This window comes from Pogoniulus pusillus, chromosome 15, assembly GCF_015220805.1.
Source record: "Pogoniulus pusillus isolate bPogPus1 chromosome 15, bPogPus1.pri, whole genome shotgun sequence".
NCBI classification, from domain to species: domain Eukaryota; kingdom Metazoa; phylum Chordata; class Aves; order Piciformes; family Lybiidae; genus Pogoniulus; species Pogoniulus pusillus.
Window position 1 is genome coordinate 10,128,260 of NC_087278.1, and position 285,669 is coordinate 10,413,928.

At 45.3% G+C, this 285,669-nt stretch overlaps 3 protein-coding genes and 1 long non-coding RNA gene across 11 annotated transcripts; 2 read left to right on the forward strand and 2 right to left on the reverse strand.

The window, feature by feature from the left end:
* Nucleotides 1–12,327: 12,327 nt before the first annotated feature.
* Nucleotides 12,328–13,918, reverse strand: LOC135181559 (uncharacterized). The gene is made up of 2 exons (XR_010304920.1): nt 13,743–13,918; nt 12,328–13,197 (listed from the first exon to the last, which is right to left on the reverse strand). It is a non-coding gene; the product is annotated as an uncharacterized LOC135181559 (long non-coding RNA).
* Nucleotides 13,919–14,002: 84 nt separating this feature from the next.
* On the forward strand, nt 14,003–185,953 carry RBFOX2 (RNA binding fox-1 homolog 2). 7 transcript variants are annotated; one of them, XM_064155348.1, is made up of 14 exons: nt 14,004–14,458; nt 52,051–52,101; nt 128,065–128,289; nt 139,840–139,986; nt 152,472–152,525; nt 161,807–161,899; nt 164,815–164,875; nt 167,096–167,149; nt 167,284–167,376; nt 168,485–168,617; nt 173,771–173,810; nt 181,416–181,504; nt 182,433–182,505; nt 185,742–185,953. In XM_064155348.1, the coding sequence occupies exons 1-14, from the start codon at nt 14,261–14,263 to the stop codon at nt 185,784–185,786; spliced, it is 1,356 nt and encodes a 451-aa protein (XP_064011418.1). In that variant the 5' UTR covers nt 14,004–14,260; the 3' UTR covers nt 185,787–185,953. The 7 variants fall into 7 exon arrangements, with proteins under 7 accessions (XP_064011419.1, XP_064011420.1, XP_064011418.1 ...); XM_064155349.1 differs by lacking the exon at nt 173,771–173,810 and having other exon boundaries at nt 14,003–14,458; XM_064155350.1 differs by lacking the exon at nt 167,096–167,149 and having other exon boundaries at nt 14,003–14,458.
* A 28,460-nt stretch (nt 185,954–214,413) lies between these two features.
* MB (myoglobin) lies at nt 214,414–224,682 on the forward strand. 2 transcript variants are annotated; one of them, XM_064154805.1, is made up of 3 exons: nt 214,414–214,556; nt 222,928–223,150; nt 223,844–224,682. In XM_064154805.1, the coding sequence occupies exons 2-3, from the start codon at nt 222,998–223,000 to the stop codon at nt 223,988–223,990; spliced, it is 300 nt and encodes a 99-aa protein (XP_064010875.1). In that variant the 5' UTR covers nt 214,414–214,556; nt 222,928–222,997; the 3' UTR covers nt 223,991–224,682. The 2 variants fall into 2 exon arrangements, with proteins under 2 accessions (XP_064010875.1, XP_064010874.1); XM_064154804.1 differs by lacking the exon at nt 214,414–214,556 and adding an exon at nt 219,017–219,111.
* A 29,616-nt stretch (nt 224,683–254,298) lies between these two features.
* On the reverse strand, nt 254,299–263,345 carry RASD2 (RASD family member 2). The gene is made up of 3 exons (XM_064155345.1): nt 262,651–263,345; nt 258,463–258,742; nt 254,299–256,571 (listed from the first exon to the last, which is right to left on the reverse strand). The coding sequence occupies exons 2-3, from the start codon at nt 258,731–258,733 to the stop codon at nt 256,042–256,044; spliced, it is 801 nt and encodes a 266-aa protein (XP_064011415.1). The 5' UTR covers nt 258,734–258,742; nt 262,651–263,345; the 3' UTR covers nt 254,299–256,041.
* Between the last annotated feature and the right edge of the window lie 22,324 nt (nt 263,346–285,669).

A 285,669-nucleotide genomic window follows, 5' to 3' on the forward strand; every position in this document is an offset into this window, starting at 1 on the left:
TGGAACCTTGTAGAAGAGGGTGCTAAGGCAGGATGTATCACTCAGAATAAATGGGTTGCTTCCTCAGGCTACTTTTTAGGAGAGCAGTTATCACTCAAATCCCTGGCCGTGTGTGAGGCTGAGGCTAAAGTGGGGCCAGTGAAAGTATTGTTAGAAAGTGGCAGTGGAGGGAATTGGTGGAGATCTGCTGAGAAGTTGCCTTGGAGCACTGAGATGCTGGACTATATAGCCAAGAGACATGCTGACTAGCTGGCCTTGTAGGGCAGCTTGCACCAGCTTTGTGGGTGAAGTGATGATGGAGGAAAATAAAGGAGGGGGAAAAAAAAAGACCTTGGAGTTGTGATTGAAAATACTTGCTTTCAGCTCTTCATTCCTGCTGTATCCAGGGAAACATCTCCCTGTGCTGCCTTACACAGAAACAGCACTGCACCAGAGTCAAGCCCACCTTTTGCTTTTCCTCCCCCAAACTCCTGGCACTCAGTGTTCCTGGTGCAGTGGCAAGAGAAGCATCTTTCCTCCTAGCCCAAGCTCTTCACTCCCAGAACTCATTTCTTGAACCTGGGCTATTGCTGGGGTTTGAGAACATCCTGGCAAAACTTCCCAGCCCCATAGGCTGCAGGGTGGATGCAGCCTCCCCAGGCTGCCCTGAGGGCTGTGGGCATGTGTTGAAAGCTTGTTTCATTTCCTTTCCAGTACTTCCTCACTGGGGGCTGAGAGGGGAATGGGGGCTGCATGCACTGTGCCCACACTGACAAACTCATCTTGGGTTGGAGCTGACTCTTTCAGACCCTGTTTCTGCCTCCCAAAGCCTCCCCAGCAGCAGAGAGAAGCTCACCTCTGGAAAAGAGACCAGCTCCAGTCTCAGAAAAGGCTCTTGGCTTGCATAAAGAAGTGCTAATGTTGTTGCTAGGAACTGCAGCAGGCTTTGAAGCAGAGGTATTGGCACAGCCAAAAAAAGGTTTTAACGAGGTAAGACGCAGCCCAATTTGCTGTGCAGGCTTTTGATCCTTCCTTGCTGCTGTCGATGCAATTGCATGCGGCGCAGCTCGCAGCGAGCCGGCTCATCAGTTTGGGAAGCAGGAGGCACCCAGCTGGCTCGCCCTGATGTGTCCTTGTGGGTAAGGCATGGATAAAGCTCTTGATCAGCTTTTGCTTGAAGTCCAGCTCACCCTGTCCCTCTCACCTGGGAAGTTTCTGGGGAGGTGACTTCAAGGGCATGCTCCAGCAGTTAGGAGACTACAGTGGGACCCCACAGGAGGAAAGTGCTGAGTCTGTGCTCTCCATGTTTGCTCAGGCGCTTGCCGTGAAGCTGAAGGGAATTTAGCTGCACCAGAACCCTCTCCTCAGCCAAGGGAAGGGCTCAGCATTCTGCTGCAGCCAGGGAGGTTGACTGGGAGGAGAGACGGCTGCCAGCGTGGCTGCTGGCCCTGTTCCACCGGAGGGCACTGTGCAGTAGCTGCACCAAGAGTAGAATCTCACCTACCCCGGAGGCTGTTGGCCTGCACCAGTGCCCTGGGCAGAATGTGAGAAAATCAGAGCTGTTTGAACAAAACCAGCCGGGGGAGCAGCCGGGGACAAGGCTGGGAGCCCGCGGGGCTGAGGGGCGCAGGGCACACGTCCCAGTGCCGCTGAGGGCAGGGCGGGAGGCGGGCGGCGCCGGCGCAGGTGCCCAGCAGGGTGCAGTGCGGGCCCGCAGCGCTGCCCCTCCCCGCACGGCGTGTGGCGCGGCCCCGGGGTGGCTCTGGGCGCACACGCTGCAGGTGAGCAAGGCCTGGCGCCACATCTGCGTCAAGGGATCTGGCTTGTTTTCCTCAGACAGTAGCTTAACGAGGGTTAGGGAGAACATCCCAGAGGGAGCCTGGATCGCAGCTGTTCTGTGGCTCCTCTCATAACCAGGAGCAAAGAGGTGTGCGACGCAGGAGCAGGTGGGTGCCCGCTAGGTGGACGTGGGGCCTGCCACAGGTGGAGTCGCATCCAGGATTATCCTGCAGGATCACCTGGAAGTAGCCTCTCTCCAAAGCAAGATTTCAAAGTCTTGGTTCCCTGAGTGGGCACGGCAGCTGTTCCCTGCCCTCCTGCCCAGGATCTGCCAGAGGAGCTCTCCCAAAATCTTCCCTCAGCATCTCCCCGGCAGGAGCCTGCTCAGGCAGGCAGCCTCCTCTCCATAGGGCTGCGGTAGCTACGGCTCGCCCAGCAGGAGAGGCTGCCTGACAGCACCACCACCAGTTATTAAAAGCAGCAAGATGGCTAAAATAAACTGTCACGGGACACTCGTACCAAACAAAAAGCACAGGCTGCACTCCTTCATTTCCTAGGAACCCTAATCTGTATTTGCAGGCATGGAGAAGCCCAGAAGTCAGGAGGCAGATGGGCAATGCTGGTGGGAATCTCCTCAGACCCACTTCATGGGCAAGTGGTGTGTGGGTAGGAACGCTGCTGCAGGCAGCTGATTCTGGTTTCCCCTGTCAAACAATGCCTTTCCTGACAGCTGTGGAGGAAGAAGGAAACAGCCCACAGCAGGCACCACGACAGGAGTATCAGAGGCTGGAAAGGCTCTCTCCTCCTGGACGTGTCAGAGCCGTGGCTGTGCAGCAAAAAGGTGAGATGTGCCTGGCTGAGAACCCACAGGGCACCTCTCAGCCAAATCCAGCTTGCTGGGGTGTGGGGTTGAACCCTGTGCTGGTGTCTCTGGGGTAGATGTATCTCAGAGGCAGCAAACCCTCTTGCCTGGCTTCTGCAGGGTTAGCTGTATGTGCTGCAGAGGCTGCAGTGTGACTTTGCCCACATTTCCTGGTATTCCTTGCAGCAGACAAAGGTGGGGGTGAGGTCTTCCATGTGGCCGGGTGCCTGGCTAGGTCCCTACCAGCACCAACGGCTGTGCACTTCCTCGGGGCTCAAGCTGAGCTGCAAGCAGCTCTGTCCCACCAAAACAAGAAGTGCTCCCTGTGAACTGCAGCAGTCTGGTAGGACTTTTGCCCACTCTGAGGCCAACTAGAAATGCCCACAGCTCCCTTCCATGCTCATATTTCTCTGAGGGGTTATAGACTTCCTGACAATCCTCCAGCTGGTTCTGGCAGGCCCCTGCCTCTGTGGAGGTGAGTGACACCCCTACCCCCCTCGAAGCAGACACTTAGGCTCTTATGTAGGCTGAAGGTAAAGGCTGAATTGCAACCACCCAAGTCCGTTTGCTGGGGATGTTCACAGCCACCTAGCATCAGCCCTGTGTTGCTCCCCCCTTGGCTGAAATTTGCCCCATCTCTGCTCAGAGCAGGGTGAATCCCTTGTGTTTAAGCTGCCACGTGAGAGTGAAGCAGCAGTGATGAGCTGCACAGATAGAAAAATCTGCTTCAGCACAGTTGGTTACCTGCTTAGATTTCAGATGGTGACTTTTCTTCTCACCAGCTGCAACCAGTGCAGTCCTCCTTGCTATGCCAGGCAGCTACTGCACCAGGCCAATGACTGCTCTCAAATGTTTTTGATGCTACTGTGTTCTGATTTTGCCAAGCAGTAAATAGATAAAATATTTACTGTCTTCTCTCTTTTCTTTTTTTGTCCTTTCCTTTTCTTCTCCTCTTCTCTCTGAACTACCTAGTAAATGCTTTGATGCCAGAGCCAACAACAGCACGACATATCGCGGAAAATACAAAGTGCTCCTGGCAGTTCCTGCTCTGCAATCTGAACTGTTGGCCTCTCACAAAAAAAGAAAAGCCAAGACAGAGACCGGTGGGAGAAAGAGCAGTGGTGAAAAAGTAAAGCCTGCCTTTTGCAAACGCTCACACCCGTGTCTGCAGCTGGGCACAGGCTTGTGCAGAAGCTGTCAGGTAAAATTTGGAGTCACGGATCTGGTGGAGAGTCCTACTGCTAAATGACAGCCTCAGAGGATGATTGATGTGGGAATTGCGGACGGAGAGTACTGGCTGAGACCGATGGACTGGGATGTGTTTGAAAATTAAGTGTCTCAGAAAACTAATGAAGAATGGTTTCAGCTGAAGAAATTCCTCTGGGAAGAGGATGAATTACCAGGTGAAAAGGGGGTGCCTTGTTTCTTTGGGAAGCACAGCCGGAGGCGATGTGTACTTACCTGTGCAGATCATGAGCCCTGCTGAGCTTGATTATAATCTGTTCTCCCGGGCGTGCACGCTGTGCTCGGTGGCACAGAGGAGCTGCAAAAGGAATTCGTCTGCATCAGGATGAAATATCATTATTGGCTGCATGCTGCAGCAGCAGCTGCTTTCTTAGGGTCAAGGAGCCCAAGCCTGTGAGTGCTAAAGGACATGGAGGGAACTTTATTGCAACTGATAATTTTTTTTCCTGGCCTTTTCCTGACTGGTTTGGTGCCATGACACCTAAACTGGTGTTTCATCACAGCACAGAGCTGAGAGCCTAGCTCACAGCATAGATCATCAAAGCCAAGCAACACCTTGATAATAGCTTTCCATTAAACAGGGTGCTTTGCTACAAACTAATTCCAAAGCAGCCACCCTGCAGAAGTTGAGAAGGTGAAAACCACTTTAATAGTGGTTTTAGTTGGAGCCCAAGCAATTTATGAAAGGGATTACCTGGTGTGATGTCTGTGCTAGCAGAGCTCTGGCCTCAGTGACACAGGACAGCCAAGGGCAATGCGAGTAGGGATTTTGAGTATGCTGTGGAGGGGATTTTGGGAATGCTGCAGAGAAATGATGGGTGCTGGGGACGAACAGGACTGGGTGGAGGCAGGGCAGCGAGCTCTCTGCTTGTGGGCTCGCACTCCTGGTAGTGCTGGAGGCTTCAGTGAGGTTTTGGCAGCAGAGGGGTGAGTTCGTGCCTGTTCATGATCTGAACCTCTGGCTCTTGTTTCTCTTTGTGTTCCTTGCCTTACTAGTGGCTCCCAAAGGAAAATTCCTGCTGCATAAAAGGGGAAGGAAAGGAAACCCACAAAAGTGGAGGGCTGAGATGCACGAGGAGGAAGCACCCCCCAAGGGGATGGCCTGGAGTAGTTGCAGGGATGTTGGTGAGGCAGTTGCTGTGGGGGCAGACAACATCCACCTCCCCCCATACATCCAGGCTTGGGTTCCCACCAGTCCAGGCCAGTGGGGAGCCAGTCAAGGACATGACCCCAGATCTTTAGTGACCTCCTAAAAGCAGGCTCTCCCTTGGTACCCACTATCTGGTGCTGAGCATGGTTGGTGGGTGTGGGCAGAGCAACCCCTTCCAGGTGAGACAGGAAGATGGAGGAGATGGAGGCCATGGACAACACTGGTGAGGGGTGGGCAGCCTGTGTGCTCCTCCTACAGGAGGAGGACAGGGCAATGCTGAGGCTTTCTTACACTCTCAGGTGTATGTGTGTGCATGGGGGTGTTTGCATATGTACCTGTACCCACAGCTTATATATGAGTTTAAACAGACGTGTATGTAGGCTGGCATTAAGCAGAATGTGGATGTTATCCAGGGTACAGTCAATCACATGATCACTGTAATGAACCTCTGAACACATACTGCAAACTGAGGAAACTCAGAATTGCAGTCAAATATAAAACATTTGGTAAGTGTTTTACGGGAAGAGATGTACAACTGAGGCACACAGGTGAGCTGGAAGCTGGAGAATGGCAATCAAAGGGAGAAAAAGATACTGTGCCTTTAAAAATCAGTGTCCGTCTGGGAGATAAACCCAAGGGAGTCTGCCAGAAAGGCATGGCTATAGCCTGCTACTGCAGTTACATTTACTGAGGTGCCTTACCTGTGCATTCCACTACTGAAGAATACATTCAGATTGCTTCCAGCTTTACCCTCTGCCCTAAACTGCCTGAATTTATAGCACGTAGTCAGGAGACTGTGGCAAGTTCCCCCTTCCATATTTAACCCACAGTACCCAAACTGCTGTAACCCAATCTGAGTGCAGATTCTGTAAAGAAAAGTGGTGTTAACAAAGACAGAGGCAAGCCTCTGGAGGGTGTGAGGCTAGCATGGTGGTGGTAATCTTGAATCATACAGCCAATTTCTGGGTCAGCTGGTGCAGGGCAGGGCTGGTGTCCCTGGCTACCTCCAGTGCTGCTCAGGCAAGGATTTCCACCAGTTTTATTATTGTTTTTACAGGTCTGTAGATATTCCCTTCTGAACTTTGCATGGGCTGGTAACGACCTATTTGATTTTGATTTGTAGCCTTGCTCGCCTTCCAAATGGCTGTTGAGCAGGCAGGAATAGGAGAAGGGGCTGGAAAACATGACTAAATATGGCTGTGTTTCTGATTGCTACAGACTGCAGGATTAGCGGCCCCTTCTTGCCAGCAGACAAACGAAGTTCCCAAGGTTTGAGGAGCACTGAGGGGAGCTGCAGTCCAGCACTCCCCACTCACCCTTTAAACTATATCTTTCTTTCTTTCTTTCTCTTTCTTTCTTTCTTTCTTTCTTTCTTTCTTTCTTTCTTTCTTTCTTTCTTTCTTTCTTTCTCTCTTTCTTTCTTTCTTTCTTTCTTTCTTTCTTTCTTTCTTTCTTTCTTTCTTTCTTTCTTTCTTTCTTTCTTTCTTTCTTTCTTTCTTTCTTTCTTTCTCTTTCCTTTTCTCTCTCACTCTCTCTCCCTCTCTATCCCTCCCTTTCTCCCTCTCTATCCCTCCCTTTCTCCCTCTCTTTTCCTCTTTCTCCCTCTCTCTCTCTCCCCTTTTCTCCCTCTCTTTCTCTCCTTTTCTCCCTCTCTTTCTCTCCTTTTCTCCCTCTCTTTCTCTCCCTTTCTCTCTTTCTCTCCCTTTCTCTCTTTCTCTCCCTTTCTCTCTTTCTTTCTCTCTTTCTCTCCCTTTCTCTCTTTCTCTCCTTTTCTCTCTTTCTCTTTCTCTCTCTCTCTCCCTCGTTCACTTTCTCACTTTCTCTCCTTCTCTCTTTCTTTCCTTCTCTTTCCTTCTCTCTCTTTCTTTCCTTCTTTCTCTTTCTTTCTATCTATTTCTCTTTCCCTCTCTTTCCTCCTGTTTCCCTCTCTCTCTTTCTCTCTATTTCTCATTCTTTCTTTTTCTTTCTTTCCTTCTGCCAGCAATCTATTGTGTGGGCTCACAAACTTGGCACCCGACAGCCGCCTAGAAAACTGCGCGAGGCGTTCCTGTTTCCTGTAGTGGATTATGCGCTGTCTGGCTTTGGGATGGTTCAGGAGAGAGGGTCAGCCTATTCTTGCAGTGGGAGCTACAAATTGCATTTGAAATAATTTCATTTGCTCCGAGATAAGAGAGCACTGGCAACTGGCAGAGCAGATGGGACATGTTCAGAAACAGATGCAGGCAGCTTCCCCTGCCTGCATCTTGTGCAGCCGCTCTGGCTGTGCAGGCCAAGTGCAGCCCCAGTGCAGCCCGGCCCAGCCTTGTCCAGAAGCATGTCAATAACCTCATTGATTGCAGTGATGTTTCTCATGCTTACAGTTAAGCAAGTGCTTAAATGTCACGCTGAATCACAAGAAAAGGATTTTTCGTGCTCTCTCAGAGTCAGTTCTCCTGACCTAGCTGGCTCTGCTCTCATGCACACATCAGGTTTTTATGTGAGCTCTCAGTATTTATGCAGATGTAGCACGTACAGGGGATTTGCTTCACAAACTGGAGTTGGCCTAACTTTGAGAATATGCCCTTGGCTCGTATGCAGAGTATTTATTGTACTTTGTTGCTCTTTTCTTTTTCGGATCTGAAGCCAAGAGGCAGTAAGTATTTCTAGAGTGAAGAAATCATATTTTAAAGAAGAAGGAGAAGAAAAACAAAGGCATGTTTTCAAATCCTATTTGAAATATCTGCTGCACCAGCAACAAATGGCATAGTGGAATAGTAAAACCAGTGCCTCGATGCTATCACAGACTCACAGCTCAATTTCTGTGCGAAGGAAAGCTGCTAATCTCTTGCAAAGAACATACAATCCAAGGGTATGATTTGGCGATCATAAGTACGTGAGCAGTATGCATGGGCAGAGTCCCCCCAGCGCGAACGCTGGATTAGCGAACAGCCAGCAGGTGGAGTCATCTATAATGTATGTGCTGGGTTCTGGAAAGATGAGTTAAGTGCCCCTGGACACGTGGAAGCTTCAGTATAAAGTTGAGAGCAAGGAAAATATGAGGAATGGAACTGGAAAACTCTGAGAGTGCCGAGGACACAAAGAGCTAAAACTTTAGCAGCAAAAAGAGGAGGGGCCTGCAAAATGTTTGGAATAGCAAAAAGCTGGAGCAATCCTGGAAACACTCCTGTGGCTTGGATCCCGGGGCGTAATTCATGGTGTTGTAATTTGCACAGATGGTGGCTGTCTCCAGGGAAGGCTCAAACAGCTGGGAAACATCAGGGTGTGGAACTGCTTCAGCCATACACCCCTTCTTTATCCCTGCATCAGCCACAGAAGTGAAAGGTGATACAGGGATCACTGTAGAAAATAATCTGCAAGCTATTCTTTGCCCCGGGAGAAGGCTCCTCTTGCTAGCTGAGTCTTGTCAAGGCCCAGCTCAGCCTGGCATTTTGTGCCTAGCAATGCACTTCCAGATGCTTTCCATTAAACCGATTAGGGAGAAAGAACCAGCCCTGACTCCAGAGATCAGCCATGTAGGAAACTGAGTTGTAGCTAAGGGGCCCTAATAAACAGGGTGCCTCACTGAAAGCCAGCAGCAGTGAAATGGTAACACCCACTCTGTTTGCATGGTGTGCCTGGCCACCAGCACAGGCATTTTTCTTTGTCCTTTGCTCTGTCCCTGTGACACCAGGAATGGATACTGCCTCCGGTGCCACATTTGCCCTTCTTGAGCTGCGCAGCCTCCAGCCTATTTGGAAACCAGGAGTTGCAAATAATGATTTGAACCGTCTGTTTGTCTCTGTGCCCATGTAGGCTGAATAATAATGTCGTGGTCACGGCTGCTACAGACTTATGTCTGAGAGAGAAGAGGGTGGTGCAGCCCTGAGGTATGTCAGACACACAGCCAGAGATGTATTTTTACAGGGGCTGTGGCTCCAGTGAGGCTGCTGGAGGACTGCATCCAACAGCCATCACTGCTGGCCCACTGAAGCAGACTCCAGCCTCCAACAACCTCTCGCTCACTCACCACAGGCAGCTGAGGGGAATAAAGGCCAGGTATTTCCACACTTCTTGATCTCTGGCACCCAGAGGAGAGACAATGTTTTTCTGTCTCCTGGTCTGCATCTCTAAGCCTTTGCTGTGGTACCTCCAAGGTTCACACTACTTATCTTAAGTCAGTCATTCCTGCTGGTCTCAATAGGAAAGCAAAAGCCCTTTTGTTTCACAGACATGCTCTTCACACAGTTTCCCATTATTAGATGTTTTGGGGATAAAATAGGAGGCCCTTTTTGATTAGAAGCACTGAAGGACCTGTTTTATTCCTTATCCTTCCAGGCATAAGCAGTGCAGAAAGACCGCGTTTTGATGCTATCTGCATACAGGCAGATAACTGCATCTGCACTGCAGGTGTTGTGCTGCTTCAGCAGCGTTGGTGCACCTGAAATGGCACAGCTCCACTATGTGACGAGACCCCAAAGAACTACAGAGCAGGCAGCAGTTAGCAGTCATGAACGTGCTGCAGTGATGTTTGAAGTCAGCAGGAAAATGAGTCAGGAAAGTTCTGCTCTGAGCTCTCTGACTGACATTGCTTGATTTGCTGGAGCACCAAAGTGCTTGGTGGTGTGTGCTGAAGCTGAGTGTCCTCATTGCAAGAGGTGGAAAAGGCTGAGTGCATTGTAGGTCTTGACCCACTGACAGCTGCCAGCACCCTTGCATCAGAGTGACATATTGATGTTGGCCTCTTGCCATTGCTTGGGGACTGGCATCCTTCCGGCAGACTGTTCAAGCCAGGTGACAAGGTCTTTGGATTTTGTTGACTTAAGTTATGTATTTTTATCTGAGTGCTAAGTGGTGGCAAGAAAAGGCAGTATTCTGTCAGTAAAATACTGTAGCAAAGAGCTGGTCTGAGGTAAGCATGGAGGAACATGTACCCATGCTTGCTGCTGCAGAAAGCTCCATCACTGCTTCCTGCAAAAGCAGGGCCAAAGTGCAGGCTGAAACTTCACCTTGGTGGCAGTTCATTACCTGTGGGAGTACTGCTGTCAGGAGACAGTGTTTGGCTCCAGGAGCTTGGCTGGCAGGACAGAAGTGGCAGGAATGAGCAGGATTGGGCTAGCTGCTAATCACACACCCCCCCCACACCCCCCCCCCGAACCACTTGGCAGAGAGACCGAATCCACCAAAGAGAGGGGCAAAGCTGAGGCAGGCTGCGAGGGCAAGAGGGAGCTGGTCGGCAGGATGACACATCATGTGTGAATGATGGAAGCAGGAAGAAACTCTTTTTGGTTGTGGTTTTGGAGAGATTTGCCTTGAACCGTCTCAATAATTATCATGCCTTCGGGTCAGAGACTAATAGTATGTGCCTCACTTCATGCCTGTGCCTCAGAACCTGCATGAGTCACTGTTTGTGCTCCATCCAAGAGCACTGTGGGACCCAGCTTCTTTAACACAGATGTTTCACACTTGATGTCCTGGTGCCACCTGATTTCCAGCTCAGTGGGAGCACCGGCCCAATGGGAGTGCCATCTGTCAGAGGATGACATTTAACAAGGCCAAGTGCAGGGTTCTGCACTTTGACCACAACAACCCCAAGCAGTGCTGCAGGCTGAGGACAGAGTGGCTGGAAAGCAGCCAGGAGGAAAGGGACCTGGGGGTACTGGTGGATAGTAGGCTGAAGATGAGCCAGCAGTGTGCCCAGGTGGCCAAGAGAGCCAATGGCATCCTGGCCTGCATCAGGAACAGTGTGGCCAGTAGGACAAGGGAGGTTATTCTTCTCCTGTACTCAACACTGGTCAGGCCACACCTTGAGTACTGTGCCACTCAATTCAAGAGAGATGTTGAGGTGTTGGAATGTGTCCAGAGAAGGGTGACAAAGCTGATGAGGGGCCTGGAACACAAACCCTATGAGGAGAGGCTGAGGGAGCTGGGGTTGTTTAGTCTGGAGGAGGCTCAGGGCTGACCTCATTGCTGTCTACAACTTCCTGAAGGGACATTGTAGCCAGGTGGGGGGTGGCCTCTTCTCCCAGGCAACCATCAATAGAACAAGACGACAGAGTCTCAAGTTGTGCCGGGGTAGGTATAGGCTGGATGTTAGGAGGAAGTTGTTGCCAGAGAATGATTGGCATTGGAATGGGCTGCCCAGGGAGGTGGTGGAGGCACCGTCCCTGGAGGTGTTCAAGACAAGCCTGGATGAGACACTTAGTGCCATGGTCTAGTTGACTGGATAGGGCTGGGGGATAGGTTGGACTGGATGATCTTGGAGGTCTCTTCCAACCTGGTTGATTCTATGATTCTATGATGTCTTTCTGGGGGAGAAGAAACGTGCCCCCCTCCCCTTTAAACCAGTATGAATCTATTGAGAAAGATACAGTCTTCACATCAGCTTTGGAGAGCTCTCTGGAAGGATACCATTTCTTACAGTTGCCTGTTGTTAATCTGTCAAGAACAAAGGACTGGTGAGTGCTCTGCAACTTGTCCATAAAATCACGGCACGTAGGAGCCTTTTGCAAGAGTGCTGTGCTGCAGTGGAAGGGTTAACAGAGGAGTCAGCTGTCTGTTTAGTATGTCTCAGATGTCACATACGAATACCTAAAAGGCAGCTGGGTTGTGTGAAAGGAAATCAAGGGATTAAGATTGCAGTCCCAGTTCAAAAGCTTTTTTTTGTGACTCCAGGAATGCCTCATATCCCATCTGTTAAATGGAGATAATACCTATCCCACAAGCATACAGTGAAGATTAATTCATTAATCTTTTTTTCTAGGAGGAAATAGAGCTAGAGAAATAAAGATACGGAATAACAATGCAGTAACAACAAACAATAGCACAGAGCATGGCAGCAGCAACTACAGGTCAGTTTGCTAGGGAGGGTGCAGCACCCTGTCTCAGCCCTTTATAACCACACCACAAGTGAGGGTGCTCTGTGCTCTGCGGTGGTCCCAGCTGCTTCTCTGGCAGCCTCACCAAGGGACCTGCCTATGGCACTGCCAGTTCTCCTGGGCACTGCTCATGCTGCAGCACAGACCATGCGAATACAGGATGCAAGAGGGAACTGACATGGCAAGAGATGGTGGAAATGGCTTAAGACGAAGAGAAACAAGAAGGCTGGGCACTGCAGAGCAGCTGCTTCTTTTGATAACTCTCAAGGGGAGACGCTTAGATCACAGTGAGAGGAGCACTCCCAAATGCACACACAGATTGGGCTCAAAACTGCTTACTCCTAACTTGTGTTCAGGTTGAAACTATCTCCAATGCCTGATGGGCAGTATCCTAACCTGTACCATTTAGCTAGAGCCCCTCATTTAAATTAGGAGGAAGACGAACAGAAAAATGCTGCTTTTCTCCGAATGGGCAGCATCGCAGTCATGAGAGTCTCAGCTTCTTTTTGAGCCATGTTCCTTCAATGTCGTTTGACAGCCTGGCTCATTTTACCAATCCCAGTCAAGATGAATGAGAAGTGTGTTTACCCTTGGTGGGTGATCAGACAAAAGCTGCATGTAATTGTCCACTGGGTGCCTGACGCTCCGTGGGGATTTGTAATCATTAAAAAAAGAGAAGAGACTGTCATTGGAGGAGACAAGCTGGCACCTCAGCACAAAACACATCACTTAAAATAGCTTTTAATGTGGCCTTGACAAGTATTTTTGGATCAGGAAAAATGTGGTGTAAGGGTGTATGGTGACTGGACTCGCATACTGTAACTGTCACTCAAATGCAGAGCTGTTACCATTTCATGAAGCTCAGTAGATGCGTAGAGGTATACCAAGATAACCTAACTAGTCCTTGGGCTTTGTTATACATGGTGGCATTTAAGGGCTTCCTATGTGCACCGACTCACAACTACTACCTCCACTGCAGCTTTTCTCCTTTTCTTCCCAAGTGTTGGGAAATGGAGGAAGAGTACCATTCCCATCCCATTATAAACTGCAGCTGTGTATTATCACTTGCAGATTAGCTCTCCCTCAGGTTACCATGGATTTCAGACCACTTTTAGGGCATTACAGGCTGCCTGCATGTTCCCCGCTCTAGAGCAGATTATTGTCCTTGGTGCTACCAGACAGCAGCCCCATAATAAAAATCAACCTCATGTTTCTATTAAGGATCACAAATTCATGTCTCAAGATCAGCAACGTGGAGATGTACAAAACGGCTGATGAACAGGCTTCAGGTTTTTGAAGACTGGTGTCTCCACCTGGTTGGAAGTCACCTGAGGTAGGAGGAATGAAGAGTTATGTATAAGAACACAGGAGAAACCCATGGAAGCCGTTAGGAATGGGAAAGCAGATCAGACTCTTTCTCAAGAAATCCGGTGCAAAATGGGGCTGTGAGATGAGCTGACAGCAAGTAGCAAGCCTGGAAAAGGCCAGGAACAGACATGTGCCATGAGGTTGGAAGATTGTGCTGAGTGGGAGCAGCACTACTTCGGGCAGAAGCTGGATGCTTCTGAAGCAGGGGATCAAGTCAGTACCAGTCACCCCAGTTTCACCTCAGTTCAGAATTGCTCTTTACAGGGAGAGCCAAGGAATTCCACCTCAAAAGGCAGCCTCACACCAGGCGAAACAGGAACGTGGGCGAGCCTATGGCGGCGATCAGGACACATGGCTCTGCCCGAGGCTAAACGCCCTGCACCCGCATCGTGCTCCATTATTAAAACGCACCGGGCCGAACCACAAAGCCTCTGGCCCAGGCCCCTTGCAAAGAGACGCAGGCAGAGACTAGGCCGGCTTCGTGCCTTAACCCTGAGGCCATCACCTGCCGGCAGAGCTGCGCGCTGGGCTCAACTCAGGCTGCAGAGAACGAGGCATTGCAGTGCAGCCCATCCCAGCTGCGAGTCTGAGCGGACGCTGCCTGAGGCGCGCCGCGGTTCTCTGGCCGGGCAGGCAGACGGCCATTTCCAGCCTGCCCGTGCGGCTCCTTTGCGGCGGCGGCGGCGGGCGCCCTGTGCCCGGGGCCGGCCTGGCCCCGCCCGCGCCCCGCCCTTCATCCCGCCCTTCGTCCCGCCCGCCGCCGCCGAAGGTTGCCGAGCGGGGGTCGTGCGGCTCCGGCGTCCCGGCCGGCGTTTCCGGAGATTGCCGAGGGGCTTCGGCCCGTCCCCAGCCGCCACCGAGCCTGTGATCGAGGCGCTCCGGTGGGTCGGAGCCACCGCGCCCGCTGTTCTGGTCTCAGCGCAGGATTCGCCCTCCTCCTCCTTTTCCTCCGGCAGCGCCGGGTGTCGTGGTGACAGAGCGGGGTGATCGCGGCGGGGGGCGGCCGGGGCTCCGGCGGCGCGGATGGCGGAGGGCGGCCAGCCCCCGCAGCAGCAGCAGCAACCACAGCCGCAGCTCCTAGCCGCCGGTGGCGGTGGGGCCGCCCGCGGCGTGAAGCGGGAGTCGGAGCTGGAGCAGCCCATGCCTGGTGGGGACAGCGCCGAGGGTGGCCACAGCAAGCGGCTGCGGACGGAGGCGGAGGCCGACGGCGGCGGCATGCAGGTAGCGGGCAGGGCCGGGCCGGGCGGGCCCTCGCCGTCTCTCCCGCACCAGGGCTCCGTGGGAAGGGGTGGCCAGTCCGGGCCGCGTTTAATTTCGTGTTGCGGGATTCGATGTGTTGCTGGCGGGCGTGCGGCCCTTTCCTTCGCCAGCAGGAGCGAGGGGCAGCGGGCCTCTTGCCCGGGACTCCCGGCCCGCGGCGGCCGGCTCCCGGGCACAGCCCAGCACGTGGGGTGGCGGCGGCACGGGGCCGCGGCCCGCGGGGAGCTGCTGCTGGGTCCGGCGCTCCTGACACCCGCCGTTCTCTGCCTGCCGGGGACGCTTGGGAGGCCTCTGATGGGTACGAGGCACTGGCGGAGCTTTCGGGTTTGCCCCTGCTGCCTTGGGTGTCATAAACCACGGGGAGAAATCCCAGGTGATGCCTGGGAAGGGGGAGAGGAGGTCATGGGGCAGTGGCGGGCAGCTTCAAGCCGGTCACAGGGACTGCTAGCGGGATCTTAGGTTCCTGTTGTCTTCTGTCAGCACGCTTTGGTGGTCCCCAAAACATTGCTCTTTCCAGGGACATTTGCTTTTGTGTTTGTGGGGTGATGCTGCCAAGGTATTTCTGCTTTCCTTTGTTTGGGTGTTGCACAGGGTTGTTTTATTATAGCGAGTGCGATGGCCTTTTTTTGCTTCTGTTTCCTTTTGGCTAGTATATTTGAGCTCTTTGGAAGCAGTGTGACTTACTAATCTGAACTTGTTTCTTCTCGGGCTGGGAAGTGCTGCTGATAGTAGCCAAGGGGAGCATCCAACGTGCTTCTCGTCTAGATGCCAAAAGCTGGCCAGTGATCTTCCCTTTTTATTACTTAGGCTGTCTCCAGTTTGCATGCTCGAGAGTGGTGGTTTTGTTTTGTTTTTAAACAGCTTGCAGCAGGAGAGCTTTTGTTTGTAGTTCTGTTTGATGTGGAGCCTTCCATGGTGGTCTCTTCACCTCACAACATCACATTTTCCCTGGTATAATGGTGTGGGCTGAACTTAGGCTGGAGCGTCACACCTGAGTGCCGTCTTTTGTGCTCTTGCAAGGGCCGGCAAAAAACGTGCCATGCTCTTTTATTTCTTGAAGTAGTATCTCCTCCCACACGTAGGTGTCGAATGTGACTCAGACAATGTGTATAATTACAAGGAGAAAGATGTTGAGCACTGAAGGAGTGCTTATACGTTGTATCTTGCTAGGAGTTATGAATGAGTATGTGAGCATGGTGACATGAAACTCTTCCAGCTCTTCAGTGTTGAGTTGAGGCGCAGATCCTCTGTAGCTAGAAGAGATAAACCACTTTACCAGCAGTTGGTGGTTAAACTGATTGATGTTGGTGTAAATCAACTGAAAACTGCCCAGGAAGGAATTTGAACAGGTTTAATGAAACAGCTTAAACATTGTACTTATTTGGAATTTAGAAAAAAAGTGAAATCTCAGTGTACATAAAAAAGCTTCCCTCAATATTTTTATTGAGGGAAGCACTTTATTTTCTGTTCATTAAATAGTGCAAGGTAGCGGCATTCAGCCAAGGGGTTGTGACTGCACAGTAACATATGCCAGTGGTATCGGTAGAAGGATTAATAGTGGATCTTAGTGGAAAGTTGGGGTTTGTTTCTGTATCAAAAGCTGGCAAACAGTGGAGAAATCAGGTGGAAAAGTGAAACTGGCAGAGTTCAGTTTTAAAGTTAAGTGTCTGGCAGAATTCTTCAGACTGGGACTCTCATATTGGAGTTACTTGGTTGGTATTCTTGGTATAATTTTAATCTTTCTGTATGTGTATACATGCAGATTGGAAAGGTTTTTCCAATCAACACAAAAGATGAAAATAAACATAAATTCATGCACACACACACATATATATATTTAAACACCTATAACATTATGTCCAGAAGTTTCCTTTGACTTTTTCTTTTTTTACTGCTAAAGACTGTGATTTATTTATTTTAAATTTCTTCTCATGTTTGTAAGCAAGGAAAAAAAAACAAATTTGAAGCTAAACAGACAAATTATATCAAAGCTTGGAAAAATGTGTTCTTTAATGTTTGGGAAATTTGATATCTTTTTACCTAAAAGTCAAAACACAAGATTGTTTTTCAGGAGGACTTTCTGTTCAGATCATGCATTCTTTTGAAGGACCTTGTTTTAGAATATTGTTGTATTTTTTTTGTTTTAATATATTCTCTACATTTAACTGTACATAATGCTTACAAGAGGAATAAAGAGCCTTTTCTTTCATTTTTTTCTTTGCTTCCCCCACCTCCCCTCACATACTAGAAGTCTGCTGGAAGTAACACCAGCAACTCTTGTACCTTGTTTTTCCTGCAGATCCTGTCAATTTTCTACTTCCTATTCCAGAGCCACAGGCTGTTGCTGTGTAAACTTGGTGACCTCGTGTCTCTAGGCTGATAGCGAGGAATCCTGGAGTGCCGAGCTTTCATCTTTGCATAACCCCTACCTACTGATGATCCAGGATATGAACATGGCTTGTGATGGTGAAATAAAGCATTTAGCTATAGAAACGACTAATGCACTTGCAAAACTAATAGCTTTATTGGGGTTCCCTTAACAAGAAATGTTAAAAATAGCCCTATAAGAAGGTAAGGTTGTAGCTAGCAAGAACTTGGGGCAAAGTGTGCCTTAAAGTAGCCCTTCAATTGACTGGGCTTCTTGTTTTCTTCTGTCTCAGGCTAGTATGCTCAGACAGCTTATGCAGTTAGGGTTTCATTATCTAATCCATCTTTGATCAGGCTGGATAAATGGCGTTTGGTCAGTGCTGATCTTGTTAGGAGGGTGGTGTAAAGCTGCTTGAGTTGGGATTGGGACAAATCGGATCATGGCTGCTATCTGCATCTGGGGCATATTTCAGTTAATCGTGGCGTGGGAGGAAAAAGTCCAGCACAGACTGCTGCTTTTTACCTTTCTGTGGTCCATAAGTGGCAAAAATCAAATGCCACTACCCAGGAATGTCTCCTGGCAGTATTTGGTTATGTTTGTAAGCTTTGGAAGTTAAGGGCCCCAAAGGTACGGCTGCTTTTTGACTATATAAATACTACTAGGAACTAGCGTGCTTGGCTTGGATGAGTTGAATCGTTTGGATCAGCTTGCTGACCTGGGTAAATACAGTCCCTAACAGAATGAAGAAAAAAACAAACCCCAAAGTAAGTTACACTGGCTCAAGTCACTTGTAAAACCAAACTGAAGTGCTGTTGTTGATGAAGCTGTATTTGTTGCTTGTCAGAAGAAGTTGACTGTGGCACAGATGGAAGAGAAAGTGCTCTTTGCAGTAATCTCTCTCCTCTGTTCCTTGCAAGATGTATTGTGGCTAGCTGGGAAGTGTGCTTGCTTTCTCTTTGGAGCTGCAGACAGGGATGTTGTGTTTTGTCTTCCCAACTGAAATGCTAGAAGTGTATCAGCCAATTTACACTGCTGAGGGAAGTTATTAAAATATCTTTCAGTTGCTCTGCATGAGATTGAATTAGTTAATCAATTCCTCATTTGATCCCCAAACTGAACTTTAACTTTTTTTGTGGGGTAATATGTAATTGGAATTAAATGTGATATGTGAACAGAGCTGATCCTTGTTCCTCTTTCATGAATGACTTGTGCCCAGTATCTCCAAGTGTTTGAGCATATTACTCCCCTACAACCATGAGCATGGCTGACTGGTCAGGGAAGATAGTTAATGCAGCTGTGGTCTATGCCTTATCCAGTCCGCATGAACTTTTAGTGTTAGTGATGAGCAGTGACTTTGATTTGTCATGCAGGCCTGTCTGTGTAGGGTTCATACAGATGACTGGTGGTGCTGAGATCAGTCTCCTGTGACTAAGTAATGATGTAATAGACGGTAAGTCTTCGTTCTGCAAGGAAGTCTGTGGTTTCTCTTCCTACGGCAGGCCAGAAAATGGTCTACCAACTCAAGTCCTTTCAACGGGAAAGACTGGATACCCTGGACCAGCAGTGTGCCACAGAAAAGGGTGAGCAGGGTGGTGCTTCATGACAATCAGTGTTCTTGTTCATGCTGTAGCCCGTTTGTGGTGCTCCAGAGGAAGACAAGAAATCAATCTCCTGATCGTTTCCAAAGACAGACTTGGGTTTTACATGTAAGAGAGCTGACTGGCACTGTAATGGAGAAAGGACCAGTGAATAACAGGTTTTTGTGTTGTAGGGAACCTGTGGAAATCTGTATTTTTGCATACTACAGAAGAGAACATGTAGTTCCAAAGCTGTGGAAAAGCTTTGTAATGGGTTTAGCTTTTGCCTCTCTCTTTTTTTTCACACCATGACCACCTTTGTAAAGACCTGTACAAGGTAGGTACAAGATATTCTAGAAAAGAAACAAAGTTCCAGTTTTTAGAAGCTGCCTTTACATCCAGGATGGGGTTTCTTGGGATGCTGTTTGGATAGGCTGTTCCTGATGCGATGAGACATAATGAATCCCCTTTAAGTTTGTTTCTGTGTTTTTGTCCTTTGGTTTTTAAAAATATTTGAGTGTTTGGAGTTAGACCTGACACAGTCTGGGAAGACCTAGAAAATCTTCAGTTCAAACAAAATGTTTGGCAAACAGGCTGAAAGCTGGGATTTTAGAGATGTTGAGCGTGCTTTAATGTTGGCTCTTTTCTTGCTGTGTTCAGGAAAATGGAAAGTCCAAGTGAAGCATTATGGATCCAGGGTCTGTTGGAATTTCTCTGTGGATTTTGGAGGCCTGTGTCTTAAGGTGGTGGCTGTAGTTGGGAGGTTGGAAGCTGAACAGAGGTCTGGCTCTACTGGAGATGGTTTCCTTCTGTGTATGTGTACCAGCTGGAGACATATGCTTTGTATTTTTGCTTTTCAGATTTCCCACTTAGAAACACAAGCGTGCTGGCATTTTGCAGGAAGCCTGGGCTCCCCCTTGCATTTTGAAAAGGTTCCCCACCTAGCTGAGTTCAGAGCAGCGTGCCTCTCTCTCGGGCAGGTCCTGTGAAATACTGTCAGCTTTCCCTCACAACAGCCTAGCAAACACCTTGCTTTTTTACACCAGGGATTCGTGCCTGTGTTTCGAGGCTGCCTCAAATACGTGCTGGCTGCTGGAAGTTTAGCTGTGCTAGCTTTGTGCTTTATTGTTGGCTGTGCCGAGGGCTTTCAGCAGCTCTGCTGTGGTGAGGCTGGTGGCAGCAGAAATAGCAGAACAAGGAGATGGAAAGGAGGCAGCAGGAAAATAAAATGAAAAAAAGTAACTGCTTTATTTGCACTAGTGGTAAGGAAGCCAAACTGTAGTAGAGACAGACCTGAAGTGGATTCTGTGTGTGGTCTGCGATCCCCTGCAGACTGCTGCTGAAGGACATACCCCTGTTAGCTAGGAAAAATAAAGCCTGTCACCAGCAGCCTTTGGTTCACTGCACGGAAACCTCTGCCCCTTTTGAAGATATTAGGAGTAGCGTTGGTGGAAAGCGTTTTAAAACCTGTCCCTCTCGGCTGCTGACTTGTCTCATGGAGAGGGACAGAGCTTAGTTTTTATACAAAGCACAAGAGGAGGGCAGGTATTTCAGTTGACTGGAAACCTCTTATTTAGATATTACTTGACCTTCTGTGTATGTGTGCTTTTGAAATGCAGCAGCTGAGGGATCAGAGGAACATCCAGAAGCAAAGTGAGAGAAGCAATTAGAGGTAACGAGTTCCAGTTCATTGAAGCATTCTGCTGATCTACATTTTACAGTCATACTGAGTGGACACTGGAGTGTAGCTGTCATGAGATAATCCCGATGCTTGGGGATTAGAGCTGCTTGACTGCGTTTTGGGCCTTAACTCCCTTTGCTCTCCGGTAAATTTAATTTTGCCAGCAAGCTTTTTCTAAATTCAGGGAAATGCTAATTTGAAAGATGTGTGTATATTTTCCCCAGTGTGCGTTCCCTTCCCTCTGTGTCACTTTCCTGAGTGCACCTCCTTTCCTTCAGGTTGAATTTGAGATGTTTGTAGCAGCCAAGCCCAACAATGGCAGGGGCTGTATGAAATAGTCTTCACCAGCCCTGGACTGTGCCACCATCCTGACTTGAGTGTCAGGGCGTGGCCAAACTGTCCCACTGAGCTGTGCCAGGGCTTTGCTGTCTGCCATTGTATGTTGAAATTTCTAACCTGTGTTCTTGGGTCTGGAGAATTTCTAGGGTGTTTGAGCTGAGGCTTGTGTACTGTTCCAGCCTCCTATTTGTCTTCTCAAGCATACACGCAGCATCTATTGAAAGCACCCCTAGCAGTCGAAGGGAGCAGGGTGTACACACCTTAGCAAGGAGAGGATGCATTTAAGTAGCCACAAAGTAGGAAAGGTTGTATCTAAACCCTCTCTGTTTAATGATGGGCAGCAGCTGAGCTTGAGCTGGATCCAGCATCAGTTTGGGCAGAGCAGGAAACTTCAGCAGTTTCCGCCAGCTCAGTTGGGGTGACATTGGTGTTCAACCAGCTGTACCATTGCCACCTCCTAACCTTTGGAGTGTGAGCAGAGTGTGCTAGTGATTCATACTGATTAGAAAAGAGGTCATGAGATCTTTTACTTGCATCTCTTGGGTAGGACAGTGGGATTTGATCTGGTATGTTTTTGAAGTCTCTGGGTGTTCTTTGGGCTGTTGCCTGCATTTGCCTTTGACTAGGAGAGTTCGTTGGGCAGGAAGATTGCTTCTAGCCCACACTCTTTGAAGCCAGCATCCAATTGTTGCTTTTTCTGTGCAACTATCTTGAGTTTTATCTGCTCATAATTGCCTCAGCAATAATGCAAGTATTAGCATAGAAATGGGAAGAACCTGCACCATTTAAAGCAGGAGGGGAAAAGACACCAACATGTCAGCACCTTCTACCCCCTGGCTGTATGTAGCTAAATTTCCTATAATAGAGTGGCTAAAGAAGCAACCTTGTGTGGCATTTTTGTGTTGTGCAAATATCAAAATATTCTCCCCAGAGGCCTTTGAGGGTCTGGGATTTGAATCCAGCTCAGCTTTCTTCAAGGGACCAGAGTATGCTCTTCTTGCTGAGGCTTTCTGCACAAAATTTCCCCCTGCTATTTCTGTAGGAGATTCTTGCAGACACTTGGGGTGGTTGTCACCACTGGGGGCGATGCCTGGGAAGAAAATCCCACCAAGGCATCACTTAAAAGCCTTGATTTAGTGCTGCGTGGGCTGAGGAGAGGCTGTAGCTGGGATCCAAGGCCTGTAATTTGCTGCTTGTGATTGTTGTTCCCTTACCCAGAGAGGGATGGGAAGGTCACCTTTCCAGCCTGCCTTCCCTCTTGGGCAGGCGAGGCAGGAGAAAGGCTGGGCTCTGCCCTGCAGCAGGGCTGGATGCCTTCTTCCTGGAGCCTTGGTCCTGCAGGCAGTGTATCCGGGCGTGATCCTGTGAGCAGCTGCTGAGAGATAGTGTTTCTGAGCCGCCTCTGCCTGGCCGTTTGCTTTTATTCTGTTCTGTGGCTTTGCTGCCTTTTTGCGGGAAGAAGAAATGAGGGGAAATGTGTGCATTAAAGAGCTTCTCCATTACCCTTTGTATCTCCTGTCCGGGAGAAAAGGTCCATCTGAGGCCTCTTTGCCATCCTTGTTTGATGTTAAAAGCCGTAGGTAGCCTTAGAGCAAAGCTGGACTGTGGTTGGTAGGTGCTTCTTCTTGACTGTAGGCACCAGCTCTCTCAAAGATCATCTTTGGAGTGACCTGGCATGATTCCTGGGATTAGAGACCACTCTTTCTACTCCTAAGAGTGCGGACAGCCACACAGCCCAAAGAGATCTTGAAATGGTTCTTTCAGGGAAGGAAACAGACTTTGGTGGTGTTGCAGCAGATTGAACCGTGGGGCATACTGGAGGAGGTGGAAGCTGTCAATGTGGTATGGGGCTGATGGGATGCAGAGGAAAAGGAAGGTTATGTGATGGTGGCTGCAGGAATTATCCAAATTGTGTAGGGAACAGAGGCAGTAAAATACATGAATCACTTCTGCTGGCTTGCTGAGATATGAATGTCAGGAGAAATCAGTTGTCTTCAGAAACTCCTGCTGTCCAGTTACCTGTTTTGACCAGGAGTGGAATTGAAGTGTGTGAAATGCAGAATGCCCTCAATGCTCTAGTTGTAGGAGGAGGTGTGTTAGGCTATTGTGCTGTGGGAGTTGGTGTTTGTCCTGGGTGATCTAAAGTTTCTGGGCACTGTGCCCTTGATGGAAAGGGGTGAGGATATGGAGAGCATGCCAGAGTGAGAACCAGTGCTGCAGCGAGCTGCAGCTGGGAGAGGTTTAATACATGGCACATCCAGTGTGTTAGGGGCCAGAGCTCATACTCAGCAAGTGCCCATCAGGAAGATGTGACAAGAAGGTACTGTGAGAGTCTTAACTATGCAGTTGTATGTTTTGTGTTTTTAGGGATGACTTCATCTCTGTAAGTGTATCAGATGGACAAAGCTTTTGAAGTCTAGTGGGAGTTTTGTTATCAGTTAAAATGGGTGTGAGGTTAGGACTGAGAGCTATTCAGTATTTAATTTCTGACTTTTCATCTCATGGGTGGTCCCAAGCTGAATTTACTGCAGATAGTGTAAACCTTGCACTGAATACAGAATAACTAATTTTTAATGGTCTCTCCTGTGGTATCCACTACTGTAGTGTGAGTGCTGCACAGATACTAATGATCCTGTAGTTATCCTGATAGGTACAAAAAGCATATTATCTCTTACTGATGAAATGGAGACTTGGGGTAATGGTAATGAGACCAGTTTTACAAAACCCCATTGGCACTTGCAACCTTTTTGTAATTTTTGTTGTAGCTGATGGGGCTTTGATAATGCTTAAATCTTCGCTGTGCAACTCTCTGCAACTTCCGCTGTCTGTGTGACTACCTACAACTTCCACAGGCTCATTCCTAAGTGAGTGGTGTTGGACAAATGTGAAGTGGCTCATAGTCAACTAAATGTGAATCTGCAGTGTGCCCAGGTGGCCAAAAGGCTGATGGCATCCTAGCTTGTACTAGTAACACTGTGGCCAGGATTGTCTCCCTGTTATTGCTACTGGTAAGGCTGCACCTCAAGTGTTGTGTTCAGTTCTGAGCCACTCACTATAAGAAGGACACTGAGGTGCTGGAGTGTGTCCAGAGGACAGTGAGGCTTGTGGTGGGCACATGTCCTATGAAGAGTGGCTGAGGGAGCTGGGATTGTTCAGTCTGAAAAGGAGGAGGCTGAGGGGAGACCTCATCGCTTGCTACAGCTACCTGCAGGGAGATTAGAGCAGCCTCTTTTTCCTGGTGGTAAGCAACAGGAATAGAGGAAATTGATGCAAGCTGTGCCAGGAGAGGTTTAGGCTGGGTGTTAGAAAATATTTCTTTGCTCAAAAAGTTCTCCAACATTGGAACAGGCTGCCCAGGGCAGTGGTGGAGTCACCATCCCTAGAGGTGTTTAAACAACATGTGGACAGTGGTGCAAAGGGACATGGTCTAGTGTTGACCTTGCAGTACTGGGTCAAAGGTTGAACTGGATGATTTCAGAGGTCTCTTCCATCCAAATACATTTTGTGGTTCTGTGATGTTGTCTTCATCTTAAAAAAACTGCAGAAAGGTGTGTGTTAAGTAACTTGGTCATCACTGTATGGAAACTTTACTTTTGGTTTGAAATCTAACTTTTTAAGTAGAAGGGATGTTGCTTGTCTTTAACTACAAACCCACATACCTTTCTGTTTCTGCAGCTGTTTCTACTGCTCAGAATCTTGTGCTGCCAAGGTTTGAATGAAGCAGAGTCAGGGAAAAAATAGCTTCTAAGCCTGATTTGTTGTAACATCCTTGTGCATGAGGAAACAGAGTGGAAGTTGCATGAGCAGCTGTAACTGGTGCTTTTAAGTCCACAGCCCTTGCCTTTTGCAGTTGGAGTACTATTTTAGGAGAGAATGTAGCTATCTTGCTATTTGCCTTAGAAGCATGTTTTGGTCTGTTAGCAAGCAAAAAGCTGCTGTGTGGACAGGAGAGGTGGAAACCAGTTCTCAACTTGCTCCCTGTACTGGCTGTATAGGAGACCAGAAACTCTTCCTCTTCCTGGAGACAGGTCTCCATAAGCTGCGTCATCTCCAGACAGCCCTGGAGAACAAAACCAGGACTGGTGAAGGACTTTTCATAAAGGACAAGGTATAATGGCTTTAAATTGAAAGAGGCTGGATTTATATTAGATGTAAGAAATAAATTCTTCACTGTGAGGGTGGTGAGACACTAGACCAGGTTACCCAGGGGTACATACCCCATTCCTATAAATGTTCAGTGCCAGATTGGATGGGATTTTGAACAGCCTGGTGTAGTGGAAGGTGTCTCTTCCCATGGTAGGAGGAGTTTGAACTAGATGATCTTTAAATTCCTTTCCAAGCCAAACAATTCTGTGATTTTGGACTGGATGCTCTGTCTTGTTGCCAGGATTGTCAGGTGACTAGGATGAAAGTAGTATACAGCTGTAGAGAAGGAAAGCACACTCCATCTCACTCCTTTTCTCCCAGAGGAGGTAAAGACCAACCTGGCAATGCCTTTTCTGTGCCTCTGCATGTCTGCTAGGAACTCTTGTTGCTTTGAAGTGAGGGGAGGAGATGACACTGGAGCTCTACAGCTCTCACACAAATCCAGTGGAGACCTAGCATCTGTGTTAATGTCACCAGCTGGATGTAACAGCTTCTTCTCTATATGACCTTTATACCTGAGCACTTCTTGGAAACTTCTGACTTCCTAGGCTAGTTAGATTTCCCTGAGAGTGGTGGTTTGCATACCAAGTGCCTCATGTTGTGAGAATTGGGCTGAGAGGTCACAGTCACAAACAGCAAAAGCAAGGCCATCATTTGCCAGGGTGGGGTGGATTCAGCAGGAGGTGATAACAGCATTTATGAACAGTGCTTTCTATATGATGGGTAAATGTCAACCATGGGACAGAGAAAGCTTCAAAGAAGAGGCAGAAAAAAGCAAATGGCCCAACTGTGGATTTTGATTTTCAAGTAGAGGTATACAGTGGGGAAAAATTCTTTGTAGTGTTTTTGTGTGTTGTGACTTAACCCTGTCCAGTAACTGAGCACCACACTCCACTTGCTCACTGCTTGCTGGTGGGGTGAAGGAGAGTAAAAGAGAGAAAACTGGTGGGTTGCAATAAAGACAATTTAATAAGTAAAGCAAAAGCCATGCATGCAGACAAAGCAAAGCAGAGAGTTAATTTGTCACTTCCCATCAGGAGGCAGGGGTTCACCCAACTTCAGGAAAACATCCTCTGTCTGATGCGTGATGGTTGCTTGGGTTGAGAAATGCTATGACCTCAAACCTCCCCCCAGTTTTATATGCCAAGTATGATGTTATATGGTATGGAACATCCCTTTTGTCAGCAGTGGTCAGCTGTCCCAGCTGTGTCCCTTCCCTATTTTTTGTTCATCCCCCAGTCTACTTGCTGGTGAGGTGGTGTGAGAGGCAGAAAAGGCCTAATTGCTGTGTAAGCACTGCTCAGCAGTAACTAAAACATCTCTATGTTATCAACACTATTTCCAGCACAAACCCAAAACATAGCCCCATACCAGCTACTATGAAGAAAATTAACTCTGTCCCAGCACAAACCAGCACACCATCTATCCACTCCTCAGTTCTGACCTGTGAGTTAGTCCTGTCCCAGAACTGGACTGCTGTGATGGACTTGGATGTGGTGAAAGAGACTTGAGACTAGCATTTGAGTATGTGTTGTCTGACCAGTTATCTGATACGTGTCTGTGTATATGTGTGTGGATGGCTTTACTAGGAAATGAAAGGGGTGCTTGTAATTAGATCTGTGATCCTCTATGTGCCTCTGTCCACTGATTGCAGCCTTCTAGAAAAGACTTGCTGCTTTCCACCATCTTGCCCAGTCTCTTCTGTTGTCTTCAACAGGAGCATCTTGTAGTCAGTGCCAAATACTGCAGATTCAGAAAAAATCACTTCTTTGTTCATAAATTACAAACTAGCACCACTTAGAATTCTTGATGTTTAATGTCTGTCCTGAAACCTCTCTGTCTAAGGAGTTGAGAACATACCTGAGCATATCTCTCAGCCAAACTCTGAACACTATTTATCTTCTCCTGGGAATGGGTGTTTCCCATGAGGAAGGTGTTGACTGGAAAAGACAGAAGTGCTGTGAGACTTTTTGTGTGTTTTCCTCCTGTTAGTGCTTAAAGGGGTGAGTAAGGATTCCTCCTCTGCTGGTCAATGGGCTGTTTCATCTTGAGTGGTATCAGGTGTTTGTGGCTGCTTTGCATGCCAGGAGGAGCATGGGCTGTAGCTTGGACCATGACTCCTTTAAGGACTAGGAATTTAACTCTGCGCTGTTAGTTGATGGATGTAGATGGAGCATGTCCATGTTGCTTGAGAAGGTTTCCTTAAATAGGCATGACCTTTCCAGTGAATACAGGAAGATAGTTTTTGCATCGGGTTTTTTTTTTTTAGCTTGGCATTTGTTTCATTTTTGGAACTCATGATTACTGCAAGCATTTACCATAGAAGTAGCTCACAATCTTGGGAGCTTTGTGGGGCAGGGTTTGGCAGCTCTGTTGAAGTTTGATGGGGAGATTGGCTTCTTTGCAGTGCAGCATTCAATGTAACGTTTGTTCATCTCTTCTATGCTTGTTCCATCCTTTCTCTACCAGCCATTGTTTTTTACCTTTGGTAATCTGGTTCTCATTCTTTATTGTGCTGGCATCCAAAAATATGAGGCATTTTAACATACAGTGAAAAGACTGGCCAGGCTTTAACACGTAAGTGGGGTTGGACTAGATGATCTCCAGCAGTTCCCTTCCAGCTGCTAGCATTCTCTAATTGTGTGAATGGGAAGTGCTTCACTAGGTCTGACTCATCCTATAATACAAATATTCTTGGTGAGTTTTAGTATTTGTTGGTGTGGGGGTTGCAGGCAAACAGGGGAGAGTGGTCCTATCCCCTCAGAATGAGGAATCATCTGTCTGGGACATGAATGTGGTGACTGAAGTAGTGCTTGTCCCAGATCACCCCTGGGAGGTGAAGCTAGAGATGAGTGTTTATTTGACTCCTGTATGCACTCAGCTTTTCCAAGTTGCCTGGTTTCAGCTGTTTCATCAGTATTGCTGACAAGATGCAAGCATGCTCCTCTCTGAACTCTCTAGTCTGTCTCTAAATAAGCACAAAATCTCTGTGCTTGGGCTCCCATTTCTATTGTAAGATGTTAGGTAGACTTGTTTCTCTTGATTTTGCTACTTGCTGAAGAGATGATACAGATACTCTGTGTGGACAAACTGGCCAGTCTTGACTGTGCAGTAGTATCAACTGTTTTGTTTGGCTTGTTCTACTTGATCCTGAAATACAACTTTCAGGCCCATTCTCCTGAGGAGTTCTTTGTTCTAGGTTACCAATTTCTTGGTGCTTGAGTTCTTGGAGGTTTGCAATTAAGATTCAGAGGTGTGCAGATCTGTCTGGTTGATTCTGGGATTAGCAGTTTTTACTTCTGTTTTCAGACTAGGATTTTTAAGACAATCTCCACATCTTTGGGCCCTTTGAGCTGGAGTAAATATGTGGCATTGTTCCCTTTCCATGGGTAAATTCCTACCATTGTAAGACCTTCTCTGCCTCTGACTTCCTGAGCAGGATTTTGATGATTAATGCAGTCACACTAAGTAGTGGGGAAGTTATTAACTCGAATTCCTAGGTAAATATTTTCTGTCTCATATGAATGTTCCTGGGATGCAGATGCTGTTGGAGGATTAGCTTCACAGTCTGGACAATCTCTTTATCTACAGGTGGTCACTGCATAGTGCTTGTCATGGAGGCAACTATTTCCATGAAGTTGGTAGGAAAAATTACAGACTGCCTTCACACAGAAGTGCAGTGGGAAGAGAGGATGGGATGTGGTGCCACTTGTCACCCAAAGGCTGCTCCATTCTAGTGGAGTCAGGGCAGGTGGTGCTGCATTTCCCAGTGACTTACTTGCACCTCCGGCGACTCTTAAATTAGCCCTGTGCTGGAGTTGCTGGAAGTGTGTGTTGTCAAACACTAATTTAGCATGTTATGTCAAATGCTAATTTAGCATGTTATGCTTGAAGCTAATTGGCAGGGTGGAAAACACAACATGCCTGTAGGAAACCTTTTTCTTACTGGGAAGACCTTAAACAGTAAAAATGTAAAACGTCCAGTAGGAAAATTACTTCTTCCTCATATGGTTAGCAGTGATAATCGAAGGCAAATTGTACAATGCTGTGTTCAGAGTCCTCTGGTAGTATTGTCATGGCTTCTGCTCTTGTTTACAGATTTCCCATGTAGCTGAATTAAATTAACCAGACTGGTCAATTCATTGCTGCTGTATTTACCCCCCTGGGCAGCATTGAATCTGGCAGGGATGGAGCATCATTTTGACATGCTGCTTGGAAAGGGAGGATGTACAACAAAATGAAGTAGTGTTGCTGCTTAGGGGAGAGGTTCACAGTCACAGCTCAGATGTCAAAGGGAATAGGGAAGGTTTCCAAAAGTCGTTTTTCCTCCACCACTTCTAGTGTGGCTCTGTCACTTGAATGAGTTAGGTAATGTGAGTTTTTTGGTTGTGTATGGACTAGCCAGAAACTAATGTTTATCCATAGAGTTTGTTCAAGGCTGATTGCATTACAGGAATCAAAACAGGTCTTCATAGATCTGTTCATAGATTTAATCCTTTGTTTTTAGCAGTTCAATAACTGTATTCTTTAGCCTAGCCTCCCTTAATTGAGCTTTTAAATTCTGATGGATGTAACTGCAAAGTAACACACAGAGGAATCAGTCAGCTCCATCAGGCCACTTGTGGAGGAGCACAGATCTTGGAGCACTGGGCTCAGTGAGCCATCTTTCCTCCCCTAGTTTGGGCTAGGCGGTCTCCTTGCTTAATTGCTGCCCACTCCATCTAAGGATGATTCTTGAGGATGCCTGCACACATCTTGTGCTGCATCAGCCTGTTGTGTAAATAGAAAGTTTGCTTTGTAGTTTCTTAACTACAACATCTTTCCCTAGCATTACAATTCTCTTTAAAATTAGATACTTGTATGGATCTGCATCCTGTTGTTAGAGGTATTTCATATTTTTGTTAGGCTTGTGCAGGATACATGGTATGCTGGGAAAGGTGGTACAGATTTAGCTTCTCTTTTTTCAGTGCCCTCTCCCAGAATCTCTGTAGTTTATGAGACTGGGATGATATTGTGTGTTTAGCCTTGCAGCCAAGTTGGAAATCTGGGTTTCAACGCACCTTACCTGCTTTTCTGGTCCCTTTGCTTCAACTTTTTATGTGGAGTTTACAGATACTGGTGCAGTTTGCATTGCAGAAAGTGCCCCTTGTAGCAGCTGTTGAGTGGATGACAGACAGCTGATTTAGCCAAACCTTCAAAAAGCTTTTGGAAACAAAAATAGTATGAAGTCTATGCTTTGCAAATGTTGTATCAATACTACTGTATTAAGCAATGTTAAGGCACCTGGTGTAGGTTGGTCTAATTGATAACACACTCTTTGCTCTGGGCCACTAAGGGCATGTGTCTTGGGGTATCAACAGTAGGCACAGCACCCTGTGTTGGGGTGCATGGTGTGAAACCTTACCTTGAGGCTAAGCTGGTCTGATGGTAAACAGATGCTGAAATAAATGATCCTTTTCCTCTGCTCTGCATTTAGCTCTTGAGGTTTTTTTTCATGATCTCATAGAAAATGAATGAGTGATACTGAGGAGGAGTTTATCACTAAATCCATCTGACTCAGCTGCAGTGGATGTCGAGCCTGTCTGCCAGCCAGGTCATGTTTTAAAAGACAGGATGGCAGGTGAACCCCCTGTTTGTTTGAGGAATAGTGTAAGACCACGGTATTTGGACCCCGCCTGGTATTGGAGTAGTTTATCTATAACACACAGCCTTGCTCTCAATCTGCAGCAACTGGATCTTCCATGGCAGTTTAAACTCATCTGCAGAGTAGCCTGAGGTACCGCAAGCCTGACCTCTGTGGCACGGTGCTGGGAGTGAGGAGCACAGAGCACCAGAGACTGACTGGCAAGACAGGGTGTCCTGGGGGACTGTGGTATGCTGGAAGGGTGCAGGTGCCAGTAAGGTCCTGCCTTTGGGTACAGCTGTGAAAGGGGTAGAGGCTTATAGCTGAAACCATGGCAGGTAATCCCAGATGCTGAGAGGCTAATGTAAAGCAGTTAATTAGTAGGAGTGTGTGTAGCAACAATGGCAAAACTTTTCTCCTTAACAGTGATTTATTTAGTTTGTTTATTTATTTAAGCTAGTAACTGCATGTCAACTTTCTGGAGCCTGGGAGACTCAGGAAGTGACCTGAGAGAAGATTCTGGTAGTTTTGTAGAAAAAGGAGTTGCTGAAAAGGATGAACTGCATCTGTTGTTCCTTTGAGAGGGAAGATAGTGTGGAGTGCTTGCTCTGCCTGTCTGGTGCCAAGAGCAGCAGTACATACATGGACATGGCATACTGTACCCACAGTGCAACTGCATGTCACTTCTGTCACCTGAGCAACATCTGTAGCTCTTCCAAGGAGAGCCCTTTGCATGTTTAGTGCTGGTGCACTGCTGTTGACCTCTCTTACACCCTCACCACTTTAGGAGTAAGCAGTTGTCCTTTCCTCCTGCAGAGGCCGTGGATAAATGCTTGTTCATCTGCAGTTTCTCCAATTAGCCACCTTGTGAAGTCTGCCTTTGTGGCTGGTGGCAGCCCCCTCCTCCGCCTCGGCGTGCGTCCGCACCGTGCTCCCGTGCCGGCACGCTTGTGCTGCCCTTGAAAGCAGACCCAACTTATTAAAATCATTGCTAGTTGCCATGGCAGCTGTTGTCGCTGTGGGCTAATAGGAAAGGCAATTACTGCTGCATGGTGGGGAGAGCATGGGGAGGGTGTGGGGGACAGGCGACTGCGTGCTGATGAGCTGTGTGGCTGATAGATCGGCTGTCACAGTGAGCAGACAACAGAGGAGAGGAGGACCGGAGATGCCCCGTGATGAAGCTTGGCCAAATAGGCTGTATTTCCACCTCCTGGGCAGGCTCACTGAGAGATTCCCACCCTTCCTTTGATTGTCAAGGGAAGTCTCAGGGTTGAGACTCATGTTTGCAGTTGGATGCTGCTTGGTAACTCTCAGCTGGCTCAACAACTGAAACGGGGAGCTGAAAAACTTCATACACATGGAAGATGCTCGTCTGGCCTCTTTCCAACTGTTTCCTCTCTGTAAATATTCCTCCTCATCTCTTACTTCACTGTTTCCTGTAGGTTGAAGGCCGTGATAGAAAATAGCTCCGATTTTCTTGGAGTGAGGAGGGTTAGCTATGAAAACTGATGTCAGTTGTGTTTCAAAATGGTTCTGTGCTGCTGTGCCAGTAGAACACCAAAATGTTTTGGTTATGGACCTGTGTGTAGACTCCTATGTATTTGCAGGTGTTGTGTGGGCATATGGCATATGCTGCGTTTTCATTCTTTCTGCAGTGAATTTAAACCAAGAGGGAAATGTTATCCTTCATATTTTTTTTCACTGAATTTGGGCAATATGTGCCAAAGCAGTGCCAGTACTGTTTGTGCCCATGAAAACTTGAGAAAAACAGGGAACACTTTGTAGTGAGGAGCTTGTAAAGAAATTTAATAAGTTCCTTGAAAGATTCTACTTGATGAAATAGGCAAAAGCTGTAAGATTGCAGCTCCTGTGAAAAACTCGGGGATATCAAAATCTGCTTTGGTAGTGTTTGACAGAGCTCTACACCCCCAACTGCAGCCCTCTATCGCCTGCAGTTTGTGCTGCTTTGCTTTTCTCTTAGCCTGAGGCCGTACCGCACAGGAGCTGTTCCAGTAGGCTCTTTGGCCGGCAAAGGCATGTGACAGAAGTTCCTTCTAGGCTTCTGGAGTCCATCAGGGTGCCAGTGTAGCTAAAATAATGACTGTGATCCCCTTCAATGGGTAAACAGTTCCAGGAGTTGTGGTAGGGGCTTATGGTCCAGACAAAGTGAGACAGATAAAGTGAGAAGAACAAAGCAACCATCTTGGAGCAGGCAAAATTGAGACCTTGTTTGAATTTCTCTCCCTGTTCCGGCTGATCTCCCAGCAGCTGTTTCCAACTGCCCTTTGGATCATGCCCCATTGGGATAGCGGTGATGACTCACTTGGCTTGGGATGGTTTCCGCAGTGTGCAAGAGCCTGGCTTCCCAGGGAGCTGTGGCACCAGGAAGAGGAAGGTTTCTGGTGCGTTTGATCCCTCAGTAAAGATTGTACTGCGTCTGTTTAATTAGAGGCTGCTGCTTTCTTTACCGGTGTGCTAAATATAAATGGAGGAGCTTGTTTAATATACTCAAAGTTGCAAATGTCAGGAGTCAACAGCTTCATTTTCCTCTCGCCAAATCTGATTTGTTTTTAAGTACTAACACTAAATTTAATGATGCAGTAATTCCTGTTTGTTAAAAGGAATGAGATATTCAAACTGAGAAGGACTTTATACTCTTTGCTGTCTTGTCTCACCTTTGTATACAAAGGCAGAGCTACTGTTTTGCAGGTGTTTGTACAGTATGACCTGAAGTGTCAAAAGACTTGATCAAAATATGCTGTGTATAAAGTATGCATTCAGGTGAAATGTAGTTCTGAAGGTTTTCTCTTTGCCCAGTTTTTGATGCAGATCTGCACATTGCAGACTTTACTTTTGTTACAGTTATCAAAGTGCCAAAAGAAAGTAAAAGCGTCCAAATTGCAGTGAACGTACAGAAGCTGCTGCTGGAGCCTGGGCTTACAAGGATTTGCTTGAGGCTTCTTGTTCAGTTTGGTATTCTTTGTTTGCTGAACTATAGTCTAAGTCCTGCTAAGCCCCAGGGAGAACTGTAATGGGACAGACATCTGCGCTTAAAATGCTTTGCCCTGTCTGTTTGCCTGTGCAGGAAAAAGAGAAGGCAGCAAATGAGATTTAAAACATTTTTTTTTACCCCGTTGGTGCACCCATTGAACATTCTGGACTTATTCTACCTCCATCTGCTTACCCTTGTACAGTGCCATTGTGTGCACTGTTTGCTTGAGTGTGTTTGTGAGCCATAGTGTGATGCCCAGGTGATGCAGCTTCCTAGGACAGTGCTGGCACTGCTGCCCTGTGAAGTGTTTGGCCCCAAATCGGTTGATTGGAAAGTCCTTGAAAGCAGAAATGATGATGACTCCTCATGGTGAAGACTGTCTCAGTGCTGTTAGCCACTCAGTGTGTGGTGAGGCTCCATATCTTGCTGTAACTGCTGTTTGTTCATGCCCTGGCTGTGTTCAGTGTGCTTTTACTCGGAGCAGTGGGATGATGTGGGGTAGCCGGTCTTGGTGCAGAGCTGGTTGCTGGCCTGGAGGAGGGAGCAGTCGTTACATGCTCATTGTTGCCGTGTTGCAGCATGTGCTGAGGGAGACATGCCTTAAGCAGAGCACCCAGAACACCAGGTTGATCTGCCAGATCTCTCTGGCTTCAAGACTTGAGGTCTGGCAGAACAGTTTCAGCGTTAGATGTGTTTTTGTGGAATGGAGAGGAAAGGAATCGAGAGCTACTTCCTGCCCCTTTTGAGATTTTCAGGTTCCTAGTGGTGCCAAGAAGAAATTGTGTTTCTGGAGTGTATTGAGTCATAGTCGGTGTCTGTCCTCAGTCTGGGTGGAGAAGACTGAGAGTGTCCCCAACGTTTCCGTGTGCTCCTGGTCATCACTGGGTATTACTGACCGGCACAGAGGATTCTTTCCAAAAGCTGTTTCCTCTGCTGCATGATGCAGTGTGTAGTCAGTAGCCCTGCCACTTCGAAGGTTACCATTTTTCATAACCCCCAACGCCTTTTTATTGTCTTCCCTTGTCACTTTTTCCCCCCCTCAGCTTTCCTATTTGTGCTAGGCTCACCTAACGCTAGGGCAGAGCACTGGCTGAGGGGGGTTTGTCTGCGTTGCCTGCTCCGAGCCCAGGGAGCCGGGCTGATGGAGAGCACATGACCCTCTCGGTGGCTTTTCCTTCCCGGCGGGACACAGGGAGCTGTGTGTGAGGGGAACAAGAGGTGCTGTGTAGCGAGTCGGTGCTCCGCTCCCGCTGGTGGCAAGGGTGGGCATGGCTCGGCAGCTCCTGCCAGTGTGGCACGGTTCGGCAGGCCGGCAGCTTTCCCAGGCAGCACGGCGCTTGCCCACCCATGTGCTGCTCACACAGCGGCTTCCCGGGCTGACCCCCGATGGCCGAGGGCGCTGCAAGCTGGTTTCGTCTTTCCTCGATGTGCCATAAACGAGCAGAGTGCCTGAATTATTCACTGCTCCTCGGCCTGCTGTTCCTATTGAATTCCCAGTGTCGGGGCATGCTGCCAGCACCCAGTGACGAATTCACTGCGGCGCCTGGCCTGGGGGCATCCTGCACCCTGTGCGTTAGGGGAGGTGAGGCCGAGGGGGTCGGCCGCTAGCTCTGGAGTTTTGTAGCCGCGGGTTGGTGAGACTCGGTTGCCCTGCAGTCTTTCCATGCGCAGCGTAGGTGGGCGCCGGCCCTGTTGCTGCTGGAAGGGTTGTTGGCAGGTTTTCATATGTTTGTATCTGTCTGTGCCTTGCAGCCGTGCCGAAGTCTGCCTGGCCTCCCAGGTCCTAATCTTTTGCTACCATCTGTCCAGATGCGGTGTCTGGTATTGTGTCCTATCTGTGTTTCGTCTTCATGGCACGGATTTCTCTGCAAACCACATCCTTATTTTTTAAACATGGTTTGAGGTTCTCCTCTCCTCTTTCCCCATCCCGCATTTCCAGGGGTTGCTGTGCTAAAAAGCAATTGCACTTTACACTTTCTGAGAGAAAAATGTTCCTTTTATTGTTCTAATGGAAACCACTTCCCATTTGCCTATGATGTTACTCTTACTAATCTGAATAATTTTCTAGTAACCCTTTAAAATATCTCTACTGTTCACATTATCACAACTCAAAACATGCCTGTGGTAGCTTTTATATACTTTTGGAGGAGATTATTACATCATTTTGCAAGAACTTCTGGATGTGTGTATGTTTGGTACCATCTTCATTGTGTTGATCCTCTGCTTTGTTCCTCTGTATTTTCTTTTTTCAAGCAATTTCAGCAGGTGGCTGGTCCCTTGGGAGGCTTCTTTTGACCAGAGCGCTTTCTGGTCTCCGTTGATGGGATCGGATGGAGTTTCAGGTCCTCCTCCTGGCTGCATAGAGGAGTGTTTTTTCACCTCTAATTGGATCATGTAAATCATCTCTTTCTTTGTCTTGTCCTCTTTGTCCAGAGTCTCCTTCTGGTGATTTTAATTAATAAATCAACCTTGACATTGGATTGAGTTTTTGTTTACTAGCTGTGGTGATATTTAAAAACTAGTGTATCTGACAAGCAAAGTAGGGGTAATAATCACAAATGTGACCAATAATTTCTCAAAACCTAGTCTCTGTAGTAGAGGTGCTATGTAAATGAGACAGGGGTGGCTTTTTTTTTTCTCTTTCAAATATCCTGTGCTGTTACAGCCCTCTGGGATTTTAGTATTTTATAAAGTGTGAAGGGGTCCCTAGGGTTTGACAGATGCTGGAGAAAACAGAGCTCCCTTCCAGAGAGAAACCCAGTCCTTTCATGCTAGTGCAAATGCTGGATGCTGGAGGGGTGCACCTTTCTGCTGGCCCATGGAAGGCTTTTCCTGCTAAATGTCACCTCAGACAAAGGCAAAATCTTTCAGAGTTGCTGTTTATTTCCCCAGCCTCAGTCTGCAGAGTGTGGCCACAATGGGCAACCAGAGGGGAAGAATGTGCTGTCCTTCTTTTCCCTATGTTGACTCTTATGCCTGGGGCAGTGGAGGATGCAGTTAACTCTGAATATCACTTTCGGTGGCTTCTCTGCAGCAAGCAACAGAGGGGACCTCAAGTGACTCAATGGAGAGAAGCAAAACAAGCTCTAGGAAAGCCTAGGTCATTGTATGTGTCCACGAGCATTGATCAGTTACTGAATCAAACAGGACAGAAGGAGGGAATCGGGGTAAAGTCACTTGTTTTGTTCTTTGTACAGACAGAAATGGAGAGAGGTGTAGCATTCCTTGTCAACAGAGGAGAGGGAGATGTCTGCAACAACCTTTTTCCTGTTGCTTTTAAAGTTAGGTGAGTGGAAGGGAGACAACAGGTTGTGAAGATGTGAAGCCTGCAGTGGTGTTCAGGCAGCAGCTGGGAGAAAGCCTGAGGTTGCACTTAGACATTATGAGCACACAGGACTTGCAACTGAAAAAAAACTTCTTCAGTGAACAGAAGTATTCAGGCCTTCTAGAAGTAAGTACAGAAGCTGATGGTCTGGGACTCATGAATGGCATGACCGTCAGTTGAGACTCGCTGTAACACATGGTGAATAGGATGCTAGAATGGCCATTGCCAGAGTTTGGGGCTGTACACTTTTATCTCTGTATAGCAGGGATTAAAAGTTTTGGGTCTTCTCATTTATTTATACCCATTTTGGCTTTAGTAATGGCAGCAGGAGAAAGAGGAAACTTACTTTTCCTTCCTCTTTGCTTTTTTTCTTCCCCCAGGAGATTTTTTGACTGTTTCCAGAAGAGAGCAGATTTCCAGTTCTCTCCCTCATCCTTCTGATTCCATTAAAGAGCAGTGGGGGAGAGAAGCTTTCTCATTTAGTCTGTGACTTGCATGTGTTCAACCCTTCTGTCTTAAATCTGTGCAGTACCTTTCTGTGCAACTACTAACAGCTTTCCCATGCAGCAGCAGCATCTGTGTGAAATTCCATCAGCTTGACATCCTTTTTTTTTTCTTCCTTTTTCCCCCCCTTTTTATGCTGCTTTAAAGCTGCAAGTAATCCTCCAGGCACCACTGCTGTTGTTTCAGTAGACTCAGGCTGATGCAATGCTGTCTTCATAAAGGATGGGATTTGGGAAGTTCATTTTTTCACCCAGGAGGATTACAAGCTTCATTTTGACACAAGCATTTCTATACTACAGGTGGTAATGTTGGCACCTCATGGCTTGGCTTTTGGCACCAGGAAGACACACTGTAAATCCAGCAACTTCTCTAGGCCTTTCTTCCTTCCTTTGACACCTTTAGTGCTGCGAAATCCTCACTTGTGTTGGTCATTGCCTAGAAAATTTTGGGGTCTATTATGTTTCAGGTTTGATCAGGTTCATATATAGATGTGTAATGTAAGTGCACAAATGTACACACACAATGTTAACTTCAGTCACAGTTGGAGCGCTTTCTTGTAATGCATGAAGCAATGTGACTAATGAGATACTGTTTTGTTTGTTCTTTCCTATCCTCTTCAGAAAAAGTAACATAAGATTACAAGATGTGTTTTTGAAGATCTCTGTTCATTAGTGCAAAAGAAAGGTTTGGGGTGTTTTTTCCAAGATCTGAACTAAGCATGTGTCTACCGCTCCTGGAAGGTGATGAAGTTTGTGATGCTCCTTGGCTTCATGAGAAGTGTATTTCGCAGTATGACCTACATAAGCATTCTCCCAGAGATCTGCTTAGGTGTTGTATAGAGAACTGCAGTTGTTCTAGGCATGACATTGTCAGCTCCCAGTTTCTGTGTGATGTGGAGCTTCCTAAAAGCTGAAGTCTTGTGCTGTCACTGTCACCATTCTGTAGTTCAGACGAGAGGTAATGAAAGCATTAATCATTGAAGCCAGGTCATGTTGCAGGCTGGGGTAGAGTTGCTCCACCCTTGAATGTGTGTGGCTCTGGGATGTGTGTAGATCTTGTTTTTAAAGGCTGTAGCATTAGGCTGAGGAGCAGGAACGTTTCTAAAATTTGGATAGGTGTGATGACAGAGGATGTGTACTTTTAGAAGACTTCACTATTAAGCATGCTATGTGCCTCATCCTACCATTAGCATCCTCCCCAGAATCAGTGTCAGTTGATACTTTGCAGCTGGTTTTGTCAAATCCTTGGCATCTCTTTGTGACAGTAGTGTATGGGCCTGTAACAAAGAGCAGTACTTTTTGTCTGAAAGTCATGGAGGTCACGAAACCAAAGCACTGAAACAGAAGGGATCTATTTACATTTTACAAGTTCAGTGGGGGAAAAAGATCACAATTTTAATATTTCCCCAATTACTTACCTGAGAACTGGCTGCCAAGCATGGGTAGATTTCATTAATAAAAATGCATTTTTCCTTGTAGGTTCTCATGACCGTTAATGAACAGACCCAGCATGACAGCTTTGTTTTGGATACTCATGGTTACTCTCTGTAGAGTATCCCTTCACTCTTGGAAACTCAGTTAAGCAGCTCCGGTCTTTGGTAGAGCAGCAGCAGGCTTGAGTTGTCCTTTGCTTCTGAGAGACAAAGAAAGGAAAAGAATATGAGCAAACATCTTCTGTATGTGGTTAGGCCATACAGCATTGGAGACATTTTGGCATGAGAAAGGGAAGCTGTGAAATGTGATCAGAAATAGGACTTTTTTTTTCCTGCTGGCTTAGATGAGTACTAGGTATTTGTTTTGATCAGTTCTTCAAGGGAGCAAAACCTCTGAATCCTAAAGCAATGTTAAGAATGCCTGTGTGATAGGCTCTGAAATGTATGCACAGTGTAGTTTCTAAAAAGGAGGACTGTCTTACATTCTTTTCAGTTTCATCATTGGTGTTAGCTGATCTAAGACCATGCTTTGATTGAAAAAGGAGTCCTGCCTTCTCCATGACTCCAACTACATGGTCCTACACCCTCCCATGTACAGGTGTTAGGGATTACGTGGCCTGTAGTGACCACCTTCATTCATGAAGCTAATCCTTCTTTTTGAAGGATTAGTTTCCAGGAGGATCAGCAAGCTGATCTGACTTGCCATGTTCTTCTGTGATCCCTACTGTGCATGCAAGAGACGAAGTAGGGATGCACACTTGGGAGCAGTTCCCGTTGTTGGTAGTGTGATTTTGAGGTTGGCTTAATCTGACTGTAAAAAAACATGCTCTTAGAAGGTTTGTATCACTGTGTAGCTCAGGAGGGTTGAGTTTTAATCTCTTTATACCTAGGCCAAGCAATTGTTAGCAAGTGTGTGGAAAGGAGGGCACAAGTAGAACTGAATTTATAGGGCTGCAACTGTCCAGAGCTTTGTATAAAAATGTTGCCTATACTTACAAAGAAACCCTGAGAAATGAAACAAAAATTACAAGTGGTACTTTGGCATGGTTTGAAGCTTTGACTGTCCCTCTTGCCTGCTGTTTGCCACGATGCCTTTGGTCTGCTCCAGTTCAGGATTTTACTATACTGCCAGTTTCTTTGTACCTAATTTAAAACATTTGTTTATTCAGTAGGTGGTTGGCTCTTTTTTTAACTTCATCGGAATGTGGTGCATAGGAAGATACACGGTGCTGAAATGACAGGAGCTGAGTTTTTTTAGACCTCTTTGGCACTTGGTCTCTAGTCTCAGAGAGGGAAATACAACTTCCTAGTGTAAAGGTGTATCCAGGAACTGCACACAGATACAGATTTTATACCAAATCATGAAGGAAACATGCTGTAGGTGAATATGCTGAGACAATCTCTTCCCACACATGGACATTTACAAAGCAAGCTGCAATTTCAGTAAGACTTAAAAGATAGTAGAGTGGTAATGCTGTTGCCTTTCTGCAAGCTTCGTGAAAAATAAGGGTGGGGTATGGATGGAGAGAGAATCAGACAAGTGTCCTACAGGGCAGTCAGGACTTGTGGATTACAGGCTTCATGTGGAGTGGGTAGATGAATCGGTTGGGCCATGCTGTGGCTTGTGCTCCCTTCTGCCTGGTGGGACCATCTCAGGAAACATGATGAGGGGGACTTTGGTTGTAGCTGCAGGAGGCTGGGATGGGAAGTAATCAAGCTACAGAGGGTACAAACCTGCAAGGATCTAGTTACACGAGTAGTTCCATTATTGGTAGAGCTGCTTATTTATTACAGTGTCTTGCAGTCAGGGCAAGGAGCAGGACTTTGATGCTTTTGTGTGGTGCTGATAGGAATGTGCAGTCTGAGTGTGTGGGATTGGGGTTTGAGACCTCCTGGGGGGAGGGTGTGGGTCTTTCTCCAGTGGCTTCAGACTATCCATAAAGACAACAGGGTGCAACTTAGACTCTGTGAGAAAGTTATCTGCTGTTTCTGAAGACTTCTTGGGATGTAACTAAACTTAAAACTGGTAAAAAGAGAGAAATGCATTGCAGGCTTGCACAGTGCTGGATGCCCCAGGCAAGAACTGTGCCTACCTCCTGCCTATTTGGCAGACCCAGCTCTAGGTATGCCTGGGGTGCACCAACCTGGTGCTTTAATGCTTCAGTCATTGCAGTGATTTCTGCCACCTATCCTGACCTTTCACGGGCCTGATTTGTTCCTGTGATCACTTGCTGTTAAAGTAACATCATATTTTTGTGGTTCATGGTGGTTGTATTTGGTGGCTTGGATGGGTTAAAAACTGGCCAGATGGCTGTGCTCAAAAAGTGGTAGTGAGTGGAGTTAAATTCAGTTGGTGGCCCCTCACAAGTGATGTTCACTGAGGCCAGTTGTCATTAATGTCTTTTTCAGCGATCTGAATGAGGGGATTGAGTGCACCCTCAGTAAGATTGCAGAACACTAAGCTGGGAGGGACAGTTGAGCTGCTTGAGGGTAGATCAGCAGTACCTCTCTGCAGAGGGATCTGTCTGGACAGGATGGATTAGTGGGCCAAAGTCAGCTGTGTGAGATTCAACAAGGTCAAGTGCCAGGTCCTGCGCTTGGGTCAAAACAATCTTACGCAATGCTACAGGCTTGGGGAGGAGTGGCTTGAAAGCTGCCAGAGGTAAAAACAGTCGTGAGAGTGCTGCTTCAGCAGTGTGCCCAGGTAGCCAAGGAAGGCAGATGCATCCTGTCTCGTATCAGGAACAGTGTGGCCTTTGTTTAGTTTTGAGCTCCTTACTACAGGAAAGATGTTGTGTTGCTAGAGTGGGCCCAAAGAAGGGCAGTGAAGATGGTGAAGGGTCTGGAGAACAGGTCTTATGAAGAGCAGCTGAGGAAACTGGGGTTGTTTGGTCTGGAGAAAAGGACACTGAAGGGAGACCTTACTGCTCTCTATAACTACCTGAAGGGAGATTGTAGTGAGGTGGGTGTTGGCCTCATCTCCATAGTAACAAGTGATAAAATGAGAATAAATGGCCTCAAATTGCAACAAGGGAGGTTTAGATTTGATCTTTGAAGAAATTTCTTCACCAAAAGAGCTCTCCAACATTGGAATAGGCTCTCAAGGGAGGTAGCTGAATCACCATCCCTGAAGGTATTTGAAAGACCCAGTGAGGTGGTGCTTAGGGACATGGGTTAACACCAGACTTGACAGAGTTGGATAATGGTTGGACTCAATGATCTTGAAGGCCTTTTCCAACCAAAACTATTCTGTGATTTAGACACAGGATGTATAATAGTATAAGAATATCCAAAGGCTGAGACTGCTGACAGCCTCTCTTTTCCATTAATGTATGAAATTCTTGGTCCTTCTGGGTAAAACACAGGTGGCAGCAGCTGCTTTTCCCTTATGAGCAGGGCTAGCGTGCCCATGTGGGCCAAGCTGAAGAATTCAGACCACTTATCCAGATACCTTGCTGGGTAATTTTGTTCTCCACAGTAACATGGCCTTTCATAGAAACACTTCCAGAGTAGCTTGCTTTGCTTCTGTGTGCAGTGAAATGGAAAGCAGCTTACTGTGAATGCCTGGGCTTGTCTCCACATCTGGGTTGGGTGGTGCTTTCTTTTGAATCTTCATCTCTGAACTTGGAGTGCACTCTCAACTTTAGTGTTGCAGCATTCTGAGCAAAGGCCAGATCTTTCTTGCTCTTAAAATTTCAAAACAAAGCACGTACTGAAACTCCTCTTAAAACTATTCCTTCTTCAAGAGGGAAGGAGGTTCTTCGGTTATTGCTTCCTATCTCCTGTTTTAATGCCTGTCTGGTTGTGACTGCTGTCTGCATGGGGATGGATGCTTCATTCCTCCAGCGCAAGTTACTTGGCTTGGTTGGGGCATTAGCTCCAGCATGCCATACCAGACAGTTTGCCATGGGAAGGTATTTTCTCTTAGCTTAGACAGAATTGCTCTCTTTTCATGGACTCAGTAAGAGAGGCGTGGCCACAATGTACTACGTTGGCATCTTGGGGCAGTTGTGTTTAGCAACAGTTAGCTTTGCAGGAGCAGTGAGGAGGTTTGTGTAACAGAAGTGGTTTCCAAGGAATCCTTCGTTAATGGCTGAGAAAACCTGTTATTTTAAGGCTCTTTTTTATTTTTATGAATTGCACTCTGGTTATAGAGGGCCTTGGCATGTGGCCACATCCCATCTAGACTGTCTGTGGCCCATAAAGAGATGGCACTGTTACAGGGTGGTTGTAAGAAGAAAAGCAAAGGCTTGTTTCCTGTAGTGGGATGGCATTGTGCTATAGCAGGAATCACTCATGTTACTTCTCATCTGTAATTGCTTAATTGGGATGTTGAAAGGTTAGCTTTGATTTTGTTTTGATATGTTTCTGCTTTTTCATAGGCAAGTGTGTAGCACTTGGCTGTCTAATTAGAATAAAACCCCTGAAAAATACTGATGTGTGTGGGAGAGGTGGATAACGGTAAAGGCAAGGAGTGAAGAGTAGAGCCCTGTAGGCTTTGCTTCATGGGGGAGACAGCAACCTTTGCAAGGGGTGTACCTCTGCAAGAAACTGTTACATAGGGATTTGTTCTGGTAAAATTCAACAGTCATGACCTCTCTTTTTCCCTTTTAAGATACTAGTGAATGGCATTTTGGAGACAGACACCCTCTTTGTCTCCAGAACATGTGCTGAGGCACTAACAAGATGTCCCAGTCCTTATCAAAAGAAGTTCTTCAGGGGTTGGAAATGGCTGGATCAGTCTCTGTTGCCCTTCTGATTCTTGGTACCTTTTGAGGCAGCAGGGGAGCATCAGACATGCTTTGCATCTTGGTCTTTCTGTCCTCTTAGGAACAGAACTGTTGTGTGAGTCTGGAATATTTGTCTCTGCTGGAGTGGGTTCTCCTGCCTCTCTGTGCTGATTTATGGCACAGAAAAGAAAGCTATGAAGGGGCCAAAATTGAAGGTGAGTTATCAGTGTGTGTGGCTCCCATTTGGGCATACTTTAGATGCAGAATGACTCGCTGATGATGTTTTCTCCATGTTCATCTCAGGTACAAATTATGTCCTGGATGCTCTTTCATCAGTGCCTTCTCTGAAGTAGTCTGCTGAGGGATTTGGTCTTTTTCTGTCCCCTGTGATGCTACTTTGGGATGCCCATTGCGAGGAAAGGGAGCTGCCATGCTGTGCAAGCTGCCCTCACAGCACTCGAGGGGGTTCGTTCCCTATTATAGATGCCCTTTTGTTCCCTGCCGTTGCAGGGAGAGGAGCTTTCCAGGAGGGGGATGAAGAAGCCAGGCTTAATGGTCTTAAAAGTGGATTGATTTTTTTTTTTTTTTTTTAATTTTGTGAGGGAAGGCCTGGAAGTTGTTTCTCTCTAACTATTTCCAGATGGTGCTGCTGGAACACAAAGATTTCCAGTGTGTTTGGGATGGCGGCAGCCGAGACCCCCCCCAGCCGCCCTCCCCCCGGCACTTCCTGTGCAGCTCCACAATCCTGCAGACTTAATCAGAAACAGCCCTGGCTGCTGAGGCACTCCTGAAGCTTGCCTTTTCTTCACCCTCTGCCCCAAGCCCTGTGATTTCTCTTTCCTCCAGACTTTTTAACCCCTTGACATTGCTGCTCTGGCCCATCGTCGTGACCACCTCACTTCTCTCCTTCCTCAGGATGGCTGTATGCAGTGCCCTGGAGGTGAAACTGTGTGACTGGACTGCTCAGAGAAATGGTGTCTTTGGGGAAAGGGAAGCTAGTTTTTAACGTGAACCTGGGAAATAATTTCAGTACCTATCTGGGGCAGCTTGTGCAATGAGGCCAGCATGTCCAGGACACAGAAGATTTCTCTCGCCCATTTGCCTGAAGCACCTGGTATGCAGCATGATTTAGTCTGAATTGTGCTGTTGTGCTTCTATGCCTTTTTTTTCCCTGCCAATTTTCCTAAAAGCGAGGCAGGTTTAATTTTATTTCACAGTCTCTTCATGCACACCAAATTACTTGTAGCTTTCTCTTCTGCAAGTAATGTAACAAGCCTGATTTAATTTTGGAAAGTAGGAGAATTCTTCTAGCCTTTGAGCAACAGCCTCTGAGTATCTGTAAAATCAGCCATGAAGCTTGTGATCAACTGACTTCCCTTCTGGATCTGTCATCCCTATCTGGTCTATCATTTCCTTGTCCTGTTCTCTCCCATAGTTTCCATTATGTTTTTTTAAGAAAGCAGAAGCATTAAAGCCATCTATTAAGGCAAAACTCTGTAGTATTCCTCATCTATTGAAACCTCATAGCCATCACATTTGAGCAAGATGAATTTTTATGCCATGAGCATGTTGCTTTGCAATGAGTGGCTTTGCATGAATTGTGTGAAATGCTTCTGCAGCCCTGTGTAACAATTACGGCATCCAAAGCTGCCCCCGGTGCTGCTGTTTAAAGCCTCGTTATGTGACCTGGCCTGTTCCTGTTGAGTAAGAGTGGAAGTGAAGATGAGCTGTCATTTTAAAATGCTTCTGCCTAGTAAAAGAGGAGGGAAATCAATATTCTTTGCTATTGACTTCTGTGCATGCACTGTGTCCTTGTATTTACTGGATCATAGACGTCACACTGTGCACAGTATTCCCAGGGGCTTTAGCTTGCACTGGATCTATTGTTGCCAACATAGGTCATGGACCAGCAGAGGCAGGCTGTATTTGCTTTATGCCTAGAGAAGTATGAGGATACTGCCATATGTGGTCTGAAAAAAAGAGAAGTGTGTGCTTTTCACATTTAAATTACAGTAAATTAATGAGATCTCATCTCTTTGAAAAGCTGAAAACGCCCCTTGGCTGATCTGGAAAATGAAAAACCCAATTGGTGCAGAGCAGCTTCTGACCTCCAGAAAGCTTCTTCCATTATTTATATATTCAGGGAAGAATCGACATTGTTATAAAAGACTCTTGGTGAAACACGTCAGTTTTAGCTTTCCCATTTCAGCTGTGGAAGTGCTTTCTGTGTATGAAGGTCCCCCCTTTTCTCTGCAAACCCAGACATCTCTATTGTAACTTCGTACAGATGCTGTCACCTCGAAACTCGAGCGTGCATTTGTAAACTTGTTCCGTATGGAATTTGTTAAGGCACCCAAAGGTTTAAATACTGTCTTCCTGTGTGCTTTGGTCAGATGTGTGTTTGTGTGTATGCCACTCTGCCGCTTCTCCTGGGCCAGCCAGTTCTTGTTTCTGTAGTATGTCATGGAATTTGTGGATCAGAAGCACCAGGAGGTTGGAGCCAAGAAAATATGTATTTCAAATACAGAAAATTCCACTGACGTATTTGGGTGGCTTTGCAGGGACCCTGTTCGACAGGGATGCAGCCTGCACCGGAGTTGCCCTGTTCCATCATGCTGGCCACCTCGTGGGCTTGCCTAGCTAACTGCTCCAAACTATTCGAACTCTGGTCAGGGCAGAAAGCTATTTTTACTGATCTGACATCACCTTCCTTTCTCGTCCTTACTGTATCTCTAGGCTTCCCGCCCGGGGAGCCTCTGGCGGGCCTGGCCTCCCTCCATCCTGCCCGTGAGTGATGGCTGGGGCGGAGGGGGCCCTGCAGATCCCACGCTGGCTGGTGAGCTGGCCGTGGTTGAAGAGCACCATGTCCCCGTTACAGAGACAGGCGTCCAGCTTTGGAGAGCCTTGAAGCCAGGGTGGGTGCCCGGAGGGGGACCCCCTTGTGCTGCGGGGCTGGAGGGACAGAGAGGCTGGCAGCAAGGAGTCCTGTCAGCCACCTGGCGGGGGGCATCGGAGGCCCTGCCTGGCACAGGAGCGCTCCTGTCTCATGCACCCAGTGTGCCAGCTTCTGCTGAGAACAGGAGGGGAAACCTGGTGTGGAGCGGGAGGGCCGGGCCGGAGGCCGCTGTCACTGTGGCAACAGGGACAGAATTCCAGGAAGGAAGAGAGGCCGGATGGGCCTCCATCCCGGCTTTGCCAGGCCCCGGCCTCCAGGCGCTGGAGCAGGGAGCCTGCAGGCGCTTCCCTGTTCCCACGGGGGCAGCCATCAGCGTCGGCCCCGCTGCGGCTGCGGCACTGCCCCGGCCGCAGCGGCTCTGTTTTTCTGTCCCTCCAGAATTGGCCTGGGTAATTTAGGAGGGCGTGGGAAGCCAGGGCTTTGCTAGCCTGCATACATCTTCCTGGCTGTCAGTGGCAGTGGCAGCAGTGTGCTTGGTGTGGCATTCTTTATCAAAATCTCAGGCTTTTAGTCCCTAAATGCACTGAAGGGGAAAAAAAGAAAGGTGTGCACAAGGAGTAAAATGCAAGTTCTGTTACTTGCATTTAGAAAATCATCTGGGCTGTTGATGTCAGGACACTAACAAGGAAAAACATAAAATCCTTTGCCAGATGATGCTTGTGCACCTGGAAAGTGGCCAAAGCCAGGGAGCAAGTTTAATTGAAAGTGAAGAGAGCTGAAGGGAATCATCTGACACTATAGATGCAGTTATTGGAACTGCAATGATTAGCAAGAGCTATGTATCAAATTAGGGTAACTATCAAGGGAGAAGGGTAACATTAAGATCCATTTAAAAACTACTTCAGTTTTTCATTAATAATTGGTAATTCAGCCTTTGCTGCTGCTTTCCCCATTAGTTTTATCCAGACACCATTTGGGGTAGGGATATGGCACACAACTGAGAAGGCTGAACACATCACATACATGGGGCTGAAGAAATGAGTATCTCCGTTTTTGTTTGTGAGCTACAGTTTGTGCAAGTAAAGCCATAATGAATAATTGCCTTTTTTCTTGGTGACTTATAGGGTCAAGGCTTTTAAAATTTGACCAGTGCTCTGCCACAGTTAAAGTACTAAAAAGCTTTTTTCCAGACTCACTCCCATCCTCCAGTGTAAGGCTTCTTTCTTGCTGTACAAGGAGTAAAGTACAACAGATAGTGAAAACACAGGGCTGTGGTGAGCAGTGCTGGGATTTGTCTGGCTCACAAGCTTTACTTCTTTGTAAGTGTCACTTTCAGATTAATAGCTTTGTTGGCAGTGTTTTCAGCTTTTTTTGGGGGGGAGGAGGGGAAACATCTTCTTATCCATATTCTAGAAAAGTGGGTTCTGTTTGTCTTTGATAAATATGCAGCTTGTGCTTTCTCACTTCTTCAAAATCATATCTTTATTTTGGGGGGAACAAATAATTTCTTGTAGCCTTTATTTTATTGCTCTTTGTAGTCCAGGAGTTTCTGGCTTTCCAGAGCGGGGCCTCTCCCATACCATTTTCGTCCAAGCCAACAGGTTGCTGTGCTGCCTGTAATTCTCGGGTAGCAGCCAGAGCAGAGGCAGATAAGCTCCTCTCATATCAGTTTTGGTGCTGTTGATTAGAACCTGCGAGGTGGCTGTAAAACTCAAAAGAATTGCATGGGCTTCACTCTACTTTTCTCAGCATCGTTAGGAAAGCAGATCCAGGGAAGAGATTTCTTGGTCATGTTTCTGAGGCTGTCATTGCTATCAAAAGGACTCAACACTTCAAATTCAGCAGGAATTGATTGATTGGCTGGGGAAATCTGGAAGAACTTAACTCAGCTAACAGTTCCTAACAGTAGTATTTTAACCTGCAGGTTTTAGGTATAGTTTAAGTGTCAAGAAACAACTGCTAATCAGACCTCACTGCTTGTTGCATCTGACAAAATGGCAAGTCCATGATGTAAAACTAATTTCAAAACAAATCAAGTTAGGTCAAGGAGAATTATTGCCTCTTAAAGCTAAAGTTTAGGTCCTACTTTTTTTTTTTTTTTTTTTTTTTTTTTTTCCCCCCCCATTTTTTCCCCTCTTTAAGAGGACTTTCAGACCTCCCATTACATACTACAGCTGTGACCTTTCCTCCAGAGGACTGATTTTGCCCCAGTCCTCTGTGGCTTCTCATAGGCTTTGCAGATGCTGTTAACTCACTTCTCAGTGGTATTCTGGCTTATTGACAGTTCTTCTTGTTTTCAAGATATATCTAATTCAGCAATTAAACAATTATCAAGTTCAGAGATGTCAAAAGCCCCAGTGACCCAAAAGCCTGGTTGATTTTGCAAGTGCAGGAGCATCTCCTTTGCTCTTCAGTCATCTGCAAATGGCTGCACAGTGTTTACCTTGTGACTCAAGATGGTACCCATGGCCGGCAGTTTGTAGCAGCCTTTAGTGTTACAAATGCCAATGAGAAAGAACTTGTGTTAGCAAGGCTGGGAAATTAAATAAGGGGAGGAAATTAAAGTACAGAGCAAAGGTTAAAGGCTTTGTGAGTGAGTTGTGACTTTCATCATGTTAAATCCAGTTGACTGGCACAGAAACTATTACTAGGGTGTAACCACAGTGCTCACACATCCTATGGAAGTGTGGAAGCCCATCTGTGAGACTGTCGATTTTATTCAAACCCTATCACAATATGTGTTGCAGAAACCTGATGTGTTCTGTATTAGCTTCTTTCCTCCCCTCCTTCCCTCTCTAAAGCAAATCGCAAGTACCTGAGAAATGCCTTTCAGTGGTAAACAAAGTAATGAAACATCCTAGTGTCAATTTGATTTGGTTTTGCAAGCTAGTGCTGCCTAACTCAATTTCTGTGGGAACGTCTGGTTCCATGTTGGTATGGAGAGAGAAATGTAATTGGCAGGAGGGAGCCAGGAGAGAGGTGTTGTCTGGGGATTCCCTTTCCCACCAGACTGCTGCCAGAAGGCAGGCTCCCTCTGTTTTTGTGGGCAGGGTATTTGTATGGGTCAAACCTTCCTCCTCTCTTTTCACTTCCATTTTGTGACACTGTTTTTTGTGCATGTGCAGGAAGAGAAGAAGATTGAGCTGTATTCCCAGCCTCTTGCTGTCAGTTGCCTGCTAACTAACAGGGTTTCTGTCTGCATATTGCTGGACTGTCCTGTTCCAGTTGCAGGAGTTTAACACTTTCACTTCTTGCTCTGTTTAGTTTTCAACAAAAGCAAACTCTTTATGGAATAATCATGCAGCAGGCCCTGAATTCACCATTAGTGACCTGTAAAATTGGCAGCACTGGAGATTATTGGCGGGAGACGGTTTCCCTAGGCGCTTCCTGCCTTCTCTTGGAGAGCTAAGTTCAATTAGAGCAATGATACGCACAGCAGGGATGTTGCAAAGCGTTCAGTACTTGGTGGTAGCATTGCTTTATGAAAGGCAGAGATATCTTTGGCCTTTTTGTGACCTTAATGCTGCAACTGCTACCCTCTTTCTAATCTCCGTATTCTCCAAACTCTCACTTTGCTTAATAAAACCTTTCACCTCTTCTTTCACCTTCCAATGAGACCATATCCCTCCAGTGTTTTTAGTTTGTGATTTTTGGAGTTTGCCTTCCTAAAACATGCTGGAGATTGCTGACAGTGGGTTTTGGTTGTGGTTTTGGTGGTGGTGGTTTTTCCTTTTCTCCCCCTTGCCCCGCCCGAATTCCACTCAGTTTTTCTTGGTTTATTTTTGTGACCTGTCACGTACTGTGGGCTGCTCTCAGGTCTTTTCCTTTTCATAGTCTTGTGATTTTCTTCTGCTTATGAAACTGTTCTGTTTCTACAGGTGGTTTCTGGTCATCGAGGTTCTTTGACTCCAGGAAATGCCACACAGTTCAATTTTGTCTCTCTCTGACAGAGCCTTGTGGTGACAGTCCCTTTTATTAGTCACTGATGTGAAGAACCTTGCAGTACAAGTGGTGTTGAAAGCATATCTGGAATGAATTAACGGTCTTTCAGGAGCAGACTATCTCTCCTGATACAAAGTGGATGCTTATGGCATTTAGATCAAACTTGGTAAACTGTAGCATGTGAGAGAAACAATCACAGCGATTTCTTACAATGTGTACACATGGGAGGGGAAAAGTACGAGCTGTGCTTTTTCATTGTGGTGTTGCTTGAGTTTTAATTAAGTTCACATTTGAAACCCAACAGCTTTGGGTGGTGCTGTAGCTGTTGGTCTCCACTTGCTTCTTCTGACTTCTGTGTCTTCCCTCTGTTTCTCTTATTATTTCTGGAGTTTTATGCTTTACCTGCTTGCTGGCAGCTAGTATTTGAGAACGATGTACTCGCTGGGTGGTCAGCCTAAGTAATTACTGCTAATCTCCAAAACCTGGTTGCCAGAAGTCTCCTTGTCCTTGAAGCTCTCATACTGTGAGTGCTACTGTAGCATTAGTATGAGAGTCTGGATGTTTCCTGGCAAGTTTCCATGGAAAGTCCCCTGGGCAGGTTTGAGGTAAAACAGAAGAGAGGGAGGACGAATACAAACTTAAAATAGCATTGCTAATCCTTGTATTGAAATAGCACCTTGCTTTTTAGCAGAAGTTGTTAAGGTGTTCCTGTGTAAACTGTGAAACCGCCAGTGGCCACACACCCCCTATGTAAGGCAGAAGACCTCTTTCTCTTGTAGGAGTTGGCTTGTTTAAGCCAAATATCCCAGCACAATCCCCCAAACATCCCAACAAAAGCTTTCTGACAACGATCCTACGTCTTGGTCAACTTCATGCTCAGAATATTTTTACTTCTGACAATCTGTTTTTCTGTGTGTTGTCAGGGTCTTCCCCTTGGGCTTCTCTCTCCACCCTCCTTCCCCAAGAGCTGCTGCACAAAGTGCAGGGCTGGCTTAGGAGTTTCTCCTCAGGAGTCATAACAGGAGATAACAATAGACTTAAAAACTGGCTGTGGAGGATGACTGCCAGACTCCTTCCCTCCTCTTAGCAATGTCCTAGAAGTTGCTTGTGAATGCACAGGGGTACCAGGTTGGAATAGGTACAGGCGCTATCTAGTTCAGTTTATCCTCCCCCAGAGATAAAGGTGCACACAGGGGGTACGTGTGAGTGCCCTCTCCCCGTTTTGAATTGTAGATGTTGGAGGGAGAGTAACAAAATAAATTAAGAAGCAGAAATAAACATTTAGTAAGCATGGTGAAGTAGATTATCTTGATCTCCATGGTACTGTTATCCAGAAGCATTGGAGGTTCATGCAGTCCTGCAGAGCAGGATGATGGGGCTGCCGGTAGTACAGAATGTGTAGGCTCAGGATCTCTTCTTGGGTGAAGGAAGAAAGTTAAAGATTAATTTCCTGTTGGGAGTGTGTTAGGTATTTCTCAGGCTTATCAGGGTATTTGAAGTTACACCAACTGCTTTTTAAATGAACTCAGTGTGAATGTTAAACTATTAGTGTAGTTTTGTTAAGGAGAAAATTGGTGCTTCTGTTGCTAACATTTAGTAAAGTGTTTCTTCAAGACCGGGCAAGGTAGGCAGCAGCTTCTGTAATTCCAGTTTCATGATGGCAAATGAAAATTGCATATAAAAGTTATTTACGAAACTACAAAAAACATACACAGCTGTAATTAGGGGATGGGTAAGATTAATTTATGCTTATTTTATGGCTTTAATTTTTTTTTAACCTCTTCCTTCTGCATAATTTGGCATATGCAGTTGAAAATTAATTTTAGGGGCATTGGCTAACAGGGGAAGATAGGAGGTTAGCAGAACACTTTAATCTTGGTTTGTACTTCCTGATTTCATGCAATTTTTGGTTTTGGCTGAGTTAAGGCAGATGTGTAATTCCTTGGTTTCTGCTCTGTGTAACCCCCTGCATTCATTTTTTGTTTTCATGTCTTGCAGAACGAGCCTCTGACTTCAGGTTATCATGGATACCCAGCAAGAGACAATCAAGTAAGAGTCTGATTGCAGTAAATATGTGTGCATGTCTCTGGACAAAACATCCATAAGCGTACAACATCTTCCTTTCTGTCTTGTTATGGAGTGGAAATTGTTTTGTTCTTCTGTGGAATGCTTGTGGAGATAGATGTGGTAAACTGAATGTGTGGTGTGGGGTTTTGTGTGGCTTCCAGCAGTATGTGGCAAAGTGCCTGGTAAGGGGTTAAACGTGATCCACATTGCTAATGGCTCAGGAAATTTTTTATCCTTAAAAATGTTGTAACTTAAAATCTCTGTCCTAAGTTTCTACTATTATCTCCTCAGTGTTAATGAATGTAGATGTTCAGTGCCAGTGCATGCTTGGCCCTGTTTTATACTTACTGCTGTAACTCTAGCATCCGGGGAGCAAAACAACACTGAGTTTTTGTGAGAGCTTGCTTTGCTGGTGGAGTAGGGAATGACAAGTCCCGTTGGGTTGTTTCTGTGAGCTTGTCTTGCTTCCCTGTCAAGTACTGCAGGGCCCCTGCCCCTTGCTCTTGCTCAGGATGTTCACCTACAGCAGTAAAAATTATACTGTTCTTCAGTGCATTGCATCTGTAAGCATTCTCTTGCCTCCTAGCAGAAGACAGAGAAATCCCAGTTGATGAATTTGTGCAATGGAAGGAGAAGATGCTCTGGAACAAATGAAATCTAATGGGGTGCAAGATGCAACTGTCATGCATTAAACCTCTTTCCTAGAATGAAGGTTTTTTTCAGTGTTCTGCAGTGATACTGCAAAACAGAGGGTGAGCCAGTGTAACAGGAAATTAATATGCACAGAAAATCAATAATGCAGCACATTTCAGTAATGAGCAAATAAGAAAACCAAAATAAAATTCTTTAATACTCTCAAGTATTGCTATACACAGGAAGTGATTTTCATCATGTCTTGATGAGGCCTCAGTATATGTAGCAAGAGCTTTGCAGGAGATGTTTTTGTGAAGGAAGTGCAGCCTCAGCAGCTGAACAGCTCAAATCTTTGGTGCTTGTAATATGTGTACAAATTTCCATATAGGAGGAAATTATTCAGAATGTCTACTGGGATATATTAAACTGTTATCTAGCTCAAATAAATGTTACATGAGAGTTGTGTTCCTACTCTAGGCAGGATAAGTAAGGTGTGCTAGGTTAAGAGGCAGAACCAGTCCCAGATCCTTACAGCAGTTTACATCTGCTTTTGGCTTTTCCATTCTGATGGCACCCTCTGCACCTTATTTTTGGCTTCATTCTACCTATCCACTTAGGAGTGTTTTGTTTTGGTGACTACCAGCATGTCCTGCTTCACAGGATTTCTCTTTCTTATCCCTTAATAACTCTTCTAGTTTAAAAGTCCAGAACTGCTGTTTCTGGATGCTCCCCAGATCAGTGGAGATTGGCAAGAGAAGCTGTAGAGCAGCCAGGGCATGAAATGAGAATTACAGCTTGGGCATCCCTGCAGGGCTCTGTATAGCAAGTATGTTATCAAGTGTGTGTATGTATTTCAGAATGCAGATAGCTTTATGTAAATTTCTTAGTGGACACACAGCTTCAGTTTAATTCAGGTCTTTTCAATTTAGTGAATTCTTGTGGGGGGAAAAAAAAGCCAAATATTTTAAATTTAATCCCCATCCCCCTACCTCCCTTGCTCTCAGTAATATCTTGATCTGTGGTGTGTATTTGTCCTTCTGTCTTGATTTTGGCCCTTAAGCATGCTAAATTCAGGTCTGTTTTTCGCTAATGAAGTTTCAAGGCTTTTAGCTAATCTGATTGGGAGCCTCTAACATGATAGCATCAGAGAAAGACGTCTCCTGTTCTAACATGATAGCATCAGAGAAAGAAGTCTCCTGTTGCCACAATCTGTGGGATACAGCAATGGCTGATCTGTCATCTGCCTTTCTGCATTAGGGAAGAAGGAAGAAAGTGGTGTGGGAATACAGGTAGTGGTCCTGACCCTGTAACAAGAAGTAAATACGAGATTCAGGAGTAATTGTCATTTGCCTCAGATTAGGAGCTAGCTTTGACCTGGTGAGTGCCAAGTGTTTGTATGTTGCTCTCTCACATTGCAGTTCTTGTAAATACTTGTGCTGCTTTTTGCTACAATGTTTTTCTTAGCAGAAGTAGCAAAGAAGTACTTTGTTTTCAGGATTCTCATCGTTTGATGACAGTAGACCTGCTACAAATTCTGTGGACATAACGTGTTCTTTCTTTCATCTTGTGTAGTATCCTGCTCCTTCATTTGTTTGAATGTAATTTTTGCTCCTTTAGGCTCTAAATGCCATTAATTACTGGCTGCAAACCTTTCACTATGCTGTTTTTACACCCTCTAGTGGTTAAATCATACCCAGATGTTCCAGATAGTTTTTCTTCCTGCCGGTGGAAATAAGTGATTTATTTGAGTCTTTGCTTTGGCTGTTTGAGAATGCTTAGGTCTGCAGTAACAAGCTTGTTCTGTGTCCTTTCCCAAATATTGACGTATTCTGTCATCATCAAGCATGGGCAGCAGCACCGAGGCAGATGAGATGGGTTTATGTTGAAGTTGCTACTTGTTGCATGATTCCTTTATGATAACCCAGCTTTGGGTTGTTGCCTGACTCCCTTGTTCCTCGCCTGTCCTGCAAGAGCCTGGGGACCATGTCTGTCGAATCACTGTGATGCATATTGGCCCAGAAAGAGAGGGTTCTTTGGTGAAGTGTTGCACTGCCGGGTCTACATTACAGCCATACAAGGAGATGAAGAGCTCTCTGGGACTGCTTTTGAGAATTCAGGTTTTGCTCTGTGGATGTCTAATGCATATGCAGGAATGGCAGAATACCTTTACTTCTCCCCAGAGCTAGATTGATGGCAGGGAGGAAGCCCTCAGTAAAGGGGAAAATAAGGGAAGTGTTAGTGCAACATCGTTAACTGAGATAAGAACCGAGTCTGTTGGTGAGGAGAGCTTATCCTCTGGGGGCTGTTCAGTTCTTAATCCCTCTGTTAGGCCTGCCAACAAAATGGTGTTTCTTTTTTTTTTTTTTTGCAATACGAGGCCTGCCTAAAATGCAGTGAACCAAGACTTCCTTGCTTCATTTCCCAAGCTGTGACAAATAGCTCTGAGGTACTGTGAGTTGGAAAATAACTGGTACAGCTATACTGATAAAACTTCTACATATAGACAAACTCATCAAGAATAAATACCTCTAGAGAGCTATTTCATGTTAACTGTGCCAGCTCATTTTCTATATAGCCAGGCCTATGTCATACTGCTCTAGTGCTTTTCATGTCAAAATATATTAGACATGATACCTGAAATTTGAGTGCTGAATACTGGCACTTCTGTGACAGAATTTGGCAACTGCATAGAATAGTTTTATTTCCCATCAGGAAGCAAAATGAGCAAGAGCACTTTGTTTAGCTGCCACTGAAGGGAAGCGAGGAGGAGGGAGTGTTTATGGAAGCAAGAGGTAATTGTACACACCAAGATTGGGTCAGGATGTTAGAGCTATTACACCTCTTCTGTTATGGAAAATGATCCTCAGCTCTCACAACAGGTTAGGATGTTGGTTTGAAGCCTCTTTTAAAAGCTTGTACTTCCATGAGCACAATTCTTAAATCAAACTGGGCCATTGGCTCGATACTAATGCGGTGGAAACATCATTACCTATCACAAATGACACTTCCTTCAACAGCTTAATTTCAGTGGCTGGTTTTCCATCTGAGCACTGACCAGGCCTGACCTGTTGTTCTTGTGTATGCAGATGAGACTGCAGCCCAAGGTAGCGTGGGTGCCCATGGCAACTGCTGGGAACAGTGTTATCACTGTCCCCTCAGTTTGAGTTCAAGCTTAAGGTGAAATGCTGTTAAATCCTCTTCTATTGTCAGCCTGTTCCCCTGGGTCTCGCTGCTTTGGAGTATCTGTTGGGGCATCGTAGGCAGCAGGTGGCTGTGTGTAGTGCCCTCCCTGGAGCCACAATCTGGTCTGGGTGAACTGAACAGTGGGGGTGGCAGTTTCTGAGAACAGGAATCCCCCCTAGTTACTTTTCCCCCCCTGTTTGTTTATTTTGCCTAGTCCTTTCTGGTGTGGGGAGTTGGGCAAGGAAGCTCTTCATCCTGATATGTGAAGGGTGTGTGAGCTCCCATAGGGAGGCAGGCTTGCAGGTCACTGGGCTTCCTGTTGGAGCTGGCTGCACAGAGGTACTGCTGTTCTCATGAGTGGCTGCTCTTGGTGGTGGTCTCTCTGCAGTGAGCACTGGGGATCTCTGCAGAGATTTCAGAGGAGAGAAACCTATTCTCTCATCTGTGTGATCTGAGGCTCCTTTCCCTATCTCCCTTTTCTTTGTCATGTTGATGAACAAAGAATTCGTGGATATTGACACAACTTGATTAGCAACTCAATGGTTCAGTAGGAATTAGGATATCCACAAATTCTCTTAGTTTAGTATTAATACGGTTGAGATGCTCTTGCCATAAAACAAGAAAGAAGTGACCTTCTGGAGCAAAACGGTTTGGCCACATGTTTATTTTAAGTACCATGACAGCAGGAGCCACAGTCTCTCCAATGCCCTACTTGTGTTGGTCTTGGAACAAAAACTTTTCTCAAGAGTTTAAATCTGTAAGTAGTATTCCTGAAAAGCATTTTGGTTTTTAATTTGTTTTCCTGCTCATAAATAACCATGAAAATAAACCCTGTAGTGTGTGGGCTGACTGACTTGGTGAGATCATGGCAGTGGAAGTGTTAAGTTATTCAGGAGCTAGAACTGAAGCTTGTTTGTGGGTTTTTGGTTTGTTGGTTGCTTGCACTTTTGGTTAGAATAGAGCATATTTAAGACAAATACTTACACTGTGGGACAGAGGGAGGTTCTAGAAAGGCCTTAAATAAATTTTTAACACCTTGCTCCTTGAGTGAATAACCAGGTCAAAGATCATGAAGAGTGCCTCTTTGCTTGAAAGCAAGCAATCAAAAATTTGGAATGGGACCAAGATAATGAAGGAAACTATTCTAAACATCTTCCTTATGTTTAAAATGAGGTGAATCATACCTAAGACTGCCATATCTACTACTTCCTCTCTTCAGACAAGCTGTGAAATGTCTTCACTCTACACGAGAAAGGACCAAAGGATTAGACTGTTGCTGACTGAACTGCAGTGTCCCATAGAAACTAAGGAGCTTTAGAGAATGTAGTCTGGGCAAAAATGTCCATCATGTTTAGGAAATGGGAAGCATCTGTGAGGCAGTTGCACTCAGAGGAGTTCAGAGGTATGTAGTGGGATAAATGCTGGGGGTTACCATGTAGCACCTAAACTGTGAAGGATGTGGGCTAGTTAAGATGTGTTATGGAAAGGCATTTAACACTGCAGGAGGGGAGCAGTCTGAGAAATGCTTTACCAGATTGCATCCAATACTGCTTGTTATTCTCAGCACATTCAGAAGATTAAAAAAAGTGTTGATAGAGCTGAGAGAGTAAAATTAAAAGCAATGTAAATAATGATATCCAAGAAAGAAAATGGAGAGCAGAGTGTTTAGCTAAAAATGGAAGGAGTTGGTTACAAATTGAAGTTCAGTGAGTTGGAAGAAGAAAGATTAGTGTTGGTGGGTCCTATCTAGTAATGCTTCTCTCCTGAATCCAGAACCATTTGTTAAGACACTTGGTTGAGATCACTTGAAGTATGAAAAAATAGTTCTTTATTGTCTCAAGACCAGATTACATCCCACAGAAACTATAGAAAACTTTCAGGAATTGACATCAGGGAAAAAAAAAGTAACATATATCTCTAAATAACTGAGCTACTTTGTGAAATTTCACTCTGAACCAAGTTACTGTACTTATATTGGCCACATTCCCCCAGATCTCTCCTTTCCTTTCTGTTTGGCCAATTTCCTACCATCAAAACTCTTAAAATACTACAGGAAGCCTGGTGTCTTGCATTTGGCATGAGTCTTGCAGACAGATCAGTCTGGCTGTGTATTTCCCTCTTCCCTTGAGTCTGTTGCCTTTCAGCCTCTCTTGAACACAAGGCAGAGAACCCTTTCCATACGAAACCTGCAATACCTTTCATAAACACCTCCAGCAAGCTCCATACCAATGGATGTAAGGTGTTAAGACTTTATTTAAGGCCCCTCTGTTACTCAATAAAAAGAGAGGAAAAATAACCACGTGGAGAAAAGGCCTATAAGAGGACATGTGGGAATGCTTCCTGACAATTAGCTCTTTCAGTCCTATAAACAGCTTCTCAAGGGTAGTAACGATTACCTTGCCGATGACTACTCAGGCCAAAGCTGTGGAGTTGTAAGGTGTTGGCAGGAAATGGGCTACATGATGTAATACAAATTCCTTTCATATTTGAGTCCTCTGATTCAAGCAATTTCTTCTCTCTGCTTGGGCTTCGAAAGAGATCAGAAACATCCATGGGAGAAGAGCAGGAGACAACTTTTTCTCCTGCAGTATTGAAGTATCACTTGATGTCTGCAAGACTCTTGAAGACTCCCAAACTCCTGCTATTTTTGCAAGAGGGACATCTTCTTTAGATTTCTGCTTGAGAATGGTGATACAAGTGCTAGAGAGTGTGACATGTTAGAAGTAGTCTGTAAAATGATCAGCTGGAGAACCAAAACCAAATAGTGTGGAGAAAACAGCCTGTTGATGGATATTATATCCTATTGAGGTCATAAATGTGGCTATTCCGGGTCAGACAGAGGGTCTCTAGGGCAGTGTTTAGTAGCAGGTACTCAAAGCAAAGGGAGCAGCACCAAACTTTGGTGGTATTTCCCCTTCTCCATCATCTTAAAGCAATCCCAGGATTTTTGGTTTCCTGCACATAGACCTATTTATTTACTCACATACGTTTGATGGGGGAAAAGATCTTTAGTACACAGCTTACTCAAAACCGAAGTGGTTTTAAAGCTTTCAGAGGGGGAGATCTTAGGGTCTTAAGCTTGCACAGCTGCGCTGTCATTGCATGACTGTGGTGGTTCTTCTTAACTGGAAGAAAAGACCCTAACAAAACAAACCAACCAACCAACCAAAAAAAAGTGTGCAATTAGTGTGTGTGTACACATTTATTTATTAATTCAACTGTCTATCTATCTATTTGCAAACACCCCCCCCCACACACACCGAAGGGTTACTTAAAACCGAAAAGGTTATTTCTAGAACCCTAACCACCTCTTGCTGAAGGATGCGCCAGGGGTTTGCAAGGTACTGCTGCAGCGAGGCAGAGGGCTCAGCTCTTCGGTATTGGCCTTCGTGTCCTGCCGCGGTGTATAAGCGGGAGAGCTCGGAGGGCAGGACAGGGAGGGAGTGCTGGGGCTAAGCATGTGCGTGGGGCAGCCCCTCTGGGGCCCGGGCCGGGGCTGCTCGCCAGCGGGGCTGGGGCCCGGGGCCGGGCCGGGCGCGCTCTGGCGGCGGACTGCCAGGAGAGGGCAGCCGGCGCACGGCCAGCGCTCTCCGCCCCGCCCCGCCCCGCCGCTGCTGGGGCCCCGCCGGGGCGCAGTCTGCGGCCCCCGAGCCTTCCTCCTCGCCGCTCCCTCCTCCCCGCCGCGAGTCTCTTGGCATAAGCCGTTGTGTCCGTGGGGCGGAAGGGGCTAAAGCTACAGAGGGAGCGGAGGAAGGGAATTCGAGCTCATGCATCCCCACAGCTCTTTTAGGGTGACTTAAGTTTCTGACAAGGGGAGTTTTGCTCGGAGGGCTGGGGAAAGCATGTCACTGCCCGAACCCCGCAGCGGGGAGCATCCAGGGAGGGCTGAGACATGCCCTGCTGCCCTTCCACGGGGCCTGCCAAGTCATCTAATTCTTTCAAAGGCACGAAGGAAAAGGTTTCATAATGCAGATCTTCCCTCTGTTCCAAAACGTCTCAGGGGTGAGCGGAGGGAAATTTGCAGAGGAGTGGTGGTAAGGGAGAGCTGTGTTAGAGGGGAGCCCGAGCAGGCAAGCCACGGCGCTTTCCCGGCTGGAGCAGGCTGCTGGCCCCAGCTCCGGATGTAGCGAAAGGCACATGTGCTGCACAGCGCTGCCTCTGCGGAGAGGTCAGGGCAAGATGGATGCAGGCTTACGGCCAGAGTTCAGGGGTGTCCTCCTTCAGGCCTGCAGAGGCTCTGCTTGACTGACTGGTTGATTCCAGTTCAGTGTGTGTCCTGCATATCATGACATCTCACAGCCAGTGAAGGCTACATGTGTGCATAAGTATTATTCTTCAATCTTAGTCTCTTTTGTTTTGTTTTGTTCTTGTTAAAGAAGGCTGATGATCCTGAAAAAACACACTGTAGTTACAGAACCTTGGAAGATGCTGGGGTAGATGACGTTCTTCTGGTCAGATCGTTTACTAAAGGAAATTAAGGCAATAACAGACATACATTGCTAATTTTTAAGGATAAATCATGTCAAATCAATTTAATTTTCTCCTCTGACGTGGCAGCAGGCCTGGCAGATGGAGTAAGCTGCTGGCTTTGAACCTAGTCCCACATGACCTTTACATAAACTAGGTAAACGAAAGGTGAAATTAAGAAGTGGCTGAGCACCTCAGCAGAAAACCCTATTTGGAGAAATTATGTCATGTTTTTTTCCTCTGAGTATGTGATCTGGAGTCTTAACGTGGCCTGTCCTGGCTGCTCTGCTCATCCGTACTGTTCATCAGACTTGAAGGTAATGAAATAAATGTATGTGGAGGGGCTGGCAGCCTCTGGAAGGAGGTGGAGTTAGACGTCTGAAAGATCAGAGTAAATTGCAGAAATGGTCTAAAATCCAGCAACATGAAATTAAGCAAAACCAGAGGCTGTATTAACAAAAGTAACTGTATATGCAATATAAAATGGAGAATAGCTGTCTAAGCACTACTGTATCAAAGGAGTCATCTGGAATTACAGGACATAAACTGGGTATGTTGCGCTGGTTTTTGTGATCTTGAAAGCTTGGAATGCATTTTTATGTGTGCTGAGTAACTGCAGAAGGTAAGTCATAAGTGAAAAGCCAGCATGGTGACTAGAGCACTGTATCTAGTTTTAGGCAATTCAGGAAAGATACAGGCAGAATCTGTAAAAAGTCCAGGAAAGAACAAGAAAAGGAGTCTTGGAGAGCCTGGTATAGGATTAAAATACTGAGCTTGTTTCTTCTTTAAAAAGGAGAGCAGGGAAATATGGAGGATGAGGATTATTTACTATGTCCATTAAAAGCAGCTTTATTTACATAAAAGAAGGGTAAATTGGACATTGTGGGGCAAAAGAACATTTTCTAATTCAATAAGATGAAGCACTGGAATGGTATTCTAGGGGACTAGAGTTCCTGTTTCTGGGAGTCAGTAATAACAGGTTAGGCAATTCCTCATGGGTATTTGTCTAAACGTGCTCTGTGCTCCCTCTGAGCATGAAGGACCTCCTGTCTCCCCTGCCCTCTACTTGTGTTACTCTGTGACAGTTAAAGGCAAGCTGTTTCCACAGCTGTATAACTGCTGTTGTCTTGGGGCTTTCTCATTTTTCATATTTCTAGATTATAAGATAAGAAGGCTCTCTGCTCCTGTATGGTCTTAAAAAGTGCCAGAGAGCCTTTATTTGTGACAGCTGCCTCATAGCTCTATTTCTTCCTGAGCTTGCTTACTCAAAGGGTGCGTGGTGTTCAAAATCTCTGAGTCAGTCCTTCCCTCTGTCTCACAGTAATAATGTGTATCACATCGGAACCTTGGAGCTCTTTGATATCTTGGTTTCTTTTAAAGCTCTCTGGCCAGATCTCCATCTCCAGTGTGCTTGAAAGAGAGATATTTTATCACGTTTATTTTTTAAATTAACATAAACACCACCTTGCTACCCTACCTGCAACTCCCCTTACCCGAGGACAGAGCAGAGAATTCAGCAGGAGCAGTTCCTCAGTCCGGGCAGGGAGCGTGCTTCTGCCAGCCTGCGGTTGGGATCTGCTGTGGGAGGGCAGCTCCTGTGCGTTACACCGAGTACGGCAACTGCTTCGCTGCCCCGCTCCTGCCGGCCGCTTCAGCAGGACCCTGAGTAAATGAATGGGATCACTTTCTGTTCTGCTGACTTCTCCTGCATGGTGAGTGAGCAGCTCTGCATTGGCTGGGGAAGGATGCTGCGTGCAAGCAGGCTACCTCAGCAAGCAGCGCAGGTGCTCCTAAGAATAGCTGGTGGATAGAAGATGGTTTCATTCTTCTCGGTATTAAGGGAGAGGTATTTCCAGCAGTAGCATAATATTGCTCGGAGCAGGCATTTGCCAGATGGTTTCAGCTCCCCTGAGGCTTTGGGATGTGAAGGGGAAAGGGCCAGGAACACACTTTCGATTCATTCCATTAGTAGATTAATCGGCACTGTCCTGGCTTAATAAGTCTCTTAGATTTCCCAGTGGAAATGGCACATGTAATTCTGCCCAGGTCATGCTCTGCACACCTGTGTTGAAGCTTTCACAGTAAGAAACTATGCTGCTGCAGGCAACATCTGCAAAACAAGATTTTTGGAGGAGGAGGTGGGGCATGATTTTTTGGTGGGGGGAGAGGTGAGAAAAATCTTTTGAATGAGTTAACTGATGCTAGTGGGAGCAAGATGGCTTGTGAGAACATGCTTGAATTCTTCTGCCATTTTGTTGGAAGATGTATTTTAAGAATATTGCAGTGGTAATTCGATGTTGTGAAGCTTTTTGGTTTTTTTCCCTTGTGTTTTTTCTTCTCCTTCTCTGTATTAATTGCAGGCTAGATTGCATTTTCCAGGAAGTCAGTGATTAGTGGACAAGGGTGCTCTTCCTGATAAAGGTCAGAGGCTGCTGTCTCGGGAGGCTGGTGATAAAATGAAGAGAAATGTCTCACTGGTATTTAGCTGAAAACCTGAGCAGATGTTGTGCTGCTATTTACTTGGGGGGGTTGTCCCCCATGACCTGTCCCTTCCCACCTCTCTTTCCACAGGCCAGCCAATTGTCGGGGAGTGGATTTAGTTGCTGCCGCCCACACAGGAGAAGTTTGTAGCTCTTGGCAGTTTTAGCATGAATCTGGGGGTTTAACTCCTTCGGTGCCTGTAGGCTGTGATGAGCTGTGCTTTGTTGCCACAGCACCACTGAGCTGTGCTTGTTGCCAAGCCTAAAAAAAGGTTTACCAGTAGGATTGTATCTGATGAGATTTGTTGAAATTCCTTCACAGTTGGATTTTATTGAGGAGAGACTTCAGGTACTAACAGCAAAACACATCCTCACCTTTTCCAGTCCATTGTTCTTGACATCTGGAAAATACGAGCTACCCTTTCTTACAAGTCAAGAGGATAGCAGTGGCTAATGTTGGCAACAGTTTGATCATAATTTCTTTTTCTGGGGCACCTGTCACCCTGGCTCCTTGCCATGGTCTCCCTAAGCTAAAACAGTGCTCCTCAATTCCAAGTGCTTGGAGAACATCTTGTTTTTCAGCCATTTATGGCAACTAGCTCCAATCCTTTGCAGGGTCTGGAGGAAGACTGACAGGGGCCAAAGGAGTAAATGTCATGAGACTCCAGAGCTTTCTGTTGAAAGCTGAGATAGAGATATCTTACATCCCCCAGTATATGTAGCCAAATTTAGGCTCTTTGGTATTTCTAGTAGAATGCCATTTCAGATCTGGGAGCTGAACTCTGACAGCAACATTGTCCCCAGTTGCTTCCAGCTTCACCCCAGACAGAGAACTGCTCTATTTCTTGAGCAGCTGCTGCCGTGGAGGAGAGCACAGGAAGAATGATAGCCTCTGAAATAATTTAAAATACACAGGCACAATAGACAGATAGAGCCAACCCTCTGAATTTCACTCAAGAATTAATCTTATCACTGTGTAATATGTTTTTACTGGTCTACTCTACCTAAAGGCCAAACTTAACTATATTGAGCACGATTTTGAGTATTTGATTTCCTTCAGACTTAGGATACAGCTGACTATCCATGTACATATTTTGAGGTTTCTGGACATGCCTAATGCAGTTTGTAGAGACACTAGTATTAGATAACCATAGTGAGGCCTTGATTTGAGAGGGAAACTTGTTCTTCAGGTCACACAGGATGAAAAAAAGATTGGTCTGAGCACTGCTGCTTTCTGAGAATTTGGAAAAGGGGAGAAATTTAATACGTTGGTGTTGATGGTTACTTTGCTATCAAAGTGAGTACTGGCAGGAACAGTAGTTGAATGTTATGGCTACAGTGTAAAGTTTCAATTTGGGTTAAGCTAAGATGAGAATGTGTTAAGTTGGACCTAAGGCACAAAAACTGCACGTCTTGACTGGCCATAGTTACTTCATACCATTCACCTCATCTAAAACAAATGCCAGCAAGCTGTTGCTTATTTGGTTTGCTTGTTTCAGAAAGCAATCACAAGAGTAAGAAAGCTGCAGTCAGTCTCTTATGGGAGGGTCTGATTTTCGTTTGGAACTGATAAAAAAAAGAACATCAGATTGAAATGTAAGGTACATTTTTGGTGTTGTAGCAGGGTGTAGGAGAAAGAAAGGAATGTGGAACAACCTTAATGCAAGCTGAGATTAAGGTGTTTGAGGGTTGCAGTATGTTTGTACCCCACAGACTGCAGTGGTGATGAATACCCAGGTTCACTTCTGGTCTGCACCTTCGAGGGCCAGAATCCTCTAGATTCAAGTTCATCAGTTGACACAGGTAGCAAGAAACACCTGAATTTGTTGGAACACCATCCCGTGTTGCAAACTCTGGCTGTTTTCCAGTACTTATTGCATGTGAATCTGCAGAGTGGCAACATGCTTCATTAGAAGATAGAGGGTATCTATCTGCATGTCTTCTTGGGAGTCCCATGTTAAATATATCCACAAAAAAGACTTTGAAGAATGGAGTACCTTTTGTTTATAAAGCAGGAAACAAGTAGTGCAGTCAGTCTTTACATACACATGCATTTCTAAATTGTCTTATGCTCATGATTTCCTGAGGAACCCATCAGATGGAGGAAGCTGTTTGCTGCAGCCAAGAAAACAATCCAGCTAGATGGTGGTGGCACAGGTATGATTTGCTCAGAATGAGATCAGAAGCAGAATTGCTTTTCTGACAGCTGACCTTTGCTGATCGTTGTCAATTGAAGTTGGAGATGTTGTGTTCTATAACTAAATTCTTGCAGTAGCATTTCTATCCTCTAGTAATCTTCTGTGTTTTATATCTATTGATGCCTCTTGTCTTATGCTTTATTAATGCATTTTACATTTGAGCAGTCTGCTGTTCCTTTATGTGGTTTGACAACTGCCAATACCCTGTTGAAATATTTTGCTCTTGATTCTCTTAATGGCAATTTTGCCTGGATTTTCTTACTATGGTTTCATAATGGAAATATCTGCGGTCCCCTGACACATGTTTGGTCTCTTTCTATGCACCCTTGCATACCACAGGTTGATGCTGTGTTCCACCAAAACCATTTAGCAACTTAGTTTTGTTGTTCCTCAGGAGATGTCACTCAGTGTTTGTCGGTTAACTCTTCATCATCTGGAGCCATTTCTCTGCTGATTACATGCTTGTGCCATTTCTCACAGTGAAGCCATGTTTCAGGCATTCAGCTATTCTGTCTTCATTAGGTACGTAAAGCTTCTAGGTTATGTCATGGACTGTTTTTCTTCTCAGAGTCAAATGAAAGAATGCTATTTGAATCAAAGAAGGAATAAAGTAGCTGTGACAATACTGATTAAAAAAACCTCATGTGCACAGTGTAGTATTTGTTAAGCTGATTTCTTTCCTCTCATAGGTGTATTTGCAGTCTGCTTCTGGGGCTTATTAGTCTTTGAGTCTTTCTAAGTTGGAGAGAATGCATTTTATACTCTTAAAAGGGGATGTTAAACCTAGTCTTCAGACAAAGTGGTACAAGATAGAATCTTATTCCTGTCTCTAGCAACTTCACAGGATTTGTAAACTGCTTTTTATGCTGTAGTAAATTAGATCCCAGCAGTACAGGGCTTCTGTGGATAAATATAACAGCCATTATACGTTGATATAGTTGTATTGCCTAGGAAATTACTACTGTTATTGAAAAGGAATTTGCTCAGGGCAAGAGGGTATCCATTACTTCCTGAATAACTTGCTAACATTGTTAACCTTCCTTTGCACAAACAAGCCAGAAGGAGTCTCTTTCTGCATGATTGTATTGTTCTCTCTCTGTATTCCCCTTTCTCAGCAATGGGCCTAAGCCAAAGTTTCAGTGTATTAATCAACCCCTGTCTGGTCCAAGGAAGAGAGCTATGCCCTGTCTTCTCCTTTTTCCACTGTTGCAATCCTCTCATCTTCATAATTTTTCTCAATTTGCTGGGTCGTTGCTGTGCTGATGAATTGCTGAAATGGTACAGCCACTTGTTATGTTAAGCATGGAGACAAGAAATGGTGTAATAATGCTGTAGATCTGTTACGAGGTATTTGAAGCATTCTCTGTCTTGCCACATAAATCCCACACCTCAAATGGGATAACACTTGGACACCATCAGTCCATCCTTTGGTATGGCTTCCCTTGTAGACCATAAAGAGATGAATTGTTGACATAAGAGCTGAGTTGCATTCTTTTAGTCATGACAACCTCTTCAAAATCTGCAACCAAATAAACACCCTCTCTAGCACTGACAAGTAAGTCTAGGGCATAGAGAACTGTTCTGTCCTTTATCAATTCAGCTGGATATTGTGCTCCTCATTTGACACTACACAGTACATTCCATCAAAAGTCTATTTTTAAATCTTTCTGCTACTTCATGGAAAGGTTGAGGGGAGATGAAACTTTGTTCTCTGGACATTATTTGTGAAGATATTAAGGCAGCTAATAGTTTGGTGGTGGTGGTGTTTTTGTTTTGTTTTGTTGTTTTATTTACATACCAGCTTTAGAGCCTATTCTGAATCTCTCTAAATATATTTGCTATGCACCAGTTCAGTTTGGACTTCAGACTAGATCCAGGTGTGATAGAATGGGGAAAACAAAGTTTGAAAATCAAGTCTGAAGTGGCAACACAGCTGCAGAGATGCTTTTTCTTCTGCAGATCCTAGGTTGCCTAGCTTGTCCTCAGAAGGTATTTTGAGGATTGCAAACTTCCCTCCTGTTCTGCCGTGGTAAGCTCGCAGCTGTAATTCACGAGACTTCCCACTTGGCTGCCCAAACTTTGGTTTGCTATATCTGGGGAGCAGTTGCATCACCATTTTGTTCTGCAAATGAATGCCCAAACCAGTATACTCAAGCTCTTAAGAATTCCTTCCTTACAGAATTCCTGTTTGCATGCTCTTGAATGTTTAAACTGTGAATTCTCTGGCTTCATGCTTTAGTTTTGTTGATATGTGGGTGTATTTTTGTCTGGGAACAGATTTTCAGAAAAATACCTTTCCTAGTTAGTGAGCTTATTGCAGTTCTCTTAAAGGACTGACAGTGCCTTCCAGAATTAGTGCTCATGAGCACACTTGTGAGGAGAGGGAAAATCCCAAACAAAGTCTGAAAAGCTTTTCTTGGTACTCATTTCCTATTTTTTTAAAACTAGCTCTGAATGGTAAGCCTGTGAATTGAGATCTTAACGTTTAATTACTTTGTGAAGCCTTAGCAGGACAGTCACTGAAAACTGTTGGGTTTGTTTTCATGTCAACATGTTTTGTCATTTCAGTCTTTCTGTTTTTTGTTAGTGTGTGGAAGAGAAAGCCCTTGATAGTTTGCTTTTAAATAGGTAATCTCTTTTCAGAAGCCCCTTGCTGTGTAGCACAAGTGTACCTGCAGGAGAGAGAATAGGGAATCCAGTTTTCCAGTAATCAAGTGGGCTTGCTCTGTAACAAAAAGCTCTTTTTTTCCTGTAATATGCCGATGTTTGGCTTCTTTGCTTGGCAAAATATCTAAAGAGATTGTGGTATTTTTCTGGGTGGTACGTTGTGTGCACTTTGTATTCTTGCTTCCTTTCACAAATAAGATAATGCAGAACGAAGATTCCTGGAATCCTTTTGGATGTTGAGAGGAAATCTACTTTGTGGTACAGAAATTCAGATAATCAGAGAGATTGCTGGGATCCTGAGTGGAGGGAGGCTTTGCAAATGAGCAGTACTCTGCCAGCAGGGTAGTCTCCAGTGGCACCCAAAGGTGTAAAGCAACCTCAAAGAAGATCTTATTTCCATAGGAACTGCATGTGTGCCCAGGGCTGCCTTCCTTGCCTTTCCCAAGGTAGCTCCCAGCCCCATCTCCAATCTTTGAAAAAACAAACAAAGAGCACCACAAACCAACAAACAATCCAAAACCCAACAACCAAACTGAAAAAAATAAACCCAAGACACAAGGCATGCCCAAGCCCCTCAGTTAGTGGGAGCCTGATTCCCCTTTTGTCTTGCAGGAACATCCTGCTAGAGCCAGATGAGCCCTGGAAAGCAGCCACCTAGTTGAAGAAACTTTGCTTAGTGCTGCAGAGCATATCTCCCTTCTCATCTCCAGTCAGACCATTTGTAGATGGCTCTTGAAGTATTTATCATAGTGGCACAATGATTAAGTCTTTATCCTTAGTCTGAATCTACCTTCTGCATTAAATGTGAAAGATTGTCTGTCTCTTGGCTGTGAGAACAACTGTTTACTTTGATTTGAAATGAAACTTTCCTCTCCAGCCTGCCCCAAAACCTCAGAGTGCCTCCTCACTTTTCAGCTAAGGAAAGCCGCACAGTGAGGGGGAACACATAGATTTAATAGCACTTATTAACCACAAAAGAATTTAATCTTATTTTAGAGTTTAGGCTGTTTAAAAAAAATATTTTATGGTTTTGTTTTACAGGAGAGGTGGCCAGGGAGCCTTATTAAACATCAGGATTAGGTCTTTCTATAATCAGTGTTTTTCATTCATGTACCCAAATGTTCTCCCAGTTGTGTTCAGTTGCACAACTAAGTTGGTGCTCCCTTATCTGAGACCTTCCATCTGCATCTTTGGTCTGCAAAATTCCTGTTATCAAACTCCCTACTTCATTTTTTTGCTTAAGAGTTCCCACCTGGATGCTTCTAGGAAAAAACAGATGCTGCAAAAATTGCTGTTAGTGGCTTCAGTGGTAACACTTCTTTCCTGATACTAAGCTTAGTGAGCAGCAGCAGGACGTGAAGAGGATGGGCTCCAACAAACACCTGAATTGGAGAATGTCACTGCATCACAGTTGTGGTTTCAACCTTACATCAGTTTTAATGTTAGTACTGTAGTTAGAGCTTAGTAGAGCTGAAAAAGCAGGTCATGCAGTTCAATGCAGACTGTAGGCCTTCCTGAGTGTCCACTTCTGAGTATGTATGAACATTTAGCCAGTAGTGTGCTTGGGAGGCCACAAAGACCAACAGCATCTTAATCTGCATCAGAAATAGTGTGGCCAACAGGAGTAGGGAAGTGATTGTGCCCCTGTACTTGGCAGTGGTGAAGCTGCATCTCAAATACCATGTTCAGTCTTGGGCCTCTTGCTACAAGAAAGACATTGAGATGCTGGAACATGCACAGAGAAGGGCAGCAAAGCTGGGCAAGTATCTGGAGAACAGGTCTTATGAGGAGTGGCTGAGGGAACTGGAACTGCTTAGTCTAGAGAAGGCTGAGGGGAGACCTTATTGCTCTCTATAACTACCTGAAAAGAGGGTGTAGTGAGGTGGGGATAGGTGTCTTTTCCCTAGCATCAGGTGGTAGGATGAGAGGAAATGGCCTGGAGTTGTGCTAGAGAAAGTTTATATTTGATATTAAGAAAAAATTCTTTACATAAAATGTGGTCAGGCATTGGAAGAGGCTGCCCAGGGGGGTGTTAAGAAATGTATGGACATGGCACTTTGGGATGTGGTTTAATGGCCGTGGTGGTGTTAGGTCAATGGTTGGACTTGATGATCTTAGAGATATTTTCCAACCTAATTGGTTCTATGATTCTGTGTTCACAGCTGTAGTTTGGTTAAAACACTTGTTATCTGGTGACATCCCTCCCCTTTGTAAGCTCAAGCTAGATAGGAGGACGACAGTGCTGTTAGTTGGATAGCTGTTGGAACATCTTCTTCAGTTGTTGCTGGAACAGAAAGGATTTTGTTATCACAGACTACAACATCTGACTTTTATCCAAATATAGAACAGAAATACATATTGAATGCTTTGACTCTTCAGTATTGGGGATGTTTCTACCTTTTCCCCCTAGTAGCAAGTTCATGCAGTTGCTGGGGCTGCTGTTCTTGAGAAACTTTGAAAAATTCAGTATCATCTTCCATCTCTGTAGATTTCACTTCCTGGATTTCACTTGTTAGAATTCCCTTGCAAATGTTATTTTTTCCCCTTCCTATTTTGATTTCCATTTCCTTCTCTCAGCTGTTCTTTTTTTCCACTTGATAGGATATATTCAAGCGTTCAAGTGCAGGGATGTAATAGGGAAGGCCAGTTAAACAATCTGCCTGTCCAGAAGAAATATGCCAATGTACCTCTGGTCCCACTGGATGCCAAGAATGTCCTTAGATACATAGGTTTGGTCCCTATTCTCCAGAAGCAATTATCACACTTTTTACTTCTTTTTTAATCTAAGCTGCTGCTAATTTCTATTTTTACAATTGATTTTTCTGTCAAGGTGGAATCTGAAATGGAGTTGCTCATTTTCAATGCAACACTCCTTGAGCTAAGAAATTATTTTTTGTAATTTAGAAATTTCAAGGGTGTTCTCTGGCATTAGCCCCCCTATGCCTTCTGCATTTGAAATTCTTGATCAGATGGGTTTTTCCCTCTGCTATGAAGAGGTGCTTAGCTAGCCACTCATCCTGTGTGCTATCTAATGTGACTTCAGTAATATGTAGCAGACACACCAGCTTGTACCCTGTCTTGAGCTTTATCTGCTAGAATGTTAATCCCTGAGTGTTTGAAATCATATGCCTCTGAGACACAATCAGCTAGAAAGAGATAATGTCAGTTTGAAACTGTGCCATACCTATTTCCCATTTGTTCACTCAGATCTTTCCTAAATAGGCTAGAAATTTTTGTAAACAATTTTTAAAGTGTTAGGCTCTTTAGAAACTTACATACTTGGCTTGAATTAATGCACACAACTGAGCAGCTACATTTTTTCATCTATATAATTAAAGCTTTTGATACTGGCACAGAAGCAGGTAGATTTTTTTTTTCTGTTTTACCAGTGCCTATTATTTTGCAAAATAATACAATATTAAATAGGTGATTACTTGTTCCCTTTTGTCTCTTTCCCTTTTGTTACTTACTAAGACCTTCCTTACCTTTCTAACAAGCATTAATATCTTTGCAGACAGCTTTCTTCCTCTTTCACTTTGATTTACACAACAGCCTGCCATTAGAGAAGAGGGACCACTAGGCTACAGCTCTCTGAACATTTTTCTCTTAGCTCAGTATATATTAATTTTTAAATCTTTTCCTTTCTGCTTTTAATCCTTTTTGAGATGGGAAAAAAATCCCTAGGAGCTCATGTGTATTTCCACACACAGCAGCCTTCCAAGTTCCCTGACATATATCCTGTAAAGCACCATTGTTAGGATCAAGACAAAGCATTTTCAGAGGATTCTAGCCACCTGTTTCAGAAGCCTGTCTTAGTCATGTCTATCTTTGGAGTTGTGTTTTTATTTTTAATTAGTCCTATTAACATACTGTAGGCATTTCACTACTTACAGAATATTTTGTGTTTTCCTAGGATAAGTTTTCCAGAAAAAAACCCTAACATCTTTTATTGATATATTTTACATACCAGCTAATGTAGTTGGAAATCTCTATAATCTGAATAAAATCTTAAGGTCTAATAGCTCATCTCATTCTTATTCCTCCCACATAATTATATCAGCCAAGTAAATCTTTCTCTCGTTTATAATCCAAGGCTAACATGGTTACCCTACTGCCACCAGTACTGTATGCAACTGTGGCTAGTCCTGGCTGTGCACTTCATATTCTTAGTAGTGTTTTGAACCTTTGGGCAGCACCAGGGCAGTGGTGCCTCTAGAGGCATCCCATAGCATCGTTTCCTGACTGGTGGGGTATTCCTCTCACTGCTTAAAAATACTAAGCATTGAGAAACCTGCTTTGTGCTTCATCAGAAAGTGCTCCAGGGTCTCCTATATGCCTTCTGTAAGGAGATGATGGCCTAGCAGCAACAGTGGCAAATGAAGTTCAAGCCAGTATTTGGATGATTTGAGGAGAGTTCATAAGGTTTGTTTCAATTTGGTTGAATGCAACCTGTCCAGTTGTAGCCTTGCTGGGATGACTGAAATTGTTGAAATTAGGAAACAGCTTTATTCTGAAAGATTTTATTTTTTTTTTTTCCTTTCCCATGGAGAATTGACCTAAAGAAGGAGAGTTTTTTTATTTTCTTGCTTTCTTTTTGCTTGTTTGTTTTCTTTTATTTTCTTTTATTAGGGAGCTTGTTGTTCACTTCAGCTTAGTTTTAAGCATTCATCATTTCCAGGTGTTTTGTGGAAAAACATTTGAATCAGGGTTTATTTGGGCTCGTTCACCTGGTCTGCATGTCTTCTCACTTCCTCCTCTTCATACAAAGAATCTCAGCTTTAAAATTACAGTAAGATCAGTTTTGGGTTGGGATTCTGGATTTGAAAATGCTATCAAGATTATTTGGTGCAGAAGTATCTGGCTGAGTGTGCAGGCTGACTGAACTAGTAGCTGCTGCTGGTGTGACCCTGCTGCTGAAATGTTAACTGAAGTGTCTATCCCTGGTGCAAATGTCAACACTGCTGCTGTTTTGCTCTTCTTGGAGCATTTGAGAACAGGTTTATAGCTCACATGCTCTGCTCTTTGGAGTCTGTGATGCATGGGCTTTGGTGCAATAAGTGATTTTCAGGAACATTGCTTTTCACCCTCTCAACCTGACCCATTGTGTTGAAAGGTGACAATAGATGGGAGGGCCCAATAGATGCTGTAGTTGACCGTGTAATATCTGAGCCTCCTGAACTGGGGCTTCTTCTCCTTCCCCTGAGCAGCAGGGCTGTAGTTTTCCTATCTGAAAAGCTAAGTGGCATTCTGCCTGTCTCTGAGCCTATCGCTGCGGCTACGATCCTGGTCACAGTGACTCCAAGTTTTTATGCTGGACTGCAGTGACAGCCACGTATTTGCTTAAAGCTCGTCAGCATCCCATGTGTTTGTGCCTGTTCCTCGGACACGCCTGGCCTGGGGTGCATTTGTGACTTGCTGAAGGTAAGGGAAGCCTGGGGAGTGCTCGCTGCGACAGGAGCCACATCCATTTGTCGCCCCACACAGACAGGGCTTGACTTGTGGGTGGAGCGCAGCAGGCTGCATGGCTGCTTGCTTTGCTTCCAGCCTGCTCGGCTGTGCTTGAGTTATCTGAAAGTAACGAGAGAAGAGGTGATATATGAAAGGGCACCATTTCTGTATCTATCTATAGCCGAGATAAAAATATTTCGTTAAAACTCATTTCCAAGGAGACGGTGCCTCAATGAAAACATGATTTTTATGTACTTTTTTTTCCCTCCCCCACTCTCCCCCTTGGAGAAGAGGCAAATTTTAACTTATCATTTGGAGCCCAGCGAGGGAAGTTGATTCTTCTTCTTGAGGTGGAAAAGGAAGGGGGCGAGAAACCAGTTTTCCTAGTTTGGAAGGGTGGTTTAACTGATTAATGAGATGAGAGGTGACACTCGTCCTGTGGCATCGGGCATGGGGGATGGGACGAGCACTGGCTCATGTGGGGAAGGGCTTGCTGCAGCTTGTCGAGGTAGCTGGGACGAATGTCTTTTGCTCAGCCTGTCTTTACTGGGTCTGCCACCCCACTGACAGAGCTTTGCAAACCTGAAATTGGAGCAGGCTAGGAGTACAAGGCTGTGAGGGTGCTTGCTCCAGTCAGACTTGGGGGGAAGCTGCCTCCAGGCAAGTGGGAACCCGATAGGCTCAGGGAAACCGGAGCCAGCTGCTGCTTTCCCTTCAGCAGTATGCAAGTCTGTAAAATACTCATGCAGAGCCACCTGCGCAAGCAGATTAACTCCTTTATCTGCGGGTCGTTTCTCCTCCCTGGCGCACGCTGACGACGCCACTGGTTGTTTCTGCTGCGGGAGGGAGCCTCAAGGTGGCTGGCACACCACGGATTTTCTCCTTAGCTTCTAGATCCCCCTAGCTGTGCTCCTCGGTGCTTGTCAGTCATTAATGATTAAATACAACTACCGAATTGTGACCAAATTTTGGCTTTTGTCTAATGGGGTAGATGAAGATGCGCAGCACCTGCTAGTGCCACCGTGCACGGCTCCTGCGCTTGTGGATGATTCCTGGAGAAGCTATTAGCGGGTGGGGGGGAACGAGTCGTCAGCCCCAGTGACTTTGCAGGACAAAGCTCTGCCTCATTCATGTCCCTTTTCTAAAGGAAGCATGCTCTGGTGCTGGGAGCCGGACTGCATTTATTACTAACCCCACCCATCCCTGCCTCTTGCAAGAATCTTGTGAGGCCGAGATTGTGTTTTTAGAAGCAGAATGACAGAGAGAAATTCCCTGGAGGCGAATGCAGAGTGTGTGCTGTGCACGCCAGTACAGACACACGGGGCTGGGAACTCCCAGGGAGAGATTAAGTGCGAGAGAAGAGTGCCGAGCAGCCAGAGCTGGAGGAGGGGGGTGGAGGAGGCGAGACGCTTTCTAAGCCTCAAACTGAGGCGTTTGGATATTTTTTTTCTTGAAAAAAAAAACCAAAACAAAAAGCCAACCCACCACCACAACCCACCTCAACCAACCTCGGTCTCGACAGTCTTACTGAAGTGCCTTTTGCATTGCCGGATCATTGCACTGCTGGGTTTGAAGGACCCAGACTAACATGATGTACCTCTGGGTGAGTAGAGAAGCGTGTGTGAGGGCTTGCACACTTTGCACATATAAGGAATGGAAAGCTGAAGGACTCTGCACTAAAGTGAGCGGCCTTCGCTGTTGGGTTTAGCTCTCTGCAGCCTCTACACAGAGGGGGCTGTAGTTTTCCCTTGTGAAAAATAATATTTAGAGCAAGTCCTGTTAACTGGGTCTTGAGCAGGCTTTTCTTGAAGTTTCTAAGTTCCTCTGAAGAAAACAGTTTTGCTCAGGTGCCTTGGAAAAAAAACAGGTTTGGTATAATGGTGCTCACTGCCATCTGTGAGACCTCTGTGTGTGTGTGTGTATATATTTTTTTTTTTCACTGATAAGACTGTTTCCATGTGCCTCTACATTATGGGATTTTGCTGTTTCTGAGAGACATCTCAGGTAGAGGAGGAGTGCTGCTGAATGGGATCTGTAGTGACTGAAGGTTAAGAGAGAAGCAGTGAATAGTTTTGCAGTTTGGGGCTTTGGGGGTGGGAGAAGAAGCTGTTTCGACAGAAGCTGCATGTAAGGTTGTTTTTTCAGAAGTGACACAGTTACTTGAGTTTCTGGTGGAGTATGGAAAATAATGTCAGGAAAAACTTGTATGAAGTGTTATATAGCTCCAGCAAGCAAAGTAAATTCATATATAAATGTATATGTATTTTCAGCCTTTGAGTAAGGACTGGAATTTTCTCTGGAGCAGTTGGCTGTTAGGCTGCTCATTTAGTTATCTATGTGTAGTTTTGTCTGTTCCTGGGCACCCTTAAGATCAGCAGTTTGTCCTTGGGTTCCTTACCTAGATACATGGGATGAAGAATAATCAGTTCCCAAGTTTGTTGTTCCTCCTCCCCTTAATTTCCCCTGCCCCCCAAATCTGTTCATAACCTGAAGGTGGCCACTCTTAGTGTTGCTGCTTCTTAGACTCCAGCTCCTCATCGCTCCCAGGAACAAACACTGGTTTATTTTAGCAACAAAGCAAGCCTTGGAACCTGGGCAGAAGGATTTGACTTCCCTCCTGTGCACATACACACACGATCTTTGTTGCAGGGTAACTTGATTCTGTGCTGGGGTATGCACACTTGCCTGGTTTCACCCCACAGGCCCTGCTGGCAGGCACATCTACCTTCTCTGCTTGTCCACCTTCTATGCTCTTTGTACCATCCTCACTTCCCCCCTTCCCCAGCCTGGTATGCAGGACCCCAAACTGGGGTGCCAGTTTTTAGTGAGAAAGGCTAGGCAGGCCCCATGGCTCAGCTAAGATTTGTGCTTCATTTGGTAGGTGGAGTAAGAAGAGAAGTCATTCAGCCATGCTGCTGCTGATTTTAGATAAGCAGTAAACAATGGAGATGTTCCTTCCCCTACTGAAATGCAGAGGATGCTGGAGTGTGGGAGCCAAGAAGAATTGCCCTGCTGTCTTGTCTCCTCCTGCTGGTGAGGGGTGCTGAGCACTGGAGTATGAAGTGGTGGTGTCAGCCTGTGTCAAGATTGGCTTTGGCACAAAAGGTGAAGCGCTGTTGTGGATTGTTAAAAGAGGATTGAGTTTTGGGAAGCTTTCTGACAAATGAAGACTTCCATGGGTTGCAGCTTCTGCCTGCACCCTAAACTCCGGGCAGCATTGTTGCTGTGCTCGTGTTGCAGTTAAACTTTAGAAAGGTGAGGGAAAGAAAGGTTAAATGCTTGAATAGCTGAAGAGGTTTTAAGGGCATCACCTGGGCGTTGTGCCACGATAATTAAAAAAAATTAGTGAATTTGTGCTATCTGCATATGATCTTTCCCTTCTCAGCAGAGGTTACCATAATACTTTCAGGGAATCTTCCCTTCCTCAGTTCTTTCGGGAACCTCTTCCTCTGTGCCCATTTGTGTCTACCTTAAGCTGTCTGTATCCTAATGGGATGCATAACCTTTAGTGATGAGAACAACAGGCCCCAAGTGACAGATCGGGTTTGATGGGGGGGTTTACCATGCCTTGGTTGTGCTGGTTTCTTCCTTCCCTGCTCACAGATTTCCCCCCCATCCCTTCCTCATTTCCTCTACTGTGTTTTTTTTTGTTCAGTGCCTTTTGTCCTTGGAACATCAGGACTAAAGTAGATGCATGGAGATTGGTACTGAGTCATTCCTTAATTCAATGCATGAAGCTACATTAATGCAATGTTAAATTTGAGGCTTTAAATATGCAAGTCCTGAAATCCAGAATTAAGGTTCCCACAGCAACCATAATGTTTCTCTCCCCCATCCCCCCGAGGTGCATGTTACCGAATTATCTTCCTTGAAGAGATTGTGCAATATTGAATGCTGTCACATTTGACAAATAACAAAGTAAAAAGGAGAATGCTTCCTCCTCTGTAACTGTAGTACTATGTGGATACTGAACCCCAAAGTACAGGTTACCTGCAGGATCACAGTCCCTGGTTATAATGCTGTCTCTGAAATGAAGTGGTGGCGTAGCCATGGTTCAGACTGACATTCCTGCTTGCTGAACTGTATTCCTTCAGGTGGAACTTGTTGCAGGATCTTCTTAAATGAGGGCCTTGTAGGCTGCAGGGAGTTGTGGGCTGTGGAGAGCTGTAGAGTGGTAAACTTAAAATATCTGTTGTGATGACCTAATGCTTGGCATTGTGAAGGAAGTGAAGGCGGCAGACTAGCTGTGCCATTAAATATCAAGAGAGACTATTTATCTTAACACTGTTATTGTGTAGGGTCCAGCTGTATAAAGTTTTTGAAGCAGAGACAGTGTGGTAGTCTTTCTGATGTTCAGGTTCACACATCTGATCTTCTGTGTGTTAAAACTCAAGGTGAGTACTTTGCCTTACATATATGAGTTCTGGTTTTGCAGGTGTTTGTAGGGGACCATCTAAATCTGATTTGGTCTCTTCTTTCACTGATGCTGTTTGCCTGCATCTGTCTGGGCTCCCTAAATTGCTCAAGAGGGCTCCTAGTTGTCAGTTCTCTGGATGGGACATGGAGTGATTTGGGCTACAAAGGGGAGAGGGTATTTACTTGGAGGGAGTTGTGCACTGATAGTGCAGGGGCACATGTTCTGTTGGTGACAGCCAGGAGTGGAGTGTGGGAAAAGTGTCCAACACTTTTCTGGATAAGAAAGCCCTTTTTCTTTCATTTATGAGCAGATGAATCTTTGTGTACTGTGAGTCATAAGATATAATCTAGAGTCATTTCATTCCAAGTATTTTCTAAAGAGCATGATGTGTTCTGAGAGTTGCATGTATGAATGTTGCCTTGTTGGAGGTCTGTTGTTACAAGAAAGGTTGAAAGGAAGGGGCAGCAGCCCTAGTGAGCAATTTATCAACCATCCTTCTCCTTTGCTCAAAGACAGCTGAAACTATCAAAGGCAGGAGGGACCAAGGTAGGGGAGGTCCATGCTGTTGCTAGGCTTCTGGTAGGAGAGCATTGGATTCATCGCTCTGATCTAAGATTATAGTGGGTATAGATAATTTCCTCATTTCTCACAGCCATGTACAGAGTGCATGCTGAGTGTTTGTGAGAGCTGCCTATTGCAGCTAGAAATGATTTCTTTCTCTAGAGCACTGTGAAAGGGAAGATCTTGCCTAGACCCACTAATTATCTACCATATAAGCAAGAATAGTGCTAGTAAGCTTGCCAAGCTCATTTTGAAATATTTTTGTTGGTTTTCTTCTTGACCTGCCTTTTGCTTGCCTTTTTGTCACTCGAAAGCCTCTCTTTGCATTCACAGACATAATTTTTCTCTCTAGGCTCCAAACTCATCAGCTTTATCACCAAGGGATTGGAAATCCCACTCTGCTGCCAAACTTGGGTCTTAGCAACATGCTTTTCCTCACACCATGTCTTTCTATTATTTGTTAGAGTTTTTTTCATGAGTGGTAGCTATTGCCAGTGGAAAGTATGGCCATTAGGATGTGGTTGTCAAAGCATGCATTTGATAACAGCAAAGCAAGTGACTCTCTGGGGAAAATGGCCTCCCTGCTCTGTTCTGGTGCCAAGCCTGGGGCAGCTATTGCTGGAGAAGTCTGGCTGTGCTTGTATGTCTTTGGCTGGAACCTGTTTGGTAGGAATGGCAAATAAACATGTCAGCCATCCACTGAAGCTCTGATGGGATGGAGAACGTGTAGTTGCTGTGTGTGAAAGGTGCATGCATGGCATGGTCAGTATTAAGAGAGGTTAAGATGTGACTGAGTGCAGGAGAGCTTTTCTTAATGCATGCTAGAATTCAGGTCTGGGTAAATTTCTCTGCATAATTGAAAGGCACTTTGTGTTACTATAAACACTGATGTTTGGATTCTTGGTCTGGATCAGGAAAATCCTGGAAAGTCATAAGATGGAACTCATGCAAAAATCACTAATCTAATAGCTTGTAAGCTTGTTCCCCAGCCTGCAAGTCCCTGCGGTGCCATACTGTGGCATGCATATGTAGCAGCTTTAATCCAGAAGTGATGCAGCTGTGTTCATCCATCACTGCAACTGAGATGATGAGTTCTGCTGCTTGATAAGCTTTATTAGCTTTGGTGCAGCACCTCATGAACATAGTTATAATGCTTCCACACCCAAGCTGCTCCATGCACAGCTGGTTTGGGGGTGTCTGCATTGTGTTCCTGTAGGGGCCAGTGTGACAAAGCAACTTGCATCTCTTTGCATCTGGGGTCTTATACAGGCTTTGGCAATAAGGGAGGCAGAAAGAAGTTTGTGAAGGAGATTATGTAACGTAACTGCCTGTGTGATTGGAGAACTAGAGTTGATAATCCAGGTGATCTTTTCAGCTGTATGTTCCTGCAAGCCTGTAATCTTGAAAGATGCCAAGGTCACTACTGAGACAAGAAAGCCCAGTGCAGCTCAAAAAGAGAAGGCATTTCAAATTAAGATGGTCAAATTAAGGTATTAAATAATCTCCCATTAGAGAAGGGAGATTCAGAATCAGGTTGCTCTGTTCTGAAGGCTACATTTCATTAATATAAACCCAGGTAAAATCAGTGCCCAGTACATTGTCATCACATTCAGGCATTTCCTTCCTTGATGAGTCTAAGCAAAAGAATGAGAGGGATGTAGGCTGTCTGAGTTGGTGTGCGTTTCTCCAGTAGTACTTTTGCTTGACTGCACTATTCCCACCTGTTCAAACATCAATGAGCCCAGTGGACTCTGCTGTAAGCCTGTTCAAGTCTTGGAAGACTGACAGGGAGTGGGTCTTGTTTAAGTTAGTTTTTTACAAAACGGCCTGTTTATCTTGGAAGAAAGAGAATAAACCTCAGCCTTTTTGATTTCTAGCTGAAAGCTTGAGGAAGAACACAGATAATAGTGATCTGAGACTGAACATCTGTGTTTCCTGCACGTCCTGTGGTTTGCAGATCTTGATTCCAGCAATGCCAAAACTTTACCCTTGTCCTAGGTCCCAAGGTTATGGCAATGGTATAGGAAAGGTCTTTGAGTGGACCTAAATTTGAATGGCTTTTTTTGCTACAGATCTAAGCAGTCACTGGGGTATCTATCAACTGTGTATGTGTTTATGCTTAACCAAAAGTATGATTGAATGTCTCCTGTGATTGGCTGGAAGAGATCCCTTTGTCCTTCAGTGAGGGCTGCTGGGTACAGCTTTAGTTTGAGTTAGACTAGGATCAGAAAAAATGTCTTCTGTAGGGAGTTATCAGTTTTGAGGAAGATCTACAGTCTGTCTGCAGTACCACAGCTCTGGATAGCACTCTGTACCAAAGGCAATATGACACATCCTGTGGCTGTGTACTGGGGAGGCAGGCTGTGCTGATGGACCAGTGCAGATAGTTCCATGCTGGAAGTGAAAAACAGGCTTGCAGAAAATGAAGAAATCAATTGATGATGTGCTCTGTGCCCTCTGGTGTTGAATTCTTTTGCTGAAAGTGTTAAAAGATTCCTCAAAGCTGTGAAGAGGCTTAAACAAGTAATTAAGTTTCCCTTGTCTGTCCCTTAAATTTAGGTTTCATTGTTCTCAAAGTCCTACGTCTCATGACTAATATACTGCCTGCACAATGCTCTGGCTGGTTTTTTACCAGATGGTTCTTGGGTCTGTAGCTGAATCCAGGGCAAAGGCAGTTAGTTTTTCTCTGCCTCAAATGAAACATGCTGTCCCCCACGCAGTGCTCTAATTGAATCTTGGACATTTAGACAATGATGAAGTGAAAATATTTTGACCAGATGACAATTTTTAAAGATATTCATAGGGATTATTATTCATCATGCTTTAAGAAACTGGCATAGGATGATACTGGAACACTCCTCTGTACTTTTAAAAATAATTTATAAATCATCTAGTGTTGAAATAAAGTTTCAGTGCAGAAAAATACTGGGATTTGAATATGTATATGTGGCTAGAAAATAAGAGCATGTGCAATGTTATTTGCTGTCACTGCTTTTTAACTTTTTGTTTCTGTTGTAATGGCCTCCTTTTTCATCTCACCCTCCATCGTTATAGTGTTGTCTACTTGAGTTCATGGTGTACCTTTTGGATGGAGAACCCTGCTGCTCACACCTCCTGAGATGAAGCATCTCTCGGGAAGGTGGCAAAGCCTGTTTGACAGCATAAGTGGGGTATGTAGCTGCATTAGGACCATCTCAGTAACACGGCAGAGCAGTTTTGCTCACAGAAGCCTGCTGGATCCAGCAGTAATTTCAGCTATTTTCCCCGGACCTCGATTGATTACATTGAGATTTTTGGCTGCTGCTTGAGTGAGGAGGAGCAGTGAATGCCAATTACTTTTTAGCCCACCCTGCTGAAAAGGAGAAGCACATTAAGCATAGGTGAGGCTATCAGTTTGGCACCTTTGAAGAACTGGGGAGCTGAATGCATCTTAAAATGTTAGTGTTGGGAAAATTTTTTTTCCGCAGTAAAAACTTTGCTGGAACGCATGTGGCATGTGTGTAGCTGGGATTTTTAAACACCTTTATTACTCAGAAGTGCTGTGGAAACGAGAGATGCTTTTCTGCAGCTTCTCTGCTTGGGAAGTGTTGCTCTCCAGTGCAGCTGTTTTAGCTGTTGCAAACAGGTGTGCGAGAAAGACCCTCTCCCTCTTCAGCCAAGCTGGGTGGCGATGGATACCCTCTCACTTAAACGTGGGTGTTTTCTCCTCTACAAGAATTAAAACTTTAAAAATAGTATGGATGTCTAGAAAGAACCAAATGCCTTGTCTTGTTTCCCTCTTTCCCTCCCCCCTGCTACTAACTCAAATTACCAGTAAGCTTTGGAAACTTTGGGGCAGGGGAATAGAGGTGCAGCTGGCCTGCATGTGTTGCACCAGCTGTAATGCAAATGATACATGCTGAAAGAGGCTTTTCTCACTTTTGTCATTCTTGGATATTGTTTTGCAACAGGGACATGCGACAATTTGTCTTAAATGTGTTTGCTGATAGGTTCCTCAGAGTATACTGTGTCCTTTGTTCCTTGCCATCAAGAGGCAATATCAAATCCAATTGCCTGTCGGCAACGTGTCTGAATGCAGCTGGAACTGTCCTCCTGGCTTTCCCATCCATCAGTCCTGCCGTGATCCCATCACACCTGATACCAGTTAATTTAGAGCTGTCCAAAGTGTGGACTTTGGTAAATGCTCAGCTTTCTTGGCTGTTTGTACAGTTTGTTATAAACCACGTTTTATTGTCCCTTCTTTTGTTTCTGAAAGTGGCAGTACCTATTGCTCTGCTGCCATAAGAGGGCTGAAGGGGGAAGCACATGGCTGACTTGTAAACTGGTTGTCTATAGGTACCAACTTCTTTGCCATGTACCTGAAACGATAGAAGCACAGGCACTAGAGGTTCAGCTGTGCAAAAACAAAAGCTGATGTTGATTTAATCCCATTACATTGCGCTGATCTCTCAACCGCTGGACTCGTAGTAGAATTCCAGCTTTAATCCTGTAAGGATCAATCTGGCCCGTTGCTTTTCTCTCCTGATCCTAAATCCCCCTTTAATCTTGTTAATTATACCAGGCCTTTTTTGGTTTTCTTTTTTTTTTCCCCTTGTGGACCAGAAAAAGCACATTAAATCTTCATGTTGCCATCTCTGACCTTGTGTTTTTACCCTTTGCTCATCCCATTGAGGAGGAGAGTGCTCCTGAAGGCTGATTTTACTGTCACAGCAGCGCCACATCAGCCTTTGGTGATCTGATGTCTCCAGCTTCAGACTCCCATGGACCTGTTGTGCTTTCTCCTGGTTCTGTTCAAGATGAGATTCTTTTTTTTTTTTTATCTCATTTGATTTTGTGTTGTCTGAAAGGGCTGGGGAATCAAGGAACATGAGAGCCACTTCAATAAAGAAATTTGAAAGAGAGAAAAAGGCTTTCTGTAGCAGAATCCCACTGACTGGCATTGAGAGCTTTGGGGGAGAAGGCAATTTTAGGGAATCTGGAGCACTTCCAGGATGATGAGGGAGAAACTCTGAAAAGGAAAGAGGCCCTGGGAGAGGACTTAGTCTTGTGGTCTGTACATATATTCTGAAGGTCATGGAGAACTTCAGCTGAAGTCATCCTTTTTATGTTTACATGTTTTCAGTGGCTTAAGGATAGAAATAACTTACAGTTGGACTGGAGGCTCTTTGTCTTCACATTGAACTGTCTGCAGGCCTGCAAACCAGTTTTGCCTTTTCTGTGTAACGCACAAGGCCAATTTCTCACTGTGACAATCTGCTTCTGGCACTTGCAATAACAGAAACTAGCTGTGCTTAATGTATTCATCTCTGGTATTTCCTATACTGTAAAGAAGAAAACCAACCCAAAATTGCACCTCCATTTGCTGTAACTTGATCAAGAGCTGACAGATAATTTCTGGAACATGTCTGTGCTGGGATCCTGACTGTTCTGCCAAATTTTATGCCTTTATCTTGCAGTGCTTTCCTTCCCTCTTGCCTGGCCATGCTGTTCCGCCTCACCCAGAGCAGAGACTTCTGCTTTTCCAGCCTTTCAGCTAGATCCCAACTTCTCACCGTCTTGCCAGAGCACTGCGGGTATGATTTTCCTCCTTGCCAGAATGCAGGCTGTAGAGATGGATCTGCAGTAGAAGTTGCCAGGCTGATTCCTGTTTAACCCAGAGGGGATACTGGTTTTGGATCGTGGAGGATGAGCTTTTTTGATGCATTTATCCTAATGAAAGCTGCTGGTGCTTAGATTTTGGAAAACACTTAGAGCCATGACAAGAGATGGCAATTGCTTTTAAGCAGATGAGGGCATTTCCCCAGCAGTTCTAGGGTTAAGGAAGTTACAGAGAGGTGACATGGTGACTATGTTCCCTATTTTTTCTGTGTTGCCAGTAGCGAGAAGGGGAAAACTTTGATTTCTAATCCGCTTTGGAGGAGGCTCCGTATCAGGGCTGCACAGAAACATCCAGTCAAGCAGCTCCTTTATCATAAAGGGGATTTTAATTAAAACTGTTCTTGCATCATGAGCGGAATGAGCATCAGTGCCAGCCAGCCCTGTACTGGGCATTTATCTCCTTCAAACCACATTACCAGTAATTGCTGCATTAAATCAAAGTCGAGGGAGATTACAGGTCTGAATTGGGCAGGTGGCCGGTGCCAGTGCGGGGAGCTCCGTGCTGCCGAGATGCTGATATGAGAACCCCCTCAGCCCCCCAGCTGGGGGCGAAGAGTCAGAGGGCTGCTGCATCTCAAGAAACCTTTCTCGTTACAGGGCGGGAATTTTTGTCGTAATCCAGGAGGAGTGGCAGGCTGTATGCTTGGAGCTTTTTAAGCTGCTGGTGTTTTTCTTTTAACTTCCTTTCAAAACAAACACACACAATAACAAAACAAGCCCTGTGGCATTGCCATCCCACCCTCGTTTCCTGTTGGGATCCACCACAGACATTCCCTTTTGTTCCATCTTCTACTACTTACTCCAGAGTAAGTCACTTCTTCCCTTGATGTGTCTCTTTCTCTTTACCTTCCTTGCCACAGCTCCACTTTGGAGCTGCTAACTTCTCTGCCCTGACATAGGAGAGCTTGTCCCTTCTTTCAATTTTCCCTCCACTGAGGAACTGCTTTTTCCTTGACCCGTAGTTCCTTTGCCAACTATGGCTCATTAGTTTGTTTAATTATTTTTCTAGGTTTTTAAGCATTCTGTCATCTCTAGCTCTAGAGCAGCTGTTTCCCCTCTTCCCTATACATGGGCTGTGGTGGCATCCAAGTGCTGCTCTTGCTTTTCTCCCTGGAGCTCTGACAGGGCAAGGCTGAGGAACAGCTGTGCCCATGTGAGGTTTTAGGCATGCAGACTGGCTGAGGTAATGAGATCTATGTGGGCAATCAGTAAACTATCAAAATGTGACAGCTGGATTTCTAGAGGCTGTTATTAGATCTGTCCCACAATTGTCAAAAAGGTAAGCAGAATGCACAGAAAATGTGATTTGTTTGTTTGTTTTGTGTGGATGTTATTTTCTCTGTTTCCATCTTGATGGCAATTAGGTATTTTCCTGTTGTATTGCAGAAAATCTGGGGCAGTTGGGTGGCAGTGATAGTTTTCCTTCCTTTTGCCCAGAGATGCCTCTGGCAGGCTGACATTCTGAGTTTTACTTCCTGGGGGAGGGTTTGTGCACCTACCACGTTCTTCTGCTGCAGAAACAGGTCTCATTCCCAGTGTTATATGTGAAAGGGGATGCTGCAGCTCAACCTGTCTGCTAAAGCAGTTCAGTCTCAGACTGCTGAGCTGCGATTTCAAGATTCACACAAGTTTCTCAGAAGCTATCTAATTCAGAGCAGTTGCAGGAGGTGTGCCTGCTGTGCCCCTTCAGAGCCTGCTTCGTTACTATGTGAGCTTAAGTATTGCCCTACTTTAACTCTGGCCTACGCATGAATCTCTAGCCTGAGATAAGTGGTTCTTTTAAATTCATGCTAAGAGTCCTATAAAGCTCTAGAGGCTCAAGTTTGAGTGCTGCTGATATCTAAGCTGATAATGCAGAGAGGTTGCAGTTAATTTTTGCATTGCTAGTCCTCTTAACATGAAGTGAGAGTAGTGCCACTGCAGAGAACTGGAGATACATGCAGAGAATGTGAGCCAGGTTTGGTGGAGATTTCTTGATAGTGACAGAAAAAAGAGATAAAGGCTTTTGTGGGAGCCAGGAAACCTCTCCGTTGATTCCTGATTTGGGGCAGAGGATGTAGATAGTGGCAAATTGAAGTAAGTGAACATGTGTGACTACCACAGGATGCCTTTGGTGCTGCTTGTCCAGGCTTTTCAGCTGCTGTGGTTTGGCTTAGAACTTGGTGGGTGTGCTAGTCTGAGGTAAATTAGAATATTTTAGTGAGAGAAATTAGATTATGGGCTGTGAAAAGGAAACAGTGGTGATGTCTACTTCACTCATAGGCTTGCTGAGATATATAAAAGCAAGAACACAAAACATAGATAAAATAGTTGGTGCGGGTCTTTGTCAGAGCCTGTGCTTTCTCCCTGGGCTGCTTTCTGTGCAACTAATCCTTCTGCTTTCTAACCTCTCTTGCTGGTCCTCCAAACTCACCTTGCACGTAAGGCAAACTCTGGGATAAGGAAGAGGGGTGGAAAGAAGGTGGAAGGGTGGTTGGGAGCCCCTCCTGGAGACTCTGAATTCTGGGAGGGCTGTTGTATTTCTGTATTACCTTTAACTTGTATATTTCTGTTTATAGCTGTTTATATTTGTGATGTGTTGTAAGTATCTGCTTGTATATTATGCTAAGCTGTAAATACAGCTTCTTTCCTTAACTTTCAGCTTAGCTGAGCCTAGTCTGGGTGATTTCATCACAGTGAGGGGGGTGGGTAATTCCCAAACTGTTGCAGTGGGAATTGAAGCTAGCCCATACGAAAGGGCTGTGCTATGTCAGGCTTTACTCTTGGCTCCTGGGGAGAAGTGTGCAGAGCAGTTAGCTTGCGTGTCCGTAGCAGACCTCTGTGCTCATGGCTTGGCATGCTGTGTGAGAACAGCATTTCCAGAATTTTGATCACTCCTGCTTTCTCACAACTATACATTTCAACAAAACAAAATCTAGGTATTTTCAGTCTTTCACTATTTCTGTCTTGATCTGAGGCAAAAAGTAATGTGAAGACTACCTTTTGCTTTAGAGCTGACCTAACCTTAACATACATTGCTTTCTTTACCACAGCCTTCTATTTCTTCCCTAAAACCACCATAGGAGTGACACAGTAATAACTAGCACCTCTGCCTCAACAAGAATAGTTCCTGGGGTCACTCCCCTACATTAAAACATGACTTGCTGCTATCACCATTCCTTTAAGCCTATGCCTGACTTTCTTCTTTCAGGGTAAACTGCCTTGTTCTTGCCAAACCTTGGCTTTGCATACTATTTCTGTGTTCTTTCTGTACACTCAGCGAATGCACCAAACTGCAGCATTTCTGGTATTTTGCTCCTGAATTTCTTTCGAGCTGCCTAAATAGGGGATTTTTTTTTTTTTTAAATTTGGAATGGGAAAGAGCAGAATTCATCATCTGAAGCTTAGTTAAGGAAGCAGGAGTTTGAGGTGAGGCCTACAGAAGTTAATGGGCAGGTGTAGTTTTTCTGTCATGAAACTGCCTTTGCGATTTATGCTGAAGGGGTCCTATTCTGTATGCTGCTGTGCTGGAACTGCTTCCAAATGGTTTCCTGAGATTTATTCAATGACCAAAGCTAAAGATTCTGCCTGTGTGATGATCTCCAGTTCCACAGTTCTTGTCTTAACTCAGCTATCTCACATAGACTGTGCTGCCTGATGATTTCTTTTACTTCCATTCAGTTAAGAGTTTAGTTTAATATTTTTTGACAGTGTTTTGTCGCTTGCTTTCATGGTTACAGTGTGTGGGCAGCTGCTCTCCTATTCTGTGTGAACAGAGTTGGGCAGGGAAAGCCCTTTGCCCCTGCGTCAGAACAACAAAATGCTACCCAAGAAAACCTTTCCCCAAAAATTCTGCTTTTGCTTCTACTGCTCCAAGACAGGGATAAATTTAAGCTGATACTGGTGTAATTTGTTGTGTGGACACTCTTTCACTTGGAACAAGTGCCTTTTTCTGTTTCAGTTTGTCACATGCAAGCAATTTGATAAGGCAGGAGGTGAGATGGGGAGGAAAATTCATACCCAAACCATCTCCACTAGGGAATGTGTGCTCAGTCAGGTAAGCAAGACAAGGCCACACACTGAAATGTTCTGCAATGGTTGCTCTGTGCTCCCTTCACCCCAGGCAAAGGCAAGGTAGAACATGTTAGCTCAAACCCTTGGTGGAAGTGGTTGATCCTGCAAGCGTTTGCTGGGATAGACTGGGAATGTGCATGGTGTCACCGACGGCCCCGTGTGGCAACTCGCTGGTAGAGCCGACGGTGGTGTAACTATACTTACACTGTGGGGAACATCCAAGTGAGATCCAGACGTAGTTTGTGATTCTTTCCATTAAAAATACTTGGTGAGAGCATCTCCAATACTACCATCTGGTGACTTTTATTAATACTTATTCTTAGGAAGATTATTGTTTAATTAAGTAATTAACCTTGATTTTTGTAGCCTTAGCATAGATCTGGAGAAATGCTCAGGCTTAAACCTCTGTGTTTTATGGAAGAGTCAACTCTTTCTTTTTCCTATCTACCCGTTGTCCCCTTAAGAGTCAGCTAATTGAACTGCTGCTGCTTGTTAAGTGAAAAACCAAGTGGGAGTATGAGAGATGAAATGATCAATGTTTTTCCCTGATTGAGGTTCTGGAGCTAGCCAGTAGGACCTAGCAGCCTCTATGGTGGAGGAAAACTGTCTCCACTCTGTTTTCCCTTTTCTCCACTGTTTCCAAATGAATATAGAAAAGCAGTGTGCCTGTCATGTAATGTCTAAACTATGAAGAGAAAAGCTCTTCTTTTACATAGAAATTCTGTGTCTGGACACCTTAGTGGGTTTTGTGTAACAGGCAAAAAGCATTTTGATGGACATGTAGCATTACTGAGATCAGTGCATATACAAGTGGTCCCAAAAGAAAGCTGTGCTATGATCACCTCCTTTGCCAAATGGCTTATCCCAGAAGTACACTTATTTTCTTCCTGAAGTAGTGCCAAGCATTTGGAATTCTCCTTGACAGTAGGCCCAGTCCCAGCACATGGGTTCTTTGATTCTTTTTTCCCCTTTTTTTCCCCCTGTAAAATCTGTGTATTCTTTCTTTTCTCCTTTTGTATTGTGCCTCTGGTAATAACTAAGGCAATGGAGCCTGTCTGGTTTTAGAAGTCCTTTTGGGCTCGCTGCATGTTATACTTGGGTGTGCTGGAGTTTTCTCAAGATAGCATAATTAAAGCCTGTTTCATGATCTGTGTAAAGCAATGGGTTGGGGTAGAAATGAGAGTTGATGTTGTGTCTTCTATATGCTGCTGGTATATGCCGGCTGCTGCCACCTTTATTTTGCAATTTAATCGCTAATATGTTTTTGTGAGTTACTGTTCTGTTAAAGCTACCTTCCAGGGAGGCAGCTCATTACCTAGTGCCACACATAAAATGTTGGTTCTGGGAGCACAGTCTTTTTTGACAGAGGATTTTTCCAACTTCAGACGAGTGCTCATCATTGCCTTACATTTTTTCATGGTAGTAATTTCAGAGACAGACTTTGGGCAATCTGAGTATTGCCTGAACTGACTTGTCCAGCAGTTGAAGTTGCGTGAGTAGGATCTGTACTTCCAACTTCAGGACAGCTCTGCCTACACAGATATAACTTTAGGATCAAGAGTCTTTCCTCTCCAGGAATTTCACCAAGAGTCTTTGTTGGTCTTGGCAGCCATGACCGCATAGATCAGGTACTTTAGAGTTTGATTTTTGGCTGAGGAAGACCCAGGCTTGTGATTTCACAAATCTTTTATTGGTCTGTAGGTCTCTGGAATTTGCTAATGCTGTCATTCTACTGGAAACATGTAAAGAAGCTCATCAAAATAAAACAAAAAAGCCACTTGTCCAGCTAACAGAGGTCTTGCAGTGTTATTGCTTTAACAAACCAATGTGGCATCTCTTTTCTTCATCCATTTTTGTTGTCCTCCCCTAAGGCAATTTAAGGCTCTGAAAATAAGTGATACTTAAGAAATAATTATTTTTACTTGTGGCCTATCCTTTTATACTGTGTATTTGTAATTGCTTTTTAAAACTACTAGTTTTCCAGTCCAGACAAACCATTAATATTTAATAGATGTGTATGGCTTCTGCAGGGAAGAGCTTGAGGACAGTAACAGGATGCAGGTATCTAATGTCCATAGTTCAGAGCACGCATGGTGCCTAGCTGTTAAGCCACTTTAGATCAGTTTCAAGACTACAGAATTTGAGGAATGTTAGGGCAGTAGAGACAGATGCAGACTCCTTTGCTCATAAGTAAGTTGTCTTGTGAATAGAGAATGTGGTGCAGTGTTCCAGGGCATGACTGCGAGCTATATCAGGTTTTCTGTTTGATAAAATATTGTCTTTGGTATTTTTTTCCTCTTAAATTTTCTTTAAATGGTGCATTTTACCCATGAAAACTATAATAACTGGAGTTCCATTGTCTGCCCGAGATATCTCCTTGTCAGAAGTGGTGAGTGTGATGAGGCTATCCTTTCTGCTACATGTAACCTGGTATCTGATACTTTCTCTGTCACTGGGCTTCTTAGGCCTTTGCCAGAGGGATTTTAGTTTCCTTGGAGTCAAAGTGTATTTTTGGTAATTCCATTTGAGCTAATGTGTTTGAGGAACATTAATCCTAATGAACACGAGGAATAGTAGCACTAACTAATCAGACTGTGTTCAGGCAAGCAGTGGCTCCTGTGGCTTTACCAGCTCCTTCAGATTCTTCTCTGTGATGTCCTTACTATGCTAATCCAGCATTTCATTTACTTCTGCTGCGACTCCGCATCCACCAGAACCACTGGGTCCATTTTTGCTTAATGCATCCCATTCCTGATCTTCAGCATTTGTATGCTTAACATGTTTCACTTGCAAGGAGTGCCCTGGCTTGGTGCTGAGTTATTTGTTGGCCTGCATAGCTGATCCACTACCAGATCCATTTGCTCTTGAGATCAGGACATCTGCATAAAACTGCCCAGTTTCTGAAATGTGAGAAAAACCAATTTGTGCAGTCATCCATTTGTCATCATCTTTGCTTCTACTTGCCATTTTGGAATATTGAGCTTTCCTGTGTATGCTCTGCCTGTATTTATGTCTTCACCACTTGAATCTTTGATTATTTCAGGGTCACAATAACAAGTAAACCATATGTAATATTTCTAGTCCTTGGTTATATTAAAACTGGAAAGAAAAAAAAAAACACCCATAGAGCTTTTTGAAAAACATTACACCTATTCAAACCAACCAAACAATACAGCCTAGAAAATGTAGCCCTATAGAGGAATGATGACTTTCCAGTATAAATTCTCACCTGGAGTGAGTGAAAGCCACCTTTGTGCTCTGGTCATGGGATTTGCTTTGGTGCAAAATGAGAATATTTTGCAGCTTAAAGATGTAATCTTGGTACCGTGTGCTGTTTGTCTAACACCGGTAAGAACTGGCTGAGCTGCCTGATCTATTTAGCTGCTATGGAAATCGGTACATACCCAGCCAGAAAATGCATCCTTGCTTGCTGGCATGTTTCCTACATTTACATCAGTCTTTAAAAAGCAGAGACATATTGTAAGCTGCTCATCAGATCCCTGATGACCCAGTTTAGCAGATGTAGTGATTGGCTAATTGTTAAAGATGCCATTTTTGGTGGGTGAGAGGAAGAGCATCAGCCAGGCTTCTAGCGATGAAGAGTTAGAATCAGCGGAGGTAAGAGCTCTTTAGTGGGAGTAACTAGATAAGCCTTGGATTAATTTGTCTGGAGAGCAGAGAATTATACTAAAGATTTTATAAATTCAGTTTATAAAATAAAACTGTTGGTGTAATTTCCTTAGTAGAGATCAACGTGGTGTAATGACTGTGCAGCATGGAAATGTCTCAGACTCCATGTATTGCTGTGTCCTCACAGTAGCACAGTTTTTGGCAATTAAAAAAAAAAAAAGAAAATATATACATGGGAGATGTCTGGAACTGCTGTGGCTGTGCTATGAAGCATAGGGATGATATGGCAAGCTTATGTTCTTATAGCTGTACTTGCAATTGTGACTTACCACACTTGCTATAAGCAGTATGAAGAAAGCAGGCAAAGGAAAGCCTGAGGCTGTGGTCTTGCATTTTCTAATAATGCTTCTCAGTCTGCAGACATCAAAGAGAGCAGTGAAACAAAATATTGGGATTTGAAAACGTTGGGAAAAACTTGTGTGATCTCTATGCTTTGCTTAGTACAGTAAAAGGGGAAGATCAGGTACATGCTGCTAAGGTAGCGTGTAAAGCAGTATCTCTAGGCAAAGCAGTGGGTAGGTAGGAGATGGAAAACAATAACATTCAATGTTATAAAAAGAATAATAAAATTCAGCAGTAAGTGGATAGGTGAAAATTCAGCAGTAAGTAGATGGGTGATGTTCTTACTTGAGGGAGCTGGGAACTGTGTGATCGGTGAATGCACAAACGTATCAGGGTGTTTTTTTCAGGCTGCTGGCATTAGAAATGAGTAGAGGAACCAAAGCTACTGATGCAGAACATGAAACTGGATATTATAGGGATAATATCAATCTGTAAAAATAGTAATCATGGCTTTAACATGTATTCAAGATTATGTGTGGTTCAGATAGGGTAGATGTAAAAGGTGATAGACTGTATTGTATGCAGTAGACTGTAAAGAAGAAATAAGAGTAATACTGATAACGCAGGATCTGTTTCTGGTCAAATTTGCGGTGGGGAAGGATGGTAAAAGAGATCCCAGAGGGAGTGCTGTGAGTCTGCTGTAATCCCTCATAGAGTTGTGTTTGGATCAAACTTGAGGCTCTAAAATGGTGCTGTTCCCAGTATCATTAAAAAGATAAATATTGGTATGAGAAACTTTAATTTATCATATATAGCTCGGAGGACAAATACTGCTAATAATAATAATGGGATCAAAAGATTTCAACACAGTAGCATCATCACTAGGTGTTGTTTAGACAATGGATGAATTATTGGTGTTATGACTGTTGCAGGGAAACAAGTTGTTTAAAAGCTTCCCTGTCCCCACTTTTGAATGCAGTGATTGTGATATAAGAAGCAAAATATTTAGCAAAGTCAGTGAGCTGGATTGAAAAGTCAGATTTAAATATGTGGCTTTGGTTTGGTTTTTTGTTTGTTTGTGTTTTGTATGGTTTTGTTTGGTTGGTTTGGTTTTTCTTAAGGGTACTGTGGATACAGATTCTTGATTATATAAAAGGGGAAAAACTTGTAAGAAGAAACTTCAGGGTAACTGAAGGCTTAATCACCTCAGAAGGGTTGTTAGATGCAAAAAGAAATTTTGCAAAAGAGAACTTGTCAGCTGAGATTATTGGGCCCTTGAAGTCAGTAGGGATAAGATGAGAGCCGTCAAAACTTGGGCTTGCAAACGTTGCTAGGGAAAGGAACGACAGTTTCTTAAAATACCATTAAAGGAAAATGTGGGGATAGGGTAGTTAATGAGCATACTCCTGTTGTGATGACACAATTGAACAAAGCTTTGTTGTTGATGATGTTAGAGCCAATTTTGGGAGCAGGGGACAGGATGGGTGATGAACCTGCTGTGAAAACAAACACTGGATGTTTCAAAGACCCTAGGGCATACAGGCTAGGCTTGGGAGCAGGGTTGCTTGGGGAAGGGTGATACCTATTCCTGAAAGAACCAATTCCTGAAACTGCAAGTTTTAATCTTATCAAATCAGGAGTGCTAGCATATGTTTAGAGAACAGGAAGCAGAATAGATTTGTTAGTGGTGGGGCATAGTCTGAATAAATGCAGACTTCTTGGTCTGACCTTAGCCATCTGCTGACACAAAAATATTAATTAAAGCCTTGGACACAAATGAAAAAAATCAGTGAAAGGCAACATAAATCCATCAAAATAGGCTTGTGCCATACCAGCCTACCTGTTTTTAAGATAATCAATTCTTTAAAAACTTGGTAACACACATTTTTCCTAACAAGATGATGTTTCTTACCCTAAACGGATCCTATAGCATGTGATGTGGTGCTACAGAGGAAAGAACTAATGAGGCTAGAAAAGATGTCGTTTAGTGCTGGAATTGTAAAAGGGATTAGGAGCTAACAATGGTGTTCTGCTAATGTCTTTTGGAAAAAAAATATAAATGAGATGAGCACAAGCTAGATCAGGTGCAGGAAAGGGCTTCTAGAGATTGAACTAAAGCAAGCCTGTCATGTGACAAAGCACTGGAGCAGATGCTTGTTTAGCTGTGTAGAGAAGGGATACATAAGGAAGGTTAATTGTAAGGGAAAGGGAAAATGCAGTTAAGGCAGAAGACAGGACTGGCACAGGAAAAAAGAATAAGCATAAATTGCTCAGGAATAACCAAGCTGGAGGTGAATGCAGGTTCCAGCTGCTGGGGAGTGCTGTTCCAGAGCGGCCTTTTGGCCAGAGTAGCATAGCATGACAAATTTTAGGAAAAAATTAGATAATGTTGTACAATAGCAGTTGATCTGATTCTGTGTGTCAGGAGGTCTTTTTCAGTTTTAGTGGGTTTGTAATTTAAAAATTATTCATATGTGCAAGCATTTGCAACAGCAAGGCTATCATTTTGTAACAGTTACCCAACTAGTGTTACTGGAAATGCATGTGCATAGCAGGTTATATGGTAATGTAGCTGGGCCTTTATCACAAAATGAAGTTACAGAGTGCAGTGCCATCTTTTATTTCATTTGTATTTGTTGTGGGCCAATGTGCAGTAGTAAACCAACCATTACAGTCTGCAGAATATTCAGTAGTGTATTACTCATCAATAGAGTCCTGCTCTATCCATCTTGGCACATACATGTTTGAAACTAGTTTTTGTCATTTAGTTTCCCATGGGACACAGGAGGTGCAACAGTTCTCTACCAAAGTGTCACACAATTATCTTAATGCTGGTTGAGGCAGACTACTTAAATCTGCATCAAAAGCCTTAGGGGATGCTCCTGCTCCCCCTCCTTGTTTTGTTTTGCCTATTTGATAGTTATTTATAGATAGTAAGATATCAGCACTAGGATTTGGAAATGTTTTGTTCCCCTGAGGCCTGGGTGGATATGACAGCAACTGGACTGTGAAATAAATGGAAGGTTTTGAACTTACTTAGGGGTTTGCTTTTAAAAGCTGGGGCAGTAATATGGAGCAGCAAAAGCTTCAGGTTTTTATAAAATAATGCCTTCTCATAAAAAATGTTATTGGACATGCTAAGTTGCCTGAGTGCATAGTAACAAGCTGTGCAAAAGACTGGAAGGAGGGCACCCATTTGGATGTGTAGTTAGAGGAAGAGGAAAAAAAAAACACCTTATTGATTGTTTGGAGAAAACCAAATACTATCTGTGCTCCAAAATGGGGCTTGCAAGCGTAATGCTGAGAGGTGGCCAAACAGCCCTCTGAAGGTGAGGAGGAGGCATAATGTGAGCTCCAGAAAGCTAGTTTGGCTCTGGGGTGGAACAAACTGCCCAAAGGCAGAACAAGATGGAAGTTCATAGTGGCAGTCTCATCCTCTTTTTCCCTAGTTACGGGCAATTAATTTCTCTCTGTACAAACCTTCACACAGAAACAACGGTTATAGAAAGTTCCTTTATTTTTTTTTTTAGATGTAGAAAATGTCATGCTTTATACTCCTCAAATTGGCCATGATCCTTTTGTAAGGAGGAAGCGGCCCCGTGGCCCTAGGAAAGATGATGAGAGTGGGCGGCAGCTGCTGTAACCACTCACCCAGCTCATATCGGTCCTTAGCTGAGTCGTTTCAGAAGGAAAGGGCAGTAGGAGCAAAGGATGAGCCAAGAGTTGTGCTGCTGGGCTGGGTGGATAGAAGGGATGCACGTTAGGCATATCTTACCCAAATTACAAAGTCCTGCACGTGCAAGTTGTGCTAGATAATGATCCATGCAGTTAACCTATTGAAAAAAAATCTGAAGTCTGACGCTTTCTGAGGGGAAGGAAATGATCAGCAATGACAGAAAGGCAGGTAGCCCAGAGCTAGGCTGAGGTAGGTGTTTACTGGTGCACAGGAGCAGTGCAGAAGTGTTGAGATTAGAAATGCAGAACTCCCTGACTCTATGCATTTAAAACGGGGAGAATGGGACAGAATTTGGATAGCCCTTCTTGGGTTTGATCGCTGCAACATCCTTAGTTTTGAAACGTTGGAGGGAAGGGTTTTATCACTGCTGTCCTTCGGAGAAAGGTGACATCTTTTGTAGTTTGAGGCTGTTAACTCATTGGGTTTGGGCCCTCGACTTGATGTGGTTTGGCACAGTGATGGGTAAAGCCTCGTACAATTTGCAAGGGGAGCTCGGGCCCCTCCAGCCACGATGTGCCTTTTAAGTAAGTCAGCGGTAGGCTCTTGGGTGTCCAGTAGCGTGGCCGGCAGGTGGGGCCGGCGGGGTGAGCCTGGCGGCCTCTGTCCCTGCTAGTCCCATCTGTCCCCGTCGGTCACGGAGCGGATTCCTCCCTGGGAATGGAGGGGATGAGCTTCCTAAAACGGACACGACTGTCCCTCCTCAGCCTTGTCCTGTTCTCCCCACTGCTCACCGTCCCCTTTGGCAGAGTTAATCCCCTCCTCCTCCTCCCCTAGTTTGACTAGAACAGCTGAAGGGGGCAATCTGCCGGCCCAGGGCTGGGGCGATGGGGGCCATCCCGGGGCCCGGCTCCCCCCACCAGCCCCAGTTCCGGCAGCTGTCCCTGCCCGCTGAAGTACAGAGGGAGGGAGAAGTGTTAAGTGATACGGGCACATACTCCCTCGTGAAAGAGATCCCTTCAGCACAAGCTATCAATGTGGCTTCTCCCCTCTCCCTCCCTCCCTGACACCAAAGGGTTTTACTATGCTAATCCCAGCACCTGTCCCTGCCGAGGACAGCAAGAAGGGTATGGAGATGGGGGAGGAACAGACCCATATGTTTTTCCCTGTCCTGGATTGGGAGCGTTCCCTCTGACGCACCTAGAGCCCAGAACATATGCTCTTTTCCAATCCTAAATGCTGTTTGCTTCCTCCCATCCCTGGTGGCAGTGGCTGAGAAGATCCTGTGTCCCCCTCTTCCTGGCAGTCTCCCTGTTTGCTGCCCGGGAGTTGCAGGACTCTCCTCAGTGTAGGCTTGCAGGGCTGTTTTCAGTAGGAGAGTTCTAATTTTAGGAGCCTCTGCCGCCTATGGTTGAGTGCTGCCTTGCTGGATCCCAGAAGAGAGGGGCTGAGCTGAGCCGAGCCAGGCAGCTACTTTTTATTTTCAGCTGAGCTAGTGTCAACCTGAGTGGCCCCAGAGGCCTGAGCCAAGCACTGCGCAGGGCTGCCAGAGTCCTTCCCACAAGGCTGAGAGACGGAGACTCGGCTTTGAAGCTTCCAGTCCTGAGTCCATTTGGCCTTTAGCTGGAGGATCTTTGGCTATGTATGGTGTATATTGTATGGATTACCAATACCCAGTTGTGCAGGTAAGCAAAAGGACAGTGGTGACTTTACAATAGAGTGTTGGTGTTTGCTCTATATTTTCTTTGGGCAAAACTGGAGCTTGTGTGCTGGCTTTGTAGAAGAGCACTGCTTCTGTGCTGGGCTCCTTGGCTTCATGGATCACAGGCCTTGGCTGTCTAGAGTCTCTGAGGAGGGCTTTGAGGCTCCTGTAAATGAGTGGTACCATGTGGCACTTTAACTCCAAGGTCTGTATTGTGTGAGATTTGTGTGTTTTGGTTTGAATTTTTTGCTTTATTCTTAATTTTTGTGTAGAGATTTGAGCTGACAGCAGCACCATGCTCTGCAAATCAGTGTGGTGTTGTGTGCCTCGTTGCGTTGGCTCAGTGCATGTGACTTGTACGTGTGACTACAGTCGGTGCCACAGGGATGGCAAGCCACTCAGAGCGGCTTCTCACCTATTTTCCTCCTTCCTCCTTTGAGACCCCTCTCAGAACCTCTGACAAAGGCTTGTTCATCACTTTTTTCCTTTTGGAGGTCCAGTGAGGATGTGTAGAGTGATAGGAATGGGTGGGTTTGAGAGCAATGCTTTGGGCAGGGCAAAGCTAGCATTGCAGCCTCTGCTGGGGGAGGGGGCTATATTTGGAGCACACGTGAGATTTTCTGGCCTGGCATGTAGAGTCTTGCAAAAGCCAGAGGCCGTGGGTCAGACTCAAATACTTCTGGAGCCAAGTGAAAGATGATGTTCTCTGCACAGTCCTTGGCTATTCAGTGTCAGCATTCCTTGCCCTCACAGGCACCAAATTTATCCGGAAAACATGAAATGCAGACGAGTAGTTGAAGATTATCTACCCTGAGATACGTCAGATAGCCTCTAAAGAGTATTTTGTTAGGTTACCCTGTACCAGGGTTTTTATTACACACATGAATAGAATCTACCAACAGAAGTGTGTCTTTTGGTTGTTAAGATTTGTACCTGATAAATTGGTTCTTTGCACTTGAAACCTCTTTTTTTCTCCCTCTGGCCTTGATCCAGCTGGCATGTTTGCTCCATCTAAACTTGAGCCAGCACAGAAATGCAGGTAATGGGATGTTAAAATTGAAGGCTGTGCTTTCTTTACACCCCAGCAGCAAGGGGGAATTATAGCATGCAAAGGAAAAAGGAAAACTCATCCTGCAACTCACTGAAAGCAGCGTACTTGTGTCTTTCTCATCTCTCTCCATTTCCACGAGTCTTGTGAATGTTAAACTAACTCAAGCACTTGGAAGCATACATGTAGACTGCTTAGTCAAACAAGAAGTTAGTTCTTCAGCTGTGCTGTCACTAGTCTGATTTCAGTGGCCTTGTCCTGTCACCTGCTGCATAAACATCCTTCTCCGGCTAATTTTCCATTAGGATTTGAATGATAGAAGCTAACAAAAAAAAATCATGTACACCTGAGTGAACCTAGAAGAGAATATAAAAATGGCACAGACGTGCTCAGGTGAGAGCAATGAGCTTTGCCTGACATGATCAGGATGATAAGCTGTGCCCTGGCACTGCAGAGGCAGGCTAGTTAAATTTGCCCATAGTTATTTCAGAATCTTACTTCTCCAGCACAGTAATGAAGCTTCAATGCTTACGTGCCTGAGATGCACAAGAAATCATGAGAACTAGTAAGTATTGGCACCTAGAGCTGTTCTGAATATGTTGCTTTTTGAATAAATTCAGTAAGTGGAAAGGGATGATCTCATGGGTCTATGTTATTTAGGCTTCCAGCCTTTAGCTGTAGTTCTGTTTTTCTGCAGCATGTTCTGCAGTTTGAGTCTTGGCTTTTCCTCAGTAGCAGTTGGTGATGGTAAATTGGATAGTGGTTCCATGATTTGCACATGGAAGCTAAGTGAAGACTCTCTAAACTTGTTTCACTTCAGACAACATCTGAACTTCCCAGACTTCGGTGAGGAAACCTGAGTTTCACAGGTTCATCAGTTAATTTTATCAGTCTTGTTCGTTATCAGGTATTGCTTTGTGAGTTACAGTAGAACCCAAGACAACCAAAGCCTCAAGCCTGATCGTCTTTTCCATGGTACCCTTGAAGCCTTTGAAAGTCTCAATCAGATGTTTATTTCAGCTGGTTTTGTGGCATTTGGAGGTCCTGCAGACCTGTATTTTGTGTTGCCCAAGTACATCCATTGGAAATTGGTGTTTTTCTTTCAGTAAACAAAAGTAAAAGAGGAGGTCCTTTGTGGCCTACAATGAAGATGAAAGAGGAAGACCAGCAGTAGATCATACTGAAGGGAATTCCCATTCAGTTGGCACATGAACAAAGCGTTTGTACCAACTGGGTGATTGGAGGCAGTGCAAATGTGGGTTCAGTGTGTAGTTGAATACCTCTTTTGCTAAGACGATTCTTTATGATGGCAAATATTTCTAGAGGTTCCTAAGGACAAGGCCAAAATGGGTTAGAAATTATGCTATTCTGGTTAACAGTGCTGGGGTGATGGTAGGAAGTCCTTTCTCTGTCATAGAATCATAGAATAAACCAGCTTGGAAGAGACCTCCAAGATCATCCAGTCCAACCTAGTACCCAGCCCTATCCAATCAACTAGACCATGGCACTAAGTGCCCAATCCAGGCTTTGTTTAACACCTCCAGGCACGGCGACTCCACCACCTCCCTGGGCAGCCCATTCTAATGCCAATCACCCTCTCTGTCAAGAACTTCCTCCTGATATCCAGCCTAGACCTCCTCTGGCACAACATGAGACTGTGTCCCCTTGTTCTGTTGCTGGTTGCCTGGGAGAAGAGACCAACCCCCACCTGGCTACAACCTCCCTTCAGGTAGTTGTAGACATCAGTGAGGTCCAGGCTTCTCCAGGCTAAACAACCTCAGCTCTCTTAGCCTCTCCTCATAGGGCTTGTGCTCCAGGCCCCTCACCAGCTTCATTGCCCTTCTCTAGACATGTTCCAGTACCTCAACATCTCTCTTGAATTAAGTGCCCTAGAACTGGACACAATACTCAAGGTGTGGCCTGACCAGTGCTAAGTACAGGGGAAGAATAACTTCCCTTATCCTGCTGGCTGCGCTATTGCTGACAGAAGCCAGGATGCCATTGGCTCTCCTGGCTACCTGGGCACACTGCTGGTTCATGTTCAGCCTCCTATCTACCAGCACCCGCAGCACTGCCTGTCTGCTCTCCAGCCACTCTGTGCCCAGCCTGTAGTGCTGCTTGGGGTTGTTGTGGCCAAAGTGTAGAACCCTGCACTTAGCCTTGCGTTGTGAAGGTCTGTGCAATAGCTCTAGATCTGGTACAAGAAGTTGCCACCCTATGGCACAGAGGAGACTGAGGGAGTGCAAGTGAGTAAATTAAGTGGAGAAAATAAAGAGATTACCTTTAGTGATTTACAGAGGTCTAGTGAATGAGATGCATGTTGCTGAAACCTGGATGCTTTGTGGTGGCAAAGATAGAAGGTGGTTTTTGATGTGTTTTTTGAAATGGAATTTACATTTGACCTGAAATTGTGCTCTAGAATCTCAGGTTTGTAATACGGGAGGAAAAAAAATCTGGTCCTTCTTCCCAGTTTTGCAGTATTGCCTGTAAACTTGTAGTATCATAAGATGCAATGATGAGAGGATGAAATAACCCAGAAAAACATGGGCTCTGACTTGGAGCCCTGTGGGCTGCAGCTGTGGAGGCTGTCTCCTTCCCAGAGGACCCCACACCATGGTTAACTGACTGGTGGCATGGGATGGATGACCTCTGTGCTCTGGTGGAATATAAGGGCTTGCCTGGTGTCTTGGTCTCAGGTTTTTCATGCCAGAGGAGCAAACTGAACTGGGGTACACACTTCTGCTGGGCTTACAGTAAATAAGGAGCGAATAGGGAAGGGAAGGAGGGAGCCAGAGGTCAGCCTTCAATGGGCAAAATGGGGAAACTGAAAAGCACTGTAGGTCAGCATGGGCAGCCTGGAGAGCAGCAATAGCAGCAGCAGAACGACTAGATTTGCTTTTATCTGTCTACTTGTTTATTTAAAGTGGAAAGGACAGCTGGGCATATTCATGCAAAGGAGAACACGTAGGGATGCAAGGTGTTACTGCACCATAATTTTGCTTTTCTGCTGCTAGAGCCTGGGGTGTCTCTTGAGTACCTGGTGTCAAAAAGAGAGACATCTAAGAGGTGGCTTACCTGAGCTGGTTTTATCTCCATATCATGAGCACTGGAGTATCAGCATAGTCCTCTTGTCTAGCTGAGGAATTGGCAGACCTGTCTGTGGGTGCGATGTTGGGAAAAAATGGTTAGAGCATCTCAAATCCCATCTGCCAAATGGGGTAGCAGTTTATTGGCCTGTTTTACAGGGTCACCGGGAGAACAAATGCTGCCAGCCGTGGCGTACTCAGGTGTTAAGGGCCAGATGCTTACTGAAGATAAATGGGAGGGAAAAAAGCAATCTGGGACAGAGTCCAGCAGTCTCCAGCTTTTATGATTAAAGAAATGCAGATCCTGGCACAGATACTGTTTCCGGTTCATCCAATGCACCGAGCAACCCACGCGTTCTCCCCTTTGTGACAGGAGCGAGGTCTGTGCAAATCTGACATCTGCCTCCCGAACATCCTCCTGCGGAGAGATGCTCTCTCCGGCCTGGTGAGGTCCAGGCAGGGGAAGCCTAACCCCCCGACCCGAGCCTCGCTGGGCATGGTGGATACAGAGGAGAGCGGGGAGGCCCTGGGGTCCCGCCGGGCCGGGAGCAGCGCTGTGCAGGGCTACCCTCGCTTTTGTTTCCAGGACCCCGTCGCCGAGCTCCTTATTTCGCGGAGGGCCGGCAACTGAGGCGTCCCGACGGGCAAGCGAGGGAGCCTCTCGCCGGAGCTGCGGGCGCGGCGGAGACCGGGGAGTGGCCGAGCAGAGCCGAGCCGGGTGGGGCGCGGCGGGGGCGGTCCCGGCTCGCATTAATTACCTTCGGCATTCGGGGCGGTGCTTCCCGCAGCCATCTGGCTGAGCCGGGGGGGCGGCGGGGGGAGCGGCGGCTGGGTAGGGAGGGGGAAGAAAGGGAGGAACACCGGAGAAGAAAGGGAGGAAAAAGGGCTCGGGGGGCACCGCGCCGGCGAGGCAGCGCAGCGCAGGCACCCGCCGCCGCCTGCCTCCACGGGGCTGCTTTTCCCCCCCTCCTTTTTAAAAAAAAAATAATTTTTTTTTCCTTTTATTTTCCTCCTTCCCCCTCCCCTCCTTTGGCCCGACTCCCCCATTTTGGTTTATGGAGAAAAAGAAAATGGTAACTCAGGTAAGACTGGTGGGCGGCCCGGACTGCCGGAACCGCGCCGCGGTTGCTGCCTGCCTGGCTTTGTCTGGGCGGCGGGCGGGGAGCAAGGGGCTCGGCGCGTTGCGGAGCGGAGCGACCGGCAGCGGGGCTGCCCCGCTGGCTCCCCACGGTGTAGCCGTGGCTCCGCGCCGCCCCCGCCCGGCTCTGGGGCGGGAGGGAGTCCCGCCGCGCCAGGGACCTGGGATGGGCGCTTCGGGTAAGGGATTCCTGCAGTCCCCAGCCAGGAGCGGCCTCGCAGTGCCCTCTACGGTGAAGAGGTGCGTGAGGAGCGCAGGTACCTCTGCTCCTGAGTTAGGCTAAGCCGTGCTCTGAACGACCGATCCCGGGCGCGCACGAAGGCAGACGCCTTCCCAGCCATTCTGGCATCCGGCTGCCGGTCATCGTGAGAGCTGGGATCGTGAGGACAGCCCTTGTTAGGTAGCTGAAGGCGTGGGGCTGCCCGTGTCTTCCCGAGGGAAAGCGGCTGACGTTTCCCGGGGAGCGTACCCAGCGGCCAGGTCCGTTGCATTTTCCCCGCCTCGCAAGGGGATTTTATTGGATGAGGCTCGCCTTTTAAGGCTCTTCTGTGGTTTTTGGACTGTAAATGTTTGGGGGTTTTTTGGCATGGCATCTGCAAGTCGGCGGCGGAGAGAGTGGGCAAAGGGAGGAGGAGAGTGGCATCGTGGAACTGGAATCCTTCGGACTTCGGCATTATATAATGCCCTGCAGTGCCTTGCAGAGCTGGAAACCTTTGGGGGATATTCCCAAAGGGGGTGGCGGGAAGGACTCTTAGGAGGAACTTTTTTTCAAATCTGGGTTTCATAAGTGCTGGTTTCTGTGGAGCTTTGCAGATTTTTAGACTAGATGCATATTGTTGTCTTGGTTTTCCCTAGCCCAGGCTGAATCCCCTCTTCGTTAGCTGCTACCGAGATCCTGTCTGTCCCACTGCAAGGGACAGTGCTTTCGTGGGTGCCTGGCTCAGAATGAGTCTGCTGCAAGAACTGACACCTGCTTTGACCCTTTATGTCTCTGGTCTTGTATTGATTGTCGGTGCCTGAAAAACAGGTCTCTCTCTACTCTTAAGGTATCTCCCCAGGCTCCTAAGCATCACTTTTTACTATTTAGTCCCTTCCATTACCAGTTCCTTTTTATCCAGACCAAGGCTTTCTGTTTTGAGATGGAAGAGCTCTGCAGAAATCTCCCGAGGCTTTCTGTACCTATATTTAGTTTAGTGAGTGATGCTGAAAGGCTGTCTCTGCAGTCAGGCTCCATTTGTGTATTCCTGTGTGCTTAGAGCCTGTCCAGTTAGATGGAGATATGTGTCCCTGAGCTGCAGGTTAACATGTGCACGTTTTGGATAGTTGTTTTGCACAACCTTGTATTGCAAAGTATTCTTGGCCACAGCCTTTACACATAGAGCCTGTGTCTGTGCCATGCAGAAAAGTGCCCAGGTCACCAGCACTCCTGTGTCTAGTTTGTGCATGTGTAGAATCAAGCACCCTGAAGCTTGAACTGATTATCTTCAAGATGTGTGGAGCTGGGATGGATGGGATTCTGCTGGAGCACTGGCTGAAATGAGGGAAGGTATAAACTTGTTTAAAGGCTTAAGATATCCTAATAGACCAGGGAAATCTTCTATTCTACAGAAATCCTTATCTGGGAATGGAGGCACTGAGTGCACTATTAGCATTGGTTGACCTTCAGTTATGACTTGTCTTAAGAGTCTGTACTATCTGGGATAGGTTTTCCAGATTTGTGTGGCACATTTACATGCTGATGCTGAAGAAGATGCATATTAAAATAGCCAGGAAAGGGTGAGAGCTTGGACTGTTTTAGGTGGAGTCTTTGAATGAACAACAGATAGACCATTTACGCAGAGTTGAAGAAGACAGCGAAGGTGAGTTCAGTGGTAGCATAGTGCTGCTTCTTGTAGTGGGAGCACTTGCCTTGTTAGATTGGTCCTTAGCAGTGCTGCAGCTGCAGTTTTGGCCAAATGTGGATCTGAAGGAGTGTGGTACATCCAGGACAATATCCCCCGTGTTGTTAGTCTCAATCTGCAGTGCTGTTTGAGGCAGTGGAGTGGCGTTGCAACCTGTGAACGTATTTTGCTGGGGCTCAGTTCATGAAAAGTGAATGTTGTTGGCATGGCATGTTGAGCTGGTAGTTGCCACTGAGTGAATTTAGCGTTGCTCTGTTTGGTTCATTCTCCAGACCACTACCTGCCTGGTCTGTGTTTTACCTAGCAAGCTTGCTAGTTAACTCTGGGAAATCAGCTTCTGTACAGGATGAGAGGCTGGTAAAATGAAATTACTGGGGAGTGTTTAGGGTGGGAAGACTAGAAGCAGCGATGGGAAGAAGTAGGACATGCTGGAAGGTAGAGATGTGCTTGTAAAAGAGGAAACAAAAACTGCTAATGAGAGCAAGAGCTCAGATTCATTAACGGAAAGTATTCTGGTTTTATCCCCCTTAATCCTAAATCAGTGAAAATGAGTATTAAACGAGGCCCAGGACATTGTGTGCTAATTGCAGATAAAAGAGAGAGTCTTCGGTGGGCAGGAATTATATGCTAAAAGGCTTTTTTTCCTGTGTGGTGCATGGTGAGGTTGCTGGCTTGCATGGAGCACAAAGCCCTCCCTTTCTTGGACAGCCCAGTGCCTTGCTGGCGTTTTCCTCCGAATCTGTTTCCCATCAGGGCTGGGAGAGGGGGAAGGTGTCGAGCATCTCGGCGAGCAGGAAGGGAGCTGCTGCCTCCTTAAGGAGTCCTGCCAGCCCATGTGGCAGCCGGCAGCGCCGAGCGAGCGTGTGTATGTGCGAGTATGTATGTGTGTGTGCCTTTGTAATGAATGCCCCCCGCCATTGTCTGCCCCCCTCCCTGCTGCTGGCGGTGGAGCTGTTCACCTGGGCTGTTGCCCGCCTTTGGGCCTTCTTCCAAGATGGGAAGAGGAGGAAGGGCTGCTCATGGTAGTTAAAGCCAGACTAGGCAGAACTACTGTTTTCTGATTGCAGCACCCCATTTTCTCTCTTTCTCTGTCTTGAGTTCTAAGCTCCTGATGTGGATGTAGGCAGGAGCATCTGAAGGTCTGCTTTTGTGCAGCTGTAGGATTGCCAGTCTCCATTTTGTGGCACCATTTGAAGCATCTTTGCTGCCCTGCCTGCCAGCATGCCCCCTCTTGTCCCCCTCAGCACCCCTCAGAGGCTCCAGCCAGCGCCGTTTATCTTGGCACGTGTTCGACTTGCTACACTCTGCCCAGGGCTCGGGGAGGTGATGGCGTTTGTGGCTTTGAGACTAATTTATGTCCTTGTTAAAATGAACCAGCAAGCAACCTCATTTTTTCCAGAGATTTTCTTCCCTTTCCCTTCCCCCTTCCATAACCCTTTCCCTCCCAGTCACCATGTATAGCTGTGAAACAACCTTGTGCAGCCAAAAGTTGCTTGCTTAGTCAGTGATTTTTTTTCTTTTTCTTTTTTTTTTTTTAAAATTAAAGAAAAACCCCAAAACGCAGAGCCCCTTAAATGGAGATCTTATTTAAATCAGAGCAGCAGCTGACTCATTAAAGGCCTTTCTGTCTCCTTTTCGTTCCTCTGCCTCATTCCTTTTTCCTATCTTTTCTACCTCTTGTCACAGTAAGAGTGTGATAAAACGGATCTTTGTCTGCTCTCCGTGTTGGGATCGTGCAGGGGGTGTGTATTCAGAGTGGGAGGAAGACGGGAAATGGGGAGCCCTGTCAGACAGCTACCTTGTGCTATCTGAAAAATGTACAATGCATCCTATTATAGGAGACTGTCCTCCTTTGTTTGAACTGTCTGCGAGGGAGCCTGAGCCTGAGCACAGCCTCTCTCCTCCTGTTCCCTTATATCTGCTTTAGGGTCTGTTCCTCTCCCTGTATGCTTCAGGACTCTCCTGTTCCCCTAAAAGAAATCATTAAAAGATACCAAAGAAAACAAACTACAACAACCAACCAACAAGAACAAAAAACCCCACAAAAGACCAAACACTTTTTCTTTGCATAGTGGAGGCTTTCTTTATCTTCTCTATGACTTTTCTCTGGAGCTACCTCTATTCCTGTCTCCTTTCTTAAAGAATTGTATCTCCCTTCTGTTTTGGGCCAGGCGTCCTTGGTGTTTTCTCCTCAGTTTGATGGTACTCTTGCAAACTTGTGTTGAGCTGTCAGAAGGGGATCACTCTCTTCTCAGTTCATGGCCTTGGATTTCTTTGCTGTTTAGAAAGTGATGCTTGTTCACATGGTACCTGACTCTGTGCCTGTACCTGCCCTCTAGTTTTCACTTCCCTTCAGCTCTTATTTACAGAACTTCGTTTTAGTGCTGCAGATACTATGTCAGCAGCAGGAATTTATGTAAGAGGAATACTGGACAGTAATTTTCCTAGGAGAATGTCCCCCAGGAATGGATCTGTGCCTCACTTTCCCTGATGTAAATGCATTGTTATTTAAGGTGGGCTATGGATTGTGTCTGTAACTGTTGTGAAAGTTAGAGATTTAACTGCTGGTTAAGAAGGGCTTATTCTTAACTTAAAAACCAGTGGAACCTGTCAGAACCTGATGAGTGTTTTTTGAAGTCCTTTTCTCTTTATCACCTTTGCTGAGCACTTTCAGATGCACTGGAGTGGAAGCGAGCCGCTGTAGGTCTTGCAGAGCAGCCTTGGGATGGCAGAAGCTGTGCTCAGTGTTGCCTAGGCAGGATGGCAATATAAAAGGGAACTTGATATAGCAGTGCCATTTCCTTAAGTCCCTGTCCTAGAAATAACCTCACTGCTCCCTAATGCATTTCTTCTGCAGGTGACTAGGTGACTGTTCCCTGGGGTACCTGGGAATTGAGAAATGAGGATGCCTTGGTTTGCCACAGTACATGTTGTGATATTCGGGTGATGATGCTGTGTCACTGTAACATACTGTTTTATTGTTATTTTAAAAACTATTAATTTGTGAAGTATCCAAACTAGTGAAAAGGTTGTAGTGAGCTAACAATGAAATGCTACAAGTTGCAGGTTGAAACGAAGGCAAGCCCTTAAAATCAACAACGTCTTGCCCTGCAAGTTATTAATTCATGATGGCTCCATTGCACTTAATTAGTATTGACCAGCCTTCTACTATGAAATTCTAATACTGGAGTAAAAGGGGGATGCAGTGGGTGGAGGGAAGACTAATTTTTTGGTGGGGTTGGTTATTTTTCTGTTTGAGACCTGGATTCTGGTCTTAACTGCTTCAAGTTAAATGCTTGGTGTTCCTGTTTCAGTGCATTTTCAGCAGATGATGTGTGCAGTTAACTGCACCTTTGCAATGAATTCCTTAACCTATTTATCTCCTAGCTGCAGAGTCACAGAATTCACAAACCTAGCATCTCGTGGAGATCTAAGTACCAGACAGGAGGTGGTTAATTTGCTTCAGTCTGCTCTCAGATATTATTTAAAGGGATGTAGTCAGGTATTCTTCCTGGAATAATGTGTGTTCCCTGGAATCAGAGCAGAGAAATGTTAACTTTCCTAGCCAAAGTATTTTGGTTTGCTCCTGTAGAGATATTTATGGTTCTCTGCTGTGCAGGATGTTGAGGTTTTTTTGCTGGACTGCTAGAGGTTGTGCTATGGCCAGGGAGGGCTGGAGATGTATAAGGTAGTTCTGCAGGGTTTGCAGAAGCTAGAGCAATTAATGCTCAACTGAAAGCTTTTTGTAAAAATAGAGTGTGCTTTGCCAGTGTAAAAGAAAATAGGACAAATGCTGGGCCTGTTCAGCAGCGTGCTTTGTTTAAAAGATCCATTTTCCCCCCCCTTTTTTCTCCTTTGCAAATCTGTCCATTGAGCAATATTATTCACAAACTGAATTGAGAGCTATCAAGATGGTAATAGGAAGGCACTTCAATTCCGGGGCATTTCCATATTTTTAAGTTGTGAAATAAACCTTCATTTGTTCGCTTTATTTCTGTGTCTATTTATGATAGTCTTTAATCTCATGATTGCATGCTGTTTTGTTCCACAAGAAAGGAAAGAAAAACCAGACAACCCTCCACCCATCCCCATCAGCTCCAGTAGATGTGGCATCACGATGACCTCTGCAAGTATCAGTAGCAGGGTTGGCTGTCCCAGATGCATCCCACAGACCTCTGCCACTTAAACTGAATGTGTAATTAGCTGTTGTTTTCTGTGCAGGCCAGCTTGATCTGTTTGCCAGTTGGTTTTGTGTACTTGCTGACAGCAGAGGAATAGGGAGCTCTTGCAGTATTAGGCTCTGGTTTAGACTTTGAGAGTGAACAATTGTAGGCACATTTTCCTCTTCCATCCCTACACGAACGCTCCTGTCTCATCTCTGCCACCAATTGTGGATAGAGGGTTCTTCTTCCTCTTGCTCTTTCCTCTCAATACCTGGTTAGTAGCTTGTCCTATGTAAATCCATGCCCAGGCTGTCCCCATCTCCATTCCTCTCCAGTTATGTGTCATCTGATTTTGGCAGACTACTTCTTCACCTTGATCATTTCAGTTCTTTCTCAGCTGATTTTTAGGCCTTGCTTATTCTTTCCCTGCTTCTCCTCCTCCCTGTCCTCACTAATCTCTTTGTCATACACTTTTTTGACTTCTCCATCCATACCTTGTGTTCCTTGCTTAGTTTGCCTTTCCTGCTGTTATTGCAGCCAAACTTGTCTGATCTATCTCTTTTTCCCTTGTCGCTGCCTGTCCTGTTGACAGGCTTCTTGTCCCAATTTACTTTCCTTATGCTATACTTTCAGCTATGTTTCTTGGTTGGTTTTCTTTTTTTTTTTTTTTTTTTTTTTTAAGTTTGGAGTGGCTAACCACTACTCTGTGTTACTTGATTCCTAGAAAAGGGAATGATGCAAGGCACAGAAGGTGGGTCATCTCCATGCTGGCATTGATCTGCATGTCTGGATCTGGTATATCTGGTATCTCCTGTGAAGCTGTGTATCAGCTCTGAACAAGACCATGAAATCACAGAAGATGGGGTGCAAGTGGCACTGCCAGGCACCATCAAGAGCATCTCTGTTTCCTGCTACTGTGTAAACCATTCCTGATAGCCTTGAAAACTGTGATGCCATTGCCACCCTTGACAACCCATTCTTTTCCTTTCTGTGCGTTGCTGAGTCTTTCCTAATATTTAAGCCATTGTAAACCATGTTGCTACCATTTGGTTCTTTCCATGGTAAATATGAAGAATGTATTGGTTCTTTCCTTTTCAGTGAGTTTTGTACACTGGAATCTCCTTCTTGTTTTTAGCTTTTTTTGGACCACCATATATGGCCTTAATAGCAAATTTGGTCGATGAAATGTAAGACAAGTACCGTAGTTTTGTTATTATGTTGGTTACATTTTGTTGGCTGTGTAGTATAGTTGCTTAATATAGATCTATGAAATTGCTTTTTGTCAAATATGAAGTCCTCATAGGCTTTCCAAAGTATGTGGGTGGGTTTGTGGGTGGGGTTTTTTCCTCTTCAGAATAAACAAGACAAAATATTCCCCCCCTGCTTTTTTTCTTGAGTTGGATAGATACAACTGAAAACAGTCTTGAAACAGGAAGGATCAGCCAGCCTTCCTCTAACAGCTCTGTCTGTAATGGAGACTTTTACCCTGAGTGGTTTCTAAATACTTAGGTGGAATTGCCCTCCAAGTAGCCTGTAATCAGAGGATGCATAGAGACACCAAAAATGTCCAAGTAATTATGAGGGTAATCTTTTAGCTGCTTCTGAAGACTACCCTCAGGCTGGGAGTCTTGAGTATGGTTAAAATTCTCTCAATCTTCCTCCCAGTTATCCTGCTTAAAATTCATAGTCTCTGCAGTTGTGGTCCTGTGGAGTTTAGGATTTCTGTGTGCTTTATAAGTCCTAGACTTGCCAAGCTATCTGACTTGGAGGACTTATTTGGTTTTCAGATAATTGCTTTTGATTAACCAAGATTTAGATAATCAGTGGTTGACCTATGCAGTGCATAGACCTTCATTCACCTATTGAGTCTCTCTGATGCTCCTTATCTGAAGCCTCTGCTCTCCCTCCAATCCTAATAGCAAAACTTGCTTTAAACGACTTAAAAAGACTGATTTGAAAATGCCTGGGAGAGGAGTACACATTCCTTGGACAACACTAGTCCTCCTTTGTTTCACATATGCACCATGAAGAATGGAGCCCTTGATTTGATTTGTTCTTTGTAGCCTTTCTTATTTTTGCTATTGCAGCATATGAGAGGTTATCAAAACCTACAACTTATGCAAAGTACTTCAGAGTGTTAGGGAGCAGGAGTAAGAAAGGCTTTTGTTTTCCAGCTTGTGTCCCCTCCTGCTTTGCAAAATGTGGTTGAGATAAATAAGGCAGCAGGGAACAGGATCTCAGAGTTTCAGATCAGTATTATCTTTAAAAGGATCTTTCTAGCCTGAATCAGGAGGTAGAGGACAAAGAGTGTGGTGATTTGGTAAAATTAGTGAGTTAGTCTATTTACCGTTGGCTGGACTATAAGGTATTGTGGTGTGTTAGCTTGGCTTAGTGCTCAAATATTTAATGCATGTCAGTTTGCTTTAATTTTTCCCCTTGCTTTTCTTCATGTGTGTGATAAAGCTGTTTAGTGTTAAGTTTGCTTTGCAAAACCATTCTCTGGTCTGCCTCCACCCCAGTCCAGGACAAAGCACTCTTCTTTCTCAAAGCAGTAGGTAGAGGAGAAAGAGTACTTCTGGGAGTCCCTCTTATATAACTTCGGTTTAATCTGGGGAAACAGTGATGTTGGTGGTTTTTTGGGGTCACTTTAGAGCATGTGATGGAACCAGTCTGTGGTAAAGAGTGTAGTGTGGTGAGAAATAGGGTTGAAGAAGGTGGTGATTGGAGGCTTTGATGAGAACTTGGGACAGTTCCCTGCTCTAGTTGTCTTTCACAGGGACATGGGTGACAGACTGTGAATGAGCATATGTTAAGTGTGACTGATGAAAAGGTGCAGGCAAGGAGGCACTGACCCTCCTGGTGGCAGATAGAATTTAGGTCATTCAAATTCAGACTTTCATCCTAAGAAAAGTTTCTGTGGAACTCTAGATCTTCAAAGATTCTTTTGGTTAAAATGCTTCAAAAAGTGTGAGAATAAATTTATCTGTTAACATGGACTTGAGAGAGGCGGAAGAAGATACTGCAGAGATCCCAACGCTCTTATCAGAATGCAAGACTTCTAAATGCCTTGTCTTATTTGATGAGATGAAACAAACTAGATCAGGTGAAGTCAGATTAAAGATCCTTGAGCCGTGTTTTCAATTGAGTCTGAAACTGAAGCTTTGGGTAGCCTCATGGCTACTGTGGTCACAATCAAAACGAAAGTAAGAGTGATGGTGGTGGTCCTGTCCCACTTAGCTCAAATGTCATTTCTCAGGATTTCTGTTGTAGTTGAATACTGCTAATTGATTTTGACAGTGAGCTGCAGGAGTTACTGCAATGTGGCACAAAAGTCAGGAGAAAGCTGCACCGGAGGCTGCAGATGCAGGCTTCTCCTTTCAGATTCATGCCTACCCTGTCCTGATGGGTGGCAGGGGTCCTGCGTGGAAGCTCAGCCACGTGGCTAGGAACGCGTGTCTGAGCCAGACCTCTGCTTCAAGCAGAAGTATCCAGACAGCTGAAGTGGCTTTTCTTTTAAAGTGGGCGGGTAGGAAACTCTGAGCTGTGCTATTTGTAACACAGAGAAGAATAGATAGAGCTGAGTAATAGGAATTTCTTAATGTTTTGGAGGAGCATAAAGGAAAATAAATTGGAAAATAAATTCCAGTCGTCCAGAGATTTGTAGAGGACTGTAGTGGCTTTCAAAAGTATAGTAGGCCTCTAGGTTAGCTATGAGGCTCTGTATGTCACCATACAATTATTCTGAGATACTGGCCTAAATCTAGGAGAAAAAAAGCTGGTGGCAGGAAAGAACCATATTTGATTGACGTGATCTAAGTGTAGAGCTGTGATGAGCCTCCTGGCTACTATGGTGAGCGCCCTAGCAGAAGAATGTTAGAGTGAGGCAGGGCCTTCTGCAGCCAGTCCAGCTGTGAAGTGATTTGGGAATTGCCCTGAGCTGTGTCTATCCCATTGCTCTGCCAGGGGTTACTGTGTCTGTGTGAGCTGCTCCTCTGCACCAGGTGTATTAGTTGTGCAGTTTCTTAAGTGAATGAAGGTGAGTCCATTACTTAGGTGTAGTGCCTAGCAGAAGGAGCCAGCAGGAGCTAGAAACAGTTGCTGAAACCATTCCTTCTGTGATCAACAAAGGCTGACCACAGCAGGAGAAGGTGAGCCTCATCCCCTGCGGTGCTGAATTCTAGCATTCTGGAAAGGCATCCTGTAAGCATCCTAAATGTGTGAAGGGAAACTATGAGAGCAAATTTAATTCTAAGTCATTGAAAGGAAGTTTTTTACACTTATCAATCTTCCTATGGATCTTCTAGTGAGTTTTGATGGCCTAACAAAGAAAGATACTTGAGGTAAAAATAAATACGTTGGTGGTTGTGGGCTACTCCTCCTGCAGCCATCTTTGAACATTAACTCTTCCTAAAAAACGAGTTGTACACAAACAGTGCTTAGTTTGTTATAAACTTTACCAGCCTGCATGCATGAAGTTGGAAAGGATCACCCAGAATGGGAGGGCAGGTTGCAGAGCTCTTGCATTTAGCACCTGGCTGGCCCTGTAAGTTCTGCATTGCTGACCCTTTGCTGCCAGTAGAGTGGGGCAGTTTAGATCCCTTTGAACAGGGTGAAGTTAAACCCAAGTGCTGAGGGTTTGTGCTGAACAGTATTTCTCAGATTTAACAGGGATAGGGGGTGATGGTGTTGTGCTCATCCAGCAAGCTGGGTCTTCAGCTTCCAAAGTCTACAGTGTGTTGGGTTGCAGAGGGACATCTGATTTTAAGGAGCATGTTTGTAGGGCAGAACAATTGCCTGTCTGTCTGTTCTCTGCAGTAGCTTCAGATTGATGAGAAATTATTCCAGTTCCTTATGCCCTTAATGCGTCAGACTGAAACTTTTACATTTTCAAGGGAACAATTTGCTTCTACTTTTTTTCCTGTTTTCAGTTAATTGCACTCCTAAAGCAGCAAGGATTAGCATCTTGGCTGCTTATGTACTCATCTTGCAGAATCTCCTTCCTCCCTGACCTCGGTTACAGTGTTACACATTTCTCACATCTCTGAAAAGACGCTGTTGCACCTTTCAAAATTAGAAGAACTGGCAGTGTCTGCTGAAATCTTGTGGTGTTTTAGGTCAGCTGTCAGTGATAGTAGCCTGATCTATGGCAAATCTTTCCCTCATTCTCCCCAGGGTGCTTGCCCTGCCCTTTTTGTGCCAGTGGGGCTGATACGATCCAAATGAACTTCTTTCATCTGTTTGCATTTGTTGTCTGAGTCATGAGAGGTCCTTGGGAGCCACAGCATTAAATGTTTTCCTTCTTAAGACTTTTTGTGTTGTAGCAAACATTACCTTTTCATTCTTGCCTGGGATCAGATGCCAGGCTTTTTTCCATGCTAATGTGTGCTGCTGGGTATGAGTCCCAACATGGGAATTACATGGAGCTGCACAGTCAGCAGAGGAGCACTCATTATTTAGATGTCTGCTGCAAAATGGTGGCTCCTGCTCTAAATTACTTGGTGAAGTAATTGCTCATCTTCCAGGGTATTTTGCTTCCTCTGTATGAGGCCTGTTAACAGGCTAGGAAAGTACAACATGTTTTTTGGGCCAGATTGGGTCTGACTTCTGACCGGATCCTTTTAGTGATATATGAAGGACAGTTTGGGTGGTGGTTAGGAGCAGAGATGTAAAATCTCAGCCTTGCTGCTGGCAAAGCAACTGGATTGTTGCTGTTCTCTGAACTACAGTCTTGTGATTGCAGGTTTTGATATAAACTTGATCTTTTTTCTGGCACAGCTGATGGCAAATCTTGAAGGAGAGGTGCTGCTGCTCTTTCAGGAGCCCTTAGTCAGAAGGGCCAGAGGACAGTGGCAGGTAACTGATTCACCTATTCAGTAGGCAGCTGCTCTTCTGTGACATGCTATCTGGAAAGAGGTTTTGCTGTTTGGCAGTTTAGAATGTCACTTCAGAGCCGTTTTGTGCCACAGAGCAGAAGGATGAGGGAGAATTTCGTTAACAGGGAAACAGCCATCCTGAGCAGGCTGTGTAGCACTCAGATGCTCCTTGGATGGAATATCAGGAGCTCTGGCTTGCAGTAGGAATCTCACTCTTAATGTACTGCAGGGCCCTTTCTGCACATAGAAAAGACCTAGATGTTCCCCTTCAAAAATTTAAAAGCAGCTGAACTGAGACTTCAGGGAAACTTAGCAGTTGAATCTAAGATTGTGCATCTGCAGACCTTGCTGAGTTGTTGTGTACCCTTGCACGTGTCTGCCATGTCCAAACCTTGATAGGGGCTGAATGAGGCATCTTTGAAAGTGTGACAGATCAAGATTGTGGTTTAGTTACAGTCATCTTTTAAAATGTGGGTACCAAGGAAGGCAAAGAATCCTCTCTTTTTACTTGCTATTAGTTACAGCTTTTATCTGGAAAGGAGATGTACTGGTGCAGCTCAGTTAGCCAGCACATAACAGATTGTGCCTCTCACTTAGGATGAGCCTTTGGCTGCTGGCTGCTGTTCACAAGGGTGTCCATTTGGCTTCCCTTCACTAAGAGTAGGCCTAACTGTTATCTGGAGGCTTCTCCATATACTGGGTGACCAGCAAATATGTCATGCCTTTTGAATCCAGTGAGTTAGACAGTGGAAGCTGGTATGAAAAGTCTCTTTTTGATCATAGTCATGGGTTTTATGGCCCTATAAATTTGATTCTGAACAAGCCTCATATGGGATTTTGGTTTCCTGCAAAATTTTAGTTACCTCCAAAATTGTCTTTTAAAAAACCTAAAATCCTTTATAGGTAAGAGTATAGCTAAGGTACTAGTTAAATGCCCAAGGTTTTACCACTATGAAATAGCCCCCAGTACATGAATCACGTGCAGATGACATCTATGTAAACAAATGGCTTTTCTGTTATGTCTTAAACCTGTTTTCTACCTGATTTACTTTGTGCTGGTTGTGTGTGTCTGTTAGCATCTTGCACAATGCTCCGTGGAATTGCTATCATTGAAGAAAAGTTGGAGTAAATACACTGCTGAGATTAGGGGAGGGAATTGTGGGATGAAAGAGACGAGCTTTCATGCTTTCTCACTTGACCAGGTGCTGGTTGAGCTTTTGGGTTTTGCAGTCTTTATTCTTCCAAGTCAGCGTATTAGAAGTTTCACAACCCTGTGGGTTTATAAACCAGATTATTTTCTACTCAAGTGTGAGCACTATACCCAAAAGCCAGAGGCCTCAGAAGAGGTGAAAGCAAAGCAGTTGGTAGCTCTGTTCTGCAACTCTCCTGAAAGCAAAGAACTTTACAACTTTTTCACAGTGTTTTTGCTTGTTTGTAAAGTAACTGGAGCTGTGCTCATGAGTGTTTGAGGCTCTCAGGTGCTTGTTGAGGGCAAAGGGAGAGCAGGCATTGTGGGAGCCAGAGGGGCAGAAGAGGGAGCAGCCCTGGCCCTGTGTGGTTGTCTTGTCTCTCTTATGCTAGTCGACTTCTCATTGGGATGAATGTGCTCTGAAATATTTATTGCCCTGTTTAAATATTCATCGCTGCAAAGGCAGCACAGTCTGATGGCAGCAGCAGAGCCTCAAGGGACAGGGGCTGCAGCAGTCCCTGGCATTTCCTTTCAGTAATATGATAAAAATATACCAAAAAAATTGAAATAAAATAACCGGGCATTCCCCCACTGCAAGATTGGCAGAAGCAGTCAGGCGTGCGTCTCGGTGTTTCCTCTTCGTGCCAGAGACTTGTGCTTGCTCTCAGACTCGTATGCTGGGGTGCTGCTCTTGGCTGCCAGATGCTAATGCTTTTTTTCCAGGCCTGTATCCTGGAGTGAGTGGCTTTGTTTAGCCTGACACTGTGTGCATGAAAGGGGATGTACAGAAGGGCAGACTGACTAGCTGAAAGGGTCTAAGTTTTGTGTAGCCTGTTCTCTTGTTTTTCTCTAGGTGTGAGCAGACAGAGTGAGGAGGGGGAAGAGGGACCTTTAATGCACTTGACTGTGGAAGGTGGATGTCTGCAGGGAATTATGGATGGGTAAATTTCACAGGAACTCGGGCAGTGACGTATTAATGGAGCTGCAGATGCTGATAGGCATGCCACCAAAATGAGATGCTCTTACATCAATTTAGCTTTTAAGGTTTATCGATTTAGCTTCCATAAAATAGAGCAGTTTAAAAGTGAGGCTACCAGTAATATGCAACCATTTAATGTGAATGTTTGGTATATTGCTATCATTAAACCCACACATTTTATGTGACCAAGGCATTGATGCAGTTGTCATGAGGGAAAGCAGAGTGCTTCCAAAGATGCTGCTGAGCACGGGGCCTGGAGGAGCTGCATTAAGTACATCCAGCCCAGGAGGAGCCATCTGAAAGGTGGTCAAATGTGCCCCTGACCTCAAGCTTCATCTTTGAGCCATGCAGGTGGTCTGTCTAGGGGAGAAGTCTGTTCTGGTTTGTGGTTACTGCAGGAATCTGGTAAATGTGTTAGCTGGAAGGCCTGGGGGAAGGAGGTTCTTAAAGGATTTTATAAGCAGCAAGAAATCTTTCCCGAGATACTTGATAAATTCACTGTATATAAACCTCCTTTATGCTGGTTTACACAGTGGCACTCTGAGAGTTAAATATAAGCAAAGCAGAGCAGCAATAGCATATGCTAAATGTCCATGTAACCTCTTGTTCTGGGATGAAGTGGCTTTCAGGTGCATTTCCAAGTTGCGCTTAATGTAGCGTAACTGTGGGCTGCTGTGAGAAGAATAGTCCCCTTCGTCTCTCTGCCCTGGCCATATGTTCAGCCTCCTCACGCTTTGGGCATCGTGCTCAGGCAGATAGAAAGCAAGACAGTTCACTTTATGACCAAACAGACCACTATTGTTTGAATTAATTTTCTGGCTATGGCTGTGGCATGACTCGCTCTCACAACAGCTGGGAAGGAAAACAGAGATACTGCAACTTGGGCCAGTTGGTAGTTTTATCATATTAGATGGTACCTGAACCTATACTTCTCAATAGCTTGTTCCTCTCCATAAGGTGAAGTCATTTACTGATGAGTGGGTCTGCTGCTTGGTTTAATCTGCTTTAATTTATGTGCATCAACTTTCACCATCTCTTCTTAGCTTTCCAGAGTGTTGTCCTATAGATCTGGCTTTAGATCCTCTCTTCTAGCTGTATGTGCATTGAGGGCAATTATGTGTCACTCAGGTAGCTCTGTTTTGAATGGCAATGTTTTCAGCATGAAAGCATGGAGAGGTGGAAAGGACTCGGTCCTCCACGGCTGACTTAATGACTGTCATTTAGAAATTAGTAAACAAAATGAAATGATGTTTTTGACTAGAGCTGTGTTTATCAGATTCAGCTTCTGGCTATTGGTTTTCTTGATGCCTTTGTTCATTAGATTAAATATTATTAGTGCATAATCTTTTTTTCCCCCTCCTTTATAATTAATGTACTTTCACAAAATAATCAGTTGCCACTTAGGGTTTTTTTTGGGGGGAGGGCTGTAATTATAGGCAACACAGACTGGACTTTCCAAGTTTTTCAGTGTACAACCATGTAGGTTTTTCCAATCTTGTGGTCATTTTTTTTGTCTCTTTCGTGGCGCTTTCATGGCTCTTTCATGTTCCCTTTTGAATTTTTTAATTCCTTTTTGAAAATTCATGTGTGGAAGCAGGTATCTTATTTTTCAGCTGACCGAGCCCATGTACCAAAGTATCAATGTGTCTTGCATCCTACTTGTTGGTATTATACCTAAACAACAGTAGCTACTCTTTGTACCAGGCTGCCACGCTGGTGAGTTGATTCTCCATGACCCTCTGCTCCTTTCGAGAACCTCTGCTTTCGAGGACTCATAGTGGAGGCTTCCTCAAAAATGGAAAATTCCTCTTGGAACAAGTGAGTGGTGGGAGATAGGAGAATGCCTTGCAAGAATGGAAAGTAACTGTGGGAAGAAAGCTTAATTTTTAAACCGTCACATTTCTGTTGTCGAGTGTGTCCCAAGTCAGTCACAGATTTCGTCTGTCCTGCACCTTGAGGAGCAGCTTGATACACAGCATTGTTGCTGTGTTACTGAGTTGTGGCACTTAACTCCCAGATGAGTCCCATTTGCCTCAGTTGGGACTGCGTGCATCTCATCCCCTTCCTTCTGTGCTGAATTCTGACTGTACCCAAGATAAGCTGGTGACTGAAAATGTGACAGAGCTGAGACGTTTAGTGACTTGCTTTCAGAGAACGAGCCCCAGGAGGAGCTCTGGTTTTGTGTTTAAATATGCTATATATGTCTCGTCCCCTGCCTTTGCTCCATAGTCACGTCCAAATGCACGGCTCCTCGCTATAGTTTCTGCCAGCACTGCAGTTCTTTCTGAGGCATTCAGCACTCTCCAATTGATTCCAGATGTGCTCTTTCCTTCCCGACGCTTTGTCCCTTCCTCCCTCTCCTGCACTGGCTGTGGAGGCAGGGCTGATTTTTCCTGTAAGGTGCTGGAATTGGTGCGGGCACGCAGGAGGATTTTCCTGATGGCCACTGAAATGGGAGGAATTGAAGTGGCCTGTGCATGTGCTGTGTAAGTGAAGATAAACTGCCTGGTGAGGCTTTGGGGTTTGTCCGTCTCTTGGAAGACTAGTCAGCTCAGAACAGCACCTCTGCCCAGCTCGGTATTGTCTTCAGCTCATTCCCCTCACAGCAGGAGAGAGAGGAACAGGGGAGCCTGATGCCAAAAAGTGATCTTCAAAATCTTTCCTAGAAGAGCTCTGGATATATAGCTAGATCTGGAAGAGTCTATTACGGTATCTGTGCCACATAAGAAGGGCTTTGAAAAATTCCTGTGACTAAAGTAAATACAAATCTTTGTTAGGGGCTGAATAAGCTTCATGAGGATTTAAACATTCATGAAAGCAGTTTGAATTCTTGAGGATGCAGGAATAACTCTCCATGCTCTCTGAGATTTGGTGATGTGCTTGCAGATACAGGGTGATAGTCCAATCACAGAGTAGGGATATGGGATTAAAAATTCCTTATCAGTCCAGCTCAGGTACTTGACTGGGGTTGGAGAAGCAGATACTGTTTTTCAGAAATCTGACATCACCTGGAGAGCTACTGTCTTCCTTGAAACAAAGCTATTTGATCTGAGTACCTTGATTGCAGAATTAGCTGAGCTAGCTGCCAGTAGCTGTGACACTACCTTGACAGCCTGGTGAAGAGTTACCGTGGGACAAAGTGGACTTTTCTTCCCTATTTCCATCTTCTGCAGCACTTCTTTAACTGAGCAGCATCAATAACCACTCATTATCAGTCAGGAGTAAGGCAGAAAAGCAGCACAGACAGGTCATCTGTGTCATCTTGTACACGAATGCCCAGGTGTCCTGATGCAACCAGGGACCCCTCTTGAAAGAGCAGTTACCACAATCCTTCCTCACCACTAGCCTCTGGTTCCTGCTGCCTCCTTGCATGAGGAGCTACAGTCATGCAACTGTGAGTGTGATTGGTTTGCTAATCCACTGAAAAGCTAATCGTGGTTAGCTTGGATTAAATATACGTGACACATCTGCATCACACTGCTTCTTGGCTGTGATTCATTTGAATTCTATTCCAAAAGAAGAAATTTAACCCTCTTCTCATGAGAGTAAAAGTAATCTTCCTTGTGTGGGAAATGCTTCTGCTGCTCTGTGTGCCTGCTAGATTAGCGTATGACTGGATTTGTAGTATGCTGTTATTTTCATACTGATTTGTTGAGAGCTGGTTGTCTTGTGGAAATCTTGTTTTTCCTTTCCCCAAGAATGTTTGACTATGAATGTGAAGTGGAAAATATTCTCTTGGTGTATTGCAGAGATGGGAAGAGCACAGCCAGGGTAGGTGTTAAAAGGACCAATCTGGAACAAAAAAGAACTTGAGCCTTTCTCTTACTTGCTGGCCTGCTTTGCTTCTCAGGGCATATCCATCCCGATGACATTTTCTTTTTCCTTTTTTTTCCACACCCCCAGCCCCTTCTCAGTGATTCTCAGAGGTAGTTTCATTCCTAATATGGAATGGAAACAGATGTTGAGACCTCGATGCCGTCTCTTGAAGCACAGTTCTCTCTTTCTAATCAAGCCCAGAGAGCGTGAATTGATTGAAAGCGTTTGTTGGGACGCTTTTGTGCCAGTAACATTTGGCTGCTGCTTTTTTTTCTCTTGAGTGGGGAGTCAGTAGAGAATGCTGGCTTTTTAAACAATCTGAAAGGTATGTTTCAGGTCGGTAAGTAGATGTGGCCCTGGGCCTTATTAATGTTGTGTAACCAAAGCTTTGGCTCCATCCAACAGGAAGCCTCTTTGCAGGTTGCCCAGAGGCTTCTTGATTAAGTGTATACACATTCAGCACTGAGAGCATGTGTTAGTGCTGTGGGATAGAGCAAAAGTTGACCATTAGTGACAATAATGACAGCACGGGGATGAGTGAGTGCTTCCTGTGTGTGAGAGTAAGATAAGGCTGTAATTTTCTTTCATCCTTTCCTACAGAAGAGGGGCTTGAACTTCTTCTCCATGAAGTTCTTAAATGCATTTGAGGAAAATAAAAAGGAAGACAAGCCAGCTGTTTTATTTTACAGAACAGTTTTCAGTGGCCTGTAATGATAGAGTGTATATTGGAAGATAACTTGGGTCTTCCCTTGCTTTACATATCTAGGAGAAGGAAGGGCAAGATTAGATAATCTAGTGCAAGCTTGCACCAGGAAGTTGGAAAGAACATGCCTTTAAATGGTTAGCTAGGTGTAGCTTGAGTTGCAGGATTTGCTTTTTTTCCTTTTCTTTTCCTTGGTGGAAGAATAGCATATATAGTTTTTTGTTAACCCAAATCAAAAAGTGTTTCCTAAAGTTACTGCAGCTGATTTAAAGAATGGATGTGTGTATGTTTTCCTTTGTTTTAACAAAATTATCGTGAAACTCCATCAAACTTTTGCTAGAGTGCCTATAGATAGGGCACTGCTTTTGGGAAGATCCAGGGCTAATTGCTCTTGTTGCCTATGGTAGTAGAAGCAAAATCTACCATCCTTTTCTGTTACCCCAATATGTCTCAGATCAAGTTCCACATGTGCAGAGGGAAATACAAAACATCTTATTACCTGTGATCCTCTTTAAGGAGCTTTTGTGATCAACCCACAGCAAGAAAGAGAGAGATGATTTTATCAGTCTGGGTTGCCAGACAGACATTCCAGCCTTGCTCTCTGGAGTAACAGAAATGCCTTTGTAGTGTGAACTGTGGGTGTCAAGTTAGGGTCGTGCACCCCTCTGAATCCAGGAACAGGTTTGTACAAAGATGAAGAATACAGGATGGTTATATTCTTTGTATATATCCTTCTCACCTCTGAACTTCCTTTCTGTAGGCTTTCTACCTACTGTTTCCATTCAGAAACTAACCCATTGCAGAAAGTGTTACTACTGCATTTTGGGATAAAGAGTTGTATGATTTTCCTGGACACTTCTGGGGTTCACATTGCTAAGTCGCTGTTTTGGCATGACAGGGGATTTGGAAAGCCATCACTTTACCACTCTGTGTATCACTTTGCCTTGTGTTTGGGTATTTTTATGACCTTAAAGAGCAAAAACACTATTTGCACAATCAAGGCTTAGGTTCCATGTGCTGCTAGAGCTACCAGTGTAGCTTGGGGTTTATCTCTAATATAATGCCCCAGCCTGTGGTTTTCTGGAAGGGATAATGCTTGAGTGCCTGGTGGGTCTTGGAGCATCTCACATGCTGCTTTGTATCCATTCCCATTTGTGAAGAACTTGCTTGGTGATAAGTTATCAGCAGGCAATTTGTGGGATTGCCTGAGGAGAGGGTTAATGAATGCCAGAGCCTGCAGCTCCCCAACAGCCTGAGCTCATCCAAATGCTGGTGCCCATGGCCCTTCCCTCCCCAGCTTCTCCACCCCCTCTCTTTTTTGACTCTTGTCTCATCCAATTCTATGCCGAGCCATTTCAGCACTCTTAACTGGGAACAAAACTAACCTGAAAAAAAAAGCAAGTTTGTTTGTAGGTTCGTTTCTTTCCCCCGTGGGATATGTGTTGAGATGCCTCAGTGGAGGGTGGATGGAGTGCTGTAGCTGTAGGGAAGGCAAAGCAGGAGTGCACAGGTAGAAATGTGACTGTGACAGCTTTGGCCTGAGTCCCATCAAGAGGGGAGGCTATATTGGAAGGGGCTGAGAAGGGGAGCCTGCTGCAGCAACCTTAATTTTTATTTAGCTGTGAGAAGCAGGGTGGAAAATACCTTCCAACCCATGTCCCTTATTGCTCTTTTGCTCCTGGACAGCAGTGGTGTACGGTAGGCTCTTTCTCTCTTGTCTGTGTTACAGAGGGCAGTGCTTGGCCTCTTCTGCCAGAGTCATGTGTTGCTTTTACCTCCCTGGCAGGAGGCTGTGACTTTGCAGTCCTGCACCCCCCTTGCTCACAAGAGTCCCTTTCATGGGGAGAGCTGAGTGTGAGCGGCAGCTCCAGGTGGAATGGTTGTGCCATGCTCTTCAGATCTGAGCTACAAAGAGTTTTGCTGTTTAGAAAAGGGATTAGGTTAGCACAGAGAACAAACAATCATAGCTTGTAACACACTGGTCTTCACAAATGGGTTAATTGCCTCCATCAGCTGCAAGTTAGTTGCTTCAGGGTTTCATAAAATGGGTTCAGTGCAGCTGTACCTGTTAGAAGTCCCACTCCACTAACTGGCCTGTAGTCACATCTATCCCAGAGATTTGGGGATTACTGAAGTTGAAAAGCATGTTTAAGAGATTATTTAATGCTTACATGCTGTAGCATTTCTCTGCCCCTCTCTCTGGTGCTTGTGACTTGCAGTAGGGTTGTGGGCAGAACAGACCATTTACATTGTGTCAGTTTACATGGGACTGTCTATACAGAAATTGCACTAGTTTAGCTTTACCAGGTTAATAATGTTTATTTGGTAAGATATGCTTTAATATCTATGCATGTTATAGCATACTAATTAAGGGGAGATCTGGAGCTGCACTGTTAGAAGGTTTCTTTCATATCCCTATAGTTAACATCAGTTTTTCATAATGAGCAAACTAAAACCAAGCCATCACAAACCAGACTGATCTTTGATAGTTTTATGGAAGTAGGAGGCCTTTGTGCATGTTTCTGGTGTTTACTCTTGATGCTCCAGTGTGGTGATCTTGGATCACCACCTGCTGTCTGTTGAAAGAATTCATCCTATGTCACATTTGCTGAACCACATTGCTGCTTGTTAAGATGTCATCCCCAGCTCCCACCCATCTGCAAGGTACTGCTTCCTTGTGGTTACTTGCTGTTCCTCTGCTTAGTTTGGAGCTACAAAGTGGTGTAAATTAAGCTAAAGCTGTGTAACCTTAGAAGTGTGTCCCCATCAGATTCCGCCCCCTCCCCGCCTCGCCACCTCCCACTGGTTTATCTAATTTATTTTGTAAGTAAAATGTGGGATGGGTTTGCACTGAGCTTTGTAGGCAAACCCCTGACTTGGGAAAGTTGGCACTTGGGAAGGTGTGACTGGACCCTTGTAAGGCTGAGAAAAGGGGCCTGAAAGGGGAGGCCAGACAGGTATCTCATACTCTTCATGTACCCTGGAGGCTTAGGTGCTGATGAATCAGATGTCAACATTTTACGAGAGGGGACTTGATGTGGATGAGCGATTTCTTTGGTTGCAGTGCAGCTATAGGTTACTGTATATTGTGTATTGTACTGAAGTTCTTTCCTGTGCATGTGTTAATTATACTGAGTTCTGTTTTCTCTGAACAGCCTTTCCCAGTTTGAGCCTGTGATGGCAGTTAGTGTAGTTGGTATATGACAATACAAACTCATGGAGGGAATCAGTTAACCCAGAGCTGCCAAAATTATTCCTGCAGCCAAATGTCCCTCAAGCTCTTCTCCTGGAGACTGCCTGCCAGCCAGCCACCCCAATTTGTGGCCGAAAGAAGTGTCTGTCTGCTCCTGAACATTAGTTAAGATTTGTTTCATGCTAGCACAGCAGTTGAAGACAGCAATAGCTTTTATGGAGGGCTGCAGCCCTGCTTTCCCAGTCCTGTGGTGGCATCCTTGCATGTGTCTGGGAATGGTGACCACAATTGGATGCTTCCTGTTGTTGCATTTGAGTCAACTTCTAAGAGCATTTCATGAGCTACAGCATGCAGGATTGGCAGTTCAATGAGGTATGTTGTCAAGATTGGATAGACAAAATATTTTGTTCCATCTCTCTTCCTACATATATACCATTACTATGAAGTTTGGGGCTTTCTTTGTGTTCTTTGTACCTCCTGAGAACTGGGAAAAGGAGCATATCTTGACTGCAGGATTTCCTCTGGCACATTAGAAGTAGGGGAAGGAGTTCAGGTTCTGTGTTTAAAGATAAATGGACTTTTATTTTTTCCCCCATGTTCTTGAAAATGCAAAGTACTGTGTAAATGATGAAATTTGATAGAATAAAAGAAAAGGTAGACTCTCCTCTGGATTTGGAAGATATCATTATGTTGTGGAACCTGCAGAGATATCATCAGGAGTCCTTTTCTGTAGACACCATCGGAAACAGAGAAAGTAATATTAAAACATAAAAGGAAATTAAAATTACAAAAAAAAAATCAGATGGGAAATGTGAACGTAATCACATCAAGAGAAAAATAATTTCAGATCCAGATGCTCTGTGGAATGATGAAACGTGGACAGGTGTAATGGTGATAAATCTACAGATAACTTGAGACATGAAGTTAAGGATACATTTCTAATAAAGGGTTGGATTCTTGCGTGGTAGTGTGATTAGGGGGAGGGAAGAAAAGTTACAATGGTACTAAAAAACATTCCAGTCTGCATCATAAAGCTCTTATTTGAAAATCTTGAGAAGGTCAGAGAGAAGTGGAAAATAAAGCAATCGACTGTTTTGCCTTGTGAGACTTGATTAAGCTCAAAATAAATATGTATCGTCAAAATGCCACAAGCAACAGAAGAGAGAGTGAGCATTTTTCATCCTTCAAGCATTTGTAGATAATTGAAGAAGGGATAGAAAAATATTTAAGAGGTTGAAATGCATTTAAACTGGTAGGGACAGTATTTACTGAGCAGGTAAAAATCTTGAAAATAAGATTATGTAAGGTTTATGGGCTGGCATTTTAAGTAGTGCAAGAGTGAGATTAAGCAAAACGCTGGAGTATGTCCTTTGGGGAGCAGCCTTGCACTGCTGAGAGCATGGCAGAAAAGGTTTTGTTTATGGCTATTTCACATCCTCTTCCTCCTATTTGGGGTACTACTGGCTTTCCAAGCTACTTGTGAATCTAGCTTGTTTTAAGAAAACTGGGAATAGTTTCTGCTGTGTATCTTCCCTGGGGTTACTGTACCAATTTGTTTTTTTTAAGTCAGTTTAATTTTTAGTTCCTGCTTTAAACATAAGAAAAGGGCAGATGATGGCAGATGACATGGGCTTCATGGAAGCACTCAGACGTTTTGATATACTTGAATGTTGTAAGAAAAAGATCTTGAAAGGGAGACGGGATGCAAACAGAATGGAAAATCGTGACAGGATAGTCCAAGTAGGTGAGCCGTGGGGTTGCTGGTACTTGGTTTGCAGCCTTCATTCAGCCTCTCCTTCCTCCTGTTTGTAAAACTTGCCCTGCAGATCTTTGATGGTTTAGGTGAAGTCAGAAGCTCCCTGCTTGGAAGCTGAGAACGGCAAAGGGGTGAGCAGAGGTGGAGTGATGGTGAACCTGCTGTCTTTTTGTATGGAGGAACCCTGTTCTTCTTTTGGAATGCATACTCAGTGCGTGAACAACCTCTGCAGAGCTGCCAGCACGCAACCCAGGTCTGCAGTGGCTTGGAACTGAGCATTGGCCACGGCTGGCATGCTTGCCCAGATTTTCCTTTCTCAAATAAGACTGCAGAGTTTTGTGTTTCTGCAGGCAGCAAGACTTTGCAGTAGCTGGACTTTTAGTTAATGAAACTGCCCATTTGGTGCGGGCCAGGGCTGCAGCTCTGCTTCACTAAGTGGTATTGAATGCCCTTCTCTCTCCTCCCCAGCTGCAGGAAGGAGCCTGTGGCCACGTGGCCCCCAGGGGAGGCAGACCAGATAGACTAATATCAGAGCAGATTTGGGATTCAGCCAGCGTCTGAATGACCCGGTGCTGGCTGGAGGTGTGCCGCATTTATCATTGTTTCCTTCCCCCGGAAGGGAAAACTGCAGGTAGGCTGATAAAGGGACTGACAGATTTGTCCAGCTGCACTGGAGGTCTATCAAGCCCCTGCATGCTCCCTGCTGAAAGGCTGCTTGGTAATTCCCACTCTGCCTCTCCTGTCCATGGGATAAGGTCTGCTGCTTTTTTATGCCGTTGATTTAAGCATGCTGGTGTCAGAATAGACTCGAGCACCTCTGGGCTTTGTGGGGGAGGACCCAGAGCTGGAACGACAGCCAAAATTTAAAATCAGGATTAGTCTGTTGACACACTCATAAATCAAACAGCTCTCCTATCATAAATCTTTTCTGTGGATTTTTTTCTGCTGTGTCTGTGGAAGCAGTAGGGAGCGGTGCAGCAGCCTGGGTTTCCCAGGGTTGGGTTTCAATGTCAAGGCTATTCTCCTTCATCCTAGGCGGCTGAATGCAGCTCCCAGCTCCCCACTCGGTGAGATCTCTGCAGGGCTGCATACTTCTGTGTTTGCTTTGGGTGGTTTTCAGGCATGGTGGGGTAGGGTTTTTGCTGTCTTTTGGGGATATCTGTTTGCATGGTTAGCTGGCTGTTTCTGAGTCATCCAGTTGGTGTCAGCTGCATCTAAGGCAGTGCTAAAAGCTGCTAAAAAGTCCGCTGTCCCAGCATAGAGGTCTCTGAGGGAGGAGTGGGTAATTAATGCCTTGTGTGATGGTAGTGATGCTCAGAGCCGGGGAGAGAGAGTGTACTTCAGGTTTGTGCTCTTGACTCGGGTCTGCAGCTCTTTGGCGTCTTCTGCAGAGTCGGCACAAAGCAAATGACTGGTACCTGAGAACTTGTTCTCTCTACTCAGTGCTGCCAGAGCAAAGGAAGGGGCTGCTGCATAGATGAGTTTTAAAATGAGCACTACTTTTTTCTTGCTGTAACATAACAGAGTTTGCTCTGAACCACATGATATGTGTGCTTACTTGTGAGCAGAGCCACGAGAGTCAAGCTGAAGGAGATGGACCCAGATGTACTTCTAGGCATATTAAAAAAACTTTGCTTTTCTCTCTGGGTTTCCTTCTCTGTTTCAGTGCTTCTTCACTCTTCCAAAAGAATGTCTTACTGTGTGTAAAGGCTTGTGTGAGATTACAGAGGTATGCAGTTTTCAAGCTCCATGATTTGTTTTTCATGTGCCACCCAGTAAAGAGAAAGTTGAATCAAAAAGATTAAGACAACAGTGTCATGGCTCATTTGAGGCATGCTCTTTTTACCAGAGAAGAAAATAGAAGAGTGCAACGTTATGGTGGCTATGGGAGGGCTATTGGCACAAATGTGTGCGTATCGTTTCTTCAGCTGAGGGTTTGGTCCATTTTCTGTGATGTAAAGCTGTTCTCTCCTTTTCTTTTTCTTCAGGGTAACCAGGAGCCAGCAGCAACTCCTGATGCAATGGTGCAGCCATTCACCACAATCCCATTTCCGCCACCCCCACAGAACGGGATTCCCACAGAGTATGGGGTGCCACACACTCAGGATTATGCAGGCCAGACCAGCGAGCACAATCTGACGCTCTACGGCAGCACGCAGCCGCATGGAGAGCAGAGCACGAACACGGCCAGCACGCAGAACGGATCTCTCTCAGTAAGTGCAGAAGGATGCGGAGCAGAAGAGGCAAGGTGGTGCTCTGCCATTGATTAGGTTGCTGGCTGCTTAAGGATGCAGTAAATCCAGCGACAGACTTGAAAAGGAAAGAATTATGGCCAAAACATAGCTTCTGACATTCTATTCCTAGATTCTTGTCTTTTCTTTTGTGCATTTTCCTCTTTTAAATAGGTGCCTGCAAAGAGCAGTGGTACTTGAGATTATGGCTTTTTTTTATCTGGTGGCATTGTCTATAGACAGTTCTTTGCAGAAGTGTTAATTACCTTGTGTTAATTGATGGACAATTCAAATTAATGTGATGGAAGCAAATTCTGGAAGGTTAGCAGTAGAAAGGGTTAGGGGTGAGCACATGCATTTTAGGTGTAACCCCAATGCAGCTTTATTTTCAGAAAGACTAGAAAAAGGCCTTTTTGTCCCCTGAATATGACGAGGAGCTTGTGGGGCAAAGGTGATGAAGGACCTTTCAGTTACAGGGCATCTACTTGCCTGACAAAGATTTTCACCTTTTTTTTAATTTCTTCCCTTGGCCTGGAACTGGCACTGGGCAACATGCTGGCAGATTATCCCAGGAAAAGCTTTATCCACCCCTTAAGCCACTTGTTAAGACTTAACTTCCTAATAAAGAGCCTTATGGTGAGAGCCTTCGGTGCTCAGGGGTGGATTTAATCTGTTAATGCTTTCAGTTTTACTTGTAGTTGGATGTTTGGCTCATGGAGATTATTTTTCCCCTGTAAGTGCTCGGTAAATTCAGAGGCAACGATTGGAAGAACCGATAGTGCCAGTTTGTGTGCGTGGTTCCTGGCATGTGCCTCTGCTTCTTGCAATGGGCAGTGGCTGCCTGGTTGACACCACTGGTTGTGACTGTGTTATAAGATACTTTTGAATTCCTCCAGGGAATGCCACAAGCTCAGCATCTTGAAGAAGAGGACAAACCCTGTCAAGTGCATTGATAAAGGAAGAGGGACTTCACTTGCGTCTTACTCAGCAAATACTAATGTAGATGAGATCAGGCTGGAGATAAAACTTATTGCTGCTGCACTGTGCAGAAATGCAAGTCATTTTAGTACCAGATTGTCCAATGTCATTCCAACCCATAAGATCTGGGCTGCCAGTCTCCAACAGAGCTATCTTGAGGACTGCCAATTGGATGGGAAAGCTGAAAACAAAAAACCCCCACAAACCAAACCCCACAATAGGGCTGTGGCTTTCCCCATGTGTATGGGCTTTTTTGTGTGGTGGTTTTTTTTTTTCTTCTGTTCCAATCCTTGCCCAGACCTTAAGAGTGTTTCTTTTTAATGGAAATGATGCAAGCCTTGACCTTGGATGTAAGCTCTTGCCAACCCTCATGCTCGTCTTCCATATTAGGAGCCATCTCCATGGCACTGCAGGGCCAAACTCTGTGTTTCATCAACTAATGCCGACTCCGAGGAGCCCACAGTACATGGGAAGTCTGGGTAGCCTCTGAAGAGGTACGAGGAGCCCATCTGTGGGGGAGGGAGCGTTGCTGGGAGACTGCTGGGAGGCCACATTGTTGCCAGGAGGCTGCAGAGGGAGCCTGCCTGGCTGAGGTTACCCGCGAAACAGGCTGAATAACATGTAACACTTACACTGGCTGTTGGAAACAGGTGGGCAAGCTTGGTCTGACCGTTTGAGGTGCTTAAAGGTGCCTGAGCTGAGCATGCAGTGTCAGGCTTGCACATTGTAGCTAGCTGGGAGAACGTAAGGGCATAGATGAGCATGTGCTGCTGCTATGGTTGGGGCTGATCAAACCCAGAGGATCCCAGATGGTGGCACACGAAGAAATCTAGGGGGAGGAGGAAAGGTGCCTCACCCAAGAGCCTTTCACATGCACAAAGTCCTGGATCTTCTGAGTCCTTTTTCCTTATGTCTAGGATTCCTTCTGTATGAAGTTATTTTTATTCTTTGGGCTGTCTTGAGATGTAATGGCTTGTAACTTTTCTCTTTAGTACACTGATTAATGATGTTGGAGCTAAGGGAAGGAAGCAACCTCTGTAACTACTCAAGCTAAAGCACACTATTAAAATACAATAGAACAAGGTTGGTTATTTTAACCTTGAACATCTACAGCTAACATCAAGCATCTTGTCCATCACATAGGCTGGTTGTTATTCTTTTCAGACATGCTTTCAGTCCGCGTGGACTAGACTGCTATGGTTTACAGCATCTTTTCCTTTCACCATTTTCTTGTCTTGTTCAAAGAACAGTGCTAAATTTAATAGAGCAAAAAGTCATCACATATGATGTGTGCTCCTCTCCATTACTGTGACTGACAAGTGCAGCTGCTGTCGTCTGTGAAGGTGATACCCCATACTGAACAGCTGGTGCATTTTTCAGCTACTGGCTTGAAGCCTGTGCTCCCATGGGATTATTTAGAAATTCCTTCAGCCAAACAGTTATGTTCTCTCCTTGCTTGTGCTTGGTACAACTGGCAGGACACAGTGAGATAGTGATAGGTGTGCTCAGATGGTGAGGCTTTCCTGGCTTTTAAGACTGGTAGCTTTTAGGATAATTGCAAAAGTAACAGAGGCTATGGCCCCTCACAGAAAGCAGAGTTTCATCTCGTTGGGAAGAACTTAAGTGGCAGTGTGGTGGGGTCTGTAATGGGGTCTCTAGTACACTGGGCGGGAGGAGTACCTGTTATAGTAACTTTGCACATTCTGGCAGGCAGGTCAGATTGAATAATCGATTTGAGATTAGTGGTGATGTCTGAGTTAATAGACAGTGGTTGGGAAGCCTGAGGTCAAACACCAGCAGTGAATTTAAGTAAAATAAAATTTGAGAGTCTAAGTCCATGCCTTTCTACACAGTCTGAAAGCTCTCAGCAGAAGGGAATGACTGGATGGTTTCATCAGCTAAGGATGAGCTTGTTTCCAGTGATCTGAGTGTAGTGGAAAGCATGCAAAGCTCTCAGCTCAAAGCATGGAAAAGAAATTGGCACAAAAGGTGTTGTAATACAAACAGCTTAATATTTTGGAATCTTTATTTTAGGATCAAGCCTCGTCTGTGTGGCTTTGTTTCTTGCCTGGCATGTGGGTCTCCTGGTCTTTATCTCCATGCATCTGTCCTTTCTCTTGATACTGTCCTAAAGCACAGCTGAAAGACCAGGATTAAAAATAGACAGAGGTACTAGACCATATTTGGCCTACTCAGTCTGCCTGTAGCAGCTTGTCTCTTAAACCATCAACACTCTGCATTTCACTTCTTATGGTGCTAGGTCACCTGGTTCTTCCCCTTTCTTGTTTTGCGTTATTGCGCATATCCCTGATGGAGACACTCAGCACAGAGAGCTGCAAATGGAGATGCTAATTAGGCTGCAGTACCTCTGGCAGCTGAGCTGATCTAAAGATTCACTGCTGTCAGAAAGGAGAGATCTGGCTCCAAGAGCAAACTCCCACTCCTGTTTACTGGCTCTGGCATTCCTTACATGAGCCACTTTAATTCACTGACCTGGCAGAAAGCTGTCAATTCTTTTGCTGGGTTAATGAATTAGAGCAGCTCTTGGAGGGATCCAGCAAATGCTGTTGTTGCAAGGTAAGCGTGTGGAGTGGAGTGCATGGCCAGGAGCCGAGAGCAATTGTCATCTCTCTGCATCTCCTGGTGCTCTACCCGCCGAGGGAAGATTAATCATCCACTAAACTAAAAAAGCTTGCTTGATAGTAAATGCAATGCACTTAATACTGTGAGCTGATTATTCAGCTCGTTTCTCTTGTTAATGTCAGAGGGAAGAATTTGTGTGTCTGTATAAATTATGGAATGCAGCTGGAGGTATAGAAGTAGAGGAATAAGTTTATGTAAATTGCCTCGCCTGGGAATGGCAGGTGCTGTTGCTTTGGTGTTAAGTTGTCGTGAACTGATAGAAAGCATTATTTAATTAGAGTGTCTCTCAGCTTCTTAATGTGCCACGCTGAAACACATCTTCCATACCATAAAGGACTATTGACTTTTTAAGAGAGAGACATCCATGGTGTTGAGACCCCTGTGTATTGAGTTCAGAAGTGATCCAGGTGAGCTGCTCGGTCATCTGGCTGTGCCCCATACATCTAGGCAAGGGTTTGGAAAGAAGGGAGCCAGTGGCACCAGGGTTCGTCAGCTGACTTTTGTAATACATGGATGATGTTACAATGATGACTTTCCCTTGGGTAGGTGTTTCTTGCCTACTTGGAGATTGCAGATTTTTATTCTGTAATTACTTTTCATCACTTCAGTAATTAAAGCAATTGCTCATGTGAGATATTTCAGGTGAAGAATATGTTTAATGAATGTCCTCACTTAGCTTTTGATACTGCTGAGCATGTAGACATGAGGAAGAACTAACTTCAAGAAGCTAGCTGCTGGTTATTTGGCCACCTCAGCCTGGAAATTGCTGTCTTGAGATAGCTGGCTCAGACATTTTTCATCAGGAGTTTGCTTTGAGCATGAGGCAGATTATTGTCAGCAGTTGTAGACTTGTGTCTAGTGAGGCAGATTTAAAAATTATTTCAAAAGAGAAATAGGAAATTAATCAGCAAATATCATTCTCTTAGAGCATACAGCTGTGGTACTTCTGCATCTCTTAAAGTTTGTAGCAGATCTAGAAGTAGTAAGGGGAAAGATAATAGTGGTGATGAAAGGGATGTAGCAGGTTCTTTATGAAAAGAAATGAAACATTCACTTCTGAAAAGAGCTGAAGAGATTGAAGGCATCTGACAAGTACATAGAATATTCAATAGTATTGGAAGTAAACCAGGGAAGTTTCCAATTTGCACTTGCAAAGATTCACACAGGAAACAATTAGGTGCCATGTATGAAAAAAAACCCTATGTATTTGGTGTGGGTTTTTCTTTCCCCTGTAATTAAGGGTTTAGCATGTATCTTCTTGTCCGTAGGATACTCTGGAAGCTGAGACGTCATCTGGCTCAGTTTGCTGTGGAAAAAATCACTAAACCTTTGCCCTGTTCCACAAATGCTGCAAATTTGGTATATCTGACAAATCAAGTACCTGGATGTAGCTCTGAAATTATATTTACTGCTCTGCAAAGGCAATTGTTAGCCCTGTGATTATCTGGCTACTAAACAAGTGTCATTTAAGCAGCAGAAGTTCCCATGCCCTTTGCTCCTAAGTGTGGGGCTTCAGCCCTAGTAAGATAGACTGTGGTGGGGCAGGAGAAGGCTTTTGGCTAATGCCACATTCTTCACTCATTTTTTTACCAAACCCACTCAGGAGATAGCTGTGCATTAGTGGGTGACTGGTTGCTTTGATGTGAGTTCTTCACAAGTTGCAGAGATCTTCCCACATCATCTGCGCTCTCCTTTGCAGTAAGAAGATTGCCTTCTGCCAGTCATAGCTTTCAGTCTTTGTCTCCACGCAGTTTCCTCAAGCCCTGGATCCAAACAAGGTCTAGAAACAGTGGAGTCAGCAGAGTCTGTCTCCCAGATTTTGTAAGCCACCCAAGTCCCCTTTTAAATATAGTTATTAGTTACAGTTTGTGTTTTGTAAATATTTTCTTTGCAGTGATTTATGGCTCTTAACCTCTTCATTATGATTCACAACATTTTGGACTGCCTGCTTCCTGGGAGAGAGGATGGGGGATTGGGTTTTGTTTTTCTATAATTTGGACCTGAAGCAGTTCCAGTTCTAAAAGCAAATCAGAGATGGAAACAGAATGTGCTGGGTATTAATAGTCTCTGTGCTGGACAGTTGCATTGGTATTTGTCTGGCCCATCAGAAAGGTAGTCCTCTCTCTGGCCGGGCAGATGGAGATCTGCTGAGACCTCCTGTGACACAGGAAGCCCTGCTTCACTCCTGCCGAGGAGAAATCCTCTGCAATTCACAGGATCATAGGATATTAGGGGTTGGAAGGGACCCAAAAAAATCTAGTCCAAGCCCCCTGCCAGAGCAGGACAATATTATCTAACACAGATCACAGAGGAACACATCCAGACAGGCCTTGGAAGTCTCTCTCTAGAGAAGGAGACTCCACAACCTCTCTGGGAAGCCTGTTCCAGTGCTCTGTGACCCTTACAGTAAAGAAGTTCCCTCTTGTGTTGAGGTGGAACCTCTTTTTCAGTAATTTACACCCATTGCTCCTTGTTGTATCCCAGGGAGCAAGTGAGCAGAGCCTGTCCCCCTGCTCCTGGCCAGCCCTCAGATATTTATAAACATTTATCAAATCCCCTCTAGGTCTTCTCCAGACTAAACATCCCCAGGTCCCTCAGCCTCTCCTCATAAGCCATGCCCTCCAGTCCCCTAATCATCCTCGTAGCCCTCTGCTGGACCCTCTCCAGCAGATCCCTGTCCCTCTTAATCTGGGGTGCCCAAAACTGAACACAGCATTCAAGATGAGGTCTCACCAGGGCAGAGTAGAGGGGCAGGAGAACCTCCCTTCATCTGCTGGACACACTCCTCCTAATACACGCCAGGATCCCATTGGCCTTCTTGGCCACAAGGGCACATTGCTGTGCCATGGTTAACTTGTTAGCCACCAGGACCTCCAGGTCCCTCTCCACGGGACTGCTCTCCAGCAGATCACCTCCCAGCCTGTACTGGTGCAGTTTGTTATTCCTCCCCAGATGCAGGACTCTGCACTTGTCCTTGTTGAACTTCATCTGGTTCCTCTGTGCCCAGCTCTCCAGTCTGTCAGGTCCCTCTGGATGGCTGCACAGCCTTCAGCTGTATCAGCCAAGCCTCCCAGCTTGGTGTTGTCAGCAGCTTGCTGAGTAGACACTCTGTGCCCTCATCAATGTCATTGATGAATATGTTGAACAGGACTGTCCCCAGCACTGATCCTGGGGGGACACCACTGGTCAGAGCTCTCCAGCTGGACCTGGCACCGTTGATCACCACCCTCTGACCTCTATCTTGCAACCAGTTCCTAACCCACCTCACTGTCGCTCTTCCATCCCACACTTCCTCAGCCTGCTCACTAAAATGTCATGGGAGACAGTGTTAAAGGCCTTGGTAAGGTCAAGGTAGACTACATCCACTGGTTTCCCTGAATCTACCCTTTCAGTTATGGCATCATAGAATGCTATCAGGTTAGTTAAGCATGACTTCCCCTTGGTAAATCCATACTGACTAATCCTGATAACCTTCTTCTCTTCCAAGTGCCTTGAGATGTCCTCCAACAGGAGCCACTCCATCATTTTTCCAGGGATGGAGGTGAGGCTGACTGGTCTGTAGTTTCCCGGAGCCTCTTTCTTGCCCTTTTTGAAGACTGGAGTGACATTGGTTCTCCTCCAGTCCTCAAACACCTCTCCTGTCTGCCATGATTTGACAAAGATGATGGAGAGTGGCAGAGCGATAACCTCAGGCAGTTCTCTCAGCACCCTTGGGTTCATCTCATCAGGGCCCATGGACTTGTGAATGTTTAACTTGTGTAACTGATCCCTAACCCAGCCTGCACTGACCAGTGGGGAGTGTTTCCTCCTCCAGGCTTCCTCTCCTTCATCCAGGGTCTGGAGTCCATAGGGGAGTTCAGCCTTAGGTGTGAAGACTGCAGCAAAGAAGGCATTCAGCAACTCTGCCTTCTCTGCCCCCTCAGTTATCAAGGCTGCCTCCTCGTTCAGCAGTGCCCCCACACCTTCCCTGCTCCTCCTTTTTCTACTGATGGATTTGAAGAAGCCTTTCTTGTTGTGTTTTACTTCCTTTGCCAGCTTCAGTTCCAAGAGGGCTTTGGCCTTCCTTGTTGCTTTCCTACAAGCCCTGACTGCTTCTCTATAGTTCTCCCAAGTAGCCAATCCCTTCTTCCATGAATTGTAAGATTCCTTCTTCCCTGAGATTTCCTTCAGGAGCTCCTTATTTGACCATGCAGGTCTCCTGGCACATCTACCTGATTTTTTACTCAGGGGAACACATCTGGCTTGGGCTTGGAGGAAGTGGTCTTTAAAAACTAGCCAACTTTCTTGGTGAAAGAAATATCAGGGTGATTGAAGTCTTCCATGAGTACCAAGGAGTTAGCTCCAGAGGCTACCTCCAGCTGCAGGTTCCTCGTCTTTCTTGGAGTTTCCTTACTGTTGGCAGGTGTAAGAGAGGAGCTGGCACGGGCAGTAGTTAAAAGCGAAGCACACGTTTCAGATGTCCTGAGCTCTGATGCATTTCTCAGTGACCTTGAGCAGTGCTCAATGCTTGCCTGTGCAGGCGTGAATGACATTATCGCCTGCTTAAGTGTATGTTATGCAAACTTTGCTGAGGAGGTGAGGTGGATCCAATACTCCTAAATGCAGGATCTTTGCTGCAGCATGTGTCTGTGTTGCCTGATGACAGACACTGAGACCAAGGAAACATATATTTAGCTCCTTTTTGAGCTGAATTGCTGTCTGTAGTGAAGAGAGAGGGCTGGTACTTCTCTGTGAAGTGTTGATGTGAGGCCAGAAAGGAGGAGCTGAAACTTGGTGCGGGGAAGGAGTCAGGGTGGGCAGCGCGTGCTTGGTGAAATGCAGGCTTTTATCTTGCAGCTTGGCCAGGGTAGTGCTGTTGCCAGTCTCCATTATGTGCTGCCTGAGAACAGGCTCCAGGCTCTTTCTTTCATCTCCTTCCTGATGAATTAAGATGAGGAATAAGTAAGAAAAAAAGCAAGTTCTGAGGAGACAATTTCTTTCATTTATGTGCAGCTGAATGTGTAGTAGTAGACAAATGTATTGAGATAATGCTATAATGGCTGAGAGTTCAAATCTTACCTTAGGGCTCTGGGTGTTAGAAATGAGGGAGCTGCAGCATCCAGAAAGAGAAGGTATTTAATGTTAAACTACTGCTGAAAAATCAGGCTATGTAAAGCCCTAAAAAAACCCAAACATTTGGAGACTCTTACTGTAGTCAAAAAGTAAGAAGTGGACTGACATCTCCTGTTCCTTCTATTGCTTTTCTTCTTTGAAGCCTTTGTCTTGCTGTACATTTCACACTTGCTGCAAAATGACTCTTGTGAGGCAGCAGCACTTTGCCATATGCAGGAGCAGCTGTCAGTGTTTTTTAGCAGGGCACTCTACACGATACATTGCACCCTTGGTAAGAAAGGAGTTCTGCTCTTTGACTCTGAACAAATGGATGGGAGAGGAGTGCAAACGACCTCCTATCTTCTTCCCCTGTGGAAGCAGCAGATCTACTCCTGTGAATTCAAAGACTAAAATGTTTTCATAGTTGCTGTTCAGAATCTGTTCCTCATTGATGCTGCAGGAGGTGCACTTGTGTGTGTGTTGCAGAACACACCTGCACGCATGGATGTTTGCTGACTTGCAGTTCCACACAAAGCTATAGAAAACATGGGGATTGGCAAATTGCAGCAGCAGGCCTTGAAAATGGGTTGTAAAAATCTCTCTTGGCAGCAGTGTTGACAATTTTGGGGAATTATTTTGAAGCACTCCCTTCAGGTGTTTCATGCAGTGGTGATGGCTGCACTACCCCTGTGTTTTGTTGCTCTTGGACAGATTTGGCTTGGGGAGCAAAGGACTCTGATGGAGTCATAAAAATAAAACCACCAAATAGCATAGTGTGATTTAATCATAAGCCAGCTGAATCAAGTTTTTCCCTAGGGTGCATTCTCCATATGTTTGGAGATGTTTTTTGTCATAGGGGTGAGGACAAAAAACTTGGAGAGAGGGAGGCATAGAAGTCTTAGAGGTTGTTCTTGAAAATTTGGTGTTTGGAGAATGGGTGAGTCTTAGCCAAATAAAAATACTTCATCCTACTAGGCTTCTCCCAGGACTTGCGTGGCTCTGGGGAGTAGAGATACTTGCAGGGCAGTATCTCCATTCTTCCTCTCACAACTTTATTTATATTAACCAGATCAAATGTGTTTTGTGCTCCTTACACAGCCTTACTAAAATAAGATGGAAAGCTGCCACTTTGCTCAGCATGAAAAGAAGACCCCAGTGCTTACTGTTTACTTGCTCTTGTTAGTGCTTTATAGCTGATATATGTTCAAGGTCGTGTCTGAAAGAGACATTTCTGGTCAGAAGAATCACTTTTAAAGTCACCTATTCAGTTTGTCTGTGGAAAAATGCTTCTTTCCAAATATTCATGAAGTATTATATACTGAATGATGTGCAGAGCAGTTTGTCAAGTCCAGAAAGTGATTGAAGAGTCAGTGTGGGCAACTCCTCTGAGATTTCTTCCCTCTCTGGTACACAAATTATGTATTTAAAACAGGAAAAAAGGAAAAGGCCCCAAAACCCTACTCTTAAATCTCTAGTTTTAAGACCTGTGTGCGTACTTGAAGGTGCCTAAAAAAAAGAAGGCTGACTGTAGCAATTACATGGTCTTTGCTTTCTCATACAACTTACTTTCACTTGATGGGCTAATGAAGTCAGATTGGCATCTAAAGAAATGAAATAATGCTTAAAAGTACATCACACAGGTGGCCAAAGCATGTCTTCTAGGAGGCAGAGACAAGCAGCAGGAGGAGTGCTTTTTGATGAATGCTTTGGTCTGTCGGTGCTTGCTGTGGAAAGGTGCAGAGCAATAAGCCCTATCAAATCATAGCCTCCGTTATTCTGTAGGTTGGGGGTTTTGAAGTTGCTTTCCAGCTCAAGTGTGAAAAGCCACTGTTTTCTCATAGAGTCACTTTGCAAAGGGGCCTCATCTTTAGTCCTGTGCTCAAGTTTTACCACTTTTTGGTCCAAGTCCAACACAGGTGGCTAAGGGGGGTCTCTTCCTTTTCTCTCCTGTGCCCATCATACCTGTGGGGGCATTAGGTCTGTCTTCTGCTGCACTGGTCTCCATGTTCCTCTGCTTTCTCGCTGTACTTCCTCTGTGCACAAACACCCCTGGCTCACCTTTTGACCTGGTTTGACACCACCAGTCAGTGGTTGGGAATACTGGGAATAAGCATTCCCTTGGTTTAGCTGTGGAACTGATAGCAAAAAGTAGCACTTGGAGTTTTAATAAATCCTGCAGTAATGAAGGCTGTTTCCTGTCCCTGGGCTGACTTCTAAGTGTATGAGAAAAGTTAATCAGAGACATCCATAAGCTGTTTGTGTATGGGTTTTACCATTTAATTACAGATCTTCTTTTGGGGTAATGTTTCTCTGAAGGGAGCTTGACAGAGCAGATGCCGTTTTGCCTGGGGATGCATTTCTGGTATTGGCCTGGTGAAGAGCTGCCACTTCAGCTATGGGATTTTGATGATTGCATGAACATCCTGCCACATGAGATTAGAGTGGCGGCACTACCTCCCAGCTTCAGGATGTGAAGGATCCGCCTCTTCATTAGAGCTTTCTTATGGTGGCAGCTGAAGGGAGGAAGAACGGGGAAAAAGAGAGGCAATTTAAGAAAACCAAAAGCAAATTTGCTAAACTAAAAGATAATCTGAAGGGAGGGAAGCTAAGATCTCATTACTGCTTCACTCATGGAAAGGAAGGGGAAGAACAGCAGATCAATCGTTCAGCATTACTGGCTCTATCAAAGTAACAGACGAGTGCTGAGGTGCTCGCCATTGCCAAGTGTAGTACTAATACCTGCAAGTGGATGAACAAAGCGTGTGAAAGTCGTTTGTGTGGTTTCAGTTCATGCACGTGTTTTTGTCTTTCTGATTTCAGCAGACAGAAGGAGGTGCACAAACAGACGGGCAGCAATCACAGACACAGAGCAGTGAGAATACTGAGAGCAAATCCACTCCAAAACGACTCCATGTGTCTAACATTCCCTTCCGCTTTCGAGATCCTGACCTTCGGCAGATGTTTGGGGTAAGTTACCAGCACCTTTTAAGGAGTGGCAGATTCTCCTTTCCTGTGGGTGTGACACATGGTGCTAGGGTATTCATGTGAAGGAAAACCCCTTTTCCCTCAATTTAATCAGTACAGTGTACAATATTTGCAGGACTAGGACCATTGGTAGTGTTTACTTAAGCTGATAAATACGTAAGAAAACTATGTTCATGTCAATATGATGTGTAACCTAATATTGGGCTTGGGAAAAAAAATCCACCCAAAACTTCACTTTCTCTCTCAGTGTGAAGTCTAGAATTAGACACTGACTTAATATATCCTTTGCAAAGCATTGTTTTTAAGTTGCTTAGAAACTTGTTGAAATATTTATGTCTTTCCTCATGATCTGCTTCTGTGCTGAAAAATTGCTGCAAGGAACTGACCAACTAGTTATTGCATGTGGAAAAGCCAGTGCAAATCAGGTGGTATTTTACACTGTGCATGATCCACATTCTGTTTCTTTGGGCCAAATAGTTTGTCTTCCCTAATGTTTATATGCTATTCATCATTCTCAGTTTAGAAGCTCATTGAGGAAAAAGTGTTTTCACGTGAGTATAGATGGACAGAGAGATGTTAGATACAGAGATAAACGAGTTTAGATGCTTCATGACCTAACTTCCAGGTGAAGCTGGTTGTGTAACACCATCATCAGGAATCCTTGACTTGTTGATATGATGGTAACATCCTTGATTTTATGACCTGTTTTAAAGTCTTCAGAAATAGGTCTTATTATTTATGAACTTAACAAACTTTATATGTTGCTTCATGTTTAAGATGCAGTGCAGAGGACTCAAGTCAGAAAGGATCAAAGCAATAATTCCTTTTACCATCTTCAGCCTTAAGTGTGCAGCTTGGTTCTAACTGCATAGCCATAGAATTATTGAATTGTTTTGGTTGGAGAAGACCTCTAAGATCAAGTCCAACTATCAACTTGACACCACCGTAGCCATTAAGCCATGTCCCAAAGTGCCGTATCCACGTGCTTCTTGAGCACCTCCAGGGATGGTGACTCCACCTCCCTAGGCAACCTATTCCAATGCCTGTCCACTCTTTCCATAATTGTTTTTTTTCTAAATATCCAACCTAAACCTCCCCTGTCACAATGCCAGGACATTTCCTCTCATCCTATCATCTGATACTAGGGAGAAGAGACTGTAGCCATCTGTTCTTCAAAAATAGTTCCATGTTTCTGTTTCAGTTGTTGCATCTCAAGTCATCTTTGTGAGTGAATGCCCCTGCACACGCATTCATCTTGAGAATGCTGTTACTTGTGAAAATGTGTCAAATTCATGAACTTCAAGCTTAGACTGCTACAAAGGAGAGAAGAATTTGGCTTATCTGTTCAGAGCTGGGACAGTATAAAGTGAACAAAATGCGCAGAAATGTTAATCTCAGTGATGACTGTCAGCAAGCATCCCAACTGCTGTATTATGAGAGATCTTTACTCTTTGTTCTTGAAGGTTTTCATGTCCATAAGAAAGTGCTCTGTGGGTGACACCAAATAGAGAAGAGTAGTCAAGGGTGGGGAAATAAGCTATATGAGCTGGTGTTCCTCATGTTATTTGTTGTTTCTTCAGTTTTGCTCTAAACATCATCTCAAGTTCCAGATCAGTAATGTAACTTTAACTGGTGTAAATAGTATATTCCCTGTAGGACCTTTTGCCAGGTCCCCTCATCATGTGTTTGCTGAGAGATGGGCCTGCCAGAATAGCATTCCATTTATTGGCACAAAACCTTTATGAACTATTTTCCTCTAATAGAAAACTTGACTACTTTGCCAAGGAAATAATCAATGGTTCTTGCACATCTCTTTTTCTCGCCATGCTGCTTCTGTCGGCATGCTCAGAGCCTCAAGCATGAGAACATTGCTCTCTGAATGCTTCTTGCTCCTATTTCTTTTTCAGGATCGGGATGCTTTCCCTTGGGTGACTTACTGAAACTAACCCTTACTCCTACAGGGGACTCATGGTTGTCTGAGTCTTCATCTGAAGCTAGCCTGTAACCCCCATCTTCTCCCTCTCCCTTCTGTGTGTCAGGTCACATTTCCTCAACGTCATATCTGTGAGACTCAAAATCCTTGCCTGGAGTGATTTTCCCAAGCTACTGTACAAAGAAAGGAATTGGGTAGACAGCAAAGCCATAGAGGAAGAAATAAATGTGATGGGAAGGAGGGAGTAAAGAAGTCCCCTGAGGATGAAACAGCATGCGAGAGGTCAGCCCAGTCCTGGGGCGCAAAGCATTAGCTAATTCTTTTGTCCAGACTCCAGCAGAGGTGGACTTCAGATGTGTTGTCCTGTGTGTGATTAAATGGATGTTATGTAATGCTTTCTAAACCTTCCCCATTAGGGAGAGCTGCAGACATAAGGATTTCCTGGCAAATTCCAGCTATTTGAGTTTCAAGTCATCTCTCGCCTATTGCATGTTTCTAACAGGTCCCCAAGATATCCTCAGGAATGGAATAAACACTTCCTTATGTATATGCTTCTTACAGGGAAGCAAATAAAATTGGCTGTTTAGAACAGGTAATATTTACCTGACATTTCATGATGCCAATAAAAAGACTTCCAGAAAGCTTCTAGAAGGTATAGGTCATTTTTTAATGCACACAGTTCTGCACCCACTGTGGAATAAATCAATAGTTGACCTTGTTCTAGCAGATAAAGAAGAGTTAATAGCTGACCTGAAATCCCATGGTTGCCTAGGTACCAGTGATTGTTATTTGTCTGTATTTGCTTGGTGCAAACAGAGTATGGCATCAGGCAGTAATGTAAGGAGCTTTAGAAGACTCTACTGCTTTGAGTTTAAACAATTGGCAGGATAACTACCCAGGAAGGTACCTTTAAAAGAGAAGTGTTAATGGAAGCTATGAAGTATTCAACAAAATCATACTGGTAGCCAAAAAGGAATGATTACAGACTCACTGAAACTGTGTTAATAAAGCACAAAGCATTCTGCGCATTAGACAGAGAGGAAGTAAATGACAGTGAACGTAATTGCAAACTTAAACAATCAAGTGAGAAAGGAAATGTGCTAATCATGGAGGTATGAGTGATTTGTGTTCAGAGGAGAAGGCGTCCATCTTTTATATGCAGAAAGGAAAGACCTTGGTGTAGGCACAATATAAAATGAGGAAAAAGTTGTGGTTTTGGGGGAGAGAAAAAACAAAACACTGCAAAGCAGATAAATAGCAGCAACAAACAAAAAAACAAAGAGAAAAAACGGCAGAAGACCCACACTTGCTGTATTTATGATGTGAGAAGGGTTATTTGTACAATGCCTGGGTTTGTACATAATTGATGACACAGGAAGATGAGATGGTGCTCACTGCTATCTAAAACCCAGCGGATCTAGGTAAGATGTGTCCAAAGGTAACAGCCAAAGCAGGGAGCTCTTCATTAATGCTAACTTTTAGCCACTTCTTGTACATTATGAGAGCTGCAAAAGGCTTGAATACTCTGGACCAGGATACAGTGTTGAAAAAAATGAAAGCGATGGCCCCTAGAGCTGCAAGCCATATGTCCATATGTTGATCCAAGACAAAAATAATTGTGGAAAGTTTTCAAAAGTGTGGAGAAATGGTTTAATATCTGTTCAGCATGGCTTTATCCAAGGTAATGACATCTCTGCAGACAAATACTGTCTTGCCTAGTTTGGTGGGATTGTACAGAGCAACACTGATATAGCTCACCGGTGCTTCACTAGTTGAATTCATCTAAGTGACCAAGGTTGATTTTTAAGAAAAAAGATGCTTACCTCAGATCAACCAGCACCTGACAAGGATTTCACATCTCTTTAGTGGTAGATAATAAAAAGGTAGTGGGGAGACAGCAGTGATTGAGACTGTTTCTAGTGTCAGTTTCCACAGGGATATGTTTCCTTTGCAGTCCTGTTTAGTATCTGTATCAACCCATGGAGATAGTGCTATTAGAACCTTGGCAGTACAGGTTTGATGTTAAAAAGCCATTTGTGGGGGAGGAAGGAGAGAGATAAGGTTACTGTTAGAGAATTTCTTGAAATGCCTGGTTAACTGGCAATAAATCCAACAAAATGTATTTGATGCACCTCAGTGCAGAGTACTAAGTAGGTAGGAGCCAGGCTGTGCTTGTGGGATGGAAAGCCTTTCTGTGGAAAACAGTGATTTGGGAGAGTACTAGTGATTGTTGAAGATAGTTGCTTCAACAATGCAAAGAGGTTGAAGGAGGGATGTAATTTTGCTCATATTCAAAGCTGAAAAGGACTGCATAATTTCTTTGAGTTCTGAGATCAGTTTCAGATATCTGGGGCTTGGAAGCTGAGTGGCTTTTTGTGTAAGGTGTTGGGTACGTGATTTACTTGGCTTATTAAAGAGAGGTTGGGTGATGACAAGGCTGTTCTGTACAGGTGCTTATGCATGGATGATACCTACTGACAGGGGGTTTAGGTCTTGTTTACAGTCATAATAAGATTTTTCCAGTTGGAAAGTTGATATAATACAATTAACCTTGAAATAAGATAAACATTTAGGCTAATTTAAGCAATGGAACCATTTACTAGGGAGTAAAAGAGTTGCGATTGGTGTTAAAAACAAGTTAACTCTTCAAAATCTTACTATCCTGAAGGACATTCTTGAACTAGTGTGTAAGGACTCTGACATGATGGTAGTGGTTTTCTTCTTACCTGCTGGTAGGCTGTCCCCTTCCTTTTACTGCATCATATATGCAGAAGGAAAGCTCATGTTTCTCTCAACATATTTTCAAGCTTTTCAACTTTGCTGTCATGATAGTGTCTGTGCTTGTACCTCATGGCTATTAGCCTCAGACCTTCCCTCTTAGGCTTTAAGAAGCAGTTTTCCTTCCAGTATAAGATTGGCTGGGATACTCTGGTCAGTTCTGTACTTCAGAGTAAGATGAACTTCAGAGTCTTCCAAGGTAGATAGAGGCTTCCTTCTAGAGGAAAGTCCATCTCTTCTCAAGCCAAATCATTAATTTGCTCCACAAAGACAAGCAAAGTGGGTCACTTTAGTAGTTCATATGAGTATCTGAGTACTAATCTTTCCAAGCTGTTGTGAAAGCAACAGTATGAAGAGTCAGAACTGATGTTTCTCAGAACTTACCATGGTGAAGTACTCTTTGCTCAAGAATCTGTTTTTTAGAAAGGAGACAGTGTAAAATCAGGATTATGTTGATGACAATTGCAGATGAGGGTGGGATAGCACAGTGTAGGGTGTGAAGTCATTCAGACTCTGACTTCAGATGGAAGCACTGTCATTTTTACAGCACGCTTACTCTGTGGTTACTGCTTGTAGACTTAACTGCTTCTGATGGAGAACTTCATCAACCTACTTGACATAAAGGATTGCTGTTTGTGATCAGCTACAACAGTAATAATGCATAGCACTGTTATAGAAGGATGACTTTTGAGTCACATTTAATACCTTTTTCAAATAATGAAGTTATGAATAACTTTATTTATTAAAGGTGACAGCATGGTAGCTGCCTTTTTTTTAACATGAGGTTTTAAGGGAAGTCATGTTGTTATCCTTTGCCTTCTCTAAGCATAATTCATATCATTACTGCAAGGTTCTTATGCTGTATGTTTGTGGTCAACCACTGCTTTGTATGACCCAAGCAACACAGATATTTCAATAGATATTTTTAGAAGCTCTTGTAGCCTTCATATCTGAGCCTCTGGGGAAATATTTTGGCACTTTGCACTTCCTAAAATATCTCAGTGGATGTAATTTCTCTTCCAACTTCGTTCTGTTGTCAAGAGTGCAAAACACTTTTGTGAGCCTACAGTTTGAGGCAGAAGCAGTAATAAGAACACAGCAGTATCTCAATGAGAATTTGGTTGAATTTTAAGTCTATGTTTAGTAACACATAATTTTAAATACACAAATAATTTGTGATACACAGATCTGGGCAAGGGCAGAAAACTGCTTGTTAGGCATTAAGGTAAGTAGGTAAATAGTATGGTGGACCAAGAAGCATCATCAACTACAGATGATGCTGTGAGGCCCAAGGTACAGCAAATAGGAAAGTTGCTAAAAGATGCTCTACTTTGTGTGGATTGGACATCTGAAGGAGTAAATCTTGTCTTCTGGATATCAAGATATGTTGTTGTTTTTTTCATTTCCCTGATACTGGCCACTTGATCACATGTGACAGATCCTATGTACCAGTACTGGAAAACAAAAGTTGTGACACAAGGTGGCCTCTTGGTGATGATTCTTGTTTTCAAGTTCTTCCTGAAAGAGAGCTGCAGCCTGGTCACAGGGCACAGCTTTTTTCCTGCTGATGCTGGTGAGAGTTAGAAGAGGCACTGCTGTTTATCCTGATGTTTTGTCAGTAGCATGGTTTCTGAGGTTACCTTTTGACTTGTATGCACAGTGCTGCTTGAGCATCCTACCTTGGCTGTACTGGCTACCGTGGTATGTCTGCACGGGGGTACTTCTACTGCTGCAGCTGTCGGTATCTATTGTACTCTCTTGTCTTGCTCTGCAAAACTTGACATAGACATTTCTGTGGTGACCATGTGTTTGGATGACACTTCTGTGTAAGGTTTGTTTAGGTTTTCATATGAATTACTGGAAGAGTCTGCAGTGAGAGTGGTCTGGACATTGTTTGTGGGGAGCAGTGCTGTGCTGTGGCTGGATTTGCTTTCATAAAAGGCCTCGGTAGATGACAAGATGTTGTCTTTTATAATCCAGTTTTGCACAAATTCAGTCGAGATGTGTGAGGAGTTCTCTCAAACTGAGCTTTGAATGCATACTGCCATGTGTCCAAGTACCTTTTCCATGGCAACAGTACCACATGACAGTGCAGTCACACCTGGAAACAGCTCAGGGCAGGAACATGGTACTGGAAGTGTAGACCTGGCCTTGTGTTAGGATCTCTGAAACAGCACTCTGTGATACTGTTCACCTCATGTCACTGTTCTATGTGAAAATCTTTTATTTCTGAGTCAGAGGATAACAAATTACTGAGAGACTCTGTTTGTTGTCACTTTCCTGGCATGGCAAATGCAATCTGTAAATCCTGTTAGGAATCTGTACTCTTTGTGTGGCTTCCTTTTAAAGTCTGCTTTCTTAGAAAGCATGTGTTTTGTCGGGCAGCAAATCAGCCCTAATAAGGGCTTGTTGGTGCTTTTTACTGCCCCTTCAGTTGGTAAACTGTGGTTGTGCTTTGGTTTATAAATCCTTTGTGCTTCTCTCTTTCTGACAGCAAGGCATACTGGTATCACTGGGCTGAAAAGGATTTGCTTTAGCAAGGTTGACCCCACTGTATGGAAGAGGTGTGAGCTGGGTTTAGGTGAGGAAATTCATATACTAATAGCAGTGTAGCTCTGGCAGATCCCATGCTACCATAACTAAGCACTGAGGTGAAGCCAACTATTCTCAGTTGAAAATATGTCCTCTGGAGCTGGAAACTAAGGACTCTGCACTATGGGCCTACCCTGCATATGAAATGCTCTTGCTCGTGCATTTCAAACTTAAGGACGTGAAATGGTTTCTTTCATACAAGGCTGGTTTCTTGGCTATTTTGATTTCCACTATCTTTGAGAATGACATTGGTGAGTTTTAACTAGTTCACTGCAGTCCTAAGTGTATTTTGTAGGGCTGATGCAAAGTCAGTTGGGTAGAGAAGGTTCTCTTGTGGGAATGCGAGTTTGTTGCATGGTGGCTTATGTCACCTTTTGTTCCATCATTCTGAGAGAATTTGCCTGGTATTCTTTGTTCACTTCTGTAAGGTTAAACTATTTGTCTGGCACATTTGGAGCTGATTTTGGAAGCTTGAGACAGGGAGAGGAGGCTTGGCCAGCTGGAATAGAGCACACAGGACGGGTTCTACCAAACTGTCAGTACCTTGGAAGGCAGAAGCTCTCTGGTGCCAGATCTCTCAAATTTATTATATATAATGTACTTATGGCCTCTGTTGGAAAAATCTGCTGCCTTCATGTCATTGGGTGGAAAGGAACACACAGCATGCATGTGCCCTTCCTTGCACAGTGCCCTTGCATCTACGATAAGCTACAATGTGTTCAAGCAAGAAAATGGAGTGCTGGTCATAGCCGATGTCTGTTAATACCTTTATGCCTCTTACAACTGATGTTTCCAGCAGCCCCTTTTGCCGTTTTGGAGGAGATGATTCTCATTTACCTGCATTACATAAAAATATCTAGAAGCTGCTACAACATCACTCCAGGAAGGCTAAGAGCAAGGTGCTATAGTTCTTGTGCCATGGCATGACTGGAAGTGTGTGTGTGTCTAACCATTACGTGGCACATCCGTGAGCAGTTCACAGAGAAGGCTTTTTGTGTGACCTGAGGTGTAAAGGGTTGGCTTCTTGGTTGCATAATAAAGTTTTTAAGGCGTGATAGGCAGCATTTGAGATGTGTAGTCCTGCAATGCTGCATTCAGAGGCTGTGAACTCTGCTCAGGACTTTTTTCCCCCTGCTGCTGTGCAGGGTTGTAAGTAGGAGTTCTTGATAATCATTAAGTGCATGAACCAAGTCTGTGGGGAGTCTTTGTGTCTTCAAGGTTAGAGATTAGAGGTCTAGTCTTCATGGATGACCTAAGCATGGGTCTTGTTTTATTTGGCCAGTCCTTCTGTCTGCTGGAAACTGCAAACATGCCTGTATTCATGATTAAAAAAAAAAATCTGTGGACTGTTTGGTGTTGACCCTTGTATTTAGACAGCCTAGCATTTTCCATACAAAAATTGTGACCTTTTGTGAAGGAGCTCTTAAAACTCCGATTGTTTGCAGTAGACTGTTGACATTTGGTAGGGGAAGCACCATCAGAGAACAAAGTGCCTTTTTATGTTCCACTAAATTAGATTCAGCTTTGAAGGAGATATAAACTGTTAAAATGAACTAGTTCTTTTTTCCCTGCTTTCATTCTTCAGGAAAAGCCTGGTGCACTACCAAAAAAAAGTATCTTCAGTGCTGGACCTGCTGTAACCATTGCAGCAGCGTGGACAAGAGCCATGGTGTTATGAGCTGTCAGAGCTCCTGTGGCAACAGCCATGGTAGGGTCTTGAAGAGCCCAACACACATCCTCCTGCTTCACAGCCATGCTGTTTTCTTCCAGGGAGTTTCACAGAGCAAGAAAACCCTCCTCTGCAAACCTCAGTTCAGCAGATATCCCTGTATTCTCTGTTTCTTCTTTCCCAAGCAGATCTGCTCCTGCTTCTTCAGAAACCCACAGCTGCTAGGTAAAAAAGAGATTTGGGGCAGTTTGCTTGGATAGATGAAGCCCATTAGAGTAGCTGTCAGTAGAGCTGCAGCAAGCACAACAGCATTTGGTGATCTTTGTTCTGTCATCTAGGAAATTACATACCTCCATCTTCTATAGAGCAGGGAGGCAGCCTTGCTATCTCTCATGGAGCTAGGTCAGACTGCTTGCTTTCAGCATTACTGCCAGCTTTTCGTCAGCTGCAAGAAATTAAACACACAAGACAGGATTCCCTGTTGGTGTGGAAACCCTGCGCGGTGAGCTCGGCTGAACGGGGCTGGCAGGCAGTACTGGCACTAATACCCTAGGAGCCAGGCCCAGCTGGGTGTGGAGAGAGGGGAAGATGGCACAGCATAATTGTGCACCAGAAGCTGCACAGTTTGTTCTCTCTCGAGATGATTCTAATGAGGTAGAAAATGGTGATTTTTGATGGCCTTGAAGATTCTGAAAACGATTCTGGCTTTTGCATATATCAAGAGCCTGACTGTTTTAGTGTATGTGCAAGGCAAGGCAGATGAACTGATCTGGCAGCTACAGATCCTGTTCTCAAGCAGCTTGTGCTGCTTTCCACTCCCCTTTGCTTCTCAGAGCCCTAATGTTCACCTGATCCTTTGAGCCACTTCAGATCAGTAAATCATCAAAACTGTTGTGTTTATTCCTTTTGTTGGGCTATTTTTTTTTTGGAGGATCAGTAAGCTCTACCAAATTATCTACAAGTGAAAATGAAAACTGAGGCTGGCCTTAGGGAGCTAGTGAGACCAGACAAGGAAGGACAAGGGGACAGCCTTTCAGCAGCTGTGAGCTCTCAAATTGGTCCAGCCCCTGTAAGGTAATGGCACTGAAATAGTCTACCAAGAATGCAATTGTCTGGTTCCTTTCATGGCAGTGCCCAAGCCATATGCAACAAAGACAACAAAAAGCAATCAACAGCTAATCTCTTCTATAAGCAAGCCCACACTAAGCGTGGGATAGAAATGAGAATGTGTTATAGCTGTGATTGGCACAACAGTGGACAAAAGAAAATCTAGCGTGGATCAGGCTTAAGATGTTGAGGTTTCAAGGAAGATGCATGTTTATGTTAGCATTATTCAAACTTTGCATAACGCAGAATATTGTGACTTCAATTGTACTTGGGATGAATAGGAGATCAAGTATTGTCTTTTTAACAATAGAACAGTAAAAACAACATCTGTGAGCCAATATTTGTAGAAGAATACATCTATCTCCTTTTTAAGAATGGAGAATGGAAGTAGACAAATGAGAGCTAAAAGTGTTGGGAGCATTTTATTTGCTTAAAGACAGTTGTGGAATACTTGTTCAAGGGACTTAGCAGCACTTTGTTGCTTTTCATAATCAGAGCTTCTTTGCAGTCATCATGGCTCATTGTTGTGAGTGTTCCATGTTTGCAAAGCTGGACACAAGTTTTTCAAGCATTGTACTTACAAAATGAGCATTATACCCATTTGATTTTGAATTGAAATCACAGGATATCAGGGGTTGGAAGGCATCCAAGGAGATTGATCTAACCCCCCTGCCAGAGCAGGACAATACTATCTAACACAGCTCACAGAGGAACACGTCCAGATAGGTCTTGAAAGTCTCCAGAGAAGGAGAATCCACGACCTCTCTGGGAAGCCTGTTCCAGTGCTCTGTGACCCTTACAGTAAAGAAGTTGCCCCTTGTGTTGAGGTGGAACCTTCTGTGCTGCAACTTACAGCCATTGCTCCTAGTCCTATCCCAGGGAGCAAGTGAGCAGAGCCTGTCCCCCCCACTTCTGACCAGCCCTCAGTCTTCTCTTCTCCAGACTAAACATCCCCCGGTCCCTCAGCCTCTCCTCATAAGCCATGCCCTCCAGTTCCCTAATCATCCTCGTAGCCCTCCGCTGGACCCTCTCCAGCAGATCCCTGTCCCTCTTAATCTGGGGTGCCCAAAACTGAACACAGCATTCAAGATGAGGTCTCACCAGGGCAGAGTAGAGGGGCAGGAGAACCTCCCTTGATCTGCTGGACACACTCTTCCTAATACACCCCAGGATCCCATTGGCCTTCTTGGCCACAAGGGCACATTGCTGTGCCATGGTTAACTTGTGGGACAGGACATTAGGACATGTTCACCAGAGAAAGAAGGCAAATACTGCATTAAGAGAACCATGGCAAAGTGGAGAGTATACTTGTGCCTGGAGGTTGTGTTCATCATCTTTGCTAACTGTGAAATCATCCTTTTGTTTCTTGTTGACACTTTCTTCATTTGCCTGCTACTTTTACATCTTCTCCAACACTGAGATAAAAAACATGGTGATGGAAGCTTTCAGAAATAATGGTGCAGGAAATACACAAAATGCAGCATTTATCTGAGCAGAATATTCATCCCTGGGATGAGGACTGCCCCATAAATATGCTGTTGAAAGTGATTGTTAGCCCTGTCTTTCTGGAGAGTGGATCTCCAGTTTGGAAATACAAATTGGCTTTTCAAGAGGACAGAGCATTGCAGTCCTATTGAAGTGGTGATGCTTCTGCCTATAGGTTACTGTTTTCAATCTGGCCAGTTCAGTAAAAGTATCATTATATGTTCCAAAGTGAAGGATATGATTCATATATGGTTCTACAGAGTGTAGTCAATCTCCTTTCTAGCCTGTAGCTCTTACTTCACATTTTCGCTCGGTCCTAAATAGGGAGAATTTTGGAACTCATCATCACAACAGTGCAGAGTAGCAGGACCTTGCCCTCCTCAGGTTCTCTAGGCTGTGATAGAAGTCAGAATTCTGTCATATGTGATAAATTTGCATGACAGGTTGGAGTCTTAATTGACTACCCTTCCAGAGGGATAGCACCGCTGTTCAGTTTCTCTTTGTGATAGCCACTTCAGGAAGAAGATAAAATGCTGAATTACATTGGAGAAACACAGATGTCTGAGATGGAATCATACAAGTGTGTCTTAGATGAAATAATAGAATGAGGGAAGTAGTTGTTTAGATTAAAAAGGAAGAAGGAAAAGCTGCCTCAACTTCCTGAAAGTCTTCTTGAGATTGGTTTTCTTCTTTTAGACTTTTGTGAGAAAAGCTGGCTTCTGTGACCAAGAGACTGCATGCCCTAACCCAAGAGACCTAGGTCATGTCACTGGGATTTTAAGCCTCTGTCTGTATGCTAGAAATGCAAATATTTTAAACTCCATTATTGTACTAAGCCATACTCCAAATGGTAGGCACAAGGAATTGCCAAAACCCAATATTTTCCCCTTTGTCTCTTTGCAGCAATTTGGAAAAATCCTTGATGTAGAGATAATCTTTAATGAGCGTGGCTCGAAGGTAAGTCCTGTTTCTGTACCCACTTCTCTTGTTTTGATTGCAGAGTAAAAAAAACACAGTTCATTGCCTAGAGAATATACTCTGTAGAGATCAGCAGGAATTAGTATGAAGGGGGAAGGGAAAAGCTATTTTAGGGACTGTTTCCTGTTCCCTCTGACTCCAGATTCTGAACATGGTCATTTCTGGGCAGCATGTACAAATGCTCCTAGATATTCTTGTCTATAGTGTGGGATCAGGTTCCTCAGCTTGTTAATAAACAGTCAGTCACTTAACCCTTCATACCAACCTGTTCCTATTGTATCAGTGGTAGATGCCCTGTAGGGAAGGCAGAATAAGGTAAAACAGCTTTGTGTGATGGGAGACTGTAAGAACACAGGCTAACCCACCCAACCCTGCAACCACCTTTTTGTTACATTGAAATAATTCTGTAGAAAAACTGTCCTATCTCATATGTGAAAGGATTTTTGTTTACTCTTTGCAGAACTGTGTGATACTTCTGAAATACTGACCTTTCACATGTGAGATATCCCATGCTTAGTAGAAGTAGCCTCATTCAACTTGCCCTGCTTTGTGGGGCTCCCCTCTGATTTTGCATCTACACAACTATTTTTCACCCTACAGATATATTAAAAGGGAAGTTTTCTTGAAGTTTAATGGTAATTTGTTTCTCTGGAGATGAGATATCAAATGTTGCACAGGCCAGCTGCAGAGAGATTCAGTGATCTTTGTCCTAATTGGCAGTTGGTTCTCATCATGTAACTAGTATCACCACAATGACAAATTGATGTGATTCTCTCTCTGCCCAGGAGGTTCAGCACTGGAATAGCAGGGAGTTTTGCAGGTCAGGAGTGAGGTGCATTGCCAAAGCTCTATGGGGGAAGCTTGCACAGTGCATGTCTATACTCTGCTTGACTTAATCAACGCTAAGATTCCCATTTTCAATTAAAACAAAATTTCCCTCCTTCCCCCACACACGTGTGTGCACATGTGTGCATGCACACAACATTTTGAGGTTGCAATTCAGCTAAGCAGATTTGATTTCAAGTCTATGCCTTTTGCTTGGATTTGAGGTTCACAGTCCTAAGGTGACCTCTTTGCTTCAGCATATTCCTGAGCACGGTCATGTTCAGAGCCCTCTGCAAATTTCCACGGAACCTTGTCCATGATGCCTTCTGAAATCCTTCAGTCTTTGTATTAGCTGGAAACCAGAAAGCAGTTGATTTGTATACAAAGTAAATGAATTGTAGTCATTTCCTTGTCCCTTATTTGTAATTCCATTTTTTGGATTTTGTGGTGGGCTGTTTGTTGTTGTTCTTTTGATTTTTTTTTTTAATGTTTGTTTTTAGTAAGACAGTTTTGTACAAACAAATGTCTATATGGCTTAGGGAGTTTTACTTCCCTTTGTGGATGAAAATCTATATGCTTTACCAAAACAATCAGCTGTGCTGAGTTTGTAAATATTTATTCTGCTCTCTGCTGTTCTTTTGATATTTATAAGCCAGAGATATCTGTGAATTGGTCTTGATTTTAGTGATTTCTATGTAGTTTTGGAACTAGCCTGGCATTTATCGAGCATCCCTACTTGTTTGGATGTAATTGCAAGAGAAAGCACAAAAAGAAGTGGCCTGGTAAAGTGATGATCCTATCCTTCATCTCCCACTGCCTGTGCTTTTCAGAGCAATGTTTTCCTTGCCACACATGAACTTCTCACTCTCTCTCCCGTCCATACAGCCCTGAATTAAACACCCACAGCTGTCCTTTCTCTTAGACAATACTTAATGTTGAAGGCTTTTTGTGAAGACTTGATTTATACTGTGTACCTACCCATGCAGTTATTAAAGACAAGGCTTCTGGTTTTCAGTTAAAACAAAAATTATTGCTGAAGAGTTCCTTGACAAATTTTATCCTGAGCCCTTAAAAAATGCAGGAAAAACAAAAAATGAGCCAAAGACATGTCCTTCCAGTCCTTGACCATGCAGTTTCCCACTGCTTTTCTGTCATCTTGCAGCAAAAAGCAGTTGGCAAAACTCATAGCCTGTATGAGGGATGGGGCAGAATCTGAACAGAATTAGAAAACACCCAAAGAGTAATTTTTTTGGTATATTTTCATCCTTCTCTACCCAAAGTAATTCCTGTTTTTAAAAGAACACAAGATTATCCCTGCTTAGCGTGAAAATGGGAGGCCCCAGTGTTTGAGCGGGGTGTAGCTGCACGACGCACCTGGTATTCACATAATAATGGAAAAACAACAGTTTGGTGATCTGATGGTGAAGCAAAGGAAATGGATCTTTCTGGAGGCCACTCACTCACTCTTGGGTTCTTCCTCCACCTTAGGAAAGAAAGCAATCTGAATGCATTTTCCTGCCCTGTGGTTTCCATTCTAATCTAATGATATGAAACCTCTCTTTCTTCTCCTCCTCCTCCTCTTGGGAATCCGAAAGCAGATGCTCCTGCTGCCTGCCTTGTGCTGTGTTCTCAATGCTCCTTTCCCTTCCCTGGGTTCCTAAGGGTTGTAGAGTTTTGTGTATATGTTATGTAAATATGGTAAAAGGTACAGTGATAAATCCCAAACTGCCCTGGGTTCATCCCCACCCAGTGTACGATGGGGTTGAGCAGCGCTTTGTCCCTGCCAAGCTATGGCAGGAGATCTCTGCTGGGATCGCTCCAGTGCTGGTCTGTAGGAGGGGACTGCAAGAAGCATGCAGGCTGCATTCTTCCTTTTGAATCCACCTGAGATGACCAGGCAGCTTTCTTTGACAGCCTGGAGGTACTATGTCAGACTGGTTGCATCCTCAGGATCTCTATGTGTTCAGAGTATTTTGTGACCGAAGAGTTAGCAGCATCCATGACAGCCACCTCACACCTCAGATTCTTGCGTTTGGCTTAGGAACTGTTATTCGTTGCCTTTCTGTATCACAGCAGAAAGGAGGCAGTTATTAATTTTGCTGATTGTACCCTCACAGCAGTGTGAATTCTTTTTTTTTAACCAGGTTTTTGCCCAGATTCAATCCGTTCAGCAGGATTATGTGGGTCCTGGTGGACTTCACACTGGTACTGCTTTGCCATGTACGAGAAAGAAGATACAAACCTGAAACATCTCTTGAATTTAATTTTGTTTTATTCTTATTTAATAGAATGACATCAGTCTTCCTTTGATGTGTTTGGGCTTTTTGTTTGTTTCCAGGAAACTAGCTGTTTCATTTATCCTGTTTACCATTATAGTTCTAGTTCTGACCCATCTAAGTGCCTTTAAATAGCATTTCGCTCATGGTTGCAGTTTGCCATGCACTTTGCTGAACCATGAATAAAACGCCTCCAGAGGAAGTCAAGAGAGAGGATTCCTGTTTCTTTTGTTAGTGGAGATGCATCCTCTAGATGCCTATTTTGGCACTGTTGTGCTGAACAGAGCAAGTGGACATATTTGCAGAATTAATGCAGTCTGCCTGCGTAACGAATACCCTGTGGCATTCATAACACTGCAGGAGAAGGGAATCCAAGCTCTTTGCTCATCAGCTGCATACCATGTGGCATTCCAAGATGTGCCCTCGATGACATTCAGAGTCCAAGAGTGCAGAAGCACACAGCAAAATCTTGGCTGAAGAGAGAGCCTGTCTTATTAGTTTTTTAAATGGTAAGAGTTCATACTAGTGCAGATATCAAGCTTGCAATTTTGGTATAGTCTGTGTCCCTCACTGCCTTCCATTTGGGAGATCCAGATCTTCAAATTCTTGTATAGGACTGAAGTGTCTAGAAGCACTTAATATTTAATTTTAAAAAAATGATTGTATAGTAGCTTACATCTTATCTTCACAAAGAAATTGCATCTCTTAATGAGTGGAGTTCTGTAAGTAGACCAGTGCTAGCTAAAAACTTATGCAGAAAGCTATGTGGAACACTTAGGGGTTTTCAATGTTTGCAGTTAACTGTAGGTTAAGATATGAATATGAATTTTAAGTTTTGGTAACTGCCTAAAAGGGTTAAGTCTTTTGACTATATGCCTGTCCATTTATTTCGTATGTGAATGGATTAGGTGCTCAGAGTTAAGCAACTCTTGTTCTGGACTTAGTTTTCCACGCAGTGAACTAGATAAACCCCTTGTGACATAGAATAAATTAGGGGTCTTGTTTTCATGTTAATTCTATTTTTATAATTTCTGCTCACATGCAATCAGCTGAGCCAGAAATACAAATAGTCCTGTTGACATAAAGAGGCTTAGTAACAAATTAAGTACCAGTGACCAGGATCACTTTCTGAGGTCACTAAATCCCTTTATAATGCCAATGGCATGAAGGAGTCACAATTTCTATCGTAGTACAGTTTTCTACCTTCAACTCGGTGATACTAAACAGATGAGTTAAGTTGGCCTATGCACAGTTAAATTAGTCCATACACTGAACTAGTTTAAATAAGCCTGAATAATTAAGGCTGGACTTGATAGCTTGATAGTATAAGCTGATTTACTGCTCCTGTGGGAGCACTTTCCCAGTAGTCCTCATTTCACTGTGTAGGGACTTGAATCCGTGATGCTAAATTAGCAAAAAAACAGATGCAGCAGGGAGAAAGAGAAATGAGTTTGCCTTCTGCCAGTTAAGCTGGTTGAACTCAGACCATATAGTAACATACATGATTGATTGAGGGCATGAGGAGGAACACACAGCCAGGGATGGCATGAGGTTGTGAAACCCCTGACCTGAGTTGGCTGGAGCTGCACTAAAGCCCCAAGCTCTCACTGGGGAGCAGTGCTGGCTGGGGTCCCACTGTTCACTCCCAGGCTCTGTCCGCTCTTCAGTTCTGCAGGAAGGATTGGCAATGGAGCTACAAAACAAGCTGGACTGAGGCAATGATCCAGCCTAAAAATAGCCCTTCAAGAGTTTTTTTAAAGATGTATTTTTTGGGTTTTAGGCAGATTAATTCTTGCATCTGATTCACAAGGTTGTATGGATGCTTTATGTCTGTGTGCCTTAATGCATTCAAGGTGCACCATGAGGACAAGGAGGAGGTAGGGGAGCTGCTGCAGTTGTGGCATCTCGGTTTCTGCTGATTCCTTCACCAGTCTCAAGCCTGTGTTTCTGTTTGCAACTTTTAACAATGTGTTTCTGAATTTTTGTGCTCTTTAGTGCATTCAGTCCTGCTCATCTCAGGTGGATTATAGCTGAAACCCTCCTACTCTCAGCATGTGCCTTGGAAACAGGTAGCCCAAACTGCTGTATCCTTGGCCATTTTTTTAGGCTTCCAAAAATTTGTTGTGGAAATAAGGGGGTATAAAAAAGATCCCCTTCCAAAACCCCGACTTGGTTAAAAACAAACAGAGCAGCAGATGATGGCAAGGCTGATTGCTGGCTGCGTGCTCCAGTGGTACAAGACAAAGACGCTGCTGCTGAGGTGACTGGTTAAACTCCATGACAAACGAAGGGTTAACAATGCATGGATTTCAAGGGGCTCTGTTTAGTTTCCTTTGATTTTATTTGATTTTATTTTTATTTTATTTTATTTTACTTTTGTTGTTGTTGTTTTTTTTGTTTTGTTTAATTTCTGTGTTCTGGCCACACCCAGGAGAACCGTCTGCTTTTGATTTCTCCCTTTACGGTTACATGGTAAATTTTCTTTCTCATTCTTCAGAGATGGCAACGTTCAGATACTATATATATATATATATATACACATTTATTATTTTTTTTCACTGCTCATCATGTTGCTTGTCATTTATTGCAGAGTCTGAGGCCAGACTAAAAGGGTGACAGTTACTCGGTCTCTTCAGGCCCTTTGAATAAACCTTTGGGCAAAAAGGGGTTAGTCTGGCACTGTAGATTGCTTATCAGTCCTAAAAGTTGTTTGTTGGGGTTATTTAGTGTTTAGCTTGAGTACACTGAGGCTTAAACTTATTTTTTTTTGCTTGAAAGAAGTTCCTGGCAGTTACAGGTGGAGGGGAATTGTTGGAAACTTCAGCTTTGTTACCATAACAGCATTATTAAACCCAAGCTGTTTGTATAAACTAAATTATAAAGCAGTAAGTGGGGTTTTTTTGTTTGTTTTTACCCAGGGTTGTGTCTTCCTTCCACTAGCTCCATGCTTAACTGATATGGGGCAAACCAGTAACTGCTGTACAAAGCTAAGCTAGTAAATATTGGACATCTGCTGCCACTTTTTTTTTTCCCCTTTTGTTTTTTTTTCAAGGGCAAAACAACCTTGGGAGGGAAGACTGAGAATTATTTGTTGTATTTGTATTTAGGTACAAATTAATCCCTATTCTTTACAGGTCATCTGTGAGAAGGAATTAAAAGCATCTATGTGTGTACATGTATATGTAATTGCTAGTTTTTAAACTTATAAAAATGTCAAGTGTGGTTCACCTATTTTTCCTAACAAAAATTTGAATGACTAAGAAGAAAAACCCGGGAGGCACAAATGATGACTCGGACACAGTCAACTATGTGAAGCATTAATTCAGCACTGATATTAAGTGGTTCTCAACAGAGAGCTGCACAAGTGACAGACTGATCTGTCAGTAAACCAAAAAACATTGTGGTTAATTAGTTATGCTGTTCAGAATCAGAATAGTTCTCTTTTAATTCACATTGTTAATTATTTACATAGTCTGCATGTGGATTGTGCCCTGCCTTGAGTTAACTTATTTAGAGTCTTGAAGATTCCTATTCAATTTAAAGATATTTAATGATAATGTGGTTTTTAAAATCCCATACAGACTCCACTAATTGCAAACAAATGTGAATTTAAATAGTCTTAGTTTGATTTCAGCTTGCACAGATTAATGTCTAAAAAATTACCTTTCCTTCTGCTCTTCGGCTTTCAGTTGACATCATCACTGAAGACATAAATTTTGTTCAGTCTCCACAGGCTTGTCTAGAACAAACAGAAATTTTAATGTGAAAAGAGGAATGGGAAATAGAGGATCCTGATGCAGTCTTTACCTCCTCTCCTCCTCCAGCTTTTTAGAGATGCTTTTTCCCCCATTATGTAGAAACAGAGGGAAAGGTGTTGCTCTGTTTCCCAATTGTGCCTTTCTCTGTCGGGGGTCTTTGAAGCAGACACGATACCCTATGCCTTCATAATCAGCTTTGTTATTATACCCTTCTGCATTCCTCAGCCTGGTACATATTTAAGAGTCCCATGCAGTTGGGCTGTTTTAAGCCCCTATCTCTTGTAGCTCAAATTTTAGTTCATTTACAGAGAAATTTGTTATGCCATTGGGAAAAAAACCATCACTTTGTTACTTACATAGTTCTTAATTTTTAGCTGGAGAAATTAAATTACCTAAAGCTTTACATTACTGAGTGTGGAGCCCAAAGGAATGCTCTTGTTGATCTCAACATTGCAGTGCTTCCCTAAAAGTTCTTTTACAATTGCCATTCAGGAGGAGAAAAAGGAAAAGCACAACACAAACACCGCCAATAAAAGGAAAAGAAAACATACCCCTGCATTTTACACCTGTATGCAGTTTTGTGCTGGAAACCTTGTTGTGGATTATAAAGGCCAGCATGTGCAAAAGGCTTGGACTTCTAAGATTAGTGTTGTAAAGACCTTTAAAAAGCACTTCAGGAATGATGGTTTGCTTGTGTCTGGTTGCTGACAGTGCTTAGAAATTAAGATGCTATTTTTGGGGGGAGGTCCAGTCCCTGTCGACCTCAAGGTGCCTGGAAGGAGCTGTGAGGCTATCGTGCCCTTTCCCTGGCAAGGTATAGCTTTAGATCGTTCACATCACCATGCTCCTCTCCAGTAAGTATCAGAAATTTCCACTGCAACAAAACGCAAGCTTTGTTCTTTCTGCCCCTTAGGGTATCGGAGCCAACAGAGATTACTCTTGGTATGCTAAATCTGTGTTTGCATTAGATCAAGCCACAGGAGCCAGTTACTCCTGTTCTTAAGATACCCTAAAAGCAAAATGCAACAAAGTTTTTGTTTGACCCTGCTCTCTGTAATGGAATGAAGAATATTTCATCACAGTTGACTGTATTAAGATACTATTTGTTACTAGTTAAAATACAAATTCCCTTAGTCACATTGGCTCCATTTCAATGTCAGTACATTTGTCTCCATGGAAGGAAGCATGATCTCTTACTTGGCCCTGTAACAACATGACTGCACGAGTTGGCAGCAGCATGAGCATGTAGGACAGGTGTGTTGCATGTGCCTTCATGGATGCCTTAAACCCCAATTTGTCAAGATAAAGGGTCATTTTTAACAGTCCTTGAGCCTTTGTGGTTGCTCCAAGGAGGACATACCATTTTTTTTCTGAAACTTTGTTGGCAGAGATTTGTTTCTGTCCACAACACAGAGGCTGCCATCTCGGAACAGAAACAAGTAAGATAGTTAGCAGGGGTAGAGAGAGGTAGCAGTGAGTCAACAGTGTGAGATAAAACCTACCTTTACCCACAAATTGATGTTAAGTTATGGAGATTTACACTCAAGTCCAAGACTTCTTATAGGAAAATTTTAAAACTAGAATAGATGATACTCTAAATCTTTGCCTTAAGGACTGTTTATTCGATGGTGCCACCCAGAAGCCCTGCTTACTTTTAGGGCTCCATGCATTATTAGGGGAATTATAGGCATAGGAGTAGACATGAGCTGTGCCCTGAAGAGTTTACAAGGGATACTTTACAAACTGCCCTTCCTCTCAACAGCTTTCTAAGGTAGGTAATTATTATTGTCTCCGTTTTACAGGTGGGAAAAGCAAGGTTCAGTGTTTGATTTGCCCAAAGCTTCGCAGAATTCCCGGTGCCAGGCGTGAACTCAGATGGCCACTCGCTCTCAGAGCAGTTTCTCAAGAGAACGAAGTGCTGCTCAGTGTTGATGTCCTGTGCTGTGTTTGGGGCGGGCGAGGGCTCTTGCAAAGCATGTGCATTGATGAGCAGAGGGGAGAGGAGCCCTGCTTGAGCTTGACCAGCTTGCCTGTGTCAGAGCAGGATTTAATAGTTTTAAACAGACAGAAAAAAAAACCCCAAACAACCCAAAAAAATTGTCTCGAGTAACTTTGTACTTCTTTTTTGGTCTGGCCTCAATTGCTTTTATGTTTTCTCTTTTATTTATTTTTTTAATTACTCTTATTATTCTTATTATGATTACAGCTCCTTTATTTTATCAAATTTAATTTCTTTCATTTATGAGACATGCATGAACCAACAATGTGACTCTAGGAGGTTATTGCTGAGTTGTGCTGATGTCGATTTCATACTGTGATATTTTTTCTCTATTTACCTAGAGATCAGTATTTCAATATATAACGATGTGCATGTTTTCCCCCCTTCTCCCGCTGCATGCAGGGATTCGGGTTCGTAACTTTCGAGAATAGTGCTGATGCAGACAGGGCCAGGGAGAAATTACACGGCACCGTGGTAGAGGGCCGTAAAATCGAGGTGCATGTCTTCAGTAATTCAATTTCTTCTTTATATTTATTCTTTTGATTTCTTTTTGTGTCTTGCCTCACTTATTTCACATTTGGATCCCAGTCTCGTGTGTGCGTGTGTGTTTGTGTCTGTGTCCTTCACCTCCCTGCACTGAAATGTATAAAAAAATTTACACCCCTTACGGTATATTTTTATTGTTGTTTTGGGTAATTTTTATCTTTTCTTTCTTCTTTTGTTAAGTTGGTTTTTTTTCCCCCACCCACTCCAAATTTTTGCCCTTCTGCTGTCTTGATTTTTCCTTTGCTTCAGTTTACGAGGCTCCGAATTCCTGTTACCAGGCCTGAACAAAACTAACTGAAAGAGTACTGTCCAACCTCTAACTCTGTGTCCAAAAAAGAAAGCAGGGGGCCAGCCAGTATCCTCTCTTTCCTCTGAGGCCAGTTCTCCTCCACCCAAGTGTGAGATGATGCCCTTGGTGGGAAGGGAAGGGAGACATGGGGCAGAAGCACTGAGTGGGCTGTGCTGTACACGCTGCTGGTTTCTTGACCTGCCTGCAGTCAAGAGTCAGCTTGGTGAAAGCCAATCCTTAACGTTTCTAGCTCTCACCACAGGGGGTTAAAGGGTTTATGTTGCTGGCCAACACAGCCGTGTATTGGGCATGCTGTTGACCAGTTTAAAGGGATAATGTTGCTGGCCATCACAGCCATGTATCGGGCATGCTGTTGACCAGTTTAAAGGGTTAATGTTGCTGGCCATCACGGCCTCGTATGGGGCATGCTATTGACCAGTTTGGTGTTCCACTGTGCTGAAGGCTAACTGGCGTCTTCCCTCCCTCCCTCTTTCTTTGGATTTAAAAAAAAAAAAAAAAAAAGTACAACTATTAAAAGAAAAAAGCCACCGTTTTTGAGTAAGATGTCTGCATATTTTGCCTTTTTTTTTTTTGTTTTGTTTTGTTTGTTTTGTTGTTTTGTTTTTTATTTCCCTTTTCGATGGTTTAGCGTTTAGGGCCCTTCACTTGACTCACTCTTTCCATGGTAACTATACACAATGCTGGCGATGGTACGAGTTGGCGGTAAGTGAAACGAAAGCGCTAGAGAAGAAGCTTTATTTTTTTTCCTTCTTTTTTTTTTTTTTTAAAAAAGAAAACAACAAAATATTTTATTTTTCTTAAAATTATTTAAAAAATAAATTAAGAAAGAAAAAAAAAATCCATCTGCCATCTCACATTAACACTACGAAATGTGATTTGACTTGTTGTCCCCACCCACCTCCTTCCCTCTTTCTCCCCCCCTTTTATTTTCAATGCTGTTGAGTAATGCCGCCTGGACTTTGGATGTACATTATCGTTTTGTAGCAGTCTGAGCTGTTTGATTACTGACTTCATGGTGATTTCCCCTTGCACATCTTACTCAGAGTTACTGAACTCCAGTTTGGCTGGTTTTTATTAATGCACCCATTTCCTCTTCTCTCTTTTCTGCCCCTTCTTTCTGCTGCTCTTTCTGAGACCTGTTTGTAGCTGTTACTGTTTGTTTTCTCTCTTTTTCTTTCTCTCCCCCTCCTTCCCCGTTTTATTTCTTTATTTGGTTAAATGCAGCTGTTGGTCTCTTGCTGACTGGTGGTTTCTGATCGGTTCTGGCAATTTTTCCTTTAAGTGCTTGTGTTGCACTTTGCTGTAGCAGCTGATTTCAGGCACTCGCTTCATCTTAATGATTGTCTGTGAGACCCTATCTCCTTCCTCCTCCCTTCCCCACCCTCTGAATCAATTGTGGTTGTGTTTTGTTTTTTTTTTCTTTCTTTTATCTGTGTGTGTTTAACTGCATGCTCTCAGTCTCATCATTGTTGTTTCCCATTCTTTCTTTTTAAATGTGTAATGTTTCTATTGTTTTGGGCCTGAAAGGAGAGTAAAATGTAGCTTCCAGACTCCCCACCCTGCATAAGCTCACCATCCATAAATCTCAAGTGCCCAAGGCAGCTTTTATTTTTATATATGTATTTTTCTTTTCTTTTACACTCCGACCTCAATTTCTTGGCATAGGTTTTGATAAATTACTGATGATGTACAAAGACTTCACCCTCCTTGCAAGAACTTTGAGGCTGTCTGACACAGGGCTGCAGTAACTTGGCTTCCAAACTGGTCCATCTTTTCTTTATCAGCACCATCTCTGTGGTAACCCCCCACTTGCTTGAGCAATCAAACTGCTTGAAACTACAGAGCTCTGTTAGGAGGGTGGAGGGCACTATAAACCTACAAAAAAGACCTAGGCTCTATTGCTATCTATTTCTCCTTTTTGTTCCGTTAGATTTGTGACAAGGAAACAATTTGGGAAAAGATCTGAAAATCACAAGGAGGAAATCTGTGAATATAGACAGTCCAGATGCTTGATGGTGTTCAGAAATCTTCTCAACCCTTGGTAGTCCAAATCTAAAGCTGATGGACTCCCGGCTGCCTTTTTCTGTGTAAAAACTATGCCTGCCAGTGACCTGCTGGGCTTCAGTCACAGTGGTGAGCCTGAGAAACAAGTCACCTTGTATGTCACCCGGTTCAGTTCCCTTGGCCTGGGCTGCAGAAGTTACTTCTGCTTCTTGAATAGAACCTGGACAAAATCTCCAAAGTTTTACCCTTTCAATCCGTGAGCTGACAATAAGCATGTGGTGTGGTGGTGGAGAATCTGCACTTCACTCTCACTGGCCTGTTGTTTAATGCATAGTTTTAAAGTGCCATATTTAACTTAACTTTTATAATGAAATGGCAACTATTAAAAGTAATTTAAAGATTGCATTTTTATAAAACTAGTTTAATTTTTTTTTTTGCTGAGAGAATTATAATGTGTGTGTGTGTGTGTGTTACTGGAGAGTTTCCCACCATTTTCCCTAACGTCCTATGCTTCCTTCCCTCTCCTCCCCCTTCCCTTTCTTACTTTTAGGTTAACAACGCCACTGCACGAGTGATGACCAATAAGAAGATGGTCACACCTTACGCAAATGGTAAGAGAGACTGTTTGTACTAATGATGACCAGAAAAGTTGGAAGACAGAAGGGAAAAGCATCACCTCTCCTCAGGACCAAAAAAGGGCCCAAAAGAAACAGCAAAACCCCGTAAACACTAATTTGTAGCATTATTCTTCAGTATAACCCTTAGGGATTTATGGAGCAAGGATGGAGAGGAGTAGTGACATGTGCAATATGGCCAAGCTGTGTAAAGAGCACTGATGGATTGCCTGCCACTAGTACAAGTTGATGCTGTACAATGGAACGTGCAGCACTCCTGAGTCTCATTGCCAACACATAGATAATTGGATGTACTTCAGTTTAGGTTCTAACTGTAAAAGTGCATCTGTCCCCAAGCAACCGGGAAACAGAGGCACTGTGCTGCTTGTTTGCTCACTGTTTGTTACAGTCTGTGCCTGTGTTCAGTCATTTCTCAGTGAGCCTGAACAGGGAAAGTTGTTTGGGTAATGAAGAATTACATTTCGTCAGGATACCTTGATGGTTCTATCTGTGCAGCAACTTCATTGCGTAGGCATATATAGCATAAAAAGTCATTCTTCCCTCCACAGAGCTAAATACTGAGATTTAAAATCTCAGTCTTTGTCTTGAAGCAGGCAAAAAAAAAATCTTATTGGTCTGAAAATGTTCCTAAACAGCTACAGAAAGGAAACTACATATAGGTAGTTGCTAGTGTGAGAATCCACTTTGAATATAACTTAAAACTTTTAAGTCTAGAAGATGCAAATTTTATTTGTGGCTCTTGGCAGACACATCTTAAACTGGTTACAGAGCAGGGGAAATAAGGCCATACAGAACGGCTAGGATTCTGAATTTCAGTGTCTGAAAGGAACCAGGAGATTTTGTAGCAAAAGGCAACGTAGCCATGTTGTGTTGTCCGGAAGGAAGGATAGAAAATGCCTATGCCTGGTCAAAATTTAGCTTACTGGTGAAATGCTGATAACAGGCAGGAATATTTTTCTTTCACAGGCAGCAATTTAAAGGCTCTTTTACAGCTATAGAAAGATATTTAGTATTAGGTCAATCTTAAGGCTTACCCATGAGTGGTCGTATGACTTAATAAGTTTGAGGGTTGATCTTAGTTCTCTCATTGCTACCAGTTGAGTATTTTGCCATCAGGATGGGCAGCGGAGCAGCACTGTGCCCAGTTTTGCAGAGGGAGCATGCATTGCTGATAGATACTTTTCCAGCAGATGAAAGACTAGGGGTGGATGGGCTGCAGTTCACAAAGTTGTTCATATGGTTTTGGGTCTGGTTAAAGGTGTTGAAGTGCAGTAAGTGCATCAAGATCCAAGACAGAGGAAGGGTATGGATTTTTTTTTTTAATAAAAATGCCTCTGTTATTGCAAGCTGAACAGCTGAGATGTTTCCTGAAAGGATGCTTTGTGGAAGCCAGCTCACATCACGTTAACTTTATACCCCATCTCTCCTCCAATAGAAAGATGGGGGTGGAATGACATAGATTTCTAGATTTGGCTGCAAATGGGTTCCTCCTCTCATACCTGAGTCATGACTTCAAGGGCTGTTCTCCTGTGGGCTTTATGTTGGTGTTTTGCAGTTCTGCCAGTTTTTAGGTTAATACAAAATCAGTTTGCTGAGAAGGCTTCCACCTGAAAAGCAGTGTAAAGAGGACAGGAAATACTAAAGTAACAGAGAGGAGAAACTGAGATGAATAGACTGGATTGCTTTTCTGCACCATCTCTGTGTAATTCAGTTAGTGAGGTAATTCAGTGTTGCTTTTTAGCAGATCCCCAGTGAATAAGACAAAAGGGTGCTTTGAGAAAATAAAGCTATAAATTGCCCAGGGTGGCAGTTTGGGCTGGTGTCTTTAGAGAGGTTCTTGATCCGCAGCGTTCCCAGTGAAAGCAGGAAGCAGCTGGAGTTGCTGACAGCAAGGGTCACGCAGGGAGCACAGGGTCGCAAGGTGCTTATAAGGTAGTTGGCATTGCCTCTGCCGCGCTGCGGATCATCTGATGATTTGCTGTTGCCTCTGGTACAGCAACCTGTACCTAGAACTTGATGTTAGAAAAAGGCAGTTGGCCTCCATCTACACCAAAGGGGACTGAGGCAAAGCAGAAACTGGAAAGAGCTGTGCATGTGAAGCTGGGGCGCATGCAAGAGACTGTTCCCCTTACCCACGCTGCCCGCTCCTTCTCTTGGTGTAGATTTTGGCATTCACTGCAGTCTTTGTTGTTTCAGGTTGGAAGTTGAGTCCTGTGGTTGGAGCGGTGTACGGCCCTGAGTTATATGCAGGTAGAGCTTAAGTAGACACTTCCACTTCTGCCATTTAACTGCAGTGGTGTTTGATGTTCTCATTCTGTTGTTTCTTTATAACCTTTTCTACATTTTTGTTTGTTTGTTTTTTGTTGTTATTTGAATCCCCTCAGCGTCCAGCTTTCAAGCAGATGTCTCGCTGGGCAATGATGCGGCAGTGCCCCTGTCAGGAAGGGGGGGTATTAACACTTACATTCCTTTAATCAGTAAGTAGTCCTCTGCTGGCCTCTTTATTATTACCGTGTTTGAGTTAGCGATGACCTGTTGCCCTTCTTCTCTCCAGTCTGTATAATATATACTTGAAAGGATGGGTCTCGTGGGGAGCGAGCCGAAGTACACTGTGCAGTTGCTGTAACTTTTTCATCTGCAGTGTGTTTCTGTGCTGGTGGATGGGTCTTTCTGAGCGATGAGGAAGCTGCAGGACAAGGGGAGAGTGTGTGTGAGGAATGAAGCATTCCCTTGCCCCCCTCCTTCTTTTGAAATCAAAGAAAGCAAACAGGCAAATCCCTGAAGTACATATTATACAAGCTGCTAAACTGCGAGTTTGCAGGGCCCCGAGTGGCATGCTCCTGGATACAGGTTGGGTTGGGTTTGCACCCTGGGGCTCTTTGCCTCTTGGTATCTGTTTATTACATGTTTGCAGATGCCTCTGAGGTTTTACATCCTTTCATGGTGAGCCAGTTTACTCCAGTGTAAAGCACATTAATGCAGGCCTCACTATACATGGAGCCAGTCGTTGGTCACACTTGTTAATTGTAGGTGGGCTCACAGTAAACTGGCGCTGTATGGGAAATTGCTGCTGCTGTTATATGGGATATCTTGTCTTTCAGGCTTTAAAATGAACATACAGAGGATTGGGTGGCAAAGAGTGGGAGGGGAAAGGAGGGAAGAGACTGATGTAAGTTGATGGACTTTAAGGGCCTCTTGACAAATTATTTTAAAGAGCCTCTGCAGTTTTGGAAGAGCCGCCTGCTACATTGATAGCAATTCTCTGCGCTTCTCAGACTCTAACCAGACTGCATGGCGGTGTCAAAAGGTGGGGGGATTTGTACCCTGTTGTGGTGGGTGAGGCATGCCAAAGCATTAACCTCTTGCATGCCAAACCTCTCTGCAACCCCTCTTCCCCCCAAAGGCCATGGTGTAGCAGGAAGTATGTATTGGGTGCTTGCTGGGTTATAAGCATGCCCCTCTGCAGGACTGATGCAAAATGTCCCACCGCTGTGGAGCTAGTGTGCCACTTTGTTTGTAGCAGGTGGTTGTTCTCTGAGCAGGAGCTCGGATCCTTTTCACCCTCTGCCTTGTCTGTCTTTACAGTTCCAGGCTTCCCCTATCCAACTGCAGCCACCACAGCAGCCGCATTTCGGGGAGCCCATCTGAGGGGCCGAGGAAGGACAGTGTATGGGGCAGTCCGGGCAGTACCTCCCACAGCCATCCCTGCCTACCCAGGGTAAGCACTGGTCATGAGAGCGGAGTGCTCTGCACAGCCGTGTCAAACAGCTAATCAGTTAACTAAAAATAACTAAAATTGTCTAGATGGTGAGAGTCAGGGTATTGCTAGTGCCAGAGCATTCTGCACACGGTGGCATCTAGTGGGGGCAAATCTAAATTTTTTTTTCATGTTAAGTTCTGGGCTGAAACAACTTTCAGTACTTAGAACAGCATAAAGTGCTGATGGATTCCTTCTCATAATTTCTCAATTTGTCTAAGTACTATTCATCATCCATTAACCTGATATGTTATAGTGCTGCTGAGAAGGACACAGAGAGAAAGTCTAAAATTTATGAAAAGGTTCTGCTCTTTGCACTTTATTTGCGTTTTCATACCCAGGAATAAGGAGTATTATCCATTACCTTCATGCCTCACCATCTGACAGTAGGACACAGAAGAGCCAGTTACCCACAATGGATTTGCTTTCTTTGTTGGAGACGGTTTAAAAAGGTTTAAAACAAAGATGAACCAAGTCCATTAATTTAAAGCTGGGAGTGTTTGGGATAATAGGGAGAATGAAAGTGCAGCATTCTTCTAACTGCACTGGTGAATGCACTTTTCACAAGTAATACAGTGGAATAGATGCTGTTAAGAAAGAATATTCTGCTGTATGAAAGTAGAGGGAAGTAGGTTTGTATGTGAGTTTTGTTTTGAAGTTTTGTTTCCCTTAAGTGTGACGGGATGACAGGTAAATCAGCAAATCCCCTCCAAACTGTCTTTTTGTGTTTCTGATCTTGAGGATGCTTTATCTGTACTGCCTGTCTCTGGAATTTTGTTTGCCATATTTTCAGGCAACGTTTTCAGAAAGAATAGGAATAGGAATGAAACCTTCCCAACACAGAGAGGTGGACTGATCCTTTTTTCTTTTAGACTAACCCCGAAAGGGAAGAACATAAATGATACATCTCTTATTAAAAAGAGGGGGTGGAAGTGGTACAAATTAGTGCAAGGAGCTGGCCTGATGCATTCTGGTTTGCAATAACTTCTGTAGCAGACTCTGGCCCTTTCCTTTTAGAGTCCTGTTTGATATTTAAAGTAAAGCTCAAGGAAGCAAGCTGCAGTAGTCATGTGTCTGTCTGGCTTTGCTTTCCAGCAAATCTGGCAATGTTTGTATTTAGTTCACTGGAAGACTTTAAACCTCTTGTCTGAACACATATGCCTTCCAAATACAGTGTTTCTTTTGGGTTTTCTTTTTGTCATCACTCCTAGTTCATCATCTGTATCCTCTGACTATAGTCTTTGACCTCCAACTTGTATGTCTGTTGCTCTAAAAATGACCCAGTCCAGTTCTATTAGGAAGTGTTCCACAGTGAAACAGAGAAGCAAAGCTGAGTTAAGTGCTTCTGTCTAGCAGAATATTAAATACTTGCACCAGGGAAGAGGAATGAGCTCTTCACCTCTGGGAGTAACAGCTGGAGCACTCTTAGCAAGAGGCTCTCATGAGTCACTGGCAAGGACTCTAGACTTGTCTTTATAGATCCAGCCTGAGTCCCACATAAAAGGTTTATTTCTATTTGGATTATGAGCCAGGCTCCAATGATTATCCCCTCCAGATTCTGTCTCTTGACTGTTTACTTACATTACATTGTATTTGCCTGACCCTGCTGACTTCATGTCTTCACAGGCAGCTTACTGTCCAGTAAGCATTTGCCGGACAGCAGTAAGCAAAGCAGGCTCACAAATGGCCTAGAAGTGTCCCCAGTCCCAGGTACTGGAATGTAGTTGACTGATGTTTATTGTCATCATGACTTGAATCTCTACAAGGTATTTTGTAGAGAGATTTAGATTCCTGGTGGAGTAATACAAAATGTGCTATTGAGTTTCATGGTGCAGTAAGCTCTGAGGACAACCACCACTTTGTATGGGCACTGCTCTATATCTGGCACATTCTTGATACCTTACCCTGCAGCAGCTGCTTTCTTCCTGGCCAATGGAAAGATGACACTGTGAGGATCAGTCAGCAACACATGAACGATCAAGACAAAACAATGTGAAAGATGACAGTAAAAGCAAGCTGCAGGTTAAGTCAAACCTGGTAGGAAGAATTGGTTTTCATAGACCCTAGTGGTGCTTAAATTTTAAATTGCAGAACTTAATGGTATTGCTGCATTTGAGAGCTTAGCAGAATAATAAAAATAGGGAATGTAGATCAATAAAAGCTCACTGGAATTGCCATGCTGGATCAGACCTGAGGGCCAGTCAGGTCATAGTAATTTCCAACAGTGTGTAGTGCTAGGTCCTCCAAGGAAGGCACGAGAAATCGTAATGTTTGTAATAGTTGTAACAGGCTATGATTTAGTAATGCATGTGTGGAATGTAAATCCTTGAGTATGGAAGGGCTACTCTTACCTAAGCAATTGGAGAGTGCTCAGTAGAGGTAAGGAGACATTATAACCTCTGAAACATAGTATGAGTATAGCCTGTACTGGAGTATTGCTCTGGTTTGCAGCAGCTGTGCTTTCCGAACAGAAATGCTGACAAAGTGCACTTGGAACCGAAAAGTCTAAGAGTTAAACTGTTTGAAAAAAACCAAAACACTTGGCCACTGTAAAAATCTGAAAACTAAATAAGCTCAATCAAATTTATTTCTCAAACTATAGGGTAGTCATTAACTTGTTCACGGTTATTAAGTACCTGTACGAAGAGTAGGCTGGCCATAGTAAAGAATAATTTAATCCAGGAGTGTAAATATATAGAGGATTCACTGACTCAAAGCCAAAAGCAGATAAAAGTCAGTCTAGATGCAAGGCAGTAGGGACCTTTGTGGGTTTGGAGTGATTTTTTTTCTTCATTTTGCACACAGTGAACTGTTGGTACACCAAAATGATACGATGCTGCTTTACAAAATCAGCATACTTCTTTTTCTCGTGGACATGGTTTAGCTCAGCTGGTGGGCATTTTGCAGATGCCGCTGAGATTTGATGGGCTGCTGGGCTGTTTTATATTTCTGGTCATTCTACACGACCAGAATGGTCTCTGTGGTTCTCAAATGAAGGAATTCTGTCAGATTTTGCTAGCATTAAAAATCACAAATACAGATATTCTAGGTTGGAAATAAACCTTGCTAAATTTCAGTCCTGGCAATTGGTGCTAGTCCAGTTCTGACTGAAGGAGAGCTAAGAGGGTGCATGTGTGCTTAGTTGTTTGGACCCAGAAAGTCTTACTCTTACCTGTTAGTAGTGTTCCTTTCATTTTTTGTCTGGAGAGCTCTGCTAGCATCTCTTACTGACAGGACTCTAAGTTACAGGAGTAGTGGCCTGATCCAATGAGGTAATGCTTATGTTCATCCGGCTGATTGTGTTCAGAATAACTGATAAAACTGCTAACCTGTTCATAAACCAACAGTCGCTTCCTCTGTCATGCGTTTGCCTTTCCTGCAGGAGCAGGTGGAGTATCACTGCTAAAACTCCTGGTCCTAGATAGAGAACCCAGCAATGTAAGTCACTGCCCCAGGAGCCAAATTCTTTGTTATGTGGTTGTAAAAAAACAGCTTCAACAAACATGATCTTATGGCCTGCTTCTCCCTGCTGAAGTGGCTCCCCCTTTCCTCTAACAAGGGTCTCTATCTTCATATCTGCTCCCAGCGCTCTTGAAGGCCATAGTAACTATCCACTGGGAATGGAGTGTACTTTTCCTGGGGAAGGCAGCAAGACTAAATTATTCAAGCGGTAGCTAACACTGCAACAGATTTCTCTTTACTTTATTTTTTAGTAATAGCATGCAGGCTTTTGACGAGACTGCTGGGCTTCTCTGTGTGTGCGTGCCTCACAATAGGTGGGTGTCTGAGGGTGGCAGGCTCTTGTCAGCATTTCACATTCCATCCAATGAGTAAAAAATTATAAGCAAAAGAAAAGCCAGTGTTCCATACCTTTTTACTTGAGGCTGCTGGTAAGTCATGCACGTCAGATCCATAAACATCACAGATAGTGGGGCTACTGCTTTTAAAAGCCTTGAGTTTGTGCAGAGCTATTGACAAGGAAAAGCAGGAGGAAATTCCTCTGTATCAAGCACATGCTGAACTCAAGATGGGTGGGGGGCATCCCCTCTCTTCCTTCCTCATCCTTCCCTGACCCTCGTCCCCAAAAGTGAGCTGCATAGCTTAGGCCAGTGAATGCTCCTATTAGAGCAGCTCTTTGGCAACCCCAGGTTCTGGTTTAACAGTTTTCCTGCTTGAAGTTCTGAGAGAAAGAGAACTATGGTTTAAAGCAGAAAAAGTACCATCCCATGGAAACCCTTCCAGTTGCTCCTCTCTGCTGTGGAATAGGTCATTACTACCAGGGACTCCCATTGCACCTTTCAATTCTCGGACCTTGGACCAGTCACCTAACCTTTTTAGCTCATTATCTCTGCTTGTGAAAGCAATGCATTGTGGGTATTTTTGGTTTTTTCTTTTTAATTACATTTCTCTGTGTTTACTTTGAGCAGAATTGATTGACTTGTTTTTCTGAGGTGTTGCATCAGTTCTTTAAGATGCTGAATAATAATACTTTGCATGCTTGTGTGATCAGCCAAATCTTATCGCATGTCTAATGTGCAGGGCAAAAGCAGGTGATGTATGGATGAAACAAAGTCATGCAGCCCTGTGGAGCTCAAAATATGTAATCATACAAACTCTTTGAAACGTGCTTCCAACCTAGGTGACTCCAGCCCCCCTGTGGGATGCCTTCCGAGGGGCTCCTTGATTTCACAAGCCCACTTCATGAAGCCAATGTTTCCATGTGTTTAGGGGGTAACTAAAACCATTCCAGGAGAAAAAACAGAGTGGAGGTTTCTAAATCCTTGTTTCTCTTCTTCAGGGCATGAGATCTTCTAGAATCTATCTTTATTGTACAAGATGGTGGTTCCCCTCCCTCTCTCCTTCGCATACTGTCTCCCCCTCTGCCCGCCCCTTCCCCTTTGCATGCCATGGAAGATGACTTGGAGCCGTCTAGCGTGCGTGCGCACACATTCTCTCGCTGATTTGCTCCTGCCAAAAGCCCAGGTTGTGGATTCATACATCACCTGCCTGTGTAAAACGCATGTGCATGCTGCCGTCCTCAATAACCGGAATGTGTTTTCTGTTCTTTTGTTTTTTGTTTTTTGTTTTTTTGTTTTTGTGTGGATTTTCTGCAGTGTGGTTTACCAGGACGGATTTTATGGTGCTGACCTCTATGTAAGTACACAACACCGGAGCCTTCTCGTCCCCAACCCCTGACAAGCCAGCCTTTTTTTTTTTTTTTTTTTTTCCTCTTTTTTTTTCTTTTCTTTTTGGTTTGGTTTGGTTTGTTGTTTTGGTTTTTTTTTTTAATATCATTTACTTTGATTTTCTTCTTCCTTGTGGATATATATATATTTATATATTTAGGAATGCAAGCATGCTTCTCTGTCACTGCGCTTGCCCCTGGGTGCAAGACCTAAGCCTTTGGGTTTCCTGATCATTGTCAGGGTCAGTTAACTGGGTGTCCTGTCCCCCACATGCACACTGCTACTAATCAACCTGAGAGATGATTAGTGAATTAAAATTTCTCTCAACACTTCTCCAGTTTACATAATTCGGATATAAAAATAACAGGACTGGTTTAGCCTCAGACCTTCCTTTTCCTTCTCCCCCTCTGCCCTCCCCTTTCTCTCTCCTCTTGGGGCCCTTTCAGGTTTGATTTGTGCAGCCCACACTACACTGAACGAGCTGTATGTTTGAAAATGTTCATGTGCCACTGGGATGTGGAGATCATCCCTTTGGGGAAGACACTGGGACTGATTAAAAATCGAGCCTGAGATGTGAGAGTGAAAAGTGACATCTCATTTTGCTGGTAGAAATGGTACCTAAATAGGCTAGATTCTTTTGCCTCTGTGGGGAATTGTAAAGTACAAATATGTGGAGATGTTCAGTTAGAGAGCAGCCTCCTCCTGTCTCAGAGTTAGCTCTGATGCCACAGGAGACTGCCCTGTCCTTTGTCCTACCCAGCCAGTCGGTATTGCACATCTCCAGCGCATCTGTGTACACACAGGGAGCTCATGGATGGAGAGGTGGACTGGCCAGTGAGAAAAGTGGTTTCCTTTCTGACAGAGAGCTGCTGCAGAGCAAATATCTTAAGAATATGCCTTTCAGAGCCAAAGCATTCAGGTCCACTACTGCTGTCACAGCTTGTGGGCTGCCTAACTCTAGCAGAGGTCCCTGTCATGGTGTTGTAGGTCACAGCTCTTTGGAACTGGGGAAGATTTGTATTGCATAGTGGCAGAGGTGTCATTAGGGATTTCACCTCCCTGCTCCTTTGAGCATGCCACTCCAGACATTTATAAATAGGACCCTGGGGTTAGACTTGAGGTGGATGGAATTAGCTATTGGATTTTGTTGCTTTATGTGAAGGGTTATGTCTTGTTGAGGTGCTTTTCCCAATGCAGTTACAGCAGGTGGAAGATGCGCTCTCTGCGTTGGGTGCCTGTCTTCATCCTTAAGGATACTGATGTATGCGTAGTCCTTTAAAAACTGATCTGCCTAGTCAGGTGTTCCTTTACAAAGCTGTCAAGGTCTGCAGAGGGTTCTGGGTTTTCCCACCTCGCTCCTTAAACGTTGCTTTACAGACCACTGACTTTGCTACCAGAAGTGAGCCAGCAAATGAGCAGTTCTTAGAGCCTCCTCCCTCACAGTATGCTGTCATAAGAGGCTGTGGCATTGAAATGGAAGACTGGGCAGGGTTACTCCATATTTCTTTTGAGAAAGTTTCCATTGCAGTTGGCGATAGGCTTATTTAATATGTTTTAGGGACAAGAGACTTTAATAATGAGGAATGTTTGTAACCACTTGGTGCTGTAATGCAGTAGCATCATGTAATGCCTAAAACAAGCCTCCAGGTTAGAACCTTTAGGTGGATTTCTGATGACTTTGTTGTTGATGGCTCTGGTCTCACTGTCAGGAAGCAGTATGATAGAAGAGGGGAATCTTCAAGGTGGATGGAGGTGTTTTTTCCTATGTTATTGCTGCCTAAAGCCATCTGAAAGAGCTCAGGAAAATGTTATCATAATCCAAAGATGGAGTTATTCTTCTAAACAATTTGCTTCACACAGGTGGAACAATTCCAGTGTCCCTGTGTCCCTGTTTTGCCTTTCACTGCAGTGCTTCCATCCCTTTTGGTTGCTGTAAAAGGCTTGTTCAGATTTTGGAAAGGATGGCAGAGGACCCTTTAATCAGGACTGGAGGGGAAAGTTTCATTGACATTCCCTTGGGTCTTCTGAGTCTGTAGCTTTGTGACAAGGAAGGGTAAAAAGGAGCTGAGCTGTGTCAGGAAGTGGTTTGTGGTAGGCAAGATGAAGGGGAAACATCCCAAGTTTGGGCTCCTTTTCTGCATACATTCTGCACCGACTTCTCATTCTTCTTCTCCTCCTCTTCCTCACTCCTTTTTTCTTTTCTGGGGCAACCATCCTGCTAGCCATTTCTTCTGTGAAGAAGGCATTCCATCTCTTGTTGGATACATCTCACTCTGGCAAGACACCCGAATTCATAAAACAACCTGCCCCAGGATGCAGAGGGCTTAATTTTGGATGGCAAGAAAGGTTATCTTTCTTCTACAAGGGGGCCAATCTGGGTGGCGGGGGGGAGCCCAAATAAACCCACCAGTGTGAAGACCGCTGTTGCCTGTGAAAAGCGTGCTTGCATCCACTGGAAAGAAAAGGCTGGTGAGCCCCCCGTGGGCTGTTTGTATGATTGTTTCTTTCCACAGCTGTGTTTTTTTGAACTGCTCTTCCTGTGTTCTGTTATAGAATAGTCTTACAGGAACCAATCATTAGCGCTAAAATACCTCAGGTAGGAGTGCCAGTGTGACCTGCCAACCAATCAGATTGTGGATTGCAGTGGAAAAAACTGAATTATACTAACCATTCCAGCACCACGTTAGAGATGGGAACAGAGGCTGTTTTAGGGCAGTGCAGACTCACGTGTGGTCCAAGCCCCTGCTGCAGCAGGGCAGCGTGTGTCCAGATGTCACACCGAGTGGCATTTCAGTGGAAAAAAAAATAATGTAAATTCAATGGAAGGGTTAACAAGGTCATGCTTGTCCCATTACCATGTAGAAGCACCTGCTACAATGGACACAGTTGTCCTGTCACCTCTTTTAATTCATTCATGCTCATTCCTGGTGCACGTATGCCACCCTTCTAATACAGAATTACTGGAAGCTGTTCAAGCCCTTTCCGCTTCTTTAACTTCTGTTCTAAGGCAGTTTTGGGGGTGGGAAGACACTTTTGAGATACTACAGAAGATCCCAAAATAGGGCTTGCTACCTAAACTTGGCAAGTTGTCAAATGTATCTGACTGATACTATGAGCTACACATTTCTCCAGGGCTATGGAATGCTTGTGTCTTGTGGCATAAAGACTCTGGAGTAAAGAGAGTCAGCAACATACTTTGTGCACCTGTTGATGGCAGCAAGGGAAAAAGAAAAGTGAGGCTTACAATGTAGGATACCATGACAAAGCAAGCTCTAGTTCTGGATTTCTGTTTTCATTGGATTGATCAACTAATATGGACCTGAAGAGTGGAAGAGAAGATGGACATATTTTGAGCTGCACTGTACAGTCTTAAAATGCTCATTTATCTACATTAACATGCTCAGTAGTTGGAATGCTGCTTTAGCTGGGATTGCAGCTTCATGTGTACGTTGTTTTGCCATGTCTGTGTTATTTCAGAGAATTTATGACAATATTGTAAAAGCTGGCATCTAGTATTAAGGAATTTAAAACAATAAACAACAAAGCAATATTTTCTTGCTTTGTGGTTGAGCTAAGGATGATACCACCACAGATTGAGTCATTTTAAATCTAGGCTTTTGTCAATACCTAAGCCAGTATGGTTGTTGGACAGTTGAGATCAGTAGGCTCAAAAGCTACACCTTCATAAAGGGAAGGGGGCTTAGCACAGCCCCAGCAACACTGTCAGGATGTTCAGAGAAAGAGAAGTTGAATTAAGATAAACAACGTTTAGGGTTGTGTTCCTCTCTCTCATGTGCTTCTCAGACAGTACAAAAGGCTGTACTGTAAAGGACTGGTCTTGATTTAGCAGCCCTTCTAGTAGTTATTTCACTACCCAGAAAAAGTACATAAGCCTTTCCCTTAGTTGTTCAACATCCTTGTTGAGGCAGTATTTAAATTACCCTTTTGATAAAAACACCTTTCACTTGACAGCTTCACAAGAAGCTTGACCCTGCTCATTTCTTCTGAGATGAGAGTAAAGATTTTAAAGTGAACCTAGATGGGTAAACCTCTCCCTGTGGAATCACTTTGCTTAAATAGATGGAGTGGGGGTTTGCATGGCTGTCCTGTGTTTCCGGGACTATGCCACTCCGTGGTGTCTCCTATTGCAGTTTGGCACTGGAGGAGCATGGTGCAGCAAGGGGTGGGATGTTTTTTTTGTTTGGTTGGTTAGTTTTGGGGTTTTTTATTATTATTTGTTTTACTGGGAAACATGATTACTCATGTTTGTTGAAGATCCTCTACTCCATTCTTGTTTATATTTGCTAGAATACCCAAAGCGAATGGCATCAGAAATCACTGGGCGTGGTAGGATTGAGTAGCTGGGGTTATGGATGAGCTCTGCATACCATTGTGTGTGAACAGGAATAGCCAGAGAAGATAACTGGTGCATTGGACAAACTGTGCCAGGGCTTTAGATGCATGGATGGACTAACAGTGGAGTCCTTGGTTATGGAAAACAGGAGCATCAGCTGGATAAGGCAATCTGCACAGCACCTCCTTTGCTTTGTACTGGTCTCAGAACTTGGTTGGAAGCATTCATAAAATAACGAGTAATAACCACAGCTTTCCTCCTAGTTCCTTTGCCCTGTTTTGGTGTATTTGGACCTGTTGGTCATGCTAAATACATCCGTGTGTCAGAAATCCCCCCCAGCTGTCCACACTCATCGCTCCTACGACAGGAATGTTCCATGGCCATTTTAATCCCCATTTTTGGTTCTGTTCGAAGTACACACAAGCAGGATTTGCAGACTGCTTTGAGCTGAACAAGTCTGCCCATGAGTGTGTGCCTCTATTCTGTGACTTATTTTATTTTTACTTTTATTTTTTTTTAAATTAACAGTAGCTTCAGTTTTGCATCAGTGCATGGTTAAAAAGCAATACACATGTCAGCTATTTCTTAACTTCATTTCTCCAATGAATTATTTCTCCTGTGGTTTTTTTTCCGTTCGTTGTGCAGTTGACTGAAGAAATGTTAACATCCCGCTCTAAATCTCTCAGTGGAGTCTCTGTTCCCTTCTCTGATATAACAGATGGGTTATTGCTTGTTATAATTATTAACATTGTGGTGTGGGACAGGGCAAGGGTGGGAGCCCTTTTGGGGGACGAGGGCGGGAGGCTTTGGGAGTCGTTAAGGTTGGAATGTTAACTCCAGTGGTGACTGACTGTTTCCGTAATAGCAGGTTGTTGTGGCTGCACGCTCTAGTACTTGAGGCTGTGTACTTCACTGAGCTTGTGGTAGAGCCTAGGGCAAACTGCTGTCCCAAGAGAATGCTGGGATGGATAGAACTAGCCAATATGAGTCTGAACGTGGTGACTTTGCTGGTTGTTCTAGCTCCAGATGTCAGCATGCTTAGTTTTTAATTTTGATTAATAAATGTTACGCCATTCCCCCTCCCACACCTGATTCCAACCCTTCTTTTCTTTTCTTCTTCTTCTTCTTCTTCTTCTTTTTCTTTTTTTTGGTTTGTTTTGGTTTTTGTTTTGGTTTGTTTTGTTTTGGTTTCATTTTCCTTTATGAGAGACACGAATTGAAAGAGAATTACATGATAACCCTTTTTGGTTTCAAACTGCATCTCGCTGTCATGTTCAGAGTATGTGCCAGGCACTTTTGAAATGGCTTCTGATCTGAAATGTGGCTGGCAAGTGTGAGTCAGAATGGGAATCTGGGCATGCACTGAAGCCAGCTGCCCTGCGGAGCGCAGTACCAAGTGAAAATTCCTTGTATGCCATGCCCAAGTGATAGACTTCCTCAAGATTCAGGAAGCTTGTAGACTTAGGGGAGTACCACAATGGGATTGGTATTAAATTTTGTCTTGAGTTGGCTAGGACAGTAAAGGTTTGGTTTGGGTTAAGACTGCACCTCATTGTTCTGGCCTCTGTCACGTTTTGAAGATGGGAGTTATGGCAGTGCCAACAGCAAGCTGAACCTCCCCAGAGCATCTGTCCAAAATGCAAGGGTTGAAACAACTAGATGAGATTGGAAGAGTGAACCGGTAACATGATGCCTCCTCTTCCAGGCTATATGGTAATGTTTTAGCACTGTAGATTTGTGTTGCTCTTTCATCTGTTAATGAGAAGATTGAAGAGGCTCCAAGTGCCTGTCCTCCCAAGTAGGAAAGAATTGTATTGGATAGCACATTAGCCTTCATGAATCTGAAGAGGTAGAGGTCCCAGAAAAGCAACCAAAATTAATTTCAAATCATTCCTCCTAAATTAAAAGCCAGCTAGCCCCAAACTGAGCTCTGCTGAGCAAACTTCTGGTCTTGTAGTAGAGCTGATCTTGTACTCTTTAGGTACATGTACACAAAAGATCTGTGGGGAAGAAGTGGAAGAGGTATCTCCTGAGCTGATCCTGAAGGTGAAGAGCATAAGTTTACTTTCTGATCCTTCAAACTCTGAAATTTTGATTGGGAAAAAGAAAGAAAAAAAAAGTTGGAAGCAATCTGGATTTTCGTGATGTTCTTTGTTGCTCTTTATATTTCTAGCAAAACAAAGCCATGGTTCCTTTAGCGTTGCCTGCTCCCCAACCCCTCAAAATAACAAAAATGTGTTCAAAAGTATACAATAAGGAATGGCTTAGCCTGAGCTTCAAAGTCTTCTTTGCTGCCTGTCGTGCAGCCCTTGCCCTTGGTCTGAAAGGTGACTGGCCTTCATCCTTCACTGCCACAGGGTCTGCAGAGCTGCCTGTCTGAACCATGTCTTCCTCTGCCCCAGAGCTCCTTAGCTGAGTTCCAGAGGACTTGTCAGATCATCTTCTGGGTCAAGATTCATATTTTGCTGACTCAGCTGTAAGCACAGTTGTAGTAATTACCTCTTACTGGGGGTAGCATTTTGAAAACCATTACTAGAAGTGTGTGGCATGGGCAGAAATGCAGACTGGGATGTAATTTCCCCCAACCTGTTTCCTTCTTACATGGAAGGAGGGGAGAAAGGTCTGATTGGTGTCAGTTTGCTTGTTGTCAGCCCTGAGGCCACCAGACACTGGCTTCTCTGACCATTTTTTCCTGATGGCTTTCTGACTATTCTAACAACTGATACTTCTATGCATTTGGACCAAATGAAATTCTAGCCTGTGGGGCTTAAAAAAGAGGTAGAGAGGAAAAAAGGAATTCCTCTGCTTATTTCCCTTTCTAAAATACACACTTCATAGAAAGTGTCCAGCTCTGATTTCCCCAGTGTGAGTGGACGGGGATGTAAAAACTACATTGTACAGAAGATTTCAGTGCTTTCCTGATTTTCAGTTCCTCCATGACAAATTTAATTTCCTGCAGGGATATAACCATGCTCAGACTTGCTTTTAGTTTATTCCTTCTGCTAAACAGGATAATGAAAGAGTCTCCCTGGTCCTTCTGAGGAAAGGAATATACATGAGTTAATGGGCAATGCTTGCGATAGACATGACATTGGAGCTGATGCAGTTTGAAACACTTCCTCTCCTTGTGATGTGTGTGACTTTATTTTTAATTTTATTTTTTATGCTCTGTTGTGGGTGGGCAGGTATCTGTAAAGTCAGTTCTCTTCTCTCCTGCAGGGTGGATATGCAGCCTACAGATATGCACAGCCTGCTACTGCAACAGCAGCCACAGCCGCTGCAGCCGCTGCAGCAGCTTACAGCGATGGGTATGTAAGGGGGAGGTGTCCATGGGAGCGAGCTTGCTGTGCTCAGGGATTCAGGGAGCATTGGTCCATCACAGTACATCTTGCCCTGTTTCTTTGTCTTACTTGCACGCGCACACATGCATGCACAGCCCAACGTGAACGACTTGAATGCACGGTTTGTCTCTACGCCTGCCCCTCTGGTGGATGTGAGCTGGCACAAATCCTGGCCTCTGCCCTCTCCTTGTGATTCTCTGTACAGAGGGAGCAGTGTGGTTAGCACCTCAGAGGCGAAAGACCTGGCTTGCCTTACCAGCTCCTTGCACTGTGCCTTTGGGCAGGTTGTTTAATCACTGGGTGCAGTTCTCTCCAGAAAGTAAAAGTTATTTAGCCTATACAGTACTCCAGAATGCTTTAACATGCAGCTCTTATAGGTACAAAGGATTATCAGAGTGCTTGCCTTAAGGTTTTTCGTCTCCTGTGCAGTGAGGCTGTGTTTTAATCCTAGCACGTAAAAGACCTTTCAAATTTATATATGTACTCCCTTCTCATTCTGGAGAATCCCTCACTGCTTTTTGTTTAAGCAGCTGTTAGCGTGCCAGTAGCACTGGCACCAGCAGTCGCTCTCCTCCCAAATTGCATCGTGTGAGGTAAGGGATGCACTAGCTGATGTTTTAATGGTGCTGACCTCTTTTTACAGGTCAAGCTCATGGCTTCCACCATATTCCTTCTCGCAGGCAGTTCTCGCCCATCTCATGTGATGCATGGCAGCATGCCTACAGGATCTCTTCAGAGAGAGGCTGCCTGTCTGCATGTAGGCATACATGTGTGTAGAAGGGCATGCTGCTGCTTCCATTGCCTGTGGTCAGACAGACGTTTCTCTACCCATCTGAAGTGACATTTCTCTTTTTTTCTTTTTTGTGTGTGTTATTTCTTCTCTTCCTCTCCTCAGTTATGGCAGGGTGTACACAGCAGATCCTTACCATGCCCTTGCCCCTGCCGCTAGCTACGGAGTTGGCGCTGTGGTAAGTGGGATTTTCTTTGTTGTGCTGTTTCTCATTTCCACCTTGGGGAACTGCTTTGCACTGAGTATCAGGCAATGAAACCTCACTCAGAATAACCTCTTCATTGAGAAAGAAGGTCCTTAGTTGCAGTGCTGACTTCCCAGGTGTTCTGCATTCAGGTATTTGTGTGTGTTCTAGGAAAGGAGACAGGTTGTAGATCAGTTGTTGCTTGGTCTTGTGCACTGACTGGTACAAAGGAGATGGTACATCAGACTCCCTGTGTCTCTGGGCAGCCTGATCTAGTTGGAAGAATCCTGCTTGCTGCAGGGGAGTTGGAGAAGATGACCTTTGAGGATCCTTTCCAATGCAATGCAATCTGTGAATCTGTCAGATAGCAGAACAACAAAATCAGATATGCCAGGAGTCATAACATTGTTGGTCAATCAGCAGCACTCTATGAAGAAAAAGCCCTTAAAAACAAAGGGGACCTGGGAAGATGACCAGCCTGGATGAACAAGGGACTTCTGAGGGAATTAAGGGAAAAAAAAGAGGGCGTATCACCTTTGGAAAGAGGGGGAGGTAACTCAGGAAAAATGTAAGGATGTTGCCAGGAAGAAAATTAATGAGGCAAAAGCCCAGTTAGAACTTAGGCTGACCACTGCTGGGAATGATGATAAGAAATGTTTTTGTAACTATATTAATGACAAAAAGAAGGACAAAGATAAACTCCACTCTTTATTGGACAAGGAGGAGTATGTAGTAACTAGAGATGAGGAAAAGGCAGAGGTGCTTAACACCTTTGCCTCAATTTTCAATAGTAATGCAGGTTGTCCTCAGGACAGCTGGCCTCCTGTGCTGTTAGGTGGGGTCAGGGAGCAGAACAGCTCCCCTGTAATCCAGGAGAAAGCAGTTAGGGACCTGTTGAGCCTCTTGGATCCTCACAAGTCTGTAAGACCAGATGGGATCCATCCTAGGGTGCTGAGAGAGCTTGCAGATGAGATGGCCAAGCTGCTCTCCATCCTTTATCAACAGTCCTGGCTCACTGGAGAGGTCCTTGCTGACTGGAAGCTGGCCACTGTGGTGCCCATCCACAAGAAGGGCCTAAAGGAGGGCCCAGGAAATTACAGACCTGTCAGCCTGGCCTCAGTGCCATGCAAGATAATGGAACAGATCATCCTGAGTGCAATCACAGGCTGCCTAGAGGATGGCCAGGGGATCAGACCCAGCCAGCACAGATTCAGGAGGTGCAGGTCCTTCTTGACCAACCTGATCTCTTTTTATGACCAGGTGACCCACCTGGTGGATGCAAAGATGGCTGTGGATGTAGTCTACCTGGACTTCAGCAAGGCCTTTGACACTGTTTGCTATGGCAAACTCCTGGCCAAACTGGCAGCCCATAGTTTGAACAGGGGCACTCTGTGCTGGGTTAAGAACTGGCTGGATGGCTGGGCCCAGAAAGTGGTGGTGAATGGTGCCACATCCAGTTGGCAGCCAGTCACTAGGGTGTGCCCCAGGGATCAGTGTTTGGCCCAGTTTTGTTTAATATCATTAATATTGATGCTCTGGATGAGGGGGCTGACTCCAGCATCAGTGAGTTTGCAGATGACACCAAGTTTGGAGCATATGTTGATCTGTTAGAGGGCTGGAGGGCTCTGCAGAGGGACCTGGACAGATGAGCACAGTCCAGTGCCACGAGTTGTAACAAGTCCAAGTGCCAAGTTCTGCACTTTGGCCACAACAACCCCAGGCAGTGCTACAGGCTGGGGACAGAGTGGCTGGAGAGAAGCCAGGCAGAGAGGGATCTGGGGGTACTGGCTGACAGCAACTGAATGTAAGCCAGCAGTGTGCCCCAATGGCATCCTGGCCTGTACCAGGAATAGTGTGGCCAGCAGGACCAGGGAAGTCCTCCTGCCACTGTACTCACTACTGGTTAGGCCACACCTTGAGGAGTGTGTCCAGTTCTGGGCCTGTCAGTTTAAGAAAGATGTTGAGGTACTGGAACGTATCCAGAGAAGGGCACCAAGGGTGGTGAGGGGGCTGGAGCAGCCCTACGAGGAGCAGCTGATGGAGCTAGAGTTGTTTAGCCTGGAGGAGGCTCAGGGGTGACCTTATTGCTCTCTACAGCTACCTGAAGGGAGGTTGTAGCCAGGTGGGGGGTTGGTCTCTTCTCCCAGGACACCCAGTCAGGACAAGAGGACACAGTCTTAAACTGTGCCAGGGCATGTTCAGGTTGGATGTTAGGAAGAAGCTATTCACAGCTGCCCAGAGAGGTGGTGGAGTCACCATCCCTGAGGGTATTTAAGAGGAGGCTGGATGAGGCACTTAGTGCCATGGTTTAGTTAATTTGAAGGTGTTAGGTGATAGGTTGGACTTGATGATCTAGAAGGTCTTTTCCAGCCTGGTTAATTCTGTGATTCTGTGAAGATCGTGCATAAAGCAAAAAATTAGCAGTAGTTAGAAACATCAGACATTCTCTCTCTTTTTTTTTCCCCCCCATTTTCAACTTTAAAGGCTTCTGTTGCGTGCTGAGAAATCAGCTTTAGATTGCAAGAGAAAAAGTTACTCTTATGACATACTGCCGCAAAGCTGCTCCACTTGGTTCCCTCTTCCACTAGTGGAAGGATGTGGTGTCCTGCCTGCCAGCAGTAGTTATGCAAGGGTAGGAATGAGGTAAGCTGGCATCAGAGGGGAGAGGAGCAGCTTGCTGAAAACACATGCTTGCCCATCTGCCAGCCAGCACAGTATCCGTGTTGTTGCAAAGGCTGGAGTAAGAGAAGACACCTAGCTATAGATACCTTCAGTGTAGCACTTCTGTTCAAACCTCAGCTCATCATGTTGGGTTCTCTTCAGCATCAGTGCAGGAAAAGTAGTACTTGTAGTACCAAGTTGTTCTGTCTCTTTTAGACCTTTACCTTAAGGTGAAGATGAAGCTCATCATAGAAGTCCCGGTCTCTGCTATGTAAAAAGCAGCCTAGACAACTGCCTCAGAGACAGGACTTATGAATCCCCTGTCTGGTACTGAGCTCCTTTCAATCAAGGGATACCAAACTTCACCTCCAGTTGGCTGGCTATGAGCATGTCCTGAGCCATGCCTTTGGTTTCACAGACAAGGTTCTCCTGTCTTCTTAGACATGCTAATAGTGGCAGGTCAATGCCAGAACGTGTCCATTAGTCCTTCTTGAGAGCATTTGGATGCTGTCCTCTCTGTGTATTCAGTTCTGCTCCTAACCACTTCTTCTCTCATTTAATTTCTGCAGGCGAGTTTATACCGAGGTGGCTACAGCCGATTTGCCCCCTACTGAAGTGACGTGAGCCCCCTGCAAGTGGGACAGCCCCCCCAGATCATGAGGCCTGGCTATTGCAATATTTACTAGTAGAGGAACTCTATAGCAAGACGAGGAGGGAAAAAAAAAGCAAAACAAAAACAAACAAACAAACAAAAACCAACAACAAAAAAAAAAAGAGAAAATACTTTTTTATACCTCACTATGTTCTTTGAATATGGGTTGGGTTTTTTTTTTTCCCTTTAAATTTCTGCCTTTAATTCTTTTGTTCCAAAGATTGTGCTTTTTGTTTTTTTGGTTTTGTTTTTTTTTTTGTTTTCAGTTTGGGTTTTTTTTTTTAACTGTGGTAAAAATAATGCATTTCCGTGTCTGTACGTTGGTGCATAGCTTATCCTAGCAATCACGGGAAAGGCAATTAGCGATAAGGAAAGCAACTGGTATCATGTGGTTCATCAGCAACGTGCAGACAGAGTTACTTCCCTGGGTCTGGTGCTTGGTGCCTGTGAGACAGGAGGACGTGAGGGAGAAGTCTCTACCTGCTGTGTTTCTGGTCTGCAGAAGGAAGTACTCTTTGACTGTGGCTGGGACCTAAATGCTAGAGTCATTTGCATTTGGAAGTGAGAGAAACGCAGAGACTTTCCTTGCTTTTATCACTGTCTGATGCGCACAGGTTTGGGACTGTTTCAGCAATGTCAGGTTTTTAGACTCGATGAGAGATTTCCTCAGCCTGCCCAGAGACTTTGGCTGGTGTCTGCTATATAGGTGACAAGACTTTGAAAGGAATTTTGATGAGGATGCTGTTTACACCCCACACACAACTTACTCTAGCTGATTGTTGTCCATTGCTGGTGGCTGTAACTATCTTAGTTTTCCTTCCTCCTTTTCAAGGTCTTTCACCCTTGCTGTCCTTTTCCTCCTCTTCTTTCTTCGAGGAGTGGCAGATGCAATGCAGCATCACACAGAGTACCTCTGTCGTGGACAGCAAGTGGTCAAACTTGTGGAGGTGAAGTGCATGCAGCCTTGCAGAGGAAGAAAGCTGGCAGAAGAACTGTGTTTCAGTGCCGTGTGTTAGGGCACTCTGAGGTTCAGTGTGCAGGATCTCTCCTCCTGTTCATCCTGAGCTGCTCAGGCGCTTCTGCAAGTAATCTGTTTCAAATAATGAGTGAGGAAAAACAAGTCATGTATAAGCTGCTCGAGGCGAGGGGCAAGTATGTGGGCTTGTGCGTGGGAAGAGTCTTCTATATCTAAACATGATCCCGAAGTAGTTTTGTTTCTGTCGGGAGTATAAGGGGAGGTAGGAGCAGTTTGTGCAAACTGAATTCGTAGGAACTTCCCACCACAAGCTATTTCAGACCCTTATACGGTTGTGCTGGAGCCCCTGGGTCTGTTTTGCCCAGCCTCTCATAGAAAGTTGTGCACCTGGTCTGTTCAGTCCGTATAGACACTACATATTAGCTGATTTAGAAGCAGGGATGCTTATTTTGGGGAGACCTCCATGACTCCTAAGACCATCTTCCTCCTGCTCTCATGTACAGTGATTTTGCTGTGTTTCAAAATCGGTGTTTCTAGATAACTGTGAGAGCTGTACTGTGATGGGGAGTTGCTGCTCTCCAGATCTCCCCACTCAGCTGCTGGCTCCTAAAGTGCTCCCAGTAGCCCCAGTAATCAGAGACAGGGTCTCTACCTACTTGATAGAGAAATGCAGAAGTGCAGTTTTCTAAGGCTCCCACAATTCCCTTGATTGATGCTGGACTGAGCCCACCACCCCCAGGAGGGATGGTTGGAGTTTGGGTTTGTTGGTGGAGCTTTTCTGGCTTCTGTCATACACCTGCTTCTCCATCCACCTCTTATACCAGAATAGGAAACCTCCTGCATTTAATATTAAATGATACCAGCAATTAGAGTTCTGGGGGAGATGTCCTGGCCTAGCCATGCACAACCATGCATGTTTTTGCTCTTCCCCAGGGATACACATTGCCTCTCTGTGCACACTTCAAATGGGAAGAATGGGGAAGCCATTAGTTAAAGTAGAGACCCTGAAACTATTGATTCTCTGGAGGAATAGCTAGATAAAGGGGACACCAAACTGCAAGCCTCTTGGCCACGTTTTTTTCCTTTTTGGTTATATTGTTTGTTTTTTTTCCAAGCCAAAGTTTGGTTTGTTGCTGTTATGACAATTTTTTTGTTGTTTTGTATATAAATATTTTAGTTAGCTTGAAAAATGATGAGGGGGGTAACAGGGTGTTGGGGCTTTCACAAAATCTAGGAAATGAGGGGGACTCAGGGTTTTTGGAGGCTTTTTACTGCCTGAGCTGGGGTAGGGGAGGGAGGACTTGTGGTAGATATAATCACATTCAAGGGAAGCCATTTCCACCACAGGGCAGCCAGGGAACTTGTGGAGCTGAGATGCACCAAAAGCCTCTACTGGACTTGTTTCACCCTCCTGTGGTTGAAGGGATTGAGTGAGGCCATCCCTTCCCTTGCTCACAGGCAGTTCCCCATGCAGCAGGTCTGCAGGCTGCCAGCGGGAGGAGTGCAGCTTGCAGAGCCCGGCAGGGGCAGCTGCTCACCCTTCTGTCCTTTCCCTACATTTCAGTTCAGCTGGTTCTGACTGCAGCTCCTGAAAAGCTGGGTTCTCCCTCCCCAAGTGCCCTCCCCTGACTTGGCAGTGCCGCCTGCAGTTCCCCTGCCACTTGGCCTCTCTGGGAATAGGGAGGCCAGCTCCGTTTCTGCCTCCGAGCAGTCTATGCATGGCAGCTTCAGCCCGCCCAAGTATATTAGCAGAGTGAGGGGTTTAGTGCAGAAGCGCCCAACTTCTGTGGGGCTGTGGTCCCCTGCTGTATGATCTCCAAGTGATACCTGCTCTAGCCCATCCAGCCTGACTTCTCCTGTATCCAAGCCTGACCTGCTCTGGTTACTCCTTGCCAGGCTTCTGCATTGCATTGAGCAGCTGGTGTCTTCTCAGCTCCCTAGCAATGCTGTGAGATCCCCGCTGAGCCAGCTTGCTGGTAGTCTGGCTTGCTGCTCTCAGTGGTGAACTTCAGAGGGGACAGTGGCATGCTTGCAGGTAAACTTCAGAGGGGACAGTAGCATGCTCGCATGGCCGGGGCTGGAGATAGCATGCTGCTTCCAGGTCTCTGGAGCATTTGACTTCCCAAAAACTTGCACACCAGCTGGAATTTTGCAGCCAGGCTTCTCAAGTGAGTGTTGTGCCATGGCAGAGAAACTTCTCAGTCTTTCTTCCCTCTTGGCTGACAACAGCTCTGTTTTCACTCAGCTGTGTTATGAACTGGCTTGAGATGAATTCAGAGTAGCCAAGTCATGGCTGTATCCATCTTCTGAAGAAGTGAGGGCAAAGCCTATATCTCCCTATGCAAAATTAATTACACTTAATGAATTAAACTGGGCCCTGACTTATTTGGCTGATGGCAGCTAGTGCTTGTCCCAAAGATGGGTCTGCAGTCACAGGTCCCACACAAAGCAAGGCTTGGCTTTCCAAGGGAAACTCCACAGGCAGCCTGGCAAGTAGCTTGCTGTTTGTCACCTTCTAGTCTGGTGGCATCTGTGATTCTTCTTGATGTAGAGGAAAAGATGTTTCTTTAAGTGTTGCTGTTTTTACTGTCTTGCAATAGGTCTGGCCAGCACATGGTGTTACACTGATGAAATTTTGGACTGAAGCATTGATTTATATAATGTGCTGGTCTGTCTGTCCTTGTGGGTGCAGTTGTGCTGGTACAAAGATGACTTCTACTGGTATAGCGTATTCTGTACTGGGAATAAGTGATGTTGATGTCCAGCATGTTACCAAACTGTTGTCACTGTTCCTGTGCCAGGGAGGCTGCACTGTTGTAGGTGGGTTAGCTTTTCTAAGAAAAGCCATGACGGGACCTGGAGACAGCGTGGAGGTCAGCATGAGCTCGCTAAAAGCCAGCTTTTCCCAGGTTAAGCAGTTCTGTGGGTCTTGTGTTGTGAGTTCAGATAGACAAAGCCATGTTTTCAAATAGCTGTGGCTTGGCTGTTTCGTTGTCTGAGAGGAAGCAGACTCGCCCAGCAAGAAAGAGCTAGCTCAGGAGTCCGAGCCCTGTGTTTTGGGCAGGGCTTTCTTAGTGATCCTCAAGGGTTATCGTGGAACAGTCACGTTGCTACTCTAGACTTTGCTTCCCTGTCCCTAAAGTGAAGTGAAAGCTTATCCCCTGTTCTCACCTGTTTCAAGATCTATGGATGTGAAGTGCGCAGTGAGAGCTGAGGAAGGTTATCTGAACAGCTGGCTTGAGTGCTAGTTGTGAAACGGTTAACAGAACCACTTGCCTCAAAAGAGATGCTGGCTGCTGGGATTTCAATTCCAGCACACAGATCTTGGCAGTAGGGAGTACAAAGCAGGGCCTCTCAGTTCCTATCCACGTTTTTTCCCCAGCCTGGCCCTATCTGTATCTTCTCATCCCAGCCCCAAAGGAGAACAGGTTTGGGGAGCACTTAGGAATTTGATAAAGGGAAACCCAAACAACAGCTCTGGGAGCGCTTTTGCTGAGTCTTGCTCCAAAGGGAAAGCACACGGGCAGCGTGGCAGATGCCCTACTGCCTGTGACCCTGCAGCCTGGCAGGGTCTCAGGATGGCTGTCCTTGGTGCAGAGGGGTGATTTTTAAAGTGTGTTACCTGTTTGCACTGTTTTAAAATAGGAAGGGAGGGGGGGAACCCAACCTAGTGAACAAGATGAACATCCAATGTAAACTTCTTTGTGTTTTTATTTTGTCATGCTCTTGGAAAATGTCAAACATTTTGTAGCATACACCAGTGAGACTTGATTCTTTGTTGCATAAAACACTATTTTTGGTGATGTTAATGTCTGAGAAACCCCTTCCCTCCACCCCCACCTTACTGATTGCCCTCTCTGCCCTCGAAGCCCAGTAGACTTCTCTTCTACAATGGAAACTCCAGTCAGTAAGGCAAGCAGGAGTCTGATAGCCAGAGCGTGAAATGGGGCCCTTTTCAAGTAGGCTCTGGGGTTTCTCCCTGGTACGCTTTGCTCTAGCCAGGAGTTGGCAGGGTAGCCTCTGTCCCTCTGCAGCTCATTGCATCCCTGCAGACTGAACAAGACTTGAGATGTTCAAGTCCTGTCTCCTTCTCCGCTGCTAACCCTGGAAGGCAGCTTCTTGCGGGTGGCTGAAAGCACTGCCAGCAGTTGTCCTCTCTGGGTTGCGGGCTGCGTCTGGTCCAGGCTTGTGCAGGAGACAAGCTTCCCGTGCTGCCTCTCGACTTGTGGTAGAGCAAAAACACATCAGCCAAACATCCTGCCTGATTTCACCAGGAGATTTCTGGTGTCTGAAGCCGTCCACCTGAATATTTATTTGACTGGCAAAATGCCAGCTAGTCTTAGGCGTGGTTTTTATTCTTCTTCCTTTGTGTTTTTTATTCAGAAGTGGGTCAATAAATCTCTTGCCAGATTCCCAGTTCTCTGCTGGTGGAGGGGCTTGTTGCTTCCCTGAGGAGTCAATTCTTTTACAGAAATTGGGCCTCCCACATTAGTAGTCTCAATTTTAATCATGGTTTTCTTGGTGTTTTTTCCTCTTTTTTTTTTTTTTTTTTTTTTCTTTTTTTTTTCCCTCTTCTGTTCACAGTATTTTGTGTGTTTGTGTGTTGTAGTTCTGGCAGCTCGATTTGGCTGCATTATCAAGTGACAAAATAGTCCTTTTTTCACCCCAGGAGATACCATTTGGTTTGGTTATTTTTTTTTCTTCCTTTTTTTTTTAATCTGATAAATCCTGCTTGTAAATAGCTGGAGCCTAAAACCTGGGGCTGATGGTAAATGAGAACCAGGGCTGTAGAGTGATACAGAGCTGGTGGAGTGTTTTACTGACCTCACAGGCTGATTTACTTGAGACTTGGAGATTTTCAGTGCGAGGCTGAGATGCCGCAGCACCTCCAGTGGCAGCGACCGACTTGCCCCTTCACGCCGTCTCCCCAGCACCTCTCATTGCCAGGTACCGCCGAGGAGCAGGATGCATCCCAACTGGGCTGCATTCCTTTCCCCTGGATCATTTCCTAGGACACCCAGCCGCTTGCCCAGGGTCCCATTTCCCTGCTGACTCTGGAGAAGCAGTATCTGCATCCCAGGGCTTTGTGACAGCCTCTAACTTCCCGCCCTCCCTCGTTAAGTATCATATTGTATAGTAGCTTTCAGACCATACAGTATTCATTGGGTTATTCCTATTATTATCAAGTAGCTGGAATTGTGAAGGTCGGAGTAGTTAGATCTTTAGCTTTTATTCCTTTTTTTTGTATTACTATCCATGTGTATAAATTATTGATCATGTTGCTGGCTTTTATAAACTCTAAGCAAGGGGGGAAACCCTTCCTAACCCTTTGCAAATGGTAATGAAGCACTGTTTTTAAATAAAAGAGAGAAACACCACTCTGCTGGCTCCTGTGTGTTGTCTGTTTTTCAGTGCCTCTGGATGACTTTTGCTGGTGCACATCCCTGGCAGCTAACGCTCCAGGAAGGGAAGCTGGTTTGAAGAATGAGCTGGGAGATCAGATCTTCTTAGCTTTGATAAAAAGCTAAGCCTTGGCGAGTGACGCCAACAAAATCCCAGCGCTGCTTTTCACACACTGAGCTCTCCCTAACCCTGTGCCTTTCCCTGCCTTTCTTTCCCATTGCTGCAGATTAGCAGAAAAGGGCCTTTTGGTATTTGATAAGGAGGCTTTTTTTTTTCCCTTTTCCAAGCCTAATCTATGTTTGAACCTGTTGGTGTGGAAGGAGAGGCAACCATTTCAAATTATGCTATCAGCATGTTCTGTAGTGCCTTGTGTAGCCAATCTCCTGCTGTCTGTGTTAGCACACGTTTAATAGTTAACACACACAACTGGGAGCCAGTGTGCCTGTGCTTGGCATAGATGTCCTCTGAGATTTGGGACATGTCTTTTAATCACTGCTCCTGCTGTCCTGCCTGTAAAAGGAGCATCGCTGCAGACAAGTAGAAATTCATTCATATTCTACAGAGCACTTGGTGAGCCTCAAGTGAAGGATGCCATGCAAACACACAGCCATATAATCAGATGCCTTTTCCACTGAAATGAGCCTAAAAATAACGAATAATAAATCCCTCAGGCCAATTTGCAAGTAATTATGGAAACTGTTAACTGAGTGCAATGATACAGTGAAATATGCCTAGTACAGCTGAGACCAGCACTGGATTTTAGTGCTTTTGGAAATCCGAGATACCAGGAACAAAAGGGGTGGGATCAGGTGTGTCCCCAGGTGGTAGGATTGTTGACACTGATGCAGGAAGGCATGTGAGCTCCTTAAGCATTCCTTCCTGGTGTTTACCAAGGAGCTGCAGTATTCCTGTCAGATGATCCTTATTTCATTCTAACAATAACTCAAGAGGATGTTCAACAGTAACTGCTAAAATTAGATGCCTGGAAATGGGCCCTGAATAATTGTGGAAGAGCTGGTTAAGAGATTCTGTATTGGTGAGACCAGGAGAGATCTTGAAATGAAGCTCTACTGTGCGGAGAGAGAGGTAATGCAGAGATATGCCTCAGCAGTGAAGCAGAGGTCCTCTAGGTCTTCCAGCCTGCCTTCATTTCAAGGCAAAGCCAGGAAATGACTGATCTGGAAATCCACTACTCTGTCACAGTAAGTGTTGTAACATTACTGCCCTGCTCAGTAAGGGTTTAGCAAGAGTAGAGCTTTTCGAAGCAAGCCAGTACAGGTCCTTTGGACTGCAGAGTGGCTAAGGAAATGGACACTGCTGATTTAATAAATCACTTATAGAGAAGTGAATAATTATTACAAAGAGCAGACAAGCCACGAGTCACAGCTGGTCACGAGCCACAGTGCCCATTCCAGCATGTGTAGGCAGCATCCGCTGAGAGTGAGGGTACCGCTGCTGCTTCAGGAAGTAGCTCAGAAAAGAGTTTGGTAACGACCTGGGTGTGGGCTCCAGGCAGCAGGGCTTGGTGCCAGCTCAAGATCCACCAACAGGTTGCCGAACTAGAATCATAGAATGGTTTAGGTTGGAAGGGTCCTCAAAGATCATCCAGTTCCAAGCCCCCACCGTAGGCAGGGACACCTCCCACTAGGACAGGTCACTCAGAGCCTCATCTGACCTGGCCTTGAACACCTCCAGGGAGGGAGCAGCCACAACCTCCCTGGGCAACCTGTGCCAGCGTCTCACTACCCTCACTGTAAAGAGCCCTTTCCTAATGTCTAGTTTGAATCTCCCCTCTGCCAGTTCAAACCCATTACTCCTCATCCTGTCATTACAAGATGTTGTAAATAGTCCTTCCCAGCCTTCCTGTAGGCCCCCTTCAGGTATGGGAAGGCGACTGTACGGTATCCTCAAAGCCTCCTCCAGGCTGAAGAGCCCCAACTCTTGTAGCCTGTCCTCATAGCAGAGCTGCTCCAGCCCTCTGAGCATCTTTGCGGCTTCCTCTGGAGTCACTCTGAGAATCTGTGCCACGCTGCTTGGTGGCACTAGCAGCAGTGTGGTGGGAGCTCAGTCAGTCAATGCTAACACTTGTTGGGAAGCATGTGAATTATTTGGAAATTATTTATAAATTCAGATTGAATTTGCAGAAGAGCTCGAGGGTGAGGTTAGTGTGACTGCTGAGGCTGTGTCTTAGTCTGGTGCTGGCAAGCTGCATCAGGAAATTTGAGCCCAAAAGCCTAGGAAAATGCACTGATCCCTGTGCCAGTGAGAACCTGACCTGTTTTGGGGTTTTTGGACTGGAGTATCCTGGAGGTCTCTTCCAACCTGGTTGATTTACCATTGGAATGGGCTGCCCAGGGAGGTGGTGGAGGCACCATCCCTGGAGGTGTTCAAGAAAAGACTGGATGAGGCACTTAGTGCCATGGTCTGGTTGACTGGATAGGGCTGGGTGCTAGGTTGGACTGGATGATCTTGGAGGTCTCTTCTAACCCGGTTGATTCTATGACACTATGACTTTGTTGGCTCAGGGGTAGTGGCCTGAGCGTACCTGTGATAGGAAAGCTTTACAGCTGCTGTGGAAGGAAAGTTGCATGCTTCCTTTTCTGTCTTTATACAGAAAATTAGTCATAGAACAATGTGGGCTAAAAGAGATCTGTGGAGGTTGTCTAGTTCCATGTCTTGCTCAAAGGTCAGTCAAGTTCATGTAACTAGCATCTTCATCCAGCGTGAGCTGATGCATGAGCCTGGAGGTGGAATGTGTTAGGGGGAGCAAATAACCTCCTCATGTCCCAGGAGGTGAGAGGTGACTTGTGCCTTTCTGTGCTTGCCTCATTTCCTTCTCTGCACAGGCCAGGGTTGGTTCTCATACGTGACTGTTTCAGTGGAATGTGGAGAAGAAAACTGTAATATGCTTAGTTTTGATTCAGAGAGTTGTACTTTCTGTGGTTACTCAGTTTGCCTCGAAGCAGAATAATTTCTGGCAAATCATGTCCAGTACTGGCTCCTGCAGCTCCTCATGAACTGAGAGCAGTTCAGTGAAGAGCTTCTAGCAGAGTTCAAGGGCTGGAACTGAAGTGGGATGGGGCAGAAAGAAGAAACAACTGTAAGAATTCATCTCTTTGTCACGACAGACAATTAATTTGTTTCTAGAAGCACCTTGTAAGGAACAAAGACCTGACTTTCCCGGGTCTTTCCTATCAGTCAGTGTTGTAACATAGCCCAGCCCTTGGAAGGCAAAGCCAGACAGCTTTGGCCTTACCTGTGGGTTAAGAGACTTGCTGCAAGTAGTTGTTACTGAAGCATTTCTAAAGGTCAAATGCTAATCTGGGAGTCTCCAGGGACTGGCACTGGTCAGATCTATTGGTAACCTTATTGGGAGTGAACTGTCCTGGGTGTTATGTTCACTATGGGCTGCACTGACTCTCCAGCAACAGCTCAACCTTGTCACCTTTTGGATGCTGCTCCTCTACCCTCTGCTAGCTGATGGAAACAGCTCCACAAGCCATGTTCTCATCCACAGGACCAACACCAGCATGCTGTGACCAGCATGCCCTCATGTCCTCTTCTGCAGCAGAGACGCCTTGCCTGTGTGAGCCCTATGACTGGGGAAGCAAAGGCTACTGGAGTGGGAAGCAGAGAATGTTTTGTTTCTGGGAAAAGGCAGTCTTACTCTGCAGGCCTCTGCAGAGACTGCTTGGCTCCTGAGCTGCAGTGGCCACTAGCCCATGGTCAGACTGGGCATCAGCCTTCTCGCTTGGAGAAGCCTGGCCACATTTGGCTGCTCTCCTGCTGCGGGGTGCTGGTGTCTGGAGCCTCTGCCTGCTGGGAGGGGGATGTGCAGGGCCAGCACCAGGAGCAGCTGTCCCAGTTTGCGGAAACTTTCTTGCCTTTTTAAGGACATGGTGAGTGCTGTGCTCTAACTTTAGCACAAAGGTATGGTTGACTTGGCTTCTTTTATTGATGGATATTATAATGTATAAATACATCTGCTCTCGCTGCCTGTCTTGTTCTTCCATGTGTAAACACTGAGCTCTGTCCCAGCTCCTTTTGATGATAAATTCCTCATCTTTTGAATCACAAATCACCTTTTTCTGTGTCAGGAGGAAGTGTCAAAGCCCAAAGTCACTTTGTTTATTGTAGCATCAGCAGCGCTCTCCAGCTGAACTCCACTCAAATCACCAATTTCACAGAGCTCTGCAATGACAGCAGATCTGGCATGTTTACATTCTATCCGGACAGCCTTTGCTCATCTGGAGCCCTCCTGCCGCAGAGTGCCGCAGTCCGCTCTTATTTTCAGAAGGATATCGCCTGTCCTCCCTGGAGGGAGGCTGAGGAGCCTCACTTTGCATTTCCAACACAGACAGTGCTTCAGTGCATGGTTGGTGCACCCCAGTTCTGCCATCTCTGCTCCAAGAGAAGCTGCTCTCCAGAAATAGCTCCTGCCGAGCGCAGCTCACGTGGGCGAGATGCTGCTGCCTGTCCCCAGGCTCTTGCTGAGTGTGGAGACAGGTTTCCTCCAGTGAAGGGCAGCTGCAGCCACTGGTACCCTGAGCACAGGAGGCTGGGCAGGGCTTTCTGCTCACTTCAGCACAGATGTGGGCAGGCACCAAGGAGAGCTGCTTGTTATGCCATGCTGTTTGTCTGTGGTCTTGGAGGGTAGGAAGGGAAAAGGGAAGCTATCCTGTGCAGAGCTCTGCACAAACTTACTGGGTGGGGGAAAGGCAGTGGCTGCTGAACTTGTGTAGTTGCTTTGTGGGGTGACAGCTGAGCTGCCTGCAGGACTGTGGCCTCATGATAACACTTCTCCTTGGACCAGCTATGGTGTTTGTGGTGCTGGCGTGGATCCCATCCATCCTCACTTGCCATTAACACCATGGTGTGAGTGGCGCTAAGCTGAGAACTGCTGCAGCCAAAGGTCCAGAGAGATGAGTTTAACACACTCCTAAGAGTCAAACTGGGTGAGACTCAGCCCTGAAGCAACAGAGATGACAGCTGGTGGTGAAGCCAAGTCATCCCCAGTTAAGATCGAGGTCCTGCTGTGATTGACAGGGTTGTTAATTCCAGTGGAGAGACCAGAAAGAGCCCAGCCTGACAATTCAGGTCACTTGAGTGGCTGTACCTATTCAGCCCTGGGCTCTCAAGTAGCTTTGACTTGAGAAAGGAACTGGGCTCAGTGCAGGGTTGAGTGACATGTGCCATTCCCAGAGGATTCTTAGTGACGTTAAATACTTCTTGCAATACGGAGTTGGGACCTGTCAACACCAGCATGAGTAAGTACCAGGAGCCCTTCTGCTGTTACTGCTTAGCTGTGGACCACAGTGAAACAATTCCTCACTCTCAGCCAATGATCTCTTGCTAAAACTGGGCAAAATCTCTGCACATAGAGCTAAGAGAGCTTGCTCCAGGCATCCCCTGGGGAGCAGTGTGTGGGAGGTAGATGCAAGGCTATGCTAGCACTGGGGGATGTCAAAAATCTCTGGTGATGGGATGCCAGGCCTCCTAGTTTTGCTCTGGCTGATCCTGGAGCCTTCATGCTCTCAAGCACATTGTGTTTTACAAAGGAGTGCTCCCCTCAAAACTAAAAAAGAGGCTGGGGCCAAATTTTGTTCCAAGGGATGTTTGTGTCTGTCTGGATCTGCTCAGGTTGTGGGTGTGGTGATCATCCAGTAGCTCCCAGCAATGATCTGGGATGCTCAGAGCCACACCAGCCCCTATCCCATGTGGTGTTGTAAGTGGAACATCTTGGCACCTGCAGAAAACCTGCCATGACTTGCAGCCAGGTATGACCAGGAGCCGTGGCACAGAACAAGGGAGAGTTTCTCCCAGTGGTGAATCACCACTCAGCACTCAGGGAGCTTTGCTTATGGTTTTCTTCTGCCCACATATTCAAATGTTTCCCATTTCAGGGGAGAAGAAGCATTTGAAGGTTTGAGTTGTGGCTGGGAGTGAGCAGCAAGCCTCCCCTGGTTTCCTGTATTGGGAAAGGCAACCAATCCCCTCCTCTACCAGGTGGGCAGTAAGTCTGCTTATAGAAAAATCAGTGAGTGCTCTGGAGCTTTGCTCATCTTTGGTGTGCTCTCATCCTGCTAGAGAGTCCCTTGGAGATGTTTTCCCCCAGGACGCTCCACTAGAAATGAATTACCTGGACAAAAGTAAACCACCTTGGCTGAGCATCCCTTTGCTCACTGGCAGCTGATTAGCCCTGGAGTATAGACTCCTGTGCCTGTGGTGCAGGGCCAAAGAGCCAGGTTGTTCCTGTGAGGCAGCAGCACCCAGCACTACCTGGAGCTGAGCACTGCGTGGTGGGTTCATACTTGAGCCTCCTTAGGAAGAGCTGAGGTAGTTGGCTCTTCTGTGCACTTGTCTGACTTTGTGTCCCCTTACTGGGGACTCTAAAGCTGAGAGGCCCTAAAGGCACAGAGCAGCCTCGAGGACACTGCCAAGGCTGAGATGCCAGCAGGCCTAGGCGTGCAGAAGGCATGTTTTGGAAAGCAGCTGAGCCCTGGTACGGTACATCCCTGGAGCGAACCTTGGAGACACTGCTCACCACCTGAGTCCACCTCCGTGTTCTCTCCCTGCAACTGCACCTGTGTAGGTCTCCTGGGGCCACAGGTTTCTAGATCAGTTACCAGCACGAGTCTGAGCATCTGTGCCCAAATATACAGAGAGTTGCCAGGAAGAGAGAAGAGCTGATGGGTGAGTCTCCCCTCTTCTGCTTTGCTAGTGACCAGGTCCTGGGCTTTGAGCTCTCCTATGCTGTCCCAGCTGCTTGGCTCTTTGGCAGGTGGCTGCTCAGAAAGTGCTGCAGAGCAGGGATTGGCTTTTTGAAACCTTTTGTTTCTGCCCTCTCTCAGCCACAGGCAGTCCTCGTGGGACAAAGTCCTCACATACCCAGAGCCAGGTTTCATGGCCAGAGGTGTTTCTGGCCTCAACTTCATTCTAGGCTTTGGGAAAAATAGTAGCACTTTTGAAGACCATCATTTCATCATCTAAGCTGGAGAAATCACGTGTTGTGAGTGTCCCTAGAGGAATGACCCACAAGAACAACAGGGCTTGAGCAGACAGGCAGATTTTGAGTGGTGTTTTAATAGTCTGCCTCTCCTAGAACAGAGACCATCCCCTCCACTTGCTCTGCATATGGATTGTCTGGATGTGGCTGCAGGACTCTGCAGTGCCCTGAACACTCAATGCTGTGTCTTGCCTCCCAGGGGAGTCAGGGCCTGGGTATTTCTGGGATTCCTCTACCCAGAACAGTTATTCTCCATTACTTTTATTAGTGTTTCTGCAAACAGCCTGGAGAGGCCCCAGAGTTTGGAGTAATCAACCCTTGCCTCCAAAACCATGGTGAGTTTTCTATGTCTTTGCTGTTGCAGAGATCTCCTGGCTCTGTGTGCAGGGAGGCCATTGCCAGAGCCAGAGCTGTGCTGCATGACTGAAGCCCTGCAGTCGCACTTGGAACAGGACCGGTGGCTTCTCCTCTCTGGCCTTACAAAAGTCACTCACCAGTAAAGAGCAGCAAACCCAGGACTCATTCTCAGACCTGGCCCACTGGTGGTCAGGTTATAGCTGCTTCATGCAAACAGAGCAGCACCCTGGGTGGGAAATCTGGAGAGCAAATGATCCTAATGCTAAAAAACAGATCAAAGGGGTGACCGAATGATGAGGGAAAGACACAGCCTGGTGAGCATGGCAGAGTAGCCCTGGGGAGGCATTCTGGAACTGGAAGGGAGTGGGAGCAAGGGGCTCTCTGAACTTTCATCCCGAACCCAAGGTACAGGAGAGCAAGGATGGCCCTGTTTGCCCCGGTGATAACAGGCTGGAGGCTAGTGTGGAAGGATGGACAAGGGCACAAGCTGTGAGCGGAGGCATTGCGTGCCCCTGCCCACTTGGTGCCTCCTGCTTCTCACTCACGTTTGAACGGGGTTTGTACCACACACCCAGAGTTGACTTCATTGGTATTAGCGCTGTAGAGAGCAAGGAGCCACTGATGTTCCTGTTTTCATCTCCATCACTGCAATTTTACATCTTTCTGATACCAAAGTGTGTGGGTCATTAGATGTCAGGATGACCTCATTGAGGCACTGTGTTGCTTAGTTAATGTCTTCCCTAGCATGTGGGCTTAGCAGCTCAGCGCTGCTGTGTGATGCACTCACATTTTCCCATCCCAGAGTTCCTTCCTTTAGGGTTTTCCTCTGTGCCTTACCCCATTGACACCTGGCTGGTTTCCTGTGTGTGTGGTGAGTCTGCAAAGCTCCCTCATACCTCTTGTATCTCTGCACTGCACCAAGGCGTGCCTGTAGCTGTGTTTCCCATGTGGAGTCACACACGTCTGGTCACACCTCTTTGTTCCCATAGGGACCCAGCACAATCTCTGGCTGTTCAGAGCTGGTTTTCCCCTGCATGGATGGTGTGTGGCCCTAGAGCTCCTGTTTCCCAGCCCATCTCACCAACACTGGGGCCATGCCTCCATCCCCTTCTACTACAAGCTCATGGCTGCCTCAGAAGCCACTAGGGTTTGAGCCAAAGCTTTTGGAGTGGGTGAATCTCCAGGTATACTGTTGTGGTGGTTTGGGAGTTCTCCTCACCTCGAGATTCACCAGACTAACTCAGCTGGCTGGAAGTTCTACTCCTCTCTGCTGAGACCCCACCTGGAGTACTGCATCCAGTTCTGGAGCCTCTATTACATGAGGGATGTGGAGATGCTGGAGTGAGTCCAGAGAAGGGCCATGGAGCAGCTCTGCTATGGGGACAGATTGAAAGAGTTTGGGCTGTGCAGTCTGGAGAAGAGGAGGCTCCCAGGTGACCTTTTAGTGACCTTGCAGTATCTAAAGTGGGCTACAAAAAAGCTGGGGAGGGACTTTTTTAGGATATCAGGGAGTGACAGGACTAGGGTGAATGGAGCAAACCTGGAGGTGAGTAGGTTCAGACTGGACATGAGGAGGAAGTTCTTCAGCATGAGAGTGGTGAGAGCCTGGAATGGGTTGCCCAGGGAGATGGTTGAGGCCCCATCTCTGGAGGTGTTTAAGGCCAGGCTGGATGAGACTCTGGGCAGCCTGCTCTAGGCTAGGGTGTCCCTGCCCATGGCAGGGGGTTTGGAACTGGATGATCCTTGTGGTCCCTTCCAACCCTGACTGATTCTGTGATAAGGGTGAAGCTGTATTTTACAGCCTAGCACAAATTTGCAAGCTCATGTACACAATAGTCACAGATATTTACAGTTATATACAAGTTAGAAGCAGTACAGAAATTCAAACCCCCTCTCAAACAGCCAGACTGTTCAGGAGGGCTCCCAACCAACCCCTCTCCTTTCCAACCCACCCCTTATCTCTGAAATGACCAGATAAAGCTCCGTATACCTCCTGTGATTACTTCTGCAGAGGTCTGAGGTGAGATGTCAGAAACTGACAAGGAATCTAAAGGGAAGTGGTTTGATTGGGTTGCACAGATTTCATAGAGGAGTTAAGGCAAGATGCAGCCATACACACAGACCAAAGAAGAATTCAGAAGTGCCCCTTACATTTTGGCTACTTATGTCCCTCAGCAGAAGCAATGAGTGATGTAAACATTGCTATTAATTACTTTTCACAGGCAGTGATCTAATTTCTCTCGTTGAAATATTCCAATTAGCCTCAAACCGGCACAACTGGGTGGGCTTGGAGCTGGAGCTGCTGCTCCTGCATCCATCTGCTCCTCAGCAGCTCTGGGGTGTGAACACTTGGACACGAGCTCCTCAGTATTTAAGGGCCAAAAGGTTATTTTCTCCCACACTACTTGGCTCTCACCTGTCATTTAGATGGCACAATAGTTTAGGTATGGCAAAGGTAGCAAGAGTCATTTTGGATCTCTCTCAGCTTGCCAGAAGTTGGAGGTCAGGTCTCATACATAAAGGGACAGGAATTTCCTTTAGGTTTTCAGGAAAAGCTGAGACCTAGTCTGGGGCCCCAAAACTGAAGCAGCTGCTGGGCAAGGCCTGCCATGGGAATGTGCATATGTTGCTGCAGTGGTGTTCACATGAGTCCATCGCAGCAGCACCCACAGAGGTGGGTGATGCAATTCCACTGCTGCTGGGCTCAGCTGCCTGGCGAATCACCAGTGGCATTTTACAGGAGAGGTTTGTCCCCATGCTGTGTTTGTGCTTGGGGTCAAGGCTATTTCTGCTCCTACAACGTGTATTTTTAAATTGGATTTGAGCGGCGTGCAGTGCCTACAGCACAGCTCCTTTCAGATCATCTCTCATGTCAGCAAATGGGTTTGAATGTCTGCTCATTTCCAGTGAAAGATTTATTCTGTAATTAGATTGCTTTGTTTCAAATGCCCCCTTATATACATGCATATATACATATATATACATATATATATATATATATACAACCAAGAGTATGAACAAGAATAGAATCGTAGAATCATAGAATCAACCAGGTTGGAAGAGACCTCCAAGATCATCCAGTCCAACCTAGCACCCAGCCCTGTCCAATCAACCAGACCATGGCACCAAGTGCCCCGTGCAGGCCCTTCCTGAACACCTCCAGGGACAGTGACTCCACCACCTCCCCAGGAAGAACTTCCTCCTAACATACCGCCTAGATCTCCCCTGACACAACTCAGCACTGATCCTTGGGGAACACCACTAGTGACAGCTGCCAACTGCATGTGGCACCATTCACCACCACTCTCTGGGCCTGGCCTTCCAGCCAGTTCTTTTCCCACATCAGAGTGAATAGTCCATATCTAGGGCTAAGCTGCAGCAGTTTGTAGCGGGTTAAGGAACCTCCCCTTCTACTATTGGCATTTACCAGATCAGCTCAGACTGCTTTAAAGTAAATTTACAAGCATATACACACAATGTAGTTACAAGTATTTACAATTATATATGATGCAGAAATAATACAGAAATCCAAACTGCTTCCTGGACAAAAATAACTGCCCAGAAGCGACTGAAAGCCACCTTCTCTCTCTCCCTCTGACAGAAAACAACCATCAAAGCTTACTTGTTATCTGCTCAGTCAAGGTTAGTAGAAGTATTGGGCTGCTGAAGTGTGATGGGAATATGCACCTAGGGAGCAAAACACTGCTGCAAAGCTGGTGTGAGTGTTTACCCTTGGTAAAATATCTCTTTTTCCTTTCCCCTGTGAGTTTCTAAGTCAGGCCATGCTGGGGATAGTGCAGCTGTGTGCATTGAAGATAAGCAAAGGTCTTTGGTCCAACCTCTCTGTACCTGGCCAGTCTCGTCAGCCCTGTGTCCCCAGGTGGGCTTTCATATCCCTGTGAAGCTGTCGATGCCCTGGCTCAAGGATGCTGTCTGGGTCCCCTGACTGTGGGTGTGCTGTAGCGGTGCTGGAGGCATCTCTGCCACACAGTGCTCTGGTCCATGGCATGGCCTGGATGTGCCTCACAGGAATGAAAAATGGAGATCTGGGGCAGTATGGTTTAACATTTCCCTGCTCTGGTCTATGGCATGGCCTGGATGTGCCTCACAGGAATGAAAAATGATGGAGATCTGGAGCAGTATGGTTTAACATTTCCCTGCTCTGGTCTATGGCATGGCCTGGATGTGCTGCACAGGAATGAAAAATGATGGAGATCTGGGGTAGTATGGTTTAACATGTTCCTGCTCTGGTCCATGGCATGGCCTGGATGTGCCTCACAGGAATGAAAAATGATGGAGATCTGGGGTAGTATGGTTTAACATGTTCCTGCTCTGGTCCATGGCATGGCCTGGATGTGCCTCACAGGAATGAAAAATGATGGAGATCTGGGGTAGTATGGTTTAACATGTTCCTGCTCTGGTCTATGCCATGGCCTGGATGTGCCTCACAGGAATGAAAAATGATGGAGATCTGGGGCAGTATGGTTTAACATGTTCCTGCTGCAAGAGTTGTTGAAAGTCATGCTCTTGCAGGGATGGAGGGAGGCTGATCATGCATGCACATCAGTGCAAAGACAGGAAGGAAGGATCAAGTTTCATACTTCATTGAAGAAAGCATTTGCTCCATGTCATGGTAGGCCTGATAGGCTAAAAATGGGCTTATCTATGCCCTGGCTTGCCCAGGCATGTTTTTCTCCTCTCACCCCTTTCTACGCTGGGGAGAAGCAACTGTGGGAAAGAGGACAAAGGACCTGGAGCCATTGAGTCTAAAGATTCTGGCTAGTCCAGACATGTTCCCCTGCTTCCCCACCCTCTATGCTGGGGGAAGCAACCACAGGAAAGGAAAATGAAAGCCCTGGCTTCACCTAATACGGTCAGACTTGGCAAAGTGCCATTCTAATTGGCTAATCCACGTCCAAAGGCCCATTAATCTCGGGCTGGTATTGATAAAAAGGGATGAGCAGGTAGCACAGTGTGCTGCTGCTGCTGCTGCTGCCTCATTGCATCCTGAAACTGCCTGTAAACTGCACTGCCTCGAGTTTACCAGGAACAGGCTCTAAATGCCTGCACGTGATCAGCCTGCATGGCCAGCGCCACACTGTGCCAAGACTGCACATGGCATTGCATCCTGCCTGCCCCTCTGCAAGGCTGCTGCTGAATCAGGAATCAAGAGGAGTTAGGTCAGAGACTATGCTACAGACTCCCAGCTTCCTGAGAAAAGACCTTGGGAAACTCCAAAGCCTCTAATGGCTTTGAGGCCACCGACAGCAACCCCTCCACATGCTTTGGGTACCGCCTGATAATATTTTGTGAGTAAATACTTAAATCCTCTTGTAATTCACTAATTGCCTTCTGCCATAAGCAGAAAGGGGCTTCCTGTGTCCTCTAGTGGATAAGCAGTATAATTAACCACAAGAATCCTCTCTTCCAGTATAGTGTTTGTGTTTACCACCTTAAGAAAATAAGTGCTCTAGTTTTGCCTGTTCCCTGCATGTATACATTTCCAAACCTTGAGTTATGAGCCTTGTAGATAAGTTTTTCTGGCAAGTTTTAATGCCAGTAAACAGTTTCCATAGTTATTAACAATCTTTGCTTGGGTATAAAAATTAATAGAGATTATTAATTGTGCCTAATCTGTCACACTCCTGTTGTAATTTCACTCCCCAGATGGCTTCTGGTTCACATTTGAGTTCATAGAGTGGAACAAAAAGACAGAAAATATTGATATCAGGCTCACTCAGGATGAAAATATTTCTTTTAGGTTCTTGGCAAGCCAAAAGCCTCTTGACATGCTGGCAGTGTGTTGCATCAGGGGCCTGCATGGTTTGACTTTGTGCTCAGATGAAAACGTTTCACAGGAAACCTTGTTCCCAGCTCTAGTCCTGAGGCAGGTCTCTTCTAGCCCTTAATATACTCCTGAACTCTGACCTTCAGGTCCTACATCAGGGCAGAGAGCAAGGTCCTGGTCAGTGTCACAGCTGCCTCTCTGCTGCCTGACACTGCACAGCAAGATCTCCATCACCCTGCCTGGTTAGAGCGTGGGAATCTGACCCAGGGAACCCACGACGCGCACAGGAGGGAGCTGCCTCTGGACTCCAAATGCTGCTCAGCGAAGAACAGTGTGACACAGACACATAGGGGGATGTTTGCTTGTTAACAAGGGCAGTGAGTCATGGCTGTGTGGATAAATACTAGAGATAAATTGTTAGTTAGAAATGAGGATAAAGATCTAAAACTGAACCTAAAGTATTATTTCAAATGACACAACAGGTAGCTAAGATGCTAGGGAAGTTTGGGGGTTGGCTTTTAGGATTGTCTACAAGTGAGAGCTTCCCCATGGACCTGAAATCAGTGCCAGGGTAACTCTGCCTCAGAGCACAGCCTTTCTTTTAATTACTTCTATTTTAGTCAGCATGAAGTAACTGTGTATTATAAAACTACCCCACTGGACAGAACATAACTTTGTATTGGCAGTAGAAGTTTTTCTTTTTCTTGCCCTGATATATGACACATATCCACTGGCTGTTTGGTAAATAACCTTGCTGTCTCACCCCTTCTCTCTCTTCTTCACCTTCTGAACCTCTGGTGGCTTTTGGTTATGGTGTTTTCTGTCAGCAGGCCTAAAGCCAAATTAAAACGTGCTACCCATGGCAGCTGTATTTGTTAAGCTGCTGCTTATGCTGCTGCCTCACTGTGCCTGCCCAGGTTACCCTACAGGAGCAGGTAATGCTGAATGAGATGCTGTGACAGATTGCAGGAGCTGGCATTAGGGGCTGGTTCTTCACGTTGTGCATTTCTGCACCCACTGATGGTGACAGGCTGCTCCAAATGGCTAGCTGTGTGCCTCAGCTTGCCCAGCCCAACAGTTACAATTTGGAGCAGAGTGATTAAGGCTTTGGCTTGCAGTGAAGCTGGCATCTCTCTCTACTCTCTGTGTCTTCTGCAGATTTGCACTTCCTCCCCCCTTCTCAATGTGCAGTGTCTGTCACAATAGTGTGGATGTCCTGCAAGGGAAGTCCTGCAGGCATGCTGATACCTTTAGTAGACCTCTCCTTGTCCTGCTTGCCTGATGTCCACAGCTGGGCCTGCAGCATGCTCGTGTCTGAGGCCAGGTCTTTGGCCAGTGGTCAGAGGTAGGAGCTCATATACTTTCATGTCAACGCTTCTCTCCAGGGCAGTTTTGTATGCAGTGCCTGAAACGCCAGTAGTAGCAGGTGCAATGTGCTTCAGAGCAAGAGGCCACAGCTTTGTTTCTCAGGCTGGAAATCTCTCTCCCCAGAGGGAGCCAGCAGCCTGGCTTGCCAGGGCCATTCTGCCAGCAGCTCCCCTGCTTTGTTCCTTTCCTTTGGAGAGCTGATCTTCTCCTACACACTTGCACAATCAGCAGTGGCTGCTGCTGCCACCATGCCACAGCCAGCTGGGCACAAGCAAGGCTTGCCCTGGCAGTCATAGTCTAACAGTGGCTGGAAAGTGGCCAAGGTGTTAGAAGTCATGCCTGGAGATCTTTTGGTGATCCTGGTGCTGCAGTTCATGTGAGTTTCCTCTGGAAACATTTCTCTAAGATTTCAGGTTAGGAGATTGCCCCAGGAATTGAGCTTCAATACAGTTTCTGATAAATCACTCAGCAAAATCATCAAAATGTATCTTGTAAGCTTGTGGACTTGGTGGCTTAGGGATGTTGTTTGTGGAGCCACAGAGGCAATCCTACTGGTGCTCGTGCTGCACTAGCACCAAGGACCACCTCCAGCCACAGAGGCTGCAAAGTGGAGAAGCTCTTGGCAAAATCCTGGTGGAGGAGAGCAGGGAAAAAAAGAGAAGAGCGAGATACCAGCTGAGGTTGTCATGGAGCCCTGACTGTTCAGTATGGAGGATTCACCCTGGGAAAAGCTGCCTGGTGCAGGGTGTACTGACCGTGGCAAGGCAGAGGCATGTGGACCTGCAGCTGGAAGGTGCTCATCCCTGTTGCAAATACTTGACCACCTCCTCCCTCTGAAGATCTGAGGATGGATGGGAAGAGGTAGGGAAGACATCAGCTGCTGACAGAGCAGCTTGTGGTGTCCCCAGCCTACACTGACTTGAGGAAAGCAAGCCGTGGCTGGACATCTCTCTAGAGTGGAATGGCCTGGATAAAGGTCACTAGTTTGAGGGGCTCTCATTTACTCAGAGCTCCAGCCATTGTCAGAGAGATCAAGAGAAGAGATCAGAGGGGCAAGGCAAGAAGCACAGGAGAAAAACAGAAGTAGAATGGTCAGAGAAGGTTAAGAAATTACCTGCCCCAGTAATTCTCTAAGAACTGAAGCCCCAAAACGTTCATAAATGTGGATATTTGCCCAGGATAGTATTTGGGGATGGAGAAGGGGTGGGGGATGGTGGGAAAGTGAAGGTTGCAGAAAGTACTGCTGCAGCTGGAGCCCTCTGGAAGGGAACTCTTGCTGCTCTGCCTTCCTTTGGATGCAGCTGCTGCTGCTCTCTCAGTTGTGCTGGGCCTGACAGGGCACATCTTTTCATCATGGCACAACAAAAGTGGGAAGAAAAGGGAGCAGAGCACCAGTGAGAGCAGAGGAATTGTCTTAATCATAGTGTTTTTCTGATGGCAACGTCTAGCACCTGCAAGGGGTGGCCTTTGGGCATATCCTACACAAAGAAGATGAAATCCCAGTCATTGGGAGGGAGGGAAGGAGGAGAAACAACCTGGAAAGGGATATCTCCAGAACAAAACGCTTCTGCTGAGCTGAAGCAAGGGGAACAGTGAAGCGAGTGGCACAGCTCTCAGGACTGCCAGGTAGCAAAGTGCCATCTGCTCAAAATCACGCCTGAGACTGGCACCAACTCTCCCTCTTGTGGACGTTCCTCTGTACTTTGTGTAGTGTCTGGTGGCTGCCAGTGCTGCGGTGCAGCCTTGATCCTCTGACGGTTTTATCATAAGCTGGAATGAGATGGTTGGATGTGATGGTTCATAAGTCCTCTACTAAGGGAGTAGGCTGGTATGCAGGGCCAACACCTGGAATGTTCTGGCATCAGGTTCATCACTCAGCAGATGAAAGGCACATTTCTGTCCACAAAGTGAAACACTCAAAAGCAGGACCTGTAGTCCTGAAATGGAAAGAGATATGGAATCACACCTTCCCATGCTCGCTCTGCACACGTCAGACTGGGCAGGACTTCACTTTCCTGCTCTCCTCTTAAGTTGCTCAAGTCAGATTGGGGTATTTTGTAAAGAAAATCCAAACAGATCTTGCTCATGTTCTCACCTGAACTTCCACCCAAACTCTGCTCCTGGCCTCAAAGACTCCCTCTTATCTCAGGTTTTGCTCAGTGGGTGAGATGTTTGTAATCCCTGGGGGGGTTTCCCACAAAGAGTCAATCTGCTTTTTCTGGTCTATCTGCAGTCTCATTGCTCACATTTTGTCTCCTGACTTTTTAATCTGTGGTCCCAGTGTCATCCCTTGCCTGTGTTGTTTTAAAATTATTTGGACCTTCTCTGACCTAATAAACACATGAGGTTGGGTCTGTTCAGCACAGCCCTCTCTGTGAGGTGCAGATATGCAAGAGCAGCAGGTGAACACTGAGGTTTTGCTCAGGAGGATAATAAACCCAGTGTGATTTGGCCCTTGCTGTAAACTCTCAGATAACTGATGCTGAAACCCAGAGAAGGAGCATGGACTTAAGGACTGTTACAGCTGCCACATGAGGTGAGATCTCTGTTGCACCTTAACGGGTGAGAAATAAAAGGACCACAGGGTGAGATAAGTGAGATAAGACAAGAAAGCTGGGGAGGCCCTTTTTAGGCTGTCAGGTAGTGACAGGACTAGGGGGAATGGAACAAAGCTAGAAACGGGTAGATTCAGGCTGGATGTTAGGAAGAAGTTCTTCACAGTGAGGGTGGTGAGACCCTGGAACGTGTTGCCCAGGGAGGTGGTGGAAGCCCCATCACTGGAAGTGTTTAAGGCCAGGCTGGATGAGGCTCTAGACAGCCTGATCTAGTGTGAGGTGTCCCTGGCCACGGCAGGGGGGGTTGGAACTAGATGATCCTTGTGGTCCTTTCCAACCCTGACCGATGCTATGATTTCCAGGCAGATGCTGCAACAGACCAGCTGGATCTGACCAGCTAAGCCATCAGCACTGGAGCGTTTAGAAGGAGAAAGAAAAAAACCCCAAACCCACGACGTGTGGAGAACTCACAATTTCAAAGGGACCAAAGGTGGGAGCCCTGCGCAGTACGGAGGTCTTTGAGGGTAATGGATCTTCGTTTTTATTGTTTTGGGTTTTTATTGCTTTGGGTTTTGGTTGTTTGGTTTCTTTTAATGGGCCATTTGTGAAGACTTAGAAGGTGATTGGCAGATTTTTATCTATCCTTGCTGGTTAATCTGTTACAGAGTCACCAAGTCAGCAGGTTGTTTTTTCGCAGTTTGCCCTGTAAGATTGCTGCCGTGTCTGGAATGGGGAGGATGTATAAGAGGATTAAACAATTACAAACTCCTGCAGAGTTCTGCCTAACGCTGTTAAACATAAGCATGCAAATCTGACCTTGGAAAGTCCTTTATCTTCAAGTTGCCATGGTGGAGTGGGGCTGTTCCTGCTTCCTATTTCCTGGGCATCTACCTCTAGTGCTGTTGGAGGAAGAGATTAGGTGAGCTTCTACCTGGCCGTGGATCCTGAGTATGTAAGATGCTTACAGGTGAGTCTTCTGAAGGTGTCTAGCCTGGGACATTTGTACACCCTTGATGCCAAACATCTGAGAGGGATATATGGGCCAAGAATTTGGCAGTGATGCTGTGGTTTACTTGTGCTACTACCAAAGCAACCAGAGGACCAGGATGATCAGCATAGGTAAGATCTTCCAGCACTGGTGTTTTTGGCCAGTATCAAGCCCCACCGCTGTGGTCGTCATGGCAGCAGGACCCTAAAGTGGACCAGTCTAAAGATCTGATTGAGAGCACAGCAATGAAAGTGAGATGAAATCGTGAGAATGGCCATAATGGGGAAGAGATGCAGGATAGAGATCCCATCTCAAATTCAGCAGTAAATGCCCTGCTTAGGCAGCCAAGCAGCCAGCACAGCACTTGGGATGCTCCCCACCACCCACTGTTGATCTGCTTGAATAAGACTTATTTTTTGCCACCTTTTTTTTTTTCCCCCAGAGGGATTCAGATTCCCTGCAGGCATTCCCCATAAGACTGGTGGAGCACAGAAAGCACTACTGGATTAGGAACTGCTTACATTGGTGCTGCTTCTCAGAAGAGAAAGAAAGAGACCTGCTTGTCCCTCTCTATTCCCTAAAGCAGTTGACTTGTGAAATGAACCCCAGAACTCCCGCAGAGTTCTGCAGTAGGTATGTTTAATTACAGCACTGGGTGCAGGCAGGATGGCTCCATCAGTCCTGCACACCCCATGCTGGCACAAGCCACAATTTATGTCACAAGAGCATGCATATTCATTATAGGAGGTAGGGTTACTACAATTATTTCTTGGTGTTCATTAACATAAGTATTTTCCCATTCTCCACCCCAATTCCAACGATTCCAACCCTGGTGGTCTGGAATGGCTATCTGCAATGAACATCTCACACAGTCTTCCTTCCGGGGTCTTTCTCATTTCTGGTCAAGCAGACCCTTCTTTGTGCTGATGTCAGGATATCCCTGCTTCTCCTTTATCTCCTTCCTGCTTTCCTTGGTCACTGCAGGCCTGGGTCTTTACAAGATTGCTTATCACAGATCTCCAACGAGTAGCTGCAGACACTCCTACAGTAGCCCTCGTTTAGGTTTGCAGTTTATCAACTGATTACTATAAACAAACATCCCTACAGAGTTTGGTACTTCACGGTTTGTCACAGACACCCTCAAAATGAGCATCTGGTCTGTGAGACCTTTTCACCAGCATTCCTTGATTTTTCTTACAGTGCTCATGCAAAAGGAGACCATGGACTTTGAAAAGGGCCAACTGCATCTGGAAGCAAGAACCTGTTGGAGCTCGTTGAAAGGCAAGTGTAAATGTCAGTACAAAAGAAGGGTTGGTCTTGCCTTCCCACCAGCTCTTATCTTGCAGAAGCTCCATGCTTTCTGGATAAGAGGGTATTTTGCAAGCAAAATGGTGTCTATTTCCTCATGTCTCATGCCATAAGTCTCAGGCCCTAATCTGTGTGTGCTATGCCATCAGTCAGACACACTGCCTAGGGTCTTAGAGGATGGCTTGATGGGTGGTGCTTTCACAAGCAATACCTATGTAAGTAGCTTTGCCTTCCCCACTGTCAGCATGTGTCAGTCTGGCTGTGTGACAAACCAGACTGCAGAACTGATCTAGTTTCAAAACAAACTTAACAAAGGATAAATGCATTTACTTTAAACTCAGACAAGTTGCTTGATCCAGTTTATTTCAAGCCCTCATAACGAGCTAGTGTGGAGAAGACACTGCTGGGATTGCCTCCAAATCCAACTGATGAATACAGCACGGCCTTATACTAAGTGCTGGTGCCATGAGGGCTACTAGCCTACCTGCTGGGGTTGAACAAGGCTGTATCACCCAATTTCACCATGCAGCAACGGGCTCTCTCACCCCTTGTAGGGAGGCTGAGAGCCCATAGCTGAGCTGTGTGCTATGTTGTGGCCTGGTTAATTCCTGTTCCTTGAGGAAGAGCTCTGATGGGAAGAAGTTGTCATTGTTGAGAGAGTTTAATCAGCAGGCAGGCAGTGCCAGCTCACTGTAGACTCTGGACTTGTGTTTGCATGTGTCCCAAGAAAGGGCTGGCTGCAGAGAAGGTGCTTGTTTGCACGGCGGCTCAGCTCTGTCACCTCTGGTGCTGCTGTCACTCTGGTCTTGGCCACGCTGCAATTACTGCTGCCTTTGCAGACACATCTATGCCACTCCTAATGCACTCAGTCACACCCAAAGTGCAGGGCAAGTCACCATGCCAGGTGCCCTTTTCACCCATACTCCCAAGGCATCGGGAAGAGGGGTTGAGGACCCTCTCTGGCATAAGGTATGGTATGGGAGAAGCCACCGTTTCCAGTTGCCTGGATTTCAGTCTAACTTGATCATGAAGGCCATGGTGGTGTTACATTGGTGGTTGACCTCCATGCTCTTAGTGGTCTTTTGCAACTGAAACGATGCTATGATGCTATGAAATCCCAGCCTCAGTCAGGCTGCAGTCATCTCTGTTATGCCCTCCTGCATGTAGCTTGAGCTACAGAGTTCAGGCTGTCAGGCAGACATACAATACTGCATGCATGATGACTGATTGGGACGTTGGGTTTTGCCTTTATGTGATTTTTTTGTGTTTTGTGCCTTTTCAGTTGTCCCTTGGCAGGCTCTAGTTAGAACATTACACTGGTAGTGGGGGATAAGGGAGGAATTCCCCTCTTGGTTTATTATTTCAGGAAGCAGCACACAAATCCCTGTGTGTCACTGCAGTGTTACGAAGTTTAATCCAGCTGAAGGGACTGCTGTATGCCACAGTTCCTTCATGTCTTCCCACTGACTCCTAGAGATCTCCAGGGTCTCTCTGGCATAATCTGTGTTCTTACCTCCAAAAAATAATTTCCTCCCTTTGCTCCTGGGATGGGTAGGGCTTTAAAATCTGCCTGTTGTTTTCTAATCATACTCCTCCTTCCCTTAACTGCACTCAGTTTCCCCACAGAAATCTTCAGTCTTTTTGTGTTCTCTTTCCCCAGTCCTTCAGAGGTTTGCATCCCTAGAGAGAGCTCATGCAGCCCCAGAAACTTCTGTATTGGAGCCTAAATATTCTGGTTGGTGCCTGCATTCCTGCTTTTCTCCTTATTCTCCCACTGAATCCAAGTGCTGGCCTGCAGTAAGTGTCCTACTCAGCGCAAATAAATGCTCCATCCAGGTGCTGTGCAGTGTCACGTAGTGAGGTGCCTCACCGACTTCATGGCTGCTGTGGGTCACTCCTGTGTTATCCTGTGCACCTTCTTGAAAATGACTGAGTCATAAACTGTCTGGCTGATAACTGCCAAAGGCTGGGTCCTGTGAGCACTGAAGTGAAAGTAAGCTAATTCTGACTTTATGGCACGGGGCATGAGCCCTGAAAGAATCCATGCTGAGATGCTGATAAATACATAGCAAAACTGCAAACGCACAGCCCAGATTCTGTCCTGATGCTGAAATCTCCTTCTCCTAATCTTTCCTCTTCCTTTTAAGCCAGCGACTCAGGTCACCTCTCAGCTGCTGAAATCTGTCAGCGTTAAGAGGCCTTGCTTGCAAACGCTGCTAAGAATAGTGTTTGAGAGCGAGTGGAAGAGAGGAGAGAGGCTGGAAGGTATTTGGCCACTGCCACCGCCAGCGAGACTGCACCTTGTTTCCCGCAAGAGGCGGGCGCCGTGCAGTGCATGCAGCATCCTGCGGTGCTCCTGTCTGACAGTCTGCCAGTCCCCTCCGTGCCGAGGTCAGCGGCACAGCTGCAGGAACTCCAATGCTCTTGCGTTGCCCTGGCTATAGGAGCCTCTTACTGTTGCTCCTACCTCTCTGGCTAACCATGTGGTGAGCGCAGGCTCTCACCTGCCTCTCCGCTTGCACCGCGCTGCAGGCTGCTGCGCCCGAGCGCAGCTGAGTGTACCAGCAGAACGCCATAGAAACGGAGGGCCCTTTCCTGGGCATTATGCAATGGGTAATTATGTAAGTCGGTGTTATATAATGCTCCCGGCTTTTGCAGAGCCCCAGCCTCCCCCTGACCGCTCCCCTGGCACAGCAGTGTGTGCCACGCTTGTGTCGTGCCGTGCTTTACACAACCCAGAGTCACGGCGCTGCTGGGGCTGCTGCTACCACTGCCCGCAGCCACAGGACCCTTGGCAGCTCCCAGGGCAGGAAAGATCCATTTCAAAGAGAAAAAATTGCTCCTAAAATCTGTTTCTTCCTCTGAATTGTTTTGCTGTGTAGGCACACAAGAATGTTTGGGAAGAGTGTGTACAGCAGATCAAGGGATGGTCTTCTTCACCTCTACTCTGCCCTAGTGAGACTTCCCTCTCTACTTTGCCCTGGTGAGACCTCATCTTGAATACTGTGTTCAGTTTTGTGCTCCCCAGATTAAGAGGGACAGGGATCTGCTGGAGAGGGTCCAGCAGAGGGCTACAAGGATGATTAGGGGACTGGAGGGCATGTGTTATGAGGAGAGACTGAGGGACCTGGAGCTGTTTAGTCTGGAGAAGAGAAGACTGAGAGGGGATTTAATAAGTGTTTGTAAACATCTGAGGGCTGGTCAGGAGTGGGGGGACAGGCTCTGCTCACTTGCTCCCTGGGACAGGACAAGGAGCAATGGGTGTAAGTTGCAGCACAGAAGGTTCTGCCTCAACACAAGAGGGAACTTCTTTACTGTAAGGGTCACAGAGCACTGGAACAGGCTCCCCAGAGAGGTTGTGGAGTCTCCTTCCCTGGAGACTTTCAAGGCCTGTCTGGATGCATTCCTCTGTGACCTGAGCTAGATTATATGGTCCTGCTCTGGCAGAAGGGTTGGACTTGATGACGTCTTTGGGTCCCTTCGAACCCCTAATATCCCCTGATCCTGTGATCTTGGGTTGTTTCTTGAGGAAAATGGACTGGGTTTTGGTGCAGGAAAGTTTACTTCGTGAACTTACTTCCCATGAAAGAAATCTATGATTTATGCTAGTGCTTTTCTCTTGAGTACACATCTCCCCACAGCAGGTTTGGCTGCTGAGAAGACAGGGCTAGGAGCCGTTGGTGATTTGTTATACTGATTGCAGAGGCAATGCTGGGAACTGCTATGCTCTCTGGTGGTCACTTTACAGGCCAAGGTTGGGTTCCTTTCACAACAGCAATACTCTTAAGGAAAAAAACAAAGGATGTGGCCAAACAAACTTGGAGCAGGATCCTCCCTGTGTCTGGCCCTGTGAATCCTACTGTGCCCCATATTAACAACCACCAAACAGCTGGTGTTTCTAAAACCATACCTGAGAGCCAGTCCTTTCTCTTTCACTGGCCTGTCTGTAGGCTCAAGCAAGTCACAGAACTTCTTTGATTCCTCAGGAATGGGGAAAACAAGCTGCATTGTCATTTGTGGGATTGGAGCATGGTCTCTGTTGAGGGAGGAGCAAGAGAAAGGTGAGACTGCAGCCACCATTTGAGAGAGTGGTTTGCCATTGGAACAGGTTGCCCAGGGAGGTGGTGGAGTTGCCATCTCTGGAGGTGTTCAAGAAAAGACTTGATGAGCACTTAGTGCCATGGTCTAGTTGATTGGGTAGGGCTGGGAGATAGGTTGGACTGGATGATCTTGGAGGTCTTTCCCAGCCTGGTTGATTCTATTCTATTCCATTCTGCCAGAAGTGCCCCATCCTCTGCCTGCTGTGCCTGCTGGATAGGCAGATCATTCCTGAGCATCTTTTGGAACATTTTTGAGTAGAAGCCCCACAAAGCCCCTAGGATAGTGTTCTTCCTTGGCAGTACCCTGAGGCTCAGCTGTGGCTCTGTATCTGCCCCATGAGATCTTATTCTGCCCTGGTCCCACCACCCCAGCCTTCTCCAGCGTTCAAGGCAGGAGGGAAGGCACAGTACCATCCCTGTGCCTGAGACCTGCCCAAGGCTGGGTACAAAGCCACCTGGTCACCCTAAAGTCCTGTCACCCCCAACACAGGCTTTCTCTGAGGAAACCAGACCATTTCTATGCCCTGCACCATATCCAATTCCCTCACACGAGTTCCGCCACCTGCCACCCAACCACAGCCACAGCCCTGTGGTGCTGCTGGCACTGGGACGCTGCAGTCCTGCGTGCCCTGGGATCACTCTCTCGCCTCTGAAATACGAGTGCTACAGGCTGGCCACCTCCCGAGCCCCCGAACCGCAGGCAAAGGTTTGGACGCAGCCTGCGATCCCCGTGGCTTTATCGCCCGCGGCCACTAGATGGTAGCAAGCCCTGACCGACGGAGCCGGGCGGCTGCGGCGCCTCTGCCCGGGCCGGGGAGCTCCTCCGCGGGGCTCTGCGCTGGGAGGTGGCGGTTCACCCGAGGGGGTTCGCAACGAGCGACAGCAACCTCCTCACGCCGGCGACGCACCCCAAAACCATGTCCCAGATCGTTAACCATGCGTCTGATGCTCTTTCAGCCGCAGACAAGCTGGGGTGCCCCTCGAAACGGGGTGCGAATCGCCTGGTGCTTTTTAACGGGTGGGGGGGGACTAATCTTTTGTGTCTCTGTAGGTTATCGAGATGATCATGCAAGCGTCAGATTTTGCCCCAAAGCAGGAAAGGAAAGGCCTGCAGGTACTAAAGCTGTTTGTCCTTTGCACAGCAGCAGGGCTGAGAGGCAGGCTGGTGCACTGCAGGGCTCTTAGCATTTCTGCAGACAAATTTGTTTAAGCTCTAGGGAGCAGAGATTATGATTTCATTTCATTACTAATACTCTTGTAAAAGAAAACCCACAAAAGCAAGGTGGAATCCCATTCTCTTTTCAAGCCTTCTGACTATTCAGCATTAATGTCCGTACCAGGATTGTCAGCTTCGCGGCCCAGGGGAAATATACAGAGAGTGGAAAGCTGAGCAGCTTCAAACAATGTCATTATGACAACTGAGTAGTTTCAGCCTGGAGAGTATGACAGAGCTCAGTGCATAAGCAGCAGTCTCTCATGCACCAGGAACACATTTCTGCTGTGTCTGAAATGCGTGTAAAGCAGTAGGGTCACTATCCAGGATCCCACCCAAGGTCGAGCCTGGGATGGTGCAAGTGCTTGTTTTACTGCTCCGAGGGCTTATGGAGTGAGGCTGCAGGTATGTGACCTCTCCTCTCTCATCACCATGCTGTGGAGACTGACACAAGGAGGGAGCTAGAGAGGTCTTAAGCTCTCTTCTATCAGTTTAACTTAGCTTGGGTAATTGGTAGCAGATTGGCACTTATACAGCTAAACCAGGCTGGAATCTTAGCCCTGTAGTGTTTAGGATGTGGGTCTTTGGGTGTGAACTGGTGTGTAGAGGAGAGAAAAGGGGAGGACTTTAGGGTCACAGGTTGACTTGGCTGACAGAGCCTTGCAAAGGCTAACAGCCAAAATTCCCTTACCTCTACATTTAAACACCAGATGATACCTCCACTTAGCTTTTGCCACCCTTCTTACTCAAACCATTCCTTTTATTAAACCTGTGTGTTTCTGAGGGTTGTGAAGATTTCTGCCTCTGTACTCCTCACTACCTGATCACCCCTGCACGTGGGCACCTCTGTCCCCTTGCAAGGCTGGAGCAGAGACACTGTTCTTGTTCTGCAGAGAGTGGATGGGTGCAGAGGCAGCAATGAACTTCAAGTCCTGCAGCACTGGCAGTGGGGGCTAAGTAGCATGCTCTTCTCCTGGCCCCCAAGGCAGGGATCTTCAGCCTTTGTGTGAGTTTTCTTGCCTGCTGGGGCCTGTGGTGTGTGTCCCTTTGGAAATGCCCGGTTAGGTGCATGCTTCAGGACAGCAGTGCTAGCTGGGCTGTGGTCTGACTGAAGTCACCCCTTGGAGGGGACCCTGCTGGTGTACCAGGCTGCTATCAGTCCTGAAAGGTCTGGAGTAGAGGGGCTGAGAGGTGTCCCAAAGTGTACCCATGTTGTTTGTCATCCCAGTGGCTTTTCCCCCAACACTCATACTTGGCTTGCCAAGAGGCAGCTGGAGATGTTAACCACTGTCTGGGTGCATGTTGAACGAAGCCCTGCTGTGTCCTTGTGCCTCTGACCTGTTGCAAATTACCCTCCTGTCTCAACTGTATATCTGTTGGCTCCAGCATCATGGTTCACCAGTGGCTGATCCTGGAGCCACTGTCTCCAGAGAGCCAGGCAGAAGGACTCCAGCAGACAGGTAAGGGTGACCGGCTCTGTTATAGCTTTTATCCTCTTTCTCCCTCCTGCAGGGGCCAAGGAGGTGACAGGTCCACTTTGAACATCGTTAGCTCTTAAGGTTATGTCTCTTCTAATGCTGTGCTCTTCTCTATTACTACATGGCTTGTGTCATCTCAGAGGAAAAAGAGAGGGAAATCAGCATGGGAAAGGCCTTTGGAGCTGTGGAGCTGATGCTACTGGCTGTCCCAGCTTTTTGTTCCTGCCTGCCCTTGGCAGGCCAGGGGAGAGAGGCGTGTCAGCCTTGCAGATGACAGTATTCTTCAGGAATCTCCTGCCATAAAGCTTGACACTGTCCTGGGTCCTTGGGAACCTGGAACAGGCTCTTGGCACTGTGTTTCGGCAGTGCCCTTTCTGTCTGGAGCAGGAGATGTGCCAGACCAATACGAAAAGCAGAAATGATGCCATCAGTGGCACCCACAATAGCACCTGACCCAAAATAGCTTCCTAGAAAAAAATAGGGAGGCTGATTAGGTTAGACAAGCTTGAAACAGAGCAAGACGTCCAGCTGACGATTAACAGGTGTAGGTCTGCGAGCAGGGGCTATAAATCCCAGGGGTGAGCTCTCCAGCCACCTTTTGGGGAAAGGCAAACGGCTGCTGGAAGCGCTCAGGATCTGCCTTCAGTGAACCATGGGGCTCAGTGATCAGGAGTGGCAGCAGGTCCTGACCATCTGGGGAAAGGTGGAGTCTGACATTGCCGGCCATGGGCATGAAGTTTTGATGAGGTAGGCAAGAAGCTTTGGTCCTAAGAGTAGAGCTGAGAGCTTTTGGTGAGGGACCAGGGAAGGTGAAAATTTAGCATGGGGGCTTCTGTTTGGCAGTGTTTGTTTCAACAGGCTCTTTCCTTTGCTGTAGGGTGGTGATTTTTCCACTGCTATTGGGTTAAAAATTACTCCCTGTGTGAAGTGGCTGTGCTTTTGTCTCTCCATCTGTCTGTGGGTGCAGGAGCAGGCCAGTGCTGCTTTCAAAAGATGGTGGGACTTTGTCACTCCCTCTGCTTCTGCTCACAAAGCTCTGCTTTGGGGTCTCCATTGGCCAAGCACCATTGTGAGAAGTGCTGAAGCAAGCTGAGTGTCCTAGGCTTTTAGATGCTCTACAGTAGGGAAGGAAGGATGTGGGAAGGAGAAATCACCTCTGGGACAATTTTTCTATTTCAGTAAAATGTCAGTACTTCACTAGCTGAGTGTTTTCCTCTCCTCACCTTAGTCTCACCTGGCAGAGCCCTGTCCATCCTGCTTTTTGGGCCAGAAATCTGGGTGGTAATACTCATCTTCTAATGGTGAATTGGAGACCTGGGTGTGAAATGAGACATCCTTCCCTCTGCTTTGCTTCTCCATGGTTCTGGTGTCAGAGTGGGAGGAAGGGAGAGGACACCCTCCCCACCATACTATCTTTGCAGTCTTGGTCTCCCAAGAGGAGAACATCTCAGGTGCCATCAGCAGATCAGAGAACTGAAATCTGGAAAGGATCTCAGGGCTGCACAGTGGGAAACAGCACAGGGTGGGCATTAGATCCTAGCCTGTCCTTCAAGACCGTCAGGGATGGATACTTGCAGGAGAATATCTCCAGATCTCCTTCTCAGCCTGTGTGCAGCATGATCTGCTGGAATGGTGTGGACACTGAAGAGAGCAGTGGGGATATGCCACTCATTTGGGAGGTTTTCTTGCCTAAGCACAGCTGAAGAAAAGACCCACACCACCAGGCAGATCCACTGAAAAGCTTTGAGGAGCTTTTCCAAAGCAGGAGGCTGTTGTATTTGCCTTTTTTTATCATGGCCCACTTCAGCTGCTGTTTGAAGGGAAGAGAGAGGTGGGGGCAGCTGGGTAGCAGCTCTCCCCTCATGCGGTCTAGAGGAGGCATGCTGGAGGAGTATCAGGAACCTGAGCTCTCCCCACAGGCAAGATGGGTCCTTTGGCCACAGGACAGTAAAAGCAGCTTCCAGCTGACAAGGTAATGCCATTTTTCTTACAGCTATCACAGGAGAAAGCATGGCACAAAAAAGCCAGATGATGCCCCTCTCCACTGGGACTGTGCGTTCCCAGCCAGCACATGCCATTTCCTTCAAGGGGCTTCTGAGGGAGGACAGAGATGAGGGAAGCCTAGGAGCTCTCAGTTTAGACAAGTGTCCACGTGTGCATTCCTTTAGACTTCTTAGGTAGGTGTCAAATCCTGGGAATATGTTTAGAAAAGTGTTGGTTCAACTGGATGTTTTCCAAAGGAAGCAAACAAACACTCCTCAGGTGTCCAGGACTCTCAGGAGCATGTCATATTTGGAAGACATGAGCTGGCAGACATCATTTAGCCACAGACACAGTGGAGGGAGATTTTGAGGAATAACTCTGTATCATTTCAAGGTCCAAAGCTTTTCATATCTCTGGGTAGGACACAACCTGTGTACAGAAGCCCTTTGGAGACCTTTGAACTGAAACACCAGCAAAGACTGTGGTCACATCTATAGGATATTTTTGCTGCAGAATAGCTTGAGCTTTCCATGTTCTTGTAGTAACCCATACTTAAATCATAGAGTGGAGAGTGTTGCCCTCATGGCAATATAGTCAGGGCAAATTACCAGTTCTAACTGGGATGCAACCCTTGGTAGACCCAGCACCAGCACACTTGTGAGGGCAGATTGCAGCTGTGCAATCATTGTACCGTGAGAGGGAATCTGAAACCCTGGAGTGGAGCTGCCAACACTACTGCAGGTAACTTGGGGGAGCCACTTCACAGATGTGAGCTGTGGGCCCCTGGATGTAAAGCTGGGGGTTGGTCTCTTCTCCCAGGCACCCAGTGACAGAACAAGAGGACACAATCTCAAGCTGCACCAAGGCAGGTTTAGGCTGGACATTAGGAAGAAATTCTTTATGGAAAGAGTGATTGGCATTGGAATGGGCTGCCCGAGGCAGTGGTGGAGTCACCATCCCTAGAGGTGTTTAAAAGGAGGCTGGATGAGGCACTTAGTGTCATGGTTTTGTTAATTAGAAGGGTTAGGTGATAGGTTGGAGTCGATGATCCTAGAGATCTCTTCCAACCTGGTTAATTCTGTGATTCTGTGAAAGACAGACACTGCTGTTGCTGGTACTTCAACCGGTTGGATTGTGCTCCTTGGACACTATACCTGAAAAGAAAGTCGTGCAGGGGAGCTGACGTCTTTCAGCACCTCATTTTTAGACTACTCCTAATAATCAGGACAGGCAGTATCTCCTTTTCATCTCAACTCCATAACAGTGGCAAGGAAAAGAGTGAAATTCCCACTGGTTTGGTTGTCAGTGCTGTCTGCCTCTTGCCTCCTAGGAAATGCAGCAGGGAGGAAGCAGTGGGAATGATTCCTTTCTGTCTTTTAGCCATTCTTCCACCTTACTGATTCCATTTCCATTTCAGGATCATAGTGTCTGTGTATAGCACTGCATGGTATGGCAACAGCATGTCTGAAGGCCCAATACTCTTGTTACACACTTGCTCCCAAGGACTCTGAAGTGCCATGGCTCCTGATGGAGGAATCATGCTGCTGGCAGCTGATATGAAGGCTGGGGAAAAAAGGCAGGAACTAAACTCCTCCATGTCTATGGTCAGAGAGTGGAGGCACAGTGACTTCTCCCATCCAACTGATGTACAGGAAGACCTCAGGCTGTTTTGGGTGTGGGTTGCTCTTTATTTTTTTGTGTCTCTGTGTGTGTATGAGTAGCCTCTGGACCTCTCTTTCCTTGATCAATGGAGAGATAGGCTGGAAAGAAGGTCCTGGTGAGAGCCAGGGGTTTACAGGTCGGCTCCCTGGCTCCCTAGTAAGTCAGTGAAGACAGGTGGGTTTATTTGACTTTGTTTTTTCTTCAGATGAATGTAAGAAATCACCTCTCAGTACCAGGATGAGCCTTGGCTCTTGTCTCAATCTTAATACACTTGACATAAACCAAGGGACTGGTGCTACAGAGTTAGCAGAGCTATGTAAACAAAATGTGGCCGCTCGCTCTGTTGCTTTAGTTGGACATGCTCAGGGCATTGTTTCTGTCACAGCCAGGGCAGTGGAAAAGGGCAGTGCTGATGTTACAGTACGTGCAAGATGGGATTAAAGATGGGATTAAAGTCAGTGCAACACTCAAGGGAGCTATGTCAGGAGCTTCTGCTCTGCAGAGACAAGAGGCATTTTATAATTTGCTAATGGTAGAAATAAGGCTGCACAAAAGAAATAGAAAGGAAACTTCTGTGCAGTGATTGTCAGCAGGTTGTGGAACATCCTACCTAAAGAAGGATGAAAAGCACTTAAACCAGATTCAGAGTAGGGGTAGGTGCTTGCCTGGCTTACCTACATGCTAAAAGGAGTGATTGTGAGTGGTGGTAATTGGGAAAGGATCTGAAGTGTCAGTAGTTCTCAGGTTAAAGTAGCCTCTACTAGCAGGGACTAAAAAGCTTCTTTGGGGAGTGCAGCAGGTTGTCACACCTTCTTCACTTGTCCATATACAGTGAAATACTTGGAGCAGATGGACCTCAGCTCTGGTCTGGATGACAGCTCCCTCAGGTCTCACAAGCTCCTCTGCATTTGTCCACAGACTCTTTAAGGACCACCCTGAGACCCTGGATCGCTTTGAAAAGTTCAAAGGCCTGAAGAGCCCTGATCAGATGAAGGGTTCTGAAGACCTGAAGAAACATGGAGCTACTGTCCTTACCCAGCTGGGCAAAATCCTGAAGCAGAAGGGTAATCATGAGGCAGAGCTGAAGCCCCTGGCTCAAACCCATGCGACCAAGCATAAAATCCCTGTCAAATATTTGGAGGTATGGAAAAGGGCAGGCAATTTTGGTATCTGACATCCAGTGAATGTGTGCAAGACAGCTATGTGTGAATGTCATATTTTAATCTGTTGATGGCTAGCTACACCAGTGAGCCACCCCTCAAGTCTGAGATCTCTCTGTACAGGCAGGAGGAGGCACAGAAAGGGCTCATGGTATGTGATTTGTATGTAAATATCCAAGTTTACATTTCCCATTCCAAGCACCACATCCAGTTTGAACAACCCTTGACAATAAACAGCCCACACAGCTGCTGCATGCCTGAGAAGCTACATTACATAAGAACTGTCAGTGGCTGGACACAAGGGACATTGAATTTAGAATAAGCCCCTGGGGGATCCATTGGAGACTGAGACCCACAAAAGTAAGTGCTGGACAAATAAAAGACATGAATTTTCAGCTTTGATGGATGAGGTGGACAAAGAATGGGAAGTGCCAGAGTCTACTCGAGGTCATGAAGCAGATCAGTGTCAGAGCCAGGAATAGAGCCCAGTTCTCCTGCCCAGCCCAGGCTCTGTACATGCTAGACCTTGCTGTCTCTCCAGAGACTGTGAGAAGGGCTACTGAATTAACTGGAAGATATTTCCAGGCTCTGCAACCTATTTCTCAGTCTGGCTTTTCTGAAAATAAACTTGGAGTGTCCCTTCAGTTTTTCTTTCTCTCTTTCCTTCCTCACAGTTCATTTCTGAAGTCATTATCAAGGTCATTGCTGAAAAACACGCTGCAGACTTTGGGGCTGATTCCCAGGCTGCCATGAAGAAGGCGCTGGAGCTGTTCCGAAACGATATGGCCAGCAAGTACAAGGAGTTCGGTTTCCAGGGTTAGCACATACGCACAGAGGAGCATCACCATGGAGGCCTGCCCATGCATCTTAGAGTAGCTTCCCCAGCACCCTTTTGGACTTCCCATAACTGGCTGTCCAAGATGTGTGGGAAAGCTTTGATGAGAGGCCAAGAGTCACTCCAGGCAGCATAGAGGCACTCAGAGCGATATCCATGACAAACCATCGTTTCCTGGCTTCATGTATATGAGAGAAATAATCTGCTTTCTTAGGAAAAATAAAAGAGTTATCTGTGAGCTTCTGCCTATCCTATCCCCTTTTTTTTTTTCTTCCTCCCTGAAACTCAGTCTCATCTGAGAGGTGAATAGAATGGCCAGAGATGAAGGGATATGGAGGAACAAGGGCAACGTTGAGGAGTGTGGTGAACGGGAAAATGAAGGGCTGACTCAGATGGTGTGAAAGGGATGTCAGGATGGGGAGCAGGAGCATGGCACCCTATTCATCCCATAGGTGAGACTGTTGCTGTGGAGAGCTTCCAGTACATCATTGCCTTGCTCTGTGAGGGTGAATACAGCCAGTCACTAGGATCTGCCAGCTCTGAGACTGGCAAAAACTCACATCAGCAAAACTGTAGAGAAGTTCCTCCTGTTATCTGTAGCTTTCTGTAGCCACCACTGTGCATCTGAAGTTGTGTTTCACTGGGAAGTGAAGTGTGTGTGCCTCAGAAAATAAAAATACATGCACCAATGTCCTGTGTTTGCTCCTGGCTTTACAGGCACCCCAGTGAGAAGTGGGGGAGATGGAGAAAGCAGAAGGATGTTTTGAATCCTGCAGGGTCAGTCCATGGCTTAAGCAGCATGTGGCATCTGTCTCAGCCAGGGGCGATGGGGCACTCGGATGTCACCACAGGGTCATGACCGGGTTAACGGACTTCACAGTGGGAATTAGCAGCCTAGACTCAGTGCCCTAGAGCTGAGAGAAGCAGTCCCTGAGTAAAGGCCATGGCCACTGCTATGCTGGGGGAGCGTGGTGAGGGAAAGCCCTTTGCTCCTTTTATGGGGAGGTCGCAATGTGCCTTGGGTCCTGGTGTATTGCTTCCTCCAGGCAATGGAGAGCAGGGCTGAGGAGCCCAGGAGGGAGCTTGTAATGGCAGCCTATGCTCTTAAGACCAAATCTTTGTCTCTGTACTGTTCTGCATTTGTCCTGAGGTGTCTGTGCAGTGCCTGCTGCACTGTTTGCAGATGTTCTGCGGTGGAGCATAAGGAATGGACATAGCAGCAAAGTGCCTGTGCCTATCTATGCCTGTTGCCCTCTCCCCAGCCTGGTGCCACGGTGAGGTAGAAATGACTTCAGAGAAGCTGAAAGCCATGTTTTGGCTAAAGCAGCCCAAAGGGTAGTCAGAAATGATTGCAGCCTGAAGAGAGTTTCCTGGGTGCAAAATCTTGACCTGACCTCTGGGTTCACAGCAGACTATCTGACTCACAGTGAGTACTCATTCCCTCTTCTTCCTTCATCCCCATCATTTAGCTCAGGACCTCAGCAGTAGGGTGCTTCAGCTTCTTCCAGAGTAAGAATTCAAGCTGTCTCCATACAGAAAGCAGCCTTGTATATTTGCACAGGGTCTAGAGCATTCATGGCAGAGTCACCTTTTGGCACAGCAGCGGGGGTGCCACAGGAGAGGAATATATGGAGTCACCCTGACTGCTCTTTTCTGTTATTGAGGTGCTTTATCTCATAGAGGTAGTGGCAGGGCTGGCATGAGAAAGTAAAGCAGGGGTTCTGTATCAGGAGCTACTATCAGGATCTGCTTTAAAGTGCTCCCTGCTACACTGTATGCGGTAGAAATGGAGGAGGAGACACCAGCTCTCCTGAAAATCAGTTCTGAACCACTGTGAGCTGTGGTGTTTTTGGTCAGGGCAAAGGCCACAAAATTTGTCTCTGAAAGGAGAGGAATGAATCCCTTCCCAGAGAAGAGTGTCTCTGGTTTCCTGCACTTTACAAATCCTCACCTTACCTCTGGGAACTTGCTTGGGGTTTCAACCTTTCAGAGCAAGTCACAAAAGCATATGCTGTCACCTAGATGAAGTTACAGCCAGGTGGTCCCTGGCTTAGGGGAACTTGTTTCGTCTGACTCTAGTCTGTCTGACTTTGCAGGGAGTGCAACCTATTTAATTAAAGTCTAGAATTGCCTGTCCAGCACAATAAGATTTCCTGCCAGTGATAACAGCCTCTACTTTGGGATTAAAAGGTCTGCTACAGCAGCTGCTGCTGTCACTGAGTTGGACTGGAGTCACATCTAGATATTTTTATGTAGAACAGTGTGGTGGAGGAGGAAGAGTTCATACTGCCTATTGTGCCTAGCTACTGGTTATTAGCTACCTGGAATAAATGTGACCTTTAACCCTGTCTTAGCCTACTGTGTCAGTGTACTTGGGACCATCCTTAAGTCTCTGCTGGTCAGATGAGGGCCTGGTGTAGCTTTCTCAGTTGTGCCTATGGCCCAGTGAAGATTCGTAGAATAGCAGGTTGGAAGGGACCTCCAGGATCACCTAGTCCAACCTTTCAGGATAAGAATATAGTTTAAATGAGATGGTCCAGCACCCTGTCAGGTTGAGCCTTGAAACTGTAATGTAGGGGAATCTGCCTCCTCCCTTGGGAGTTTATTCTAATATCTCATAGTTCAAATGGTGCATTTTTTTCTCCCTGGCATCCAGTCCAAACCTCTCCAGCAGCAACTGGTACCCACTACCCTTTCTCTTGAGGTGCACAAGTTGAGATGAGCCAGCAAGTTCAGATACCAGTAACAGTGGAGCTGCCTGCGGTAGGTTCAGTGTATTGGGATGCTTGTGGGGAAATCCATGTGCCTGCAACTTTGCTGCTCTGGGAACTGAGCATGCCCTTGACTATCAGTGCTGATATGCACTTTCCACACAGTGAGCCTATAAAGCTCCTGCAGCAGCCCTTGCTTTCAGGACAGGGGAAGTTTCCTGTGGGAAAGTGGATGGTGGAGAAAGGAGTTTTCAGCTCCATACTATATTGATTTCACATCTTCCTTGGAGTCACCTTTCCCACTGTGCTACTAACACACGTAGCTTTTCTGGTTCATGTATGGGACAAAGTCCCTTAGCAGAGATAAACCATATCAGCATAGGCCCAGACATTTTCCTGCTTTCTTTCCAGGAATAGCTTCTGTAAGAAGGATGAGTCCCAGGGGCTTGTGCTCAGTCCTACTCCCCGTTAGCACTATTTGGTGTCACATACGTGGTCCTGGTCACCTGATGGGATGTAGATTGCATGGCTGCCAGCCTCCTTGCTCCAGCACGTACACACTGACTACTGCCAGGTCAAGCTTATGCCTGTCCTATGCTTTCCATGCACTCCCACAACTTGCCAATGATGCTGTCTCTAACAGCAAATGGGTTATCTACCTGCATCCTGCCTTAGGTTGAAAAATGTCTTTGCTGCTTTGCACTTGACATCTTCTTCTTCTCTCCCTGCTACGGTTTCCACTGCATGGCAGAGCTCCCCATGACTCCAAGTAATTGACCCGTCTAGGTTTTCTTGGCCTTCAGTGTCAGATGTCAGTGACTCATCAGGATCTCAGACTTGAGGAGCAGGCCCTTGCTTCCTAGGCACTGTGCAAGTGAGCAAGTCAGTCCCAGACAGCATGCAACAATACCACATGCTGTGCTGCCCGCGTCCCTTTACTTCTGCTTGCTGATCCTGCCTGGCTGCAATGCATCTGCCAAAGTCAAGTGGCATCAAGTGCTGGGGACTGTACTGATAATCCTGTGATCTGCCTCTTAGTCACCTCAGAGGGAGAAAAGGATGGGACTCCAGTGACTAATTATGTTAAATGTTTAGAGCATTAGCATGAAGCTTCTGACATTCTTCATGTTTGCCTGTCCCTGCAGGGCTGATGTGAGAAAAGGGCAGGGACGCTCCCAGTCCAGATACAGTCACTGAACAGATATGTCTGGTTTCTGGGTATTGAAGCACAGTGCCTGAAGGATATAATGTGTAATTTAATAAGGAGATTCAAATGCTCACCTATACCACATGATTTCAGATGTGGATTTTTTTGGGTCACAATCCCTATGTTTTCTACCACCTGGCCAAAACCCATCGTGCTTGTCATGCCACTGAGGAAAAGAAACCAGTGGTGGAGCCAGGTGTTTCTTTCATGGAGATTGTGTTGCTCATGATGTTTTCTTCTGAAGGTGTGTGCAATCAAAACATCAGAACATGTCCTCCTCCCTGGGCTCATTCCTCTCAGGTCTACTGAAGGCTGCATCCTTGCTTGATCAGGCTGTGCAGGGCTTAACGTTCAGAGTCTGCTGCTTCTCAGACTGGGCACACACACATATGGATACCTACACACAAAGCATCAGATTCACAACACACATCACTAGCAAAGTCTCTCTCTGTCCAGATCCTTTGTATTCAAGTGTCCTTGTGTGCTGGCTCTTCATTTGAAAGGTTGATGTGTATTAGTTCTCACATTATGCTTCAATGAAGTATGGCTGTGAAACCCAGTTTTGCTAAGGTCTAAGTGAGCTAGAGGCCTGACTGTGCAAGGATGTGGCACTTGGAGATTGCTGCTAAATAGGGGGCTGTTAAATTTTGTGAAAGTGCTGGCAAGGAAGTTACCTGGAACTGCAGTAAGTGAGAAGAGGAATCCCAATCAGCTTCCTTTATCCAACAGTCTGCTAAAGGAGCATTTATGAACAGGACAGAGCCACAACAATGCAGCCTCCTTGACCAGCACAAATTCTTCCCTGCCTGGTGATAGTAGGCACAACAAGCCCATTTCCCAGTCCTGTGACTTCTATAAAATCCTTATCCAAATGTCAGCAAAGGTGACCTTGTGGCTTTTTAAAGCAGTACTTCATAGTCACTTGGCTGCACTGTAACCAAGTCCTTTGCCAGTTTGGCTTTCAGCCCTTGTAAATAGCCAAACAGGACAGGCTGCCTCCACCTTTTCCTGCAGCTCTGTAGAGACCACCCATGGTAAGCTATGTCAGACAGAGGGCAGGTCTGGGTCTGTGCTGGGCAGGGCATGCCAGCATAGCTGGTAGCTGGGTGGATAAAGCAGTTTGTATTTGGGTGTGGAGGGCTCTGGAGTCTCCATTCCTTCTCCGTGCCCCAAACAAAGCATCGTGTGCTGACAGCAGCAGCAGTTCAGTGGTTCTCAGATGGCCTGAGTTATGCCCATGCAAATGCTGTGAGGTCACTGAGGACAGCCTGTTGGATACACCATGGGGCTGGTTTAGTGCATTTACTCAGATCCAGTGAGAGGAGGCTGTTGTTGGTATGGTTACCCTGCAATCCAGCAGTAGACATGACTTCAAAACAGTTTCCAGCTAACTATCTCGGATATTAAGAATGAGTCCAACACAGATAATTTTGTCAAGGAGTCTGTGAATCTCCTGAGGCTGTAGGGCTGAGAAGGAGGCTGTAGCTATGCTGTTATTGGCATTCAGGAAGGCTACTTTAAAGCTACTACTGGTATGTATATCTTAGTTGCAGCATTGTGCCTGGAGTAGAGCTTAAAATTGTGCGTTTCCCATTCCCCTCTCCAAGGAAAGTTTGGTATGAATGTGGCTGCTGGGTGCCTGAGCTTATTTTAGATCATCCTTAGAGCAGGCTCAGATGTTCTAGTGACAGAATAGCTTTGGGAGGAATACATTCTGGATTATTAGCACTTAATTCTCCATGCTTAACTTGTGGATCTCCTGTTGCTTCCCAGTGTGTATAAGTAATGGTGGGTTTATTCAGTGCTGGTTTTCTGTTCCCCCCCCCAATATATCTGTTTCCTTCTTCAAGCTAAATTTGAGCATGCAAGCTCTCACCAAAGGGATGGAAAATTCCTGGAGCTGATACTCCCACTAAGATCTGTGATTGCTCTGCCTAGGGCTTGCTCATCTGCCTAGGGCTTGTCCTCTTGGCTCTTGGTGATTTTTGGGTTATCTGGACAGTTAGCTGATACGGTGGCAAAGTGAGTCTGTACTTTTTTACTCACCTGTCATATGGATGAATAGTCTGGTGCCCTTTGAGGGCTGTAGTATGTCTTGGATTAACTGTGAGCTGGCTGGGGAGAAAAAGAAACACCAAAGCTTTGTCTAAAGAGGCCATACTGTGTCCCTGCAGAGTCTGTAGGAGAGCCTGCACCAAGCAAAGGGTTTGTATCAGACACAGATGAGCTGTGTAGAGAGGGAGGAAAAGCAGGCAGGGCATGCCATATGCCATGCCTGCAGTTACCTCCCTCTGAGGGCAGATGGGTCTGTGGGGTCTGTAAGGAAGAGTGCAAATGAAATGCAGGTGGGAACTGGAGGCATAACTGCCTCCCCCAAAGGGTATTTACTGCTATCAGTGCCTTCTGAGGAGCAGCAGCATTATTCTGACAGCTCACTGTAATGTGATGGAGGGAGTTTCCTAACACAAACTGGTAATCTATGTGCTTTTGTCTGGGAAGAAAGATGGACTTGGACTTTTCTCATGGTCCTAACACTATGGATGTGACACTCTCACAAAGCTGGCCCATAAATCATGAGAAAGAAACATTTTGTGCCTTTTGGTTTTGCCTTGGTAATATCATGTATTACAAATCCAGCTAACCCCCCAGCTGATCTCAGCATGTCGCATTTAGGATGCCATCCCCATCTTTTTGCTGTGGTCCCCTTTGAGCTGAAATGATCCCTTAGTGTATGAAGTCATAAATTTTCTTGCTTTCCAGTCAAAATCCTCTGTCCTGAAATGGAGTTTTTTGGTCACAGTCACAAATTGCTAGCTCATAACAAGAATGATTAGGAAATAGTCCTTAACATATTGCCTACTATGGCCTTTCTAGTTCAGCTGTGCTGTAGAAGTCTGTTTTAGATCAGAAAGTTGTTGACTCTGTCATCTGGGACAAGCTCTGTTCTGATGTTTGATGGTAATTAAGAGTTCTGTTTCATTCAGTTTAAAGCCCTCAGTCTCTAAAAATGCACTGTCTGAAGCAGCACCCTTCCCACAAGATGCCTATTTGTTATGCTGTTACTGCCCTAGACCTCACTTAGAGACCTGCCTGTGCTGCCCATCTACAGAAGTGTGCAATTAGCCCATTTGTCAAAGGGTAAACTGAGGCACAGCCAGACACCAGCACATCCACTGGTTCATGCTTTTGGTCATAGAGCTGCCCACTAGGAAAGGCTGCCAACGACATGACAGAGGATGTCTGTGAGCTTCTCGTGTAGGAAGCGATGTGAAGTTATGCCATCTGCCAGTAAGCACTTCTTGCTTTGAAGTGGTTTATTTCAGTGGCTGTCAAAGGACATCCTGTACGTAGATGTTCATTTCAAACAGTGATGTGGTGTAAATACCCAGATAGATTACAGATGCTGCACACAAAGCAAAGCAGTGTAAAGACCTTTGAGCTGAACTTGGAACGAGACGCTCTGGAGATTAACGAACTATTGATATTACCTGGGACACTGCTAATCTTCTCACTTCCAAAGAAAAAGGCCCTGGACTGGGACAATAAAGGACATAAACACCCAACCAAGGTTATTTGTGTAAGCAAGGTCCCTAAGTCCAAGTGTAGGAACTTCAAATCCTGCTGTGTAAATCTTCACATGCTTACATTTTCATCTGCAGCCCTCTACTTGATGTCTAACACTGCCTCTGCTATGCCCTGATCTTCCACTGTCCTGGGTGGAACTAAGCCAACCACTGCTTAGGCAGTGTTCATCTGCCTAAATTAATTAATAATCCTCAGGAGCAATGCTCTGCTGCGTATCCTGGCAGAAACCAAACATGCTTTACCTACATATGACCTCAAAAAAAAATGTAGTCTCATCCACTTCCATCTAACAGTGGGGTTAGTGGACAAGGTTCAGGTGCATGCCTGTTGCTTCATAGAGAGCTCAGCTCACATTGCTTTGGGGCTTTTTAAAATGAGCTGTGCCTTGCAGTGCATTTTGTAATGGTTTGACTTTGGGTGGTGATTCTCTACCTGACTCAGCTGCCTAGGTTCTAAAGGAGGAGGTTTGGGAAAACAACAATAACAAAACCCAAAACCTCAGAGCTGGGCTTCATACTGGCTGTATGCAGACATCACAGGTGTCTGAAACCTTTGGAGCCACCAAACTCTCTAGAGGTGTGCTGGCATCCTGGGCAAGTAGCTTAGCCTTTGGATTCTACTCCAGCAACCAGAGCTGACTGAAAGCCTTCCTGCACCTTTGAGGTTGCTACTATCTTCATGAGAACTCTCCTTCCCAAAGGGAGTCTCTTTGAGAAGCAAAATGGAGAGAGGAGGGGAAAAAAACATTCAGTGTCTTGTGTTAAATGACACACTGCAGAGCATGAAGGATCTCTTTGGGAACAACAAGCTATGTGAGAGCCTGCTATATGTTGTTCAGAGTTCAAGCGGGTTGGGGGTTTTGTTTTATTCCTTTTTCCTGTGAGCTATGCTTGCAACTTCCCCTCTGACCTCACTGACAGTAACATCTGGATCTACCCTCACACATAATTCTCCTTGGAAGACATCTAATGCAAAGGAGAAAGAGGGTTTTAAGGATAGCTTGCATCTGTGTCTGACTGGAAGGAATTTAGAGATCTCACATGTGACAGCCAAGAAATGTTTCCTCTCCTAACTTCATCATGTCCATGTTCATACACATAGTGGCTCATCATAGGGAATTTTCAGTTTCAATCCTTCTGGCAATATACAATGGTGAAAAATAGGTGGAAAGGGAAGCAATAGTTTTTCTTTCCATCTACAGTCAGGTCAGAGATGCACACCACTGCATTCACCTCAATAAAGGGATTAATTGTGTCTGTGAGGAAGAGTGTGTCAGAGCCTCTCAGCGTTAGAAACAGACCAAAACAGAGTAAGTGCTGCAGAGCACATCATCCTTTCAAGTAGTGGTGTTGAAGAGATAAGAGACAATACATACTAGAGAGTGGCTATTGAGAGAAAAACTGAACATGTGTTGTTTGTATCTTGAGGGCAGAACATCTTAGAAATGCATTTAAGAAATAACCTTTCTTCAGGCATTTAATTTCATTCCTGTTGGGAGTGCTTAGCTTACAATTAAGTCTGTGATGAGAGAGTGTCTGTGTGGGCGTTGAGTATGTATGTACAGCACAAAGCCTATAGCTAGTACACAGAACTCAGTGTTTTGTTCTGGAGCCCCAGAGGTACAGAGCCTCTCAGCACTCATTGATTTCACTGGGTGTGACACCTTTCAAGGCCTGGGTTTGATAGCAATTTGTTTTTGTCACAGGCTTGGGACCACTTACTTCATTCTGTTCATGATGTCGTAGAAACTTGGAAAGCAGCTCTGCACCTATTCATCAGCTGCAGCATGAGCCTCTTTTGTTAGCACTTCCTGTGGCTGTAGCTGTTTAAAGTGGTAAGCCTTCAAACTGCAGTTCCATGTGCAGATGGAGTAGAAGCAGATATCCATGGAAGTGAGGACTTTTGTTGATGCTCAAAGGGATGGGCTCTACTCCAGTCACCAACAGTTATCCAGGTCCTGCTGCATGAAGCTGGGCTTAGGCTCCTTTGGTGCTTGGGTGCGTGGAGGGAGGTTAGCTTTCCTGGGGAACTTGTGCTGCAATGTATAGTCCATGCTTCATATCCACTCTCCTTCATTTCTCCTGCTTTGAGGGCATTCAAGGAGAAGGAAATGTTGCTGTTCTTATGGCCTAGCTCTGCATCCTCCTAAATCCACCTGGCATGATTGCAAGCCTCAGTCCTACCTTAACAGCAATGAACTCAGGTGACCCATCTGGATACGTTCCTGTGTGACTTGCACTAGATTATGGTCCTGCTCTGGCAGGGGGATTGGACTCGGTGATCTCTGGAGGCTCCTTCTAACCCTTAATATTCTATGATCCTGTGATCCTAAGCAGATGATCCTTAAACACAAACTGTAAAGCTGCAGGTAAGCAGCGGGGCTTAGCCAGATCCTTTTACAGGAGAAACTGCTGAGATTTCTCTTTTCTCCTTTCCCTCTATTTTCTCTGTTTTACTTAACTTTCATCCTCTGTGCTAGACTGATTGGTGCCAGGGCTGGCCAAGCACAGAGTTTCTTTGCTTAGACAATATCTTGGTGGCACACTGTGAATACAATTCTCTCTAGTAAAAGATTTGGCTACAAATTCCTATGTAAACCAAGGCTCACGTTCATCTGAGTTGTTCCCTGTTAGGCTGTTCTCACTGGGCTAAGACTAGAGCAAATGAAGAAAAGAGTGGTCCACACTCTGTGGAGGCAGAGTGGTGTCCTTGTGTGTCCCAACCATGTAACAAGTGGTGTCCCTCAAGGTTGCATACTGGAAGCAATACTGTTTAATACTACTGACAGGGATAGTGGGATTGAGTGCACCCTCTGTGAGTCTGTAGAGGTCACTAAGCTGAGTGGTACATCATAGGACTGTTTGGATTGGAAGAGACCTTAATGACACCAAGTTTTGCTCCACTCTTTGGTTGTAGACCATTGTCTCCTAAGAGAGTTGACTTTTTGGTAGTAATTAATGCAACCCTCCAGTACAGCCTAAACTAGTTGTGATTACATCACTGTTTTTGTTTTGTTTTGCTGTGTTTGTTTGTTTTCTTGAAGTATGTTTGAATAACTGTGGTTTGGCTTGTGACAGAGGCAGGAATGAGAAATATATTTGTCTGTCTAGGCTGAGGAGAAAAATTATGAATGATGTACTAAACATCAGCCAAAAAGCAGTTTGACTCATACCTGGTACCACAGCACAGCTGACTCAAGAAGCACTCCTCTGGGGAACTGAGCAAGGAAAAATGAGGGGAAAAAAGAGAAAGAAAGAATTTCACTAGCAGTGACTAGTTCTTCACTCTTTATTTCCTTGGGATGGTGTCACCTATATTACTGGAGAAGCTAATGGAGTCTAAGTATGAGGGACTTCACCTCCTGCCTCCCACAGTAAATCCTTAAAGCTCTTTTTGAACTAAGGGAGCTGTTAAGCTGGAACTTCTGATTCAGATTCTTTTTTCCACTCAGATAACTATTACTACTCAGTGCTCCAGCTGAGGGACAGCTGTTTACCCAGCAACTCCTAGCCAGATGTTTGGCATCTGCTTAGACACTGAAATGAGGACTGAGGTGGAGGGGAAGGACATTTGTATCATCAGGTTCTATCTGTCTCTTAGCAATGGGTTCTCAGTTCCATGTTCAGATGACTGGCTTAATAATTTCATTACACTGCACTTTCCCAGGGCTCCACAAGATGCCATTTGTATGAAAAGGAATGTAGAGGAGGACAGCAAAGCTGGTGAAGGGCCTGGAGAATAAATCTTGTGAGGAGCAACTGAAGGAGCTGGGGATGTCTAGCCTGAAAAAGAAGAGGCTGAGGGGAGACCTCATCGCTGTCTACAGCTACCTGAAAGGACATTGTGGAGAGGTTGGTTCTGGTCTCTTCTCAGAAGTAAGTAGCAATAGAACAAAAGGGAATGGGCTCATGCTGTGACTGGGTAGGTTTAGACTGGACATTAGGAAATTTTTTTTCACCAAAAGGATGGTCAGACATTGGAATAGAGTGTCCAGGGTGGTGATTGAGTCACCAACCCTGGATGTGTTTAAAAGTCGTTTGGATGTGGTGCTTGGAGATATGGTTTGGGGTGAACCTTGTAGAGTGAGGCTATTGGTTTGACTCGGTGATCCTGAGGGTCTTTTCCACCCTGAATGTTCCTGTGATTTCTGTCATTGTGTCACAGAGCTGTTGAGGTTGGCAGAGACCTTTGAGATCATCAAGTCCAATCGCTAATCTGTGTCCTCCATCAATGAAAAACTTGCAAACCTTTATTATAATTGGTGGAGGGATGATGCTGTGTTTGGACAAAGCACAAAGCACTAAAGATGAACAGTCCCTGCTCCACGGAGACTTGGACAGCCTTGCTGACCTGGTTTGTTTTGCCAGTAAGAGTTGCAGCATGACCACTTCCCACTAAGGTAAAAGTAACCTGCTCCACTCCACACGAATGTGAAAAAGTGAGATGAGCACAGCTGTCACCCTTTAAGCCATCTGCCTGGTTTCTGCTGGAGACTCACCTTTGCATTGACATAACTTGAGGAAGACCACATGCAGAGCAACTCCTAATGTTCCTGCCTGAAATGCAGTTGTTTCTCTTTGAGGTGCAGCCTGCTCCTGAAAAGGCCATTCAGGTGAAGAAAAGAGATTGATCCATTTGTTTCCAAACTTTATGTCCTATTGCAAAAGCTAATGTGATGTTATTTTATTACTTGACCTCATAACCTCAACACAGCTTTAAACTGTACAAAAGCAATGCCAGCCAGACACAAAATGCACTCAAATGGATCTGCTCATTCTGCACACCCCTCCTCTGAATGGCAGTGAAAGGCAGTGCACTGAACCTATAGGAAAAGGCACCATGACAAGAAGGACTTCAAAGCAGATAGAAAGTGTCAGGGTAAGATTGGTTTGGTTGCAGAGCAGCTAGGGAAAGGGGACGAAGATTGAAACAGCTAAAAAAAAGCCCCAAACCAACAAAACCCCAACCTCTCCCCCAAGAAAACAACAAACCCATATGACCATTAACTTATCTTCTCTTCCTCAGCTTTGGGATCCTAATAGTTTCTCTGGGTGTCAGCTGAGAACTTTGAGGTGAGCACAGAGGACAGCATCTGCCTGATGTCTGCTCCCAGGGACTTTTATTTTTCCTTCCCTCTGGCTTTGAAAGGCATTTTCATTCTGGGCCCTGGAAGCCTTCTTAGAATGCTGCCAAGGCAAACTGACCACAGACAAAGAACTCGCCACTATCTAACTTCCCAGCTGAGCATTTGCCCACCTGGCATAGGCAGCAAAGGAGTGGTAACTCAGGGCTTTAGTTACCAGCATGTTGCAGTGGTCAGATCAACTTCCTGGAAAGCCATAGTCCCTTGGGAAAGATAGGTCACTGGGAGCTACATGCCATGCTTGGGCTTGCTGGGCAGAGACATGGCCTATGTGAGTGGAGCTGGTGGAGGGGCTGCCCCAGGAGCTGCCATGTTTGCGCAGCTCATACTGCACTTTCCTGACTCAAGGGCATGCAAAGGATGGGGGGAAGACACCTTTGCACCCCGAGTTATACATGCTCTTGAGGTGCTTTATTTTAGGGAACCACTTTGAACCCAACTGGACTGGAGTCAAGACAACTTCTAATTGCTGTTGCTAAGAAGATGAAAAGCCCTTACCTAGCCGTTCTCCCCCTCCTCTTCCCTGCTCCCAGTCCGGAATAACAAAGCACCTCAGTGCAGAAATCATTTTGATTGCACCTCATGGGGAGGATGCTTTCGGGCCTGGCCTTTACTGCCTGCCTCGCACGGAGGGGGTCAGCCACCATCCGGAGAGAGGAGACCGCAGGGCAGTCAGGGTCCTGACGCTGTCACCGTCACTGGTGGTGAGCAGGCGCCACAAGGTGGCGCTCTGGTGCCCCTTGCCCTCTCTCCTGCTTGTCCCCCCCAAGCCTCCCAGCCGAGAAGCAGTGGCGGTCGCGGGTACCAGACCCGGCAGCGTTTTCTTTTGCCTTTTATCTTTTTATTTTGTCTCCTTTTTATCTCTCTTATTTTCTTTATTTCCCTTCCACCCCCCCCCCACCTTGTTTTTTCTTTTTCCTTTTTTTTTTTCATCTTTTTATTTTTCATCTTTTTTTTGGTCTTCTTTTTCTTTTGCTTTTCTTTTTTTATTTTCCTTTTTCTTCCCCCCCCCCCCCCCCTTTTTTAGTTTTTGTGCTCTTTTTATTTTACTCCTATGAGCCTCTACAACTTCACTTAAAACCAGATCTTAGATCTGTTGAGTTACAACGGAGCAAAAGGCTTTAGATTAAAAGATGGAGTGGAAAATATAATAGCTGTTCTGTCATTAGAAACCAAAACCAAATAGCACAGACTGTTCTTTCCTCATAGGGGTTTTGGTGTATAGTTTACTAACTCAGTTAAAAATAAACCTACCCCAAACTGATTGACATGAAAAGTCAATTAAAAAAAAAAAAAAAGCAAGCTTGTAAACCATAGGAAACAAAATGATTTTTGGAAAGATATTTTCCCTTAATTGGACATCTCTTTCTAGATGGAGTAGTTTGTGTATGGAATCCTGCTGTATGGCTTTTGTTTGGCAGTGAAAGGCTTAGTTCCTCCAAATGTGAAAGTCGTGTGGAGAACCCCATAGCTGCCTTAACAAGGACTCCTGCCCTAGCACGGCTTTGTCAGCAACGTCAAAGCGTACAGAGTCAAGCTGTGTTGTAATTCCTAACTCTATGTCATTACAGAATGGCCTTTTAATGGTAATGATGGCTTCGTGGGTTGTAGAGCCCCAAGAAGGGGGTGAACTTCCATGTGCTAGTTCCTGCTAAGGGCTGGTTTAGCTCAGGATCTGTTGCTTTCACAGGCCTGTCAGGAAAGGTGAGTGGATGTGGATCTGGGTTAAGGTAGGACAAACAGCTGCCTTGAGCAGCTGTCTGCTGGGTAGACGCAAGGCAGCTGACCTCACTTCTGCCAGGACCCTAAAGTCTGGCTAGGGCTCCTGACAGACTTGCTGTAGGGGAGAATGACTAACTCTGGGAAGAGCAGCTACTGCCACCAGTGATTTCTTTCTCCCAGATGACTGCAAGAGCATCTACTGCTACCCTTAAGAGCTCTCTCCCAGTCAAACGTCTCATTTTCACAGGTTCTCTCCTTAACTCTCCCATTCCTATAGCAAAGCTGACCTGTTCAACCTTTCCATGCCACAGATGTCAGAGCTCATGAGACTGATGATATAGCTCTTCTAAAAGCCCAGTCCAGCCAATATGCAACCTCACTGATTCAGATTGTTTTGGGTTGGAAAGAACCCTCGAAGGTCACCTTGTCCAACATCCCTGCAGAAAGCCAGGGCAACTCCAACTAGATCAGACTGCCTAGGGCCACATCAAGTCTGATCTTGAATGTCTCCTGGCATAGAGCCTCAACCACATCTCTGGGCAATCTTCTCTGCTCTGCTGTCATTGCTGTGAGTGGAAGTGGTGGGTGCTCAGGGACAGGCATGCCCACCTTTGTTTAACTTCTTGGTATGGGTTCTTGGGCCCCCCTGTACTCTTTTGCAATCATTTCTAGTGTCTATCTCAGCCATACTAACAACATAGTTTCACCAAAGGTGGAACTGGTACTATGCAGTTAAAACTCTGTCCCAATGAAGACAGGGGTTTCCCTCCTTTTGCTTCTAAAGTCCTGACTTCAAATGCACTACTAAGCAGTGCAGATATTTCTGTCTCACTACAGCCTGAGACATAAGTTCCTATACTTCAGCTCCTACCAGATTTCATTTGGGGCTCTCCAACCTCCCTACCAACTCTGAAACATCTAAACTGACCTTTCACAGGATGGTAAGTACAGGTGCAATTCCCAGGCACACTCAAGCTTTGGAGGGACTCCAGTTCAGATCTTTGCAGTCCGGTGCCATTTCTAGCTACCACAAGTCACCTCTCCTTTAGCAAAAGCCTTCTGCATCAAGGGTCCAAGATGCCTGCTGTCAGTAGGCAGACATGAAAACCAGCCTCCCACTTCCTCCCCTGCTTCTCTCCCTACCTCTGTATCATACTTGCAGAGTCTCTTGGGCTCCTGCCATATGGAGCTAATCCTGTAAAGACAATCTAGCTGTCTCTGGCAGATAGATATCCATTACCTGCTTTCTTAGGGACCCTCCACAAGCAGCACTATTTCTCTGTACATTCCCCCACCCTCTGATTCTGAACCATTTCATTGCCAAGACAATCACATTGTGCTCCTAAAATCAACCAACTTTCCTTCTCTTTAGCAAGTTAGACCATTTCTCTTTTACAAGAAATAAAAGCAGCCACGAGTTCTTCAGGGGAAAGATGTTTTCTTCTCCTCTCCCTTCCACCTACATGGCATGAATCTTAGACTACATTTCACAGGTTTGATTTCAAGTAGGTTTCTTACTGCAGGCAGAATCTGCCTCCACGTCCTCTCTGCTCATTTGGTGAGTGACACTAATCAGTGGTGTAGGAGGTAGGGACAATATCAAGTACTGGGATGATTGACAAACCTCACTCAGAATGTACATGTACCCCAATAGGTATGAGATGGTGAACCAGAGTGGATCTATCAATCTCTTTGTATCGTGGCCCATTGCTGTCACAGTTCTTCATTGAAATTAATAGTTCACTGAGTAGAGAAGAATAAACAAAGCAAGTTTTCCTCCCAGAAGCTCTATTTGGTGAAGGTTTTGGAGTTTGGGGTTTTCCCCACTGTTAAATGAGCAAATGTGCCCATATTAATCACAATGTGTAATCAACATGAAAAATCAGGCCCTGCTGGGCAGGAGAAGATACTCTGAATTATCTCAGCAGGAGAGCTGCACTAATTTACTGCTGTTGTGCTCCCAGAACTTCTGATGGGAAAGATGAATGGAGCTGAAAGTTTGTAGTTTGACTTACAACTCCATTTAGGCTTTTCACATAGCATCAGCAGGGAATATAAATTGGCAGGAGACCCTTGAAGCATAGGGTCAGCAACCTAGTCCTGTATGACCTTCTCTCACACCTCATTTTCTTTCCTTTTTGATCAACCTTCCTTCTCTCTTGCCCACTGGGTATCCTAGAGCCCTGGTTACAGAAATGCACTGCTGTTTCTCTGCAGACCTCTCCAAAAGGTTGACTTTTATGGCTCTTCTAGTTTATTTCCATGAGTTTACCAGTGAACCATTTTGTGAACACAGGTAAAACTGAAAGAAGCAGCCACAGCTTTGCTTATCAAAGAGGTGTGAAGGGTGATGATGTTTCACACTATGAACAGGTTACAGCAGAGACATTTCCAAACTCTATAACCTCTTCTACCTTGCACTTTGAACAGTATTGGAGGCTATAGCTGTACTACAAAATTAAATGCAGGATCTTGCTCTGCCACTGAAACTAATTGGAATGGAGAGGTCTGCATCCACTCTATTAAACCTCATTACCTTCCAGAAGTGGGTGGCTGCTTGCAAACTCCGTATGAAGAGTTAATTGCTCCTGGCCTGGGGCTAAATCACAGGCTGCTTGAAAGGATTTTGTGGAAGACCCTGTCCTTGGTCCATGTCAAAACTGACAGGGAATGTGCAAACAATTAACGGTCAGTGATGCAGTTCTGGAGTCTGGGAACACACTCTGACACCAGTAAATGTGTTGTTACAGTCATGGCCAAGGTGCCGCTTGCCTTTGAGCATTTGATGTAAACCCTCTAAGCCCTGCTGGCAGAGACCAAAAAGCAGCAGCAGGTGGGAATGTCCTGCACAGCATCTCCCTCTCTGCAGGGCAGAGGCTTGCGCTACTCCACCTCTTAGCAGAACACCAGAGACCATAATTGCTCAAGTGGGTAACCCTCCTAGCTTTCTCTGTGGCTTGTTTCTCAGTCTCCCCCTGCCTGAATGTGCATTTTCTGTATCTGTGGTGAGGCAATAGGAGGGGAAGGTGCACTCCCCAGGCTGGAGCAAGAAGTCACAACTTCTAGCTAAGGATGGGACCAACATAAATAATCAGTCTGCACTTACTATGTGTAAATAGGTTGCCACTTTAACCACTAATTTCTCAGGTTTTCTTGTCAGGTATAAAAGAGCATGTCTCAGCTTCCAGTGTCTTTGGTTAACAATCAACATGCTAGCATGGATTTGCCCTGGCAACATTTTCTCACAGATGATTTTGAGGACAGGCTTTTGTGATACCTTGCATGGGGTGGTGCTTTCATATCACTCTAGCAAGCCATAGGCCATTGGTGCCTGACTGCTACTGCTGGCTTGGTGTCAAACTCCTACCCCAAGAAGAGCACTATTAGCCATCAGATCAAGGGCATGCCTGACATAGGCATCTCCTTAGACACTTTTTTGTTCATCTGTGTTTGTTTTCCTCAGATTAGCTTTTGCTTGGTTGAAATGAAAGGTTTAGGGGTTGGGGTTTTTTTGTTTGGTTTTGGTTTGGGGTTTGTTTTGTTTTGTTATTTTCTCTTCTTTCCTTTTCCTGTCTCCTTCTGAGAAAGAGAGCAAAGCCTGCAGCTGGCCAGAGCCTGAGCTGAGGAGCACACTGTTGGAATGCCTCTGCTGGGTCAGGGTGTCTGTTTCCTGCCTGGGACAGCCTCTCATGTCACACAAGCTTCTCCATCATGCGTCAAACTTCTCTTTAAAAATAGGCAGGCTTCTTGTCTCTGGCTGCTGGGGCAGAGGCAGGAAACAAAACCTTTAAAACAGTCCCAGAGAAACACTTCTTGTCCACAGGACAGACATCACCCAATGGCAACTCTATCCACTTGAGTTTTCCACTTCCTGCACACTTTTTTTGGTGTGTTCTCATCACTGCCTCTTTCAGGCTCCAGAAAGTAAATTGACTTCTAGCTGTTTTAGGGGAACCTGGAGACTGACTTTTGTCACCTCTATGCTTGACCTTTTCCGATACAGCCAGCTGCTCCCTCTGTGCCTCTCCTGGCAACCAGGCAGGCAGTCCATCCCACCACAGAGCAGCTGCTGGCTAAATGCCCATGTTCAGCTGGAGTCATGACAAGGCATGGGCCACGTTGACATTTCCTGTCACAGAAGGCAACTGTTGAACCAGTTAGCATGTGTCAGGGACTTGTGAGGTTGCTGGCTTGCTGGAATGGTGCCAAAGCCCAGTGTGTCCCTAAAGTTACCCAGTTAGCTTGTTAGTGTGGTGCCAACACACTCTGGTCCCTATGAGGCTAAAATAAAGATGTGATGGTTCAGGAATTACCCACCCCCCCACTCTTATGAAATCACCCAGACTAGACTCAGCCAAGCTGGAAATTAAGGAATGAAGCTTTATATTTACAGCTTGGCACAATATACAAGCAGATATTTACAATACATAGGAATGTAGAAGGTAAAGGTAATACAGAAACACCACACCCCTCCCAGAACCCAGAGTCCCCAGAAGGGGTTCCCAACCATGCTTCCATCTCTTTTTCATCCCCTTTACCTTATCCCAGAGTTTGCCTTACGTGCAAGATGAGTTTGGAGGATCAGCCAGGGGAGTTAGAAAGCAGAAGGATTAGTTACAGAGAACCAGCCCAAGGAGAAAAAGCATTTGTGACTCAGTTCCAATCACTTCAGAAGCTGCTTTCACTTCTTCATAGCCTGCTAGTATTTCTTTCTCTGTTAGAGTGCCTCTGAACCTCTGTAACTATGACCCCAGAAACCAAATAGATGACCACATATCTTATTGGAGCTCTCTGCCAAAGACTCCAAGTTGGACCATTGTCACTCACAGCCACATTCTGTACTCGTGTCCAGATCAGTTCAAACAGGTCCTAAGCCCACTGCATGGACTACTTCTCACTTTATGTGATCGAAGGCTGCTAGGCTGCTTGCTGTTTGGGTCTCCACTCAAAATTGTTTCTCTTACGAGTTGCATCATGCAGAGGTTTGATAATTTGACTGAATCCAGGAATGTGCAGTCTCCAAAATCCCACTGCACCCAAGAAAGAGAGAGGGTATCCTTCTTATTTGTAGGAGCTGCCATGGCAGAGACTTTCACAAAGACTTCCTCAGGAGCTTGGCCCCACACAATGATGTGATTGATGAATTGTACATGTTCTGGAGCTTTACCTTTCTCCAATGTGTTGTGGATCACTGAGTGACAGATCATTGAGCTGCGTTTCAGCTTTTCTGTAAGCACCTCAGGATCAGGTTGTTTAAACATGGCACAGTTTATTCCATGAGCCTTGCATAGCTGACCTGGCATGCAACTGCAAAGCTTCCGCAGTGCTCTCTTTTTCACTTTCTCATTGATGAAGTTAACATAATTTTGACTGGCTGTACACTTATTTCTAAGATGCTCTGTGTCTGTGCCCCTCAACAGACTTGTTAGAGCAAGCCATGCATCTGTTGGAGTACAGCATAAGTCCCTTCTCAGGACATTTGCCTGGCTTTCCTTTCTCTGCAGACCAAAATAGTGTGCCATGGCTGGTGTGGGACATGGACAGGATCAGTGCTGTGGCATGGAAATTCAGAAGGATTCTTGCAATCTAAACTTACTCTTTATAATATAATATCCAATGCTTTGCCTGGCACCAGCATGAAGAATTAATTGTATGAAGAATGACGAGCCTTTGGTCTCTTCCAACCCTGATGATACTGTGATACTGGACGTGGCACTTGGTGCCATGGTCTAGCCTTAAGAATTGTGGTAAAGGGTTGGACTTGATGATCTGTGAGGTCTCTTCCAACCCTGATGATACTGTGATACTGTGATACTGTGAGCCAGGGGAAGACCCTCACTTTCCTGCAGTCATTTTCATTCTCTGTATTTTTGCCATGACATGAAATGGCTTTTTGAGATGGGGCACAACGTGTTGCAGAGAAGAATCAGTGTGCTGTGTGCATGAAAAGCCTTTGTCTCCTCAAGCCATCTCTCTAGAAGGGTCATAAGGGAGTAGAATCTGGAAACTACATCTGTGGAAACTCTGGTAGCAGGCTTGGGCATTCTTGCAGGGTCATGGACCAAAAGCCATCAAGCAGGCACAAGCTTGATACTGAAGCATGCAACAGCACGCAGGTCCTGAGGAGAGCAAAGACTGACCTGCAAGATGTGGAATACTTGGTAAAATAAACCCAGCTCAACAGAGACATCTGGTTTCCTCTTGATTCTGGCTAAGCAGAAAAATGGGGAAGCTTTCACCTAAAGTTTATGGGTGCTAGAAGTAGGAGGTGCTATCTTTCCCTGTCTTGACTGTGTAAATTGGGAGTGCAACAGAAAAGGACAGGAGCTTTCCAAAGAAGAATAGCAGCTGACATAAGACTTACAGCTGATTTAGAGATGATTTTCCCACTCACTTGCTAATGCTGCTCTTCTGACTGCCTCAAACACTTGGAGCATCCCACATACCTCTAGTCAAAACCAAACTGGCTTTTCTATCTGTTCTTCTTTCAGATCCTCCTTTACCAGTAAGAAAAAAGCTAGAGGTACAGCACAGAGCCAGCCAACCTCAAGGTGACATTTTGTTTCAGCCTTCAGTGTCTCTTTTGTATTAATTCCTAGTTGACTAGAAGTTACAACTGGAAAAAAAGGACAAAACCAACATTTCTGTCTGGAATACATTCCTTTTTCTCAGTGCTTTTAAGAAGCAGCAAGTGTCTCCCTCCCTCTCTCTCTCTCATTTTTTTGAGTGGGAAAACAGAAGGACCTCTCAGACAGTTCTTGTTTTACTAAGAGCACCTTCACTCCTGAAGCACCTCTTATACAAAATCACTTGTCTTCAGTTTTCTCTTTCAGTGAAAATTTGGTTCAGAACAGTGTTTCCTCCTGATACATCTCAATCTTTAAATGTTCCCTCTTCACACTACCCGTTTGGATAAAGTTGAGAAGGTGCTTAAGGGAGCCAAAGCTCTTCTCATTTTCAAAAGTCAATTCAGTCTGCAGTCTCATGGAAAAATCAGCAAAACTCAAGGCTCCTTAATTAATGACATCTTTTCAGACATTTTCCTCCTTGGCAGAATTCTTGTCTGAGAAGAGACAATGCTTTGGGGAAGATGGATCAAGTCCCAGAAAGAATGTGCTGGTTTGAGGCTAATTGGAATATCTTACTGAGAGAAATGAAATCCTCAGCTGTGAGAAGAAAGAAGAAAAAAAACTCAACAGTACCCTATATCACTCATTCTTCTGCTGAGAAATGCAGCTAGTCAAAATATAGATAAGACACTCATTTCTCAAACACTTCTCAGTTAGTTCTCACTACTGTTCCTTATTTCTGGTGGTCTGGTCTCTGTGGTTGCCTCTGCCTTAACTCTAATCTGACCTGACCCTTTTTCCTCTAACCTCCTTGTTGTCTTTTTGACATCTCACCTCAGATCTCCAGATTTATCACATGAGAAATATGTGGGTTGATCTGAAGGGAGAGAAAGGGGAGAAGGGGGCAGAGGAGGTTTGGACTGGGAGCCCTCCTGGCAATCTGATTGTTCTGGGAGGGTACTGTGTTTCTGTAGTACTTTAACTTGTATATAACTGTATATATTTCTATATATATCTGCTTGGAAATTGTGCTAAGCTGTAAATATAAAGCTTCATTCCTTAACTTCCAGCTGGCTGAGTCTAGTCTGGGTGATTTCATAAGAGTGGAGGGGTGAGTAACACCCAAACCATCACAAAGGAGGAATAGAAAACTTCCCTAAGTGTCTCCTTTCCACCAAGAGCTTTCACCTCTTAGACATCTGCTCACTGTCTAGCACAGTAGAGTCCTGCTGCTGGGGAGCTCTCCACCCGCTGAGCTCTGTATCATCTGAGAGAGATTTACCATCCATCTGAGGGAAGCCCTTTTCCCATAATCATGCTTTGGAGGGAGGAAGCAACACTTTAGGCTAATGAGAGGTGTTTTCTCAAAGTTTGTGTCAGAGATATTCCTGTCTGAGGGATCAAGGGCAAATAATAGCTCTTTCATGGGCTACCACAGTACAAAGGAGCCAGTAAGGAGAATCTCAGTCTTTTCCATGCCTTTTTCACTGCTTTCAACTTTAAATTCTGGGAGTGGCTAAAAATGCCTTCTGTTCCTCCAATTTATATTTCAGAGGTGGGTAGAAACCCTGTGCCTAGCAGTATATGACCCATTTCTTTCTGCTGAAAGCTGTGGGAGGTCCTGGCCTGGCTCACAGCCAGGAGAGAAGCAGAGATCCTGTCCCAGGTTAGGGAAGATCCCTTCCCTGGTAGAATAAACTCACCACAACATGGATTTTTTTTTTTTTTAAGTCAGGGGGAAATGAAATTGTATTTCTTATAGTTTAAATATAACAGGATCAGGAGAAACAAACTACTAGAGAAGTATAATAACCTTAATGAAGATGGGGAAGGAGTCAAGCGGTGGCGAAGTAGCAAAGCAGCAGCAGCCAAAGCAGCGGTGGGGGAAGATAGCAGCAGGCACAGCTGAAGCAGCAGAAGCCACCAAGGGGAAGGTGCAAGCTGTGCTTCTAGACATAAAGCTCCTGAAGCTCCAATGAAATGATATTAACTTATCCATTGTTGCCATTATATGGCCTATCCCTAGACTGTTCACCTCTCCCCTCGGTCTGAGCTAGAAATCTAGCTCAAACAGCCACACATCCCTTGATACAGCATCTGGTCAGCAGGCTTTTGTCCAAACTTGGCAGCATAGCTGCCTTACATCCTCACCCTGCCCAGATTCAGGTTTCACAACAGCCATATGCAAGACAGCTCTGCTGCCTGTCACAGGATGCAGCTCAGAGTTAGCTCTGAACTGTCATGAGTCACACCTAGCTTGGGGCTTGCACAACCACAGGATCATCAATGCAGCACAAAGATGCTCTGTCTAAGAGAACTCTGCTCGGTAAAACTGCCAGGAATGGCTGCAAGGAAACTGTGCCAGAACAATAAAGAGTTTGCACATCTCAAGAGTACTTTGGAAGCAGTGCACCATGCTTAGCTCTGCTTTCTTTGGTCCAGTAAGCACAGCAGAAGGAAGAACACTACTAAACGACAATAGGTCTTGGTGCTGCTACTACCACAGTGCAGTAGTTACAAGGTCTCTCTACAAATAATTAGCTCTCAGATGTTAATCATGGAAGTAGTGCATTAGTGTTGCTTACAGCAGTTTCTGCTCCCTCTAGGTCAGATCGGGTGCTAGTAAGAAACATGTAGATAGCCATCACAGGGCAAGACACGCTGCGAGTGACAGGGCAGGTGTAGGTAATGATGAAAGCTCAGCTCTGGCCTTTGCATACATTGGGACTATCTGTTTGTTCATAGATTGTGTACATTGGGACTATCTATCTGTTCATAGATTCATAGAATGGTTTGGGTTGGAAGGGTCCTTGAAGATCACCTAGTTCCAACTCCCCTGCCATGTGCAGGGACACTTTCCACTAAACCAGGCTGCTCAAAGCCTCAACCAGCCTGGCCTTGAACACCTCCAGGGAAGGCAACCTGTTCCAGTACCTCACCGTCCTCTCTGCAAAGACTTTCTTCTTCATATCCAGCCTAAACCTCCCCTCTTCCAGCTTCAATCCATTTCCTCCTGTCCTATCACTGCAAGCCCTCTCCTGCAGCCCTGCTGTGCATTTGTCTGCTGCCTGGTGTAACTGGGTCCTGCTCTGTGGGCAAGGCTCCGCAACACAAATAAATGCCACCATGACTAAGGACAGACCTTGTGTAACTGCCCCGAGCTGCGAGCTGGTCTGAGTCAGTGCCATTGTGTAAGGGGATAATTTTTGCTTTGGCAGTGCTGTGGCCAGCTGGGATTGTTCTCTCTGATAATTGCCAATCTGGATTTCTCCCAGATGGCAACATCTCATAAAGGGTATCTGAGAAGAGCTCTGGCCCATTCTCTAATAAGACTCCACAAGAGAACTGTTCATCCCTGCCACCCCTTGTCCATTGCCTCAGGCAAGTCTCCTGTCAGTTTGCAGAACAAGTTGTTGCTCTCTGCTTGTTTTTCCTTTTTATTTTATTTCTTTTTAGAAACTTGTATCTATTACTTTAGCAATGAACCACCTAGCAAGGAACAAACTGTTTTGTGACAGAAAAGATGAGACATTCTGCACTGGATGAGGCAAAAGCAATGCCACTCATCTTCTCTATGTCATTCTCTGACCCCTCCAGTTTGCGTTTAACAAGATTGAAATTCCATGAGGCACTCATTTCTCCAGCAGAGAGAGGATTAAAGGTTATGCTCTGCATCCACCCAAGGGCTTCTAAGTGAAAACTTCCTCCACACACAGGCATGTAGTGATTGAAGAGCAGGGAGCAACCAGAGTGTGATTTTAGTCCTGAGCTTCCTGGGACTTGCCAGCTGAGCAGAAGCTGAGGAGAACGAGACCATAGGTAGGGCAGGAATCAGGGTTTATGCAAAATGTAATTACTCTCCTCTGAGGCTGGCACTGCAGCAGCTCAGCTCCTGATTGAGGTGATATTTGTTTCTGGTCTGCCTCTTCACCTTTCAACATGTTTATCCATCATTGCAGTACCCAAGTACCTTGCAATCTAGAAGGTGTTTAGCCTCTCTCAGCTCTCCCATGGGAGAGTCCTCCATTAGGGATGGAGAAACAAGATACTGACTCATGTGAAGAGTTTGGAAACTGGTTGGGCTGTTAGGTCTCTGACTTGAAGAGTAAGACAGAAAGCCATGGTGCCTAACAACCAGATATTTTAGAGACTGGAACTTATTTCATTTCTGGAGCTCCTGGGAGCTTCACAAATATGTTGATGAAGCATATGGGATCAGTCACAGTTCTTATATTAGTGAGGGTTGAATTGCAAGATCTGACTTCATTGCTGGGAGTGTGCTCCTTGTATTTCTGTGTTGCTTTGGTCTTACACAGAAAGACCACGAGTCCCAGTTTAATAGAGGTGTGTAGTTTCCCAGGTAAGGTCAATGTGTGAAGGAATTGTTTCTTGGAGCCAGATTTTTTTTTCCTTCCTTCCTTCCTTCCTTCCTTCCTTCCTTCCTTCCTTCCTTCCTTCCTTCCTTCCTTCCTTCCTTCCTTCCTTCCTTCCTTCCTTCCTTCCTTCCTTCCTTCCTTCCTTCCTTCCTTCCTCCCTCCCTTCCTCCCTTCCTCCCTTCCTCCCTTCCTCCCTTCCTCCCTTCCTCCCTTCCTCCCTTCCTCCCTTCCTCCCTTCCTCCCTTCCTCCCTTCCTCCCTTCCTCCCTTCCTCCCTTCCTCCCTTCCTCCCTTCCTCCCTTCCTTCCTCCCTCCCTCCCTCCCTTCCTCCCTTCCTCCCTTCCTCCCTTCCTCCCTTCTTTCTTCCTTCCCTCCTTTCCTTCCTCCCTTCCTTCCTCCCTCCCTCCCTTCCTCAAAATATGCAACTTGAGACATAAAACCAGTCTAAATACTCAGTGCTCTCTAGAGTCAGTTGATGTTCCATACTAACTACTGAGAGCCAAATGCTTGTGAGAGTACTCTCTTGAATAAATAGAGTCCACCTGAAATCTCTCCTTCAAGCACCTGGTGGGGAGAAATGGGCTGGAGAGAGGGAGTTTGCTTCCCTCTAGGTCAGAGTGATGTGAAGACATCTTCAAGTTGGAATTTTGTCATTTATATTCTTTTAGTTTGCTACAAGCTGTTCTGAAAAACTGAGCCTTCACCCCTCCTTGGCCTCAGTCTGAACTAATCTGAGCTGTCCACCCCAGCCAAAGCACAGGACAGGCTTGCATAAATCTTTCATCAAATACTTTTGAACAACAAGCAAACACACAAGAAGCTGTTCCTGGGCAATTCACAGAAGGAGCTTTGTTTGTTTTTTTTTTTTTTTTCCTGAAAACAAGTCAGGGATCTCTGTGGAAATGTTCTGAGAAGCAGAGTCTCATGTAAAAGGTCCTGTCTTTATTGGTAGTGATCTGACTGGAGGGCCCCAGTGAACTGAACCTTCCACTTGAGGGGTTGGGAACATTCAGTGAGCGCAGGCAGACTGAGGGAATTTTTTTGAGCCAGCCTTAGGATCAGGCTCCATCTCAGATACAAGTGTGTGGGATCAAACTGTGTTGGCTCAGCTGGTCTATCTCACTGCCAACACCAAGTTACCCCATTGTTTGTGTAGACCTCAGTGTTTCTCCCAGTGTTTTCCTCACTTTCATGACATCTCTTAGAAAACATTCCAATAGATGTCAATGCTTTGAAGTCTGCCCTGCTCTAATGGCTATGACTTCCTGCTTAATCTCTGCTCCCTCTGAGATATCCTACTGTCCATCTCAAAGTGCTGCCTCACTTGTCATCTCTACCTTTAAAGAAAACTACCTAGTGGGTTCCAGCCAGCCTCTCTCAGACTTTGCTTACCTCAGTGGCACAGAAGTAGCCTTTTCAGAGTATTTTTTAAGGCTTACACAAGTCAATCCCTGTAGGCTCGTAAAATATTTTTCTTGCTAGTTCAGAGCCTCCTTCCAAACTGCCAGTAACTTTCTAGGAACATGATGCCTGGCACTTGGGGAAGTTCTGCATGCTATGAGTGTCCAGTGATGGTAAGGGCCAAGAAAGGTCTTTGGCTGATGTCATGAGAGAAAAAAGAACTGTTTCTCTGGGAAGTCTCAGGCTCTGACTGTACCAGATGGTATCTATAGACGTAGAAGAGAGAAGTCAGGCAAGGCTCATAGCTGACTAACCGAATCTGAGGACAGGAGTTGGGCTTATAGCAGTCTGCAACATGTATTCTCCAAGTCAGGTACTGTGCCAGGAGCAATAGCCTAGTCTGCAGTCACATCATGGAAGTCACTTTCTTATCTGTGGTAGCATATCCATCCCACAGCTTTACCAGACATTGAATGGTCTGTGAGGTGGGTCTGGCTGGTGGTCTTCATTTCTCCAAGTAACAGAAACTGAAGAGGAGAACTTCCCATTCTGATGACTCAGAGGTGAAAGATCTAGGGCAGAGCCACTGGTACTCATCTCCCCCCTGCAAATTCTCTGCTCTTTCTGAGTGCAGAGAAAAGGCTGTTGCTATAGAAACCAGTGGGGAAAATGTACATTATAACATGTTTGATATGTTTTTTCCAAGGAGGTGCTTTAATCTGAGCCTGCCACCATGTAATTTTAGAGAAGGAATGCTGCTAATAAGATGTCTAAGGGTGACAGTCATTTCAAATCAAATCAAATAATCATCACTTCAAAAACACCTCTGCCTGTAACCTTCTGCCCCAGCCAAGCACTGGGACAGGGGTTGCAAGGCAGTCCATAATGTGGTACATGACAGGAGAGTAAATTTAAGGCAGTCCAAAGTATATGAGAAGTGAGGGGGAGGACCCTACACAGCAGCAAGTGGTGGCTTACATTTGAGGAAGGACAAAAGTGCTTAAAAATTGTCTGCAGATTTGACTTGTTGGTCGAGAAGGATGGAACAAAGGTGAAAGGTACTTTGTGTAACATACATAAATTCTATACTGCCTTTTCACTTCTTTATCCACCCAACCTTCTATTGCCATCTTGCCTTTGTGAGCTCCCTTCTGAAGCTCTTTACTGCTGCCCTTTAAAAAATTATCCCATAATTTCTTACTTGCCTTTGAGAGGATATCAAGTCCCTAGGCCTCCCAGACAATCAGACCTATGAGACCTGGAGTCTCAAGGTGACAATGCTCTTTGTGAGGCTCCACCATGAAAGCCTTTCTTTAGTACCAGCTTGGCCTGGTGGCAGCAGTTCTCTTGGGGATCCTTCAAAACAGAAGCCTAATTTAGTCCTCTGGATGTCAAAACAGGCTTTTGCTCTGCTCTTCCCAGCCTCAATTTATTTTTTACTTAATTCTCCATGACCACTATTTCCTTCCTGATTTGCACTGACCCTGTGGCTTATTTAGATATTTGTCATTATTTATAGTAGCTCCTGTAATGTGTTGACTTGTAATTTCTTCAGGACAAGGACTTTCTCACTGTGTAGAGCAATGTATAAAATGGATCTGAGCCCTGCCTTATTCCAGGACTGTGACTGATCCTCAGTAAGGTGTATGCCCCTGCCTGTTGTCCCTCAAGTACATGAAAAAGATCAGTGGGGCTGATAGGTTTAACACACAAATATGTAGGACAAGGCAGCTACTGGGATAAAGCAACTTCATTACACCAGGTGAGACCAAATAGGGGCACATCTACTCTCAGCATCTTTGCCAGTCTGGATTTGCCTTTAGTCCTGTGTATTTTCATGGCTTCTGGGGTTACAGTAAGTTCTGTGCAGGTCACTTGAATCCTAAGGGACTCAAAAAACCCCCTCTTCATTCCTCTTCATTGCTCCTGAGGTCTGGATGGAGGTCTGCTCTTTGCTCCTTTCAGGATCTTGCAGATTCTTCTCACATGTAATAAAGTTTCCCATCAAGCCCTTCCCTGATCTGTCTTACAGCTTCAGTGGTTAGCAGGGAAGAAATAATTCCCCTTTCCTCCTCCTGCCTTACCTGCTGTCTCCTGTGCAAGCAGGTAGCCTTGCTCGTTGTGTTCTGGTCTAACCCTTTCCACAGAACAGAGCAGCTGCTAACTGGGAGTAAACAACTGGTACATTCTGTCTGGTTTAGGGGCTGAAAGCACTTCTGGAGCCCAAATAAGAGATGAATATTAGTAGAACATCTGTAATGATAAAATAAAAACAAACAGGAAAAAAAATGCATGTCCTCAGGAGCATGATAATCTAACTTCAAAAGCAATTACCATCAGTAACAAAATGCAGAGAGAAGATGAGGACTGCTGTAATAAGATTACTTGCTCGTTGCCATTTGTTTCTGTGGGTGACAGTAATCCTGCTTCACCTTCATTCCCAGCCAGTGGCTTAGGTGCTTCTCACCCTGAACATTGTCAGGTGAAGCTGGACTGTGAAGCTGAGGCTCAGTGGTCTTCCTGTACAATCCACCACACCTCTGTTAACATTTTTTTCCCTTTGGCTTCCCCTACTTTTGCACCATTGTCACTGCAAAATTGTTTTTTCCATGCCCTGTGGCTTCGTGTCCATGGTGGAAAAGGCAGGAATGGGAAGATGTGGAAGTGTGAGGAAAGCTGGGGTTTTGTGAAGGTGGAAGGAGAGTAGGGAAAATAATCGTAATAAAGTTAGTGAACTAAGACAAAGGCAGGGGATGGATAATTATGAAGGGTCTTCAGAAATTCACCTTTATCCAGCAGGCCAAGGAGAGTGGGCACAGGTTCAATAAGGCAGCACATGGCATATAGTGCAAGGAGCTCTCCTTTAGCTTCCTGGAGCCCCTTAAGCCAGCCACTGGCCAATGCTTGTGTCCTCATTGCTCCATTTTCACCCCCCCTCCCCTGCCATGTCCTTGCCACATAACAGTCCCAGACCTTGATCATGATACATTCAGCTGTTGTGCACTTGAGTGAGGATCTGCAGAGAGGAGGGCATGTGCTGTGTGGGACCAGCACTCAAGCAGACAGTAAGATGGAGAGACTGCTGAGAGCAACAGCGTTGTCACTGCAGAGACCACATTAAATCACACCGTGGACAAGCATGCCTGCTCTATGCACAGGGGACAGAGTTGTTCTGTTGTGTTGGAGGCAGCATGAGGAAGAGGAACTGTCTGCTTTTGCTTGTGAGTTTTCTACAGGTAAGCTAATGTTCAAAAAAGAGGTAGGTAGGTAAGTAAGTAGGTAGAGAGAGAGAGAGAGAGAGAGAGAGAAAGAAAAAGACAGACAGTTGGACAGACAGAAAAAGACAAAGACAGAAAAAGACAGAAAGAAGAGATAGAACTGTGTAGAAACAGACATGGTTCTGTTTCAAACAGACAAATACGTCGTTCCTGGTGCCTAGAGGCTCTTCCAGAACTTACTAGATATCTCATCAGAGCTCTCAACCTACAATGTACTTGCCTAGCTGCAACTACACAACAAAAGAAGAAAAACACTTTCCTTGTTATTTATGGAGAAAGTAAAAACCATCAGGACACAGCTAATAAATAAACAAACCAGTTTTAATCATAAACCATGTATATATTTATAGCTAGGGAGGGGGATGTGGTCTGAAAGGTGCTGCCCTGGCAACAGGAGTAAAAGAACAGTGTATTTCACCAGTCAGTATGCAGTACCAATGAAGGATGGAACTGATAAATGACTATGGGATTTTGAATCCCAGAGGCTAATTTTTACAGACAACCATCATTCTTAGTTTCCTGTCAAATTATAGCATAAGCTAGCCCACAGCTCTGCCCAGGACACAGCAGGGCAGATTCAACAAGAACAGAATTTGAAGGGAAGTGGGATGCAAGAAATGTGAAGGCTGTTCTGAGGTATATATGACATATACACTGTTGGTTAGCCTTGGGGACGTGCTTTGCTCACAGTTATGTGTGCACAGCAAGTGGCAAGCTCACATCTGAGGGAGTAGATGGAGCTTTGAGGGCATACAGGAGCACATCAAACAACAAAACCAGAATAGGGAGAGAGCTGACAACAAGGAAGCCTGGACTGGACTGAGAAAAGAAAGAAGCAAATGGACAGCTTCAGATCTATCTGTCCAGCCATTTCAACCCTGTTTGGCACAAAGCTGGCACAAAGCTTTTGTTCTGAAGAACTTCTGCAGTGCAAAGGTTTCTATCAAGAAAACCTTCATCAGACAACAGGGAAAACTATGAACAAAATGATGAAAGGCATGTTAACAGCAATAACTGCCATGGAGCTGGCTCCATCACTTTTCAGGCATTAAGTCTGAAAGAAACCCCAGTCTTGTCTAAGCCTGCATGTAAATCTGGTCAGCCTTAGCCGATACAGGCAGAGGAAGGAACCATTGCCTGAATGGCCAGTGAGTCAGAAGGTGGCATTTGTACTACAGTATTCAGAGTTGAGTGACTGCTTTGAGAAACAATATCACACCAGGCTTGCAAAGCAGTCAAATGTATTAGCGTTTTGCAGAACAATTTCAAGTTCAATGTACATACTACATAGTTTTACATCTCAAAACCAACTTTCACTGCTAGGAAGTAGACAGCGCTTTGAGATCAATCACACTTGCCATCTTTGCTAAGAGCTCACCCCCCCAAACAATAAAAAAAACCCCACACACAAATTCCAAATAAAATTTATAATACAAAACAGCATTCATGCTAATGTTAAATTATAGCTGAACCAGTAAACATCAAGTCAAGGTCATCTTAATGCAGATCCTCTCAGAAGTGAGTTAGAGTTCTGTGTCCGTATATAGTCCACTCCCAATCTGGGAAATCTCAGTTAAGACTGCTCCCTTTGAAATGCAAGTCTCATTTCTTTAAAGCAATGCTCTACACGTGCATGCACACACAGAGACATACACAAGCACAGGCATAACCTCCTCTCAGCAAGAGCTGTGTGTTTGGTGGCTGGTAATGCCTTCTGTACATTTTTTACCTTCTTCCTTGATAAAGAAGAGGTGAAAATGCCTTTACTCCTCAGGTCTGCACTCATTAAACAACAAGGGGAAAGAAGAGGAACTACATCACAGAGACAGAAATGCACTCATAGCTCAGGCATATGATTTTTCCCAGTCATTTACAAGGACTATATTGTTTATGTTCATGAGTCAGCAGAAACCACAGGAAGAGTCGTCCATTCTCTATGTTGGGTTTACTCCATGGACCCTATCAGCCCATTCTGTGCTTCCCAGATGACCTTTCTTTAAGGCACTGCATGTGGAGGATGACTTCAGACAGAAGTGTGAGCCCCCTTTACTGGATTGTGCATTTCTCTCTCTCCCTGGACTGACCTTCCCTGAGAACTTTTGATTTGATGTACTTCAGGTCACTGTTGACGCTTGGCCGACGGACAAAGGGGGAGATCATGCCGTAGGCATCCATGTCCTTGACTTGCCGCATCCGGAAGGATTTCTGTTGGAAAGTGTCACCATACTGGATGGAGATTTTCCTGTGGAGGGAAGGGCTCATCTCATGAGGTAGCTTGGCCATGCTGAAGAGGACATAAAACATCTCATCCACATTGGTGTTCTTCTTGGCTGAAACTTCAAAGTAAGCACAGTTTTCATCACTGGACACAAGGTCCTCGCCTTCGTCTGAGCGAACCTTGCGGAAGATTTCACTGTGGTCATTTTTGTTGCCACAGATCACCATAGGGAGGTCAGCTGATTCCTTGGTCTTGTTCTTCAGGCAGGATTTCACCTCAAGGATCTGTTTCTGGAGCCTCTTGACTTCATCAAAGGATTCTCTGTTGTCCAGGCTGAATACCAGAATGAAAACATCCCCTGCAATTAAAAAACAACCTTTAAGTAAAGCCTTGCTGGTAACACCTGTGTCAGAGGAGCTAATTTTACAAAAGCAGTGGGTTTATTTGTTATCTCCTCCCCATGTTTTTTGTTTGGTCCTTTAGAATCTATTCAGTCAGCTCTACTTCAACTCCAACCCTTCTAATTCAGCTCCCCGCACCTTTCTGTGTAATACCATGGAAAAGACTTGTCAATGACGTTACTTGAGCTACATCTGACTCTGTTCTTAGGTTGCACTGGACTTGCAAGTTAAGATCCATTTTACTGTCATTTGCAAATGTGTTTCTATCTCAGCTCAGCTGCTTTGCTTTTCTCTTCTTTTCATTAATGGCTCTGTGTGAAACACAGCCTGTTCTGACCTCAGGAAGAGCAAAGAACCATTCAGCCTTGGCCTTTTGGTTACGCAATACATAAAGCAACACCTGAACTGAAGCTTTGCAGATAGTCAGTCCTGAACACCCAAGTCACGAAGGAAAGGTTTCCCTTTGTGCAGTGCTCTGCTGTCGTGCAATTTGCTCAAGATAAATCAGATAATGGACAAAAAAAGAAACACAGAGATGACACAGATCCCCTGGCATTTCCTTTTGATGTTTCCTGACTTACAATTCCTTTTGCAAATACAAAATAACACAAATCGTTGCCTGTTGCATGACATCCACATGCAACATGCTAAGAGAGCTTTCAAGGATGACAGTTCTCATCCACATCCCAGAAACAGACTCTAGGACTTCACCAAACATGGATGCTAGCCTAGTCAGCTGTGAATGTCACCTTTCACTAGCTAGCTAGAAGGTTATATGGCACATACAGGAAGTAAGTTTGTTGTGAGTTGTGGCTGAATATGTCTCCACTGTAGATTTCACAACTGAAGATTACCTCTCAGCTCACAACAGGAACAGCTTGACAAGGAGAAAGCACAAGATGAGCCCATTTAGCCTGGAGAAGAGGAGGCTCAGGGGTGATCTTATTACTGTCTACAACTACCTGAAGGGGCATTGTAGCCAGGTGGGGGGTGGCCTCTTCTCCCAGGCAACCAGTAATAGAACAAGGGGACACAGTCTCAAGTTGTGCCAGTGTAGGTATAGGCTGGATATTAGGAAGAAGTTCTTCACAGAGAGAGTGATTTCCCATTGGAATGGGCTGCCCAGGGAGGTGGTGGAGGCACCGTCCCTGGGGGTCCTCAAGAAAAGACTGGATGAGGCACTTAGTGCCATGGTCTAGTTGATTGGTTAGGGCTGGGTGCTAGGTTGGACTGGATGATCTTGGAGGTCTCTTCCAACCTGGTTGATTCTATGATTCTATGATCATTTTAATTCCCCCCCCTTAACATATTTGATTAACCATAGAAGAAAGAGCAAAAGTAGAACTGTTCTTGGAATATTAAACCAAGGGCATCACGCTGGAAATGTTTTTTTTTTTTTTTGGGGGGGGGGAAATCTTTGCAATTTTCTCATTTGGAATTCCTTTCCTGTGTCTTATACATTTGTTTGTCACTGCTTATGTCTTGCAACAACACAATTATTTTGTCCCTTGATGCTTTTCGTGCTCCTGAGATTTTATTCAGCCATTTATTTGTGACTGCAATAAAGAATATGGAGCAGGAAGGAAAGGTAGGAGGGAAATAAACGAGAGAGAGAAATCTGTTTCAGACCTTCACCCAGTGGACTTCTTTGCAACTAATACGCTTCCAATAGTGCCTGGAGCATCCTAGCCAGGAAATATCTCTCTAGAGAAGTGAATCTTGCAACAAAATCAAGCAATTTCTTCAGCTACCTCCCAAGAAATAGTCATCTCCAGGCTACAGTTTCCAGGCGGACAATGACTTTTCGCTCACTGTTCCCTATCTGCAAACTTCCCCCTAATTTCTCACCTGTCAGGATAGAAAGCCTTCTCATAGCAGGAAAAGGATGATTCCCAGAGGTGTCAAGGATGTCTAACTGATACATGTCTCCTCGGATGTTGTAGACCTTGCGATGAAAATCCTCAATGGTGGGGGTGTATTGGTCCTCGAAGCGGCCGTTGAGAAAACGGGAGACGATGGAGCTTTTTCCCACTCTGGAGGCTCCCAGCACTACCATTCGATACGAATTCTTGGCTGGCACATTCAGGTTGCAGTTCCCACCAGACATAGTCTTCATCATTGCTTGATCCTGAAAGGAAAAAATAGCAGAGTTGGAGGAAAAAGCAGAAACTAAAGGGAGGATGGAGTAGGGCAACTCCTTACCACAAGGCTTTCAAAGAGTGCTACAGAGCATAGTCCTGGTTAAGAGATGAATGGTCCCTACAGGAATCTTTTCACTGGGAATGCTTCACTTTTTCAACCTCACAGTGTTGTTACTGATTTTCTTTTTCCATTTATTTTAAAGCCATATAAAAATGAAGGCCTGAGGGTTGAAAATAGGATGGGTTTGAATAGTAATTTGCTGTGTTATTTAACATTGAGGGCTAAATGCTATTGGCTGTGCTCAACTTAGACACTAAGTTCCTTTCCACCATCTGTGTCACTTAGATGTTACCAGATTTGTTCAGCAGAGCTTGGTTCTCATTTAGATACATAAACACAGAGGTCACATTTCCCAATGTATTGCATCCCCTGTAGCTACCATTAGGACCTAGATTACTTCATTTGGTTTCCTAAATGATGCAAGTTTTCCGAGGTTAGCAAAAAGTCAGACAGAAGCAAGAATCATGATGGGCATCAGCAGAAGCTGGACATCTCAGTAACTTTAAATAGATGGTCCCATACAGCCTTCCTTGCTGATTCAGAGAGTTTGAGCCACACAACAGCCTTCACTGCCCTTTTAGAAAGCAGATTTTAGTCTTGCTTTTTGGCCTGGTGGTGTGAGACCTCTCTGTGAATAAAGCACCAGCATTACAGCAGGGCGCCTGGCGATAGGCGGAATGGCAGGAACACAGATTTTGTATGACTTTCAGTCTTCATATGCACACAGATGGTATGGATGTCAGTGTCTTTGTAGGTAGAAGATGAAGGACAGCCACCTTAAATAGCTATTAAGCAAGATTTCCATCCTCTAACAACTGAGTCTCATGACCTTGAAGATGACATTCTGACATAGCACTTGGGTGCAGGTATCTTTGATGGAAAACAAAGAGTGTTGGCTCAGGCATTTTTCATGTGCCAGTTCAAATGAATTATGTGCCAGAAGGAAAAATATAACCCCTGTATGAGGGAAGCTAATTTGTTGAAGCAAAGAAGACTCATTTTTGACAGAGTTTATTTTGGTTACTAGGATTTTATTAAAGAATAATCAGGTTCCCACTGTGCTGTTTATTTAACTAAGGTGTTGTTTATTTAATATTTCAATGCAAGTACTTTATGTACACTGAAAGATAATTTCTGGGTCCATATCTAGATTCCTATCTTTCCCTTGAGTGAATTTTATCTCCCAAGTTTTTATGCAGCTTTTTATGTAGATTTATCTCAGTTAGAAGCTTAAAGTCTTTCATTTTGTTTAACTTGTGCTAAGCACCAAAGCAGCTCTGAAGATATGGCCACTGCTAAATAAAGAAATCTCTGGAATTCTGATACAGCATCATTCTAAAGCACAGTGCTGTAGCCCAAGACAACAGAAAAACATTACTCTTTATTATTATTCCTGTAATTTGCTGCATGCCAACAGCACATTCGTCCCTATCTGAAGCACAGAATAAAATGGACTGCTTTCTTCAAGAATACCTCATGTTCTGAATTGCATTCAGTGGGCAGGACAGTGGGCTGTTAGAGCCAGAGAGAAATGTCAGAACATAAATTTGGATGGAGGCACACATGCAGAGTTATGGTACTGCTGGGACTGCTGCGGTGGGAATGACAGCAAGAAGCACACCTGGTAGTTGAACTGGACTTTGTGTTTTATTTACAACAGGACCAACAATCTCCAGCAGTGCAGAAATACCAAATACAATCTCTAATCCAACAGTGCCATACATCCTGCATTGGCCCTTTCTTACATAGCCAGTCAATACCGTCTTGCATCCATGCGCAGACAGGCTGACAGAGCTGCTTTAGGATGTCTGTTTCATAGAATCATAGAATCAACCAGGTTGGAAGAGACCTCCAAGATCATCCAGTCCAACCTCTCAGGCTTCATTTAGCTGACAGAGAAAACCAGGCAAGTAGATTTAATGGGAAAAACCACAGACTTCTCAACACTCCAGTTTCAGTACTTATAAATGAGACTTCAGACTGGGCTGGACCAGCGTAGCTGCATGAGGAGAAGAGGACTGTATTGGTTCATACCTGTTGAAAGTCAGTTTTGTACCACTTGGTGTGGCAGCATCTGAAAGTGAGTGCAGCGAAGCTTTTCAAGCAAATGCCCTGTAGAGAATGTGCACGCTGAGGGACCTGGCCAGCAGCTTTACCTACAGGCACCTGCGGGATGCACAGCTGGCTGCAGGTAACTACCGGGAGGAGGTGATTAGAGAAACTCCTGACACACAGCAAAGGTGTGTCACAGCGGCTGCTTGGAGGGGGATTTTGCACCTTTAGGCATTTCTTTCCTCTGCCTTGAAATGAATTTCGTTACTTTGGACCTCAGTACACTGAACAGCTTGGAGAAGGAATTGTCACCACACCTACCCACAGATGGGGAGAGCAGAACGCAGGGAAGCTGAGTAACCGCTTGAGGTCAAACAAATGGGAAGTGTGAACAGACTCTGGGACTCCTACCTTTCAAACTATTGCTCTTTTCCACCTTTTCTCATTCCTGCATCTCTGGTCATTAAATCACACTGCCTTCACCCCAGCAAAGCCAAAATGCTATGTGCAGACTTGTTTGTTTAAAGATGCTTTGCCTCAAGGACAGAAACATGCTAAAGAGGAAGAAGGGGGTTGAGAATATGAAGATTTTAATGGATTACATAGTCAGGTCATGACGTTTGTGTTCCAGCTATCATTCTTTCAAGAGGACTTTCATGCTCTCCTGACTGCATTTCCTTTCACATGAAGTCAAAAGATGCTTTTCAGTACTTTGATTTATAGAGTTGCTACCCATCTCATCACCTCTGCTGCAAATCTGACTCAGAGCGTGCCACTGAACCAGGAGCATACATTTGTGTTTTGTGCCCTTTCTTCTTATCCCCCGACTCCAGTTTTTCCCTAGTTCAATATAACCTGTCTTATTTTCCCCTCAGAGAAGAAATTAAGTTTCAGCTTTCACACCCAGGGGTGTGGGAGAGTGCAGGGACTCATACATTGAAAAAAGATTAAAGACAGAGGAAAGGAAACAGAGAAAGACCACATGCTCATGTACTAAATAAAGCAAAATCAATCAGAAGACAATGAGGAGACAACCAACCTCCAGCTGGCTATAATCTACATCTTTTACTCCCAGTTTATTAAATGCTTAAGCATAGATGAATTCCCAGTGGTACCTTCTGTTTTATACACTGGCTCGATGCTAGAAACTTTACACAAGTACAGCAGAGGGATTTAAAAATGCCATAGAAATGTAGGCAGTCAGTGTTATCTCCACTTAATAATGGGAAAGGCTGCTACACCCAGAGAGAGCTGAAAGCACTGCCCAGATTCAATATTAAACCTAATTCCTTTTAACTCTGTGTTGTCTTATGTCTAACCACTACTGCTTGTTCCACAGGCAGAGATTGGAGTGAATGTCAGTGCACCTGCTTTTGCATGCTCCTGAGGTGCACTTGTTAGAATTTCAGTGAGGTGCTGACAGATTCAATCCTGAGTATCTGAAGAGAGAAGCTTAAGGAAGGCATTCTTCATTCAAGCTCTTACACCTTAGTTTTCCATCCTCCCATCAGGGAGTATCCTTCCTACCACTTCCCATCCACGAACAGACTTCTGAACTAACTGTCTTGCACTTTGCAGTCTTCATCTACTGTTTGTGTCAACCCAGCGTAATCCAGCAGCATCCAGCTCAAAGGAACGTAGGCAAACACAAACTGTTCTGTCCATAGCAGGTCTGTCATTGCTAATCACTGCTAGCATCCCCATCATTTTCATGCACACCAAAACCCCCCCCTGGGATTATTTCCCCCTACTTTCATCCCAAACTCCATGCTACTGTCTTACCTCTCTCTCCTTGGAGGAGCAGTCCAGGGTCTTGATGTAGTCTGTTGAAGCTGATAACTAATCAGAGGTGGCTGCTGCTGTAAAAGGCTGCTGTTCTGTAGGTCCCACGTTGCTTCCTCTGGGCTCAGTTCTTCACCAGTATCTCCTGGGAACTTAACAGGATTGGGAAGGACTGCAGGGCTCCAGAGGGTGTTCCCCCATGAATGAGCAGGATGAAGAAGGGTGTCAGAACTGGTGACAGCTTTTCCCTTTGGAGAGATGAGCTCTTCTGCTCACAGCTTCAGCTGATGAGAAGGAGAGGCAGAATCTCTCCCACTCCCACTAGCTCCTCTTGCAAGTTGCAGTGGGAAGGGGTCTCTGGAGCAGCACCTAGTTGCGGGGAGTCCTGGGTGCATCCGGCTGGCCCACCCTGCCTCTACTCCGCCTCAGATCCTGTGGGGACAAATCAGTGAAGCTGTCTATGATGAACCTGGGTCTTGCCTGGCACAAGCTCTCAAGAGGTTATTTTCTTCTACTCTGAGATTTGCTTTCAAATATTCTAAGACAGAAGAGGCTTTTCCTTAGATTTGTCAGTCAAGTGTTTTTTCTTCCCTCCCTGCCTTTCTCCCTCTCGCTCTCACAACTACTGGCAAATTGCAGATTTTCCTTCTGTAGGACTCACAGATAATTGGCTCAACTCCTCCCTTGAAGTCAGTGTCAGACACGGAGGGAAGGAGGGTTGCTGAGTGGGTGGGATTTTGTGCCTATTGAAAAAAAAATCTTTTCTTTTCTCCTCTGAGCAGAAAGTTCATAGGCATTGCAGGCTGCACATTCCCTCTCTTTCCACCAGAGACCTCTATGGATGCATGTGTGGGGATCGAGTTTGTTCATAAGCTGTTTCTGAGGGATCTATACTTCCGTGATGATCTTTTTTGCTAGCTTGAAGTGAACTGACTCATCTTCCCAACAGGGGCTTTCCTGTGATTCGTCTGCTGTATGGAATACTTTATCTTGTTCCCTCAAATAAAGAAAAGAAAAGAAAAGAAAAGAAAAGAAAAGAAAAGAAAAGAAAAGAAAAGAAAAGAAAAGAAAAGAAAAGAAAAGAAAAGAAAAGAAAAGAAAAGAAAAGAAAAGAAAAGAAAAGAAAAGAAAAGAAAACCACTGACATTTTCTAGAGGTTCTGTCAACAAGAGAAGGAAAGGCAAGATGATCTCCCAAATCCAAATATCATTTCCAGTCTCCCACAATTCTTTTTCTTTGAGCAAATTTACTCTCCACTGGGCACAAAAATTCCTTGTCTGTTTCATCTCCAGATCCTCACAGCAATTCCCAAAGCTTTTGAGACATTCCTGAGATGCTTTGCTTTTTCTCATTTTTCTCCTCCAAGCACAAGGAAGTTTCTGTCGTCACCTTCAGAATATGCTTCCCTCTTTCTCCTATGCTCCTGACATTGCAAAGGAGCCTGATCTGACACACCTCTTTGTCTTTGTGTGCCAACAGACTTTAAAGGCCATGGCAGAGGCTGTGAGATGGGTCCTGCTGCAGCCGTCTGTGAGAGGCAGCATCTCCCACTGAGGTCAGACTTGAGCAGGAGGCAGATTTGGAGATCCCAAGCTGACACAAAGACAAATATCACCTATCAGATTTGGGAAACAGCAGATCCTGCAGATAACTTTAGGTGTGGGAAGGAAGGGCATGGCTTGGCACAGCACCACTGGAACACTGCAGTGTTAGTGAACTGGGAGATTTAGGCTGGAGGTGAGGAGAAAGTTCTTCACTGAGAGAGTCATTGGACACTGGAATGGGCTGCCCGGGGAGGTGGAGTCGCCGTCCCTGGAGCTGTTCAAGGCGGGATTGGACGTGGCACTTGGTGCCATGGTCTAGCCTTGAGCTCTGTGGTAAAGGGTTGGACTTGATGATCTGTGAGGTCTCTTCCAACCCTGATAATACTGTGGTCATGCCCTGAACTCAGCTCCTTCTTAGACTGCAATACCAGGAGTGCTTGATCAGCTTGGAGTCTTTGCTCTTTGCTGAAAAGTAGAGGACTACTTTTATGTCTCAGAAAACATTTTTAAATAAGATATGACACTTTCCATTCCCAAGTCGGCTCAAACCTGGTCCAAAAGCTGCCATCTTTGGTGCCTGGTCAACAATTTGTGTAGCATAGAGCCAAACAATGTGAGCAGCTTAGAGCCAAACAGGGTGAGCAGCTTAGAGCCAAGCAGGGTGACCAGCATGCTAGCATCATTGCCACTGGAGGAACTGCTGCAGAAAATTGGCAAAACCAAGACCTGTAGGGCTAGAGAATAAACTCCTCTTTCATGCCTATGGTTCACATATGATTGTAGGGGTTCTCTGTCAAGAAACAGAGAAACCGTAGAGACCATCTCGTCAGCCTGGAATCTCAGCCTACTCAGGCTCTTTTGTAAACCAAATGCAAAACACTTGCCTAGCTGGCTTCACCCAGCCCAGACTCCTACTCAGCTGTCTTCTCCAGCATTTAAAGTAGCCAACTGAGTTCCTTAAATTATAGCAAAATAAATAGGAACACACTTGACTAGACACCTTGGCTTTGTTTGATCTCCTAGCAAATAGCTAGAAAAAATAAGAAATTGCTTCTGAAGTAAGCTTTTGAAAGGTAATTGTTAACTGTGAGCCCTCAGAGGCTTGAGAGATGTAACTGCAATCACTGGACTGGGTATTTTTGCTTCGTTTTTCCCTGGTGTGCTCCCACTTCAGGGGTTGACTGAAGGCTTGGTTTGCATGCCTTCCCTTGGGGCTCAGGAGACCAGAGCTTAAGAATCCCTGCTTTTCCAAGGTTGTCCTGAAGGTTTCTGTTGAGAAGTCAATTTATATCTGCTCCCCATCCAAGGTGCTGGTATTTCAGCAGCTCTTTTAGAGTATGAAGCAAATAAATCGGACCGGAGGGATGAAGAGAAAAAGTTCTCTGCCTCAGCAGTTTCCTCTGGTTAGTCAGAGACCATCAGCCTGCCAGAGAGCTTACAGATATTTACCAATTCAAAATCCAAGCTTACAACGAATTACTCTCTGGAAGCACTTCTGCCTCCTACTCCTCCAGTCTAAAAGCTTGAATGAGGCTTTTATCTGGCTAAGGCTGACAGGGAGCGTAACAGGCTATGGCTGCAAGGAATCACCGTCACCAGGTGCTGTGCCTAACTCACTGAATGACACTGGCCATGGCTTGTGGTGCAGTCTTCGAGTGTGGGTGTTCAGTGTGAGAGACAAGAGAAGCAGAACACATGGCAGATGAGTTATATCAACTTGGTAACATGGTATATGTAGGACTGACAACAAATCACCTCCTTTATGCAGCAGCTCATTAGCAATACAGCTGCTGTCTCTGAGGCTGGTGTGTGGGTCCTGCCAGCTCATCCATGGAGCTGCCTCAGCTGTGGAAGGTGCTGCAGATGGCACAGCTGTGACCAGCAGACAAGACAGATGTGCTTCTTTCAACTCTGCATAGATTGTGGGTGAGCAGAGAGGGAGGACTTGAAAAAGCAAGCCAAAAGAAGGGTAATAGAAATGTTGCAGGGAAAGGCTGGTTAAAAAGATGTCCAGAGGAATGGAGAGAGACAAAGACAAAGTACTACTATCATATATTGCACTAACCACTTGTCTCCAAATGGTAGTGAAGACCTAAAGTGATGTTACTTCATTTATGGTGGGACATAGGAACAAGCAAGTGCTCCTTGGGCCCCTCAAAGCATCTTCCTCTTCTCTGAAGTAAAGTGCAGCTCCCAGGCAGCACACTCACTGACCACTTCTGAGTCAGGATCTGGGGGAGTGTGGGCATGTGAGATAGAGGTGTTACTGTCACAAGTAATTTATACCTTCTGCAGCTCCAGATACCAGCCATGGCTAGAGACAGAGGCGGATGTGATTGGTTGATGCAGCAGGACCAATCTGTTTTTCTCCACCTTAAGGCAAATGACAGAAGTGACAACTGCGTGCTGGTCAGAATTAGTTCAAGACAAAAGATGTTCCAAGACTTTTGTCTCCTCTTCAAAAGCAAATGCAACAGAGATTAAATATTTAAACGAGCTTTTCTCTCTCTTTCCTCATTCATTTTCACTCCTCTCATTATTCAGTAAAGGAGGCTCATTTTTCCACCCCCTCACTCTCCCCCCTTCCCATATTGATTTCTCATGCTTGGTGCCCCTCCCTTCAAGCAGGGCTGAAAAGTTAGTCTTCAGGAGTCAGTAAACTGCAGGTGTCATATTCTGAACAGTAAGTACATGAGCAGCCACAAGTATTACTGTCCCTGCATTACCTGTACATCCCGGGCATTTAAACTCAGTGAAGGGTTCTCCAGGGGTGTTAGAGTGACTGGGAAGATAAGTAATGATCATCACTTACAAGTGAGAGCAGTAGCTCTTGGGAGAATACAGCTAGAGAAGGCATACACTTGAGAAGGTGGTGGTCTGACTTATATTCCTGGTGCTGTCACAGAATTTGTATGTGACTGTAATTTCTCAGCATCCTGGGGTGTAAAATGGGTTAATAATACTTGCTGAGATGCCTGGAAAATGTAAAAGAATTGCTTTGCTGTGAAAAAAATATCCAGGTCATCTGTTATTTGCTGCACTTGCTGTGAATAGTTTTTTAAATGACATTTTAATGAAACATTTTGGAGAAAAGGCTGCATTTCTAGTTCCCCTCCCTTCCTTTTGCCACTGACACAGCATGGCCACATTTCCTCACCACCGCTGCATGCACCCTTTCATTTCTATTCCACTGATGAAGCTTTTATTATCTTCCCCATCTTTGAAAAATTACTAAGAGGCAAAATGAAAGCTTAAAAAAAAATCTATTATTCAAAAAAGTTTCAGGATAGAACATGAGGGGGAAAAAAAAGCACCAACAAACAATGTGTACCATTGGTTTATTCACCCTCAAGGTGGGGTTGGTTTATGGTCTCCCAGGCCCTGGTAGAGGAAAAACCATCCCCACAACACCCATCCATGCAGCCTATGATCCTACCAGTGTGGAAGGATAAGTCATGCACTCACCTGACAGTGACTGCAGAATGCTTTGTGAGCTTTTCAGGAAGGAGTAGGTGTAGCTACACATCACGACTTTCAGTCTCTGTTCAGCATCCCATTTCTCCATCTCCTTTGGAGCCCTGTGTCCAGAACGATAACTGCATACCTGGGAGAGTGCCAATGTACTCTGCTGCTGAATTATGTTGGTAGCAAAGGATTTACTCCAAAGCCCCCTCCCAAAGCTACCCTCTGGCTTACGTCATCCCCAGTGCTTCCAAAGGACAGGGAAATGATCCCTTTTGGGCCATTTCTATAGCTGTGTTCTTGCTGTTGCTACTTGGCTCCCCAAAACATGACCTTACTTGTCCTCTTTTACTATCCATTCTGACTCTTACTGGGGCTGATGATTGCCTCTGGAAGATTTGTACCTGTGATGGGAATATGAACAACTAAGTGAGCAGAACTAAATAAAGCTGAAAACAAAGACAAAACAAATGGCATAGAAACAAGAGGAGATGCACACCAAAAAAAAATCACAGAATCACAGAAATATACAGGTTGGAAAAGACCCTCAGGATCACCAAGTCCAACCCATAACACTAATGTACAAGATTCACCTTAAACCATACCCCAAAGAACCACATCCTTACGACACTTAAACATATCCAGGGTCAGTCTATGAAGCAGAGACCAATAAGCCACAGCTCCCTTCAGTACACATGATGCTGCCTGTGACTGGCTATTTTGTTTTGGTCTCCATTAAGAAGTGGCAATCACAAGGCTGGGTCTGGCCACTAAAAGTGAGATCAGCTGTCTATCTATAAACACTCCCATTCAGAAGCCCTCTTTGCCTTGCAAGCTGCTGGGTGCTAAAAAATGCTTCTCTAAAGATCTGGTTTCTCACTTTTATTCATGTTCCACCAACACATCTCAGCTACATTTGTGCTTGCAGAAAGTGAGTTGACTTACCTGTAAAACTCAATGATTTTTATAGGTATCTCCTTTGAGCACTGATCTGTCAGCACTGTTGTCTTTTTCATGCCTGGGAGATGGGCTTCTCTACATCCACTGTTGTTCCCTGAAGCCATGCAGATGGGCTGTGCAACCTCAAGTTGATTGCTCAGATGGTTCCCTTGGTTATCTTCATGAAGCCAGAGCCTGAGAGCTGAAGATGTCTAGTACTAAGTGATCTTCTTGGGTTGCCACTCTGAAACTTCATGGTTCTGCCTCTGCATCTACATGATTATGCACAGGTTTTAATTGGCACTTGATTTCAATGTGGTCACTTACACAAACAGAAAGATGTTGATGATTAATATGAATTAGGGCACTGTGTCCTCCTACTGGGCTAGTTGTTTCTGTGTCCTCTTCTGTCTAAAGGACCAGTTCTGTGCTAGAGCCTGGTTGCTTTCATTAAGACACAAAGAATGTTTTGGGAAATGTTTCATTCCTTTGATTTATGAGACATTATACACCTTTATTAACAATCAAAGGAAGCCAGTGAATGGGAATCATTCCAGGTGGAAGAGCAGGTGAGAATGACAGATTGTTCTTCTGTATTTCTTTTTGTTCTAGTTCCGTTTCCCTCTCTCAGAGGACTGAAATTATGTACTCAAGATCCAAAGTGAAATCCATTATAATAATAATGACAATACTTTGCACTCTTAGGGAGACTGTTCTACTATCTCCACATATTCTGCACATATCTAGGATGCTAAGATCAGTCCCTCCTATGGAGTAGGACCATAAGTACTTTAGCAATTAGAAACAAATGAATGCACACACAGGTTTTTAGCACTAACTTCCAGGTGACTCAGGGTGAGCTTCTCCAGACTTGAACCCACTCTGCCCTCACTCCAACTTAACTTCGAGGTGACTCAGGGTGAGCTTCTCTAGACTTCAACCCACTCTGCCCTCACTCCAAATTAACTGAAAACTAAGCAACCATCACTAATGAGCTGCAGAGCACAAGTTAACCAGTCCTTTTGAGAGATACATAGCTTTTATCCAGTCTGGGGCATGAGCAGAACGAGTTGTATCTGTTTGGAAAGGGCCATGCAAATAACAGCCTCCAGACTGCAGGGCTGGAAATAAGAGTCTGTATGTCATCGTCCCCAGTGCCAGGCATCAGCTGTATGGCCAGGAGGTGACACAGTACACAGAGATATATGTATAACAAATGCTTACTGCAGAGTACCCAAATCACCAGTGAAATATAGTTAATGGATATATGAATAACCTCATCTGTGACCTCGAAAGGAACCAGAGCACAGAACAATTTTGGCCCCTTAAGAAGAGGCAGCATTGCCTGCTACAATCTCTCCACAAACATACGTCAAGTCCTCAAAATCATGGAACAGACTTAAAACCTGCAAGATTAAAACAAACTAGATAAGAAGAAAGAAGCCCTCAGGGTGCCTCAGGGTCAGGTTTTATTCTGCAGCAGAAATGACTAGAGTGTTATTTTTTACCTAAAAAAGAAATCAGAGCTCTGACTAAATCTTCTGAGTTTGCACATATTTAAGGAGAGACTCCAAATTTTCATGGGTCTCTGCAGTGAATGTGAAATTGGAGGATTTTCTTGAACCAGCTTAGTTCCTCTGCTTGCTAATCTCTCTGGTGATCAGGAAATAAGAAAATTCAGGTTTTTTTTTTGTGATGGCTATGAGCAATCCTTTGTATGGAGTGCTGCTGCCTGCCCCCTCAGGGGTAAGATTTCAAGCCTAGAGCAATTCAATCTAAGCCTCTGACCTGATATCCTGCCCAGTGAAAGCTTTAGGGCAACACCAACCTTTTCTTGCTGGGAGCCTGTTCCCTCTGCTGAGGCTGCAAGCTGTCCTGGCCTGGCACCTCAGTTTTAGCAATGCAAAAAAGCTATTTGTCTGATGTGAAAGTCTATAGAAGTGGCTTTTATTCTGGTGTAAATGACTGAGCAAGCTGCTGAGTCAAAGAAAATCAGATCTAAGGCATTTTCTACATGTTTGTTCTGGCTAAAGACTCAGAGGATGTGTACAGGATTATAAATTCACCCATTACCTTCTCCACCACTCTATTCTCCCAGCCTCCCTCTGCCCAGGGGAGCTTGTTCCTCTTCAGATAATCTCACAAGAATCCAATTAACAAGCAAACTTTCCCTCTTCAGTGTTGCATGAGACCACTAGATTATTAAAAGTTCCTGTTGGCTCTGCCCTGCACTTTGCGTCGAAGCAGAGGGCAACTGCATCTGTCAAATGAACAGAAGGGACAAAGTTAATTACTGGCAGACTAACCCATCAGGATTTCCACTCCTGATAGTGCTGGAGTGTAAAGAAAAGGGTGTATGATTTATGTGCCAGGTCAAACAAAGGGAAGGGAATAGCCAGAAGAATTTGTACTGGAAATCACTACTAATTAGGATAGAATCATAGATTCATAGAATCAGAGAATCAAACAGGTTGGAAGAGACCTCCAAGATCATCCAGTCCAACCTAGCACCCAGCCCTAGCCAGTCAACTAGACCATGGCACTAAGTGCCTCATACAGGCTTTGCTTCAACACCTCCAAGGATGGCTACTCCACCACCTCCCTGGGCAGCCCATTCCAATGCCAATCACTCTCTCTGGCAAGAACTTCCTCCTAACATCCAGCCTAGACCTTCACTGGCACAACTTGAGACTGTGTCCCCTTGTTCTATTACTGGTTGCCTGGGAGAAGAGACCAACCCCCACCTGCCTACAATCTCCCTTCAGGTAGTTGTAGACAGCAATGAGGTCACCCCTGAGCATCCTCTTCTCCAGGCTAACACCCCCAGCTCCCTCAGCCTCTCCTCATAGGGTTTGTGTTCCAGGCCCCTCACCAGCTTTGTTGCCCTTCTCTGGACACATTCCAGCACCTCAACATCTCTCTTGAATTGAGTGGCCCAGAAGTGGACACAGTACTCAAGGTGTGGCCTGACCAGTGTTGAGTACTATGACCAGTTCTGGGCTCCTCAATTCAAGAGAGATGTTGAGGTGCTGGAACGTGTCCAGAGAAGGGCAACAAGGCTGGTGAAGGAGCTGCTTCATCTCCCACTCTCTTCCATGTGGTACAGAACTACTCTACACTGCATTTTTGTTTTGTCTCAAAGATTTGACCCTTTAATCATACAACCTAATCCTATGCAGCACCTTTATTAAAGAAGGGGGTAAAGGGAGAACGTAAGGAGTTCAATTTCTTTCCACTTTTGTACTGATGACAGTTTATGTAAGCACCCAGAAACTGGTTCCTCCTCCTGACTCTGTGTGAAAGGCACTTTACACTTTAATGCTACAGAAAGGAAGCCAAGCACACAGATCCTTGCTGTACCTGTGATTCTTTTGATGAGTGACAGCACAGGCTCAATTCTGCCAGTTAGGACTTGAAATCAGACTCAGTGGTAAAACATAGAGGATGACAAACCAGAAGTGCTGCAAACCAGTTGCTCTACTGTGGTCTCTTGGTGGCTGCACAAGGACCATGGGTACGCACAACTCTCTGAGTTCTTCAGTCTGCTCCACTGATTGAATAAATCCTCTGTCACTGGCACATCATTCTGGGGTGTGCTGCCACTCTTGCAGGCCCACAGTATTGTTCAGACAGGAAGATGGATGGGAGGAATTAGGGAATGAAGTTGGCATAGCAACCTCAGGCTTTGCGCTTTCAGGCTTATGCAACTACAAGCAGGTTGGGAAGGTGCGAAAGGGCATTTCCCTTCTCTCACACATGCAAAGCCTCCTCAGCCCACGCTTCTCATCCTTGGGTAGTTAACAAAAACCAGTGATTTGCTAGAGCCTTGTGCTTCCTTCAAAGCTTCACCCCTGCCCTGAATTTCCTTCTGGAGGTTTCACAAGCTTTTGTGCAACATCAGGAGCCTCCAAAGCACCCTTCATTCTGTCCATTGCTCATCAGAGCACATCCTGAGATAGGTTATTGATTCACTGTTTCTGCCCACCGCCAGCAGCCAACCAAGGGTTCTTCAATTACAAAGTGCACCACTGAAAATAGGATTTACGACCTCCTGACAGGTGTGCTGTAGCCCTTGGTGGGTCTCAGCATACCCAGCTTTATGAAACTGTGTATTCCAGGCCTGAACCAAGGAATCCAATCTCTCAGCAAGGACAAGATGAAGAGGGTGTGTGACAGAGTTTTACTCTCATTGAAGTAGAGATTTTAGACCCTAGGCATTTTCAGCTGAATAGCTAAGCAACTTCCCTGTCCTCCCCTTGCAAACAAAGGGGAAAGGTGAAGAGAAGCCAGGGGTTTTGCTCTCAGAATGAATCTCTGCAAGACTCTTCCTGCATATAGTAGTTTGTGGGGTTGACTGGAGATCCACTTTTAGCTTGACTCATTACAGCCTTGGTTACGAGTTCTTTAGACACCACCAGCAACTGTATCTATCATGCTAGACAAATTTTATTTGAAAACACTGAAAAGAGCAAATAGAGAACAAATCTGATGTCCTCACTCTTTCTGAGCTAGTATAAACTCTTGCCAGCAGGGAGAGCTTAAAAGTGGACAGACAAACAGCTTTGGTCAAAGGTGCCAAGGGGCACTGTGCTGAGCAGAGCATATGGCTGCTCAATAACCAGTGCAAATCCCTCTGGTTTTACAGCAAATCTCTGAACAGCTGATGAGATTCAAGTCCTCTTGGATTTGGATCTGTGCACTGAGAATAAAAAATAATCTCAGTTTTACTTTTATTTTAAGGCAAGGAAAGCAATGCAAAGACAACAAAGTGAGGCTTTCATGCATGGGGAAAATTTGGTATGCATACTTTGAATTAGCTCTGGAGGTGTTCAAAAAAAGACTGGATGAGGCACTTAGTGCCATGGTCTAGTTGATTGGACAGGGCTGGGTGCTGGGTTGGACTGGATGATCAACCTGGTTGATTCTATGATTCTATGAAATTCAGATGTTTGGATGTAAAAGCAGATTATTCCTATTTTCAGTCAGCTTTCTGGCTGGCATACAGGGACCACATGGCCAAGCACAATTTGCTTCTCATTTCTCTCATGCCTCTATAGCCATGGCTGCTTTGCCATTCTCCCCACGGTGGCACCAGCAGCGAGCCTGACCCAGCGACCAGATATGGAGAGGAAGCTGAATCCTAGGAGTTGTGGGAGATACTGTGAGTGCCCTTCACAGTACTTCATTGCTGCTGGAGCTTTGAGAATGAAGTCAACATGGGATAAAGTTAAAAATGAGCCAAGGGGTTCATGGAGGGGGGGGCCTTGCTGGGGGTGGCAGAGAGATGGCAGAGAGCTGCTCATTGTTCTCCTCCCTGGCAGCCACAAACACTCTGTGCCAGCCATTTTACTGAATTTGGCCTGATGACCAAAGCCACCCTCGAATGAAAGGACACTGACATTCTTTCACGTGTCTGATGCCTTCTGTTGTCTGCCACTGTCAGGGAGAGTACAAGACAATCACAGATAAAATGCCCAAACATGGTGGAGTTGGAGTCAGTGGCTGTGGAGAACATCTGGCATTCTTGCCATGAGAGCTTTACAAATCACAATTTGTGGTAGTGCAGTGCTTGTGCTCTGCAAAATGTCCCTCTGTGGCTCCTCTTTGGACATCGAGTGAGCACTTCACAGAGTGCTTTTGGATTGTGCACCCAAAGCATAGCTCCACGCCACTGGAGCTTGTCTACAGTGAGATTTGGGGTGGGGGAATATCAGAAATACTTGCTGTTTTGTGCTCTTCTGCTACTTTCTTGCACCCAAAACTTTTCTCTCACTCTCCAGCACTGGTTGTGGCCAGTACCATTCAGAGTTAGACACCAGCCTGCTTGCTATAAGGCTCTTCTCTTCTCCCAACACTTGGAGTACCGAGTTGGGAAGCGCAGGCAGCAAGCGTCAGAAGCGGAACAACCTTGTTAACAGAAATGGATTTTTCTCTCCACACAGATGGTCAGTGAATATTTTTAAACACAGCCTCAACAAGATGTGCTAATTGGTGCCACTCTAACCCCATGATCCTTTCTCGTAAGTGAGCTAAAGAACAGATGGATATTATTATGAAACTCCAGGGAGATGGATGGTTGCACAGTGAAGTGGACACATTGGCTACACAGGCCATGTATGTCAGCCAGAAAGCTAAACACAAGCAGTTTGGCCTGCATTGGTTTCTATCATCACAGCCTTGAAAGGCAATACCTACTATTTACTTGACTCTGGCCAGCCATCTACTGAAATAACGAGCTTAAGCGAAGTCCTTTGCAAGAAAGATCTTGGGGATGGTGGAAAGTCCTGTGACTGCTTGCCTGGAGTCCAGCTTAGATCAGTCCCTACTCTCAGAAGGTCACATCTCCTTGTCCTCTCAGTTTCACCCTGCCATTATACACAACAGAAACCTATATACAGAGAGAAAAACCTGCTTTTGACATCCTCATTTTGCCTTGTTTAGAGCAGGGACTAAACCCAAAGGTCTGGGAGCATGACCTCACTGTAGCACCCCTGATGATTTGAGTTAAGGACCCCAAATTCTGCTGGTGATACTCTTCTTTGAAAAAAAAAAGTGGTAATGCTGAAAGCAGGGAAGGCCATGACACTCTCCCGGGGACCCTGGGATAATGCCTTGTACTTCCTCTTTCTTGTCTCCTGAGATGCTCATGCTGCTACAGTGATGATCGCAGCAAATGAAGGAATTAGGCAGCTTTAGTTATGAGATACCCATAAAACCTTTACTGTACGATAGCAAATGAGCTCCTTTGTGAAATGAGTAACTAAAACAGGAGCATCTGCTACTTCAAATACAGATACAAGGTTTGGGGTTTTTTTTTTTGGTCCAGATTAAAAGCAGATTAGTGGCTTTTGTCTGTTACTATTCCACGCCTGTGGAAAACAGGCAGCAGCATTTGCAAAAGGAAAAGCATGGGAGAAAGGCCCTGAAGAGAGGTTGGAGAAAGAGGCCTCTGTGCTATATGATTTAAAAAAGGTTTTAGGACCCAAGAGTAGCTAAGCTCTCCCTACTTATTTGATGCCCACTGTGTGTACATAAGCAGGATTTCATACCTCCTTACAGAACTGTGTCCAAAATCCCCACCTGAATTAACAGTTTCTTAGCCTGATGAAAACTACCCTTTGGTTGAAAGAGATGGCAACTGCCTATCTATCCTTCCTTAAGTGGTAAAACCCTTGTGTGCAGGAGGTACCTTAAACTGCCATATTAACAGAAGATAGAATCACAGTTCATGAACACCCCAAGGACACAGACATCAAGGAAGACAGAGAATGGTTTGGCATGAGTTGAGGAGCAATCCAATGCCATGAGAGAATCTGAATGCTGTGAGCTGTCTGGCTTTGGACTAATCTCCAGGGGAAGTGGTGAAAGCCATCCTGCTTTTTGTCCTACGTATAATTCAATGGACTGAGACATTGGGCAGTGTCATGAGTCCTCTTCTGGCAGGCAGTTACCTGCTCAGATCCTCTTCCATCTCTAGAACTTTGGAAAAACACATCATCACAACAAACACCAGCCTTTCTTAGCCCTAACACGCACAGTTATGCCTCTCATCACTGGATGATGCACTTAGTGCCATGGTTTAGTTAATTAAAGGGGTAGATGGTAGGTTGGACTCAATGATCATAGAGGTCTTTTCCCACCTCGTTAATTCTGTGATTCTGTGATTCATGAACAATCCTGCCACAAGAGTCCAGGAATCCCCTCAGGGCAGGCAGCAGCATGTTTTAATCCTCAGACACAACGCTTCAGGGAATGCTTGCAAGCAGAACTCCAGGTCCAGCCTGCCATTACAAAGATAGTTAGTTGGGAGGCAGCACAGATAAATACATAAGGAATGCACATCTTCAAATGGAAAGCTACCCATCTGGTTGGCCCCCAGAAGAATTTTCTTTCCTTCTAAGATCCAACCCTAGGCAACTCCTTCCCTGTCCTCAGTCCTGAAGCTATTCTTGTTGGTGTCACCGGGTGACAGGAGGCTGAGAGGTAATGTATTGCACTGTCAGACATGGACAAAGAAAAGCCTGCCCTTCTTCCAGGGAAGGAGACAGCAGTGCAGTGAGGGTAAGAAGACGTCAGTCAGCATTTGCTTCCCTCACTAAGTCTGGGCTCATGCTCTTCCAGCAGCAGAGATGCTAATTATTGAGTGAGCTGGTTGTTCAGCTGCTTGCAGGCTGACTGATAGCAGCACATTTCTTTATGAGGCAGCTTGGGCTTTGTCGTCAGGGCAGGCTGGAAAGGCCACGCTGGCAATGAGGTGTGGACAATCAATAGCAGTGTAGTGCAGACACTCCCACCATGGAAGCTCGATTAGATTTTTTTTTGCTGCCTTTTACATTTTCATGCTGCAGATCAGCTAATTTTCTTTGTTCAGTTAGAGTTACAGCTGTTAAAGCCTGGAGCATGACTGGCTGGTTGGGTTTGGAAGAATATGACATTCTGGAGCTAAAAGCTTTATCAAAAGCAAGCAGCACTGACCTCTTTTCTTGCTTCTTTTCTTCCCTTTCACATAAGAGATACATATTTGCTGTCTCCAGCCATATCCCTCACTCACACCAGGGTCTGAGCAGCCCATGACAAATGACTGCTTTCCCACGGCTTTGCAGACCATTTTTCCCAGCTCAGCTGGCAAGTGCCACAGCCTATTGTGGAAGTTAAGTAGATATCTCCATTAAACAACACACCTGATGGGACACAGTCACAGTGCAAACACATGCGTGGCAGAAAGTCACCTAAATGTGATGTCCCAGGTGGGCTGTGGCTCCCATTTACTTTAGCAGGAGGGTGACAGCCCTCTTCTGCCCACTCATCCCACCTCCCCAGAATGCATTATAGCCATGTACAGGTGCAACATTCTCTGCTTCTCTCCTCTCAGTCTTACTCACTGCCCTGCACCAACATACGCATCTATCTGCACACTTAGAGGGAACGCTCAGCACAGTGAGCAGCTTTGGTGAGCCCCAGATGAGTCTATCAGCAGCAACTACATTTGGGTGTTTAGCAAAGGTACAACAAAGCAGAGACATTCCAAAATTAAAATCTTTGTTAGAAACGTTTTCCAAAATCCACCTGGCTCCCCTCCATTCCCTGGAGAGTGGTGCTATGCTCCAACACCCTTTTAAGCTTGACAGAAACCCCTCCACTTCAGAGGTGATGGAGGTGACTGACAGCTGTAATGCTGACTAGAGTCTCAACACAACGGACCAGAGGATCACCACTGAGGAAGGTTTGTTGTGCTAAGTGTTGTAGCAGAGGAGCTGCAGAGCACGCTGCCAGAGCTGCAGCAGCTAAAAGGCACCACCCACGTAGACAGCAATGGCAAGAGCTCAGGAGGGAGCTCGGACAAATGTCACATTAATAAAGACAGGCAGTTTACTGAGGCCACCGCTGCTGCCAGGATGGCCCCGAGCCCGGCTGCAGCGTGACTCTGCAAAGGCCACAGGCACACGGGTGACCGAGCCGCAGCCTCTCCGGCTCGCTGAAAGCAAAGTGCCATAGTGAAGAGAAGCAGGCACCCTCCTCGTGGAGCTAATCCAGGCTGGGCATGTGACACCTTTTCCTAAGCCTCCTTCTGTGTGATTCATTTGACAAATACTGTCTCACAAAGCTTTTGAGTGTGGGTCCACTTCCAAAACGGCAACAGCCCTGCGCGCTCCGCCAGGCGCTGAAGGGATTTCCTCCTCTCATCCCGCCTGGGTGGGTTTTCAGTTGGCTAGCAAGCCACAAATCAATGTTTGACAGCTGTCAGCTGTCAGTTTACCACTGGCTATGCACCTCCTCATGAACACCATGTAGGCTCTTGCCTCTTCCATAATTTTTGTGCCATAATGACTAGCAAGAACCTCATTGCAGCTTACTGCTAAGTATCTTTCCTTAGCTGGAAGTGGATTTGTTTATGACTCTGCTTCTAGTCCTGTGTACATATTTAGAAAGACAGAGGATAAAACTGCCCAGCAGCTCCTCTGAACTTTCCCCACTCTGTATTAGGGGTTTGAGGCAGAGACTGCTCCTTACCTTATCTGGTGTGGGACATGGTACTCCACAACAGGCTAGACCCTGCAGTAGCCTTCCAGTGTCTGAAGGGGGCCTCCTGGAGGGCTGGGAAGGGACTATTTACAAGGTCTTGTAATAACAGGATGAGGGGTAATGGGTTTAAACTTGTAGAGAGGAGATTTTAACTAGATGTGAGGAAAAAGTTCTTTACATTGAGGGTGGTGAGACATTGGAATGAGTTGCTGAGGGAGGTTGTGGATGCTCCCTCCCTGGAGGTGTTCAAGGTTAGGTTGGATGAAGCCTTGAGCAGCCTGTTCTAGTGGGAGGTCCCTGACTATGTCAGGGAGGTGGAACTGGATAAGCTTTGAGGTCACTTTCAATCTAAACCATTCTAGGATTCTGTAAGCCAGAAGAAGGGTTAGTGGGTCCCTGCAAGAAGTATTTTTCAGTAGATAAAGGCTTATAGCAAAAAATTGACTTTTTGAAGGCAAAGGAAACCAAATCCTTCAAAATGTGTCTGCTTTGAAGATTAAAGCATATTCAGTTTAGCCTATTTGTATATTTAGCACATTTTCTTGGCACAGATATAGATGCAATTCTCATTTCATTTACACAGCTGCAAATCTCCATCTGAGTTAAAAGAAGAGAGTAGAGCCAGAGCTTGTTTTAATCCACCCTGGAAGAAATATTCTTCTCGTAATTCACAGTTTACACCAGACCTTAAGTGCAAGAGTCTAAGAGGTTGTCTTTCTACTTTTAGTCAGGATGTAGGACTTGGAGACAGACTAAGAGAGGTTGCTTATAGAAGCCAGTTCTGCCCTTCTCTCTGCATGCAAAGTGTCACATCACTCTGTGGGTAATTAGCTGCTCAGTTGTGAAAGATTGCTGTGGTTTCCACTAGGGTAACCCACATCCACAGTCTAAGTCTTGTATGGCAGCCTGGCATCACTGACAGAACCTGGGTCAGGAATGGCCTTTGCATGGGCACAGCTGGAAATCCAGGGAAAAATACAATTCCATATTCTCCAGAAAGGAGAATTTAAGCAAAAAAAACTTGTGGAAAGAGGCATTCCAAGGATACATGGTATCATTGGAGACACTGTTTGGAGGGCACCATTCACAGTTGCTCAGGGAGAATTTGCAGGTGATTCAAAGCTGTCACTAAGACCCCAGTCCTAACTGGAAGATGGGGATGTGGCTTTCTACCCCAGTTTCCACCAAGTCCTTGATGGTAAAGGCTGTTAGTTGTGATTTCCCCCCTCTGCATTTGTTACTGATGGATCAGGCTACTCTTTCAAGACTTTTGTAACTGATAGATGGCATTTTACTGATGCCATATTTTTTACTACAGGATCACAACATGTTCATATCCATATGATTGCAAAACATGTTAGCCAGCCTGAGCATTAGCACAGCTCTAGAGTTACATTCTGCTATATATTTGATAATTTGACTTCCTTAGAGTGTTTACCACATGCACAAAACTGTGCAAGTTAATATAAATACCTGTGACTTACAATCCTGATCAAAGCCTGGATCCAGTCTCTAGGATCTTCCTGAGAGATTTCAGGCTTGGATATTATTGTCTTTTTGACAGATGAGAACAAATACCAGAGTCTGATGGATGGAATAGCTGTTTGGTGCTGGCATAGCTCAGAGAGCTGTGTATGCATGTGGGGAGAGATGGGACTTGACAGCTCCCAAACGCTGTGCAGCACCTCAGTTTTGTGCAGAGGCTGCTTTAGCTTACTTAGAAGAAGGGTACAACGTGGGGAAATCATGGGCTAGGGCAGCATTGTGTTGTGGTTAACACCTAAATGACAGAATGATGCTCACTCAGTCCATCTATGCCAGTTGTGATGGCTTGGGTGCTCCCCGCCCCCCCACCTCCACTTTAGAAATCACCCAGACTAGGCTCAGCTGGCTCTGGGAATATGAATGAAGCTTATATTTACAGCTAGCACAATATACAAGCAGATAGTTACAGTATATACAGTTATATATAGAAATATACAAGGTAAAAGGTAATACAGAAAACACAACTCCCCTCCCAGAAACCTGAGTCCCCAGGAGGGGCTCTCAACCACCCCTGCACCTTCCCCCTGCCCCTCTCAACCTTCCCCCAGTCCCAAAGAAGAACAGAGGTTCGGCCAGGGGGTTAGGAAGCAAAGTGGGTTAGTCCAAAATGGAGGGTGAGGTTAGAGAGTAAGATGCAGCTCAGCCAGCAGCCCAAGTGACAGTGGTTATCTAGGTTTTTATTTCTTGTTCCTATACATCTCAGCAAGCCTATAAGTGAAGTAGACATCACCATTGTTTTTCTTTCACAGCCTGCAATCTACTTCTCACCAAAACATTCTAACCTGCTTCAAACTAGCACACTGGTAAAAGTACTAACAGCCCTCCTGTGCTGGAAATAGATTGAGGCTCCACCCTAACTGCACCCAAGGAAACAACAGGAGCAGGGGGAAAGTTTAAAATCAGGCTTTGATAGTAAGAGGCATTTCAAGAGATCCCAAGGCCTGAACAGAAGAATAGTCTGCTGCTTTGGCTCTGAACTCTGTGCCCTGCATAACAGCTACAGGATAGGGCTGCTGTGATTCTGGATCAGCTCTTTCCCCCTACAACACAGCAGTGGAGAGCATACCTATACTGTGAATATTCTATCTCCCAGATTTTCTCTTGAATTCAGGTCATGGGATCATCCACACAGCATGTGTGTTAGCTCACTCTAAACCAGCTGCTACCAAGGCAAGTGCTGAGTCTCTGTATGGATATTCAGCTCTGCCTTTTCAGGTGGCATGGTGGAGTCTACGCCAGACTTGGCTTTCTCTGCCCTGTATATCCCTCCAGTATTTTGCCTAAAGACACTGCATGCTCACACACTGCAGGCTGCTTCATACTAGTTTCCAAGGCATGCAACATACACACCCTGCATGGAGCTACAAAACATGCTCTGGTGGGCTGCAATGCAGCCTCCTAATTTCAGACACCAAAGCTATGGGGTGTGGGGGAAGAACAAACACAAGAGGAGTAATAAAAGTCTTTAGTGCACATGGGTGCCTGATGAGGCTCAAAGCCAGGCACTATGCAATGTACAAGCAGCCACTTTCATGTGGGTAGCTCCCAGCAAGGCAGATACAACTCACACTGTACTGTATGGCCAGTGAATGGAGAGCTCTCTCTCGAGCAGAGATCTTTGCAGCATAACCATAGTCACCTTCAGCCAAGGACACTGCCTCTTTCTCTGGCCCAGAGCACTGACTGTCTGGTGTGAGCACTGGGATGGTCTCTAGACACTCTCCAGAAACCACAGAAGTTTTAAATGCACTTTCAAAATCTGTGGGAGCTGCTTTTGTGAGATGGTGTCCTCAGCAACTCCTAGCCAGTGCTCCCTCAGCATCTCAGACTTGCTGGTAACACATCTTCTAGCTTCCACCCAAGACTTAATTGCCAGAGGAAATTGCAGAGATAGGGAGTTTCCAAGTCAGCCTTCTTCTTTTAGAAGTCTAATAATGCTTATAAGGACATGAAATAGCCTTTCATTAGGACCTCCTAACTGCTACTTATTTCCCTGGAGAATTTGGCTGTTTACAGCTATGCACATTATTCTGTAGTCTCACTCACAACCAACTGGAGGTTGTTATTTTGGGGCTGCATTCAAAAACACCCATATGTGAAGCACATAAGTAGCTTTCAGAGCAAAAAATAAGCTGTGGTTACGTACATGATTTAAAATGCATTCAGCCCCTATCTGCTCCTTGCAGTGGTATTCAAGCACCTTGATCCTTTGCAGTGTTTTCCCAGAAATTGTCAGCAAAGCTCCTGAGAAGGATGGGATGCAGCCACAGCTCTCTTTTCAGACACATCTTTGCTACTTTAGGCACTGTCTTAGTCTATGGAGAAATGAGTTGCAAACATAATTCTCCCAATGAATTGGGCATCTAACTGAGAGTGAGCCACCTGAGCAGCCATCTCCTCTCCCACAGCACCTGCCTGTACTATCTTCTGCTTCTTTCCTCGTCCCTCTCCCCATGTAAGAGGTGCCAGCTGTACCTGGCTGTACCCTATCCTTCTGCCTTTGCAGTTTAAGAGGGAGTAGGGGAACACAGATGGGATGAGTTGCAAAGCCTGCTATTGGCCTTAACGATCTGGACTTTTTTCTCTGGGGAGTAAGAAAGGTGACGCACCAAGGTTTAAAAATAACAGCTGCCAGGAGAGATGAACTGCTTTAAATTTTAAAAACTATCTGAACTGGCTAATGGCCATGAGTGAGAGTTTACTGAAGTGGTGGATTGCTTTGACAACTGAGATCCATTTTGCAGTTGAATAACCTTTTCTCTGCCGTTTGTTTCCAGTTTACATCAATCCAAGAGCTAACAGACTCAGAGCTAAGAACATCAAAAAAGGGAAGTTTATTTTTCTCTTTGAATCCAGGATTAACAATTATGCTGAGGTCAAGTAGTTCTACAATCCTGACAAACTCCAAAAGGAAAATAATTTCCATTAACATGTTTTCTTTGTGGAAAACAAACAACCAAACAACCAAACATGTATTTTGATGCAAAATATTTTGATAAGTGACTTATATCCAGCACATGTATTGTCATCTGACTTAGCTAATAGTATCTGTTTAAATGCTGGTTTTCTGAACTATCAGATGGTTTTGTATCTTAGTCAAAAAATATCTTTATCTAGACAGGGCTTTTTTGGTTTTTTTTAATGTAGCTATTCAGAAAACTGTGAATGGCAGTTCTATTACACTAACATGTGTGAGTGCATGCACAGGTTATTCTCTTGATTAGCAAAAAGAACCACTTCATTTATTCTCCAGGCTGTAACTAGCTGCAGTCTGACTGTCAACTATCCAATAATGAGCTGCTCCTCTTTTCCCAGAGAAGCACTTTAAAAGCAAAAATGCAAGAAAACTCTCCACGAACAACAGTAATAAAATAAACTTCCTTGTCTGCTATCTATAATCACAGCTGAATGTGGTGGTTTAAAAACCACATTCATTTCAGCCAGCTGCCCTTGCAGTGGTGACCTGACATTTCTGAGGGGGGCAATCAAATATGATCCTGTTATTTGGTTGTCCACCTGTTACAAAGCAGAGATAGACAGGTCCCTGTGTCCAAGAGAGATTGAGTTCCCATGTCCTCTGGCTCAGCCATCTCTAACCTTGTGTGCACCACGCTGTCTTTGTGCTCTGTGGGATCGCATGCTTGCCAGAGACATTCAGATGTGCTTCATTGCCTGGATCCTGGGGCCTGATTAAAGAAGCGTAAGAGTTGTATAGCTCATGTACACAACCTTTATGTGTGGTCCTTTCTTACTATGCTGAGAAGTTAGTTGCCTCTGTAAGAATCAATCAATAGCCTCTCATCCAGCGTTGCTCAGTGCGCTCTGGTTCAGTACACTGTGGACTCCAAATACCTTTCCAAGTAGAGCAACCTTATGATGCAGTGCTTAATGTACCTCAAAGATGGAGCCAAGTAAGTTAGAAAGATTGATTGTCTTGTCTTTTCGTGTTGCTATAGCTCTGAGCTGAGTGATGGGTGATTCTTGGCTCTCCTGGGCTAGCTCCACTCTCACAGATTGCCCTTGCAGCCTCTCTGCCAGCCTTTCGCTGACTCCTCCAGCTTTTGCCACAGTCAGTTCACAGGCTCCTAAAAAGGCTTTGGCTATGAGTGCCTGGATCTCTCCCAGACATAGAGCTTTTCCAATCTGAGAAAGTTACTGCTGAGTTGACTTCTGCTGTCCCTGAGGGCTTTGTAGCTGTGGCTCCTCATCTTCCATGTGAGCCCAACAAACATGTTTCAGCAGCAGTGCAAATCCTGGGACCCCATGTCCCTGAAGTAAGGATGCTAAAGCAGAGCCATATTGCAGATGAACAACGCTCTGGACTGCAGTATGCTCTGAAGCATTATTAAGGGGAATTTGAAGGGGTGTGTTTACACTTACTCAAGAGCTTGACATTCCTCCCCTTCTACACACGCTGTGGGAGAAAAATGGCCATACTTAAATTAAGAACCAGGCTTAGTTAAGTCAAACCAATGTTTTAGGACAAGTGTACATATGTGCGATGCTGTACCTGAGAGATCAGATCTCCATCATCACAGATGCAGTTTTCTTGGGACATGTCCTTCAGTTCACTCTTGTCCAGGAGATGCTAGTACTAAGGGTAAAAAGCAGGGCTTTGCTGCCCCTGGGAGAGCTAGGAGAACGGGTGGAATCTGCAAGATGCCATGGTAAGCATAGACAGGGAGCCCTGGGCAGCAGGTGTGAGACAGAGAAGGTCAACACTTTCCAGCCTTGCAGGAGCACTTAGACGTGAAATGCCCAGATGGCTGTGAAATGTTCAGATACCCTGGGAAGGGAAGCTGCAGAAATCCTTCAGGAAGATGGATAAGTGCTCTCCCAAATTAGTCAGCATCTAAATATAGTGGCTCAACCCTTGCTGAATGACATGTGATCAGATCTCTACCTTAATGCTGTATTGTATTGTTGTGTTGCATGATCAGGGATAATCATCACATAAGCGTGATTAAGATACTAATACCAACACGGTGTACTGTAGCTTTTTTTTCCCCAAGAGGCAACAGATATGGGTGTATGTAGCAGTGAAAATATCTTTTAAAGGCAGACTTCAAACTTCCTTGTAAAGTGAATCATCCTGAAGAGGGTCAAAAGATTACTATATATATGTCAGTTATGAACTCTACCACAACTGCAGTTCACTGGCTTGCTTCTCATACAAGGATAGTTGTTCTTTCAGTTTTCTGCATTATGGAGGGGGTTTGGGGGTTATTTTGGGCCAAAATGACTCAGTTTTTAGAAGTGTAGTTCTTAAAAATGTGAAAAGTCCAGCTGAAAACAGGAAAAAGAAGTCGAACTAACAATGATCACAAGATTCTCTCGAGATGTTATCAGATACTCACAGATGTATAACATTTTTCTTGATGTTGCAACAGGGAAGAAATTTTATGAGATTTCTGAGCTTTTTTTTTTGTTGTTGTTTATTTTTTTTTTCCATAGGAAAGTATGTTTGGAAGAATAGCAGCAGCTCCTTAGGAACAAATGCCTGGGA

Coding starts and splice junctions, on each gene's coding strand:
- RBFOX2 (XM_064155348.1), top strand. CDS start 14,261: ATGGCGGAGGGCGGCCAGCCCCCGCAGCAGCAGCAGCAACCACAGCCG. Junction 14,459..52,050: donor CCGACGGCGGCGGCATGCAG/GTAGCGGGCAGG, acceptor CATGTCTTGCAG/AACGAGCCTCTGACTTCAGG. Junction 182,506..185,741: donor GCTACGGAGTTGGCGCTGTG/GTAAGTGGGATT, acceptor TAATTTCTGCAG/GCGAGTTTATACCGAGGTGG.
- MB (XM_064154804.1), top strand. CDS start 219,017: ATGGGGCTCAGTGATCAGGAGTGGCAGCAGGTCCTGACCATCTGGGGA. Junction 219,112..222,927: donor GGGCATGAAGTTTTGATGAG/GTAGGCAAGAAG, acceptor ATTTGTCCACAG/ACTCTTTAAGGACCACCCTG. Junction 223,151..223,843: donor TCCCTGTCAAATATTTGGAG/GTATGGAAAAGG, acceptor CCTTCCTCACAG/TTCATTTCTGAAGTCATTAT.
- RASD2 (XM_064155345.1), bottom strand. CDS start 258,733: ATGATGAAGACTATGTCTGGTGGGAACTGCAACCTGAATGTGCCAGCC. Junction 256,572..258,462: donor AAGGCTTTCTATCCTGACAG/GTGAGAAATTAG, acceptor TTTTAATTGCAG/GGGATGTTTTCATTCTGGTA.